This window comes from Macrotis lagotis, chromosome 4 (assembly GCF_037893015.1).
Source record: "Macrotis lagotis isolate mMagLag1 chromosome 4, bilby.v1.9.chrom.fasta, whole genome shotgun sequence".
NCBI classification, from domain to species: Eukaryota; Metazoa; Chordata; class Mammalia; order Peramelemorphia; family Peramelidae; genus Macrotis; species Macrotis lagotis.
The window spans coordinates 50534134-50805760 of record NC_133661.1 but is presented as its reverse complement, the minus strand read 5'-3'; the positions used below and the strand labels follow the sequence as shown (position 1 = coordinate 50805760).

The window sequence follows — 271627 nt, the reverse complement described above, 5'->3', positions numbered from 1 at the left end:
CCAGATCAGAGATATAAAGATTTTTGGTCAATGTAACACAGGTAGTTGATTACAGAGCTGGAGTTGATGAATTTGAACCATGATACAGCTGATGTTTTGAGATCCTGGGCAAAAAGTAAATTTATGCTCCAATGGGAAATGAGTGTAGCCTTGGTAACATATGCTAACCTCTGCAACCTTATTAGATTTTACTTTCAATGACAAGACAAAATTCAGCACTAGACTTGAGGAGAGCTCCCAACAATCCAACCTGGAAGGACAGAAAGGGAATCTGTCCCTGTGCGGAGAGGGGAGGTTTTATGCTGCTTTCTATTATCAGGAGGCCCAGATGTAAAATGAATGCCTGCGATATTTATCCATGTCATCGCTAATAATAAGTAGCTTGATTTGTCAAGCGGGGACAGATTCAAAGATGTCAATTAAAGGGAGGGGGGGAAAATGCAGCTGTATGGTATTTATCTGCTCTGCAGATGCTGCGCCCCTCCAGGATGGAATTCAGCTCTCAACCAGCTTACCTCCCCCTTCTACTTACACACCCTTGAGTTTCCAGTTCCTCACATCTCTCTCTCTCTCTCTCTCTCTCTCTCTCTCTCTCTCTCTCTCTCTCTCTCTCTCTCTCTCTCTCTCTCTCTCTCTCTCTCTCTCTCTCTCTCTCTCTCTCTCTCTTCTCCTCTCTCTCCTCTCTCTCTTCTCCTCTCCTCTCTCCTCTTCTCTCTCTCTCTCCTCTCTCTCTCTCCCTCTTCTCCCTCTCCCTCTCCCTCTCCCATTCTATTTTCTTCCTCCTCTCCTCTGTATTTCTCTCTTGCATCTTCTACCCACAACTTTTTCTCTTTGTCTCTCATTCATATGATTATAGGATCAAAGTCTCTCACTTCTCTCTGCTCTTGTCAATTTATTTCTTTTCTCTTTCTTTCAATTCCATGGCCTTTTCCCTTTCTTCTCTTCCCTTCTCTTCCTTCTTCTTTCCTTCCCTCCCATTCCTTTCTCTCCCTTCTCTTCCCTGAGCATTCAAGGCTCCCATCATATCTCCTTTTTAATGTTCTGTTTGGTTTACTATATCTTTCTCACCATTTTCTACCTTCCCTGAAAGCACATCTCACTCCCTCCTGTACAGGACTCCACTCTCATATTTTACCTCCATTAAATCTTTTTTCCAATCCTTTGTTCTCAGATTGTTTTAGTCCTTGTCACCCTCCCACCAAACCTTTGTCTCATTACCTAGTAGATTCCACATCAAAGGTCAAACTTCATCCTTAAAAGGAAAAACTGAGGTAAGACATTTGGTTGAACTAACTCCCATTTCCCCCCAGAACCTGACGACAAATTCAATTATGTCTGAAGGGCTGATAACAGGGGGGAAAAAAAAAGAAATATCCAAAGAGCCTCTTAATGAACCCAGTCAAGACCCAGATTTCATAAGGTTCCTGAGACCTAAGAACACTAGCTGTCACTTATGTAGAATTTTACATAACCCTGGGCTGCAATTCTTATTCCCATTTTAGAGATGAGAACACTGTGACTCCATATGGTGAACTGCATAAATGTCTGAAGCAGGATTCAAAGACTCCAAGGCCAACACTCTTTCCAGTATACCTTATGACCTCTTCACTGAATAAGATATCTAAATGTTCTCTTGTGAACCAGCTCTAATGCCCTAATTATCTTCACCCAAGACCTGGAGACACAAAGAGAGGCTTGTCCAAAGGTGAAGTCTAATTCAGTCAGGACAGAATTATCACCACAAGCAATTAACCATTTGTCCAGAAATCTGAGGTTGAACCTACACTAGATGAAACCTTGGAAGGAAGGCATGAACTCAATCTATTGTATTGTTCAGAGGCTTGGCTATCTTCTTTTAGGAAAATCAGAGTTTGACTTGTCCTTTCTGTCTCCCCAGCTGTGTGGTGTTGGGAATTTGCATCTCTCTCTGAGCCTCAGTTTCTATATGTGTTATAAGAAATAAAATAGAATTTTCTTGTTTTCTTCAGTTGTTGACTTCTGGACCCATGACTAATGTAGGCACTTTAGTTATTGAACTCTTTTCTGCCTTGGATCCCCATCCCTTTCCAGCAACAGTGCTGAGGATGGGTTTCCATAGGGCTATCAATAGTCTCTTGCCTGGCCCTCCCTGTGATCCTGACTTTTCAGAAAACTGGAGAGATTTAGTATTATGGGAATACTTGTGACAAGAGGTTGACTTCAGAACCTGACAAGACTAACTCATGAAATTTCCTAGTAACGGAACTCTGGCTTAATCACTTAACCTTCCTTTCTGAACCCTAGCTTTCTCTTCAATGAGATCAATCAACAAGCAGGTATTAGGCATCTATAATGTGCCCATCACTGTCTGAGGATCTGAGGGCACAAAGGCAAAAATGAAAAACCCTTCCCTCAAGAAGCTCCCATCATTAGGTGAGACACCCTGTACACATTTATGTGTGTGTGCGTATATATAATATATATATATATATATATATATATATATATATATATGAGAAACTCTGGGACAAGGGAGGCACTGGCATCTGGGAGGGTCAGGAAAGGTCTCATAATGTATGCAAAGCACTTTGCAAAACAAAAACTGTTACATAAATGTTAGGAATGATGATGGTGAGGATGGAGGTGGGGGGCAGAGGAAAATTAACATGGATTAGCATCCATCGCCCAGGTAAATGAGCTTCTAGGAAAGACCTTAGACAACTAGAAGGACTTTGAAGATCATTTAGTTAAAGCCTTTCGTTTGACAAAAGGGGAAGGGAAGTGTCTTTTGGGAAGAACTGGAACTAGAGAAACTCTGGCTGTCTTTGGCTTCTTGTCCACCAAGCAGTCAATTTAAAGATCCCTGGTCTCTATGCTCATCCCACTGTCTGGATCTGGGGTTGGATAGCAAGTGCCTTTCACCTACCTTATGAGATTTCCATATGGAAATAGAAAAACAAGCCCCCACATGCCTGAACCAAACTCTGATATCCTATGGTCATAATGTATCTCAAATGAGTTTTTTATATCCCTGACTCTCATGGAGTAGGAGGTCAAAGAAGAAGGGAAAAGGGAGTGACAGTCAGCTCCTTCTAGTGTGTGTTTAGGCTGCCTTCACTGAGCAGGATGAGAGTCACTAAATGCTCTTGGGGGTGCTAGAAGGGAGCAGCCCCACTGTCTCCTCTGTCAGCCTGCCTCTGAACCACTCACCTTCCCTCCCAAGCCACAGTCTGTACTAAGCCTGGATTTTGCCCTAGTTATCGTCGTTTCCTCAGGTCCAGTCATCCTGCCTTTTGTCCTGCCATGGCTCTGGAAGAAAGAGACTGAGGCTGGCAACTTTATGCAACTGCCTCGCTTAAGTCACAAGTCTAAATATCAACCTGTGTTGCCACTGGTCCTCTTCAAAGAATGAACTAAAAACTTTAGTTTAGTGGGAAGATTTCCCAAGACTAGGTACCAAAAGACTTGGGTTCTAATCCTGACTCTGTCACTAACCTACTGTGGAACCTTCACTGTACCTCAGTCTCCCTGTGTTTTAAGGGTAGAGAATTTCTATCTATCCCTGAAATGTTTTACAGATTAAAATAGTAATATTTCTGGAAAGAGGGTGTATCTCTTTAGGGAAATGGTGTTATTGACATTAGAAGCATATTTTACCATTCTCCACTGGAGTCCATCTTTAATGTCTCATTGAGACAGAGAGATAACTCTGAACTCTCAGAGTTTGTGCCTACAGACCATAAAGTCTGGATAGACTTTGGGTATAAACCAGTAATGGACTGTGTCTGTCTTATGTCCATGTACCAGATAAGTTAAATGAGGAAAGAATCATTTCAGGAGGGAGGCAGCTGAATGATATTCATTTGTCTCATTTGTTTATTTATTTGCCATACTCACCAAGATTTACCTTCTAAGGATTGAAGGGACTATGATCAGCATCATTGAAGGAATCCTTCCATCCATCAGAAAGGAATTACAGGGGTAATAAAGAACAATGGTTTGAGGGGCAGCTGGGTGGTACAGTGAATAGAGCACCATCCTTGGAGTCAGGAGTACCTGGGCTCAAATCAGACCTCAGACACTTGATAATTACCTAGCCGTGTGGCCTTGGGCAAGCCACTTAACCCCATTTGCCTTGCAAAAAAACAAAAACAAAAAACAAAAAAAAAGTACATTCCAGCTCTGAATTTGTGATGGCATGACCAACAAATCACAGATTCCTGAAGTGAGCTTGGAATGTTAAATATATCTATGCAAGAATGAGCTCTGGAGACAGTAAGAGGTGTAGGACCACCAACAATAATCCTGCTGGTTCAAAAAATGCAGAAGGGGAATTTTTATTGATACCTACTCAAGCAGATTTAGGTCAATAAAAATAAATCTATTCAAGTTTTTATTTGAGGTGGCAGCCTAGTCCTTCCAAAACCAGTTCTATGTCACTTAAATCTGTCACAAAACAAAGTATGGTCCCTCCTTCAATGAAAGTCAACTTTTTTTGGAGATGCTTAGGAGTTGAAGTAAAAGGAGCATTGCACCTGAGGTCAAGAAGCCCTGGATTCAAATTCCAGCCTTAGATGCTTCCTAGCCATGTCCTCCTGAGCAAGTCATATAACTTTTGTCTGCCTCAGTTTCCTTATTTGTAAAATGAAATAGTAGTAACACCTACCCCTCCAGGACTGGTGATAGGATAAGATGAGATAGTGTTTATCAGGTGATTTACAAACTTTAAAATATTATCAAATGATAATGTTGTTATTGATAGTGGTGATATTGAAGATAAAGATGATGATGATGATGGTGTCAAAATATAAGGCTGTATTGGATTCTTTCATAAGTAGCAAAGCTTTCTTTTATTTCTTGTTTCCCATTGGATTGACTGAGAGTTCAGTCTTTTTTCCATGGAGTTAAAGTTACAGAATCTGAAAGTGGAAAAGGGCCTTCAAATTCAGTTGTTCTAGATCTCTCCCTGAAGCATGATTCTCAGACACATCATAGCATGGCATAGCCACAAAACAATGGTTTTAGAGGGTGGTTGTGAGAAAATCGCTTTGTAAGCTTTATATAAATGTCAGTCACAATTGTTGATGATGGATCAACTAGCCTCAGCTTGAATATCTCCAGTGACAAGGAACTCACCATCTCACAAGAAAGTCTCATCAGTGTACCAGTGCCTTGCTAAGGGTTCTGGAGTCTCCTAACCACCTCCTTCATGAAGCTTTCCTAACACATCTCCTCCATTGTCCAACCTGCCATCAGAGTACACATACATACACACACACACACACACACACACACACACACACACACACACACACACACGTCCTAGCTTACTAGCTATGTGTGAATTTGTCCATGTTTCCTGACTTCTCTGAACCTCATTTTCCTCATCTGTTAAAAGGACATTACAACACTTGCACTCCCTAGCTTCTAGGGATTTGGGGGAAGAAAACATGAAATAGATAGTGTTTGTGGAAAAACAATGTGAACCAGGAAGAAATACTGACTCTAAGAACTTAGTATCTGTGTGACCTTTAGCATGTCACTTCCCTGCCATAGGCCTCAATTTTCTCATTTGTAAAAGGAGTGAGTTGGACTACATATTTTCTGTCATTTTTTCCAACTGTAGATCTAGGAATTTGGGATTATTGTAAGACTTTAGATTTATCTCTACTAGAATACATCATATTAAATTCATCCCAATGCTCTAGCTTGTCAAAATCCCTTTGGATTCTATGGCTTTTATTTTCTGTGATAGTTATTCCTCCAAGTTTTATGACATTTGCAATTTGACATTTGCCCTTACTCAAGTCATGATAAAAATCTCATCTTATCCTATCACCATCCCTGGGGGGTAGGTATTACTACTAACTCATTCACAAATAAGGAAACTGAGGTAGACAAAAGTTATGTGACTTGCTCAGGGGGACATGGCTAGGAAGTATCTAAGTCTACTTCATGGATATTGAACTATTGGCAACTTTTTTGAGTCTAGCTGTTTCTGAATGCAATTGACTGTCTAATTGTTTAGTCCAAACTGTGGGCCTTTCATAATGGGGGGGGAATAAAGATTAATAATTAATATAAAAATAAATACTTTTTAAAAATAACTAAATAAGTTCATCTAAATTTACTGAGATGATTTCAACAGCAAACAAGTATGATATAGAGCAGCTGATGGTGCAGTGGACAATGGGAAGGGCATGGAGTCAGGAAGACTTGAGTTCAAATTTGATTTCACATATATGCTAACAATTGCCTGGGTGAGTCATTTAACCCATTTGTCTCAGTTTCTTCAACTGTAGAAAAGAGTACTTATCTCCAGGGTTGCTCAGAGGATCAAATGAGATAGTACTTGTAAAACAATTGGCATAGTCACTGGCAGAGAGTGGGCACTATATCAATGCTAATCCCTTCTTTTCCCCTGATGTTTGCCCCTTTCCTAGTGTTTTGCTACATGGTTTTGATTTATTTTGCTATATATCTATATGTTTTATAGTTTTTCATTCATACTAGTTTGCAGATTATTAGTATTTAGTATGGTAATAAGCATGATAAGTCTTGCCTGCAGAAGACTAAATTATTTATAATTATCACCATTCAATAACAGAATTTGAGAGCTCAAAGTTACCTCAGAAATTATTTACTCTAGTTCAACTGTTAAATTTGGCCTTGAAGCTCTCCAAGAAGGGGGAACTAACTGTCTCCCAAAGTAGCACATTTGGCTTGACCAGCTCAAAGTGCTAGAGCATCTGTTCCTGACTTCAAGCCTAAATTTGCATTTTTGTAGCTTCCACTCACTGCTCTAGGTTCTGCCCACTGATTCCTCCATCACATGATAGTCCTTCAAATACTGACCACTGTCCTACCATGACTGAGTGTTCTCTTCTCCAGGCTAACCATCTCCTGTTTCTTCAACAAATCCTCATGTAATAAGAATTGGACATCCTGGATGCCTTCTAGGCACATTTATCAAGGTTCTCTCAAAACCATGATTCTCAGACTTGATTGCACAGTTCCGGGTGAGATCTGGTGAGATCAGAAAACATTGAGACTTCTTACCAATTCCTAGAAGTCCCATCCCTCTTCATGTAGTGCAAGATCTCATTACCCTCAGGACCATCACCTCATTTTGCAGACTCATAGTGACTCTTCAATCATCTTTTTCAGAATAGATAATGTCTGAACATCTCTTCCCCAAATTTTATTTATGAAGTTGAATTTTATACCCAAATCTTTATATTTATCTCTACTTAGACTACATCATATTAAATTCATCCCAGTGCCCTAATTTGTCAAGGTCTCTTTGGATTCTGATGCTGTTATTTGCTGTGATAGGTTATTCCTACAAGTTTTATGTCATTTACAATTTGATGAGTAAACTATCTATGCCCTTACTCAATTCCTGATAAAAATGTTAAAGGGCACAGTGCCAAGCACCAGTTCACAGAGGAGTGCTCCATTGGAGTCTTCCTACTACATGGACATTGAACTATTTTTTGAGTCTAGCTTTTTCTGACTTTCTAATTGTTTAGTCCAAACTTCTCCATCTTCTCTATAAGAATTGTATGAGATACTTTTATCAAAAATTTTATTAAAGTCTAGGTAAACTATATCCATGCATTCCCCTCATCTACGGGTTTTATAATCCTGTAAAAAAAATGATAAGGGTAAAGTCTAGCATGAGGTGAACTTGATAGAGCCTTCTTTATCTTGTAAAGGTTTTTTGGTAATCACCTCATCAATGTCTTTCTAGATATTTACTGACCATCATTTTAATGACCTATTCAAGATATTTTTCTGAAATCAAAGGGAAAATATAGGTTCACTAGCCTATAATTTCAGACTCTATTCTCTTCTCTTTTTTGAAATTCAGGACATTTATTCTTCCCTAATCATGTAGCACTATTCTCTTTTCCATGAGTCCCAAATGGAATAAATAAGAATGTCTCTGTCATTACATTTGCCTCTTCCATCAGATCCTGAAGATGTGATGCATCTGGACCAGGAGACTTGAATTCAACAAGGGCACCTAGATGATCTCTGATTATCTCTTTACTGGCCTTGCTTATTGGCTTCCTGTTAGTCATTTTTTTTCCTCCTTATTAAAAATATTTTCATTTAGAATTTAATTCCTGGATTTTCTCACATAAATATACCTTCCTGCTATACAATACTATCTTACTCCTTCTTTTTCAGTGACCCTTTCTTCTTTTTTTTTTAGTTTTTATAAGATAATGGGGTTAAGTGACTTGCCCAAGGTCATACAGCTAGGTAGTGTCTGAGATTGGATTTGAATTCAGGTCCTCCTGACTCCAGGGCCAATGCTCTATTCACTGCAGCACCTAGTTGCCCCTAAATGACCCTTTCATTTGAATAAGTTATGCTCATCTTTTTTTTTTGCTTGTTTTTTCAAGGCAATGGGGTTAAGTGACTTGCCCAAGGTTACACAGCTAGGTAATTAAGTGTCTGAGGTCAAATTTGAACTCAGGTCCTCCTGATTCTACATCTGGTATCCTATCCACTGGTCAAGTTATATCCATCCTAGCTGGCCAAGTTATATCCATCTTGAACCATATTCTAATCTTGGGTTTCATTCCATTGACTTTTGATGATTCCTGTGACCCATGAGATTAAAGTTACTCCCTTGAGCTTCCTCTTACTTGTTGCCTAGACTCTGGACTTTTGTGAATAAAGACTGGAGGTCATGGATTGTACTTCAGGTTCCTTTCTTGAGTTTTGTCTCCTGAGAATTTCTGATTCCCTGAGTTGCTATTCTTTTTTTCTGGGTAGCTTCTCTCTATAGTTTCTAACTTTGGAAGTATACAAAGGTTGTCTTCTGACATTTTATTTCTAATCCAAACCCTAGTTTCTTCATCTTTTTTTACTTTAAAATGTTTTTGATTTTATGTCCAAGACACCTGGCAATTAATTCTTACCAGAATTTGTTTGGTATGTTCTGTCTCTGGCTGGAAATCTGTCAACTCTATATTTTTAATCAAATCCAGAAATAAAAATCCCATTCTCTGATAACACTTTCTTAGCCAACTATTTGCTTCCTAAATTAATTTTTCTCTTCCTTATTCCTTCCTTTCATTGGGGGCAACAGTGAGGGAAAAATAATTTGTGTCTCTAGAGTCTTCAGTTTCTTGCCCAAGACTCCATAATCATTGGCCACATGTTTAGGTTCTTTCTGGAATTGGATAAATGTGTCCATGTGGATATCCAGAAGCAGAGAATTGCTATCTACTTGATACACGAGAGGATCTCAGTTATATCTCTGCAAGATGCTCTTTTGTTCTTAGTGGTTCAACATGGGTTACTTCAGTGTCCCTGAGCAAGGGATCACCAGTGATCATCTCTCTTTTCTTCCTCTGCCTCTTACTGGATAAACTCTCCCTCAATAGAGGGAGACTGTGATGCAATTCTATCACTCTTAAGGGAAAAAAGCAACTTCCTCCTCCTCAGAGCTTTTGTCAGTTGGTTCATAGTTGACCTCTAGACCATGCCCATATTGTTATCATCATCACCACAACTATCATCATCATCATCATCATTATTATTAAAGATATGAAGGATCACCCTGGCCAAAGTGAGGGCAGAGACAATCTATCCTGTAGTGGGTTCAGGAATTTCTGGAGCTGGCCCCCAACCTAACCTCACTGCAACATCTATAAATCTAGGGAGACAGTAGAAATAACCTATGAAGAAATGACCTTTCCCCCTCTGCAGATTGGTATGATCATACATTGTTGTTGTTATTAGGAGTGTTTTATGTAAACCTAAAAGGAAATTCCCCAGATAGGGAAAGACACACTAAATCCAGATAGCTCCCCTACAGGGAAAAGCTATCCCCTGGGCCAAAATCTTGCCTGAATAAGTTGCCAAAAGGTTTTCACTGTGTATAAAAGAGAATATAAATACTGTTTCTGAGCCAGTTTGTCCATTACTGAGCAAATCCTTCCTGGATTTTAGGAAACACATGTCCCCTTTACTCCCTCTTTCATATGGTAGTAATTTTAGGTGAAGAATTCTTAATGAATTTGAAACTTGTGGCTCATGTACATACTGGAAGAAGATAATCCCATTGAGGGCATTATATCTAAATTTATATAACTGATTTATGAGTTTGAAAGGATGTGTTTAGACAGGGTATGATGTGTTGTATGTGTGCATGACTGATTTTTATAAACAGATGGATGTGAGATGTGTATATATGGTTGTGTGTGTTTTGTGTGTTGATGTGATCATGTTTATGGATTTATGAGTGATTATGTAGGTTGCATGTTTGTGTCTATATGGGCATGTTTGTGGATACACAAGGATGTTGTGATTTGGGAAGGTTATTGTGTGTTGTATGTGTGAGTAGGGAGGTCATGATATGTCAGAGGTCAAATAGCTAGTATGGCCCTATATTCTGTCATATCCTGTAGGTTAATTGGTGTGGATAATGGTATCTGTATTATATAATACACTGTGTGTAAATTATATATAATACTGTGTGTGTATGTGTGTGTGTGTGTGTGTGTGTGTGTGTGTGTATTTGAAGTAGGGAGTGTTACAAGTGAGGCTGTGTACATAAGAGGCAGAGTGATTTAATGGAAAGAATATGGAATCCAAAAGCAGAGGATTTAGCTTAAAATCTTGACTCTTATTTTCTCTGTCACCTTGGGTGAGTCACCTCTGCCCCTCAGTGTCTTCAAGTCTAAAATAAGGGGGTTGTCGGTCCAGTTCATTTTTAAGTTCCTTCCAGTTTTCTGGTTTATTCTCTGCCCTTCTTAGGTTCACCTGCATAGTGGCCTGATCACCCAGTGACATGGGGGAGAACAGCCATATATTTTGAATACCGCTATAAGATTTCTATAAGACAATGGAATAAACCTTTAGAAGTAAGGTAGAGATGAACCGGAGACACGATTTTTCATCTGCCCTCAATTTCATGTCTTCTCTCTTTGCCACCTGTGGTTCTTGCTTTGATTTTTCAGATGACAAGTTTATCAGGATTTTAAAATCTAAATTTGACTTTGGTTCTTGTGATTGTTTTTTAAAAGATTTAAATTTTATTAAGGAAGGAAAAGTGAACTCTACTTGTAAGGCAACTCTTTGCTGGTCATATATAGGCATTAAAGGTAGGAATGTGACCAAGAAGGCAGCTAGGCAGAGGGAATACATAAACCTCACATGAGTAAGAGGTAGGATTTGATCTCAGATCTTTTGATTTCCAATCCAGCTCTTTTCAATATACTTTATCTCTTTTTACTGTATTGTGGGGTTTTTTTTGTTTTTTGTTTTTTAGATTTTTGCAAGGCAATGGGGTTAAGTGGCTTGCCCAAGGCCACACAGCTAGGTAATTATTAAGTGTCTGAGGTCAGATTTGAACTAAGGTCCTCCTGACTCCAGGGCCGGTGCTCTATCCACTGTGTCACCTAGCCGCCCCCTTTTTACTGTATTGTGAAGTCTCATCTTGTGTGAGTTTAAGGGGAAGGAGAATTGGTTTGTATAATTGGTTAAATTATTCTAATTTTTGAAGTCAGGGAAACCCTAACTTGTTTCCTTTGCCTCCTGGGGGTTGTATCTCACTCTCTGGCATGAAAATCTTTTGAGACTGAAAAACTGAGGGACCCCAAAGCCCATGGCAATTTTCTCATAGTCACCTCTAAGTCAAAGTTGAGAGACAAAGCTGAGTGATCAGAAATTAAACAGAGGACTCCCCTGTTTGACTCCCCCAGAGATGAGGGGGATGGGGAGAAATTATGCATAGGGAATACCACATACACCAATAGGCTGTTTGAGTTAATTGATCATACTAGCCCTTCCTTTTCTTTGTTCTTTGTTACAAGGATTAGCTCTCTTGATAGAGAAAGGATGTATTCAGAAATGAATGTGTACTATTAAAAAAACAAAATATATGCTTTTAAGGTAATTAAGCAGGGAGACATGATTACACTGAGACCTCTAACAGTAATCTTGCCCTTGGGACTAAGGAAATAGATCTTGAAAAATTGAATTAAACCTGAAAGCATGAGTTAGAAGAGATTCTTTGACTTTTTCTTCCACACCTGTTTCCTAGACACACAGACTCATTCTTCTAAATGTGCATATTTATGTGAAAGCGTGCCCAATGTTTACTTGGGGTGGGGGAAAAGGAAAGGATGAGAACTATTTTATTATTACTTATCTTATGGTGCTATTCCATTAAAGGTGCTAGCTTTGAATTAATCGTGGCTTCTGGTGGACCAGCAAAGTACATATTGGTGGGAGGTCATGAGCCAGGTTTTTTAATGGAGGCAGATGAAAATCCACAGAGTCTTGGGTACCTGAGCTAGCCTTGCTGGGGAGGGGGCATCCATATATAAGCTGAGAAACAAGGGTGTCCTTGGATTCTAACTATGGAAAACACTTTATAGGTCTATGATTTCTACAGTGTGGATGCTCCCTTTGTAATGCAGATAACAACCTCTCCACACCTTAGAAGATGATCTTTGAAAGCAGCTGCAGCTGAAAAAAGAATCATTTCCCTATAACCAATGAAATGCTGATCTGCCTCCTCCCTAGCTAGGTTGACTCTTAGACAACAGAGGCACAATAATACATCACAGGCTCAATTGAGTACAAGTTGCAGGTGCTTCCCTATTCTTAAGGAACCAAGGACCAGCTGCTTGCCACAACTGGGGCATCCACTCCAATGAAGAAGTTCTGTGCTCAATGCACCACTGACACATGATAGGAGCTTAATAAATATTTATTGGTAGACTACCTCAACAAAATATGTAAAGACAGGGTTTATTTTTGTTGTTCTTTGCCTCAAAGATTGTTTATAACTGGAAAATGAGGAATTAATTGGCTTTAAAACATGGTAGGAGAATTCAGGAGGGGATAGCTTTAGAGGAAAAAGTCAGGAGGAAGATATATCAAGTTATAAAGAAAAGGATTTAGAGATGGAGCAGACCTGAAAGGCTATGGAGCCTAACTCCCTCATTTTACAGATGAGGAAACAGAGGAAGGCAGAGGTTAATTGACTGGCCCAGGGTCTCACAGCTGGTAAATCACTGAATCCAGATTTAATCAGGACTTCCTGACTCAAGAACTAATCTATCCACTATACCCCTATAAGACCAAGACCTGTTAAATGACTTATTTAAGAGCTGAGATTTGAACTCAGATCCTCTGACTCATTCCACTTACTGCCTTATCTTTAGTGAGCTTTAAGGATAATCTGTGTGCTTGGTTTTTGAGGTTAGGGGTTCTTTGGATTTTTTTTGCTGTTCCCCTAGTTGGTGGAGGTGAGGGGAGAGGCAGTAATAATCAAGCAAGATCATCACATATAAATAAAGAACAAAAGAACTCAACCCAGTACTCCCTGGTGAAATCCCACTCAATACAGGGATGCTCTGATGAGACCATCCATATTTAAGTCAGGAAGCAGAAGGGGAAACTGAGGCACCTGCTCCTGGTCTGAAAGAGTCATGAGAACTAGACTGAGTCCCAGAAGACTGAACTTAAAAATTAGTTTGAAAAACTGAGGTAGCTTCTAGCTTCTAACTAAGTAGTTTTCTTTCATACACATTTCTAATAACCTTACCCCTGGTGTAATATTCCTGGATTTGTATATTCTCTTCACACTTGTAAATAAACCCTAGGAAATGTACTCTTGTGATCTAGGGTGTGTAGACACAGGCTTGAGAAAGAAAAGAGGGAAGTGAGTGCCAGAAAGGAACCCCTCGTGACCATGGCAGCAGCTAGAGAAAGGGAGGTCATAATGAATCTGAGTACATCAGATGTCCTAAACCCAGGAGCTCCAAGGTCAGGACCCTAAGCTTCAAGTCAGGGCTTGAAGATTAGTTTGGACAAGTATGGAAATTTAAAAAGGAGAAAGCCCGGGAGCCAAAGGCAAAAGGTGCCTAGGTCAGTCATGGGAGGGAAATGATGTCAATGAAACGGAGCCCATTCATCCAGACTTGAAGCATAGGGTCAGATCCATTACTCAGAAGTTATTTTTTCTGTTGTTAGTTAGCAGGCAGTTTGATATCATTCTTCCATCACTACTTTCCTGGCCCTTTTACACCTTACATCAACACCCTAACCCATTCCCATAAACTCTGGGATTCAGTGACCCCAGCCTCTTTGGTGTTCTTTTAAACAGGACCCTCCACCTCTCAACTCAGAGTATTTTGATTATGTCTTCAATCCCTAGAATTCTTTCCCTCCTTCTCTCTGTCTCTTGACTTTCCTGGCTTCCTTCAAAGGTCAGCTAAAATCCCAACTTCTATAGGAAGCCTTTCTCAATCCCTCTTAATTTTAGTACCTTTCCTCTGCCAATATTCTATAATTTGTCCTGTAGATAGAGCATTGGTTCTTAGCTATTTGCATGCTGTCTCTCATTAGACTCCTTGAAAGCAAGGACTATCTTTTACCTTTTTATTGTAACCTTAACCCTTAGCCTATAAGAGATAACTAGGCAGTCCAGTGAATATAATGAGGAAGATAAGTTCAAATCCAGCCTCAGACACTTCCTATCTGTGTGACCCTGGACAAGTCACTTAACCATGTTTATCTCAATATCCTCATTGCTAAAATGAGTTAGAGAAGGAAATGGCAAGCTACTCCAGTGTCTCTGCCAGGACAACTCCAAATAGGGTCACAGAGAGTCAAACATGACCAAAATGACTCAATAACAACAAAGATATTTAATAAGTGTTGACTGACTAACCATCTGGAGTCAGAGTGCTGCCCACTGCCTAGGTGACTGTTGGAAAGTCACTTAACCTTTCTGGACTCAGTTCCTCACCTATAAAATAAAGGGATGGAACAAAGTGATCTCTAAGGTCCCTTCTAGCTCTAAATGTATGGCTTATGATTCCCAAAGCTAGAAGGTTGCTGATCACATGGAAACCAAGTTAGCTTACAAACTTTCATTAGTTTGTAAGTCTTCATGACCTCTTTAGCAGTAGCTGAATAAAATTATTGGGTTCTGAAATGCAGTAGTCCTGAACACTCTATAAGCTTGTTGCACTTTCTTTCTTTACAGAATATCTTTGGGGAGGAGTTCCCCTAATCTTTCTCTCTTGGAATAACCCAAGGGAAAGGAATGCAAGTATCTCGATAAGTTTAGGTAAGTTATTGTTCTATGGAAGAGGCCACAGATCCATCACAGGGTTGGGTTTCCACCCTGGCTCTACCTGGGTGATCTTTGACAAGCTATATCCCTTCTGCAGGCCTGTTTCCCTTCTATAAAATTAGTGAGTCCTAGATGATCACTCAAAACTTATCCCAACTCTAAAAGCACATAATCCTATAATAAGTCAGAGCAGCAGTCAAAAATGGAATGAACTTATCTCCTCTTGTGCCTGGGGTCCCCTTTTGCCCTGGAATCATTGTCTCTATTCAACTGGAAGGGCCACCACAAGAGGGAAACCAATAGTTCCATGAATCAGAAAATCAGAGCTGAAAGAATCCTAGGCTATCTAGATTCAGAAACTGAAGTCCAGAGAAATGAAGGAGCTTCTCCCAGTAAGCTGTAGATCCAAGATTCAAACCCAAGGGCTGATTCCAGAGCCTATGGGCACCATATTACATGTGGACAGTTTTCTTCTTTCTCCTCCTCCCCTCCAGGAAATAATCCTCAACTATTTCAAAGAAAAAAGTGATTGAACCCCTTTTCTGCCTTCTGACCATGTAATTACTCTATTATTAAATGTCATTCTATTCCATTTGTGTGAATCTTGTCTCCCAACTAGACTGTCAGCTCCGTGAGGGTAGAACCTACAGCCTTGACACTTCTATTCTAATGATTTTGATATCAAGTCCAGGATGATCAGCTGGTAGGTGTTTCTTAAATAATTTATTGATTAATTACAGAAGTGTGGCCCCCTTCACTAACTGGCCAGGTCCCATCCATATCTCCTTGCATTTCCTTCCTAGTCCACCCCCCCAACTTCTCCTGAAATCCTCTCCCCCTCTCCCACTCCCTCCAACCTTCCCCATGAATCATACTATTAATAACTTGTGATACCATTAGCTTTTGCTGTCACCAGAGCTGACAACCCAGAGGCCCGAGAGCTGTCTGCAAAGACACAATAAATGAGAACTCTTAATTAACACCTCCCTTAACTAAATAAATTAATTTTATGTGGCTGCAATGTCAGCTTCCCAACAGGAGAGTGAGTGAGGAGTTTCTGATGGCCTCCTGCTAAGATGCACTGTAGGGGGGACAAGTACAGCTTTTCTTAGCCTTTTGGGGGTTCAGGGTAAGGCAGAGGTGTGGTTGGCATAAGACCCCAGCAGGAGTTCAGAGATAGAGCCCCAAGGGCAAGTGAAGTGATGCCTGCCACCACAGGCTAGACGTTGGCTCCCGTCTTGTATGTTCTCTTGCTGCCTGGGAATTGACAGGGTAACACTGAGCATGAGCTCTTCCCATCTCCAGGAGCTGTTGCTAAGGCCCTTGAAGGGGAGTGGAGGGGGCTTGGCTGGGGGTTCTGCCAGGACCTGGGACAGGGAGGAGACATCTCACCAATTCATTACATATTGAGCTCAGAGGCAGAGAACATGAGACTAATGAGGTATCCTTTGATTCCCAAACAGCATCACACTGAGAATATTTAGCCAAAGATGCAGAATGAGATCTAACCAGGGTCACACCGTTCTAACCCTGATCAAAGGCTAATTCCCCAAAGCTAACTTCGGATGAATCCTTATTCCCAGCCACAGGTTGACCCCCAACCCTAGGCCCAGCAGATACCCTAGTCCCAATCATACCCCCTGACATCCTTTTAGCTTTAGATTATATCTACCACCGACTAAGGATTCAAGAAGCCTTCCTAAAGCCAGTTGGTCTGAAGATTACAGTGCTTATGCCCTCTCCTTGGGATGAATTGCCTGCTTCAATGCTCTTAGATCATAGGGTCCTAGAAGCTGAGCCTGAAGAAATGTTTGACGTTATCTAGTACAATGCCTCCCATTTTACAGATGGGAAAACTAGGGCTCCGAGGAACTTCCTTAGTTGTGAAATTGCAGAACTGCGATCTGAACCCACATCCATTTTGGCTTCACATCTACTATGCCCTCTATTGTCTTGAGAGCAATAAACTCTGAAAAGTCCTATTGGGTTGGGCTCCCCCCTTGTCCAGGGTGGTTGTCCAGGGATGAGAACAAAATAGAGCCTAGCATTGTGCAGACGAGGGGACGGGTTCTCTCTGCTTAGAGGCCCCTATCTGACCCCTCCATAGCTGCAGAGACTAGATTAAGATTAGGGAATGGCCCCACGATGAGTTGGCCTCACAAAGGAGGATCCTGCTGGACGTGGAAGACAAAACAGAGACTTAGAGAGTAAGGAGTAGAGGGAGAGGTCAGGGAGGGTGAACTCAAGAGCCAGAGGACTTCCTTGAAGTGAGTCAGTGGGAGGAAGCCGCAGGTAACATGGCAAGCAGGGTCTATCTATCAGGACTGTTGTACTACACTGTGGTCACAACCCAGAAAGATGAAGGGAGAGATGGGCACCTGCCAGCTCCAGATTGGAGACCAAGGTGGAAATCTTACACCCAAATTGGAGGGGGGAGAGAAAGAAGGTAGCACTGTTGGACTTTCTCCCAACCACTGCCTCCCCTTAACCAAGTCACTGTAGGTTCCCAGCCTTACCATCTTTGAGTGTTCTGATTCATCCTTTTTATTTAGGAGAAGGGGAAGGGACTGAACTTGTGATTTCATTGAGAACTTTTAAGTGTAAATACTCCCTCCACCATTGCAGAGCAGCACTGTGTGACCTAAGGCTTAAAGATTTGCCTAGGGGAAGAAGATGGTGCCAAAGTGGATAGAGCTCTGGGTTTGAAGTCAGGAAGACTCCTTTTCCTGAGTTCAGATCCAGTGTCAGACACTTACTAGCTATTTGACCCTGGATGAGTCACTTTTAACCTTGTTTGCCTCAGTTTCCTCACCTGTCAAATGAGCTAGAGAAGGAAATGACAAAGCGCTCCAGCTTCATTCTCAAGAAATTCCCAAATGGGGTCATGAAAAGTTAGACACACAACGGAAACAACTTAGCAACAACTCATTTAGATGGCCCCTCCATGGAGGAGACTTCCAAGAGGTCATAGATTTGAGACCAGAAGGAATCTTAGCTGTCTTCTAACCCAACCCCCCCTCCCCATTTTATAGAAGAGAAAATCAAGGCCCAGAAAAACTGAAAGTGAGACAGGGAGTGAGTGACTGGTAGTGACAAGTATTGAACCCCACTCCCTTTATCTCCAACCCAGTAGCACTCTCACCACTACCCCACACCACTGGGAGTTTGATCAGAATACTTCTGAAATCATTCATTGCTGGGGTGGGGGGTAATTCAACTCAGCCTAGTTTCATTAAGTGCCTATCCTGTATAATAAGGAAAGTCATCATTCTTCCCTCTCCTTGCTCTATTTTTGACTTACTGGGCTTCACCCCCAGGGCTCAAGTTGCATTCTAACCTGAAGTTTCCCTGAGAGCCTGGGGCCTCCTTGCCCTGAACACTTTCTACCCACCCAATAAGGGCTTTCTCTTCCCATTTGGTGAATTCTTCCCAAAGCCTCTATTTTGAGGAAGGTCCAAGGACAGTCATCCTTTTTGCCTCTCCCCACTCTGATTCTGACTCTCAAGACTTTCTCACCATGTACTCACCTCTCCCTTCCCCACAATTTTTGTTGTGGTTGTTCAGTTGTTTCAATCATTTCCAATTTTCTGTGACCTCATTTGAAATTTTCTTGGCAAAGATACTAGAGTGATTTGCCATTTCCTTCTCTATCTCACAATTTTTAGATCCCTTTTTAATATGTCATCTTCCCCCAATTAGAATGTAAGCTCCTAGCAATTTGGGATTATGCCCAAAGGGAAACAAAAATGTGCATACCTTTTGACCCAGCAATACCACTGCTGGGTCTATACCCTGAAGAGATGATGAAAAAAAGGTCACTTATACAAAAATATTTATAGTAGCCCTGTTTGTGGTGGCAAAGAATTGGAAATTGAGTGAGTCCTTCAATTGGGGAATGGCTTAGCAAACTATGGTATATATGTATGAGATGGAACACTATTGTTCTATTAGAAACCAGGGGGGAATGAGAATTCAGGGAAGCCTGGAGGGATTTGCATGAACTGATGCTGAGTGAGATGAGCTGAATTAGAAAAAAATTTTATACCCTAACAACAACATGGGGATGATGATCAACCTTGATGGACTTGCTCATTCCATCAGTGCAATAGTCAGGGACAATTTTGAGCTCTCTGCAGTGGAGAATGCCAGCTGTATCCAGAGAAAGAAGTATGGACTTTGGGTTGTTGTTTTTTTTGCAAGGCAATGGAGTTAAGTGGCTTGCCCAAGGCCACACAGCTAGGTAATTACTAAGTGTCTAAGGCTGGATTTGAACTCAGGTCCTCCTGACTCCAGGGCTGGTGCTCTATCCACTGCACCACCTAGCCACCCCCTTGTCCTTCATTCTTGAAGAGGACCATGGCATCAGGTAGGTAATGTCATGACAAGCACATGAATTGGATTTGAGGGAGGAGATGCTAATGCTAAGTCACCAGCCTCACTTTCTCCTCTAGAGCCATCTGGATCCAGTGAACAGATATTAAACAGGACAACTAAAAATGGCCTTGGATGCCAGGCAATCAGGGTTAAGTGACTTGCCCAAGGTCACATAGCTAGTAAGGTCAAATGTCTGAGGTGGGATTTGAACCTCCATCCTCCTGACTCCAAGGCCAGTGCTCTATCCTCCTAGCTGCCCTAAATAGTAATATGATAAATTCTGTTGTAGACATATTAAGCTTGTGGTATTTCCCAAGCACATCCAGGAACAGTTCAAAAGCCAGTTCAATGAACTCAACACAAAGACTTTCAGCATGAAGTAGGGGAAAGAAAGCTTGGATTGAAGCTAAAAGATCTGAGTTTGAAATACACTTTTCTGTTGACTCTGTTGTGACCTTTGTTGCTCTCTGTTCTCTCATCAGTAAACTGAGGGTTGCCTTCTAGGATCCCTCCAATGAATCATCAAGTAGGAAATGAATTTGGGGGGCAGGAGTGGGGTTCAGATGTTTATCTGTCCAGGTTAACCCTAGGAAATTGGTTTCTTGAACAGCCTGTCTCTCTCCTCTCCAAAGTCATCAAGGTCCCATGGCAGTCAAGATTGGGTTAGGGGACATACAGTATGTCAGTGGCAAGATGAGATTAAATACCTGGAGCTAATTTCCCAGATTTCTTTCAAGATCCAGGTAAATCCCACTTTCTGTGGGAAGTCTTTCCCAAGCTTCTTTAATATTAATGCCTTCCCTCTGAGATTACCTCCAATTTATCATATATGTATATGTACCATATGTATATTATATGGTTGTGTATATATTTATATATACATCTATATTTATATGTTTTGCAACTTTACCCCAACTCCAGCAAATCATCCTGTTTGATTATTTTATCAAATCAGATGAAAATGAAGAGTTACAAGGAAAAATAGCTTCCTTTTAAATGTGAACAAAGGAGCAGGTAGGTGGTGCAGTAGCTAGAGCACCAACCCTGTTGGCTCCTCATTAGACTTGAGCTCCTTGGGGGCAGGAACTGGTTTGGTTTTGCTTGTGCAAGACCTTACTTTAGAAAGGCCTTGCTCACGGGCCTGGGCCATCTCCCGTTGTCTTGCCTGCCACTGGACTTTGATGATTCTGGAAAAAAGAGATAGGCTGATAACTGCACAGTTCTGCCTCCCTAGAATCCAATATTTGGCAACTCATCACCCTAATGATGTCATTTTGGTTCTTGTCAAGAATGAAGAAGGCACATCAACAATTACCAAAATTTGTTTTATTTGTTGAATGACTGATTGACTACTTTCTATAATTCAAGGGTTAATGTCAGAGAAAAGAAAGTGAAGGGTAGTTCTCTTCTCATTTAGTGGTGAATGAAACCTGAAGACAAGAGACAGGGTAATTTGCTCCCCATGCCATTGATCAAAATCCTGTAGTCCTTAATTCCCTGGCCCACTTCTATCCTTGCTCTCAGTAGGGATCAGACACTATGGAAAATGTAACATTTGGAACTTTTCTGTGTGAGCTTGAGCAAATCTCTGCTCTTCTCTGGACTGCAGTTTCTCTGTAAAATGAGAGCTGCTCTAAATGATCCCCCGAACCCCTTTCCAACTCTGAGAAACTATGATTCTGGGCATCGTGGGAAGTTTTCATTTCCCTTTCTTTTGTTTTTAAAGGCATTCTGTAGCAAGAACAAGCAGCAACTAACAACAGCATTGGAACAAAAGTATTGCTAATCCCCCTCATTCTGTGTCCTGGGAGTGTGGAGGTGGTGAACAAAATGGTGAAACCATTCCCCACCCGCCCTCAGTCACAATGACACCCACCCAGAGGCTCAGCATCCTTTGCAATCACTATTATGCATTCATTCATGGATTTATCTTACTCCCTTCTCCTTGAAAACACTGCCATGAGTCAGGCTCTGCTTCCTGCCTTTCTATGCATATCAATTTTGTGAGTAATGTCCATAAGTTGTCAAAAGTATTGAGACAATCTGAAAATCATGTGGAATCATAGTGTCTTAGAATTGGAAGAGACTTCAAAGATCTGATATTGAGAGACAGAGACAGAGAGACAGAGACAGAGAGAGACAAAGAGAGACACACATAGAGAGAGGCAGAGAGAAATGAGCAGAAGAGACATTCAGCTTCTATTTGAATACCCTATGTGAAAGGGATCTAACCATTAACAATAAGCAGTTCTAATTTTTTAATCCATCCACAACTATCCTGAGTTTGTTTGTGGTAGGTTTAACCCTCCCTGTGACTTCCACACTTGTATTCCTTTCACAAAGGTCAGTTTGGTTTCCCCTGTGAGCATAGAAACTACTTGAGGGCAGACACCAAGAACTCATTCTGACCATCCCCCATCCTCCTTCCACCCACAACCCAGCAAACCCAAGGCCTCCCTGCTCTGGTCCTTCAGAAAATATGGAAAGAGGAACCCAAAGCATTGAAAAGGAAGACTCATTCAGACCCAAAAAGTGATACCAGAAAAATCTATCTCTTCTTTCTGAGACCTTTTCTGTGTATCCTACAGGCAAGACATTGAACCAACCAGCAAGGGAAAAAACATAGAAGCACAAACCAAAAAACTCCTTACCCTAAGTGAGTCCCTTGCGCAGTGGTGGTGGTGGTGGGGTAGATATAAGGACACAGATAAAAGTTGTCATTTGAGGAGGGAGAAAGTTCTAGAGAAAGTAGCCAAGGCTTTCTGGAAGAAGTGACACTTAAGTGAGCCTTGGAGGAAGCTAAGGAGTCTAAGAAGAGGCCATTGTTCATCCAGGTATATGGGACAACCTCAGCAAAGAAAAATGGGCAGGAAATGGAATGCTGAATTCTGGTAGGCTATTCTGGCTGAAACTTGAATGAGTGAAAGGGAGTAAAGTGAAATAAACCTGGAAAGGTTGCCAGATTGGGGTGCAATTTAAGTGTCAGGTCAAGGAGGCTGTATTTTGTCACACACTCAATAGGGAGCTACTTAAAGTCTTGAACAAAGCAGGAACAAAGCTAAACTTGTGGAGCCCAAGAAAGAGAAGATGGGGTGGGTCAGCTGTGAGTAGAGGAGACTTTAATCCAGGGACACTGACCTCTTAGCTGGTCCATGAACAAGATGCTCTATCTCTAGGCTCTGGGCATTTTCTCTGGATGTCCGCCATACCTGGAAATGCAATGCTCCTGCTATAAATCTCCCTGACTTCTTTTAGGTCCCTTTAAATCTCACCTTCTAAAAAGGCCTTTCTCAATATCTCTTAATTCCAGTGCCTGCCCTTTATTATTTCCTGTTTATCTTGTATATAGTTTGCTTTATCCATATTTATCTGCATGTTGTCTTCCATGTTAGACTGTAAGTTCCTTGAGAACAAGAACTGCCTATTCACTCTGTCCCCACAATTTAGCACAGTCCTCGCTGGTAATCCTTCATTTTCAGAGGATCGATTGCATCACAGGGAGATGTATTAACTTGCTCATGAATTAGATTTAAGTGAGGCAGAATTACAGAATCATCAACCTAACTCTCTCTTCCAGAATCATCAAAGTCCACTGACAAGACAAAAGTCATAATGACTGCTGGTGGTCCAAGATGCAGTAGATGACCGCTGAGTCTTCAATGTCTGAAAAGGCTCTAAGCACCCCACAGTGCTGGCTTCAACCACTTTCATGGTGCCAAAGTACATAGTAGTTACTTACTAAATCTTCACTGGTTGAAAGTCCTGAATAGAGCCCTAGAGAGCAAGTTTGTGGGAATCAAGGTCAGCAGAATGACAGGCCCCATGTGATGGAGTGCCAGAGGTGAACTCTAAGAAGAAAAAGTTCAAAGTTCACCTGAACCTGGCTCACAGTTCAGTCAGGATTCATTCTTTCCTGAGCCATTGAAGTCCCAGGTACATCCTACAGGACCGTCTCAAAGCCAATGGGGCCTGTATCTCTGAGTTTTGTGAAATTCAGCTGCCCTTCCATTTCCCCTGGCTCAGACCATTGGTTTATCACTCAAAGAGATCTTGCAAAAAAAAAATCATCAAATCCAACCCTTTTGGCTTATAGATTCATTCATTCACTCATTTATTCACTCAACCAACATGTATTAAATAATCTCTGCCTCCAAACAGCTGACATTTTACTAGAAAGAAACAACACACTTTTTGGTGAAGGTATCATTGCTGCAAGTACACAAAACGCAATGTCAACCTCTCCTCCTGATTCACCACTGCCCATTCTCATTGAGGAATGTCAGTCAGTAAGCCACTTCACTGTCATGGCATTCAAAGACTCTGGAAAGACATTTAGGCAGGCCCAAGGAGGCCAAATCACCCTTACCAATCCCAATATGAAATCCCTCAAGAAAGTTTGTGATGGTCTAATTAGAGGAGACAAAGAAAAGAACTGACAGTTGAAGGGACCTATTTGAATGCCCACTAAAACACTTCAAATCACAACTAGAAAAACTCCTTATGGTAAAGTTCAAAGACCTGGGATTGGTTCCAGAAGAGAATCCACAAATGCTTTATTGATTGAAATTGTTAAGCAGATCACTTCAATCAACATTGAACCAGGTGTATCAGTTGAAGTCACCATTGCATATATCTTTCTAATAAATGATCTCTTTATAAATTGATTGCAGGGGGCAGCTAGCTGGTGCAGTGAATAGAGCACCAGCCCTGGAGTCAGGAATACTTGAGTTCAAATCCAGTCTCAGACACTTAATAATTACCTAGCTGTGTGGCCTTGGGAAAGCCACTTAACCCCGTTTGCCTTGCAAAATCCTAAAAAATAAAAAATAAACACATATTGATTGCAACTTTTTAAAAAAGGAAACAATATATGGAGGGCCAAGCAAATGAAAAAATATAAGCAAGGCCCTTTGAACCTGGGAGGAAGAGACTAGCACTGAAGGTACCAGACAAGGTTTCCTGCAGATGATGCTTGAGCTGAACATTCATGGAAGCAATGGATTCCATAATGTGGGAATGAGGAAGGACAGAATTCTAAAAACTAGAGAAGGGACTGAAATGTGGAAGATCACAAAGTTAGCAAGCATCAGAGCTGGGATTTAAACTCTGCTCCTTCAATTCCCAATCTCTGTTTCTCCATTACCTAGAGCCAGGAGAAGGGCAGAGCGTCTAGAGTTTAAGAGGGACCACTGGGGAGAGGACCTGGAGATGCCTGAATAAAGGAATAATTTCTCCAATTTTCTTTAGTTCCTCTGCTCTTCCTAGCCTAGTGAGTCTCAGAGAAGCCCACTGGAAGGAGCTTATGAAAAGAGGGTAATGTCCATCAGTCAGGGAATGACTGAGAAGCTGTAGGGAATGAATATGATGGACTGTTAAGGAGACTGGAAAGAATGATGAAGGGAGGAGGGGAAGGTACAGGAGATGATGCAATATCAAGTAAGCAGGGGTGGCTAGGTGGCGTAGTGGATAAAGCACCAGTCCTGGAGTCAGGAGAACCTGGGTTCAAATCCGGTCTCAGACACTTAATAATTACCTAGCTGTGTGGCCTTGGGCAAGCCACTTAACCCCATCTGCCTTGCAAAAACCTAAAAAAAAACCCAAAACAATATCAAGTAAGCAGAGCCAGGAAAATAATGCACATAATGACTACAACAAGGGAAATGAAAGGAACAAAGAAAGAAAGAGATAGGGAGATACAGACAGAATATTTATGAAGTATTTCAGACCAAGCATATATGATTTAGAGTAATAGCCTATCTTCAGGGAGATTACATTCTAATAGGTGACCTGAAAAGGGGTGGAAGAAATAGGACTCATATAGACAAGGCAGCTAATGAAGAGGTGGAGAATTATAAGACTGGACTGAGCCCAGAATGAAAATAGCATGACTGGAGTCCCTTGCAAAATGTTATGAGATCTGACCTCAGAGCAGAAATTTCTTCAGGGTTGGGCAGTATTTGAAAGAGAGGTAGAGGATTTCAGAGACTCCAGCTGGGAGTGAGAAAACATTCAAAGCTGACTACTATACTGTGAAATAATAAAGACCAAGTCCAACCCCAAAGAAGAGACATAAGAAGACATCTTCTTCCTTCCTTCTTGGCAGAGATGGAGAACTATAAGTACAAAACAATATTTTACTAGTCAGACAATTCCACTCTATTCATTTTGTTGAACAGACTTTTTCCCCTCTTTATTTTATTCCTCTCTTTGAGGGATATATTAGGAGATGCTGCTGATATAAAAACAAAAGATAGCAATAAAATTTATTTTAAATAAAAGAAAGAAAAGAAGGCAGTAGTGGTTCATTTAAGGCCTCAGCTCAGCTAGTCCTCAAGGGTCAAGTAATAGAAAATGACTCTAAGGAATACAGTGGTGCCCCCAGGGGTGGGAAGAGAGACTGTATTGCCCATCCTGTGCCATGACCAGTGAGAGGTTGGAAGGCAAAGAGAGCCTTTGAAGTTCCTCCCGTCTATGCATCAGTTCTATCCAGGCCAGGTTCTTTCAGGGTAGCATGGGGTAGGTGGGGGAGGGAATTCACTAGCTCCTTGGCAGGTTTCTCTCTCACACCTCTCTTCTTCCTTCTCTCCCACAACACCCAAGGTGCAGATTCCTATATAGTGGATGTTTCTCTATTCCCCTTCCTGATCCTCAAAGACTAGTTGTGTTTCCCTGAGGCTGTGTTTGTAAGAGAGAAGGAAAGAAGAGAGGGAAAGAGGAAGGAGCCCACTCACTGAGCTCAGGGTCATTAGCCGAGTGCAAGCAGATGTAGTGTCCTCCACAGCTGGCCCCATCTGCTTCGGATACCTGGGACTGCTGTGCTCCAAGAATCCCAGGGGTAGTGCCACAGGAAGACATCCTCCTCCTGTTCATGGATGTGTAAGCAGGAGTCCATGAGTGATCGCTGAAGCAGATTCCTTCAACTCTGTAATTCTAAGGCCAGCCAGGATCGTAGATTTACAGCTACAAGGGTCCTCAGAGTCCATCTAACCCCACTTCTTTATTTTATAGGTGGAGAAACTGAGACCAAGGGAATTCAGTAGATTGCTCAAAGTCCCACAAAGAGCAAACTGAGATTCCATTACTGTTCCTCAGATTCCAAATCCATTTGTGATTTTGGAGAGCTACCATATTGGATCAAGCCCTGTATGCGGCCTAAAGTATTTGCTTTAAAAATGTTAATTAGCCTGTCTGACTGACAGTTTCTCAGTCCCAACGTGGCAACCCTCTAAAGTTAAAAGTTTACTCTGAGTTACTGAGCTACTACATGACTAGTACAATTGTGTGACCTTGAGCAAGTCTCTGGACCTCTTAGCACCTCAGTCTCCTCATAGAAAATGAGAAGGGATTTGTAGCCCATTCCAGCTTCACACCTGAGAAAGTAATCATGGGTAGTGTCTTGATGTGTTCCTCTATGGGTAAATCTCCTGGAAAATGGGTCGAGTCCATCTTTACTAAGCTTAGACCAGCAAAAATGATGTCATCTCCCATTAAAATGGATGAGATAGTCAGATGTGAACAGAGAGCAAGAGGCAGGAAGACCTGAGTACAAATTAAGTCTCAACCCTAAATTGTATGACCTTGGGGGAAGTCCCTTAACTTCTATCCTCCTCAGTTTCTTCTTCTGTAAAATTGAGATAATAATAGCATCTACATCCCAGGGTTACTGTAAGAATCAAATAAAATATTTGTAGAGCACTTTGCACAATTTCTTCCTTACCATTATTATAAAAAAGGAGGTACCTCCTTACCCTTTGCTGTGCTCTTGTCTCATTCTCTTGTCATAGCTCAGTACGGTGATCTCCTGGCCAGGAAATCTTACCTCTGACTCACTCCATGATTTTAGGAAAGTCATTTAACTTCTCAAAGGAAAATCTCTGAGTGCATATATAGATTAAAGAACGGGTAACAATCTGCTTTGGCAGTTAGAAGCTCTCTACCCCCAATGAAATTACAAATCTGATTTTTTAAAAAGCTCCTTTTTAATGCTGGGAATTTATGATTCAGCAATAACATAATCTGTCTTTGACCAGCAAAAACAGGTTTGGAAGGTTCTAAAAGGCTTTCTCTCTTCTCCTAACTGCCCCTTCTCCCCTTTCCCCTGTCTTGCTGTGACCAGGAAAAATGAGATTGTCAACAAATCAAGTTATCCTCTTCCTTGACTGGATCTCTTGCCATTAATTTCAACTTCTCTCAAACATTCATTTTTATCCAATTAATGTAGATTTCTTGTTTATTATCTTTGCTTAATATGCTTTCCATTGAATCCCAATGTGTGCCCACCCCAACCCAAGATTCTAATCCTCTCCTAATAATGGCATTAATTAATTCCATAAAGACATGGTGTTAGGCAAAATATAATTACAAGGGGCACTTAGTTCCATTGGAATGATGTCATAATGGTAGAGGTGCTTTCCTGAGCAACTGAAATTCAGACCATAAAAATTTAAATTGAGTCAGAAAACTGGAGGCATGTCATCTTTACAACAGTAACATAGATAATTTTTTTTTTCTTTACTCCATAGACTTAGCAGTTTTTTCACCTGGAGGGCAGAGAAAGGATATGCCCCCTCTATATCTGAAGTGACCATAGGGACCTGGCAGAACAGAGAAAAGATTTTGTATCAGTCCTCCAGTGCACCGATTCTTACAGTTTCCATGGTGGCCCCAGAAATATGGTGGCATGGTGGCTTCCAATCAATTTAATTCACATTCATTAAGCTCCAGCTATAATTCTAAGCACCATACTGAGGGCTGGGGATATAGAGACAAATAGGACTCACACCCCGATTTCAAAGGAGCCAAGATATGCCTTCCTAGGAAGGCACACTTTGTAATTGGTTGGTACCATTTTCTGGTTGGCTCAAGTCTTCAAGATGCCCAGCTGAGGTTATGTCTAGTCTAACCCAAGCCCATCAAGAAGCTGGCTCCCCCCACCTTGATATAGGAGAATGAATTCAAAGTCTATAGTTAGATCACTGAATCTGCTCAGGCATCATTGCAGTTTACTCCCTAAGGATAGCTCCAAAGGTTCTGAGGGGCCAGCTTCACAGATTCAAAGCTGCCTGGGATTATAGACAGTATGTATGCCTCCACTGTCATCCCCAAGATAGGGGAATGTTGCTGCTAATTACAGTTGGGAAGGAAGGAAGGAAGGAAGGAAGGAAGGAAGGAAGGAAGGAAGGAAGGAAGGAAGGAAGGAAGGAAGGAAGAAAGGAGGAAAGGAAGCAGGAAGGAAGGAAGGAAGGAGGAAAGGAAGGAAGGAAGGAAGGAGGAAAGGAAGCAGGAAGGAAGGAAGGAAGGAAGGAAGGAAGGAGGGAAGGAAGGAAGGAAGGAAGGAGGAAAGGAAGCGGGAAGGAAGGAAGGAAGGAAGAAAGGAAGAAAGGAGGAAAGGAAGCAGGAAGGAAGGAAGGAAGGAGGAAAGGAAGGAAGGAAGGAAGGAAGGAAGGAAGGAAGGAAGGAAGGAAGGAGGAAGGAAGGAAGGAAGGAAGGAAGGAAGGAAGGAAGGAAGGAAGGAAGGAAGGAAAGGAGGCAGGAAGGAAGGAAGGAAGGAAGGAAGGAAAAGGAAGAGAGGGAGGGAGGGAAGGGAGGAAAGAAGGGAGGGAGGGAGGGAAGGAGCCTCCACAAAATGGAGGTTCCAGGAGGAATTCACCAATGTGTGAAGGACAGGACTTACAGAAGGATATTCCAGGTGGAATCTACCACAAGTATGGGAGGTTATACCAGGGCAAAGAGGCCCCTGCTGCTTAGAGAAGTTCCAGGGATGAACCAGTGACGGAGACATCATTTCTAAGTCTAAAGTCCAGGAATAGGACTGGAAGGCAATGAAAACCAGTCTGAGTCTTTCTACAAAATCGAGCCTCCTCCTCTCCCTCACGCCTCCCAAACAGTCCCCTTGAAAGCACAGCACTATGTTTACCAGATAGAGGGAGCAAAGTGAATCAAGCTCTGAAACTGAAGACCAGAGTTTAAATTCAGTCTCAAATGCTTATTGTGTGATTGGGGCTAGTAACCATGAAGATCCACCCTGCCCCTTCCTCTAGCAGCAACCATTATGTGGAGCTGGAGAGAAGTGGGAGAAGGAAAGGAAAGAGAGGTTCTGTCTGTAGATAAAGGAAGATGGCACAGGTAGGATTAGCCTCATACAGCAACACTCAGGTTTCATTTAGCTCCTCCTGGCCAAGCAGGACAAAGCCCCAGGTCTGGAGTCACAGAGATCATATCCATCCTCAGACACTATATGACCTCAGTCAGTCATTTCACAGCTGTCTGCCTCCATTTCTACCACGATAGAATGGGGATAATAATAGCCCCTACCACCCAGGATTGTGATGAGAATTAAATCAGATATTTGTAAATTGCTTAGCACAGTGTCTGAAGTAGGAACTTAATTAATATTTGTCCTTTCCTTTCTTTACCCCCTCCAGGTGATATATTTGGGATCCAAAAATATCTTGGTGGGCTAAAATTTGGTTCAATCTAACCAGGTGAAATTCCATAGGGTTAAACCCATGACTTTGTGAGCCAGGAAAATAGAAAGAGCATTTGCTTGATGGGGGGGGGAGAGGAGAGAGAACTCCCTCACAGTTCCCCCATTTCCCCAAATCATCACCACAGCTTCAGGAGGGCGAGACATCTTATTTCCTAATTCTTTCCATCCCCTGCACTGCCAGGGGTCATCCCAGACCTACTGATCTGTTTTTGTCCCTTATTTTCCACATATCTCATTTCTCTATCCTGTGGTAGGTCGATAGCTACTTTTGCAGTCTTCATTACATCCTAATTGCCCAAATTTCTTTCCTTCATTTTTCTTACTAAGAGACAGATTTAAAAAATGAGTTCCTGATCCCAGCTATTTTCAAGTCTTCATTAATTTCATGCCCCATCTCATTTGTTAGGGGCCCTGCTCTCCCTCTGTCTCCTTTCTCCCCAGATACATTAGTAAATCCATTCCTCTCCTCTATAACCTTGTTTGCCAGCACTAATTCCTTCCTTTCTCCTTTCATCCTGTCTTTCCCCTTTGCAGAACCACAAGATATTAGATCCCTAGCCCTCCTCTCAGTACAGCTGTGTCACTGGACAGAAACAAAGGAGGCTCAGCAAGGGAAGTGACTTGTCCAAGGTCACCAGTCAAACCATGAGGAAACTCCGGCTAGCTCCAAACCCCTAGTCTCAAGTCCCAGACCACTTTCTTCAATATATTTCTTCTTGCTGAGAAAACTGAAGGGGCAGGGAGAAGGGTTGCTTTGATGATTCATCAGCTCCACCCTTGAGGGAATCTAAGAGGTCTCTTTATTTTCCATTTCCCCTAGAAAGGTAAAGACATAAGGGGAAAACCACCTCAATTCCAAATAAAAACAACCTGGGGGGGGGGGCAGGAATAAGCAGTTTGTTGTCCAGAGGTCATAGAATATGGTGGAAAGCAAAGAGTAGAGACTGTCCAGGAAGAAACTGAGAGAAATGGAGCTTGACTCCTGGGTCAATCCAAAGACAGTGTCTGTCTGGCAAGGCCGGGGTGGTGCTAGGGCATCACAAGGATCATTTATCCCAGCCACCTCCCCTCTTCAAGCCTGGTACACCCAGGACAGCTTAAGTGACCTCTCTCTCCTCTCCTCCCCCTTCCCCAAGTCTACCTAGTCCAATCCCAGTATTTTACCCCTGAGAAAACTGAGACTTTGAGGGAGAGACTGACTCGCTCACATTAGCTACGTAATTGCAAAACTGGGACAAGAATTCCAGGCTATTGATTCCCCACACTAAGTAAGTGGCTTGGAATAACTGGGGGTTATTTAGCCTAGCGAAGAGAAGACTCAGGGGGAACATAAGAGCTGTCTTCGGGTATTTGGAGGACTGTCATGTGGAAGACGCATGTCCCTTGTTTGGCTCCGGGTGGCAGAAGCAAGAGTGACCAGGGAAGGGGGAAAGGAAGGGAATTCCAAAGAGGACAATTTAGAAGGGCCATTAGGAACATCTTGCTAGTGACCAGAACTGTCCAGGAGTGACCTGAGCTCAAGTGGCAATAGGCACCCTTTCACTGGAAGCTTTCAAGCAAAGGTTGGATGACCAGTTGTTAGATATTTTTAGTGGGGATTCTGTGCAAGTATATGAGTTAGTCTAGCTAGACTTCCAACCACAAAATTCTGTGACTCTATCTTTAAAGGACTGTCATAGGGGAAAAGGGATTCTGTAGAGAGCCAGAGGGTGGAAGCCACACCAGTGCCAAGAGTTGTTTATGAAGTACTTACAGTTTGCCAGGCATGGGGGGCATGAAGAAAGGCAAATGAACAATCCTGCATTCAGGGAACCCACATTCAGAGAAGGAAGACAGCAAGCAAAAATTGCACATTCAAAATGTGTGTACGCCTGCATGTATGCGTGTGCATGTATGGATGGATGAATTGGAAGTAATCTCAGAGGAGTGGAATTAGGATTCTGTTCAATATCATACAAAAATGTATTGACAATTAGAGCTATCCATCAGCAGAATGTGCTACCCTTTGAGGTAGTGAGTTCCCTGTTAGGGATGTTCTACAATTCTGTGATTCTACCTGATGTGAGGAGAGGAGTCAGAGAAATAAGATCTCACACTATGCACATTAAGCCAATGGTGAGGACAAAGCAAGGGTATAATCCATGTGGGCTGATTAGACAAGTCCGGGAAGCCTTCCTGGAGGTGGTGCCTGAAAGGAAATGATGGATGTGGCTAAGTAGGCAGGAGGAAGTGGGAGGGGGGGCATTTAAGTTACATTTCTAGGCCATTTTGTTCGCATTGCACTGCCTCCCCCAATACCGCTCTGCCCCTTTTTCTCTCCCTTACAAAACCCATACCATCCTCCTGCTCTTTTTAACCTCCCCCAGCTTTCCCACTGTGGCCCCCTCTCCAGCTCAGAGCACAGTGCCCCGGCATCTCCAGAATCACACAGCAGCAACTCCCATTAGCCCTTGGCCTTTGCTTTTCTCTCCTCAGAAGCCGCTCAACCAATCACTCAGCTGCCTCCAAGCCTCAATCAGGGTCAGGTTCTTAACACCATCCCTCCCCACTGTTTAGCTAATTCCACCAGATGCAGATCAAATCTGACCCACCGGGGAAGAATGCCTGCCCATCCACCATCTCTCCTGCTGATCCGCTTTGGTTCCCAGGGCCTCTGCTGTGGCAGCATACTGAGGGGAGGAGGTTTGGACCGATGGCTCCATGCCCCCCCTGCCCCTGACCAGAGGCTCCAGTCCCTTAGCTGCCATCTGGATCTCACCACTGTCCCCAGCCTAGATCTACAGGGATGGAACAGGGATTCCAAAGTTTCTAGAAGGGCTGGAAGTGAGAGCAGATGACCCTTCTGATGACAGAAGACTTTCTGTAGAGCCAGCCTGGAGGACACCTTCTCCCTGGTTACTCACCCCTGGAAGATGGTGAGCCAGTGGCTCCCCAGGGCACTGTAACTCTAATGCAGTCAGCTTCTGTAGAGAAGAGAGACACTGAGGCCAAATGGATTAAACTCCTGTGGGATTCCCCAGTGCCCCACAGACAGCACTCTTTGAAGGGCTTAGGGGGAGGGGCATGCCTCTGCCCTTCATGTCCTCACTAGGGAAGGTGGGAAGAGAGAACAGACCCATGTCAGCTACAACCAGGGCTTTGGGCTGGGCTGTGACAAGTCCAAGTTCAAATTCAAATGCCCAAATCACATGACAGGTGTGTTCTAGTAACATATGTATACCAAAGCATGGACAGGGAGGTAAGCACCCTGGCAATGCAAAAGAAATCAGACAAGGCTGAAGTTAGAGTACATCAGAGAGTTGGAGCTAATCTTGAAGGATCCAAACAGTAGAGGTCACAGAAGCCAAGGATCAGTATCGGATGTTTTCATGGTTTTATGGAACTGGGAGGGACCCTATCTACTGATGAGAAGCTTGAGGCTAGAGAAATTCCTTGACAGAGCCCTGGCTTTACCCTGGGGCCCCTGATTCCACTATGCCAGGCTGCCCAAAATTAGGGCCAATATTAATAATAAAATGTGTGTTGCCCATATCTTTTCCCTTCTCTCCACAGGTCTCTCCATGAAAGAAATCTCTATAGGCTATGGGGTTTATTAAATATGCTGTTAATATATGTTTGCTTTATCTTAGTTTTAACAGAAATAGTACTGTATGTTTAGTACCTGGGGACACCAGGAAAATCATCCTTGTTTTAAAAGGGCTAATGTTTGTGCTGATGCTCTATAGTCCTAAGTTTCAGACTTAGCTTCCTATTTTTGCAAGGCACTGTGGAAATTTTTCAGTGGGTGGGGAGGGAAGGGGCAAAAATGTTACCTGAGTTTCAAGCCCAGACTACTTACATAAAGCTCTTTGGTGGAGGAAATGGTGAGCCTGCATGCCTATGGGAGCCGGCACAAGAGTTTTGAAGAGGAGAGAAATTCTTCATTTCTACTTTTAGAAAGGATATGTACTTGGGGACTCATTGGGACTGACTCAAAAAAGCGGTGGGGGGGGGGGGATTTTGGAAGAAAGACATGTGAGGGAGAGCCAGATCCCAAATGCCTCTGATTTCCAATTTATTTCCCTGGAGACTTTTAAAGAATCCCCCCTTTGGTGAGATTGGGGGTTTCCCTTGGTTGACTTGAAATATCTTGCTCTCATGAGAGAGTTCATTCACTCTGGGTTTTCTGGCATATTCTCTTTGCTATTCTCCTTGGATAAAGGAATATATTTGCTATTCACTCTTTGTGATGGTCTTCTATGTAACCAGAATTTGAAAGAGTGGCATTACTCACCTCCTCTTTAAAAACAGGAATCAGGGGACGGCTAGGTGGCTCAGTAAATAGAGCACCAGCCTTGGAGTCAGGAGTGCCTGGGTTCAAATCCGACCTCAGACACTCAATAATCACCTAGCCCTGTGGCCTTGGGCAAGCCACTTAAACCCATTGCCTTGGAAAAAAAATCTAAAAAGAAAAACAAAAAAAAGCAAAAAAAACCCTCAAAAAACAGGAATCAGCAATATTTAGGGAGGCAAAACTCTATTAAAGTGGCCTCTGTCTTAGAGGAGAACAGAGAGACCAGCCTCTCCTATTCCCCTCCAGAAAGGAATCCAAACCTCCCTTGGAGAGAGTGGGAAAGATTTCAGAGATATCTGGCAAGGCTTGTCCATGAACCATCTTTAGACAAGCCATGGTTACCCCCCCACACACACACACACCTTTGTTCTTAGCTCATGTAGATGTTTGGGGGAGAAAATAAAATGCACTGAGTACTTTGCAAAACTTAAAACTTTCTATTAAAAAATCCTAAATTACTACCAGGACCTCTTAAATTGATGCTAGCAAGAGTTCTAGAGTGCCCTTCATATGTCCTATTTGCTCAGCTTTGTTTAGGACTAATCTCAGTCAGCAAGCATCATCAAAAACACTGTGCCTGCATTAAAACATTGTTTTGTTTCAATGGATCATCTGTATTTTACCATCTCTCTTAGGTGTCCTCTCTAATACCTCTGTCTCAGCCCCTGCTAAAAAAAGAAGAAGAAGAAGAAGAAGAAGAAGAAGAAGAAGAAGAAGAAGAAGAAGAAGAAGAAGAAGTGGAGCCATGAAAGAAGACTTTACCCAGGCTGATCCAAGGAGAAAGAGTAATCAAGCAATTGATTAAGATCTACCTTTTGGATCTCAGAACAAGTTATTGGTACTATACTTTATGTCTCCACCATACCTAGAATTCCTATTGGTTTGAGAAGTCCTTGGTAACTCCCCACACTCCTTTGGGGGATTTTGACATTAGAAGATTTTATTCTTCTGAAACTCCAAGATAATCTCAAATCTTTGTGGAAGTACAAGTCCTGTTGCTTAGAAGTAGCCTTTAACCAAAAAAAAAAAAAAGTTCAAAGTATTGTCCCATAACTCGTCTGTTTTTGTGTTACCTCCTGGAGAAGATGAAGGGGATATATACTCTGGTCATTGTTACAATAAATAGGGGAAGAGTAGCTAGGTGAGCAGTGGATAGAACATTGGCCCTGGAGTCAGGAAGGAATACCTGAGTTCAAATCTGTACTCAAACACTTAATAAACACCTTTCTGTGTGGCCTTAGACAATTGCCTTGCAAAAGAAAAAAGAAAATAAATAAATAGGGGATAAGGCAGAGCTCAAGAGAAAGGTAGGGAGAAAGAAGGCTTTGAACTTTGGAAATTATCTGGAAGACATATTCTTTGGAAATTATGTGGAAGCAGCCACAATGGCTCCCTGAAATCAAGAGGGCAAGCACATGCCTAGTTAGGAAAAAGGGAGCAGTCTTAAGACCCACATGGTAAGTTCATTTTACTAGACAATTGTATTTAGAGGGAGAAAGTTCTGGCTCTGGAGTCTGGATTGTTTTGTTTTGTTGTTTAATACTGGGTTAGCACTCAGTAATTTTGTGTACCATTTTATGTATGTTGATAGGTTGGTGCCTTTCCATTTGTCAATAATAATAATTCATTGTTCATTGGGGATTGACAAAAGAGATGAAGGCAAATGTCCTTAAGAGAAGAAAAGTATTTATGAAGCACAGGCACACACAAAAAGAAGAAGGCTCAGTCCCAGGGTTGATTGGGTTGGCACAGGATGATCAGGACCTGGGACAGGGGTTGGATCTGTTTCCCTTCTTTGCCATTAGTTTGTCCTGAACTTCTTAGGAGAAGGCAGGCAGCTGCCCCTAAATTGCACCACCACCCCCAATCCTAGCTCCTTCCTAGAACCTTAATTGTACCCTTGTAGAAAACTAAAAGGAATAGAGAATTGCACAGTCCCTGTGTCATGCCCCACTACTGTGTTCTCCAGCCACCTAATCAAGGCTGAGGAAAAAAGGAGGCAGTAAACACCCTTAGCCGCCTCCTAACTCAAGGCAAAAATAGAGCAATCAGATAAATACCCTTTTAACCAATAAATACTTCCCACCCCTTTTCCTCCCCTGGTGTCAGCACCAGATGAGACCTGAGTCTCTTCCATCTCTGCCCCAGTCCTTCATGGGAAAATTAAAATAACAGAAGCAGCAGAAATTTGTGTGAAACTTTTGGAATGCTTTTCATTCTTATTTCATACAAAAACCAAATGATGTAGGTGGGGTAATTTTATTTGTCTTCTTTTCTACTGTTGTATACTCAGTGCCTATCTTCACACATGCATGCAGCAGGTGCTTAATAAATATTTGTGGACATGAAATAAATGAAAAAGAACAGTAGATTTGGAGTTCAAGACCTGTGTGTGAATACTAATACTGTTCCCTACTCTGTGATCTTGGATAAGTCACTTTTCCTGAAGGGCTTTCAGTTTTCTTACATGTTATTCTTTTACATATAAGTATGTTTATGTATGCAGATAGGGTGTCCACAAAGTCTTGGTGCAGTTTTAAACCTTAATGGTCTAAAAAAAGGAGACCTTTGATTTTGTTTTTCTAGCACTTTGCAAAGTGCTAAGCCCATAGTGGGTGCCTTATTTTTTTTTTATTAAAAGCAATGGGGAGGGGTGGCTAGGTGGTGCAGTGGATAAAGCACTGGCCCTGGAGTCAGGAGTACCTGACAAATCCGAGTACAAATCCAGTCTCAGACACTTGATAATTACCTAGCTGTGTGGCCTTGGGCAAGCCACTTAACCCCATTTGCCTTGCAAAAACAAAACAAAACCAAAAAAAAAAAAGCAATGGGGTTCACAGCTAGACAATTATCAAGTGTCTGAGGTCAAATTTGAACTCAGGTCCTCCTGACTCTTGGGCTGGTGCTGTATCCACTGTGCCACCTAGCCTCTCCTTTGGGAATGCTTCGTGAAGGAGTTCCCTCTAAACTTTAATGAAAGTTTTAAGGCTCAGAGAAAGAATGTAACTTGCTTAAGGTCACACAATTAGTGTCAGAGCCAGAATGGAAGCCTGAGTCTGGCTCCACTACTCCACCATGTCTTCCAGCTGTTGTTCAGCCCCAACACCCAAAGACATTGATCCACCTCATCTGGAACATTGATTCATGCCTTTGGTACCCTTTTTTTCGAGCCTCAGGACCCCCTCCTAGATAGGCATCCAGGCCTCTGAATTTGTTCCCTGGCCCTCCAGAGGCCACACTCAAGCCTATCTACTCTTGAACTTAATTCAAGGTTGTATGGTAAAGTGGATAGAGTAACTAGACTTGGACTCTGAAAGACCTGAGTTTCAATTCTGCTTCATATATTATGTGACTCTGGGCAAGACATCTGACCTCTTTAGGTCCTAATTTCCGCATCTATAATAGAAGAGGTTGGTACTTAGTGACCTCAGAACTCCTTTTTAGCTCTAAATCTATGATCCCATGAGCCATCCCTAGGTTCCTACTTCCAATATTTGCCTTTAAGATGCTCACAGTTACCATCAGACTTTAGAATATCTATTTTCTCACTTGTCTTTCCTACATTTTTCTTCAATAGTTGTGTCACCTTGAACAAGTCACTTTATTTCTTTTGACCTCAATTTTCTATTCTTTAAAGGGATAAGATGAGACCAGAGTGAGTCTCAAAGGTCCTTTCCAATATTAACATTTCAAGATTCCATGAAACTTTAGTATGTTGTTCTGATTTGGTGCAGACCTCATATTTATATTAGATAGTCATTAAATACTCAATTGATCAATAACTTTTTTCCCCAGTAATTATATAAATGGAAAAGGAAAGTGTCCTCCATGAATAAGGAAAGAAGAATGAAAATATGTCCTCATTTCATAAGTGGAAAAAGCGAAATCCTAAAAGCCAATCAGAATGCTCCATACTAGAGTATGGGTTACCCAGTCAGAGCTAACTACACAAATAAGCAGAGCAAGTGTGATTTAAGAGATATGGAAAAGGTCTTAGTGCTCAGAAAGTAGACGGGGGCAAAACCTTTCTCTGTCTGCTGACTGAAGCTCCAAACTCTACCATCAAAGCTTTCTCTGTTTAATTTTGACTCCTTAACATGCAAAGGTTGCAGAGAAGGATACTTGAAACTGTCAATCATTTACACCATAGTATGATTCAAGAATTTAAGTAAAATTTGGGGGGAAATGGAAAAAATTAAAGCAGGACTACCACCACAAAAGGGGACAGAGAATAGGGATTCTGGGGGCATCCCATAACCTGCCTGCTGGTGTCACTTATTTGTCAAAGTTCCATCCATAATCTGTTAGAGTTTAAAAGGACCTTGGAATTGTTTGGTTTCCCCTCATTTTATAGACAAGAACTGAGACTCAGAGTAGTGAAATTATTTGCCAGAATTCATACAACAAGAAAGTGTTGGAATTAGATCAAAATGACTCAGTCTGCCAGGGGAGAAGGGCAAGGTCCCATTTTCAATGTCTCCATTTCCTCATGCTTCCCTCACTACCCCTAAGGATGGAACAGATACTGCTGAGATTTGGGAATCAAGGATACAATTCTTAGGCCTTTGAGCTGCTATATTGTCTGGTAACAGGATGGTACAATTCACTTGGCAACACCAGCAAATTCTTGGCATAGAAGATCAATTGGCAGTGCCATGAAGGGGTATTTGGGGGGATTCTCAAAGCTGATGTTGCTAAGGGCTGGTTATATTAGTGTCGAGTCAGGGCAGGATTTAACAGCTAATAGCTGCCCCCCAACCCCCACCAATCAATCAGCAATATAGAGTTGAACTTAGAGTCAGGATGATGTGCTTCAAATATAGATTGTGATATCTAATTGCTATGTACCTGGAAAAAAAATCACTTAACCTTTTTGAGCCTCAGTATTCCCACCTGTAAAACAAGCATAATGATGCCAGTAGAATCTATTAAGAAAATCAAATGAGCTAGCAATAAGTATGGAGTTAATGGACTTTTCTTCATGTCAACTCTGTGAAGTAGGAAGTATAAAACACAGTACTGAGACCCTTTGATTTCACATCAGAGTTTTTTCCAGTACATTTTTTCTTAATGTTTTTAACTTTTGCAATCCTGTCACTTCCCAAAAACTACTCCTCCAAGAGAATCTTACCCCACCCCCAAAAAAACAGCAAATGAGGAAAGTAAATTTTCATAGCAACCATCTCTGAGATTGTATATATCACATTCCAAGACAGTGGTCCCCCACCTCTCTCCTGACAGAAGGGAAGAAAAGAACAATTCTATAGCCAAGATTGTCTACATCTTGCTGCTTCTCAATCTGTCAGATCAGCCAAATTGGCTGTGGGAGAAGAACAGAGTTCTTGGAAGATGGTGGAGTAAATTAAGACAGTAGGACAGTAAAAATCAGTAACCAAACAAATCACAGCTGACAGAGTCCCCCTGACCCCCTCCTGTTGTGTTCATCATGCAATCCCCAACTCAGAGCCAGCAGGGGCTATCGGGGAGGCAGCAGCAGGAGCTGGAGGGAAGTGTTGGGGGAGAGGAGCCTCTTCCCTTCTTCTCACCACAACTGGTCCAAGATGTTGCAGAATATCCCTCAGCATCATTCCTAGGGAGCCCTCCCCACCCCACTCCTGGCCCAAGGACTCCCAGGATGGTCTTTTCACTGAAATGTTCCAAACACTGGCCCTGGTCCTCCTCAAACATGCCACTTGGAGTTTGCCGTGTTCTAGCTCCTCAGAGTGTCACTTATATGTATGAGCCTCTATGAGTGTGTGTGACAGAGACAGGGGAGGGATTGAGGGAGGGGCAAGAGAAGGAAGGAGGTGGGGGAGAGAGTGACAGAGAGACAGAGACAAAGACAAAGACAAAGAGAGGAGAAAGAGAGATGAGAATGAGGAGAGAGAGAGAGAGAGAGAGAGAGAGAACCTGTTTGCTTAAATAGATGCATAAATTTGCCTTTCTATGGATATATGTGTATGTGAGAATTATGTTCCATATAAGTGACCATGTGTTCTCATGGGTATATGTGTAAGGGGACATTCTGATGAAAGGGTATAAGACAAAAGATTGAGAATTCTGTGGGGTGGGGGGGGAGTGTGTTTTTACCTGAATATATGTAAATGTGTTCTTATGAACATATATAAGGTATATGATCTCAAGGGTGTGTGCATGCCACCTGTATGGTCCTGTAGGTATATCAGTATGAGCTCCCTTGGGGTATATTTCCTTTTATCTTCAGCACAGCTTCTCACACTCATATATATGACCATACTTAAATGGAATAGTGTGAGAGTTGTGCTATTATGGACGGAGTAGAGATATAAGTCCAGGCAATAACGAGTAGAGAGAAAGATAACCTCCAAGGAAAGCAAAGTCCAAGTGCCTCTGGGTGACCCTAGGCGAGATCTAGGTACTTTTATGAGATTGTAAATTCCAAAGAAGGTGATGATCTCCATTGGCAATGGAAGTTCCAAAGAACAAAATTATAAGTCTAGTCCGGTGCCTAGCTAGGGAGGAAAGGGATGCTACCTTGTCCCTAGAATTCCTGTGTATATGGTAGAAGAGAAGCATGGGAATGGGTGGGCCAACACATGCTTCCAATGTTGCTTTTTCTCCCAGCCCCAACTCAACTCAGATGAGGAGCTAAGATGTATGATAGGCCTTGGGCAAAGGGAGGGAGGACAGGAGGTGAAAGAGGGGAGAGGACCCAGACTTTCCTAGTTAATTGATTTAGCTAATTACCTTGAGTGGTTAAATGGGAGCCTGGGGAATGAGTGAAAGACAGTTGGAAGCCTTGTCTGGTTTGAATAGTTTGTGCTTAATGGGGTCTGTGGGAGGGTGGCAGGAATGGGGGTAGAAAAGAAGAGAGAAAAGAGTGTTAGGAAGCCCTGGGGTTGCCTGCTCAGCTCTGTCAATAGATTCTCTACTCCATCCCTCTATCCTTTCAACAAGTCAACAAATTCAATTCCAATCCTCTTGTGTGTGAGGTGTGTATGTGATACTCAAAGCAACCCTGTAAGGAAGGTGCTATCCCTATCACAAATTTATAAATGAAAAAACAAAGGCACGGAAAAGTTAAATGACTTGTTCATCAATATTGTATGATGATCAGCTGTGAATGACTTGGCTACTCTCAGCAGTACAATGATCCAAGACGATTCCGGATTCTGAGGAACTCATGATGAAAAAATGCTCTCCATTTTCAGAAAAAGAACTGATGAAAGCTAAGTGCATATTGAAGCATACTTTTTCCACTTTCTTTATATTTCTTGCTCTTTTATATTCCTCTGTGTTCTCTTTTGTAAGATGACTAAAATGGAAATATGTTTTGTATGACTGCATATGTATAATTGATATTAAATGTTTGCCTTCTCAAGAAGGAAGGAGTGGAGAGAAGGAATTTATTTAGAACACAAAAATTATATTGTTTCTACATGTAATTGAGAAAAACAAAATTAAACATTCTTTAAAAATGTGAAATTAAAATGACTTGTTCAAGGTCATACAACTGGAAAGTATCTTAGGTAGGATTTGAATACAGATCTTTCTAAGTCCATGTCCCATACTTTGGCCTCTGAGGGAACTGGTAGCCGTGACGAAGGAGGTGGTGGCCTCAAGGAGCACTGGAAATTTGATGGAAATGGGCTGAGAAGGCATGCCAAAGATCTTATACACTTTCCAAATCTCACTCCACCTGTAGAGGACAGGGCAATTATGCCCTGAAGGACACGACCTAGGCTTGCCCCAGTGTATCAGGGGTATGAGAGAGGAAGCCAGGAACCTCTCAAAGGAAGGAAGAAACCCCTGATGTCCTTCTGTGTCACCTTCCTTCCAGGTCCTTTCATCTCCTTTACCTCCTGGGCTTTGCCCAAAGAGAAAATGGATCTCACCCTTCATCCTGGAGTTTCTCAATCCCAGACCCATCACAAAGGAGTTGTTTCTCAGTTTCTTGTGATAGGTAGAGCAAGCTAAGATAAGCTGCCAGGAAGTCAAATTGGCTGAATGTCAGATATGAAAGAAACTTGAGTGATTGATGATCTGCTCAAAGCCTCTACATTTTACAGATGAGAAAACTGAGTCACAGAGCATGACTTGTCCAAGGTCATGAGAATAGTCCTTGTTAGGACCAGAGCTCATAACTCTTACTCCCCAGATCAAGACTCTCCCCTGTCTCTCCTCAAACTCCCCGAGTTTATCTCCCTGATTTCTTGCATTCTTCAATGCACTGCCTCTCTTCCCCATCTCTAACCCAATTTCTTATCCTTTTAAGGGAATTTTAAAAGAATCCAATATCCCCATTTTGTCCCTGATCCTGACCCAACTTTCTGAGTGTCTGAAGGGAGCTAAGGCTGCCTCCCTGAACAAGAAAATGAAATATGGCCATTTATCAGTCACTCTGTGAGGGGAAAGAGATAAGGAAAATGGAGACCAGAAGCTCATGGATGAGCACAGTTACCCAATGACCCCTGGGATTCTACCAAGCTCCATTTGCTTTATACCCACACCCTCTGGTCCCTGCTTTTCCAAATTAGAAACAAACTTTTGAACCTTAATTCTTTCATAAGATGAGGAACATGGATACTATTAACCTCTTCTCTAATTATTCCATGCAGCCCAATAAATTCCTTGGGGACAGGGATTTCATTTATTTAGATCTTATTTGTCTATTTATCCCCAGCACCTCAAACAGTGTCTGGGATATAATAGGTGTTTAATAAAGGTTTGTTGACTGATGAATTGTTCAATCATGTCTGACTCTGTAATGCCATTTGGAATTTTCTTGGAAAAGATATTAGGGGTGATTTGTCATTTTCTTCTTTGGCTCATTTTCATGAAGAAACTGAGGCAAAGAAGGTGAAGTGACTTGCATTAATGTTTCCCTCTTCCGTGTTCATTTGTTTTTCTGTACCTGTATGTGTACCTGTATGTGCCCACTGCTGCTCCAACTAGAATCACAATATTTCAGAGCTGGAGAGGGCTAGAGATCACCTAGCTCAACTCCCTCATTTACTAATGAGTAAATTGAGACCCAGATGGGGGAGGATCATTTGCCCAAGTCATAGGGCTAGTGAGTAGTCATCCTGGGGCTAGTACTCAGGTATCCTGCCTTCCTTAGTGTTCAGTGACCTTCCCTCTATAGCATCCTGGGTCAGACTGGCATCTGATTCTTCCTTATAGCTTCCACAGTGTAATTATAGAACTAGTCATAGAGGATGTGCTTAGTGAATGCAATGGTGGTATAGTTGATGCTACTTTGAAAGACTCTGTAATCTCCACAAACATTCAGATCCCCAACATGTTTTCATGCCTCAGGATTCTTATCCTTATCTGCCTCTACCTCCTACAGGAGAAGGGGAAAGACATTGGGAATGGACTGGGGCTAGGGGCTATTCTTTGCCCTCTTGCCATATGGTCAGCACATCCTCTTTTCCCATCATTCGTGATCATACTGTAAGACCACAGCATCAAAGCTAATGTTTGAAGCAACCTTAGACAATATTAAGTACCACCTCCTTATTTTTACAGATAAGGAAACTGAAGCACAGAGAAGGGTTCAAAGTTATCTGAGTTATCCCAAGGCAGAGTTTGAACCAGGTCTTCCAGATTCTGTTTACTAGGCCATAACTCTCACCATCTCAGATAACATTTTCTCTAGCCTTGCTTTTGCACAGTTCTTGGTAATGTGTTACAGCCTGCTTACATTCACTATTCACCTTTCCTTCACTTTTTAAATGACCCCACACACACACTTTAGCTCTTTGGAGATGGGAAGCTTAGACTCAGAGATTTGGACAGGAAAACAACCTTGGAAGTCATCAGTATAGTTTCCTCCTTTTATAAATGGGGAAATGAGGCCCAGAGAAAGCATGATTTACCCACAATATTAATTATGGTGACTCACATTTCTCTACAAGCTCTGGAGTTGACATGATACTTACTCCATACAACCCTGCCGAGATCGTAGGTAGCAAAAGCATTATTTTGCCCATTTTACCGATGAGGAGGCTGAGACTCCAAATTGTTCAAGGTCATACAGCAGAGTCAGAAGCAATACTTGAACCCCTTGAGTTCTTCTGATCCAAGTCTGATCCTTTCCACTCTGCTCCCACTACTTCCTAAATGAAGCTTTTCCCAACCCTCTTAATTCTGGTGCTTTTCATCTGTTGTTTTCTAATTAGTATATATTCAGCTTGTATTGTTTAAATTTGTTTGTATGTTGTTTCCCTCAGGAGATCGTAAACTGGGCAGCTAGGTGGTGTAGTGGATAAAGCACTGGCCTTGGAGTCAGCAGTACCTGGGTTCAAATCCGGTCTCAGACACTTAATAATTCCCTAGCTGTGTGGCCTTGGGCAAGCCACTTAACCCAGTTTGCCTTGCAAAGAAAAAAAAAATAGATTGTAAGCTCCTTGAGGGCAGGAATTGTCTTTTACCTCTTTTTTCATTCCTGATGAAATTAAATTTATTTATTGGATTGAATTATCTCATAAAATGGAAAATGGGTTTGGAAATTCTTTTCCAGAATAAAATCCTTAGCTGTTCAGTGGATAGTCTCCATGTAATTATCAGTTCAACATTAAAAAACATAGATCTAAGGGCAGCTAGGTGGCCCAGTGGATAAAGCACCAGCCCTGGAGTCAGGAGAACCTGAATTCAAATCTGATCTCAGACACTTAATAATTGCCTAGATATGGGACTTTAGGTGAGTCACTTAACCACATTGCCTTAAATAAATAAAATGTGAAAAGAAAAAGAAAATGAAAAAATATGGATCTAACAGAGATTACTAAGAGTATGACTTTGACCCTCATCTCAGTTTTGGGGAGCCAGAAAATTAGGGAGGTGAAAAGTAAAAGAAATGCTCTTGGCTTCAAGACTGTAAGTCCTGGAGTCCCACCAGGCCCTCCACAGAGACATACCCTCCCTCAGTGCCCATTCCTGGTGTCTAGCTCTAGTTGTCAGGGAGAGGGAGCCAGGGTCAACAGCAATCTGACTGAGGGAAGGAGCCTGAAAGGGAGTGACAGGGATGTATGTTATTGAGACAAGCTGGGGCACAGGTAAGGGCTCTGCCTGCCCGGCTGAGGGAGACAATGAGAGACAGATGGAACAGAAAACATGAGAAGAAATCAGCTTAAAGGGCAGAAGGCCTGCCTATGCTTTGGGCAAGAATTGTAGGTGTGAGGCCTGGGAAGAAAAGAAGAGAGTAAGGAGCCGACCTAGCTTGGTGTTTGGCATATAATGAGGATTCAGTAACTGTTCTATGGTGGGTTGGTACCTTGGACAGAACTCTAGTTTTACACTGAGGAGCTTGACTACCAGGCTTAGATCAAATTACTTAACCTTCTCTAGGCCAGTAATGTGGATCACAATGGAAACTAAGACCACAAAACCGTACTTAAGGACCCCTGGGGGCACATGGTGACTTAGAAAATCACATATTACATTATCTATGTTCCCTGGCGTTTTTAAATAAATTACATTTTCACTATTTTGGCTACACTCAGGAGTATTAAGCATGCATTGGTCCATGTTTGACACCCCTGCTGTATGCCACTCCCCAACATGATAAGTTCCAGAAAGTTTGGCAATGAACAGAGGAAGCTTCCTCACCCAGGCATTTCTTGGATTAGTGAAATCACCAGATCAGTCCTTCTCCTTTTAATTGGGAAGTAATGAGTCCCAGTGAAAAAGTCCCTAGATGTAGATTCTGGACACCTGGGTCCACTTCCTAGACTGGGTGGTTTTATCTTTATGATTCTCATCTTCCTTATCTATAAACTAGGGCTATTTATACTCAAATTACTTAACCTTAAGAGTTGGAAAGTCGGTTTCCAGGGAAACCCACACACACACGCAAGCAGATCCAGGCATGCATATAGACACAGCCACATACACATAGGCATGCTTTCTTCATGGAAAATGGGGACAATAAATCCCTTCCTTATATGACAACATTACAATAAGGGAAACACTTTATAAACTACAAAGCACCAGGGAAAATGAGGAGACTGGGGCAAACAGGACAGATGACTTGCCCAAGGTCACACAGTCAGTAGAAGACGAAGCCAAAAGTTGAACTCAAGTCTTTCCAACTCCACATGGGTCTTATGCTCTATTCACGAAGCCATGGATTGGATGACCTCTTTCCAACTCTGAAAGCTGAGATCCAATGAAACCATGATGAGCTAATGTAGCTGGGAAGTGTTGCCCTCCCAAGTTTCCTGAATCCCAGCCCAAGGCTCCTTGCTACCTCCTTCCTTACATCATCAATGCTAGGAATAAATTTAGCTTTCCACCTGACCTGACAGGAGAGGGACAGAGACAGGAGAGCTGGCGCTATGTGAGCATGAGATCCTCCAGCCTTGACCTTGTTCCCAAGAATCACCCCAGCAGACGGTGCTGCTGCCTTCTTTCCTCCCTCCCTCCTTTTCCCCTTTCCAGAAGCTGATTGCCTTCTCACATCTACCATAAATTTCCCTGAGTGAACTGGAGCAGCGCAAACAGAGGCATGTAACATGCATGTGCACCCATAATGGGTAACATCCTGAGCCATGCTCACATACAGAAACACACACATATTATGACCCAGCTAAGTCCCTTTCCTATATGACGTGCTGTGAGATACACAAGAGTACATTTAATAAAACTCATTTAATTAATAACAGTCATCCTGTGCACTGCCACCAAATTAATCTTTTCAACACACAGCTCAGAGTATACCACTCTATCAATAAATCTGTAAAATGGGATAAGGAGCCTCAATGGCTCCTCTTTGCCTATAAGATCACAACTAAATGCCTTGGTTAGGGCATTCAATGTCTTTCCCAGTTTGATTCCAATGTTCCTTCCCAACCTTGCCTTCCAATGCTCCCCAAACAGAACTCAATGCTCTGTCCCAGATATGTAATTCATTTGAGGCTGACACCACTGCTCAGCCAAATCTAGATCCCTCGTGTCTCCCAAACACACTTTGTACTTTCCCACCTCCTTTCCTTTGCTCATACTATTCTCTCAAATTGGAAAGCCTTCCTTTCATTCACCTACTCATTCTCCAAAATGAATGGTCTATGTTCTTCATGAAGCTTTCCCTAACCACCCCAGTTCACAGGGATGGCTCCTCCTCTAAGAGTTTCCAGTTCTTCTCGAGTCTTTCCCTATGCCTTTAGACAGAGAAAAATGCCTAAATGGAGATTTTTGCCCATATCTTGCTCTTTCCTCCTCCCCAGTCTTGTTCTTTCTAACTGTCAACTCAAAAATATTTTCCTGAGAAGACTTACTTGGGATCATCAGGGATATTATTCATCCATCCATCCATCCATTCAAAAAGCACATACTAAGTACCTACTATGCTCTCTTGGGGCAAACCAACTGTCTTTGCTAAGAAATGTCCAGTGTCTTTGCCAAGAAAATGCCATAGATAAAATCCATGAGGTCACATATAATCAGACCCAACTGAACAACAAATTTCTCTAACCTTAGAATATTAGATACTGGTGATATAGAGGTTTTTTTTTTAATTTTAATTCTATTTTCTAAGTGCTTATATTCTCTGGAAGTTAGAAATAGGAAGGGCAAAAAATTAATAAAGAGTGCTGGTTTTAAGACTCAAACAACCTGAATTTGATTTGGTCATAGGCAAATCCTTAACTTCTTTCTGCTTCCAATTTTCCATCTGTAAAATGAAGGGATTCAATTCAATAATCTCCCAGGTCCCTTCCAACTCTATCTGTGAACCAAACATGGAGCATTGTTTAGAACATTGGACTTGGAGAGAAGAACTTGAGTTCAAACCCAACTCTAGATATGACTCTAAATGTGACTGGCAAATCACCCAGCCTCTCTCAGTCTCAGTTTCCTCATCTGTAAAATGGAGTAATGATACCTACTTTACCATATTATTGTGAGGAATAAATGAAATAACATGTGATGTGCTTTGCAAAGTTTAAAAGGATATAAAAACATTAGCTCTTATCATTATAATGGCATGATGATCATCTGTACACAGAGAAGTAACTGAAATATATACCAAGTCAAATCAATGAGAGAGGAATGGGGAGAGTCAAGATAGACTTCAAGAAGGGAACAGTCCTAGAGTAGAACTTTTTAACGTTAGTGATTTTATGGGAGAGAAGGAAGGACAGAGGGTTCTGTAGTCATGGGGCAAAGACTTGCAGAGATGGAAGAATGAATGTCATTCATGACAACGAGCAGTGCAATTTGATTAGAACATGAGTGGGTAAAGAAGAGACAATAAACCTGGAAAGAGGGACTAGTCATAATATGAAGGTCTTTAAATGTCAGACAGAGTGTATCTTTTCATGAGTTTATATCTCTTCATGAGGTACTAGAGAGCCATGGCAGTTTCATGAGTAGGGGAATGACCCATCCAATGTGTCTTTATGTGGATTGAATGTCTCCTCTCAAGCAGTAACCTCAGGGGCAGCTGCTAAAATGTTCACACATTTGTCATGGCAGTAGAAATTTGTAAAGGATTGCCATAGATCAGAACCCCAGTTGAATCCCTCACTTTGAAGGTCTCAGTTTCCTCAAAGAATTAGAACTAAAGCAGAGAATCAGGGACCCACTGGCAAAGGGATTCCCCTTATTATAATGCAACTAAACTTCGCTGATCTGTAGATACCTTTGATCACCTCAGACTCTGAGCCTTGGGTTGAGAGAACTATCAGATCTCATCCCTAATTCTCAGGACCAGGTGCGAAGCTTCTCCCCCGCCATTGTTCTGGAGATCCTGGTCTGAACCTTTCTCCCCTTTACTGTCTCTCCTCTGTCAACAATGCTGAAGATTAGTGAATCATTTCCATGGCATTTGTTAATGAAGAATAAGAATGCTTGGACAAGAGACACTGTTGGCATTGTGAAGAGAGAAATGGCTACCAAACGAACAGGATCAGAGTTCAAGTCCTGCTCCCAACTCATTCTAGGTGCATGACCCTGAACAAGTCATTCCCCACTCAGTGCCAGAGCAATTCTATGTTATAGGTGAATTGTAGGTTCCCCATAAGGATTAAACAAAACCCAGTGCATTCCCCCCAAAAATGAGTATACAGAAATACTAACATTAAGAGTTGGGAGTAATTAAAATTGCATATCAAAAACTTCCTTTGATTAGATAACTAGTTAGATTGAGTTATTCATCTATCACATTCAGTTCTAGTTCCTTGAACAGTCTGAGTTCTATGATCCCCACTCTGGTATCACCGAGATCACCTCTTCTAAAAGACAATCGCCTTCTCTCCACCCCAACCCCTATGATGTGAAATCATCCCAGCGAAGTCATTCTGGGCACAGCCCTTACCTCTCATTTACAATATTAGCCTCACTCTTGGTCAGTTAAGAGGCTGCCAGGTCACTGAGAAAGTTTGGATGCTCCAACAACATAATAGTATCTCATCACTATTAATCAAATTTCTCAATTCATTCCCCATATTGCCCCAGCTATTCTAGTCTGCTTGGCATCTCCCACACAATGCTCTGTGGCACCAGTTATGACTGATACCTAGAACATTTTCCCTCCAAATCACTGACTCTTATAATCTTTTTGTTGTTGTTTTCAATCATGTCTGATTTTTTAAGACCCCATTTGTGAATTTCTTGACAAATCTCCAGTTCATTTTACATGTGAGGAAACTGAGGCAAATAGAGTTAAATGATTTGCCTAAGGTCACACAGCTATTAAGTGTTTAAGGTCATATTTGAACCCAGGAAGATGAGTCTTCCTGATTCCAGTCCTAGCACTCTGTCCACTGTACTACCTACCTAGCTGTCTTAATAATGTTGTTGCTGTCAAGTCATATCTAACACTGCATAAGTACATTTGGGGGGGGGGGGGTTGCAAGGCAAATGGGGTTAAGTGGCTTTCCCAAGGCCACACGGCTAGGTAATTATTAAGTGTCTCAGGCCGGATTTGAATTCAGGTACTCCTGACTCCAGGGCTGGTGCTCTATCCACTGTGCCACCTAGCTGCCCCCATTTGAGGTTTTCTTACCAAGGATAGTGGAGTGGTTTGTCATTTTCTTCTCCAGCTCATTTTACAGATGGGGAAACTGAGTTAAACAGGGTGAAGTGATTTGACCAGGGTCACTTAGCCAATAAGTGTCTAAGGTCAGATTTAAACCCAGGAAGATGAGTCTTCCTGACTCTGGGACCAGTACTCTATGCACCATGGGGTCATCTGGCCTTACAATCCTTGGCTTCCTTTAAGTCTCAATTCAAGCACCATTTCCTTCAGGAGATCTTTCCAGATCCTGCTGGTTTCCAGTGTCTTTCCCTCCAAAACAACCTACCACCTAGAACACCTAGCAAATTCATGTCTGGCAGTCCCCCAGTAAAACCAACCAGCTCCTCTTACAAGTACTCAGACTCACAAGGCTCAAAATACAGAAGTATTATTTTCAAAGGAATAGACCCAGAAAGAACTCCTATCTGAGTCCCTAAGCAAACAACAAAACTCTCAGCCTCCTCTTCACCCTCCGAGTCTACAGTGTGTACAGTCTTAATGACTTCTAGCATGACCCTGGGTGAGACTCCAAGAAAAAGGAGAAAGTCAGGGCTTTCTCTTTTATAATGGGGCATCTTTTCATGATCCCTTTGGACCACATTTCTCTTTCACTATCAGATTCCATTCTCTCTCCTCATAGCTCAGCTCCTTTTCTGACTTCCCTAAGATTGTCATTCCCTGACAGATGGTGCTTATCACCTTCCCCAAAGGACCAGTTCTCATGGGGAGGGGGGGGGAAGGAAACAGATGAAGTAACCACTCTAGAACTTCTATTTGCTGATTAATGTATTTATAGCTCAAAATATGCCTCTACACCCTTTATATACCTCCTTTTGTTGTATGATCATATCTCTGCAACTCCTATCTTCTCACACCTAGGGTAGTCAAGAGGCTACTGGAATATTCCCTTCTTCCCCCACTCAAATGAATCTCATTTTCAGCTCCAGGCCATATCATGTTGAATTAATTTCATTTGTTTCCTCTCTCTGTAAACTGTTAAGCTTTTGAAGGCTACTCCCACTCTCTCCTCATTTGGCTTTTCACACCCATCTTCCTCTGGGGCCACTGAACCAAGTTATACAAATAACCCTAGGACTGTTTCAGGGAAGATACTGGAAGGGGGGGGAGGGGCCAATTGTTCTCTGTGTAGTTGTTTGACCTGCTCGGAGGACAGAGATCTTGTTATTTTTCCTTCCTATCACCTACAACAAGAATCATTCAACCCAATTCATCCCAAAGAACCCTCGTTTTTATAGAAAAGTGATGCTTGCATTCACCTGGAAATGTTCTTCCAGAACCCAGAAAGATGCAGCCCTGGGACCATTTCTGGATAGGTGGGGAAACAGGTGGATAAAAGACCTCCCAACCTATGTCCCAACTCATTAAGGCAGCCACTGTAGGGCTAATTGAAGCCACAGATGACTCATGTATGGAGGCTGGTTGAGGAAGAGAAAAAAGAAGGGAGTTGAAGAGATAGTTGGTAGGAAAGCCGTGCAGAGAGACAGAAGGGTAGAGTAGAAAGGTTCAAAATCTAGAATATGATTGACTGAGCTTTGAATTGAGATTCTGATGTTTACTAGCTGCAAAATGGGGACCATTCTGCCCTCACAAGACTGCTGTGAAGAAACAACCTAGTGAACCTGAAAGGGACATAGATATGTTCAATGTTGTTATTGTAAGCCTTTGGTTTGAACTTTAGGTTATGGCCCTTAGAAATTTCCCAAAGTTTGGAGTGTGTCTGCCTGGAGTACCCTGAACTGGGGAGGAAAAGATGCCTCTCCTGTCCCAGACTGCCCAGTGCTACCATCAGCATCTTGGACCAGGGCCAGCTCTCTTCCACAGTCTTATCCATGGGCTGCAACAGGCCCCAATTTCTCATTCTTCTCTATGTTGTAAACCTGTCTTGTAAAAACCAAATTAAAGGCCTGGACATCTGCCACAAAAGGCTTCCTGGGCAACTCATTTCAGGGGCATGTGACTCAGGGAAACCAAAGGGGAATAAGGCAGAGAAAGAGAGAGAGAGAGAGAGACAGAGACAGAGAGACAGAGAGAGACAGACGCAGAGACAGACAGACACAGAGACACAGAGAGAAAGAGAGAAAGGGAATGAGGATGAGAAGGAGAGAGAAGAGGAGAGGAAAAGAAAGAAAAGAAGAGGGAGAGGGAGGAAGGAGAAAGACTGATGGCAATGGACAAATAGAAAGACACACACAGAGAGAGACAGAGACAGAGAGAGACATCAACATTCAACTGCTTTATAAATCTATTGATGCTATTTTATCACTTCCTGACATTCCTCTATAAAAGCCACTCAGCTACATTTACAAATTATAAAATTAGTTTTATGTCCAGGACCTAGCTAATGGCCCAGCTAAATCTCAGACGAAGAAAGGAGCATGATGGAAGGTGACATCTTATTCCTAAGACAACCTGTTTGGGGCAGGACAAATGGCTCATTGTCCAATGCCCACCATCCACACATGCCCTGCCTTCCTTTAAACTTCCTTTAAACTGATGGTTATCAGTTTAAAATTCATACTTTAGGGGAGGTTAGGTAGGGCAGTGGATAGAGTACTGGCCCTAGAGTCAGGAGTACCTGAGTTCAAATCCGGCCTCAGACACTTAATAATGACCTAGCTGTGTGGCCTTGGGCAAGCCACTTAACCCCATTGCCTTACAAAAACCTAAACAAAATAAAAAATAAAAAAAAAATAAAATTCATACTTTGTCCAGTCAGGTCCAACTTGCCAGCCCTTGGCTGGACAATTTGTTTCCCAAAAGGAAGTATAGAAGAGGCTTCTGGGGGTGGGGTATTTTTCTTCAGAATCCAAAACTTATAATCTGCTACCCACTGATTCTTGTCCTTTCAGTTTCACTGGGTCTCCTAACTAACAAACTACCCTTGCAGTCTTAAGACAATCCACCTTGCCTCATACCTCAGGGTCTTTTTTCATCTGGTCCTTGTTTGCCTGCCTGGATCCTCACCTCAACTGTAACACCTTCCCTGAATCCTGACCATTCCCATGTTTTTCCCTGTATTATGATCAGCTCTGCCAATCTCACTTTTGACCATAGTAGAAGACAAGCTTGTTGAGGTTAGAAAAAGTTCAATTTTTAATTTCATACCCCCATAAGGTAATAAGACCTAGAAGACAGAGGACAGACCTTGTAGCCAGGGACAACTAATTCAAGTTATAAGAATTAGGAAATTGTCTAAGTCACAGATAGAAAACCTTAGAGCATCTTCAGAAGTACTTACCATACCATGTGCTCCTCACCTAATTCACAGGTCTAGACAAAATAAATCCTAACAATATCTTATACATCATGGGTACTTAATACATTTTTAAAATTCAATTATATTGAAATGAATTGCATCTGAAGGCAACTAAGTTCCCCAGGCCTTTGAGAACCATCACAGACTCAATTTCCCATACTGGTCAGTGCCTTCTTGGCTCATTGATGGGGCCATGGTACCTATAAATAGGAAGAAGCAAACAAAAGCCTTGAAACTCTAGAAAGAGCAACAGAGAAAAGGAGGGTGGCAGCAGCAAGGGGCTAAAGATTTAATGCCTCAACAGGAGGTAGAAAGCAAGCAGGAATTTAATAGAGAAGGAATAAATAATTTGGGGTCAGAAGTTTTTTTTCACTTTGTTTTTTTTTCCTTTTTAAAAAAAAATCACTTGTAGAGTTAATACACCAGGAACCCGGTTGGGGTGAGAAGAAAAAAGAATAATCATCTCTAATTATTATTTTTACTTGTAATCATAGTAATCCCTCATGTTTGAATAATGCCTTTAGCTTTGCCAGTGCTCTTTCATCGCTATAATCTTATTCTTCTCCCCAAAGCACACACCTACCCAGAGGTGGGCTGGTCAGGTGTGGTTATCTCCATTTTCCAGATGAGGAGACTAAGAGCCAACCATGTTAAAAGAAACATAATGAAAGCAAGGTGAAAGCATAGTGGGAAATCATGGAGCAAACTCCAACCTGGAAGTCGGAAGACCAGTCAAGACCTTAAATCATCCATTGACTTGTTCAGCAACTCTAGGCAAGTTATTACTCTGACTCATTCCTGTCTTTCTTAAAAAAAAAAAAAAAGGGGTCCCTGAATTATCTATCTCCAGGGGTGGCAGTGAGGAAAAGTCTTTATCTAGCATAAATCACAGTGGAAATAAGTCTTGGTGATGATGATGATGAGGATGGTGGAGGTGGTGGTGGTGGTGGTGGTGGTGGTAGAACTGTGATAACTGTCCTTCCTAGAGAGCTTGAAAATTCACCACTTTACATAGATGATTTCCTTTAAGCCTCACAAAACTCCTAGGACACCAAGGGCACAGACATGTTTACCCCTTTAAAAATAAGGAAACTGAGACTACAGTGGTCCCTCAGATACACTAGGATACAAGAGAAAGAATGCTGATCAGAGGATAAGAAGATCTGGGTGTCAGTTCAGGTTTTGCTACTAATTTTCTTTATGATATTGAGGCCCTTCTCTGGGACTCAGTTTCTACCTCTGAATAAAATGAAGAGGATGAATTTGATGAATTATCAGGTTCCTTCCAGATCTAACATCCCATGATTCTAAGAGACCTTTTCTCTCTCCCCTACTTCCTTCTCAGTCTCATTCCTCTGACTTCACCCTTTCAGGACTCTGAGGAAGAAAACATCTACTGCCTACTACATGCTTCATTTTACAAATGAGGGAACTGCATAAGCTAACTGGTTTAAACAGGGACACACACACACACACACACACACACACACACACCTAGTAAGTATCTGAGTCTGGATTCAAACTCAGGTCTTCTTGGCTTTAGGTCCACCGTTACTTGAAAGGAGACTCTTTGGCAAAAAAATGAAGGATTATCTTCTAATCACAAACACAGATAGAGAAGAATCCACCTTCGGCTGCCTCTGTTCCCCCAAGTTCACACTTACCCAAGGTGGGCTGGTTAGGTGTGGTCATCTCCATTTTCCAGATGGAGACTGAGAGCCAGTCATGTTAAAAGAAACATAATGAAAGCAAGGTGAAAGGAGAGTGGGGAATTGTGGGGCAAGCTTCAAAATGGGAGTCAGAAGATGAGTCCAGACCCTAAATCATCCATTGACTAGACCTAAGAAATCGGTCATCTATAGTCTTTGTGCTTGGGGATCCTTGGGGAATGAAGGGAATTTTCTTTCATCCCTAATAGTGTTTATATTAAATCAAAGTGATTCGAACTGGAGAAATTGTCTTTTCTACAATAGTGAAAAGGGGAGGCAGCAGGGTGTAGTTGACAGGGCCCTAGATTTGGAATCAGGAAGATCTGTGTTCAAATCTTGCCTCAGATACTTAATAGCTATGTGGGCATAGATAAGTCAGAATTTTCTGTTCCTCAGTTTACCCCTCTGCAAAATGAGTGGATTGCATTTGATTGTCCTTTCAGCTCTAAAGCTATAATGCCATATCCTAGGGGAAGAAAAAATATTCACAAAGATATTCACATAGGATAGGAGAAAGGCCAAGTAGGATCCTGCAGCCTAAATTTTTACAAGGAAAGTCAGCTCAGGAAGGATGGGAAGCTATAGAGAATGAAATTCTGAAGACACAAATAGAAACAATTCCAGTGAAAAAGAAAAGGAAGAAGCTGTCTAAAGAGAGCGATGGGGTGACATGGGGAATTCATCAGCCAGTTTGGATTTAAAGAAGACATGTACAGGAGATGGGGGGTGGCTAGGAACAGGTTTGATACAGAAGCATGGTAAAATCTTGTAAGGACAGCATTGGGGGCACTAATGCTCAACGTAAACCCAGGCTGGCAATAAATGTTCAAGTCAACAATGAGGAGATTGTTTAGCTTTGTTGGAGGCAAGCAACAGATCAGAGAATGGATAAGGCTGCTGCTGAGGTGAATCAGGTGATGATAATACACAATGAAGAGAAGGCATAGCTCCTGAAAAAGAAACCTCTTCTATTGCTCCTGTTTTCTCGGCCATGGAGAGTCATTTTTGGATTGGAAGGGATAAAATACAAAATCGTTAACTAGGTGTTGTCAGGAAAAAATTAGAGGGTATCTAGCTACCCTCAATGGGATCGGGTTGGCAGACCCAGAAGAATTACCTCTTGGGGACAACAAAACGCACTACACGCTTCCTCTGATGCCAGATACTGAAAGAATCTTCAGGTATGATCAGAAAAACAATGACAACAGTCTTTGAAAATGTCTTTCAGTCAATCAACAAACATCTAGTAAGCTCTTAATTAATATCAAATGGAAGGGAACAATATGGGGCTGGGAGCAATGGTCACATATAAATGCATACAATGCAAATGGAAAGCAATCCCAGGAGTGAGACTCTAGAAGTAAAGGGACAGGAAATACTGACTACAGGAGGACTACTGAGTCCTGAAGGAAGCCCAGAAGGCAGAAGCAATTAGAAAGAACATTCCAGGTATAGGGGAAAGTCAATGACCAGCAAGACCAGCAAGAAGACCAGTGTCATTGGATGGTAGAGTGTGGAGAGAGAATTAACGTGTGTGGGAAGGGGCTCATGGAGGTGTTGCTAGACTGGAGAAAGGTAAAGGAATCGATCTTCAAAAAAGAAAAACCAGGAATGATTAAACTTTATACAAAACGAATTGGTATTGATTCCTGACAAAATTCTAGAGATATTTTCAAAGAGATGGTTTGTTAGTATTTCAAAAAAGAAACAATCGTCATGGAGAATCTGGTTTCATATACTTCCAGACTAGTCTCAGCTCTCTTTCAGTTCTTTTTTACACTTTATTTTTTTTCTTTAGATTTTGGCAAGGCAAATGGGGTTAAGTGGCTTGCCCAAGGCCACACAGCTAGGTCATTATTAAGTGTCTGAGACCGGATTTGAACCCAGGTACTCCTCACTCCAGGGCCGGTGCTTTATCCACTATACCACCTAGCCACCGTCTCTTTCAGTTCTTTTTAGAGGTAGACAGGATACAGAGAATCCTTAGATTTCAGTTAAGTATTTGACAAAATCTTCAATGCTCTTCTGATGAACGATGTGGTCTCAAAAGCAGTAAGATTAGGTAGATCAGGAATTGATTCAAAGACAGACTAGGTCTCCACTTGACTTCCCAGACCCAGAAACTCTCTCATATGCATTGCCTTCTTGTAGTAAAATAGAAGTTCCTTAAGGACATAAACTGCCTTGGGGTTTTTTTCCCCTCTTTTTCCTTTCTTTGTTTCTTTTCTTTTTTTGCATTTGTTTCTTCAGAGCTTAGAACAATGTCTGACTCTTCATATGTATTTAATAAACACTTTTTCATTCATTCATTCATTCTTCCAAAGAAGAGTCCTTAATGATTTGATGTAAGCTTGGAGGTTGACATTTTTTTAAAATCAATGACTGAGATGAAGGGATAGATTGCATGCTTATTACTTTTGCAGATGTAAAATCAGGAAGGATAGTTAACATGCTGGGTTCAGGATACAAAAAAATCTTGACAAGCTAAAAGGATGAACTAAATCCAATTTAATTTGAATTTTAATAGCGATGAATGTGAAATCTCCCTTTGCCCAGGAAGATAAAAAAAATCACATTTGGAGGTGGCTGGGTGGCACAGTGGATAGAGCACCGGCCCTGGAGTCTTGAGTTCAAATGTGACCTCAGACACTTAATAATGACCTAGCCGGGTGGCCTTGGGCAAGCCACTTAACCCCATTTGCTTTGCAAAAAAAAAAAAATCACATTCACAAGAAGAAAACTTTGGAGGCTTTAGTGAACTACAAACTCAATGGAAGTCAACCTTGTGATACATGAGGCAGCTGATTGGTGCTACAGGGAGAGCACTAGACTTAGAGTCAGAAAGACCTGAGTTCAAATCCCACCTCGGATACATATTAACTGTGTGACCCTGGGCAAGTCATTTAATCTTTGTGGGCCTCAGTTTCCTCATCTATAAAAGGAGAATAATAAAGGTACCTACCTCTCATGTTTGTTGTGGAGTTCAAATGGAATATTTTAAAGCATTTAGCAAAGTCCCTGGAACATGGTGATTCATAAATGTTTGTTTCCTTCCTTCTTGGAAGTTATAAGGTAGTGATAGAGCTAGGAACAATAAGTGAAGGCCAAGGAGATGCTTATTTCAACTTAAAGCAGAAGTGTTCTAATAAGTTTTCCAAAATTGGGAGAAAGTGAGTTCTCCATCATTAAAAGTCTTCAAGCAGAGACTTGGGGCTGATGTTGAAGAAATTCTCAAGCAGGTCTGGGTAGGACTAGATGGAATCTGAGATCATCTAACCCTGTGATTCTGTGACTATGGAAACAGTGCCTGGCTCATGTGGTTCCTATGATCATCACTCCATCCTTATTAGTTCAGGGAACAAGAAACTGGAAAGGCCTCTCTCTAATGGCAGCTTTCCCCTAATGATTGTAAACTTCTTCAAGGATCTCAGTGTTAGTGGTGATGCCAAAGAGGCAACATGTTAGAATGGAAAGGAGGTCTACCCTCTGCCACTTAACATTCTACGACTGGCCAAATCACTTAACCTCTCTGGGACTTAGATCCCTCCTCTATATAAAGGAATACATTACCTCTAAACTTTCTTCCTAACATTTAAAGTTTGATTCTAAAATTCTAGAGACAACCAAATTTTCCTTAAAAGGCCCAGTGGGATGGTCATTCCATAAATCAGTGGAAAAAAGGCAGGAAGGATCTGAACACCCTCACCCTCTTCCCCAACTGCAGCTTAATGACTATGTGAACTTTAATCTGCCCTAATTATTTTATATTTATTATGTATGCATATTCTATTAGTGACCCTGTGGTATAGTGCCTAGATGGGTGGATCTCAAAGTCAGGGAGAGCTGGATTCAATCTTCTAATACACATTGGCTATATCACCCTAGGCAAATCATCTACCTTAGTGACCTTGTAGGGAATTTCTGAAATGTTTCTATTTACTTCTCAAACTTGTGAAAAATATAAAGGAGTTGGATCCTCCTTTCTTTTTTTTTTTAGGTTTTTTTTTTTCCAAGGCAAACCGAGTTAAGTGGCTTACCCAAGGCCACATGGCTAGGTCATTATTAAGTGTCTGAGACCAAATTTGAACCCAAGTACTCCTGACTCCAGGGCTGGTGCTTTATCCACTATGCCACCTAGCCACCCCAGATCCTCCTTTCTTATTGCCAGTTTGGCTCAATTCACCTGGTACCAAGTATGTATGTTCTTGGCCTCCCTACTTAGTAATGAGTTGGAGTCTTTGGGTCCAAGTCAGCCATTATCTTTCCCAGGCAGATCACTTGCCCAATAGGGACAGTTCCTATCCATATCATGAGTAGACAACCCATAAATCCATACCCAATAGGAAGATCACCTTCTTTAAATGACAAATTGTTGGGTGATGAACATAACCACCTTCATCCAGTCAAGGCCAATTTTTCTAGTACTAAAGCATGCACATGGCCCCCCTACTTGGTGTTTCTGACTCTAAAACCCCTAATCACTGAGCTCCTGCCTCTTTTTCACTGGCTTTAACACTTCAGGGACTGTTCTACCACTCATGAATTGCTGTGGCTAAAAGACTCATCATCTGGTGGCTAATCTGCTGATGAGCTTCTCTGAATTTAGTTAGAATGGACCTTAGACAAAAGCTATTAAGGTTATTGATTTCGACCAAAATATCCTAGACTTTCCTTGAAAAAGGCAACTGCCCTCTAGGCAATGTGCAACTGGTTCCTTTTGTGTTAAAGAAAAAAGTTCTCAAAGCTTTTCATGAAAATATGTCTAGTATTTGAGAAATGGCAAATTAGCCTAAGAACTATTCTGTGTGTAGTATAAGGGGATCGGGAAGCCACAAATCAGCAGGTCCCTTCCTCCTCTTCTTCACATATCCAATCAGCAAAACTCTTTCTTCCATCCACTGGCCACTCTCTGGAGTCTCCATTTTCCTTGACTATTGGTAGAAGGACCATCAATACAAGCATTTTAAAGGAACCTGGTAAATGGTTTTCAGAAAGCATTAGCCCTGCCAACTTTTCATAGATGCTGCCCATAGTACCCAACCCTAGTCCACTCTGGCCCTAGTCTTCTCATTTCAGCAAATACATTCATACCAGACTTGGTCTCCCAAACCCCACAAACTGGAAAGATCATCATTTTAAAGCTGAAATGGACCTTTTAGACCAATCTCTTCCTTTTTCAAATATAATGGATTTCAGTTTTGTGCTGAATCAGGTTAACATTAGGTCTACCAGTATTACTTAGAATAGTTTATAGTGGTGGTATGGCGAATCCCTTATATAATCAAAGAACTCCTGTATCTAGGGCCATTAGGAACCATGTGTTGTGATACCAAATGCCATCATTTTGAATTCTTCAGAACTGTCACATTTTGGGGAGGGACATTAACAAATTAGAATATGTCTGGAGAATATATGCTTAAGAGAATCAGTGGAAGAAATTGGGAATGTTTGTCCTCTCTTCTTCAATCACACTGGCCTACTTCCCTTTCCCCACATATAATATTCCATATCTCACCTATATACCTCATCTCAAGCTGTTCTGCCAAGCCTGGAATATCTTCACTTCTCATCACAGTATCCTTTTCAAGGCCCAGCTTATGCCATGTCCTTCAAAATATCTTATTTACTTTCTCCCCAGTTGTTAGTGGTCCCCCTCTGAAGGGTCACTGTCTTTATTTTGTATTGAGCATAAGTTAATTTACCATGAACATCATGCATCTCCATAGTAGAATGTAAGCATCAGGAAGAGGGGACTATCTAATTTTGGTTTTGGCTTTCTGGGACAGGCACCTGGGATAGCACCGAGCACTAAGTAGGTTCTTTGCAAAAGCTTATAGAAGAATTAAGAAGAGAAAAGGGGAAGAGAAAAAAAAAAGAGATGTGGAACAAAGTGCCTGTATTCAAATATTTGAAGGGCTGCCTTAGGGGAAACAGCTGAGGCTTCTTCAACTCAGTCCCAGAGAGCAGAATTTGGAACAAGGGAAGGAAGTTTCAGAGAATGGGATTTCAGTTCCTAACATTTGTTCTTCCTAACAACTAAAGCTGCCCCAAAGTGAAGCAGGACAAGTTATAAGGTAGTGAGCTCCCCATTACTGGAAGTTCTTGATTTGAAGATGAATGGCCCTTTGGCAAGGGTCTATTTTGGTTCAAATTAGGCAAAAAAATCCTTTATTAAGTACCTGAAGTGCCGATCACTGTCCTAGTACTGAAGTTATCGACACAAATTTAAACATTTCCTGTCCTCTGGCAGCTTATGCTCTACTGTGAGGAAAAGACAGGAAGGAAGAGAATATGACTATGTATGTGTTCCCCCAGTCCAAAGCAACAAGCCTCATTGTCTGTTTATCCGTTACATTCCCAAACAGGCAAAGGAAGACAATTTTTAAAAAATACTAAATTAGAAAGGGAGGGCCAGTTTCCAGTGACAGAAGATCAAATGAAGAGACCAGGCCATCTCCTCCTACTCAGATTAGACAAGCTCCCCCCCCCCCCACCTGTTTGGAGAGGGGCCCCAGCAGCACTGCCCATGTGCTAAGATTCCCATGTTTATGACTTATGGCTTTAATCTCCCTGATAGAAGGCCTTTAAAGATTATTTCAGGGTTGAAAAACAATAATCCTAGGTAATGAATCACTACCTTAAGAAGCTGATAAGCAGCAGGGAGCCCTGGCAGAGACTGAAGGGCTGATTTAATTAAAGTCTCACAGATATTCTCAGAAACAAAATCCATTCTCCCCATCAAGGTGATAGAAGGGCCACAAGTTCCTTTAAACTAACTTACCTGCCTCGTGAATCTTCTCCTTCCTCCTAAGTAAATGGGTGAAGAAGGGGGAAGGGGCAGGCTGGGTCCTCCTTCATGTACTACTGGGAAAGCAGCAGTTTTCTTGTAAAACCCTGGTTTTAGCTCTGCCTGCCAAAATGGATGGGTGAGAGGCCAGGCTATGGGAGGGGAAGAGAAGCTTCATCTCATCTTGCCTAGAAAGGTGAAGGGAGGCAGACCTGGGACCTTGAAGGTATGTTCACATCAACACCATTTTTTAGGATCATAGATTTGGGTCTGGAACTGACCTTAAAAGTCATCTAGCCCAACCCCCTCATTATCCAAAGGAGGAAACTGAGGTCCCAGAAATGAAATGTCTTGCTCAAGTTCACACAGGCAATTAATGACAGAAGTAGAATTTGAACCCAGGTACCCTTGACTCCAAATCCCAGTGATGATGTTGGAGTCAGGGCCTGATACATTCATCTGGACAATTGCTTAGCCTCAAGAACCAGCCTCTGAGTGAAGAAGACCAAGGTGGGCTAGATGAGTCATATACCCTCCTTAGTGACCCTGGAAATTTTCTAAAACTTTAAATTCCAGAATAGGTGCTGGTCTACATTGTTAGAGAGTTGTCTCCTCACAGAGAGCTTGTTAAAGCAATGAAGACCACAGTTGTTGGCATATGGTAGGCCCTTAATACTCAGTGAGTGATTGACCCTGCATGAAAGAAGGCAACTAGAGTTGAGACATATAAGAGAGATCCTCTGAGAAATAAGGCTGGCTTCTTCAGCAGCCTTATTTCAAAAGCCCACCTGAACTCGTCCTGAAGTCAGCTCTGTCTGAAAGAGATGGGCCACATCCTCTCCTGGTGACCTCCAGGGAGAAACTGGCCATATTTGTGCATTATTGCTCCACCATGTTTTCCCTTCCATCACATTCACTGCATTTAGAGATGGAAAGGTCCTCCATTTTATAGATGAGGAGAACACTGACCTCCCTGAGATGAAAAGTTACTTGCTCCTGGTCATCCAGGTAAGGTGAGTCTCAAACTCAAGCCTCCAATTTCCCAATCCAGGGTTCTTTCTACTACTTCCCAATATATCCCATGTTTAGTCTCTTGGTTGGCTGAAGCCAGAAACCATAAGAATATTTCCCACCTCCATGACTTTGCATAGGTTTTTCCCAGCTCCTGAGGAGCAGTGATATACATCATCATTGAAAGGGACACCCTTTTCACCAGAGCTCCAACTATCCTTCAACAAACTCCCCTTCTTTCCTTTCCCCCTCTCTTTTCCATATTCTATCAGTCAAACTCATTCCTCTGTCCACTGGCCATTGTCTCAGGAGTTTCATTTTCCTTGACTACTGTTTAAAGGACAGTTAATTCAAATATCTTAAAAGAATCTGGCAAAGGGTCTTCAGAAAGCATTAGCCCTGCCAAGTTTGCATAGATTCTACCCATCCTCCCCAACTCTGGTCCACTCTAGCCCAATTCTGTTCCCCCATGTCAGCAAGCACACTCATTACTGCCCTGGCCCCAGAGCTGGACTCCCAAGCCCATCAAACTAGAAAGATCATGAACCTTAGAAGTCATCTAAGTTCAACATCTTCATTTTCCATAAGGTAAACTGAGGTCCAAGTGAAATGACTTGCTTAAGTGCATGAGTGTATGAGATAAGAGTGCTTTACCTGGAGTCAGGGGGAGACACCTTTCTGAATTGAAATCTAGCCTCAGATACTTACCAGTTATGAGACCCTGGAAAAGTCACTTTACTCTATCTCAGTTTCCTCATCTGTAAAATGAGCTGAAGAAGGAAATGCAAACCACTCCAGTATCTTTGCCAAGAAAACCCCAGATGGAATCACAAAGATTCAGGTTTGACTGACAACAGTTGAACAGCAAAAAGTTCACACAGGTTGCAAATAGTAGAACTGGGATTTGAAACATGGTTCTTTGACTCATTTCAGAGAGGAAATGCCTTGTTTTACCTACAGTGGGGTTTTGTATTCAACCCCCAGTCTGATTTCTGATTTCATGAGCTGTTTATTTTTCTATGGTCTTTCAAGTGATGCTACCAAATGCCTTCAAAGACTTTCTTTTTGAGAATAAACTCTCTTCTTTTTCTCACTCTCTTCTCTCACTCTCTCTCTCAGTCTCTCTCTCTCTCTCTCTCTCTCTCTCTCTCTCTCTCTCTCTCTCTCTTCCTCTACCTCCTTTTGTCCGTCCCTCCCCCTCTCCCCTGTATTCCCCCATCTAGAATGAGCTGGGGGATAGGAAGACAGGAGAAGGGTGTCTGACTGGCATGTCTTCTCATAAGGAAAAGTCATTTTCCATCTCATTAGATGCCCCTTCATCTGCTTAGCAAGCAGCAATTCCTAATTCTATGCTGTGCCTGGATCTGTCTAGAGATGTCAAAACCCATAGCATCATGAGCTAGATTCCCAGGGGTCTTGAGAGTCAGAAATTTCTTTAGGGGATGAGGAGGAATCATGACTCTTATGGTAGCATGGCCAATGTTGGGATGATTGAGAAGAGAGATCCTGATGGTATCAGAGCAGGGACCCAATGGGGAAGACTAGAAAGAATGTTGAACTTGGGAGTCAGCAGACCCACTTAAATCATTAATTCTCTGTGTAAAAATAGTGCCCCTGCTGTTCCCAGTCTGTTTTCTCCTTTGTAAATAAGATTGCCTCCATGGCCATTTCTCCCCCATAGTGTGTTATTTCTCATTTGACTATAAGCTCCTTGAGGTACTAGCATTGATCTTGTTCTTAGTACAAGAATGAATGAGAGGGTTGCCTCAGGTGAAGTGGAAAGAACTAAATTTGGAGATAGAGACCTGATTTCAAATCTACCCTATATGACCTTGGACAAGGAATTTCAGCTCTCTCTCTTCCAGTGTTTAGCAAAGTATCTGTCACATGGTGTTTCATCATGTTTAATGACTCTGGACCTCAGCTTCTTCACTGATAAAATGAAAGGGGTTAGATAAAATGATTTCTAAACTCTTCTCGTTCTAAATCCAATGAAATGAATGGTCTCTGTCATCTCTGAAGTTTGATTGAGAGAGGGAGGGAAAGGAGGGAAAGAAGACAAGATCATATTGAAACAAGGAGAAGAGGTGAATTCAGTATCTGAAGGGAAAAGTGCTTACCCAATGCCCATTCCCCAAATGCCCTGTGGGAACATTGTGATTGCCCTGGGGGCAACCACTATCACATTTCCACCCTAGTTACACCCCCATTTCCTACTCCTTTATTGATGCTTTCCCAGTAAGAGCAAAACTGAATAGAGACCTAAAGGGCAAGTGATCTCCATCCTTCAAGGATGCCCAGAGTATCTGAGAATGTAAGAGTTGAGTGTCTGGGTTCAGTGCGGCCACTGCCACTACAATGGGGAGCTTTAAGGGAAGATGGGCAGGGCAGATATTGTCTGTGAACAGAATAGGCAAATGCCTGCTCAATTATCTCCCCTCCAAAAAACATTGCTCTAATTTTGCTAAATTCCTACCATTTCTATTCATTCATTCTTTTGAGTTTAATATTTTATCCCCTCCAGAGTAACCTTTTTAAAATGATAAATTTTTCTTTTTTAAAAAATCATAGATATTGAGCTGAAAAAGGGCCCCAAAAGTCATCCATTTTACAAATGAGGAAACCGAGGTCAGAAAACCTTAGTGACTTGCCCAAGATCACATGACTAGTAGTCATCAGAGGAAGAATTTTAACCTAGGACATGGTTCCAAAGCTTGCACCATAGTACAACTGTGCCTCTTCTTTTTCATTACTAATCTCTCTGGAGGAAAGGGACGTGTCAGTCTGTCACAGGGTAGTGTAAACAAACTAAGCTCATAAACTCAAAGACCTAGAATGTTAGACCCGGAGGGGACCTCAGGGACCATCTTTTCCAAATCCTTTATCTTCCAGGGGAGGACAAAGTGGACCAAGGTCACAGAGTAAGAGAGTGGCAGATTTAAGATGAGACCTGAGGGCCCACTTGGGTCACCAACTGCTCTCTCCACTACCCTGTGCTTTGGAAAAGGCTTTCCGCAGCCCTTGGGGAAAGTGCCATTCAGAATCAAGGATACACTGATAGATGAGACTGGAAGGAAGGAAAGGCAAATATCTCCTCTTTAGGGCTTTCCTGAGCTGTGAAAGAAAAAAAAATTCCAATTGAGAAGAGACCCTTCTTTAGGACCCCTTGTAAAACAGGCAATCAGATTCATACCTTATTCTGGAACTAAGGGAAATAAAACAAGGAATTCTCTGGAGATACAAAGCCCTGAGAATATTAAGAAGTTCTGGAGGAACTGGCATTGGAAAAGAGAGGAGACCTGCAGAAACTGATTACAGGATTATAAGGAAGTTCCGAGTAATTGTTAAAATTGTTGGGAAGTCATTCTTCATAGAATCTTCCTGCATACTCTCCCACTTTCTCCCTCTTTTTCTCCAAGCTCTTTTCAACTCCATATTGCCATTACTTCTAGAAAAGGCATATCAATATGTCTGGTTCTATTCAGCATTCCAGTGACATTCCAGACCAAACAACCCCTCCCAAGCCATACTCCCTCTAGTCTCCTCCAATTAGAATATAATGACTTGAGGGGGAAACCTATCTTTTTTGTATTTGTATCTCTCCACCCCCCCACCCCATGCTTAGAACAGTCCTCATTTATTCATTCTTGGAGAGATGGAGTGAATCTAAAAGACTGAATTGTGGGAAAGGAAGAAGAGGTAGGTCCAGAGATAGGGAAAGTATTGGGGAGATGTGTAAAATCACTTTCTCCTAGTGGCTCATTTCTAAAACTTTCACAATCACTCCCTAGAGTATGAAAGGGATGAGCCAGGGGACACTCTGGGCAGCCTGGCCCGGTCCAGTCCATTTCCTGCTTGTGTCATCTATGAAGGTTAGTATAGGACACCTAAGATAAAATAAAACATCAAGGGTAGAACTCTAAATCAGTAAATTCCTGTCGAGGGTATTAACAATTTGGACAAGTGGCCAATAAGAAGGCATTTGGGTCTCATAAAACCTTACAGAGGAATCTCGCTGTCAGTCTTAGAATCAGTCTGCTAAATCTAGATAATCTTTTTATTTTACAGATTGGGAAACTAAGGTGGAAGAAGGAAAGGATGTTTATCCAAAGTCATGCAGCAAGAGAGTTCTGGAACAATCTGGAAATCAATGAATTATCTTGATACCTCTTTGATCAGGTCCTATCCTCTTCTAAGGGAAGTCCAAGTTAATGTCAAACCCTTCTGCAGGAGTTTAGAAACCACCCATCTTTCAGCACCACAGAGAGCAACCTTAGAGAGCTTGGTGCCATCTTGGGGTCAACACAGGAATTGCAGGTGGTCTCAGTAAAACTGAGACAAGAAGGATCCAGGGCAAAAATCAGGACTCTTTCTCAGGGTCCACAGAATAGTCTGGAATGTTCTGTTAAAAAAAAAAAGGAAAAATAAAAGGTCCATGAACAGAGGGAGGAACTGCACAGGAAACTCAAGGTCCCACAATCAAATAATATGAAAAGGAAAATAATACTGAAAGATTACTAACTATAAAAAAACATTTCATAGCCTCCTTGAAGAGATCCACGAAAACTAACAAGTATTTAATCTGAACATCCACACAGGAATAAGAAAATAGGTGAAGAATGTCTATTTACCAGATTATGATATTAATTGTTAAACCATGGATCTTGTTAATTAGTGTGCATATTTTGGCCAAGGAGTACAAATGAACAATTATTTGGGCCAAAAAAGTCACTTGCCTTTAGGAAACTTCAAAGTCCTGTTATGTTCCCATGTTCCTTCCAGAAACAAAGGTCCATCTTTTTTAATACCAATATTCTACAGGTGATGTTGATTGGCTGTAAGACATGGAATATGACAGTGTTATCAGAAATAAAAATGAAAGTCACGGAGAGGATAATGGAAAGGGACATGGTGGATGTGAGTGAGTTGAGTCATCTAACCAATGAGGAACTGGGAAGAAGAATCAGAGTGACAGATGTCCTCAAAGAAGTGTTTGTCCTAGGGCAACTAAGTGGCACAGTGGATAGAACACTGTCCCTAGAGCCAGGAGGACCTGAGTTCAAATCCAGAACCAGACATTTGATATGACCTTGGGTAAATTACTTAACCTCATTACCCCACCTGAAAAAAAAAAGCCCATGTCAGGAAAACAGACTGGTCATGGCAAGAGTGAGGGCTGATAGGTGGCTAGTCTAAGAGCTCATTCTAATCTTCACCTAATCAAGAGAAATCAATGAAAGCCTCTGGTATTTTAGATAGACCCCCCCCATGTCAAACTTATGGGAGATCATGGACAAGCACCACATTGGATGGGCAGTCATGGATACTGCCATGATCTAACTACATTGAAGATAAAGTCCAAATTGATGAGGTTACAGATTCATTTGGGTACCTTGAATGAAGTGATTTTTTTCACAACTAGCTTGTGATGTGGGTACTAAAAAGATTACTATTTCCATTTTTCAGCCAAGGAAATTGAGGCTAGAGAGGCTTATATGACCCCAGTGCCATACAGTTAGGGAACATTAATACTAGAATGTGAACCCAGGATCAGGATGGAATGCAAGGATGGATGCCCAGGATTCAATTCTTGATCCTACTGTCCTTGACTTCTCATGGAGGAGAAGTAACTTATCTAAAATCACACAGCTAGGAAATGGTAGAGTCAACATTAGAAGTCACGTCTTTGAACCACCATCCCTCCCAAAAGGGGCTGCAATGGAACCACAAAGACAAAAATAACCCACCCTCAAGAAGCAAAGAGTCTACTGGGAGAGGGAACAGCATGCATTAAAATAAACATGATAGAGGGAAGCCAAGGAGAGAGAACATTAACTAAGACATCGTCATGTTCTTCACCCAAAACACCTTCTAGTATTCTTCCTCAGGAACTAAGCAAACCCTTCAAGGCCCAACTCAAGCTCACCCCTTCTGGAGAAGTCTCCCCAAATGTCTGACCCTCTCTCCTTTGAACTTTGCTCCAAGGCCTGGAGGTGACCCACAGATCTCAGACCCAGGGCAAGATCTTCACTTCATAATTTCTCCTGTTCTTGCTAATGTACCTATGGAGAAATAGATGACCTGGGTAGAAATCATAAATATTGTCTTTTAAATAATTGAACTGAGTTGTGATTTCCTCTGCACTGAAAGCTCTTGGAGACACAAATGGATCTGTCTTTTCAGAACCCCCCGGGACACACATTCTCTGGCTAAACATTCTGGTAGTTGGCTGCACATTCCCATGATATAATAGGCATGGGAAAACCCCAGCAAGGTTGCCCACCAAGTGAGCCCTATGGGATCTTCTCCATCCTTCCTGTTCTACTTAAACTCAGGATTTATCCTTCTGCAAGGAAGCATGGGGTAAAGGAACATGTACAACAGCTTGCAATTAGCAAACCCAATTCTAACCTGTCCTTCCTCTTAGTCCATATTTGAAATCAGTCAAGTTACCTCTTTGGCCCTTGGTTCCCCCATCTGTACAATGAAGCAGACACAGAAGACAGAGCATTAAACTTGTGATCAGGAAGACCTGGGTTCCAATCCTGTATCAGACACTGCTGGCTTTGGGATTCTGGGTCAATTACTTAACCTCATTCTGTCTTAGTTTTCTCATCTGTAAAATAAGAATAATAATAATAGCGAATTCTGAAGTTTGTTGTGAGATTAAATGATTAATAAATTATAATGCACTTAACGTGGTATCTGACACACAGAAAGAGCTAATATTGTTATAACTATGATCCTGGTGTCTGATGATTAGGAACAGAATTGGGAACAGTAGAACAGAGGTAGGAGGACTTTTTGGAGAAAGCACCAAGGTCTGAATGCAGGAGACTGGGGTGACCCTCCCCCTTTCGCCCATCTATGACCTGCCCTCCTGGAGACTCCTCAGGGGAGTAAGTCCCCCACCATTCCCCAGGGTAAGAATCCTCCCCTACAGCCATATAATGCCCAAACTCTGGTCTTCACCACCTTAGACTGGAGCCAGACCTAAGACAAAAAAGCAGCCCCACATCCTCCCCCTAACCTTTACTACCCAGTCTCTCTTCCCAAAAGTGTTCATTGTGATCATATTGGGAAGGGATAACCAGCTAAGCATGATTGTTAAACCACTGTTGTCTCCCTTCCTCCTTCCTATGATATGCCACATCCTCTGTGCTCTATTATTAAATAAAATATGCAAAAGAACTGACCCTATTGAAGGTATGACAGATGAAAACTCCGGGTTTATTTTTACATGCATATCTGTTGTCTTCCCTTATAGAATGTAATCTCCTTGAGGGCAGGAATTGTTTCATCTTATTTTCTCTCTCTTTCCCCAACACATAATGCAGTGCCTAACACATTATAGGCACTTAATAAACACTTGTCCCAGATCAATCAATTATGGGGGGGGGGAGGGAAGAGGATGAGAATATTTCAAACATGAGCCAGGTCCCCCAGTTATTTCAGCAAAAGCATTTTAGGATACACTCCCAAACGAAGACTGTTACTGACAGTATGATATTAGGAGTCTGGAGATTCACTCCCTCCACCCCTCTCCCAAAAAATCCTTTCTTGCCAGCTATTTATTAATGCTCTTAATTCTACCATTAGAGCTTCATTCCTTTTGGGTCAAGGTTTCACCATCTGTTGAAATGGGCCCCCACCAGGAACCTATTAAGCCTTCAGTCACTGACATCTAAGTCATCAGTCACTGACACCTTAGTGGAACCTAGCTCATGGGAACCTTTCCAGTGGCAGCTGGTTGAGGGAGCCTACGTGATCATAGGAAGGAGGTGGGAGAGAGATGATGGAATGGGTTGGGAAGGGAGGGGTGCAAGGACAAGGGAGAGGGAAATGGAAAGGGAAATGAAAGGCACCAAAGAACAGCTTCACAGTTTTTCGAAGATATAGTGGAAGGGCAGGAAGGTAGCACCTCCCCTTTACCACCCCCACCCCAGTGCTTAGGGAAGGTACAAAGAACATTAGGTCCAGAAACTCAAGTCTCTTACCATCAATTAGCCTCTCCGCCCTCTAAGGGTCCCTTCATTGTTGCCACAAAAGAGAAGAGGGAGTAGTTGGGGGAAGGGGCTACTTTCTTATGTGTCTTGGAGCCAGACCTAAGGCAAAAGAGACACTCTTAGAAGCACTTAGAGATATCCCTAGCACACAATCCAGTCTCTTGAAAAGACACCTGGAGTCAGCTAAATCTTTGTCTTCTTGTACAGGGGAAGGGGGAATAAGACCTTCTACCACTTGTGACCTCTTCTGAGTCATGGACTTCAGGATTCATATTCCTCATTCTCTAAGTAAGATTCTAGAGGAATTAAAAAGAAGAGATTTGCCCAAGATCACATGGGTAATGATCAACAGAAATGGAATTTGAACTCAGACCTTCTAAAAAGTTCTAGAACAAGTGAGGCTATGGCATGCTTTCAGATCTAGAGCCAGTCCTTCTCTGAGACAAATCTGAAACTCCCCCTCACTACTTGTCTAACTTCACGAGGTGACATTATTGATTATTCACTTGTCCATCATTAGCACTGGAGCAGCTAGTTGGGGCAGTGGATAGAGCACCAGCCCTGGAGTCCAGAGGATCTGGGTTCAAATCCAGTCTCAGACACTTGACACTTACTAACTTTGTGACCTTGGGCAAGCCACTTAACCTTGATTGCTTCACATCCAGGGCTGTCTCCAGTCATCCTGATCCATATCTGACACTGGAGGAGAAAGTGAAGCTGGTGACTTAGCACAGCTCCCCCCACTCAAAACCATTTCACTTGCTTGTCATGGGATCACAAACCTGATGCTATACTCTTCTTTGAGAACAAAGGACAAGCATTAATAAATGAATGGAGTCCCAGTGCTAAAGACTGCCTTTCCCCTGAAGCTGGTATCTAGTTGAAAGGCTGTTTGTTGCCCATGAAAATCCAACTATAAATCAATGATTTTAGTTAACTATCTTTCCTTCTCTGGGGTTCAGTTTCCTTGTTTGTAAAATGAGAGGGTTAGTTTGTAGATTATCCCTAGGATCCCTTTCATCTCTAACACCTTAGAACAGACAGAGGAGGAATTAGCATGGGGTTGTGTTCCCCATGCCAAGACCCCCAAGGTAGTGGTCATCCCTTAGACAGCAGCACCCACCCCACTCCATGCCAACATCCCCAAGGTAAGGGTCATCCTTTAGATACCAATACCTATTCACGTCATGCCAACACCTCCAAGGAGATGGTCATCCCTTAGATACCAACACCCACCCCATCCTAGATGGGTTGTCTGAATTGATCCTAGGTGCCTGAACCTCTCGTTCAAGTTCCAATGACACTGAACTCCATTTTGCTCTCTGCTTCAGTTTTCTCACATGTAAAATGAAGATAATGATACAAACTATAATCTCCTTGCAGAGTCAATATGAGGTTAACAATATTTTTGGAGTTGGAAAGAATATTAGGCACTATCTAGCTAATTCTTGCTTTACAGAGGGGACAGTTGAGGACACCCAAAATAATCATAGAATAATAAATTATCAAAAATCATGTTTCCTGATATTATTTCCCACCCATTGCACTCTCGCTTCCTAAACAGAGAGAGAGAGAGAGAGAGAGAGAGAGAGAGAGAGAGAGAGAGAGAGAAACTGAATGCCAGATTAGACACATAATTACTATCTGGTTACCCTGAGTGGAGTGGATCATTTCACCTCGGACTCCTCTTCATCGTGAGGAAGCTGGACTGGGTGACCTCTGAGCTTCGGGAGGAAGTGTTTTGAAGAGCCGAGTATCCTAGGAATGAGGGCAGTTATTATTTCTGCTATGACAGGACACAGGTTGGGGGGGGGCAGCTCCTGCCTCACTCACTCATTCCTCCAAATAATCCTGGCATCAGACACATCCTCATCCCCAGCCTCCGGTCCTGGGTTTTTGAAAGGAGATTTCAACTCCTTGCCAACCCAAGAGAGAAAGAAAGTGGTCTAAGGGAAAGCAATTTTCCCAGCCAGTAATTTTCTCCTTTCTCTTCTTTATGGGGCAGGTATTTGTGTTTGATTTGAATGGGAGTTGTCATCCTCTACAATCCTCTCCCTCCCTTCTCAGTTTGATCCCACATTACAATGGAGGCTCTAGGCTACCTGGCCAGGCCCTAAGGATGCTGGGATGGAGGTAAGGAGCAACACTGTGGGAAACAGTCCCAGGTACATCCACTGTCCACTTCCAGCTCTTCATTCCCACAGGGCCCATTCAATGACCCTCAAAGACCATCTTCTGGAAGAGCACTGAGGCAGCAGCAGCCCAGGGACTGCCAGGGGTGACAAGATCTGCCATCCCCAGGACCAGGGGCTTTCATAACCAGGTGGGAGGAGAAGGGAGAAGAGAAGGAAGGAACCTCCAAAGAAATGTTGGCATTGTCATTTGAAGAGGTCATCTAGTGAAGTTTAACAGACACTTGACTGAAAGACAAGAAACCCAAGTTCCTCTGGTCTTGTTTCTACCACTAACTTGCTAGGTGACCCTGGCCAAGTCACTTTTCCTTCTCTGAGACTCAGCTTCCTCCTCTGTGTCCCCTGGTTTGGGATGAATGCAGGACTGAGATTTCATATGCGTAAGATTGAGAAAATGCCTTAGAACCCATAGAATCCAACCCCTTCATTTTACATGAGGAAACTAAGGCCAGTAATGCCTCAGACAGGATTCAAAACCTCATTCTCTGATTCCAAATCCAATGTTTTTTACACTGTAGCAACCAGATGTATTCCTCCAATAGAATGGAAATACCTTGAGGGCAGGGATTATTTTGCTTTAATTTTACCCTTCTTAAGACATACCACAGAGTCTCCCAAATAGTAAATTCTCCCTAATTATTCTCTTCCTCTGGAATGTTGTCCATCTCTCATTGATCCAGTATCAGAAAAGTACTCCAATGCTCCAGACCCAAGAATAATCCTGTAGGTTTGATTTTTCAAAAGCTGCAAAAAGTTGCAGCATCCTTGCAATGGCCCAGCAAAAGGAAGGATGGATAATTCACCCCATTCAACAGATGAAAAAATTAATGCTCAGAGGAACTTGCCCTCCCACAATGAAGGTCAAAAACTGCTTCTCCTATTACCAAGCTGTATCTTCTTCCCATCATCTAATGATGTCCCTGATTCACCTTGAACTAAAACAAATGACCTTCATATAATAATTGACATTTAAATTTAACTATGTAGTATAATAGAGCACTGGGCCTAGAGCAAAACAGACTGCAGTTCAAATTCAGCCTCAGACACTTTTACTAGCTGTGGGATCCCTGATAAGTCACTTAATCTGTTTACCTCAGTTTCCTCCTCAGAAAAATGGAGCTAACAATAGTACCTGCTATCCTGTGGAATTTGAATGGGAGTTGTCATCCTCTTCAGTCCTCTCCCTCCCCAGTTATTGTGAGGATCAAATGAGAGAATTTTTTTTTAGGGTTTTGCAAGGCAAATGGTGTTAAGTGGCTTGCCCTAGGCCACACTAGGTAATTATCAAGTGTCTAAGGTCAGATTTGAACTCAGGTCCTCCTGACTCCAGGGCTGGTACTCTATCCACTGTGCCACCTAGCCGCCCCCAGAGAATATTTTAAAAGTGTTTTAGTATCATGTCTAACACTGAGTAGGTGCTATAAAAACATCAGTTATTATTGTTGCTGTTGTATGACCCTGGGCAAGTCACTAAAATGTTTGCCTCAGTTTCCTCATCTTTAAAAAGTGGATAAAAACTGTTAACTATTATTATTGATGTTGTTAATACTAGCTGTGTGTGACCTGGACAAGTCTTTTAATCTGTTTGCCTCAGTTTCCTCATCTGCAAAATATAGATAATAAATAATAGCACCTATCTCCTAGAGTTGATGTGAGGATAAAATGAGATTGTATTTGTGAGGTACTTTGCAAACTTGAAAGTGCCATATAAACGCTATTTATCATTATTATTATCATTATTCTTCATTATTTGTAGAATTGAGAGACAGAAAGGACCTTCGAAATAATCTAGGCATAAGGTTACAGGTTTAGAGTTAGAAGGGACTTCAGCATCTATGTCCCCCATCCTTCTCCTACTCCTCAATTTACAGAGAAGGAAAAAAGAAGCTGGGAGAGGTTAGGACTTTGCCTAAGATCACACAACTATTAACCAAGATTCGAGCTCAGGTCCTCTGACTCCCAATTCAGGACTCTTTCCACCATATCACACTATCATCTTACTCATATTTCTAAGCTCTCTCTTAGACTCTCTGGGGATGACACCCAGGGGAACCTTCCCAAAAGTCTTTCTTTCCCATTGTAAAGTCCAGCCCATCTAGGCAGTCCCCAGCAGAGGTGGGTTTCTTCAGTTATGCTAAATCTTTCCATGGTCATTCATAGATTGCTTCAACCCAAACCCACTTCAGGGGTATTGTATTTGGTTCTGGGTACCCTATTTTAGGAAGGGTGTTCAGTAAGTTGGAGAGTGTCCAGAGATGAACAGCCAAGATGGCAAAATGGTGAAAAAAAAAAGTTTTTAACCATTTAAGGATCAACTGAAAGAAACAGGAATATTTAACCTGAAGATAAGGGGACTTTGGAAGGTGGGGTAGACTGATATTATCCTCTTAAGTATTTGAAGAGTTCTTAAATAAAATAGGGAAGAGATTGGTTTTGTTTGGCTCCATAGGTCAGAATTAGAATAATAGGTAAGGAAAAATTTCCTGTCAGGTGAGTTTGTGTTGATATTTTTGTAAAGTGGGAGAAAGAGGGGAATGCCTCTAGAATTTCAAGCAGGTCGGGAGCCCCCCAGGGGCATCTCAGAGATCAATCCATAAATGAATTGGAATCCACACCCCCCAAGCAAGTGACCATCTGAGCCCTGCTTGAAGACCTCCAAGGAAAGGGGAAATACAAAGACCAGAGTAGAACAATCGGTGTCCTCAAAAATCTTATTTCTAATGAGATAGGAGACACATGCTGAGACAGACAGACAGACAGATTATAGATTTATCCAAGATCCATCCAAAATAAACAAAGGTAGCCTTGTATGGGGCAGGCAACTGGAGAGCGAGGTGGGGAGCTAGAAAGGATCTCCTGCAAAAGGTGGTACTTGAGTCAAGGTCTGAACCAAAGCTGGGGCACCAAAAGAGAGGCGGAGATGCAAAGGGACAGTATTTATTCCAGGTATGTAGGCAGCTAAGACAAACCCACAAAAAGATAGGACTTGCACAGTCTGGCCAAGAGTTTCAAATGCCAAACAGAGGCTTTTTTTATCCTAATTATTCAAAATTTTTCCTTACTTTGAAGAGAAATCTGACTCTACACCATCTACCCAGTGTCCCTTGTTCTGTCTTCTGGGGCAAAGCAGATTGAGGCTAATCCCTCTTTCACATGACAGCCCTTCAAACACCTGAAGACAGCTCTCACATCTCCCTCAAGTCTTCCCTTCTCTGAACTAAACCTCCCAAGTTCTTTCAATCAATCTTTGGACGATGCAATTTCACATCCCCCTCACCATGTGAGCCTTTCTCAAAATGTACTTCAGCTTGTCAATATTCTGAAAATGTGGCGTGCAGAACTTACCCCCATAATGACAAATGTGGTTTGAGCCAGAAGAGAAGAGTGGGACTGTCATTCCTTCCCCGTGGACAACAAGGCTTCTGCTAATACAGCCTACAAGTCACAATCTTTTTTTTATTTTTTTTTAGCAACCAGGTCAAACTATATTGAGTTTGCAGCCCCCTTAAACGCCTGGGGTTTCTTTCATGTGAACTGTTGTCTGGCTATACCTCCCCCATCTTATATTTGAATGCTTCAACACTGTCACACGTCTGAGATTGAAGGAAAGAAGGAAGGAAGGAAGGAAGGAAGGAAGGAAGGAAGGAAGGAAGGAAGGAAGGAAGGAAGGAAGGAAGGAAGGAAGGAAGGAAGAAGGGAGGGAGGAAAGGAAAGAAGGAAGGATAGAAGGAAGAAAGGAAGGAAGGACAGAAGGCAGGAAGGAAGGAGGGAGGGAGAAGTAAATAAGCATTTCTTAAGCACCTACTGTGAGTCAGTCACTGTGCTAAATATTTTCCAAATACAAAAATTTGTGATCAAATAAGATTCTCACAACAACCCTGGGAGATGGATACTATTACTACCCTCATCTTACAGATGAGGAAACTGCGACAAAGGTTAAGTGACTTGTCCATGATTACACAAGTGACAAGTATCTAAGGATTTGAACCAGTTCTTCCTGATTACAGGTCTATCCATTGAGCCACCTAACTTCCACTAGGCTCCTAGAATGAATGAATGAATGAGTGAATGAGTGAATGGAAGAATGAATTGAGCGAGTAAATAGGAGAACGAATTGAGTGAATGAGTGAATGAAGTAAATGAGTGAATGAAAGAACGAATTGAGTAAATAATGACGGAAGTAAATGAGTGAATGAGTGAATGAATGAATTGGTATTTATTAAGTACTTGGTGTGTGCTAAGCACGACTTTGAGGACCAAGCTGAAGTAAGGCTAGTAGTCTGGAGGACATTACTAATTCTCAGGGCTCTTAGTCTCAGAGTGTTGGACTATTTTCATTAGGGTCTTGAATGGGGTCATTCATTCAATCATACAGAACTCAACTCATCCACACCTTCTCACCTTTTTTGATTCTTATCTCTATTCTATAGATCAATGGAACATACTAGAAGCCTTCAGGTCTTCTATTTTCTGAGTGCCAGTGGACCTATTAGAACCTTGGCCCATAAAAGATCCATTTCCTTTACCAATGGCACTTCTCATTGACATTCCATCCTCATCCACCACTTCTTGAACGTAGCTCATTCTTGAAAATATGCTGCAGCATATTCATGCCCACCATACAATATCTCATTGCCCTTTGGGTCAGGCAGCCACAATCTTGCCTCCTCAGAGATGCTACTGTGCCAAGATTTGTAACCATACCTCTTTGATGGGAAAACATGAATTTAAGGTAGGCACTGGCTGCAGAGAGCAACTTGGGATTGTTTAAAAATACAAACAAACAAAAATCATTCTGCAGTTCCTCAAAAGCAATTCATCTGATTTTTTTCCTCCTATTCAATTCTGAGTTCAACTCATTGTCCATCTACAATGCCTGTCACAAATAGACATATATCACTTAAATACTATGGATCTCAATTTCACATTGGTAAAAGAACAACATTGGGCCAAATAACTTCTGAAATCAGTCCCAGTACCTTACTTTCAGCAAATTATTTTAATTTAAAAATAATAGATGTGGATTGGTAGATAGTGATGTTGTTTTTTCTCACTCTCTTTATATTTTCATTTTCCCCTTTCTTTTAATATCTCCCTTTTGCTTAGATACCTTAGATATATATCTAATTCTCAATGCTTTCAATGTCCAACGCTCATGCAATTGACTTTTTAAACCCATCTATGGAGTTTTATACATAACCCTATTTATTTAACTATATTAAATATTAATATTCCATTGAAGTACTGAAACATTAGAATTTCAGATATTGGCCTATTATTCCAGTCTGTAAGGTCTTTGGGGATTGTGTTTTTGAATGTTTTATTACTTATGCTTTCTGGCCTATCTTTTCCTACCTCTCCTCCAATAGTTTTATATGAGTCATTGATCTTTAGGGCCAAGTCAGATCTTTGGAGCGCTCCATGACTGATATCTTTCCAAGTTGACTTTGATCTGCTAATCACCACTCTTAGGGGGGGGGTCTGGTTATCCAACCTGGCCTAAATCAGCTGTGAATAATTGTTGTATCATCCAATTCACATCCCTCTATCTTGTCCACAGAGATATCTGGAGGAACTTCTTTGAATACCTTCTTAGAATTTAGTATTACTTTGATCTTACCAGCCTTGTGATTGTCAATAAAGAAAATGAAGTAACTCTGACATGGATCTGTTCTTGATGAATCCATGCTGGCTCCTAGTGATCACCGCTTCCTTTTCTAAGTGCTTATAAACCATCTATATAAAAATCACTGTATTATTTTGAATTTTGTCAGGAATCAAAATCAAACTCATCAGTCCATAACTCAAATAATCCACCTTCTCCTCTTTTCCTACTTCCAATAAGTATTGACAGCTAGATGGTGCAGTGGATAGAGCACTGGCCTTGGAGTTGGAAGTTTGAATCCAGCCTCAGACACTTGACATTTAGTAGCTGTGAGACCTTGGGCAGGTCGCTTCACCCAATTGCCTCACATTTTTGACCTTCATTCTCAAAGAAGACTATGACATCAGGGAGGTGATACCATGACCCCAGAAAGTGAATTGGATTTGGGGAGGAGGGGGGCTGTGTTTAGTCACCAGCCTCACTTTCTCCTCCAGAGTCATCTGGTCATATATGGATCAGAATGAGTGGAAATAGCCCTGGATGTGAAGTAATCAGGGTTAAGTGACTTGCCCAAGGTCACATAGCTAGTAAGTGTCTAGTATCCAAGGCTGAGAACTCAGGTCCTCCTGACTCCAAGAAAAATGACAAGTGACAAATGAGACTCCTATGAGATATAGAACATTATTCTTTTCCCCCAATCACTTTTCTTCTCCTCTCCAATACTCTGCCTTTTTTGCCTCCCCCTTCTCTCCTTTCCCAGCCAGTCAATAAATACTTATTAAATTCTGATTTTGTGCCAGACCCTAGTCTCCTTTGCCTCCCTCCCCTCCTTTCCTTTATTCTCCCCTCCCCACCTCTCCTTTCTTTCCTTTCTCCTCTTTTCTTTCCTTCTCTTCCCACCTCTACTCTCCTCCTTCACTCCTCCAGAAAGTTCTTCAGAGAAACTTTACAAGGTAAAGGGACTTGGGGGCTAGAAAGCCTTGCCCAAGCTTTGTTTGCTGAGTTCCTGCCTCCTTCCCCTGTTTCCTGACAGCTCCAAGGTACACCGCTGTGAGTGAGAGAACATAAAAAAGCCAGGTTTTGACAAATAGATGAAGAAGGGGGGGAAATGAATACTAAAAAAAGGCGCACAATTCACCCATGAGAAGGCATCTCAGCAGAATCAAGCCAGGGGAAAATAAACTGGTGAGTTAGCAGATCAATTTGCACTCAGAATGCCAACTGGAGGGGTGGGGAAGAGGGGTACTGTCAGGAAAGTGAAGAAAGGAAAGAGTTAGCTGAAGGATGGCAATCACATTCTAAGGACAGCTAGGAACCATATTGGTTTCCTAAGGACCAGGAGACCCAAGTGAACTGCAAGGAAAATGAGTGGAAGGACTAGAATGGTTTTCTTTTTAAATAGAATCTGTGACTTCATCGATTAAAAGAGAACTCTGGATGAATTCCTCAGGCTCATCTCAGAGATGAAGAAACTCCTTCCACCAAGGCTGATAAACACCTCTTAAACAATTTCTGGGTTTTTACGCCCAAAGGCTAACAAAAATGTGCATATCCTTTGATCTAGCAATACCATGACTGGGTCTATACCCTGAAGAGATGATGAAAAAGGGTAAAAACATCACTTGTACAAAAATATTCATAGCAGCCCTGTTTGTGGTGGCAAAGAATTGGAAATCAAGTAAATGTCCTATTGGGGAATGGCTTAGCAAACTGTGGTATATGTCTGTCATGGAACACTACTGTTCTATTAGAGACCAGGAGGGATGGGAATTCAAGGAAGCCTGGAGGGATTTGCATGAACTGATGCTGAGTGAGATGAGCAGAACCAGAAAAAAACATTGGACACCCTAACAGCAGCATGGGGGTGATGATCAACCTTGATGGACTCGCTCATTCCATCAGTGCAACAATCAGGGACAATTTGGGGCTGTCTGCGATGGAGAATACCATCTGTATCCAGAGAAACAACTGTGGAGTTTGAACAAAGACCAAGGACTATTACCTTAAATTTGGAAAAAAAAAACTGCTGTCTTATTGTCTGATCTTGCTAGCTCTTATACTTTATGTTTCTTCCTTAAGGATATGATTTCTCTCTCATCACATTCAATTTGGATCAATGTATACCATGGAAACAATGTAAAGACTGGCAAATTGCCTTCTGTTGGGGGTGGGGGGAGGGAGTAAGATTAGGGGAAAAATTGTAAAACTCTAAATAAATAAAAATGTGGGTTTAGAGAATTGCCTGGACAATAACAGGTTAAATGACTTGCCCCAGAGTCACCAAGTCAGTCTGTATAGCAGACTAGATCTAAAGTTAAGTCTTTCTGATGCTGGGGCTGATTCTAGAGTTGAGGGGTCTTAGAGGGCAGCTAAATTCCCTCATTTTACAGATAAGGAAACTTAAGTCCAGAGAAGCCCCCAATTAATAACAAGTGCCAGAGACTGGAGATTAAGAGGGTGCTCATCAATTAGACAATGACTGAACAAGGTATATCATATGAATGGACTGGAATACCACAATTAGGCAATAAGAAAAGATGGCAGAGTCTGTTTCAGAAAAATCTGGAAAGATTTATATGAACTGATACAGAATGAAGTAAGCAGAACTAAGAGAATAATTTACACAATAACAACCACAATATAAGGAAAACAACTCTGAAAGACTCCTGAATTTTGATCAACAGTGCCTAATCATGATTCCAAAAGATTCATGGAGAACTACTGATGAATTAATGATTCTATTAACTTCTTTGCAAGGAAGTGATAGACTTAAGATACAAAATGATATATATGCTTTTGAATATGAAAAGTGTAGAGAATTTGTGTAGTTTTAGGCACATTTGTTACAAGGCACATTGTTACAAGGCTAGAGGCCTGGGCTTGGCATCAGGAAAATCTGAGGTCAAAGAGGGTAATGACATAACTCTGTGAGGTAAGTGCTATCAGTCTTATTTTGCAGATGTGGAAACAGAGGTTGAATGAAGTGAGTTAATTATGCAGGAGTTGGTCTGGTTGTCCAGTACAGACCCTTCCATCTCTGAATGTCTATTCTTATAAACCATTTCTGGTACATGCTCCCCCTGACCTTCTTATGCAGTCCTGATTCCTGAAATGAAGACTGGGACTTTGGGGAGCAGGAATATGGACTGTCTCTCCCACAGATAAACCTGGCCCTTGCCTACAGCCCACTCTGGCCAAGGGTCACCTTAGACTTGAGGAAGAGAAGGAGAACTTTCCAGAACATCAGAGCTGGAAGAAACCTCAGATATCATCTAACCTCATCCTTTCACTTCATGGAGAAGGAAGCTGAGACCTAGAGAGGTCCATATCCCTCAGGTAGCCACTGGCAGAGGAGCTAGGAGCAGAGCCCAGATCTGTAAGAAGCATCACAACTCTTTACCACACTGGTTCTGACCTTCAGACATGTGACTCTTCTCCCAAAAAAGTGGGGGAACAGCCTTAAAGGTACTTAAATTCAGGGAGGCTTATCCAGTGTCCCTTCACCCCTGGCCTCACACACACACACACACACACACACACACACACACACACACACACACACCAACAGCAGAGAGCAAAGCTTTCTTCTCTAAGGAATTTCCCCTCAACTGTAAATTTTGAAATGTAGGCAGAGAAAATGACAAGGGAAAGAATCAAGGGATGTAGATAGAATCAATCTCTCTGACAAAGAAGTAAAGAGTATCTCTGTAGGTGCTTATCTGACCTTGGAGCCTTCAAATGGGCAAAAGAAGGGGACCCAGCCAGGGTCATCAAAGCCATAAGAGCCCACCCAAGCAGGATAGGTCATAGTCCTTTCAACCTCAAGCTACTCTCTGCCTAGCTTGGTGAGGTAGGGATTAGATTGGGGGCTGGGGGAAGAGCGATGGGAAAAGAATAAGGATGGAGAGAAGCAGAGACAGCCAGAGAAGAGGAAGGGGGGCAAAGTGGGAGACAGAGCAGATGTTCACCAACAGCTGTGTGTGGGGGGGTGTTACTCACGAGATGCTGACGAACACAAACACTACAGCAGCAGGCTGACAGTTCCCTGGCAGCAGCAACAGCCCTGTTTCACTGCATTGACAGACAAGCTGAATGCCTCTCTGTGGAGGGCAGACCCCCAGTGAGGATCAGTGGGTCTGACTTCTCCCCACATTACTAGAAGTCTTAGGTCTCCCTTGCCCCAGAACAATTCCTGGCTCCCAGAAGATGGGGGAGGGAGAAGAAAGGAAGGCAATGAGTTAGCAAGTGGGACCAATGTCAGCAAGAGATGCCCATGCCTAAACTGGATTCTACCCCCTAACTCTGACACTAATTGGATATGTCCATTTGGGCAACTCACCACTCTGTGGGCCTCAGCTTCTTCCTCTGTAAAATGAGAGACTAGAATGAGATGCTCCTCATAAAAGGGTCTCTTCCAGCTCAACCTACCAATGTGGCCAAAGTTTTCCCATCACCCTCCCAGCGACTTGGATGAAAGCATAGATGTTGGAGGGCATATCAGATCTGCAGATGATATGAAACAGGGAGGGAAAACTGAAACAAAAATTGAGAGAATTCAAATCTAAAAATATCTCAACAGGTTGGAACAATAAGCTGACTCTAAGATGAGATTTAATAGGAATAAATACACAAACCTGCATTTCTGCAGTACTTTGATCATAGGCTCAGAGCCGGTCTTTGAGTCCAGCCTCTTAGTTTTAGAGAATAAGATACCTAAGACACAAGGCAATTAAGCGACTTGCCCAAGGTTTCACAAATCCCTATTCCAGAGTGAGTATTCTTTCCATTCTGCCATCTTTTCCAGGATCTGTGATACTATCAGAATTGGCACTCTCCTCACTAAAGCAAATCACACCCCTTCCACAATTAGGCAACATTCAAGAGTATCTCCTTCTCTTGAGGTCATCACTGACTTGACAATGAGTCTTTCCAAGCTAGGTAGGTGGGTCCTCTGAGAGTCCACAGTCTATCACAGGCAAGGATTCAAAGCTTCTCCTTGTTCTGGCCTGCCCAAGCTTGCATTCCGCTTACATAGCCATGTCCTACACTTGGACTCAGAAAATCAATGGGCCAAGTAGACTTCATGTGCAAGAGGTGTGGTTAAATAATAATTTGTATGAAAAAGACTTAGGAATTCTAGTAGATAGCAAGCTCACCTCGAATCAATGCGACAGGACAGGCAAAAAGCAAATTAATGAGAGGGGAGACTGCATTACTAGAGGTGAAATATTTAGTTCTAGGAAGGATACAGCCAATCAATCGATCAGTGAGTATTTTAGGGGCAGTTAGGTTTTACAGTGGATAGAGCACCAGGTCTGGAGTTAGGAAGACCTGAGTTTAAATATGACCTCAGACATTTAGTGTGATCCTGGGAAAGTCACTTAACCCTATTACCTGAAAAAAAAGATAAAAACAAGTGTTTTTTAGGATACAAAGGTAAAAATAGACTGGTTCTTGCCCTCCAGTGGCTTACAGTCTGGTTTCACCATACATTGACCGATCCAAATCACATAGAGGACATTGTGTTTGGTTCAAAGTTGCACACATTTTAGGTAGGACATTCTCACATTGGCTTCTAGAAGGGTGATTGGGATGGGCTTGTAGAATCTAGACCTAGAAGGGATCTTCATTTTCCAAAAGAGGCCCAGAGAGATCGAACTTCCTGCCCAAAGTGTCACAAATAACAAAAGCAAAGTCAGGAAGGCCCCCAGGTTCTTCCCACTGCATGATAGTAAGAGATTATAAAATAACTCAACCCCATGTCACATGAGAGAGAGAGAGAGAGAACTTGAAATGTCTAATCTGAGAAAAACCACTCAGGGTGGTGGAGGAACAGAGTGGCTTTCTTGGAACATTTGAAGGCCTGTCATATGAAAAGGAAATGACCCTCCTTCTTCCTAGGCTCAGGAAAGAAAGAAGAAAGCATTTCTAAACACCTACTATTTGCTGGGCACTCTACAAATTCGATTTCATCCTAACCTCACAATTTCCCTGACAAGGACTTTTAATTTCCCCATTTAACAGTTAAGGAAACTGAGGCAGGCAACAATTAAGTGACTTGTCTAGGATCACCTAACTAGTAGGTATCTGAGGCCATATTTGACCTCAGGACTACTTTACCCTAGGTCCAACATTTTATCCACCATGCTACCTAGTGATCATAGAAGGTGGAACAAAGAAGGATGGATAGAAAATGTCCAGAAGGAAATGAGTTGATGCAAGGAAAACTTTCTTAATACTTGAAACCATCTGAACCTGGAATGAACTACTTCTGAGGTAGTGATCTCATTTGATCCTTAAAACAGCATCATGAAATAGATGCAATAATTATTTCCCATTTTATAGATGAGGAAACTGAGGCTGAGAGATATTTTTTTAAATGACTAGCTCAGGCTCACAAGGCTAGTATATAGTGACAGAATTTGCACTCAGGTCTCCTGGATTCCTCGTCCTGTGCTCTAGTGACTCTACCACCTAAAATGTAAAGCAGTCAGGATTGTCAGAATTCTATCTCCTTCTCTCAATGAAAGAGGACTCCTGCTTGCTCTCCTTTAATTGGGCTCTCTACCTGGGGAGGGCAGAATGGAGATGAGAAATTGGTAGACAAGAGGAAGCACCATAGAATGAAAGGAGAAAAGAGATATCCCCAGAAAACTAGGATCCATTTTTTATACCACTAACTTCCCTCGAGTTTACAAAGCTTGCCCCCATACTTTTTCTCACAAATTGTTTTTAATTATTTCACATCCATTTCTTATCTCTCCCTTTCACTATCCCTCTCTCCACTGGAAAGAAAAACCTATCAGAACAAATACACATGGTCCAACCAAACAAATGTCCACCTTGCTCAAGCACAATGGTACATATCTCATCTTGTGTGTCTCATCCATCATCTCTTTGGCAGGAGGTGGTTTTCCCCTATTTTTCTATTTTCAAAGTAATCTTACAAAGTAGGAGCAGGAATCATCATCCCCATTTTAGTGAAGAGAGGACTGAGGCTTAGAGGCATCAGGCAGAAAACCCTTGTGAAAGCCAAGACCAAGGGGGCAGCTAGGTGGTGCAGTGGATAAAGCACCAGCCCTGGAGTCAGGAGTACCTGGGTTCAAATCCAGTCTCAGACACTTAATAATTACCTAGCTGTGTGGCTTTGGGCAAGCCACTTCACCCCGGTTGCCTTGCAAAAACCTAAAAAAAAAAAAAAGAAAAAAAGCCAAGACCAAACATGGTGTCATGGAGACAACACAGACTTTAGGTTGAGAAAACAATCATAATTTTCCCCCTCAGATTCCATGTCCTTGGGCAAGTCACTATCCCTCAGTTCCTTGGTTTCCTCATCTGGGAAACAAGAATAGGATCCTGACTCTCCATCTTGGAAGAGACTTCGGAAGTTACCTATTCCAACCCCCTCATTTTACGGATGAGGTGAAAGGACCTCCCCAAGGTCATTCGGGTGGTAGGTGGTATAATGGAACCTGGTCCTCTGACTAAAAGTCCAGGTTCCTTTTCTCTTCCCAGCATCATCTCTGCTGATACTTGTTGTACCTCCCTCAGGAGCTCATCCGGGGCTCCATGTGGAGAATGGTTTGTAAAGGACTCTAGAAGCACGAGATTTTATGTTGATGTTTATGAGAAATGAATCTCTTGATTTGTTGTTATGGATTCCTTGCACCACTCCCTCCCCCCTCTACCTGCTGGACAGATTGCAGGCATGGGATTGGGGCTTCACAGGTCACCTTAAAGTCACGGCCGCCCCTTCTGTTGGCATAGTAAATGCCCACTCCGTTCATGGCATCTGGAAGTGCCAAGCAAGAGTGGACACAGGAGAGTACTTGGCCAGGCATTGGAATAGCATCCACGATTACATTTTAAAACAGAAGAAGGAAAAAAAAAACCCTCTTAGCCTTTAGGGAGCCTCAAGGCTGATATTAAGTGAATGAGAGGGGAGTCACCTGCAAAAAAAAAAAGATGAAGATGCTGGAGGCAGGATCTGAGCTGGAGAGTTGAGCTGAGTATGCATTTCCAGGGTCCCTCTGCCTCCAACCTTCTCTCCCTCTCTCTTTCCTCCTTTTCCTCCTCTTCCTCCTCCTCCTCTCCTTCCTCCATCTTTCTCTTGCTTCTCCAGTCTCCCCATCTTCTTCCCTTCCCCCTCCTCTGCCCTTTCTTATCCACTGCCACCCCCCCCCCAAAGTCTGCATTCAACCATTCTCCACTACGGCACAGTTCTCTCCCATTGGGTGGAGGGGAGGAGACAAGGTCACTTAATTCAGAGCATCCTCAAATGCACTCTCCTGAGGTCCCAGTGACCCAGCAGCTGGCTCTACCAATGGCCCTCCCCAGACCCTTGGCTTCTCCACTTTAGGTGGGAGTGTTTGTAGGCCCCTGCTTAATTAAATCAATAAAGTACAAGTGAACGTCTGGCTGGGGGCCAGGTTTTTACTGATGTGAATGTGGATGCTTTGCATTAACAGCTGTCTGAGGAGGCCTGGGGTGGGGGTAGAAGAGAGGGGAGGCTGAAGGGAGGAGAAAGGCGGAAGGCAGCACGACCAAGGGAACCAGCAGGGGCCCTGGATGCCAGTCTTGGCTCTGGCACTAGCTAGCTGTGTGTCCTTGATTAAGTGACTCCCCCTCTCTGGATCTTACATTTTCCTCTGTAAAATAAATGGATACCTTGATGGGAGTATTCCCTTTGAGGTCTAACATTCTCTGGTTTATACAGGCCACGAGGGACTGCAAAACTGGTCTTCATGTCCCAGGTGATACAGGGAATAGAGTGCCTGGCCAGCAGTCAGAAATATCCCTCTTCCTGAGTTCAAATCTGGTCAGACATGACTAGCTGGGTGACCCTGGGTAAGTCACTCCATTCTGTTTGCCTCCATGTCTTCATCTGTAAAATAAGCTGTTTCGGTTCCTTCATCTGTAAAATGAGCTGGAGAAGGAAATGACAAATCACTCCAAAATCTCTGCCAAGAAAATCCCAGATGGGGTCACAGAGAGTCGAAGACAACTGAACAACAACACATTCCCCAGGTTCTTCCTTTAATGTATTTCTTTCAATATCTTTCATTTTTATATTACCTATATTTTCCAATATATTCCTCCCCCTTTCAGTGATCTATTCCTTATAATAAAGAATATGGAGGGCAGAAAGGACCCAATTTAGCAAAACCAAAGAGCACATAAACCAAATACAACATTATATATGATGTTCACCCTTCCCTATATCTGCAGTGAAGGAAGAAAGGCTTCTGCACTCTTCCTCCTTCTCTTCAACTTCCACTATGGCATCAGCTTTTCCATCTCTTCTGCACTCCCATCCCGTGCCAAGGCTACATTCAAATCTGCTCTCAGAAATAGGTCTGGCTTCTCATTTCCCTCTCCAGTTCATTTTACAGATGAGGGGAGGAGAAAGGCGGAAGGCAGCACGACCAAGGGAACCAGCAGGGGCTTATTTTACAGCTTATTTTACAGATGAAGACATGGAGGCAGAGTTAAGTGACTTACCCAGGGTCACCCAGCTAGTAAATGCTTGAGGCCAGATTTGAACTCAGGAAGATGGATATTTCTAACTGTTGGCCAGGCACTCTATCCACTTACACTTTAGTATAAATTTCAGTCACTATCCTCTCTCTTTCAAGAGAATTTAAGGTGTCACAACCAAGGTAGGAAAGGAATTTAAGGGAAGGATTGGGGGGTTTCCATCAAACACTGCTCTCTGCCTTTGGGCTCTGGGTGGGCAAAAAAGAGATTCCCCTCTGCACTGGAAAGATAAGCAAACAGAACTCTACTCCTGATTTCCACTGGCCCAGTTGGGTCAGACCATAGAATTCCTGGAGGGATGTAATATAAGTCTGGAATAATAGTAGAGTTGATGAATAATAGGCAAAGGATTCTGGACTTTATTAAGTGGGCAACAGAAAGTCGCTGAAGGGTTTTTAAGCAAGATTAGCCAGTAGGGTGAAGAATGGACTGGAGCAGAGAAAGAGAGGTGGGAGGGAGTTCTGTTAGGAAATTATTGTAGTAGTCCAGGCAGGTGGCTATGAGGACCTGAGCTAGGGTGGGGGAAGCAAGAATAAAGAGAAGGGGAGGGATACAAATATGACATTACTGAATTGAGCCCACACAGCCTTTGTGTGATGAAGGAAAGAAAAGAATCCAGATTAAGTCCAAGTTTACAAACATGGCAGAGAGGGGTGGCTGGCTGATGATGTCTCAGACAGAAATGGCAAAGTCAAAAGAAGGAGCAGATTTCAAAAAAGAAAATTAACTTGGCTTTGGTCCTGTTGACCATGAGGTCCCATTCAGACTGGTGGGAATAGCCTGTGGGCAGTTGGAAATCCTAGTTTTTAAAAAAAAAGAAACACAAGCTATCCCAACCACATTTTTAAAATATTCCAGACCATTAATCAGAGAAAAACAAATTAAAACAATTGTGAGGCTCTACCCATCAAATTGGCAAAGATGGAAATAGTGTAGAAGAGGGTTTTATACCCCTAATCAAGCCGTGAAGAGAATCAAACATTGTTTTGGAAAACAATTCAGAATTATGTGAGAAAAGTCACTAAACTATTTAAACTTTTGATCTATCAATTCTGAACTAGCTGAATATCACATGGAGGTCAGTGACAGAAGGGAAAGGTCCCCTATACAACAAAATACTTGTTTTATAGTAGCTAAAAACATGGAGGGAAAATGGGGGCTTATAGATTGAACAAATTATGGACTGTAACTATAATTAAATATTAGCATCCTTTATTGTTATTGTTGTTCATCCTTCATTTTTGAAGAGGGCCAATGATAGGATGATATCTTGACTCATGTATAAATTGGATTTAAATGAGGTAGGGTTGAGAAAAATGTCAGCCTCACTCTCTTCCAGAGTGACCAAAGTCCAGTGACAAGACAAAAATGAAGATGACTGATGATAGCCCAGAATGCAGTGGATGACCTTGGCATCTTTGATATCTGATCAGTCAATAAGAGATCCATAATTACTGCTTTAACCACTTTCATGATTGTTGTAACAAATTGTTCTCATCTAACTCTTCTGCCAGGGAAAGTCTTCACATGCTTGGGGTAGGCATCCCTTAATTCATAAACAGGTTTGAGGCTTTATAATGTAAAAAAAAAAATCAGAGAATCACAGAGTGGCTACAGAACAAAGGAGAACAATATACCCATCCCCTATAATGTAAATGAAAAAAAAACAAAACACTGAAAATTAGCAGATCTCAGAATAAACAGAATCTCCAAATTTAATTTTGGAGAATCAGGAGAAATAAATGTTCCTCTCCTCACCTCCCCACTAAGAGAGAGTTGGGAGGCTATGGGTGCAGTCTCAGCCACTATGTCCATTAACCTTAATTACTTGTTTTTCTTTTTTCTTTTTTTTTTGGTGGGTACTGTAGTGGGACATGGGATTGTACTGGGAAGTAACTGAGGTATAACCATCCCCCTGAAAAAAATTTAATGCAGCATTTTTTTTATTAAAAATATTATTTGAGTTTCACAATTTTCCCTCAAATCTTACTTCCCTCCCCCCACCCCACCCCACGCAACATTTTTTAAAAGGATGTCTGTGCAGCAGACAGTGAAAAGGCAGAAGAAAACATTTAAAACATTCTATATAGACTATAGAGAAGGAGATAATAAATTGATAAAATGGAGTAGAAGGTTTATTGAGTAGGATTGGGGCCTGGGTGAGGTTCTGTACCATGAATTAATTGTAAGAGAAGGCAAAGTATCATCTGTAGAGTTTTCCTAGGAGAAGATTGGCCCAGGTAGGATGGTGCATTAGGCAACCTAGGGATTGGGCACCCAGAGGAAGCATTCAGAGAGGGAGGAGAATGGAAGCATAGCAAAGACAAGTCACCCATTCTACAAAGTCTTCTTCTTCTGCAATAATTCAGATGACACAGAAGGCAATGCCAGCCATTCTCATCATCAGTCCAAAGGTGATGGAGGAAAGAATACCAGGCAGTACTTAGTATAAACTGTCCCTGGAGGTCTTAGTGGACTACAAACTCTTTAGAACACAATGGGGCACAGAAGCTAATGCAGCCTGAAGACTGAGTAAAGGCAGCTTTCTCCAAAAAGAGAATAGTTCCACTCGACTGTTCTAGGAAAGCCATATCTGAGATATTATGTCCAGTTAGGGACCATATTTTAGGAAGGACATTGCGAATCTGGGTGACGTCAAGAGGAGTATAACTAGGTTGATGAGGGGACAGGAAAACTGAAAAGGTTTAGCCTGGAAAGAGAAGACATAGGGAAGACGTGATAGCTGGCTCCAGGTCTCTGAAAGGTTGTCTTGTGAAAGGATATCCCTTCTATTTGTCCCTACAGGACAGAACCAGGACCATTATGTAAAAGTTTCATATGCAGCAAGTTTTGTCCCAATGTAAAAATTCCTATTAATGATAGCTGCCCACAAGTAAAAAGAACTGCCTTAATAAGTAATGAGTTCCCCATCAGTAAAGTATTCAAGTAAAAAATCAGTGACCTTTTCTCAAAGATGACATGGAGTATATCCCCTGTCAATTCAAGTATATCTTAGATTGAAGCTCCTTCTATCCACTGTGCCACCTGACTGACACAATTAATAAAGGTTTAGGGAATTCATTTGAATGCTCTCTGAAATTCCTCCCAACTCTGAAAACTTCTAAGTCTATGAGTCTGTGTTTTAGCTCTCAGCATCAGGTTGGAGCTTATACCAAGTCTCAGAAGAAATCTATCAATCAACACACACTTACTAAGCAGCTACTGTATGCTGGGTACTGGGGATTAAAAAAAGTAAATAAAAATAGTCCTTGCCCTCAAGGATTTTACAATCTAATTGGAGAGACAATATGCAAACAAATGCATACAAAGCAAGCTAGATGCAGGATAGAAGAATGTAAGTTTCCTAAGGGCAGATTTTTTTTTTGTCTTTGTATCCCCAAATCCTATCATTTAAATAGTGCATACTTAATAAATAATGAATGATAAGTGGATAGAAAGATGGAAAAATGGATGGATAGATAGATGGGTAGATGGATGGGTGGATGGATGGATAGATGGGTGGATGGATGGATGGATGGATGGATGGATGGATGGATGGATGGATAGATGGGTGGATTGATGGATAGATGGGTGGATGGATGGATGGATGGATGGATGGATGGATGGATGGATGGATGGATGGATGGATGAACAGCCATAGCCCTTGGTTTTGAGGAGTCTACAGTTCAAGAGAGGCAAAAGCAAAGACCAGCATTTGGGAGATCAGTGAGAGACCTTGAGTAAATACATCCATGTTGTTCACATGACTGGTGGGTTGGTCATACTTTATTAATATTGTTATTTATCCTTCACTCTCAAAGAAAACTATGGTATCAGGGAGGTGATGCCATGATATACTGAAAATCAGAAAGACCCTCAGAAGCCACCCAGCAAGAACATCAGATTAATTCTCCCTCTTTTGGGAGATTCCTACTAGCTAAGCATGTACCATTTTCTTTGGGTCCATGAATTTCCAATCTTTTCCTCAAAACAAAAGGAACCAGGGACATTTTCTCATAACAAATGCTTGTCTGATGGAATTGAATTGAGTCAAAAACTCATGGAATTGAGTCCCCAACTCAAAGAATGCTGATGCAAGAAGGGCTCTTACTGCCATTGAGTCTGAAGAGAGAGAAGAGAGGTGAAGAGAGAAAAGAGAATACCTTGTCCAAAGTGATACAATATATTAGAGAGAACCTCAGTTAGAATCCAGATTCCTATTCAAGATTCATTTCACCAAACTCTTCTGAGCTTGTTTGCCTCTGGGTCCTCTAATAGGGAGGTGACTTTTATCTACACCTAAGGAAAAACTCTCCAGCAACTAGAACTAACCATAAGGGGGAAGGGCTGCCTTATGAGGTAATGAGTTCTCCGTTACTAAAGATTGCCTCATGGAAGTCTTGGCACTTGTTGGGGATCTTATGTAGGATTGGACTAGATAGTCACTGAAATTCCTTCAGTATCTGCGATTCTAGAACCAGATGTTCCCTAACTTTGAAATGCTCCAGTGGCCCAATGTGGCACCTCCTCTCACTCAATTCCAGTCTCTCCCATCCTGTGCTGCTCAAAACAAGTTACAAGAGTGAAACAGTAAAATTCAAGAAAATTTAAAAGACCAGAAACCTAGAATGTTATCAGAAGCTATTCCAGGCATTGTGGTCTAGAGACAAGAAAGCTGGACTCGGACACTTATTAGCTATGTGACCTTGGTCAAGTCCCATGCCTAGACTCTCTCTGGGCTCCTGCCCACCTAGTACATTATCAGCCCAAAAAACCCTGCCCCTCCCCAAGCCTCCTCTCTCCCTTGAAAGCCAAGCTCCCTGGGACCAACACTCTAGGAAGGAACTCAATCATACTATTCTTCCTGTATTCTTCCTCCTCCTCTTCTTTCCAGGATTGCCCCCATCTGATTACCCTTGCCTTGACTTCCATCAAGTTCCCTTTTATATGTGGTCTCCCCACCTTAGTCTGCTTTTTTTTTTATTATTTTTATTTAAGGCAATGGGGTTAAGTGACTTGCCCAAGGTCACACAGCTAGGTAAGTATTAAGTGTCTGAGGCCAAATTTGAATTCAGGCCCTTTTGACTCCAGGGCCGGTGTTCCAACTACTACACAACCTAGCTGCCTCTGGTCACCCCACCTTAGGACAGAAGCTCCTCCCAGAGTTCCTAATACAAGGCTTATCCCCCCCAAAGAAACTATCAATAGAAGGACATCCCTATATTCATAAAAATAATTACAGTAGTAATTTTTGTGATAACAAAGAACTGGAAACAAAAGAAATGTGAATTAAGAAATACCTAAATAAACTATGGTGCATGAATGGAATCAAATGGTCTTATATGGTAAAAAATGATGAATGTTATGGATACAGAGAAACTTAGATGAATCTCCATGAACTGATGCAAAGTGATGTATCCCCAAGTTATGAAAACAATAGAAAACAAAACAAGAAATAGTCAAATAGTACAATTAGTTCATTAGTTGATATCATAATGTTCAACAATTTCCAGTTGTTTAAAGACAATTTCTTTATTTAAAAAAATACACATTTTTAAATATTCCTTAATGGTCCTGATGAGAAGCTCCAAGTTTATCTGACTCCTTGGTTATTTATCTTAATAAAAAAAGTAATTAATAACAATGGCTGTGATGATGCAAAGGAAAAAAAGAGCATGGTTTAAAAGAGAGTAGGTACTATTTTAATCTACATTTTACAGATGAGGAACTGAGGCCAACAGAAGTGAAGTGACTTGCCCTGAATCATATTGCTAGTGAGTATCTGAGGCTTGTTTGGAACTCAGATCTTCCTGACTCTAGGCCTAACATTCTAAGTATTCTGTCTGTCTATGCCTCAGTATCCTTGGGCACCTTGCTGCTGTGGAATGAATGCTGGATCTGAGGTCAGGGGACCAAAGTTTGAATTCTCTATCTGCCACAAAAGCATGCTCAGTGATCCTCAGATAAGAGAGCTCACAAAGAGATCCCAAAGCCTGGGGGTTAAATTCATTCAAGATGCCCTAGGTGTGCCTCATGGTCCCTGGTTCACATCATTTCCCCCTCTAGGTCTTATTTTCTACCAGTATGAAAGGAAGAGATTGGACTAGATCAGAGGTATCAAATCACATCCAACTGACTGCAATCTGCTCATAACCCTCTCAAGTGTCACTGAACTAGATTAAAATACAACTGGGAAATAGTTAGCAAAATAAATAAAAATTCAATAAAACAGATAAGATTACATTTTAAAACTAAGTCAATATGCAACCCATGGGAACCTTGCACATGGATTAATTAACAGCAATGACTATAACAGTGCAAATGGACATCAACAGATTGAAAGTGAATCTATTTGAGTTTGACATCACTGGTGATCTTGAGGTCTATTCCAGCATTAATATATCTGGGATCCCCTTAACTCTCTACCCCAGATCCTGACCTGCCCATCCTGAACTAATCAAAAAAGGCTCAAGCAAAATGGAGAGGCGGGTGAGGTTTGTTAGGGGTGTAAACTCCTCTTCCCTCTCTCAGTGCTCCCCCTTCTTCCTCCCATTTCTCATCTCACTGACAGGCAGGTAGGAATGCTATTTGGGGAGTGGTAGGAAGAAAGTTAGACTTGGATTCAGTAGACCTGATTCCATTGATTTGTTTTGTGGGCAAGTGGCCTCATTCCTTTGAGTCTTCCTGTTCTTATCTGCAAATTGGAGGCAAGTTTCCTTAACTGTAAAATTAGGATAATTAAAGCAGCTACTTCAGAGGGTTTTGTGAGGACTAACTGAAATAATAATTGCAAAGTGCCTGACATATTGTAAGTACTGTAGAAATATCATCATCATCATCATCATCATCATCATTATTATCTCTTCAGTCATCTATGGCCCATCCATCCATCTAGCTGTACCTCAATTTCCCTACTTCTATCATAGTTATTACCAGAGTAAAGATAAGGAAATGCTTTGGAAAGTGGGATCTGTGAGAGGTAGATTCCTTTATTCAGTCCTATAGTTTATTTCCTAGGGCAGTTATAAGGACCAAATGAGTTAATGGGTGTAAATTAGTTGTCAACAGCATATGGTCAAGGTTATGACCTGCTATGGTAACTAGTTCATCTCACCTAATGTTGCCCTCAACCAAAATTATTTTCCAAACAATATAATAATCTCCTTGAGACATTATCACCAAACTCCTCCATATGGTCCAGAACCCAGTCCCAAGATTAGTCTTGTTCAGTCTCTGCTCCCTACCCAAGGGTCTTGAATCCCTGGTCTGCAGAAAGTCCCTCCCAGCTAATTCTTAGTTCCCACGCTATTCTATCTCCATCCCCCCTTCAACTCCAATCCAATGAAATTCACTCTCTCTTCTTCCCCAATATTGTTTCACCTGCTTTTCAAGAAATCTGCCATTGACCTAGACTGTATATCCCTGTCTTATGACTATAAATAAGTCTTCACTGTGGAACCATTAACTGGGGAGCTAAGGACTGAAGATGCAGATGGGGGTAAAAGGAGAGAAAAAGGCTCATGTGGGGTACTGTTCATAAATACAATATTGATCAGAGGTTTTAGAATTTAGGATAAATCAATGAATTTATTTATTAATGAAACATTTGTTAAGAACTTATTTTGTACAAAGCAAAGATGGGCAGCTAGGTGGCATTGTAGAAGTTAGAGTACTGGGTCTGGAGCTAGAAAGACTCATCTTCTTGAGTTCAAATCTGACCTCAAACACTTACTAGCTGGGCAAGTCATTTAACCCTATTTGCCTCAGTTTCCTCATATGTAAAATGGACTGAAAAAGGAAATAGCAAACTATTCCAGTATCTTTGCCAAGAAAACTCCAAATAGGGTCATGGGGAGCTGGACACAATTGAAACAGTTGAACAACAAACAACATATACAGAGTACTGTACAAAGCTCAGGGTTCCTGCTTTCCAGAAGTTTACATTCTAATGGAGAAAATTACATATAAAGAAGTTTTCAGCTTCAAGTCAGATAGAAGAGTCCCATGGTCACAGTTTTAAAATTGGCAGAGATCTTTGGGATGATCTATTCCAATGCCCTCATTTTGAAAACTGAAGCCCCAAGAAATTACGTCACTTGCCCAAGGTTACATGCAAGCAGTAAGTAGAAGAGCAGGGATTTGACCCTTGGACCTCTGATCCCAAATCCACCATGTTGCATTTTCTCCCTGGTTGGGAGATCTGGACACTGGTTGGGAGATCAAGTTTTACCACATGAGAAAGACAGGAATGGATTATTTGAAATCACCGTAGATATATGAGCTATCTTATTATCATTATTATTTAATAGTAAGCTAGCCTCCTCTGTAGCTGGGAATGATATGAGCCCCAACCTCCTCAATTCCTGAATTCTCAACTCTCACCAGCTGGTTGTGTGGGCAATGGGTTGGCCTAATAGCCTAGGCTTGCACTAATTTTCTCATCTGTAAACTGGGGATAATGACAGGATCTGGGATGCTGAAGGTATGAGACCTAATGAATGCTTGCCCAGAACATAAAGAAATCTATAGATGAAAGGCATTATTAACCAGAAGGTGTTATTAAGAAAAGGGGAGAAGAGGGTAGTCAATTGTGGAAATTCAGATGACATCAGTCACAAATTTGAAAATCACCTCCCAAGCCCAAGTCCACATATAGTTCAACATCCCAGCAGAAGGTACAGACTGATCCAAGGAGATATCTGATCAATAAGAGTTCCTCCCGATCTCTTCCCCTATATCCTAAAGCTCAGTTCAGTTGGCTGCATTTTCATTGAGCATCTCTGTATCTCCAACACCATTCTAGGTACTGTGGATCACTTAGAATCAGAGAATCTAAGAGATGTAAGAGACATGAGAACATTGACCACGAGGCTTATCAACATGAACAGGGGGCAGCTAGGGGGCACAGTGGATAGAGAACCGGCCCTGGAGTCAGGAGGACCTGAGTTAAAATCTGGCCTCAGACACTTGGGCCTTGGGCAAGCCACTTAACCCCATTGCCTTGCAAAAAAAAGTACCTAAAAAAAAAAAATGGTGGCATCACCAGCAGTGTAGCATTGGAGCCCTAAGAGCTTCCTTTCTCTTCTTGAAAACCTCCAGGGATAGAAGGTCATCCTCCTTTCCAAGGCAGCCCATTCCAAGGTAGCTCTACTTATCAAGAGGTCTTACTTCATATTAATCTGAGATCTGCCTCTTTTAAATTTTTGCCCTGGCTTCTAGGGTCGAACAAAGCAGGGCCAATGCCCCAGATTTTCATTGTTCTTAAAATATGATGTTCAGAAATAAACTCAATACTCCAGATGGGATTTGACTAGGTCAGGATGCCAGAGGTCCTAGCATTTTCCCCTCATTTGGGATTCTACATATGCCTCAATTGCTACAGATAAAAGCTATCTTTTCATTCCCTCATACTATCATTAATTCACATTGAGCTTCTAGGTCATTGAAAAGTTAGATCTGCTCCCATGGATTTTTTTTTACTCCAAATGCGGGGCTTTACATTTATCATTCCTTGATTTCATCTCAATAGCTTCAGTTCCTTGTTCCAGCCAAGGGAGATCTTTTGGGAGCCCAGGTTTGCCATTCAAGGATGTTCCTTAGGGGCATGTAAGTGGCCCAGTGGATAGAGACCTGGTCCTGGAGTCAGAAAAACCTAATCTCAAATCCACTGGCTGTGGACACTGGACACAAGCTGTGTAAATCTGAGTTTGACCCCTATTTGCCTCAACTGTGAAATGAGGATAATTACACTACCAACTTCCCATGGTTCTTATGGAAATCAAATAAATGTTTGTAAATCACTGTTTGGCAATAATAGGCATTTTATATAAAAGTTTATTACTTTCTCTCACCCTATCTAACAAATCTGATGGGCATTCCATCTACCCTTTCTCAAATTCATTAATTAAAAAAAAAAAGATTTAACAGACATAGGCTCAAAAAAAGCTTAGAGTAGGGGCGACTAGGTGGCGCAATGGATAGAGCACCGACCCTGGAGTCAGGAGTACCTGAGTTCAAATGCAGCCTCAGACACTTAATAATGACCTAGCTGGGTGGCCTTGGGCAAGCCACTTAACCCCATTTGCCTCGCAAAAACCTTAAAAAAAAATAAATCTTAGAGTTGAAAGATACTTTATATATCAATCAACCAATCAATCCACCAGCAAGTATTAAGCACCTACTCTATATCACTGTTGGATACTGGAGATATGGAGACAAAAAATGAAACAGTTTCTGCCCTTTCTTAGATATATAAAATATATATATATATATATATATATATATATATATACATATATTATATACATATATAAAATACTGAAGCTTTCTCTTACAAAACCATCTGTATTCAGATGACATAAAAACCTAATAGGCTAGTATTATGCCCACTTTACAGCTGAAGAAACTGAGGCAAACAGAGATTAAGTGACTTGTCCAGGAGCATTCAGCTAGTGAGTATTTAAAGCTGTCCCTTGTTGCCCACTCTGGGAACCCTCCATAAATATGACATGCAAACTCATGTCTTCTAATAAATATGTACATATTAGATATCATGCAGTTATATCTGTATTTGAAGATCAAATTATCAGATTATTGCTGGTCATTTCTATGCTCTGATGTAATGGAAATCTTTCATTTGCCCCTGAATATTTAATTTCTAAATAACTGTACTAGAGGAAAAATATATTATATACTTTTAAGTTTAATATAGATCATTTGATCAAACCACTTCTTTTGAAGTGACTTGCCCTAGATTACATAGGAATTACAGTGGCAAAGACTCAAATGAAAGCTGTGAATCCTCTTCCCCATGGCCTTTCTGGCCCCTCCACTTCGTTCACCAATCCCTGGAATATCAAAAGAGCCATGAAATTGAATCTGGAATGATAAACTTTAGTCTATTAGCATCTAACACCATAGTGGACAAATGTGTGACCTCTTACCTATTCTTCCTATCAATCTGGGGAGATAACAAATACTCATGTAAAGAAGAGAAATTTTAAGACCACCTAAGGTTCATTGCTGAAACTTGTTGTAAAGGAATAAGGAAAATCCTGGGGTTGGAATCAGGGGGACTTCCTGGAAGCAGTGACACTTTCACTGGATGAAGGGAGGCTAGCATGGTGTAGGCAGAAATGGGAGGAGAAGGAATTCTAGGCTTTAGAAAATACAGAAGTAAAGGTTCATGGCCAGAAATACTTTATTTGTTCAGGCCATGATGAGAAGACCAGTCAAGGTGAGCAGAAACTTTACATTTATCTATTTCATATTGGTTTTGGAGTCAAAAAGATTTGGCTTCAAATTCCAACTTTGTCGCTTTTCTGTGTGACCTTGGGCCAATCAATTTGCTTCTCCAGGCCTCAGTTTCAGTTGGATAAAATGATCCCTAAGGTTTCTTCCATCTGCAAATGTAGGATCCCCCTTCAACACTGTCTAGGGTTTTGGCCACTTGGGCAGCTGGAGAGAGGGCCAGGTCTGAGCTCAGAGAAGGTGAGAGGACACTGCTGAAGAAAGGTGTCATTTTGCTTCTTTGACAAGGAAATTTGCAGCATAATTAAAATGAAATGTTGATGTCTCTGTTGCATGTTGCAATATTGATGTATGGGACACATAAAACATCCCAGGAAGGCCTGGTTCCACTTGATGATTTATGACTGCTATGGTCCCAGAGCTGGCCGAGAAGGCCAAGAAACAGTGGGTGCACACTGGGAGAAGGGATTGTGCTTCATCGTTATAAAATAAAAGGATGGAAAGAGGCAGAATTAAGTGCAGCCAACGAAGAGACAGCGTCCTGTTTTATGGGTCAAGGATATGCCTTCTGCTGAGGGAGGCAAATAGAGGTTGGAATCCAGAGGGACCCTCTACCTCCTCCTGGAGGCACATCCCATGAGGGATGCTTTAGGAGTAGATGAGATCCAGGGATATCCAAGATGGCACAGCTCCAGTCAATCCAGTCCCACCGAGGCTTTCCTTCTTCTGCTCTTCTTTCTCTGATTTTTTTTTTACTTTCCAGTCCCCTAAAATAGCTGGAGACATGGTTTCCTCTTGTAGCTCCCCCATTGCCACTGGTCTTTGCCCTAGCCCATCACTCATCTCAAATACTTCCTCCTTCCCTCCCATGGGTCCTCAGAGACAGAGAGCGGCTTTGAGATTTTCTTTTCTTAAAATTAAGGTAATTAGACTAATATCAAGAGTACAGAGTTGCCAAAATTCAAAAGACTAATATTTACTTCTTCATACCTACATATATGTGTCTTTAAATACAGACACAAGCATGTACATATAAATACATACATACACCTACATACCACAATTCTATAGATATATGGATATGGATATGCTTGCATACTAGGGGATAATAAAGGATCTACTATATACTAAGCACTGTGCTTGATCTTTACTGTAATCCTGAGCCATGGACTAGCATTATGCCCACTTTACAACTGAAGAAACTGAAGCAAACATAGATTAAGTGACTTATCCAGAAACACTCAATTAGTGAGTATCTTAAGGTTGTCCCTTGTTGCCAACTATGGAGACCCTCCACAAATATGATAGGCAAACTCATGAAGCATTCCAAATGTTTTTCAACCAAAATATTTACCTTTCCTTTCTTTCTACCAAGTCCTTGCTTCCAAAAATGGGTTCAGATTCACCTCTCCTAAAAATCTAATCAATTGACCCCTATCAAAACCACCCATTCTTTGGGTGCCATTTTGAAATGAAATAAACCTTGCCTTTGCTGTCATTATTGCTCTTCCCCATGTCCACTGGGCTACTTGCAGCACAGAACTATAATCTCATAACACAAGCCGTCTCTTTGGGACTCCCCCTCCTCCCCCCAAGCACCCTACGTTAGAACTAGAAGGAATCTTAGAGTTCATGTAGTCTGCCTCATTTCACAATTAAGGTAAGTAAGCACGAGAAAGTTTATGTGATTTGCTCAAAGTAACATGAATAACCAAATTACAATTGGGTTACAATGATCTCTGTTGACATTATATGACAAAAGACAAGGATCTTAACTTAGGCTCTCAAAGCCAGTACTCTTTCATTCTTGTGTAAAATGGGACTAATAATTTCCAGCCTTGTTATTACCTGCCTTCTTGCTGTGTTTCTACGTGATTTTCCTTACTCCCGTGTCCAAGCCTGTGCACAGATATCACTCCTTCCTCACCACCACCTCTTACAGAGACTTATTACCTTCAAAGTACCATCTCTGACCAGAGGCCTTCTCTGATTGCCTGAAGTTTATTTCACAAAATTACCTTGGTTTTCTTCATTTTTCCAGGACAGTTGGATAGTTCAGTGGATGGTGCTAAGTTCAATTATAGTATAGATACTTACTAGCTGTGTTACCCTGGGAAAGTCACTTAACCTTATTTGTCTCACTTTCCTCATCTATTAAATGAGCTGGAGAAGGAAATGGCAAATCACTCTCGTGTCTTTGCCAAGAAAATTCTAAATAGGTCATGCCAAGTCAGACATAACCAAGCAACAATACTAAGAAGATGGTGAAGGTAACAATGACAGAAATAATAACAGTAGAAACCAATGGGCCTGGATCACACATTGTGCTCACAGTTGATCGGCCCACCCCCAAGGTATTATAGTACCTAATAGAAAAAAAAGTGAGGGTCCCAAAAAAAGGAAAACCATGGTAGACCTAGGGTTAGGGGAGGGAAGAGAAACAAAATAACAGGAACCTGAAGAAATCTTTTATCTTTTCTCAATGCATTACCTCTTTGGATGGGAGGTTGCTTCACTTAATTTCTATGAAGTGACAATATAAGTAAATTAGTGCATATTCAATCTTATCTACATAGAGGACAAGCATATGTATATATTAGGCAACACGTTCATATATATTTCAATATTTCAAAGCTCCTTGATTTTATCCATATGTACAGTCTTTCCAACCCCTCTGAGTCTGAGTAGACAAATCCCTAAGTACCTGAGAAGGAAGGAAGTGTGGTATAATGGGAAGAGCATTGGATCCCGGGGTTTGAGTGCTGGCCCAACTACTTGCCACCTGAATGACTTTGAATATTTCTCGGAGTCTCCATTTCTTTATCTATAAACAATGAAAAATGGAAAAAGTTAGACAATGGTTATGTCAAAAATGCCCTCTATCTCTAAATCTCTGATCCTCTTTCTGATCCCTATTATACTTCTAGGACAGAGACAATGTAAGGAAAGGATTTTATGAACCATTAATCCCTATGTCATGGTGAATTATGACTTTAAAATCCAACACCTAGTGGCCAACTTTCTGTCCACTTTGAACTCTTTGAACTTTGGAACTCTTTGAATTTAGGCAGACTGGTCATTGCTTGGACTCTACTCAAAGACTTTCCAACTTGGTAAGGCCCAAGGTCACCTCTGTGCCACCATGATCCATTAGAGGAAAGGTATGTAATCAACCATACAACAAGTATTTATGATATGCCTGCTTTGTACAAGGCACCATACATGCAGTCAATTAAAGTCGATTTTATAAATGTATGTGTGTGTTTGTGTGTGTGTGTGTGTGTGTGTGTGTGTGTGTGTGTGTGTGCACGTGCACAGAGGACCCTTGAAGTAAAGTGCTATGGGCTTATATGCTTTGGATAAACAATAGACCAAAACAGAGGTTATTAACCTCAGATTCATGAATTCCCCTCCAGGGATCTCTAGATAGATCCCAAGGGATTCATGAACTTGGAGAGGAAAAAAAAATGCATCTCTATTTTCACTGCTATCTAACTGAAATTTAGTTTTCCTTTAGTTATGAACATAGACAATGAAACACTCCTGAGACTGGATTTTAGGTTTCACCAGAAGGCCATAGGGGTCCATGACACAGTCTTTTGACTGAAGTGATTAATCTTAGTCAATCAGTCAATAAACCTTTATTAAGGACCTACTATGTGCAAAACAACATGCTAAACCCTGGGGAGACAAATATGAAAAAGAAAGACAGTCCTTGTCCACAAGGAGTTTCCAATCTAATGGGAGGACACAGCACTCAAAAGAAAGCTGAAAAGGGTCAGGGAGACCTTAGGGATTCTGGAATAGAAAGTTAAATGCTAGGAGGACTGTGAAAGTCAATTGCTTATGCAAGAATTGTTTTTAACAAAGATTTCCCATAATTTCTCCTAACTGCGCAAATCTACTTCAAATAAAAATAATTGCAGACATAATTTCAGGGCAGCTAGTAGATAGAGTGCTGTGTCTGCAGTCAGCAAGACCTGACTGGCCTCAGACACTTACTAGCTAGGTAACCCTGGAAAGCCATTTAACCCTGTTTGCCTCAGTTTCTTCATCTGTAAAATGAGTTGCAAGAAACAAGAAAGCACTCCAGTATCTTTGCCAAGAAAATTCCAAATGAGGTCATAAGAGTCAAGCATCTTAAAAACCTAAACTTACATAAACCTGTCCTGAGTGAAGTGAGTGAACCTGAGTGAAGAACACCAAACATGCTAACAGTAACATTAGACTTAGCTCTTTTGGGCCATGCAATAACCAACCACAATTCCAAGACTCCTGATGGACAATGCCGTCCATATCCAGAGAAAGAATTATGGGGTCTGAGCGCAGCTCAAAGCATGCTATTTTTTCTTTTGTAAATTTGCTTTTTGTTTTTTCTTTCTCATGAAGTTTTTTCTTTTGTTCTGATTCCACTTTTACCACTTGCATAATCTACATCAGATTACTTGCTGTTTGGGGGAGGGGGGAAGGAAGGGAGGGGAAAAATGTGGAAATCAAAATCTTACTAAAAAGGAATGTTGAAAATTACCTTTACCTGCAATTGAAAAAAATAAAATATAAAAAACCCTTTTAAAAACTAAACAATAGTTATAATTTTATTTTGAAATAGAAAGTTTCATTTTTCTGTCTCTAGTATAAATACACTAGGTCATTTGGCAGATTTTTGTTTCTCTGATGTATCTTTCATTTTTGGTCTGACTTTAAGGGGTCTTGGGCCATCAGATCTCCCCAAAGAACAAAGAATAAAAGGAGTCTTTGTAAGGAGAATTATATAGAAGCTAAGAGGCTGCTGGATCAGTCTACATGCTTAACAACTAGGTGTGAGGAGGATAGAGCACCAGCCCTGGAGTCAAGAGGACCTGAGTTCAAATTTAACCTCAGATCCTTGACACTTATTTGCTGTGTGACTTTGGGCAAGTCACTTAACCCTGATTGCCTCCCATCCAGAACTATCTCCTATTGAACTGATCCATACCTGGTCACTAGACCCAGATGGCTCCAGAAGAGAAAGTGAGACTTAGCACAGTACCCCTTTCAAATCCAAATCACTTGCTACTCATGGCATCACCTCCCTGATGTCATGGTCTTCATCAAGAAGGAAGGACAGGGGCGGCTAGGTGGCATGGTGGATAAAGCACCGGCCCTGGAGTCAGGAGGACCTGGGTTCAAATCCGGCCTCAGACACTTAATAATTATCTAGCTGTGTGGCCTTGGGCAAGCCACTCAACCCTATTTGCCTTGCAAAAATCTATAAAAAAAAAAAAAAAAAAGAAGGAAGGACAGGGCATCTAGGTGTTGCAGAGCACCAGCCCTGGAGTCAAGAGAACCTGAGTTCAAACCTGACCTCAGACACTTAATAATGACCTAACTGTGTGAACTTGGGCAAGTCACTTAGCCCCATTGCCTTACAAAAAAGTCAAAAAAAAAAAAAAAAAAGGAAAGACAGGCAACATCACCAATTCCTGGCTTACTTCAGATATAACAGGTAAAAGTTGCAGACATTGGCTTGGACTGAGTATCAAAAAAATCTTCATAACAATTACAACTGTTCAAACAATGCATGGGATCCTCGGGCAGGAGGAGGGTTCTCCCCTTCTTTAAGACGAGCCATCAAGACCAGATGACCACTTGTTGGGTATCTGGTAGGAAAGAGGAGTCAAACACTCTAACCATAGGCTGTGCTCAGCAACAACACTCCCAACGAAGCCCAAATCAGATTAAAATGTAATTGGGGAAATGTTTGACAAAATGAGTAAAAATAAGATAAAACATAGGTACTGTTACATTTTAAAACTAAGGTAGTATGCAGCCTGGAGGGGATACTTCTGAACAGATCAGTGGCTCCTGTGGAGGTGATTCTTGGTCAAGTTCAAATTTAACTCAATGGTTTCTAAAACCCCTTCAGATTCTGAGACTGGACAGTTGGGTAGATGCCTTTTGACTAGGTGAGCTTCTCTGAGACCCGGGGTCAGCAAGGGAGAAATTCAGAGTGGTCCTCTCTTCATCAAGTGCTTGAGATAAGCAAGAGAGTCCTAGAATGGTCCCTGAGGTCACAGGACAAGACAAGGAGGGAAAGCCTCTTCACCCGAGGAAGGACACTACTAGTCACTGCTGACTGGAAACTGCAGGTCCAAAGGAAATGCCACCTCTTGGTAGCTGTAGAGACTAGACGAGTGATAGATGTATCAGCAACTGTTTGACAATGGAAAGGATGGTGAGGGTCATCTCCTTGGAGTTGCCAATAGTCATCATAGGCACCTCATGCTGAGGACCCCTAAGAGACCATGGCTGCCAGGTGCCTGACTTAGTACAGGACTGTAAGAGGTCCAGGCTCTCCAAGTCTCTAAAAAGGTTCTGCTCATTGAAGGAAGTCAGTATTTTCCATGTAAGATTTCTATTATTTTTCTAAAACTGAAAAAAGAGAAAACCGGAAAACTTGGGGAGTTATTTTGGAATTTGGTAAAACTTGTGCTTGCAAGGGGATTTGGGGAATAAATACCCTGGGGGGGGCCAGAAAAGTTCCTAGATTTTTGAGTGGAGTTAAGAAATCAGAAATGTGGGGGGAGCCCCCAAAAGTACTTGAGTCCTTCATGTGAAAGGTACTGACAAAAATATTTTTGTATAGTGAACTTAGGGACACTCCCCCCTCCCCCTCCAAATCCAAGCAAGCTCTCCATAGGGCCAAAAGAGAAACTCAGTTATTTGGTTTAAAATTTAAAGCAACCTTTACTAAGACACAAGGGAAAGTGCAGCAGGCTGAATTTCTATGAGGGAAGGGAGGTGAGGAAATGATAGACAGAGTCTCCCCTTTCTTCCTCTTCCTCCTTACCCTCCCTTTCCTTCTGATCCTCCCTTTCTCTTCCTTTTACTGTCTTTTCCTCTTCTTCCTCATCTTCCCTTTCCTTTTCTCCTCTTCTCTCTCATTCTCATCTCCCTCACCTTTCTTTCTTCTCTCCTCCTCTCTTATTATCTCTTGCCTTACTCCTCCTTCCTTTTTTCTTTCCTCCATCCTTTTCCCTCTTCATCTTCCTCATCTTCCCATTGCTCTTTTTTCTCCACTCTCTCATTCTCTTCTTCCTCATCCTCCTCTCTTTCTTCCCCTCCTTTTGCCCTTTTCTCCTCCCCCCTTTTCTTCATCTCCCTCATCCTCCCTTTCCTTTGTTTCTTCTCATTCTCTTCTTCCTCATCTTCCTCTTCCTCCATCCCTCCTTCCCTGTAGTTGTGCAGAGTTGGACAGCAGCCCAAGAAAGAGGCCCAGTCAGACTCTCCACTCGGTGGATAATTTACTGCAAATGAGGAGCATTTCTATAATGGAAAAAGGACTGCCCATCCCGCTAGGCCCCTGAGGGTGATTTGCTGGGGTTCTCTCAATAATGGAAAAGAGAAGCTTCACTCATCAACATTTCCTTAAAGAGTTGCCTGGGGGAGGGGAGGGGAAAGTAGGGGTGGAGAGAAGGAACTGAGGGAGGGGAAGGAGAGAAGAGGGGGAAAAAAACTAAGAGAAGGGCTATGGAAACTTGGGGGGAGGGGAGAAATAAAAAGGGAAGAGGGAGGGGGGGAAGCAGCTAAGTGGAAAAGAGAGGCCTGGAAGGAAGAAAGAGGGTAAGGAGGATGGAAGAGAGAGGAGGGGAGGAGAGGGAAGGGGGGGGGAGAAAAGGAGAGGAGAGTAAAGAAAAGGAGGGGAGAAATTAAAATGTTCAGATGACCTGCAAAAAGAAAGTAAGACAATGAAACTAGGGAAGAAAGACAATAACCACCAAACTACCCCACAGCTGAGAGTTAAAAATAGACACGTGGAGAAGAAAAGACAGAATGAGAGCAGTTGTCTTAAGAGAGAAAGGGATAGGGATGGAGTCAGAGAAAGGAGTTACAGAATAGTTACAAAGGATGAAAAATGACAAGAGAATTTAGGCTGCCCCATATGTGTCTTCAGGTGATTCCACCCAGGGCTAGGAGATTTAATCCATTAGCAATCATGTTTGGCAGAGATCTCCCTAGAGCCAGCTGGTCCTGCCCCAGGACACCAATAGCCCCCCTAAGGCCGGTTCAATACTACCAGCTCTTGCCCCACTCCCCAAAAAGAACCATCAGGGAAGGTCCCTACACTGGCTTCCTGAACTTCCCTAGGAATAGGTGGCTTGGGGAGAGGGGCAGGGTTAGAGGGGACTGCCCATACAGAGATCGGATTCATATTTCTTAGCTCCAAAGCAGCTTCAAAACCACCCTCCTACTACAAGTGTGCACAGGCCAGACCCCACAGCTACAGCCAAGGGGAGCTCACGCTAGAAATTTGTGGACCCTCAGTCAAGAGGACTGTGCTTAAGTCCCCGCTGAATCACTGATCCACTTGTTGTTCTTGGACAAGTTACCGCCCCACTCCAGATCTCAGTTTCCCTCTCTGTAATATGGAAGAGGTTGGATTAAATGTACTTACTCCCGTCTCTGATCTCCTAATACTCTATAGATATGGGCTAATAGTAACAAATGAAATCAAGACTAGTTTGAGAATTTCCAAGCTCGGAGACCATCTTGTCCAGTCCTCTGCCTCAAAAAAAGATTATTATTGTCCCCACTTAACAGATGAAACAATTGTTGAAACAATGCAGAGTGGTGGGATTTGGAGTCTGAAGACAGACCTCAAACCCAAGGTCTCCTTTACTCTGCCCATGTGATCCTTGACCATTTGCCACTTCACTTATGACCCTCAGGTGACTGGCCTTCTGTGATGGGGCTTGGGTAGCTGGAAAAGGGAGAGGTTGAACAGGAGCATCTTTGAAATATCTTCCAGCTCTTTTTCCTGTAATAGGAAAAGAGACTCGCTCTAGGTCCCACACCAGGTCAGTGGCAAAGCCAAGGACTCACCTCACCCTTCTCTTGACTCCTAACCTTGGGCTCTTCTTGGGACAGCAGTGCCCATCTCAACCATGGCAAACATAACCTCAAAAGAGACATGCACCAGTCAGTGGAAAATCTCAGTTCTCCATCCTCTGGGATCATCTCCTTTTATAAGCCCATGAGTTTCCTGGACACCTACTGAGAGTCTAATCCTCTCTTAAGAGCTGAGAGGGATTGGAAGGGTACAGGAGTCACATCCACTGCCCTGGGTGTTATTCAGGTATTTTTCAGTAGTATCTGACTCTCCATGACTCTACTTGTGATTTTCTTGGCAAAGATACTGGAGGAGTTCCTTCTCCGGTTCATTCTACAGATGAAGAAACTGAGGCAAATAGGTTTAAGTGGCTTGGGGTTCCACAGCTGGTAAGTGTCTGAAGTTGGATGTGAACTCAGGCTCTCCTGACTCCAGACCCAGTACTCTATCCACTGAGACACCTCAGAAAGCCTCTAATCCAGAGTGACCAAAAAAGATGAGAACACCCATCCATGTGGGGTAACCTAATATAATTGGACTTATCCAAGGGTCAGAGGCAGGCTTATCTTTTTAACCATATTCACTGGCAACAGTGAGCATACCCTTCTGGGTGATGAGTTCAAAAGAAAGCTGATATTCATTCCCTTAAATACACATACTAGAACTACTGGAATTTACAAATGAAAAGAATCATGCAAACCAATTAGATGGCATAGACCTGGAGTCTAGAATTCAAATCTGCCTCCTGGCACTTGCTACTTAGTTGTAAGTCCCAGGGCATTCCTCCATTTCATCAACTGCAGCCTGGGAGTCATAATGGCACCTACCTCCTAGGGGTTATTGGGAAGATTATATTTTTAGTTGATCTTTAAAATTTATTTAATTTTATATTCAAATATTATATTTATGTTTTCTATATAATATTAATTTGTTTAAAATATTTAGCACATAGAAGGCACTTTATAATATTTGTTTCCTTCCTCCATCCCCTTAAGTTTACTCAGGAAGAAATTTAGAAGGAGAGGAAATAACTTGCCCAGGATTCAGTCCAACAAACATTGCATACACAAGGAGTAAGACAAGTTCAGAATTACAGAATCTCTGATTCCAAATCTGGACTCTTTTCTGACATCTTGCACTATTCCCAAGAACATGGGCATGTTGGGCTGTCCTCTTGCTCCTTTCCTCCGCCTGGCCCCTAGGCTTTATTGGGTGGCATCCTGGGAGGGCCCATTCAGGAGACTGGCATACCCAGAGCCAAGCCTCCAGGACTGAGCTGAGAACTGGGAGAATATTCTCTTCCCAGCTCCGCTCCACCTGAATCCACTGTGGCTCCGTAGCCTCGATGGACCTTCTCTAAGCCTCTGTTGCCTCATCTCCAAAGCACCCAGATGAGTCCAGGTTTCCTCCCCCAGCAAGCCACTCTAATGAACTAATTAGTAGCATCTCTGCCCAGGCAAAGTCCCCTATAAATGCTGAGCTTCATTAGCAGCCCCAGTCTGCTGACGGGGCTAGTTTCAGTGGCTGGGCTAAGGATGTTATTATTTTTGGTTAGGAATGGGGATTATTATTAATATTGGATGCTGTTCAGAATGCTTTTAACAGAGTTTTGATTCCGGGGACTCTGAAGCCCTTCTCTACTGGAGATTCCCTGGGAGGCCTTGGATGGCTCTTCTGGGTGAGAAGTGATATACTGGGGAAAGAAGATGATGTCAAAACAAAGGAAGTGAAATGCAGAAAATTTCATTCATCGGTGGAGTCAGAGAGCAAAGGAGGAAGAGGACAGAAAATATTAGAAGACAGAGTCTTGGCGACACTGCATCATTTTTCTTCCTTTTTGTAAATCCAGAAGGGGTCTTAGGGATGGATTCAAAGTTTCTTTATTTTAGGGACTTTAAAGGAGGTGAAATGACTTGACCAAAGTCACACAGTAAGACTCACACTCAATTCACCTGACCTCCTCCCCACCCTTCACCACCCCACAGCTTGAAAGTTTACAAAGCTGTATTGGTTTTATTTCATTTGATTTTCCCAACAACCCTGTGAGGGATGTGCAAGATTAGACCCATTTTACAGTCAGTGATCACCAAGCACAAGCCACATGTTAAAGTACCTGACAAGCAGAAATCTCACCCCTGACCTCATGAAGCTTACATTCTAATGGAGGAAAATACATAAAAGGACACCAAAAAGCAAGAAGATGATGGAAAAACCCAGATGTGGAAACTAAGGCAGGCAGGGTTCAGTGACTTGCTCAGGGTCACACTGAGTCAACAGCTGGGGCAGGATTTGAACTCAGTTCTTCCTGACTCCTGGTTCAGCACTCTATCAACAGCACCACTAGTAGTAAAATAGCAGAATCTCTACTAGATCATGACTGACTCTTCTCACATTAAGAGTAAGTGTCAGGGGGCAGAGCCAAGATGGCAACATGAAGGGATCCAGTCTTAGGAGCTCTCTGATAAAACTTGAAACTAAGGACTCTAACTAAACTTTCCAGAGACAGAACCCACAAAGGGACCCAGTGAGGCAGTTCTCCTACTCAAGGTAACCTGGAAAAGAGCAGAAAGGCTCTGCTCCCCAGGGTCGGAGGGGTGGCCCGCCAGAGGGGTGGCCCACCAGAGCCAAAGAACTTCAGCCTCCAGGAGGCAGCCCCAGGGCGCTGGGAGCTGCGGCTCACAGTAGTGGGGGGAGTGTCCTGAGCTGCACCCCAAGGAGCACTGGCACAAAGTGGGGAAACAGTGGGAGACCTCTGCCAGGGCGAGCACGTGGAGCCCAGCCCTCAGGGCACACAGTGAGCAGCCTGGTCTTTCCCCAGCCCTGATCCAGGAACAGAAGCAGGCAGAGTTGGTAAGCAGGAGCCCCCAGGACATGAGCCCATTGAGCTGAGGGAGGGGAGTGAAGAGAGAGACTGCAGAGCTCTGTCTTCTGCCTCTGGAACAGGACTCTGGGGCTCTGACCACATTCAGATCCTGATCGCAATCTAGGCCCCCTCATAGAACAGCAGGGCCCCCCCCACCTCAGCCAGTGGCAGAGGGGGGCGCTTATGGTCATTCACAGACCAGGAGGGAGGACAGAACCTCACACACTGAGACCCTTGTGGGAGTGCCCCCAAAAGCTCAGGAAGCACCCAAAAACCAGGCCCAGGCTGAGAAAATGAGCAAGCAGAGAAACAAGAGGAAGACTATTGAAAAACATTTTGCAAATGAGCCCAAGAAGGATGAAAATAGTCTGAAGATGAGGAAGCACAAGCTCCTGCATCTAAAGACTCCAAGAAAAACAGAAATTGGGCTCAGGCTATAATAGAGCTCAAAAAAGACTTTGAAAATAAAATGAGGGAGTTGGAAGAAAAACTGGGAAAAGAAAGGAGAGAAATGCAGGAAAAACATGAAAATGAAGTCAGTAGCTTAGTCAAGGAAATCCAAAAAAATGCTGAAGAAAATAGCATGCTAAAAACCAGCTTAGGTCAAATGGATAAAACAGTTCAAAAAGTTATTGAGGAGAAGAATGCTTTAAAAAGCAAAATTGGCCAGATGGAAAAAGAGATAAGAAAACTCTCTGAGGAGAACAAATCCTTCAGACAAAGAATAGAACTCAGGGAGATTGATGAATTTACCAGAAATCAGGAATCAATACTTCAAAACCAAAAAAATGAAAAATTAGAAGAAAACGTGAAATATCTCATTGAAAAAACAACTGATATATATATAGAAAACAGACTTAGGAAATATAATTTAAAAATTATTGGAATACCTGAAAGTCATGATCAGGAAAAGAGCCTTGACATCATTTTCAAAGAATTACTACAGGAAAATTGCCCTGATATTCTAGAAGCAGAGGGCAAAATAGAAATGGAGAGAATCCACTGATAACCCCGAAAAAGAGATCCCAAAAAACCAACCCCTAGGAATATTATAGCCAAGTTCCAGAACTCCCAAGTCAAAGAGAAAATATTACAAGCAGCCAGAAGGACACAGTTCAAATATTGTGGAGCTGCAGTCAGGATCACACAGGACTTAGCAGCAGCTACATTGGAAGCTCACAGGGCTTGGAATACAATATGCAGGAAGGCAAAAGAGCTTAGAATGCAGCCAAGAATGAACTACCCAGCAAGGCTGAATGTCCTCTTCCAGGGAAAAAGATGGACTTTCAATGAACCAGGGGAATTTCAAAGGTTCCTTTTGGAATGGCCAGAGCTGAACAGAAGTTTTGATCTTCAGATACAGGACTCAGGTGAAGCATGGAGATTGGAGGAGAGGGGGGAAATATGAGGGACTTAATGAGGATGAACTGCATGTATAGAAAAATGATACTGATAATATTCATATGAACCTTCTCAGTTAATAGAGCAGGTAGAGGGAGCTTTTATAGTTGAAGCACAGGAGAAAGCTGAATTCGAAGATAAAATATGGTGTAAAAATGGAGTCAATAGAAAAAAAGGGAAATGTAATGGGAGAAAGAAAAAGGAGAGGGGGAATAGTCCAAGATATTTCATATAATAAGATTTTTTTTATTACAATGAGCTATTGCAATGATATGGAAGGGGGGAGGCAAGGGGCAATGAGGGAACCTTTGCTCTCATCAGAGATGGCTAGGAGAGGAAACAGCATATATACTCAATGGGGTATAGACATCTGGAGTAAGAAGGAGGGGGGAGCAGGGGGAAGGGGTGGGGATGTGAATAAAGGAGGAGAGGATGGACCATGGGGGGAGAGTGGTCAGATATAACACATTTTCTTTTTTACTTCTTGCAAGGGGCTGGGATTGGATGACCTGCCCAGGACCATAGGGCCAGGTGGATTCTGGGCCTAAGGGGTGGTATGGGGGCTCAGGGCTTCTTGGCCCCAGGACCAGGGATCTGTCTGCTGCACCACTCAGCGACCCTACAGCAGAGTCAGAGTGAAAGGAGAAGAGAAAATATAGTACACGGTAGTGGAGAAATAAGAAAGGAGGGAGTTGCGATCAGCAATGGCAACGTAGGAAAAATATGGAAGCAACTTTTGTGATGGACTTATCATAAAGAATGTGATCCACCCGTGACAGAGTTGTTGGTGTTGGAACAAAGACTGAAGCACATTTTTTGTTATTATTATTATTTGGGGGAGGGTGCAGGGCAAGTGGGGCTGGGTGGCCTGCCTGGGGCCACATAGCAGGGTGATCTTTGGGTGTCTGGGGCTGGATTCGGACCCAGGTGCTCCTGGCTCAAGGGCCAATGCTCTGTCTGCCACCCAGACACCCCTACTATTATTACTATTTTATTTTATTTTGGGTCTTTTTTTTCTTCTTTTTTGGTTTTTGCAGGGCAGTGGGGGTGGGGTGGCTTGCATGTCACATGGCTGGGTGATTGTTGGGTGTATGGGGCCAGATGTAGGCTCGGGTGCTCGTGGCTCCAGGGCTGGTGCTTTGTCCATTGCGCCACCTGGCCATACATACAATTATTACTATTATTTTTTTTATTTTAATTTTTTTTTCTCTCCCCCTTATTTTTTTCACCCAAGCAAGTTTATCTATATTCATGGGGGGAGGGGTATTTGGTTTACTTGTAAACAAGAATATTTTATTAATGTAAAAAAATTTGTACAAAATGAGAATAAAAAAAAAATTAAAAAAAGAGTAAGTGTGGGGGCGCAGCTAGGTGGCACAGTGGATAGAGCATCAGCCCTGGAGTCAGGAGGACCTGAGTTCAAATCTGTCCTCAGACACTTAATAATTACCTAGCTGTGTGGCCTCGGGCAAGCCACTTAACCCCATTGCCTTGCAAAAAACAAAAACAAACAAACCAACCAACAAAAAAAGAGTGTCTGTATCAGTATCAGCACCCTCAACAAGCATTTATTAAACTCTTACTATGTACCAGCACCGTGCTGAGTCTTGGCAATGCAAAGAAAGGAATTAGAACCAGATGTCCAACTCCCTTTCCCCAAGATTGGCCTTGGACTATATATATTTGGTCATTGTAGTGAGGTAGGCAAAGCACTGACCAGAGAGTCAAGAGACCTCAAAAATGCATCATTTCCCCTCTCTGGGACTCACTTTCTCCAAATGTCAAACAAGGAGCTTGGACTCAGCATGTCCTAATATTCCAGTTCTGAAATCACATGGTTGAGTGGCATACAGGGGAGCAGTCCTCCCTGTTCCAAGATTGTTTGCAGTTTGTAGGAACTGGCTTCTGACAATGATAAATATTGATCTCCTGGGCTATCCTGCTGGGCCTTACATGACAGCCATTAGTCACCTGCTTCATAAAAGTGGTTGTCTCCAAGGTCCCATCAAAGTCCTGGGGGATGTTGGAAAAGCCTGTGTCGACAGAGTCCCCACTCAGGTCAGGACAAGGGGCCAGGTTCCCTCTGCCAGCTCTGTCCAATGCCTGAGTCCACTAATGAAGATGGATAGACTCATCCTGGGCCTGGGGAGCCCAGGGATCCTGGACATTAATGAAAATTGTTTAATAGTCAAGAGTGATCATGAGAAGTGGTGATTAATTAGCAAGAGGAGGAAGTTAATGGCATGGGTTGGCTGGAAAAGGGTAAGATAACTGGGACTCTTGCTGCCTTGGCCTCACAGTTTCCCCAGCCATTTGGCTCTCCTTGAGAGTTCAAACCTTGAAATTGCCCTCCTCTTTTGTGGGTACCTGACCTGCATCTAAAGAGGAAACACATCCATGATCCCAGGATCACTTCACTAATGCCTCACCTTCCTCATCACCTTGGGGAAGACCCAACTCAATGAAATCATTACGCACATTACATATATGTGCATACATGTATATGTGTAATATATACATATGTTGTGTGCACATATGAAATTATGTGCGTGTGTTACATGCACATCACATACCTATATAATGCTACAAATATAACATATACATATATATGGGTATACATATATAAATATATGTGTGTGTGTGTGTGTGTGTGTGTGTGTGTACATGCTTTATAGAATATAAATTTCTTAAGGGGAGAGATGGTGGTATTTTTAGCCCTAGATTCCCCATTACCTCTAAATTGCCTATACATGGTAGCTTCTTAAAAAAATCTTGTTTGGGTGATTGATTGCAGGGGACAGGAGGATAAAGGAAGGGAGAGGGCTGCTATTTGGTGTGAATGGGGAAATGATAGCACATGAGAGTTGGTGGATTAATCAAGCAGCATTTAACATTCAGTACTTACCATAAGATAAGCATTGTGCTAAGCACTGAAGATGCAAAGATCTTTAAAAAATAAAAAGTTTTAGCCCTCATGGAGCTCACATGCTAATAGGGAAGACAAGCTGCAAATTTTTAGACATTTTCAAAATGTCATCAGAGGAGATGGAAGGGAATGAGAAAGAAGAGGCGCTGAAAGACTGGGAGATCAGAAAGTTCTCCTATAGAAGATGGCCTTGGAGCTCAATCTTGAAGGAAGCCAGGGAGGAAAGACTGAAGATCTCAACTGGCAGTTGGTATTATTTTTCTCTTGTCAGGAAGATGATCTTTGGATGTAATAGAGCTAATAAGGAGCTGATTCCCAGGAGAAGCATGGAGAAATTAAGAGATCCCTGAGTTGCCCTGAATGAGTTCAAGTCACCAAACTCGGATGAACCCTGTCTTCTGAAATTGAAATGAGCAGACGCGTTTGCCAATCGACTAGCACCTGTAGAGAAGTGGACGGTAGATGCTATCCAGTGCGAGGAGGGCAGATGTCCTGACTTTCAAAAAAAAGAGAAGGGAATAGAATCTACAAATACAAGCTCGTTTATGAGCAACTCTTCAACTCCTGGAAAAAAGCAAGAAGTTTAAGGAATGAGTCTAGAAATATCTGGAATATCTAGAAAATCTAGAAATACAAAATCTAGAAAAAGAAACCAGGGATTCCAAAGAGATGGTTTAGCTTTTTTTAAGGAACAGTCATGCCAGCTTGACCACTTTATCTTTTTTGACAGGGTTAGTAGCTTGGTAGAACAGAGGAATGCTACAAATATAACCTACTCAGATTTTAACCAAACATTTGACAAATTGTTTTATGCTATTCTTATGCACAAGATTCATTTCATACATATCTTACAAATAACTATATACATATTTATTTCCTTTATTAGAACATAAACTACATGCCCCCAAAGTCACTAAATTGTATATGCCTTTTGATCCTCTGATAGATAAGCCTACAAAGAATGGGGGGGGGGAGAGAGAGAGAGAGAGAGAGAGAGAGAGAGAGAGAGAGAGAGAGAGAAAGTACACACATCACACATATGCAAAAACATTTGTAGCAGCTCTTTTAGGAGTGGAAAAAAACTAGAAATAAGTGAGGAGGGGAAGGTCCTTTGTGTTGGAGAATGAATGATTGAGCAAATTGTAATATAATGATATATTGGAAAGTCACTGTGCCATAAGAAAAATAAGAAAGGGATGGTTTCAGAGAAAACTGGGAGACTTCTAATACAAAGTGACATAAACAGAGCCAAGAGGATAATTTATACAACATTATAATGACAAGAGGACCAAAGATGAATAGATCGTGGGATGATGGGATCAGGATGCAGAATGAGACATATTTTTTTGGACATGGCCAATGGGAAAAAAAAATAGATTTTGCTTAAATAAACAAATTTTTTGCAAGGTCTTGTTTTTTCCTTTTTCCTTTTCCAGTATAGGAGGGAGAAAGATTAGATGGAAAGGGGGAAGCTATGCAAATAAAAGAGGATTGTGAGGCATTTTTTAAAAATATGTAGAACAGAAGGGCATCTATGAAAGTTAAAGGTAGAATTTACTATATATAACTATATGTAAAGCTTTATGTAGCAGAAATATGTAGTACAATACTCTTTTGTGCTATTTTGTATATGAAAATTCTCATTGTATTTGGTTTTTGTTAAGTTCAGAATGCATTTTTTAAAATTAAAGACAACAGAGATATGGGATAAGAAGAAGCTTCTTCAAGGTGGGTAGTGTTTTGCTGTCTTTGTATCCTTCAAGAAGCTTCCATTCTTGTTCCATACTTTAGTAAAGTGTTTAGCTCCTAGAAAGTACTATACAAGTCTTAGCTATTTGTTGTTATTGCTATTATTATCTTAACAAGGTACTACAATGAACCAAATCTAAGATGAATTTTAAGAGGACTAAATGTAAAGTAATATACTCAGGATCAAAAAGGCAAGTCCTAGTTACAAGATCTGGGAAGTATAGTTAGATAGTAATTTGCTCCAAAAAAGATCTGGGGGTTTTAGTGGACATCAAGCCCAATATGAGTCAACAGTGTAACACAGCAACCAAGAAGGCTAATTCAATCTTGGACTGCTCTGAGAGGCACTGAGTCTCAGAGTAGAGAGGTGATAGCCCTGCTCTATTCTGCCTTGGGCACAATCTGGATCACATTTAAGAAGGAACATCAGTAAGCCAGACAGTGACCAGAAGCACAGGAATATAGTTTTAGTGAAAGGATCTCAGTCATCATTCAATAAGAACTCAGACACTTACCAGCCATGTGACCTTGGGCAAATCACTTAATCCTGCTTGCTTCAATTTTGTCATCTAAAAAATGAGTTGGAGAAGAAAATGGGAAACTTCACCAGTATCTTTGCCAGGAAACACCAAAAATGTTTAGCCAAGAAAAGAGCCTCCAACTTTTAGTAGCTGTGTAACCCTAGGCAAGTCATTTAAACTCTTTAAACTTTATCTACTTCATCCAAAAATTGAAGACATCTTCTAAGGTCTATGACTTCCCTGAGGAGGTAAGGTGAATACAATATAATAATAGCATTTATATATCACTTACTATGGGTCAGGCACTATGCTAAATGGTTTCTTATTACTATACTCTCCTTTCTCACAACAACCCTTAGAGGTAAGTGCTACAATTATCCCCATTTTACAGATGAGGAAATTGAGGCAAACAGAGGTAATGTGATTTGTCCAGGGTTTTACAGCTAGTGTCTAAAGCCCAGATTAGAACTCCAAGGTCTTCCTGACACCAGGTCCAGGGCTCTTTATTGGAACAAAACTAGAAAAGACCTTTAGAAAAATCTAGCCCAACTCCCTCCTGATTTACAAATGTTGAAAACCAGGCCTAGAGATGTCTTGCCTGATGTAGATATACCGAGCCAAGATTAAAAAGCCATGTTCTCCAATTCTAAACCCAGAGGGAAAGTCTAGGGGGAGACAAGGAGGGAAGATCATTGTGATCAGAAAAACTGAGTTTGAATCCTAGCTTCTAGAATCACCAGTTGGTCTCCAGGCAGTGAACTTTCCCCATACATCATTTTCCTGCCTCTAAACTAAGAGAATTAGGTTAAATGTCCCTTTCCAGCTCAATAACTTATGGAACAATGAGCCTTAGTGAAACAAAGCCATCAGCCTTCAGTGACTAAGATTGGACTATGGGCTACAGAAAAGAAAATAGAATTTCCCCAGATATCGATTGTCTTTTTTCTAGTCTTTGGTAAGGAAAACAAGAGCTAGTATTTCTAAAGGAAATCCTTGTTAAGTTTCCTTGGCCAGGCCTGCCTCCTTGTGGTGAAAGCCAAGAGTTGCGAGGTGGTAAGCACAGTAAATTGTTGGGTGTTTGGTAAAGAAAGATCCATTTGATCTCTGGGTGTTCCCATTAATCAGCAGTATTGATTCAGTAACCCGCATTTAGACCACTGAAGTAGGTTCACTGGGGGGGGTCTCTGGAATAGAATAAAGGATCCTCCCCCTGAGAATCTTTCAACTGAAAGGAAATAAGCATTCATTAAGCACCAACTGTCTACAAAACATTATGTTAAACACTTTACAAATATTACCTCCTTTTGATCTTCAATACAGTCCTAGAAGGTATATGCCTTTATTCCACTCATTTTACAATTGAAGAAACTAGGGTAGACAATGATTAAGTGACTTGGCCAGTGTGACAGCAATAGGATGTGTATGAGAATTAAACCCAAGTCTTTTTTCACTCTGATTTCCTATACTCCATCCCTATGTTGAAAGAGATGGTGCAGGGTTATATGGAGTAGAAGGGAAAGTGGAAAATATTCAAAAAAATTTGAATTTTGAAATTAAAAAGGACCCTTTAGGTCAACTGATCCAGTTTCCCACCCAGTGCTAGAATCTTTTCTACTAATGGACATTCAGCTATTTTTGAGCACTTAGAAGAACAGAGAATTCGCTACCTGTCAGGGCAGTAAATTACATTATTCACAGAATTTAGAACTGGAAAAGACCTTATGGGTCATTTTAGTCATTATATAGTTTTACTAAAACCTGGAAAGGACCTTAGAGGTTATCTACCCCAGCCTTTTCATTTTACTGATGAGAGCCTGTGATTTGCCCAGGAGCTGAATTGGGATTCCTAGCAGCACCATTCAAGAAAGGACAGAATGTATGACTCCCCATAATCCTGTTCCCTTTTCTCTAATCTCCAGGTCTCCGTTTTGGAAAGGTTTTCTAGTCACTGAATCAAAATCTCAAAATATTTGATTAGGATTTCCATGTTTTCCCTGAGAGTCTACTCTTCTTCTATGAAGAGAAAAGCCCAGGGCCCTTCAGTTAATGTTCCTCTGACAAGTTTTTCAAGCTCCTTTGCTGTCTCATGAGGTCATGCTCCTGTGAACAGGCTCCAACTTGTCTGTGTCCTTTCCAAAATGCTGCCACCAGAATGTGGTCTGACCAGAGCAGAGGATAGTAGCCCTCTGGCCAACTTAGTTCCAGATGCCAAGCTTCAATGAATGCATCTTAACAATCAATGTAGCCTACATCATAGCACTGGGTGGGAAGTTGATTTAGTTCACCTTGGAGGTCTCTTTTAATTTCGAAATTCCAATATTCTTGAGTTAGCTCCACTCCCTCCTACACCCCATATAACCTTGCATTGTCTCTAAGATCAGCTAGGTGGCACCACAGTATACAGAGAGCTGGATCTGGAATTAGAAACACCAAGTGGGGCGGCTAGGTGGCACAGTGGATGAAGCACCGGCCCTGGAGTCAGGAGTACCTGGGTTCAAATTCTGTCTCAGACACTTAATAATTACCTAGCTGTGTGGCCTTGGGCAAACCACTTAACCCCATTTGCCTTGCCAAAAAAAAAAAAAAACCTGAGTTCAAATTCCACTTTATATACAGACAGTGTGATCCTGGGCAAGTCATAACCTCTGTTTGCTTCAGAAAGAAAAAGGAATCAATCAATCTTTTTTGACTACTGTGTCACATTGTTTGTTTCTAATTGGACCTGGAATCCACCAAAACTCCAAAATCTTTTTCATATAAATTATTATTTGGTCCTATTTTCCCCACCCCATTCAGTACTGGCATCATCATTATCACTGACATTTCTATATTGGTGTGCCTCAGGTTTTACAAATAGCTTTATTTTTAAAATTATCTCATTAGAGCCTTCCTAACAACTCAGTGTGTGGATGTGTAAAATCTGGTTCAGAGTTGTTATAGAGTTTTATATATATGATATATCCATATATGTATACATATATATATATATATATGCTAAATACAGATAGCATATTTTACAGATGAGGTTGCTCCAGGTTATACAACTAGTAAATGTCAGACTGAATTTGAACTCAGGGCCCTGCTGAATAGGCTAAAAAGTAAAGAAATGAATTCTAGAGAAGAGCAGCAAAAGGGGTGATCCCAGACAAGTGAGGTTGGCTGGCTTAGACTCCTTGAAGTAAGTTTAGAAGAAGGGTGGGACCCAAAATGGCCCCAGGAAACAGCTTTCATAGCCTGCGCTCATTCTGGGGAATAGGTCAATTGGAAAAATCAAAAGCCTTGGGAAATAAAATAAACTCAGTACTTAAACTTCTTTGGGAAGCCTTCATTGTTAGAGGGTAGAGATCGGATTAACAAATGACAAATTATAGAGACTCAAAAGTGAGATAAGAGGCAGTGCGGGGTAGAAGAAGGAAGACCAAGTAAAAGAGAATCTGGGACTGAATCCCAGTTTTGCTAATTATTCTCTGTGTGACCCTGGACAAGTCACTTCCCTTCTCTAGGCCTCAGTTTACTCATCTTTAAAATAAGAGGGATTGAACTAGTTGACCTTCTTGTCTAAAACTTGGAGAATACATGATATTGATGAAAATATTCACAGTCCCATGTTCCAAGATCGAGGCTAGCAGAGCCCAGACAGATGGATTTCCACCCCAAAAGCTGAGACAGGACCTTAAACAAGATTTAAATAACAGTGTTATTTGTCCCAAGAGATTTTTAAATTTCCCTAGAACACATATCAGAGATATCTCATTAATAAAGACCTAGGGAGCGAATAGAGGGCAAGATTCAAAATATAGGTTCTTTGTTCTATTTTTTCCTAACCCCATCCAGTACTGTAGCCTAGATAGCTGCCTACATTGCCTACCTGGAACACTGGACTCTCTGTGGAACCCTAGAAGCTGAGAATGAGTCTTCCTGGTTACAAGGGGAAGGTACAAGCAAAATAAAGAAAAGGTAGAAAAGGTAGGCACAAGGGAATTGATGAAGTGGTCATCCTGGCAGCCAGGTGCCACAGTGAATAGAGTGCTGGACCTGGAATCAGAAAGGTCTGAGTTCAAATTCAGTCTCATTTACTTACCAGTTGTGTGACCCTGGGCAAGTCATTAGCTTTCTCAATAGTATATGGGAATAATTATAGCACCTACCTACCAGGGTGGTTTGAGAATCAATTCAAATAATATTTGAGAAGCACTTTGAAAACCCTAAAATATCTTATAAATGCCAACTATGACTATTACTCTCCATATGAGCATCCATTGAAGAGAATGGGACTCTTTCTTCTGAAAAGGAAATGGAGAGAGGATGGAGCATTCAAGTGTTTTCTGGGCTGGAATGTAGAAGAAGGGTCTTGGGGGTCCACAAAGCAGCCCCAGGAGCAATTAAGTAGAGACCAAGAAAAAAGGGGGGTAATGAGAGCTGTCCATGGTAGACTGGCCTCTATGAGAGGTGGTGGGCACTCACCTCATTGAGGGTTTACTACCAGAGAGCTAAGGGACCACCTCTCAGATATATGACAATGGGGATTCCTTTGGGGGATGGGTGACACGAGGTGACCTCTGGGGCTCCAGGATGCCATGGTTCAGTTGGGAGAGAGCTAACACAATGCATACCTGCACACTCCCAGCAGATTTAGCTGCAACCATGGGTCAATGGAGGAGGAATTTAAAACAGCTGATCTTTGCAAGGCGGTGTCACAGTTGCTAGAACAAGTTCTAGTGCCTGGCTCATTTGATCTGCACAACCCTGCAAGGGAAATAGAAGATAGAGCGCTCATGTTTCACATCCCTGTGGCACCTTCCTCACAATATCCCAAGAGGAGGAGGAGGAGGAGGAGGAGGAGGAGGAGGTAGCACTATCCCATTTTTGGATGAGGAGACTGATGCTCACAGAGGCTAAGTGACTTGTCCAGAGTCACACAGGGGTTAAGGGTCTAGCTTGGGATTCAAATCCAAGGAGAAATGGAGTGGGTCCCTTGCCTGGTGTCTTAGAAAGGCAGTGGGTAAAGAACCAGACTGCTTGCTGTGTGACTTTGGACAAGCTCCCTTCCCTCTCTGGGACCTAGTTTTCTTTTCTGTAAAAGAAAAGAGTTGGTTGAAATGATTTGAGGCCCTTCCTATATCCAATGCCCATTCTGTGATTCACTATCTCTGGGAAAGAGTAGGGGCTGTAAATGCAGGCTGAGTCTCTACTAGGCGAGAGCCCTCCTCTGTTAAATATTAACCCGGGGAGGGCAACAGGCCTGCTCTGGTTTTCAGGCCTGGGCTCCCTTTTTCTTTCCTTAGACTTGGGTAGAGAAAGGGGCTTTTCTGAGAACTTTAATCAGGAAAGGAGAATCAGAGTGAAAGAACCTCAAAGATCATTTTTCTGCTTATAAACCAGGGCTAGTCCCTCAAGGAGGGGGTAGGAAAATGATAGAGCCTACATAGCAACTGGAGAGAGTCTAGGTTTATTTAGAACCCTGAAGCCTTGCCCTCTTTCCTAGGCAGGCCTTCTCCCCACCCCCAGGGTCCCTCCCCTCCCTCCCCTGAGAGCTGGCCCTGGCTGGCCAGGACGGGAGAGTAGTCAGACAGCTGTTGGCAGGGGGTGGATGTAAGCCCTTTGCCAAGCCCCTCCTACCCGAGCCGCCGGGAGCTTCGGCCTCAAGCTGGTTGAGACTCCTGCCTTACCCTTTGGTCTCCACCAGACTCCTTCCGGGGGATTCTCTCCTGCACCCACTGCTGGCATGGTAAGGGTTCTGTGATGGGATGGGCTCGGGGAGGAAGGAGCAGGCCAAGGCATAGGACTGACAGAGACACAGGATTCGTGTGTGTCCAAGGCAGACTGGCTGAGAGAAAAGGCAAAACAGCCAGGTCCTCAGTTAATCAACAGCTTGCTTCCTTCTTGCAGACAGCTCCTGGGAAGGAGAGGGGGATGGGGAGAAGTTGGCCAAGCAGGGTTCCTGGAAGGAATGGCTCTCCTGGAGTCGGGTGGAAAACCACTGTCCGGAGGGGCCAGAGAACCTCAGGAGGCTGGCCGGAAGGCACAGAAAGCCCTGGCACTAAAGCCTCAAGTCCTCCCTCATGTGGCAAGTCAGGGGGAATGATGGCAGATCAGGGCAGCAGCATGGCCTTGGAGACCCTTGCCCTGAATCTCTGAACTATGAATGACAGACTAATAAGGAAAGGATTTGTTAAATATCCATACAAGGTGCTGACAACCCAAAATAGGAAAGAAAAAGCTGGGGTTCAAATCTTGTGACATCCTCTTTGGGTCATGGAGGGATCAGACTAAAATGAGACCCCTTCCACCTCATGCTATGATCCCACAGGACTTGGGAAGGTACAGGAGAGCAGCAGACCTTGACCTCCCAAAGACATGAGTTCTGAGTGTCCGTAGCTCTGTAAACTGGTGAAAATGTGCAGCCTTTGGGACAAGAAGAGTCAGCTTTAGACAGATGGATTTTTGATGAACCATTCTTGATGGTGCTTCCATAATAGGATCATCTCAGCCTCTTGCATGCCCATGTTCTAGCTCTGAGACTATTGGAGTAAAATGGGCAGGAGAGGGGGCAAGTGGGAACGGACATAGGAAGCCAGAAATAAGTCTACACCTGGGGGCCAGCCTTGCAAGCAGCCATTTGCTTGCAGAAAGGTTTAATCGGAATTTTTAGAACTTTAGAAATGAACCTTAGAGATAATTTAGCAAGTGGAAGGGAAGAAGAAATGGAGGTAGTTAGGGAGAGAAAGAGTAGCCCCTGCTGAGTCAAAGTCTGTGGCGAATTGGGAGGGAAAAGAGGGCTCTAACAGGTAGGGGCAGGAGGGGAGGGTGGCTGTTTTTCCTCCAACCTTTCATGGCATCACTTTTCAATCCTTTGACTTGGAGGTCAGAAAAGTGTTTGTGTTGGAAGGCTCCTGAATCAAGGCATCTGCTGAGACAGAAGAGATGGATTGACTTTCTGAAGAGATCACACCCGGTCCAGAGCCATCCCTGAGTCCTGCCTCCCCACCCCCACTCCCTCCTCACCCTCCAGCTGCGAAAGGACCAGACAGCAGATATTAAGGCTCAGGCTGACGTCTGGTTGCCAAGATACTTGGATGGAGCTTATCAGCCAGTCTGAAAGGGCAGGGGTGCTGGTTTCTAGATCTGTATTTACTCTGAATCTTTCCTCCCACCATGGTGTTCCACAATCTCAGCAGCTATCCAATAGGAAAAGGAGGAGGGGAGGAGAGAGAAGGATAATTCAATTCAACAAACATTTACTGATCATCAGCTTTGTGCAAAGCACTGTGGGGGACACAGAGACTGGCAAGGGCAGTCTTTGTTGTGATGTTTATAGGCTAGTGGAGATGGTATGACTTCTCCGGTCTATTCCAATCCTTCAGGGTCCATCTCCAGCCCTGTCCCTCTGAGGAAGTCTTCCATGGGAACTCCAGTCATCAATGATCCCTCTCCTTCCTGAAGAACTCAGTTCCCTCCCCCCCACACATGCAGGATGCCCCAGGAAAGAGTGTGATCTCTTCTTTTCAGAAGGGTCCCCCCCACCTCTTCTAACTCCCACCAGATGCCCAAATTCAGTAGCCTCATCCTACAGATAAGGAAACTGAGACAGAAGGGCTAAATGACTTGTCCACAGCCTCACAACCTAAAGTTGAATTTGAACTTGTCTCCCTGACTCCAGACCCAGGGAGCCTAGCTTGCCTTAGGCAAGTCCCTTAACCTCTGTGTGCCTCAGCTTCCTCATCTCTAAAACAGAGGATGTATGAGGAAGAGGCTGAACTGGGTGATCTTTAATGTCTAAAGCTATGATATAAGAACCACATATTGATTTGTTCTATCCAACCTATCAGTGGGAGAGGAAGGTGATGTGTGGTTATGAAACAGCCACTCTCCCCACTGGATTTCAGTTACCCCATATGGCATGAGGAGGGGTAGAATAAATGGGCTCCAAGATCTTCCTCAGTCTAAAGTTTTAGGAAATTGGAGAAAGAATGAACTAGAGCAGGGCAGACTCCTGACATGGTGGACCATTCAGAATTCTATCCTCTCATTTGTATCTTGACTTCTTAGAAGAACATGGGCATGCAAGAGGGTGAGACTGATCCTACTGCAGAAGCACCATCAAGGATGGTTCATCAAAAATCCATCCAAAGCTGACTCTTCTTGTACTGAAGGCTGCACATTTTCACCAGTTTACAGAGATACAGACATGCAGAACTCACGTCTTGGGGGGGGGAGGATGAAATTTGCCTTGTAATGGGACCTTTGATTTAGTTAGGATTTTTGCTACTCTCCTGTGAAGGAAACAGAGACAGATCTGAGGGGGGAAAGTGAGTTTCCTAAAGGGGGGTGGGAGCTCAAAGGTGAAGAGACCTCAAGGTGAACCACAAGAGGACCCAGTTGAAGGTGTCATGATAGTTGACTCCAAACTATATGGAGAGCTGCCAGGCAGACTCCAGAATTCTGAATGGTAAACAACAGATGGAGATTAGGGAGAGCAAAATTTCAGTTCAATTAAAAAAAAAAGATTAGATATGTCCTGAAGTTGAAGGAGTGTGATAGTGATAGAGTGCTCCCTGCCATTTCCCAGGAAGGTCTAGATAGCCTGCCACTTGTTGGGAGGCAGCACTGTAGAGGGGATTTCTGTTCAGGAGTAGGTTCAATGACCTTAGAAGGTCTGTAAAGGTCCCAAAGTCAGTTGGCAGATAGTCCAGGAGAAGCCCCCAACCCAGTCTTCCATGAGCCCTATTCTTTTGTTTCTCCAGTTTCTCAAAGGGAGGACAGAATGGGCACTGCCGCTTCAATCCCTTCACCAGTGCAAGTTGGCACCTTTTTTGTAGCTTTAGAGTCACAAGAGTTGCACTGGAAAGAGGTAGCATCTTGCCCCGTGGTCACACAGACAGTATGCTTCATTTTAGAGATAGGAGCAGATGGTCACGCTTCATTCCCCTCCTGGCTGTGCTTCTGACTCTGGACTTGATCACTAAGACTCAGCTATCTTCTCCCCCTGGAACATCTCTAAACAGGTCAATGCCTTCTGAGGGGACCTCATTCCTCTCCCCCTCCCCAATTCCCAGTAAGCTCCCTGAGGACAGGTGCTCTCTGTCTGATAGTGGGCTCTCTATCCCCATGCCACCACATCACAACACACCATACCATATCACTCCCTGCCATGCCACACTGAAGTGATACCCATACATAGGCATGATGGCACCTACTCTTTGTCTCAGGCAGGAAAAGTTCATATACTGAGCACGGAGGAGAGAGAACAGCTGCTGCCAAACCTGAGGGCCGTGGGCTGGAACGAGCTGGAGGGCCGAGATGCCATCTTCAAGCAGTTCCACTTCAAGGACTTCAATCGGGTATGGGTCCAGGGCCCTGGTCATAGGGAGAATTATTGGGCAACAGCTGGATTCATGGTGAGGAACATTTATTTGGAAGCTACGAGCTGGCCCCATTCCAGGAATGTTTTCCTCTCCAAGAGGCCCTTTTGGGGAGCTTTCCTGGAGGCCTTTGCTAATCCACTTTGACAGGGAGGTACCCCCCACATAGCTGAGGGTTGGTGTGTTTTGCCTGAGTGAGATGGAGTAATCTATTTTCTAATAAGAATAATTGCAAATATTTAGATAGCCTTTTAAGGTTGGCAATGTGAGGTAGGTTCCATTATTATCCTCATTTAACAGATGAGGAACCTGAGGCAGGAAGAGGTTGTGACTTACCCAGGGTCACATAGTAAATGGATGTTTTCCTGAACCCAAGTCCGAAATGCTATCCACTGCACCACCAAGCTGCCTATCACAGAGGGGATGGTGTGGGCTGGGTCCTGCCTGGATGGGGATTTTTTGCCATCACTCTGTCCTACTCTTTCCACCCCAGGTGGACTGGGTTGGTGAGGTTTCGTCTTCAGTAGATGAATTCTAGAGCCGGGTAGTCTAGCCTATCTCTATTCCCTTGCCATGGATACAAGGCTAGCTGGCCTCCTGTTCCTTCCTCCTCCAGGCCTTTGGGTTCATGACAAGAATCGCCCTGCAAGCTGAAAAACTGGACCATCACCCCGAATGGTTCAATGTGTACAACAAGGTGAGTTGTCTTCCTCCCATTCCCTACTTTCCCCACCTCCCAGTCTCAGAGTCTAGCTTGACCTCAGTCCACCCATGGATCTCCCCGTTCATAGTATCTCTCTGGAGAATAGTATTCATCTCCCCTGCCTCACCCATGGACATGTTCCTTCACTCAGAATGTATTTTAGATTGTGTCCTATGTTTTTCCTTCATAACTAGTCTGAACTCTGTGAAAGCAGCTTTGTTATCTTTACGGTTAGCTTTAAAAACTGATTCTGGATAGTGCTGAGCCCATAGTAGGTGCTCGAGGTATTTGTTTTTTAAATCTGGGTATGATTTCATAGGGGTATTGGATATTCCAGTTATGGAAATGCTTTCCACTAATGCAGATCTACAGCTTATCTATCATCTTAGAGCTGCCCAGGGGCACAGAAAGGGGTCTCCTATGTATCATTCGTATACTCCAGCATCCAGCACAGAATTTGACTCAGAGTACCCAGACCTTGACTCCAAAGTGAGCATCCCAGGTTGTATTTCCCTCTTCTGGCTGGGTGACAAAATGAGACCCAGTGTCCCCCTAATGATTGTAAGCCAGCCCAATCATTCCCAGAGGCCTCAATGGCGTACAAAGATCCTCAGTTGTCCAGTATTTTTCATTTCTGAGCTCCTTCTTCTCCCCTACTCCCCCAGGTTCTCCAACATAACAAAATTTGTTCCGACTCCTTGTTTATATATTACTTTCCTGAAGGGCTCAACACCCAAGGAGCCTCAACTGCCTTAGAACAGTCAATGGTCAAAATAGTTCATAGTGTTCATTAAAAATCAGAGAGGATACAGTAAAGAATTTTTTAGTTCCATTTCTTTTACAGATTTGAGAACAGCTGCCCCAAATAAGCTGGTGTCCCGAGACCCAGGGTTGGGTGGGTGGTCTCCCTCCTTTTATGATGAATTTAGCTGAGACCTGAGGAATGTGGGGCACATGCAAATGGTAACTCTGATTTAGAATAAATCAACATTCAGCCTCTGGTTTTATTTTTCAGGTCCACATCACCCTGTCTACCCACGAGTGTGGAGGCCTGTCTGAGAGGGACATTAACCTGGCCAGCTTCATTGAACAGGTGGCCGTGTCCCTGGCTTAGACCTTCTCACTTTCCCTCCCTCCACCATCTTTTCCATTTGCTGCGCTAGGAGAATAAGGGTGTTGGGGGTGAGGGGACACGGGAAACCCTCTACAGTGGATCAGACTCAGTGGTTTAGGGGGGTAAGTGGGGAATGGATGGTGGAGTAATATCAGTGAAATGTTCCCTTGTCATCTTTGCCCACACCCTAGGCTCACCCTTTGCTGTGTACAGAAATTGTGCCAAGGTCAATGGTAGGCATCTAGATAGTGGGTGCAGAGGCAGTCAAGTTTTTCTTCTCATATCCTGTGAGTGCAAAGGTGAAGTGATTTTTTTCCTCCTGCTGGTTTAACATTTCACCATAAGTTATGGAGATATAACTTGTAGTTAACTAACAATGCCCTATCCATTATAACTTGGAGATGTGACCCTTGAATAAGAGTGCAATTGTGGACAAATGTGACCTCATACCTCAAATAAAGCTACCTGTTAACATACTTGGTCGTGAGCTCTTTCATCAATGCTTAGTTTTAGATAACTCCCTTGGGGAGTCTCTTGAGTGTTGAAGACTCATCATCTTCCATCATTCATCATCTTCTTCAGTAGTAGAAATAGTGAGCCATCAAAGTCATTAGAGGGTCTTGGAGGACTATTCTTCCAAAGGGGTCCTGGGATCAGGCCTTACTCAGACTCCTTCCCCAGGCTCCTTATGCCCAATCCTCTATCCCAATCAAGTTCACTCCGGCTTGTCTCTGCCTGGGAGACAGGTAGATGGGCTCTGACCAGGCTAGGAGGATTAAGAGCCCTGAATTAGAGGCCCTCCTCTCCTAACTGGGTGATCTAAAGATAGCTTACTTTACATGGTTGAGTCTCAGACTGCTCCTCTGTAAAACGAGATGGTTGAAGATTGAAGTTCTTTTCAACTCAGACTTGCAGTAGCCCAGCACATAGTTCCTCTGAAGGACTGGGTCTTGGGTCCCTCAGTTTACCTGGAGATGATGTAGTGGAAAGGGGACTAGAGTCTGGGGCAGGGGGGCGAGAGCAATAAGCCAGAGGCAGGGGTTGGACAATGCCCCTTTCCACAGGGTCCTTAGTCTGGAGAATAGTATTCATGCACCACTTTCCTGAACACTAGCCTTTTCCAAAGGCTGACTGGACTCACCAATGCCAAGCACTCTGAAGGGGTTTGCCCTTTCAGGACGGAAGGAGAGAAAGGAGAGTTGACACATCCACAGCTTCCATCCTGCTCTCAACTCCCAGGATGTGTTATTTGAAGACCACTCCCATGTTGGGGCTGCTAGATAGAGAATCCAGGACTAGAGTCAGGAAAATTTCTCTTTGAGTTCAAATATAGCCTCAGACACTTACTAGCTATGTGACCCTGGACAAGTCACTTAACCCTATTTGCCTCAGTTTCCTTGGCTGTAAAATGAAATGGAGATGAAAATGGTCAATCACTCCAGAATCTTTGCCAAGAAAGCCCCAAATGGGCTCAAGAAGTTGGACATCAAGTCATGTTGGACATGACTGCAACATCTGAACAACAAAATTCCCATGTCAGTGAGCAAGGAAAACAAGAACCTTAGTAGTCTCACTGTGTTCCCTGATCTCTCTTTAGATTACTTTTTTTAGGTTTCTGTAAGGCAGATGGGGTTAAGTGGCTTGCCACACAGCTAGGTAATTATTAAGTGTCTGAGACCGGATTTGAACCCAGGTACTCCTGCCTCCAGGGCCGGTGCTTTATCCACTGCGCCACCGAGCCGCCCCTCTCTCTTTAGATTATGAAAAGACTGGACTGTGGCCTGTTAAAGGTCATTTTCTGACTCTAAAGTAGAGCTGAATCATCCCTGCATCTTCACGGCTCCACCTGAAATCCATTCTCCTGGGAGATAAGCCCCAGGTTGCTCAGGGGGGTAGCAATGCCCAATGAGAGGGTGTTGTAGTGTTCCGGACAGATTGCAGTATGAAAAGAAAAGTAACTTGATAAAAGACAACAGGACTTAGAAATAAAGAAGTTTATTCTACAATTAATCCAAACCACAGGAACAACAGGCCTGGAGAGCACACTTGGTGGGAGGAGGGAAAAGAGGAAGTATTTAATCACAGTTGAGTTTCAAAAAGAAATAAGGCAATGAAGTATTCAAATCCAGATGAGGGCATGGAAACCTAACTGCTTACAGAGGCTAGGGCTGGTTGGTAAGGATGGCCCCCAGAGTCTGCTCCTCTTTTTTTTCTCCCTCTACCCTACATCCCTTAGGTGATCTCATCAGCTCCCATGGGTTCAATTACCATCTCTAAACTGAGGAGTCTCAAATCTACTTTTCCAGATTTACTGATATCCAGTCCTATATCTCCAACTGCCTGACATCTCAATATATCCAAAACTGAACTTAATCTCTTCCCCCCACCCCTAAACCCTCCCAAATTTCTAAATTCTCTATTACTGTCAAGGTCTCTCAACCCCCCCCCCCAGCCAATCTATTACCAAGGCCTGTTGATCTTACCTTCATAACATCTCTTGCAACTGCTGCTTCTTCTCCCTTGACTGTTCCCATACCAGCCCAGTCTCCCATCACCTTATACCTGAACTCTTAAGCTTGCTAGTGGATCCACATGCTTTACCATTCCTCCCCTCCTCCCCTATGGGGTGAATGGTGTTCAAGGACTAGCACCCATAGAGGAAGGACTAGCACCCATAGAGGAATGACTGCTGAGCTCTTTTCAAGGCTGCTCATCCACCTTTGGTGCCCACCTGACACCCAGTTATCACCTGCGGCTCCAAGAAGCTATAGCTTGCTATGTGGCCATATCCTGGTAAACTGACTTGGCTACGGGCTAAACAAGGATGAGGGTAATTAGCAGGCTTCAAACTATCAAATGAGTCAGAAGGATGTCTACCCTAAGCATGTGAAGACTTCTCCCAGCAGAATGTGCGAAGAACAAGTTATTCCAAAGGCCATGAAGGTGACTGAAGCTTAGACTTGGCCGGGCATTGAAGACACCAAGGTCATCCACTACCATCCTGCCACTGGACTAGATGACTCTGGAAGAGGATGCTGATGACTTTGTACAACTTTGCCCCAGATCCAATTCACAAATTCACAAATGAGTCAGTGATGTCAATGGTCCTCTTCCCAAAGAGCACCATCACCATCTCTCTCTCTCTCTCTCTCTCTCTCTCTCTCTCTCTCTCTCCAGGATCTCCATCACTTCCATGGTAACATACAGCTATTCCTTCCACAAGATTTTCTAATTCCAGACATTTTCCCAGCTAACCTCCAAGTTTGAATTCTCTTGCTCTTTCTTTCTACTTCCTAGCTTCCAAGTCTCCAGCTAAAAGTCCATCTTCTACATTGAACCTTTCCTGATTCCTCCTTCCCTCTCCTATTGATCTCATATCCTGTTGGTTCAGAGCCACTGGCATGTTGTTTCTTGAGAATACACACACACAGTCTTCCATCTTTCTTTGTAAACCAGTTCCTGCTGCAAAATAATGTTTACAGACTAATTTTACTGCTCTGTCAGATAAGACCTTATATATTAGCTTGTCACCCCTAGGGGAGGATAGTTCCCTTCCTATCAACTTTTCACAATCATAATAAAGAACAAAGTAATCATTTTTTTAAAAGAAAGAAAAAAATCCCACCACCCACCATCACCATGTCAATCCTCAAATAGGCCAAATATATGAAGTTGCAGAGCTGTGGATCTCCTGGATCTCTTCCTTTGGGACGTTCTCCCCCAAAAAACAAATCTATAATCAAGAGAGCAGCCTTAGCTTCTTTAGCATGGCCAAGGCTGTTCTGAGACCCAGGCAATGGAGTCCAGAGGAGCTGAAACTCAACTTGGAAAAGATGGTTTGTCTGAGTCAGCTCAGCCAGTCAGTGGCCAGCTTCTAGAATACTTTTCATTCCTAACTCCTGTCTGGAACATTAGGTGATGCCATGCTCAGAGCTCTATCATTCCCACCATTTACCACTATCTGGCCCAGGATGCTTGGGGCTGAACCTTCCTGCCATTTTCCTAGACCAGAGTCCCATCACCAAGCAGCCAAAGTCAAATGAACTCATAGGCTTAAACTAAAGAGACTTTCCAGACCCTGAAAACATAAGTGGCAAGGACTTGCTTGGGAATGAGGGGCTAGGGGTCTCATCATCTCTAAAATAGACATCTCCAGCATCTCTTCCCTTCCTTCCTAGAATATGAAAATGAGTACCTACACACCGTTCAAAGTGCCTAAGAATAACTGCTGCATGGCCCTGCAAATTATTCCTCACCAAAGTGAAAGGATCCAAGATCAGCACTGGCATTCCTCCCCAGCCGTGGTGGTCCCCATCTGAACAGGGTCCCATCTAGAAGTGACATCTTCCCTCCTGGAAGCTACTGACACCTGGTCAGGCTTGTAAATGATTCCAATCTTTCATAAAGATGAAGGTTTGAGAAGTTTAATAGTTTGTCAAAGTTTTGCCTGCAGCTTGGTGGAAGGGAAAGGGGAAGGCAATAGGGGAAGTACCATCAATTTACCTTCTATGAGGCAGAAAACAGTATTAAGAGTAAGTTGATAGTACATGTCTTACATCATTACTTCTCTACCAGCAAGAAAGAAATGAGAGAATAAACTCAGGGCAGAGCCACTTGACTGGCCCTGGGCCACCGGCCAGCTCACACTCACCATCACAGTACAATCATGTGACAGGAGAGAGGAGGGAAGAGACTCCAACCTGGACAATTATGAGATGTACCGAGAGGAAAGCTTGAAGAAAATCAGATTCAGAGCTGTCAACAACTCTGGCCCTCAGTTCCTTGGAAAAGAGTTGGGAGGGGAGCTTGGGCTGCACAGCTCCAAGCTCTAGAGGCAGCAAAGGGAGCAGGGCTGGTTGGCTGCTAATGGGACACAGGCTCTGGTCCCTTGGAACCCCGAGCCCAAGCAGAGCTCCCAGTATGTCCAGGCTACTGGCTCCATCACAAAGAGGTGCCTCACACTCACTGAGGAAAGGTGAGAGGAAGGGCTGATGAAGAAAAGTGGGTGATGACCAGCTCCAAGGCACTCCCCCCAAAAAACCCTAGGGGCAAAGCAAACAAAAGGAGTCAGCCATGCCACACCAACCCCTCATGAATGACAGCCGGCAATTCCATTCCTCTGGTACTTAAATAAGACTAAAGGAGCCTCTCCTGCCCCATTGGCAGGGTCAGACTAGAGATTCACAGCATTGGGAGGTCACAGAAGTTTGGGCCTGTGGAGAGACTGGACATTGCCAGGATCCCTGAAGGAGGAGACGGACTCCAGTGTTGTTTTAATTCCCTTGCCCGGCATGGTATTAAAAGAAATCAGTAGTTACATTATGCCCAGGGCCCAGGGCTGGAGTGGCTGCCTGCTATGGCAGAGAAAGGCACTCTATGAAGAAATAAGAAAGAGGGACAGCTCCCACTGAGCAGAGCAGTGACCAGAGGGGAGCCCCTATGCCCCAGGCCCCTTGAGGTACCAGTCTACCAGGAGCTGTCGGCCCAGGACAGTCTGGGATCCCCTGAGCCTGCTCCTTTTTAGTGAGAGGTGAAAGAAAAAGCAAGGTGTCTAACTGCCTGAGGTTCAACTACCAGAAGTACCATGGGAGTAGAGCAGGTTTGGGGCATTACCTAGGCCTGTCATGGGGTTCCCATATTCTCCTCAAAAACAGCCTGAATAAGTCAAGGCAAATTGGTGAATGCCCTTTAAAATGGGCCTTCAAGTAGCCAGGATCACAACTCATTTGTCAGTCTGATGCTACAGAATGGCTTGAAGAAGACAAAAGTAGGAATAAAGAATAAATGTCAGTGCTTTTTTTTTCCCCCTCCTCCCCAAGTTGGGTCCCCATCCCACAGTGAGTCTAGCTTCTGATTGTAGCAAGATCTGGGAGGGGCATGGGAGGTTGGGGGGAGGTGAGATGCCATAGTACCTTGGTGAGCATTTTCTTTATCCAACCAATGCCAGACCCATCAGAGGAAAAAGACCATTAGTAGCCGTCCCAAAAACAAGAGCAAAAAAACAAAATCAAAAAGGGATTTTTGATGTAGAAATGGGTAAGTTCAGTCCAAGCTTCCCTTTAGAGGGATGACAGGACTGAGCTGAGTCACTATCTGGGAAGCAACGGACCAGTTCAACCTTTTCTCACCAGAACAATTGCTCCGGGCTGGCAGAACCTCCTACTAAAGGAATAACAATCAGCCATGATCAACATAAGAGGGTCCAGTTGCCTAGTCCCAGTGCTTTTGGAAACAAGCTCAAATCAGTTCAGAAGGAGGGAGAAGCTACTTAGGCAAACACAGAAAACCTCCACTGAGGACGACAAAAGAGCCAGCCTAGTTGGGGGGGGGGGGTCCGAGGGAAGCCAGAGGGATCACCTAACTGCTCCACAGCCACCCCCTTGCTTCCCAAAGGACCAAGAGAGGTCAGAATAGCCGCACAATGATTACAGGAGGATGAAACAACTAATAAAATTGCATAGGAAGGGATGAAAACAGGAACAAGATCATTACATGAGGAAATCCTTCCGTTATCTTCAAATTAAAAGCAACCCTGGGGGTTGGAGAAAAGTAAAGAAAGAAGAATCCCTCCAATTCAAATGTCTTGACATTGTCCTTGAAGTGGAATGTGAACAACGGCCACAGCTGGGACAGATGGTCTGCTTCCTCGGCAAGTCAGCCCCGGACACGGCTGGAAGCATCCCCAGGCACAGGATCAATGGGGTTTGGGGGAACCATTCTTTTGACTGCCCTGATATGGATCTGTGGAATAAAGACTGTCTAAGAAGGACTCTGTCAATTCTGCTACCATCTTCCTGTCTGGAACAGTCTGGGACATCCCGTAAATGGCTCCCTGCGAATTCAAACCAGAAGAAACATTACTATAAAGGAAAGGAAAACGCTGCAGTCAACAGTTCTGAAGGAAATCCCAATTCTCCACTGCGCTCCACTATTCCCCTGCAGTTCGGGGGCTTTCCACTCTTACTTTAAGCCTTCCCACCCAAGATCACACTCCCCTAGACAGACAATTCCCTCACCTTCTTTCAAAAGACCAGGACCAGGGAGGCTTGGTGGCACAAGGGATAGAGCACCAGCCCTGGAGTCAGGACGACCTGAGTTCAAATCCATCCTCAGACACTTAATAATTACCTAGCTGTGTGGCCTTGGGCAAGCCACTTAATACTGTTTGCCTTGCAAAAAAAAAAAAAAAGACCAGGACCCATATTCTAACTCTGGCCCTTACTGGCCATGTGACCAGGAACAAGGTCCTTTTGGGGGCTGTTCCAGAGATTTAACAACTCTCTGCTCTCTGAAATCCTACGATTCCATGTTTTCCATCACCTTACTAACTTCCAAAGAACAGAGAACAACGGCTCCCTACCAAGCCCGTCGTCCTGGCTTTAGGGTTCTTCATGATCTGCGTGACGGATTCCCGGATGTCCTTCAGAAATAGCATGGAAACCTTGGGACGAGTGTGAAGCAGGGTAATGCAGATGTGGATACTGAGGGGAAGAAAAGAAGAGAAAGGGTTCACTTGGCTTTTCTTGTGAAGTTAAATTCCTAGGTCAGCCACATTATTCTGTCATAGTCACTAGCCAGCAGATGTGAGTCCTGCGCAAGGCCCAGAAGGATGAGGATAAGGAGGAAGTTTGAGATCTCATTTAGAACCTGCAGGAGCCAGGTTCTTCTGAGGTGACTGAGACATTACAAAGAGGCAGGAACTCATTAAGAACTTTAAAGAATAGACACACATTTGCACCCACAACTTCCTTTAAAAGAGACTGATTTTCTATAAATTGTGGAAATCCAGACTTTCCAAGGTAGTTTGGGTCCAAGCAAGAAAAAAACCCCAGACTTGGACATCTGATTCTGAACTCCAACTTTGACAATTTTGAGATATACCCAGAATAAATTAGAATCTCTCAAAACATCAGGTCCTCAGCTGTTAAAAGAAGGGAATGGTCGAGATGATCTCCCAGAACTCTTGAGCCTTGAAGTTGACCCTTACCTCTTCCCAGCCAGCCAGCTAGCACATACCCTAGGAGATCCTAGAAATGCCTAAAGGTTTTCCTGGCCCACAGCCCAATCCCCCCATGTCCCTGGCTACTTACCTTGATGGGAACTGCAAGATATTCAAGTTCCAACCCTTGGCAGTCATGAGATTGGAAAGTCGAAAAATGTCAAAGTCATGGGAGCCTAGTGCAATGACTGACACCTGGGGGTTCCCAAAAACAAAGATGCCTTTGATTTTTTCTAGCCTTAAAAAGAGAAAAAGAAAAAGGAGCTATTTGGTCATATATGATCCTTTTATCACCTTCTTTAAACAAAGTTCTGCTCACAGAAAGCCCTCAGGAAAAACTCTGGGCTTCTCACAGTCCAGGCCTTATCACCAACATGCAGTACAAGCCTTCAAGGATCCCTTCAAGAGGCGATCCACTCTCGGCTGCCTTTTCCTTTATCATCTTTCAGACTTAAGTCAAAGCTATGAAGAAAGGCTTATCCTGAGTCTTGAGAACTCAAAAGCTTCGGTCTGTATTAGAGTTCAAGGGGAGTGAGATAAAAGCTACCGTCTCAGCCCCTTGAGGAGCCACCACCAAGGCAGGTGTCACAGCCAATATCTAGGGCATCCAGCCCAGAATTGCCAAGCTGTGGTTTCCTCCTCCCCCCCCCCCCTTCTCCAACCCTTCCTGCTCAGAGCCTTTGGTTCTTGGGGCATGCAAGGAGAGCAAGCCCAGACAGATGGACACTCAAGCCTCCAGGCAGACCTACTCGGATTTGAGGAAGCGGGCAGTGCGGATGATATTCCTGGTGGCCTCCACATAGCCGTTTTCACCCATGTGCATCAAGGTGGCCCAGCAGGCTGCGATGATGCCACCGGGCCGCGATCCAGACAAGTTGGGAGAGGCATAGATGCCTCCCTGCCAGTCGGGGGACACGAAGAACTGGTAGCGCCGATATTCTTTGCTGCTGTACATCAGCACAGAGGAGCCTTTGGGAGCATACCCATACTAGAGGCAGAGAAAGTAGACAGGGAAGACCATGAATAAGTGGAAAACAGACACCCCCTGACCCATTTTCCCAGTTGAGTCAAATGCTGCAGCAGCCTCCAGCCCCACTTCTTCACTGAATTAAACATTTCCCTTGAGCTCCCTGATCCAATGCTCCATCCAGTGACGCCAGGTATTTCATGTTGGTGTAGAATTATTTCCACTCAATAAGAATTTACTAGACTACAATAGTGATTTTTCTTTCTTCCTTTTTTTAAAAAAAATGTCACCAACATGTCAAACTAAGAGACAATAAAAGCAAAGGACTTGGGGGTGAGAAATCTCAAGTGTGAATCCCAGCAGATGGGTGGGACCTAAGGGTCCTCACTTGTGATTGATTCCAACTCTACCAACCACATTAATTCCTACAAGGAAGCAAGAGATAAAGTGTGGAGCCCAGATGCTGGGAGCCAAAGCTTGCTCCATGCACACCCTCCCTGCCCACCCAGAAGGACTCTTTGTGTGGTATACATCTATGAAGAAATGATCCTGATCTAAATATTGGGAGGAAGGAAAGCCACAGGGCCAAATCCAATAATCACTTATGTTTGGCTGAGAATCCATAGGATTTCCTTAAGGAAAAGATGCCTTCCTAGCTGGATAGTTCTTCTGAGCAGACCATGACTGGGAGGTGGGAAAAGTCTAAAGAAGCCTTCTAAGTGGTTAGAGGGCAGCAGGCTGGATCAAAAAATCACACATCACAAAACAGGACTTGGCTGATTAACTGACTTTCTGCTCCCACCTTTGGTCCCACTCAGCCATGCTTGCTTGCCCAGGGGTCCCAAGTAGTTATCATCATATCATATCACAGGTATGATCACGGATTATCATGACATCACAACCATCACAAATGGGGGTATGGCTTCCAAATTCCAGCTACTGCCACTTCTTTATACACTTCTACCCCTATAATCTCAAGATTTCAGGGAAAGAAGATACAAGCTTGGGGTTCCTCCTCTGAGAGATCTCTCAGATTGGAGAGATAACTAGAGTCATCAAGAGGTAAACAAAGATCAATAAAAGAATGATTTCTAATCAGTGCCTTCCAGTCATTTCATTTAACCCTGAAGGAACTCCTCCTGTTGGGATCTATAGCCTGAGTAAGCAGATGTCCCCAACAGGAGAGAGAACACGTCTGAGACACGAAAGACTGGCCAGAAGTGGGTCACATTGGCATCTGGTCACAGCAGACACCAATGATGTCAAGTGGCTATCTGAGCTGTCATCTTCCCTCTCCATCTTGTCTTACCTTATGAGTATCTGCTGAAATGCTAGTCACACCTTTTACCCGGAAATCAAACAGCTGATCCAGGGGGTACCCAGCTTGCTGCATGAAGACAATGAGGAAGCCCCCCAAACAGGCATCGACATGGAGAGGAATTTTATACTTGACAGCCAGCTATGCCAAGAGAACAAAGAAATCATTAATGGCACTAGGACAGATCCAGTAATGGAATACAGCAGAAAAGATGGATTCTACACAAAATTATTCTGTATTTATGTCTGCTATAAAAATAAACTAAGATTGGAGATGACCCCAAGATCTTTCCACTGTTTCACATAAAGATGTTATTTTAGAAAACAAAATCTTCCTTCTTATTATATCTCATTCATTAATTCTATTCAACCACAAAATGTCTTCAATCGCTAATTTCTTTTTAATATTTTTAAAAATTCAATTTTATTTCATCTTCAATTCCAAATTCTCTCCCTTTCACCCTCCCTCCCTCCCCACTGAGAAAACAAGAAAAACAAAATCCCTTACAGCTATGTAGTCAGGCAAAACAATTCCCACATTAGCCATGTCTAAAATGTGTATGTATGTATATACACACACACACATATATACACACACAAATATGTGTGTAAACACATGTATGTATGTGTGTAGGTATAATTATTATATACACTTCAATCTGCACTCTAAGCCTATCAGCTATCTGGAGGTGGATGGCAGGTCTGCTCAGGAGTCATCTGGAACTATGGATTCTCATTTTATTGATTTGAGCTATTTTGTCTTTGATTTTCTCTTCAATATTGTTAATGTAGGAATTGTGCTTCTGATTCAGTTCACTTTGTATCAGTTCATACAAGTTTTTCCAAGTTTCTTTGAAACTGTGTCCTTCCTCATTTCTTACAGTACAACAGTACTTCCTTACCTTTGTAGACAAACTTGCTCAATCATTCCCCAAATAACACCCCCCAAGTCTCCAATTCTTTTTTGTTTTAATTTTTTAAGGCAATGGGGTTAAGTGGCTTGCCCAAGGTCACACAATTAGGCAATTATTAAGTGTCTGAAACCGGATTTGAATTCAGGTCCTCCTGACTCCAGGGCCAGTGCTCTATGCACTGTGCCACATAGCTGCCCCAGTTTCCAATTCTTTGCCAATAACAAAAAAAAATATTGCTTTATATCTTTTCTGCATATATGGATCTTTTCCTCTTTTATTTCTGTCTTTTTAGGTGTATAACAACTAGCAATATTGATAGATCAAAGGAACTTCATGGGCTAAATCATTGCTTTGGGACAGTTCCAAATGGCTTTCCAGAACACAGAACCAATTCACAGTTCCACCAACATAACCTATGTTCCAACAATTTCATCAACATTTTTCACTTTTTTCTTTTTTTGTCAATTTGGCCAGTGGGTGAAGCAATATACCTCAGTTCTTTTAATTGGCATTTCTCTAATAACTGATGATTTAGATTACAGAATTTTTTGTAAGGTTATTTAGTTTCCTCTGAAAAGGACCTACTCACAGCCTTTGACCATTTATTTATGGAGAATGGCCCTAATTCTGATAAATCTGACTCAGTTTCCTATGTTTGAAAGACGAAGCCTATTTCAGAGAAACTGGCAAAATAATTTCCCAATTTTCCTGCTTCTATCCTAAATTTTAGGTGCATTGATTTTATTTGTGTAAAAATTTTTAAATTTTATGCCATCAAAACTGTCCACTGTGCCTCTTGTGAATCTCTTTCTCGTTTGATAACAAAGTCTTCCCCATTCAGAGATTTGGCAGGTAATTTCTTCCATGGTCTTCTATTCTAGTATGTCAGTCTTTATATGTGAATCATTTAGAACTTGGCTTAGTATACAATACAAGATGTTTTTCAAGGGTTTTGGTCAGATAGTGAATTTTTGCTCAATTGTTGGGATCTCTAGGTTTTATAAACACTGGACTCTACTGTGTTTATTTGCTTCTATAAAATAATAACATTGATGATGTGCTAAGCACTTTACAATTTTTATCTCATTTCATCCTCAAACAATCCGGGGTGGGGGGAGAATGTCATTATTATTCCCATTTTAGAGGAGGAAACTGAGGCAAACAGAGATGAAGGGAGCTGTCCATAACCTCGCCATTCATCAGGCCCCAAAGCTGCCCATGTGGGCACTGCTGTAGACCTAAGTTACTCCACTGACCAACTCTGTTTCTCACTCAAGACCAAACTAGTTTGATAATTATGGTTATCTAATAAAGTGAAAATCTGGTTCTACTTGATTCCCTTCCCTTTCAATTATTTTTTCATGAATCCCTCTATTCTTTTCTCTTTTTTTTAGTTTAGTTTTTTGTTTTTGCAAGGCAAATGGGGTTAAGTGGCTTGCCCAAGGCCACACAGCTAGGTAATTAATTGTCTAAGGTCAGATTTGAACCCAGGTACTCCTGATTCCAGGGCCAGTGCTCTATCCACTGTGCCACCTAGCCGCTCCAAATCCCTCTATTCTTGACCTTTGTTCCTCCAGATTAATTGGGTATCCTTTGATAGTTGGCATGACAACAAATGAGTAAATTAATTAGTATTGATATTTTTATTTTATTGGTTTGTTCACAAGCAACTAATTGCTATTTCACCTCATCATTTTGAGCTGTCTTGATCATGCTGATGTAGTTCTTCAGTGTTTCTTGGTAGCTAGACTCCCAAGAAATTAATGCTGTCATTATTTTAAATGGAATTTCTCTTTCTATCTCTTCCTGCTGGATTTTGTGGGTAATATATAGAAATGCTAATGATTTGAGTGAACTTATAACCTCATACATTGTGGAAGTTGTTCATTTTTTTAATTAGTTTTTAAGATCTCTAGGGTTCTTCAAGTAAAATATCACGGCATCTGCAAAAAGTAATAGCTGTTTTTTCTTTGCCTATGCTTTTTCCTTTAACTCCTTAGGCCTATTATTGCTACAGCCAGCATTGCTAGCACTAGACAGAATCATAATGATGATAATGAACAGCCACAAGACTCATGAGTTTATTCACAATGTCTCCAGCTTATTCCCATGACAGATAATGCTGGCTTTTGGTTTTGCATAGATAGTACTTTTCATTTTAAGCAAAGATGCATTTGTTCCTATGCTTTCTAGGGTCCCCCCCCCAGGGGAGGGAAAGAAGGTTCTATTTTTTTTAAAGCAGGAATGACTGATTTATCTCATCAAAAGTTTTTTTTGCATCTTTTGATGTGATCATATGATTTTTTTGGCTGTTTTTGTTATTAAAATGGTCACTTAGGTTTAGAGTTTTCCTAATATTGAACCAAGTCCACATTCCTTGTTTAAATTCAGCTTAATGAGTATATAATTCTATACAAAATGCTGCAATAGCCTCCTTATTAACATTTATATTTGAAATTTTTGCAACAATATTCTATAGAGATATTGATTTAGTTTTCTTTCTCTGTTTTGATTCTCTCCAGTTTAAGACCATATTTCTATCATAGAAGAAATTTGGCAGAACTCCTTTTCCTACTTTTTCAAACAGTTTATATAAAACTAGAATTAATTATGCTTTAAATGTTTTATAGAATTCATTTATAAATCCAACTGGTCCCAGAAATTTTTTTGTATAGGATATCATGCATAGTTTATTCAAATCTCTAAAATAGGATTACTTAAGTATTCCATTTAACCTTATTCTGGGCAGTTCATATTTTTGTAAATATTCATCTATTTCATTTAGATTGTCGGTTTTATTGGCACATAGGTGGGTAAAATAGTTCCTAATACTCAATTTCTTCTTTGCTTTTGAATTTAATTTTTTCATCTTTTTCATTTTTGATACTGGTAATTTAGTTTTTTTTAAAAAAGTTAGCTAATGGCTTATCTATTCACAAACACAGACAGAAACAGACACACACACATAAAACCATCCTATCCAGAAAAAAAAAAACAGTTCTTAATATTATTGATTAAATCAGTGAGGTTTTTTTTTGCTAATGTTTAAGTGGTTAATTTTAATCTGTTGGTTTTCTAATTTTTTTTTATCATTACAAATGTTTAGAGAAATAAACTTTCTCCTAAGAACTCTGGCTGCATCCCAAATATTTTGGCATGTTGTCTTATTGATGCTATTATCTTTAATGAAATCATTAAATGTTTCTATGATTTGTCCTCTGACCCATCCATTATTTAGGATTTCTATTTAGCTAAAATTAATTTTGAATCTTTGCTTCAACATCCCTTCATTGAATGTAATTTTAATGTATTACAGTTGATAGAAGAAGCATTTAATATTTTTGCATAGAGATATTAAGATGTATGCACAACTGATGCAAGGTCTCTTCCTTTCTACTATCTTTCAACATTCTCCAGAGGTCTATCATAGCTGATTTTTCTAAAATTCTATTTTGAGTCCTTCATTTTTGCTATTCTATGGTTAGATTTATCTAGAACTGAGAGGGGTGAAATGTCTATCTCCCTGTAAGAATTTAGATGCTGTCATTTGGTGAATTATGTTTAATATTGATATTGATTCATTGTCTATGACACCTTTAAGAAAAATGTTGTTTCCCAATTTGCAAATTCAGCAACATTGTAGGATAAGGTAAACCCACATAAAATATCAATATTTCTATATATTGCAAAAAGACATGGCAGCAAGAGATAGAAAGAGAAATTCCATTTAAAATAACCACGGACAACTACCTTCTATGGGGGGGGAGAAGCAAGAATAGGGGAAAAATTGTAAAACTCAAAAAGCTCAAAATAAATGTTGATTGGTTGAAAATAAAATAAAATAACTGTAGACAACAAAATACTTGGGAGTTTGTCAAGATAAACTTAGGAATTATAGGAAATCAACTCTAAAATACTTTTCACTCAAATAAAATCAGATCTAAATAACTGGGCAAATGTCAGTTGCTAATGGGTAGTATGAGCTAATTTAATAAAAATGACAATTCTACCTAAATTAAACTATTTATTCAGTGTCATACCTATCAAACTTCCAAAAAATTACTTTACTGAGCTAGAAGAAAACAATAACCAAATTCATATAAAAGAACAAAAGGTCAAAAAAAACCAAGGGAATTAATAAAAAAAAATCACAAAGGAAGCTAGCCTAGCTGTACCAGACCTAAAATTATATTATAAAGCATAAATATAAATACAAATCAAAACTGTTAGGTTCTGGTAATAGAGTGGTAGATCAGTAGAACAGATTAGGTGCAAAAGAAACAAAGGAAAAGACTATTAATAATCAGTTTGCTGGATAAATCCAAAGATTCCAGTTTCTGGGATAAGAACTCACTCTTTGATAAAAACTGCCATGAAAATTAGAAGATAGTATGGCAGCAACTTATAGACCCACAACTCACACCCTATACCAAGACAAGTCAAAATGCCAGGATAAAAAGTGATATCATAAGCCAATTTTGAGAACAAGGAATAATTTACCTGTCAGATCTATGGAAAGAGGAGCAATTCATGACCAAAATAGAGAGAATATTATAAAATGCAAAATGGATAATTTTGATTATGTTAAATTGAAAGGTTTTGCACAAATAAAACCAATGTAACCAAGATTAAAAGGCAGGCAGTAAGTTGAGAAACAATTCTTACAACTAGTGTTTCTCTGTTAGAAACACTAGTTTGTAAAATAGAAAACTGGGTCAAATTTATAAGAATGTAAGTCATTCCCCAAATGATAAACAGTCAAAGTATATAAAAGGTGATTCTCAGATAAGGGAACTTCTTTTTGACAAGACAATGGGGTTAAGTGATTTGCCCAAGATCACATAGCTAGGTAATTATTAAGTGTCTGAGAGTGGATTTGAACTCAGGTTCTCCTGACTCTGGGGCCAGTGCTCTTTCCATTGCATCATCTAGTTGCCCCTCTGATGAAGAAATCAAAGCTATCTATAGTCATATTAAAAAATGATCATTATTGATTAGAGAAATGCAAATTAAAACATCTCTAGGTACCACCTCACACCTTTCAGATTGGTCAACATGACTAAAGCAAAAATGGTCAACATTGAAGGGGATGTGGGAAAACTGGGACACTGGTGCATTGTTGATGGAGTTGTGAACTGATTCAACCATTTTGGAGAACAATTTGGAACTACACCCAAAGGGCAGTCAAACTGAGCAAACCCTTCAGTACCACTACTGGATCTGTAATCCAAAGACATGACGAAAAAGGATAAAAAACCCAGTGAACAAAAAATATTTATAGCAGCTCTTCATAGTGGCAAAGAATTGGAAAGAGAGGAGATGCCCATCGATTGGGGAACTGGCTGAATGGTATATGACTGTGATAGAACACTATTATTCTGTTAGAAATCATATAGGACAGGACATCAGAAAAGCCTGGAAAGCTAGTGTGAACCGATGTGAGTGAAGTGAACAGACCCAGAAGGACGTTACACACACCAAGAGCAATATGGGTGATGATCAGCCCTGATGGACTTGCTCATTTCAAGAGCACAATAATCAAAGACAATTCTAAAAGACTTGTGATGGAGAATGGCATTCACATCCAGAAAGGGAACTGGAGTGTAAATGAAGACAAAAGCTTATCTTCAATTTTTAAAAGTTGTCTAAGGTATTATTTTTTTTCTCTCTAATGTTTCACCCCTGTGGGAAAAAAGTGAAACTCAAAACCTTGCAAAAAGAAAAATACTGTTGAAAACTACCATTGCATGTAGCTGGAAAAAAATAAATAAAATGTTATTTCCTGCAAAAAAAAAAAGAATAAAGAAAATGTTGTTTCTATCTCTTAATTAGGCCTATTTTTGTTGTTGCTTTATCAGAGAGCATACATAGTACCCTTGATTTTTATTTTTTTTACTTCTACTATACTAGATTCTGCTCCAGTTCCTGTTGTCACTCTGTGTATCTTTCTTATTCAAGAGTATTTTTTGTAAACAATATATTGGCTGGGTTTTGGTTTCTGATCTCTGCTACTCTCCTTTTCTGTTTTATGGTCAGTTTCTGTAGACTGCTACTAGACTCGACCATTGTCTACCAGTGGCCCCACGGGTCCTGTGAGATCAAAGTGCAGCCCCCTTTGGTCTGAGACTGCTGCCCTTCAGAGCTAGGCTGGCTCACAGCACAGTCCTGGCCAGGCCTTGGCCCGGAGGCAACCAGCCTCTTTCTCTCTCTTCCTAAGCCACCCTGAGCTGGTAAAATGATACCCTGTGACTTTTTCCTGGATTTCCCTATCAGAATTCAGTTTGTAGTGTTTTCCTTATCCATGTGGGGAGGTTTGGGGAGGGAGCCAGGCTGCACTGCTTCCTGAGACTCGACCCATCAGCGGCCCATTTCTGATATGCACGTCCTTTAATGAATCAAATAAGCACAATACATGTATGTCCCTACATCATCATTTGGGAGGAAGAGAGCATGTCTGATTGAGCCAGGAAACAAAGGCTAGGCTGTCTTAGGAAGCAGGGATGGGGAGAGCTCTTGAACTGGCTTCCAGGTTTCATCCCAATGATAGCCACCTCTCCAAAGGGCTCTCCTGAGCACCCTCTTGGAGCCAGGCCCAGGGACTCTCTGAGAATGCAGAGAATGGAAAGCTCTGATGTCACCTCATTAGTCCCCTAGAGGCCATCCCTCTGGTAATGGTGGCGCTGAGGCCCAAATAGGGACTGCTTTTAGTCATCGTGTCCAACCAAACACAGTTGACTTTACTTCCATTGGAGACCCCTCCATGTCATTCATAGCAGCCCGCCGCTCCCACTGGTACCTTGGCCACCTCAGGAACGGGATCCATCACCCCATGGGGGAACTGAGGCACCGAACAGACAAGCATTGCAGTATTCCCGGAAATGGCTCTTCTCATTGCCTGGGGATTAAAAGAGAAGGAAAGAAAATGAGAACACCTACAACATGACCAAGAAGGGTGCCCCCCCACCCTACCCCACCACCTGGGAGAGTGTGCGTGGATTCTGACTGTGTACAGGCAGGAAGAGATGATGCCAGAAGGGCCAACCCTGCCCAGGCTGCCCTCAGAAGCCTGAGCTGCCAACCCTTTCCAGGCTGCCCTCAGAACCCTGAGCTGAGGGTGATCTTTCTCATTCTCAGGAGGAACCCCAAGTCTCACCTCACAGAGGACAGGAGCCTCAGTGCTGCACTCCTCATTAAGAATTCATTCCACAGAGACTAATCTGAGGACATTTGGTGGCCAGAGTTTTCAGTACTCTCACTATTATCACTAGAAAGTAATATTTTTAAGTGCCTATTGAAGTGGGGAGAGGGAGGGAACCCAGGATCACATTGTCACTGAGTATGTGAGGCTGAATTTTAACTCAGGTCTTCCCAACTCAACCCTGTGCACTATTTCTGTAGTGTATGACTGACTGGCCAGCATGCATCAGAAGCAGGATTTGAACTTGGGTCCTTGCTGACTCTATCCCCCCAGCCCAGCACTTCTCATTCAAATGTAACAATGATAAAAGGAACCACATGGATGGGACCCTTATCCTCTTCCAGGAAACTCACCCTGACATCTACCTCCATCTTCTTATTCAGTGGGACATGTTTCAGCTTCATCCCAAAATAATGCGCTGCCTTCTCAAAGGCGGCATGGACGCTGAGGGGGGCCACACTAGAAGACAGATATACACATTTATAACTGGACAGCACCATAGAGATCAAGGTCAAACCCCTCATTTACAAATGAAGCAACTGAGGCCCAGAAAGGGTCAATGATCTACCCAATCATACAACTAATAAATGTCTGAGGCAGGATTAAAAATTCAGGTTTTCTTGACTCCAAGTCCAGAACTCTATTCACTACATTAAAGAGGAAAGGAATAAAATTAGATCAATGCAAGGCAAAGAGAAGAGAGTGAACTGACCAGCTGAACTAATAACCAATTTGAACAATTAGAGGTCAACCTATTCTTTTTAAAATCCCCTTCCTCATTATTCTAGAAATACTACCATGGTGACACTGTTAAGAAAAAAAAACTAGAAAGTAAATCCATCAGAGATGATCCATGAACACAGATCTAATAAAGAAGCAAAATGAGAAATTAGAGTCTCTTTCCCTTAAAAAAAAATTGCTCGACCAAATGGGATCAGAGTTTCAAACAGTATTAACAGAGGAAACTGGTCGAGTTCAGGTCTTCTCTTTCAGACTTATCTGAATTAATTTTCATCATCCCCTAACTTAGAAACAACAATGAGTTGCCCTCAAGACAAGCCACCAAACTGTGACTCTGAAGTATCCATGACCATAAGATGCCAGTACCCAATGAAGGGAAGGGACAGTGGTCTTCAAGCACCATTGGGAAGAAGGAGTTATGTGTACCATTAGCTCTGGTCCTGCTTCAGACAGCAGCAGGTGGGGAAAATCCAATGTTAAAAAAGGTCAGGCCACTGGGTGGCAGCAGGTCAAGGCTCCAAAAACAAGGCCAGAGAAAAGGATGGATTGTTCTGAGTAAACTAGTGAGGCTTGGGGCTGGAATGGTCCATCCTCAACTGATGGAAAGCTTATAAGCCAATCAGAAGAAATCAAACACATCCCAAAACAACCTATCTCAGCCATTTGACCAATAAGACCCAGGACCCATAAGAATCTGGGGCACCAGACAGCAAGCAGCTCTTAACCTCCAAAGAGCCTCAAGTCTCTCCCCTGGCTGGCCTGCTTGGAACAAAGATGGGGAGGGTCCCAGGTACCAGAAGAAAGCATCAAGACTGAGAAGCAAATACATACATTTCTGGATATTTGATGCCCTTTTCATAAGCTAGGTCTCGATAGGCTTTGCAGGCCATCAGGATGCTCTCTGTCCCCCCTGAAGTCACCTAGAAGGAAGAGGAGACATTAGCTGCAACAGAAAGGAGCTTCCACAATGCACTAGATGTTCTGCACTGTAGGACCATGGGGTTTTGGTTTATTGACCAGTTAACCTTTGTGGCAAGAGGCAAGGGCTACAGAGATGCTGGTTCTCCTTCCTTTGGCTCTCTAATAGTTTACACTTGTCTAAAGAAGTTGTTCCTTTTTATGTAGAGGTTGAGTATGACCAAAAAAACAAAGCCAAAACCGGTCATTTTCCCATCTCCCCAAGGGATCGGTAGATTTAGGTGAAAATCCTGGAGAAGGGGAGGGGGAGGGAAGGTCCAGAAAGGTATTAGGGGTTCAGTGCCTAGGGATCATTCACTTAGATGTGTTCCTCTCTGAGGACAGCTTCCTCATCTATAAAATAAGGATATTACTTGTTTTATGTTTGTTTTATAACTTAAATGGCTACCCAAAAATCGGATCATTATCATAAATACACACCCATACAGACTATGTGTATGTATGCACATGGATAGTGACAAGTATGCATGCTGCAATGGAAACCAACCAATCTTGACTATTTACAAATAAGAAGGGCCTGCTTAAATGCAAAAAGAAGAAAAATATCACTTGAAGTCCACTAACACAAGTGGGAAACTATTAGTAATTTCTTATAAATAATATCAAAAAAATGGTCCCTCAGAGGCTGGTGTTCCATGTAAATGATGTAAAGTGTTTGGCTTGAGTTTAAATGAGAGAAAGCACAACAGAAAAAACTCAGTCAGGAAAGGGATTATGTATCCTGTTTTTCTAAAATAGGAACCTTATGAATCATGGTTTAAGACAGACCCTAAATATTTCTCTGAATTCTCCCATATATAGACTAGAAAGAACCTGATTCAGAGGTTATTTCAAGAATTCCCTGGGTTCCAGACAGTATGGCCATCTAACCAGACTCAAGAAATGACTGACTATCCTAAGGGTATCACCAGGAGAGCAGTGCCAACACAAAAGTTCACAAGTCTGTGACCCACTTTAGACAATGCCCCAAAGTGGAAACCCAATATGATTAGCAGATACTTTGAGGGAGGGTGTACACTTTCTTAGCCTACTTTCCCTTCAGATCATGTCACAAATGCATCAATGACATGTATGATATGAATGTTACATATCTATGTCTCCTTCACTAGGAGAGTTCCCTTGTTTTGTGAAATATGAGTCATCAAAAACCTGAACCAAGGGGAAAACAAAGTATTTGCAGATGGGGTCAAAGATAAAGCTCAATTCCCGTGACTGCGCAGGGCGTAGTGTATCCTTTTAGGAGTCAGACAGGTTCTGAAGTCCACAACAGGCTGAGAGCAGCACCACTGATTAGAGCTCTGGACAAAGGTCTGGGCCAAGACTGAGTCAGACCACTTCCCCAGATCACCAGCCACCAGAATTCCATGCCCCCCAGTGCTAGAAAAAGAAAACTGATGCTGGCATCCCTGATCAGTGTCTGTACAGAGAGAGAGAAGCTCCTCATGCAGCCCTGAGAGGCTCCAGCCAGAGAGGACCAGAAGGACCAAAGAACAGAGACCAGAGCCACGAGGACTCTGGGACAGCCAAGAATGGGCTCCAGATGCTCCCTCCTAAGAAATCTCTTAGATGCCATTTTGACAACTGAAGGGCACTTGGACAAATCTTCCAGTTTCTCCCTCCCAATTTGGGGGTCTCGGCTTGTCCAATGCCACAGGTCAAATGAGGTCTCCAAAGGCAAAAGAATCTCACAAGTGGGATTATAAACTAAGAGGGAGGGTCAGACTTGGAATTAGCTCTGCCTATAGCTTCCCTGAAATAGCTGGAGCAGGGCTTTAAGGACCTTCCTACTTCTGTGACAACATGGCAAGAAAGTAGATCTGGGAAATCTATACATACCCTAAAGTTTCGTGGTTTTGATCTTTTTTTAAGTATCAGAAAGAGCCAAGACGAAACATAACTTTTAGTTCTCATTTATACAAACATGTCTATGCGCTCATATATACATATATATGTGAAACTAATTTCTAAACATATTTAGATACCATTATGATTTTAAAATGCAATTACTGAATTCTTATTAGTTTGTCATCACACATTTACTATGAAATACAATTCCTACCATGTTAATGATATGTTCATTGTTAAAAGAGGGCTTTCACTCCAATCTGAGCCCAAAAAGTAAAGGGCCTTGAAAGAAATCAGGATAAGAAAAACAGACAGGAGAGGGAAGATATAGATTGGGTGGTTATTATAATAGTCTAGGAGAAGAAATTAAGATCTGAACTCAAATCATTATCTTCTACATTGGTCTATCAGATGACATAAAGGTAGAAAGGTAAAGAGGGAAGAATCAAAAATGATTCTGAATTTACAAACCAGGGTTTCAGGATGAATGGTGGTGATACAACTTGGTTGATATGAATGTATGTATAGCATAATTATATAGGTAGAGTCTTTATTATAATGCATTCTGTCAGGAGGAGATAAAAAGATAAAACTCAAAAACTTGTCAAAAAATGACTATTGAAAATCACCATTGCACATAGTTGGAAAAATAAATAAATTTTTTAAAATGATGAAGAAAAGACCATTTTTTTACATGTCCTGAGTATGACTTATAGATATGAACCAGTGTACAAGAGAGAAATTAAGTCTGGCTCTATCAATATGGGATTTAGCTACATAGCAATGATAACTGGGTCCAACAGCTATCATAGGATGACCAAGAGAATCTAGTGAGAAAGACCAGGACAGAGCTTTGGAAGCTACTCATGAATCTTGATGGATTTCCACAAGGCAAAAGTGAGGGATGCCTTCCAGGCCTAAAAGTTATCAGGATGAGCATCAAAGGAGATTCAAAAGAAAGGGAAAGGGAGATAAGAAGAGAACAAGGAGAAAGTTGTGATGTGAGTAAGCAATGGATGCAAGCAGTTTTTTCTAGGAATCTGGCAAACAGGACATAGCTGAAGAAATAGTAGACCTTGTGAAGGTTTTTTTTGAGGATGAAGGAAACTTGATCATGTTCATAGGCAACAGGGAAGAAGCCATCACACGAGAAATAGGAGTCAGAAAACTCAAGGGAACTCAAGTTTGGTTTTACTAGTATAAAAATATTAAGCAGTTAAGAAATAACTCCTAACCTAGAAGAAAGCATTTCAGTTGAATGATAGGGTCGGAGCCACAAAATACAAGGAGATGAGAAGCAAGAGTAAGGCAGTGAAGGCAGCGAGAATAGATCTTTCTAGGAATGAGGTCAGGAAAGTCAGGAGCAAAAAAAAAAAAAAAAAGAACAATTCAAAGGAAATACAAGTGAGATCTAACTCCATTTGTAGGAAACCCAGAAGGCGTCAATAGATAGGGAGAGACAGAAGATGAGTAGGGAATGATGGATAAGACAATCTCCTGGACTAAACAAAGAGTGGTAGAATCAAAGTCACAAGAAGAGGAATTAGCTGTGGTGAGGAGAAAGGCCATTTCTTCCTGACAGAATAGAACAAAGGAGAAGAGAGGAGAAGAAAGAGAAGAAAGACTCATTAAGTAATTGGGGGAAATATACTTGGAAAATATGTTGTAAAAACAAAGGCAAAGTAAAAGGATAAGATATAATAGAATTCTGAAATGAGATTAGGGGAAAAAAGGGAGCTGATAATGGATGTTTTCAATTTTTCAGTGATGTGAGAAGCAAGACCATCTGCTAAAAGAGAAAAATGTAGAAATGATTGTAGGGATTCAATAAAAGATAAAGTTCAGAAGCGCCAAAGCAGAGAGCTCAAGAGTGAATCAACTCATATGAATAAAAGGAATCCTGTTTAACAGTAAGGGCCCAGCTAAGCCTAGAGAACATGAATCCCTATCCTCATTCCTCTCCCAGACCTCTATCACCTGCTATTTCCATCAACTGGAACAGTTCTCAGAGAATCTCTTTTGTTGATTATGACCTAGTAAAATTTGACTATATATCTGGTTATACCTGAACATTCTGACCCTGAGAACTCTGAATCAGGAATTATAACTTCCCAAGGGTGTCCAGTTTGCAAAGAAGCTAGCCAATATAGAGGGATCTAGCTGATGCCTGGCTCCCCTTCATGTTGCTGATAATGGCATTCCCAAGAAGGCCAACCTATGGAGGAGAGCTGATGTGAAAGACGGGCTGGGCCAGAGGAAGAAACCCACTAACCGCTCATGCTTTGTCCAAGTCACTAATCAGATTCATCCACCCAGAAGCATCTCTGGTCTGGTTCTGTAAGAGACTGGACAGTTGAGTGCGCTCTTATGGTAAAGATGGCCTCTCACATCTCCCTCCTTTCCCCAAGTACAAACTAGCACAAAACGTAGGAACAAATGGATAATTTCGGCTGCCCACTATTGGTTCCACTTTGAAGGGTTATGAGGGAAAAGAGCCCCGCCTACAAAAGCCCTGAAGTCTCTATAGATGCTGCTGATGTTATTTTCTCCCAGTGACCAGAGAAAACACTGCTACCAGAGGCTCAAATGTAAAATCTGCCTGTGTCATCTGCTCTCTGCATCTTGTAATTGAGAGTCTAAAGGGTCTAGCGCGTTCACTCCCTGATCTTGCATCTCTTCTTCCCAATCGACTCCTGAACAGCGTGGTTCATCTGTGGCTGGCAGGTCCCAGACCCTGGCAAGGGAATTTAAAACAACAAGTGTGTTCAGACATTCCTGCCACTGGGTACAGCTAGTTCTTAAGCTGCACCCCTGCCAGCTGGGAGAGAGGAGCGTCAGGCTGCCTCTGCTCTGCAAGGGAGGTTGGCACACCCATCAACAAGCCCCAACAACTGGTCCCAGGCACAACTCCTCAAGTGCTGGGGCATTTCTTCCTAGGGCAACCCAAAAGAGGTTCAAAAAACAAGAAACAGCATTTATGAAAAATAGGAAATGAAAGAAAACACATTAAAGCCATTGACAACCATTTCCTAAAAAATCACAGAATTGGAGATCTGGAGCCAGAAGAGAGCTGAGAGGTCTTTAGAAAATTAAAATAATTTAATCACAACCAAAAAGCCAAGAGTCCAGAAACCACCTGATCCATAAATACTATTCCCTCACCCATAAATATTATTCCCTCACCCAGCAGAGACATGGCAACCAAGAACCACACCAATTTAGAAGATAAAATCACTTGTAAATCATCTGAAGGAGGAAGATAATGAGAAATCATCTAAACTAACAGCTAATAACACAGTGAGAAACAATAGAGGGGAATATAAATTTATAAGACAGTTTGGAAAGAAACCCAATGATCTTGAGTGTATTTAAGGATGAAATAAGGAGGACAGAAAATAAAAGGCAACTGAAATTGCAAATTTTCTGTAAAAAATTCTTTTCTTCAAAAATGACATATTTGTACTATATTATTTTACAAGGACCAGATATAGACCAGATATATACATTTGATCATTCTTGAGGCTAAAATGATGAGGGCACTGAAGGATCAATTCTCAAGATACATGAAAGCCAGGGAAAGATGATCAAACTCTTGAGAAAATTTCATGGATAGCAATACTATTAAAAAAAAAAACACTGAAACACAACAAAAACTACCAACCTACTTACTCATCTCTACAAAATCCTTGAAAAAAATCCTCATACATATGAGGGCACTTCCTTATAAAAGTATAAGTCAAAAAAGACAGGCTTTCCTCACCTTCATGGCACAGTTCACTGAAAAGGTTCAAATTAAGATTCTCCTTGCTTAACTCTACAAATGGACTGGATTTGATAGAGCAAAATGCTTTCTAAGTTCTCCTCCAAATTCTCTGGAAGTGATAAAATTATAAGAGATTCCTTAAAGATTCAATGAATGAAAAAAGCATGTATGGACCAAACACTATGGATGCAAAGGTCATCCCTGCCCTCAGGGTGCTTACATTCTGATGAGGAAGACAACATACAAAAGGGGACTGGTGAACAGAACTCCAGGGTAAGATGAAATGATATAAAAGACATGATGATAGATCTTTGATTATCAGTCCTAATTATTAACATTAAACAATGCATGTAATAAAGAGACATGATCACTCACAGAATTTGCACCATCACAGAGGACATTCAGCTTCCAAATGGAACAAGAATGCCTTATAGATATAAAGACACTAAAGACAAGATGTTCTTGTTTGTGGATAATATTGTGCTAATTTCATGAACATGGCAAGGAGACCCTTAAAAGAGATTGAAAATCACTCAAAAGTGTTGTCCTGACTATCCACTCAAGAGAAAACAAAAAGATAAAGAATTCCCATAGTTCAGACCATGATACACCTAAGTCGGATGGGCCACCACCCATAGAGGAGATCTATCACTTGGGAAATTCTGGCATGCCCTTTAAGAGTTTGAGCTTCTGGATGAAACAGCAACTCAGATTACAAACACTACCAGTCTTCTAGTGTAGTTATAGGGCTTCCATTCTAAGTAAACTAAGGTCTCAAAAATGAACTCAGATGACAGGTCACCTGCAGAGCAAAGGAGGATATCGAGGCTGGCAAGAGAAAGCTGTAGGGTCTGCCTAATAAGTAGTGTGGTCTATGATCTTAGTTCAGAAGACATGGAAGAGGTATGGAGGATGAGGAGAGGATGGGCTGTAATCTGTACCACTGAAGGGTGAACTCCCAGATCTAGTGAACAACCAAAGCTTTGACACCCAACTCTGCTTCCCATTAGATGCTTCAAGAGACAACTTTCTACCCAATGACGCCCAGAGTCTATTCAAAACTCCTAAAGATTTTTAAGTAACCTACTAGTCTCAGTTTCTCTAGATGAACAAGAAACATTCCTTCAATTTTTCTCCAGGCTATGCCTTAAAGTCCTGAAGTTATCTCTCTATGCAAGAAAATTCCTGAGGAGTTCAAATTTCCTTTTCTTTTCGCCCACAATCATTACCTATAGAGGTAGCTAGCTAGGTGACACAGGATTGGGAGTCAAGAAGACCTGAGTTCAAATGCAGTCTGTATATACCTGGGCAAGTCACTTCACCCCTCTTTACTTTGGTTTCCTCAGCTGCAATAGAGGATAATCCTAATTCCTTCTTCCCAGGGTTGTTGTGAGGATCAAATAAGATCTTTATAAAGTGACTAGCATAGCCTGGTACATGCAAAAGCTTGTTTCTTTCCTACCTACAGCATATGTGAGTGTGGATAGAGTATTATATTCCTTCATTATTATTCCTGAGGAAGAGTGGAGATAGCCCTGGATGTGAGGCAGTCAGGGTTAAGTGACTTGCCCAAGGTCACACAGTAAGTGTCTGAGATCACATTTGAACTCAGGTTCTCCTGACTCCAGGGCTGGTGCTCTATTCATATCTGGCCACTGAACCCTGATGGCTCTGAAGAAGAAAATGAGGCTGGTGACTTAGCATAGCCCCTCTCCCTGATATTATGGCCTTCTTTGAGAGTAAAGGACAAATATCAATCAATCAAGTCTAAGTATAGAATGTTAATTGTTCCAACCCTATAAAGTGGATAAAATTCTCATTCATGCTCCCAAAATAAAATCTCTGGAAAATGTGCTTCTCCTTATCTTTCTGACCGACAACTCTCATACAGGTCCATTTGCATAGGAGGTAAAAGTGGAGAGGCAGCCAACACTGCTTATCCATCCTAAGAAAATCAAGCCTGAAATGCTCTCTATCTATCTCCATTTCACATAGTATAAGTTTAGACTTAAGCAACCATAACAATAAACAAAATGGCCTGAAAGTTCAGTGCAATAAACTTTTAATAAGCTCCTTACTATGGGTCAGGCACATCCCCAGACACTGGAGACAGAACTAAGGAAAAGATGTCCCAGCTCTTGAGGAGCTTACAATCTAATGGGGCAAGACAACACACAAAAGGAAGCTGCAGGGTGGGGCTGGGGGGACAGAGGACCCCAGGGGATATCTGGTCTGAAGCCCAGGAGAGATGCAGAGAGAGTGTAGGGTGTGAGCTAAAAAGGCTACATCCAGTCTTCTAGGAAGGGAAGCACTGAGTTCCCCCTCTTTTCCTACGATCAGGAGGAGGCTAAGGAGGAGTGGGAATTGTCTCTCCTGATCCCATGGTAGGGAGAGTGGGGGTAGAGGGGAGGGGCAAGCAAAGACTTTCTTTATCAAGGACCACTCTTTACCAAGGCATGTGGGGGTGGGGCAACATTCTTATAAACTTATGCTAAAATAAAAAAAAATAGAATAAACTCATGAGAAAGCATTTAGCCTGGAATATTTGTTCTCATAAAATTTTTTAAAAGTAAGATTTTGAAAATAATTTTTAAGAAAGAAAATTAAAAATTAAAATTAAAGTCCCAGGGTTGGATAAAAAGAAAAAGATGAACTGGAAGGAATGCAATTACAATTCAACACATATATATTCCTTAAGTGCCTCCTAGGGACAAAATACTGTATTAGGAGCTGGAGATAACCAAAAAAATAAATGCCTGCCCTCCAGAAGTTTACTTTATCCTTGACCAAGCTAGAGGCTCTGAATACAAAAAATTCATTGCTTCATCCTCTTGTCTCCAGGAAAGCATTCCAAAGTTAGTATTCAGCACGGATACTTAGAAAGGTCTCTGTGGCCACTGATCGTCTTCCTCCCTGCTCTCTGAACTGAGTCAGCTGCAGGAGGCATGGCCTAACCTGGACCTGAGTTTTCACCTTAGAGACATTATCCAGTGGTGATAAGCAGAGAGCTATGATTTCTCTGCTGTCTAAAGATGTCCAAGGGGCCCTCCTAACCACATCGGCTAAGGGAGGGAGAGGACAATCATTCCCCACATTGGGGAAGGATTGGAGGCCTGGCCAGATGACCGACCGAGTCAGAAGTCCACCCCCAGGCTCAGCTCTCAAGAGCAGCACACTCCCTGGCCCAGGTGCTCCAATCCACTGTCCTAACAGCCTAGGCAACTTCTTTGAACAAATCCTAAATGGAAAATAAATAGGAAAAATTCAAGAGGAGCAGTTACTTACACAGCCACAAGATTCTGGTCCACCATTAAAGAGGTTGCAAACGATCCTCACAACCTCAGCTTCCATCTTACGAACCCCTGGAAAGACATCTGGGTGTAATGGATTGCTCCTTGAAAAATCTCCATAAACCTGAAAAGAAACACAACTCAGTGAATGAGGCAAAAAACGACCATTTCAGGGAGGATCTTGAACCATATCAAGGGATGGCTAAGCAACCCAACTTTCCATCTGGTTATTCAACTGGTTATCCAAAGGAGGAGAGGACTTCATCCTGAATAATTTGTTTTCCAAATTGTGCCAAACAGAATCTGAGGAAATTGTAAGTGGGCTTTCACACTTTTTCAGTCTTCTTCAAACTAGCATTAACACAAAACATGGCCCCCCTACTCTCTAACATCCATTTATGCCAACACATCCTGAGCCCTCTCTTCCTTTCTATCTAAGGCACTAATCTCTAATCTGATGCTGTCAGCTCTGACAAATAATCCCCAAGATTTAGAAGCTCAATGTTGAATATTGCTAAAATTCTATTCTATTTGGAAGGGAGACAGAGACATCATTTACCTTCACCAGAAGTTCAGTGAGTTTGTCATCATCGCTGTACACTGTCCCAGAGACTTTCCCATCTTCCCAATGTGAATTTTCTGAAAAACAACCCCCCAGCCCCAAATGAGTATCCTTGATGCCTCATCAAGCACTGATTCAATACCTAAGGGAAGAGGCTCTGCTTCCAATACAAGTCCCCCGTGGACCCCCAAAAAAGCCTATTCCAGGAGGAAATCTAGCCATTAAAAGGAGAGAATCATTGTGAACTGAATGTAGGTCTTATTGAATTAAAAGGTAAAATACTTGAACACAAATCTATTGACCCATGAGCACTTTCCTATGGGTCAGACCAGGCTGAGCAGGGAGATAGAAAGAAGAGCATGAGACAGGCCCTGCCCTCAAGGGGTGCACACCCCAAAGGGCTATGGGACAGTCTGAGCTGAGGGAGAGGAAGAACAACTTCATGTAGAAAGTGGAGTTAGAGATGAGCCTTCCAAAGTGAGGGGCAGCTAGGACAGAGGCAGATCGGGGGACTGAGATGGGGCCAGCTATACCATCAGACAGATGATGGCTTATTTCTGAGTCTCAAGACAAGAGGTATTTATTAGGGGAGGTGGCACGATCCTACTTGGGCTTCAGGAAAATGCTTTTGCTAGTTGTGGGAAGAGAGAGGGCAGGGTATCAATGAAGATGGCCTGGTTGGATGAATGAATGATGTAAACTGGAGCTGCTGCAAAGGACATCAAGACCGGGCAACTGTGCAAAGAACCAAGAGGGACCATGATGACAGGAGCAAGATACTTAGGAAGAGGGGCTGGTTTTGGGGAAGGACAATGAGCTGTTTCGAACATTGAAATGTTAGAGAGAACAGAAGCCATGGCAGCTGATGAGGTCATCAAAAGAAAGAAAGAAAAAAAGAGAAAGAAGTCCAGGAGAAGCTGGTTAACAATTTCAAAAGCAACAGAAAGGCTAAGGAAAATAAGGGAGGAGATGAGGCCATTTGAGTTGATAATAAGGAAACCACCGGAAAGCTTTGGGAAAGGGAGAGTTGGTTGTTTAAGACCAGATCTCCCTACTAACCAGGCTGGAAGTACAGGGGCTACATAGCCCTGGCCCTGGTCCAATTCCAATCACTAAGAAAATCAGCAAACACAAAAAAAGATGGAAATAGTCAGGAGCTGTGAAAAGACAAGTACATAGATGCACTGTATGTTCATTCTGAAAAGTAATTTATAATTCTGTTAAAAATGTGATGGATAGGGGCAGCTAGGTGGCGCAGTGGATAGAGCATCAGCCCTGGAGTCAGAAAGACCTGAGTTCAAATGCCGCCTCAGACACTTAATAATTACCTAGCTGTGTGACCTCGGGCAAGTCACTTAACCTCATCACCTTCAATAAATTTTAAAAAAAAGAAAAGAAAAAATGTGATGGAATATTACTACATTGTAAGAAAGCATGCACAGGAATACTGTCAAGAAGCATGAATGAGACTGTGCAAAGGGAAGTCTGTAGGACCAAGACAATAATAGACACAGTGACTAAAACAATATAAACAAAGCACAAAAAGAAGTATTAAATGCTGCCTCATTTTGACTCAGCTCATCTCTAAACAGACAGATGCCTACCCCTTCCCCTCCTTCTGGTAGAAGTAGAAGGTTGCATCAGAACAGTGCAAGGACTGTCATCTTCAGCTGACTAGTTTGGAGGAATGGCCTTCCCACTCCCTTCCCCCTTTTTGTTTGTGGTTGTTGTTGTTACTATGGGAAGTTCCTTGTCTAGGGGAGGGAGGAGAGATATATTTAATGTTCAGGAAGAGGTGTAAAAACAAGAGATAGATTGATAACAATTTTTAAAGGTAATAGAAAAATGTATATATCGAAAAAATGTACACATAACTATGGGATCTGCCACCCAAACAAACAAGACGCATTTGTAAACAATACTTTGTTGAGACTTCCCTGGTAGAGAGATGGAAGGACCTTTACTTCTTCTCATAATAAATCTGCAAAATACCAGTCTAATGGCTATCTTCTCCCTAGAATACATTGTCTTTGTCCTTTATTCTAGAGTTCTATTATATTTAAAATTCGGTGGCTCAGGTTCTGACCCCCATTCTTCTGCGCTACTTAATGTGTGGGGGTAGAGAAGAAAGAAGCTGGGAGTATGTGGCATTCTTATGGGGTAATTCAGCACCAAGAAGTAACTTGAGAAAGCACAAAAAGGGGAAATAAGTCCCATGCCACTAAAAATCATTTTTATTTCTTAGGTCATCAAACCCTGCTTTATATACCATAAACAGTTGGGAGCTGGCCTCTCTCAAATCTTATAATTTGTAATACATACTACCAAGTACTCTCTAACTATACTAATTATAATTATTAATTTTTATATTAATTTTTTTAAAATACAAGATTTAAGTCCTGTTTGTTGTTGGAGTATAAATTTAAAAGCGATTTAGATGAGGGAATGCAACTAGGAAATATTTGATCCAGTCTATGAGAAAAAGGAAACTCCACTGTGGACAAATGGGTCCTGAGAGCACAGGTGCCAGCTTTGTGGTTCTCTTTGACCTGTGAAAGCTGGTAGCTGTCAGGTAGGGGAAGAGGGTATCATGCAAACAAATGGACTCGTACCCAAGGAGCTGTAGTTCTTGAGTCTCTCCAGAATGTGAGGTGTGCTTAAACCTTCTGTGGGCAGGTTTTTTACATACTCATCTTCCACCTTCAGGAATGTCAGATTCTTGACAATGTCTTCTCTGGTCTTGTTAAATTTCTCCCGGATCTGCCAGGAAGGAAGGGATATACACAATCAACAACTCAGAAGGAAAAAAGAAGGTGCCGGGATAAAAGCACTCACCCTGGGGCCAGGCCCATGGATTCACAAAAGAAAGGGAAGTAGCAAGGGGGTCAGACTCTGCTTCCTTATGTACCCTGACCAACAAGTCTGAAAAAGCACTTTGGAGAGCTAAAGAGAGTTCAGAACAAAAGCAGCCTGGCATTCACATCACCACTGGTGGGTTTGGCTTGTGGGGTTAACGCTTCTCATTTTCACCATAGTCTTGTCAACAGCAAGAGCTAGATGAAGAGTCAGTGACAGAATTGTGAAGAACACACAGGAAATAGGTTTAAATTGTGATGGGAGGCTCACTACTTAGGCAACAATTTCCTTTCTATGACAGCCTTTAATAAGAATATCAAGGTGATGGGGTGGGGTGGAAAGGACTGAAACTTGACCAGTAAGAACAAATGCTTCATTCAGCTCCATTCAGACGCTGGGTTTGGAGCCTCCTTCCCCCATGACTGAAACCTTCTGCCCTGGAGTCTATAGCTAATCTGACCATGAGCAGTTTAGGTGGCCTTGGAATCAGGAGGACAAGAGTTCAAATCCAGCCTCAGATACTTGATACTTACTAGCTTAGCTGGGTGACCCTGGGGCAAGTCACTTGACCCTGATTACCTTGCATCCAGGGCCATGTCCAGTCTTCCTGATTCATATCTGGCCACTGGACCCAGATGGCTCTGGAGGAGACAGTGAGGCTGGTGACTTAGCACATCACTCCCCACTTAAATTCAATTCATGTGTTTGTCACACATCACCTCCCTGATGTTGTAGTCTTCTTCAGGATCGAAGGATAAACATCATCATCATCATCATTATTATTATTATAAATATCATTATTATTATCATTAGCTAATCTGACCTGAGTCACTAAAACCCTGCTGCCACCCTCTATTTCCACCAAGCAGTCTGGCAACCACTGGATACCAACCTGGATCTACTACTAAGAAAGGAGGCACTACTTGGTTTATACTTCAAAGAATAAGAACAAATTCTTGCAAAAATAAATAAGCTCTCAGGGCAGAGCCAAGATGGCGACATGAAGGGATGGAGTCTTAGGAGCTCACTGATAAAAACTCATAAACTAAGGACTCTAACTAAACTTTTGAGAGACAGAACCCACAAAGGGACCCAGTGAGGCAGTTCTCCTACTCAAGGTAACCTGGAAAAGAGCAGAAAGGCTCCGCTCCCTGGGGTTGGAGGGGCGCCTGCCAAAGGGGTGGCCCACCAGAGCCAAAGAACTTCAGCCTCCAGGAGGCAGCCCCAGGGCACTGGGAACCAAGGCTCACAGCAGCAGGGGAGTCTCCTGAGCTGCACCCCGGGGAGCACCGGCACAAAGTGGGGGAACAGCAGGGGGGGGGGGACCTCTGCCAGAGCGAGCACGTGGAGCCCAGCCCTCAGGGCACACAGCCAGCAGCTTGGTCTTTTGGCAGCCCTGATCCAGGAAAAAGAAGCTGGTGGAGCCAGTAAGCAGGAGCCCCCAGGGCATGAGCCCATTGAGCTGAGGGAGGGGAGTGAAGAGAGAGAGACTGGGGAGCTCTGTCCTCTGCCTCTGGAACAGGACTCTGGGGCTCTGACCACATTCAGATCCTGATCCCAGTCTAGGGCCCCCATAGAACAGCAGGGTCCCCCCACCTCGGCCCCATGGCAGAGGGGGAAGCTTATGCTCATTCACATACCAGGAGGGAGGACAGAACCTCACACACTGAGCCCCTTGTGGGAGTGTCCCAAAAGCTCAGGAAGCACCCCCCAAAAAAACAGGCTTAGGCTGGGAAAATGAACAAGCAAAGAAATAAGAACACCATTGAGAAATATTTTGCAAATGAGCCCAAGAAGGATCAAAATACTCAGTCTGAAGATGAGGAAGCACAAGCTCCTGCATCTAAAGACTCCAAGAAAAACAGAAATTGGGCTCAGGCTATGATAGAGCTCAAAAAAGACTGAAAATCAAATGAGGGAGTTGGAAGAAAAACTGGGAAAAGAAAGGAGAGAGATGCAGGAAAAACATGAAAATGAAGTCAGCAGCTTAGTCAAGGAAATCCAAAAAAAATGCTGAAGAAAATAGTATGCTAAAAAACAGCTTAGGTCAAATGGATAAAACAGTTCATAAAGTTATTGAGGAGAAGAATGCTTTAAAAAGCAAAATTGGCCAGATGGAAAAAGAGTTAAGAAAACTCTCTGAGGAGAATAAATCCTTCAGACAAAGAATAGAATTCAGGGAGATTGATGAATTTGCCAGAAATCAGGAATCAATACTTCAAAACCAAAAAAATAAAAAATTAGAAGAAAAGGTGAAATATCTCATTGAAAAAACAACTGATATGGAAAACAGACTTAGGAAAGATAATTTGAAAATTATTGGAATACCTGAAAGTCATGATCAGGAAAACAGCCTTGACATCATTTTCAAAGAATTACTACAGGAAAATTGCCCTGATATTCTAGAAGCAGAGGGCAAAATAGAAATGGAGAGAATCCACCGATCCCCCAGAGAAAGAGATCCCAAAAAACCAACCCCTAGGAATATTATAGCCAAGTTCCAGAACTCCCAAGTCAAAGAGAAAATATTACAAGCATCCAGAAGGACACAGTTCAAATATCGTGGAGCTGCAGTCAGGATCACACAGGACTTAGCAGCAGCTACATTGGAAGCTCACAGGGCTTGGAATACAATATACCGGAAGGCAAAAGAGCTTAGAATGAAGCCAAGAATCAACTACCCAGCAAGACTGAATGTCCTCTTCCAGGGAAAAAGATGGACTTTCAATGAACCAGGGGAATTTCAAAGGTTCCTTTTGGAACGGCCAGAGCTGAACAGAAGGTTTGATCTTCAGATACAGGACTCAGGTGAAGCATGGAGATTGGAGGAGAGGGGGGAATATGAGGGACTTAATGAGGATGAACTGCATGTATAGAAAAATGATACTGATAATATTCATATGAACCATCTCAGTTAATAGAGCAGGTAGAGGGAGCTTTTATAGTTGAAGCACAGGAGAAAGCTGAATTTGAAAATAAAATATGGTGTAAAAATGGAGTCAATAGGAAAAAAAGGGAAAAGGAAAGGGAGAAAGAAAAAGGAGAGGGGGAATAGTCCAAGATATTTCACATAATAAGTTTTTTTTATTACAATGAGCTATTGCAATGATATGGAAGGGGGAGGCAAGGGGGGATGAGGGAACCTTTGCTCTCATCAGAGATGGCTAGGAGAGGAAACAGCATATATACTCAATGGGGTATAGACATCTGGAATAAGAAGGAGGGGGGAGCAGGGGGAAGGGGTGGGGATGTGAATAAAGGAGGAGAGGATGGACCATGGGGGGAGACTGGTCAGATATAACACATTTTCTTTTTTACTTCTTGCAAGGGGCTGGGATTGGATGGCCTGCCCAGGACCATAGGGCCAGGTGGATGCTGGGCCTAAGGGGTGGTATGGGGGCTCAGGGCTTCTTGGCCCCAGGACCAGGGATCTGTCTGCTGCACCACTCAGCTGCCCTACAGCAGAGTCAGAGTGAAAGGAGAGAGAAAATATAGTACATGGTAGTGGAGAAATAAGAAAGGAGGGAGTTGCGATCAGCAATGGCAACATTGGAAAAATATGGAAGTAACTTTTGTGATGGACTTATCATAAAGAATGTGATCCACCTGTGACAGAGTTGATGGTATTAAAACAAAGACTGAAGCACATTTTTTGTTATTATTATTTGGGGGAGGGTGCAGAGCAAGTGGGGCTGGGTGGCCTGCCTGGAGCCACACAGCAGAATGATCTTTGGGTGTCTGAGGCCGGATTCGGACCCAGGTGCTCCTGGCTCAAGGGCCAGTGCTCTGTCTGCCACCCAACCACCCCTACTATTATTACTATTTTATTTTATTTTGTGTCTTTTTTTTTCTTTCTTCTTTTTGGTTTTTGCAGGGCAGTGGGGACTGGGTGGCTTGCGTGTCACATGGCTGGGTGATTATTGGGTTTACAAGGCTGGATATGGACTCGGGTGCTGGTAGCTCCAGGGCTGGTGCTTCATCCATTGCGCCACCTGGCCATACCTACAATTATTACTATAATTTTTTTTAATTTTAATTTTTTTCTCTCCCCTTTACTTTTTCGCCCAACCAAGTCTATCTATATTCATGGGGGGAGGGGTATTTTGTTTACTTGTAAACAAGTATCTTTTATTAATGTAAAAAAAAATTTGTACGAAATGAGAATTAATAAATAAATAAATAAATGAATGAATAATCTCTTTGCTTTCCAGAAATGGGGCTGTAGTTCCAATCAGAAGCCCAGCATAGGTTGCACTTAAAGACTTATCTATGTTTCACCCTCTGCCATCTTAGAAAGAGACAAAGAAATTGGTGCTGAATGTGAATTCTGTCCAGTTCCAAGAGCTCCAAGCCCCAGACATCTATTGATCCAGACCGCAGGCCCGATTGTCTTTCTTAGGCCCTTTAGAATCAGATTAACAATTCAGTCATCTCCTCCAACCCCTTGTTTTATATATCACACCCTCAGATAATCAAAATTGATAAGGAGTGTTTAAGGTGACCCAGGTAAATAAGCATGAAAGTCAGATTTGAACCCAGAGCTCAATCCAGGGCCCTTTTCATTATCACCAAACCGCTTCTGCTTCTTGGGGGTTTGCAAGAAAACATGTCACAACCTAGGCTGCACTCAGAGGGGGGATCCCATGCAAATGGTACTTTCCTATCATAAGACTAGCAAACCTCCTAACACTGAACTCAGAATCACCAGCTGCTGAAGAGAGTCCCCTTAGCTTGCTGCCTCAAGCCATCCTCTCCTTGCCCATTCTTAAGCACCAATTCCCTTCTAACATCCTGCCCTTTGCAAGCTCCATTCTCAAGTTAATAAACTGAGGAACCAGATCCCTTTCTCTTTCCTCCTTCAACCATAGCTTCTTCTAGATTCTAAAAGTGAAAAATTCATTTTCCTTGTGTCTTCTTCCCTGTCCTGTACTGAAACTGTGTCACGGGAGGTAAAAAGGTCCATAGAGATCATCCAGTTCAATTCCCTCATTTGACAAACATGGAACCTGAGGCCCAGTCAATCAGGAGGATGAACTGAGTGTCTTGGCACCAGGCACAAAGAATACAAAGACAAATGCCCCCAAGAAGCAATCACTGCATAGGGGAGACAAAAGTCATATGGATGAGCACCCACAAAGTTAAAGGGAGTCTTGTTGGAGAGAGGACAGGAAAAGTTGGGGAAATTCAAAACAGGTTTCTCCAGGAGACTGCAATGGAGCTGCCCAGGCTTTGAAGAGGTAAAGGCAAAGACAGCACAGGACCAGAGCAGGCCTGCAGCTGAGGCAGGGTGGAACCAAGGCCAGGCACTCTCAGGAGGAGCGGCATTTTGGCAGCTGGCAGTGAATGGAATGGAGAGAGGAGGGACCTATGACTGCCAACAGAGAATACAAACTTGTCTGGTTCCATTTTTTCCCTAGGATGGTTCCTGTTTATCTTCACCTGCAAAGAAGAAACAGCAGCCACAAAGTACAAAGGTCGGCATGTACACGTCACTGGCTATGGACCAGAGTGCAAAGAGTGGCGCTGCCTATCTTCTTGACTCACCAAGCCAAGTATGCATGCAGCTTCTTGTCTTCAGAATAGGGAGCTGTCAAACCCTTCTTCAGAATCCTCCCCATTGGGAGGCCAACTTGAACCTCAGGCTACAGAACCACTCCCGCCACACCTGACATCTCAGAGCTCAGAAGTCCAAGGAGCACCTACTGGCAGGCTGGGGAGCAAGGCAGGGGAAGCAGGAGCTTCTTCAGATCAAGCCTTCTACTGAGCGCTTCAGGTTCGTGTCTCATCAGATCCTCCTAACAACCCTGTGGGCAGGCACTGTTATTATCCCTCTTCTACAGTTGAGGCTGTGGGCTTTGTTGACTTCTGGCTCCAAGGCTCAGGGCTCCGGTCAGGTTAGCTCCAGTGGCTGCCTTCCTGACCACCTCTCGGAACTATCCTTCGCTCTCTCTCCCCTTCCTGTTCCACACTAGCTACATCTGTCCCAACACTAGGGTGGCATGGTGCATGGGACCCAGCACCTGTCTTTGTAGCCTCTTTCACCTCCACCATCCTCCCATGGGAGCCTCTAGCCAAGGCCTTTCTTTAGAAAGTTGAAATAAAAAGGCTTGCTGCTTTGAGCATTGCCTAGGCCATTTAATTCTTCTGCACAGATATCCAAATAATGGCCTCAGCATATCTATATTGAGCAAATATTGGCCTAGTTGGCCAAAACTAGGGATGCCAAATCATGAAGTGATTCCTGCCAAGTTTTCTAACTTTTTTTTAAGGTATAAAAGCTAAAGGAAAAAGATGGAGAGAAGGAAACATGATTAGGAAAAAGGACACAGACTTCCAATTCTTAGGAGCAATAAGTTGAAGAACTGACATTTTCTTAAAGTCTCATGACCTTTAAAACTTCTCCAAAATAGGAATTCTACATGAGAAATAAAGTAAATTTAGATGTCTCATGTCTAGAACACTCAGAATATTAAGGAGCTAATAATGCAATGAACTCATACCACACTCAGCACCATCTCCCCCACAAATTTACCACTCCATTCTCCCTAGGCTGAGGAAAACCAAAAGGCAGAAGTTTGTTCAGGAAACTCTGTGATGCAATCCAGCTTCAGTCTGAGAAAGAGGAACAGAGGGGACTGGAGAAGAAGGCGTACCTATGGCTGAAATAAGCCAGAGGAGAAAAGTTCAGTATCCAGGTGGGTCCATGTCTGTCCACCTGTAAGTTACTTAAGACAGAAACTAAGGCCAGTGAAACATTGAATTGCCCCGTACGAGAGGTTCAGGAACCAGTAGAGTCAAAATGAAAGGGGAAGCAGTCAGGAAAAAAAAAAGGAAAATAAGGAAAAAAAGACTAAAAGGACGAAAAGTCTCAGTTAATCCAGTTAAAGACCTTGAATGAAAGTAGACAAGTCAACAGAAAAGATATTAATACGAAAAAGAGTAAATGATCTCCAAATCAGCTAAAATTTTAGGCATTTATGAATAAATATTATAAGAATAAGGAAACTGAATCAATGCCAGACGAAGCAAAAGAATTTGTAGATTCCCAAGAGAGTATGGAATGAAAAAAAAAAAAAAAAAGACGGGGCAGCTAGGTGGTGCAGTGGAAAGAGTATGGAATGACAGTATTATGTTCTTGAAACATTAAAAAGAGAAGTATGAAAGCAGAATTTATGTTCTATGCAGCAGAAATAATGGGCAAAATAGAAAAACTTAAACTAGTGTCAAATCTCACCAAAGAGCAAAAGAAATAATTGATTGAAAATATAAACATACAAAAGTGAAGGATAATCTGGAAGAAGACAGAAAATATTCAAGACAAATTTATTGATCTTGAAGACAAGATAAAAAGAAAAAACTTAAGGGATTATATAATAAGGCTATAACAGGAAATAATAACAGAATAACAGGAAAGTCAAAAAAATCTGAATAATATAATTTAAGAAATCATGAAAGAAAATTGCCTAGATAAAGGATAAAAGGTGGGGGATATAAAATAATTCACAGATCAGTTCGGGGCGGGGGGGGGGAAAAAAAACAAAACAAAAACCTACAATTCCAGCCCTTTTTCTCCTCCCTATTCCCTTCCATCCCATATTCTCCCTTCTCTTCTCTCCCCTCTCCTTCTCCTCTATCTCAATCTTTACTCCTTTCTCCCTTCCCCAGCCTAGATGATGCAGTGGTGAAGACCCAAGGAGGCCAAAAAGCCCACCGAGGCAGATATCATGGGACTGTGCCAGGACATAGTCTTCAAAATGGACACCTACCCCCTAGGCATGGTTATAGCCACCATTAAAATCTATAAACTTCTGGAAAATATGAACAAACTACCTTGAAGTATCCAGAAATGAAAGATATTGCATTAAACTTGGGTAGAAACCTAAAGGACTTAAACCAGAATGTGAGACACTTCAGCCTTATATGGATCAGATTACTTTAACTGAGGAGCAAACTGGATGCATATTCAAAGAAACTAGAAGCAAAGCACAGGAATTTAGAAAAATGATGAAAGAATTCTTTAGCACAAAGAATGTTTTATGTGTGAGAAGGCAACAGGAGTTATGGTAGAGAAATAGGCCTGAAAAATTTGGACTATAGCTTCTATCTTCCTGAAATCAATGCTTTTGTGGGACTACAATATAGAAGAAAGGTTCACGTAAAGAGGGAAAGGAGAGAAGGATAGATAACAGATGATATACTTAGATTGAGTCAAGATTTGACAGTAAGAAGGAAATAATTCCTTCTGAGAAAAAAAGGTATGTTCTTTTTCGTTTCCATTCAGTTTTTTCCTAACATATCTAACTTTTCTAATATTTACCTCCTTAACTTCTTTCATGTTTATTTTTTGGTTGAGTTCCTAGAAAGGACAATTGAGATCACCCACTACTATAATTTTGCTCTCTATTTCTTCCTGTAACTCACTCACTTTACTTCTCCTTTAAGAATTTGGACGTTATAAATAAATAAACATATATTTATTTATATTTAGCATTGAGAGTGTTTCATCATCTATAGTATCTTTTAGAAAAGTGTAGTTTCCTTCCTTATCTCTTTTAATTAGGTCTACTTTTGCTTTTCCTTTGTCTGAGATCAGGATTGCTATCTCTGTTTTTTACTTCAACTGAAGCATAAGAGATTCTGCTCCAATCCTTTACTTTTCTCTGTGTGTACCTCTCTGCTTCAAGTGTGTTTCCTGTAAAAAATATATTGTAAGATTCTGGTTTTTGATCCACTCTGCCTTCTGTTTCCATTTTATGGGAGAGTTCATCCCATTCACATTTATGATTACTATCTGTGTACCTCCCTCTCTCTCCTTTCACTCTTTTCCCGTTCATCAGTGTTTCACTTCATTCTACCAACTCCTCTGATATGCCTGTCAGTCCCTTCTTACTCCCCTTTACTTAATCTCCTCCCTTCCTACTTCACTGTTAGGTAAGATAGATTTATAGAAATCTATATTCAACTAGTTATAGAAATCTATATTCAACTATATTCCCTTGTTGAGGTGATACTAATTAGAGTAAGGTTCAAATGATGCTCATTATCCACCTGCCCATCTTCCCCTCCACTATATAATAGACCTTTCACATCTTTTCATGTGAAATAATGTATTCCCATTGTATCTCTCCCTTCCTTCTTCTTCCAGTGTACTCCTCTTTCTCATTCCTTAGTTTTGTTTTTTTTTGGGGGGGGGTAATATGGTTCCCTCAAAATTTTGTTCCCTCTAAGTATATCTGGTGATACAATTTTTAAAAACTACAGGTATCATCTTCCCATAAATGGAGGTAAACAATTTAATTCTACTAATCCTTATGTTTTCTTTTACCTTTTTACCTGTTCATGCTTATACTGAGTCCTGATATTGGAAGCCAAATTTTTTATTTAGATCTGGTCTTCTCTTTATGAAAGCTTGAAATTTTTCTATTTCATTAAAAGATCATTTTTCTTTCCCCTTGAAGTATTATGCTTAATTTTGCTGGGAAAGTGGTCCTTAGTTGTAATTCTAGCAACTTTATCTTCCAGAATATCATAGTCCATGGCCTTAGATCTTTTTTTTTTTTTTTAGGTTTTTGCAAGACAATGGGGTTAAGTGGCTTGCCCAAGGCCACACGGCTAGGTAATTATTAAGTGTATGAGAGGGATTTGAACCCAGGTACTCCTGACTCCAAGGCCAGTGCTTTATCCACTATGCCACCTAGCCGCCCCCCGGCCTCTGATCTTGTAATGTTGCAATTGCTAAATCCTGTGTTATTCTGATTGTGCCTTCCCAATGTTTGAATAGTTTCTTTCTGATCACTTACAGTATTTCTTCCTTGACCTGATAGTTCTGAAATTTGGCTATCAAGTTCTTTGGAATTCTTGTTTTGGGATCTCTTTCCTAAGGTGATTTGGTGGAGTCTTTCAATTCCTATTTAGCCCTGTGGTTCCAGGACATCAGGGCTGTTTTCCATGATAATTTCTTGAAAGATACTGTCTAGTTATGGAAAGGGAAGGAGTTTAGGACCAAACAAGAGATAGAAAACATTATAAAATGCAAAATGGATAATGTTGATTACATTAAATTAAAAAAAAGTTTTTGCATATATAAAACCAGTGCAAACAAGATTAGAAGGAATATATAGAAAGTTGGGAAATGATTTTTACAGCAAGTGATTCCAATAAGGGAGTCATCTCTAAAAATAGAGTCAAATTTATTAGAATACAAGTCATTCCTCAATAGTTAAAACAGTCAAAGGATATGAACAAGTAGTTTTTAGATAAAGAAATTAAAATTATCTATAGTCATATGAAAAAATGCTCTAAATGATTATTAATTAGAGAAATGCAAATTAAAACAACTCTGGGGTACCACATCACATCAATCAGCCCAATATGACAAAAAAGGAAAATGATCAATGTTGGAGGGAATGTGGGAAAACCAGGACACTAAGGCACTATTTGTCAAGTTGTGAATTGATTCAACCATTCTGGAGTACTTTGGAATGATGCCCAAAGGACAATCATTACTAGGTCTATGTTCCAAAGAGATCAAAGAAAGGGAAAAACACCCACATGTACAAAAATATTTATAGCAGCTCTCTTTGTAGTGGCAAAGATTTGAAAACTGAAGGGATGTCCATCAATGGGCAATGGTTGAACAAGTTGTGGTATACGAACAGGCCTCAGAAAATCTGGAAAGACTTACATCAACTGATGTTGAATGAAGTGAGCAGGAGAACAATGTAGCCATTAACAGTAACATTGTTTGATGATCAATTATGACAGACTTAACTCACCTCAGCAGCATAATAATTCTAAAGGATTTGTGATGGGAAATATTCACATCCAGAGAAGAGACTATGGAGTCTGAATACAGATTGAAACATATTATTTTCAATTTTTTTTTCTTTTTTTGTTTTTTTTTCTCATGATTTTTTGTTCCCTTTTGTTCTGATTTTTCTTTCACATCTAATATGGAAATGTGTTTAACATAGTTATACATGAATAACCCAAATCAGATTACTTGCTGTTGTCAAAGGGAGGTGGGAGGGAAGGGAAAAAAGGAGAAAAATGAGGAACTCAAAATTTTACAAAAAAATGAATGCTGAAAACTATCTTTGCATGTCGTTGGAATAATAAATAAATTAAAAAATAAAACCTCACCTTCTAGAAAGAAGAAAGAGGAAGATATGAACATAGATGTGTGTATGTGTGTGTGTGTGTGTGTATGTGTGTGTGTGTGTGTGTGTGTGTGTGTGTGAGAGAGAGAGAGAGAGAGAGAGATACTATCCAGGTCCTCCTTTTGACTATAGCTTTCAGGTAGTCCAATGATTCTGTCATTGCCTCTCCTGGATCTGTTTCTCATGTCAGTTATTTTTCCCATGAGGTATTTAAACATTTTCTTCCATTTTTTCATTTCTTTGAATTTGTTTGATGGATTTTTGATAGAATAATAGAGTCATCTATTGCCCAACTCTAACTTTTAAAGAGTTGTTTTCCTCAATTAGTTTTTGAGCTTTCTTTTCCATTTAGTCAACTGGCCATTTTCCACTGGCCAAACTTTAAGGAGTTGTTTTACTCAGCAGATTTTTGTATCTCCTTTTCCATTTGGTCAATTCTACTTTTAAGCAATTGGTTTTTTTCCCCCCGATTTTTCTTCTACCTCTCATATGATTTTTAAGCTCCTTTATGAGCTCTTCAAGGAGTTCTTTCTGATCTTGAGACCACTTCCCATTTTTCTTTGGAGTTTGCCCCTGAATGGGAACAGTTTGTTGCTTACTTGGAGGGAAAACTGAGCCAACACACAGTTGCCACCAGTGGAGCAGAAAAGGAGTGGGCAGTTTTCAGAGATCTGGTGTACAGCACTGCATTTGTTCATCTGGGCCAGATCAACCCCAAACACCAAGACTGGTTTGATGAAAATGATGGGGAAATAGAAAAGCTGCTAAATGAAAAATGAGAACTCCACAGGTTTTGTCAGCAGGATAGTTCGTCTATTTCTAAGAAGGCAGCATTTAATTCCATCAAAAGTAAAGTCTAAGTGAAGCTTAGAGAGATGCAAGACTCTTGGCTTAGTAAGAAAGCAGATGAAATTCAATTTTTTTTCAGACAGTTAACAAACCAAAATGCTTTTATGATGCCCTGAAAGCTATTTATGGGCCAAAGACATATGTTGCATCTCAACTACTCAGTGCTGATGGATCCACATTGATATACAATAGGGACTTGATCCTAGGGAGATGGGCTGAATATTCCTTAGTGTTCTTAACAGATCATCATCAATCAATGCAAAAGCCATTGACTGCTTACCTCAAGTTGAAATCAATCAGTCCCTAGCTCAAGTTCCAACTGAAGAAGAGATTTTGAATGTCTTTAGGCTCCATTCATGTGGCAAAGCACCTGGTACTGATTCTATTCCAAGTGAGATCTACAAAGTGGAGCGGGGTGGAATCCATTGCTCATCCAAAAACTGACTGAACTACTCCAGGTTATATGGCAGGAAGAGGTTATTCCCCAAGAATTCAAGGATGCCTCCATTGTCCATCTCTATATAGATTGTCCTGTGACAATCACAGGGGTATTTCTCTTTTAGTCATTGCTGGTAAGATTCTTGCCAGAGTCCTTCTCAATAGGCTGATCTTTCAGCTGGAAGTTGACCACCTTCCTTGAGAGCCAGTGTGGTTTTAGAACGGTAGGGGAATAGTTGATATGGTATTTGCTGCCTGACAACTCCAGGAAAAATGCCAGGAACAGAACAGAGGTCCGCATAGATCTGTAGATCTGACCAAGTTATTTAATATCATCAATTGAGAGAGTTTATAGAAAATTATGTTAAAATTTGGTTGCCTGGAGAAGTTCATCAGTATTGTATGCATGTCCAAGTTCTGGAGAGTGGAAGATGTTCTTGAGATTTCCATTTCACCAGTGGAGTAAAACAAGATTATGTCCTTGCTCCCAGACTTTTTAGCATGATTTTTTCAGCCATATTATCAAACACTTTCAAGGAGAATAAACATGGCCTCAAGGTAAGCTACCTTGACAAATTCTTTAACTTGAAAAAGCTACAAGCCAAGACCAAAGTGAAGGGTGTATGGGTGTAGGATCTTCTGTTTGCAGATGATGTACACTCAATGGGGTCTTTGAAGCTGAGATGCAATAGAGTCTGGATCAAATCTCTGCTGATTGTGCCTATTTTGGTCTAACAATTAACACCAAGGTGCTCCATCAACCAGCATCACACCATCCATATGAGGAACCATCTATTACATCAAATGGAGCAGTTTTGAGTACTGTGGACAAGTTCACTTCCCTTGGAAGGGTCCTTTCCAAGGAGGTATACATTGATAATGAGGATGACACTCACATGGTCAGAGCTAGCTCAGTATTTGAGAGGTTCCAAAAGAAAGTATGGGAAAAAAGAGACATTAAACTAACTACAAAACTGAAGGTCTACAAAGCTGCTGTGTTGACCTCGCTGTTATATTCCTGTGAAACCTGAATATATCAGTGCCATGTCAGGAAACTGAATTGCTACACTCCATCCTATTGCTTGTTCTGCTGTTCCAGGATTTGTTGTGGGGCATTATTTTATAATTATTTGGAGGTGAATATAGGGTGGTTTTAGAGACTTTCTGCTTATTCTGCTATTTTGGCTCCCATAAGTCCTTTCAGTAATGCTTTAAATGCAACGATACAGCATTATTTTTCAACCACTGAGCTAAAATAACTTGAAAATCAGTCTTCAGAAACAACTTTTGGTCACCCATGCTTTCCTATTTGAACACTGAAAAACTGGACACAAAGGATGGCTGTAGCCTCTCAGAACTGAAGGATTTTGAGATTAGTAAGCAACATTGGTTTTCATTTTAAATCCCCTTCTGTAATACTTCATTACAATAAATATGTTAGAAGATCTTTAGACATTATCATTCCAGGATGAATTTTCTCCTTCTTAGAAACATAGACAACCCACTATTTAGTAGCACCCAAACCTCCCTCACTCAGGTGTATGACAAAGATATTAAACTCACAATATCCTTTTTTCAGAATAAACCTGCTTTGTCCACATTAAAAACTTGTTGATCAGTGTATCAACCTTCTTTAGTGATTTCTCTCAAGACGTCTGGATATAGTTCTATATCCTCTCCAGCACAGGCCATCTTGCCAATTAATATTTATGCAAGTGAATTTGTTTTTTAACAACACTTGCAATAAAAGTCTCTTCACCATCCATTTCATTTACATTTTCTTTCACTTCTTAGCCTTTGTCTACTAAGAGGAATACATTTTTTAATTGCAATCTTTAACCCACACAGCAAAAAGTCATTCCATTTCTATCACTGTTACTCTATTTCCTTTATTGTTCATAATCACTCATTCTATTTCTCTCATTTTGTCCAGGTGCTTGACAATATTCTATACTGCAGACTTCATCCCTTTTTAAAGTTACTATTACCACATTCATGCCATTCAATCATATCAAATCTTCATCTGAAATGATCACAAAACTCCTTTTTGCACTGATAGTGCTTTCATCTAAAATAGTCTTCTTTTGGTCAATTTTTTAAGGTCTCTTTCTAAGAAGTCAAAACAATTGCAAAGGATAGAATAGGCAAAAGCACATCATATTCCTCCCCATCTGACATAGGCAAGGGCAGATTAACCCTCATATTTTATAATTTGCAATAAATTAAATTTTGCATTATTCAAAATCCCATTAATTGCAACTAGTTGTATACAATGTAAGTAAAAAGATCAACCCCCCCCAAAAAATCAAAAGTCAGTGTTTCAAAACAATAAAAATAAGCATAGCTGGAAGAAAAGAGATAGGAGAAGATATCCACACTCAATCCTTTTACAGAGGGCAGAGGTTCACAAACATCATACCACATACAAATTTTTTTATACTCTCTTCAGTGCATTAGTCCATTATGTTCATTTTTTACTTTTTCTTCTCTCTATCTGGGAAGATTCCCTAGGGAAAATGATGATGAATTTTTTTAAAAAGGTAACAAAAAGCTATTTTTTTAAAAAAAAGGCATAGAAAGATTCTCCTTACCTTAGTACCAATAATAGGGACTCTTCTAATGATTCTAAAAAACTTCTTTTTGGCCCTTGAAAACAAGCCTGAAAGAAGCACAAAGACAACCTATTACTCATCAGTTTTCAGACCTCCCCTACTCAGGTATCAAACACACAGCAAACACACAGCAGCTCCCTTAGGTAGACAGAACCAGATTAAAACAGAGATAGAAAATGTTTCAAATGCTTTAAAAATACAACAAAGATCAATGTGAATTTGTGGTTTTCTAAGTCTATGAGCAGTGATCTGACTGCAGTGACAAACAGCTCCCCTTGCCCCCAGACCCTACCATTGGTGCTCCTACCAGGATCTCCAAACATTCATTCATTCTCCACTTCCTCTACAAGAAACCTCCAACTCATGCTGCCATGTCTTCCCCCCTGCTCTGCTTAACAACAGTTTGGCAGCAATTTGTGACCCTGAAAGACCTTCGAACCACAGAGATTCGCCAAACCTCATGGAGGACATTCCAGAAAGTGTGGTGGTCACAGCACCCCTCGGCCTTCCCCCAGACCATCCAGGAAGTGGGGCTTTTTGCAGTCATCCTTTCTGACCTCTGAGCAGCACCGGACCCTGCTGGCCAAGCTCCTTCACTCTATTTGTCCTTCTTAGATTCTCTCCCAACCTCTAACCTCTTCATCCTTTTCTTTGCTGCCTTGTCTTATCCTTCCTAACTTTTTAAGGTTCACATTCTTTTCCTTAACCCTTCTTCTCCCCACTCCATGCTCATCCTTATTAAATGCACTCATTTATTCCTTAGATCCAGTTATACCACACCACCTGCAACTCTCCCTCCCATCAGAATGGGGGCTCCTTGGGGGGTGTGGGGAATCTAGTCATGCTTTTGGACCATTTATCAACTGGAAATGACTCATATTTTTATAAATTTGACTCAGTTTCCTATGTATTTGAGAAATGAGGCTTTTAATCAGAGAAACTTCCTATGAAAATTTTCTTCAGTTTTCTACTTTCTTTCCAATTTTGGCTGCATTAGCTTTGTCTGTGCAAAACTTTTCTAATTTAAGGTAATCAAAATTATGCTTCCCATGATCACTACCATTTCCTGTTTAGTCATAAACTCTTCCCTAATCCATAGATACAATAGATATATTTTCCATGCTTCTCTAATTTACCTACAATATTATCCCTTATGTCTGGACCATGTGCCCATTTTGACTTTATTTGGTATAAGGTATGAGATATTGAGGTATGCCCATTTTTTTGTCAAACAGTTTTCTAATTTTCCTGACAACTGTTGCCAAATGGAAGTCTCACCCCACCCCACCCCACCCCCTGCCCTGCTCCAACTTGGATCTATTGGTTTTATCAAACACTACATTACTATGGTCATTTACTCCCACAGTCTCTGTACCCAACCCATTCCACTGACCCACCATTCTATTTCTTAGCCATTTCCAGATTGTTTAGATTAATACTTTGAAATATTGTTTGAAATCTGGTCCTGCCAGGCTGCCCTTCTTCACATCTTGTTTTTCATCAATTCCCTTGTTATTCCTGATTTCCTGGTTCTTCCAAATGAAATTTGTTACTATTTTTTATAGCTCTATAAAATAATCATTTGGTAGTCTGATTAGTATGGCACTTAAATGATAAAGTAACTTAGGTAGAATTGTCATTTTTATTATATTGGCTCAGTTTGCTCATGGGCAATTAGTATTTCATAAGTTGTTTAGCTTTGTCTTTATTTCTGTGAAAAGTATTTTGTGATTATGTTCAAAGAATCCCTAGGTTTGCCTGGCAGGTGACCTTCCAAGAATTTTATATTGTCTGCAGTTATTTTAAATAAGATTTCTCTCTCTTCCTGCTGAATTTTTTGGTAGGATAGAAAAGCTGCTGATTTATGTGAATTTTTTTTTAATATTCTGCAACTTTGTGGATTGTTACAATTAGTTTGTTTTGCTTTGGTTTTTAGGGTTTTTTTTTTTTTGCAAGGCAGTGGGGTTAAGTGGCTTGCCCAAGGCCACACAGCTAGGTAATTATTAAGTGCCTGAGGTCAGATTTGAACTCAGTCTCTCCTGACTCTAGGGTCAGTGCTCTATCCACTGTACCACCTAGCTGCCCCTACAATTTGCTTTTAATTGTTTCTCCAGATTAAATATATTATCTGTAAAAAGTGATGATTTTGTCTATTCAATGCCCATTTCTATACCCTTAATTTCTTTTTCTTGCCTCTATGTCATAACTAGCATGTCTACATTGAATAGTAGTGGTGATAATGGACATCCTTGCTTCACCCCCACTCCCTCTGGAAAAACCTCAAGTCTATCCCAGTTACAGACAATGTTTACTTGTCTTTAAATAAGTTTTTTGGTTGTTGTTCAGTCATTTCAATCATGTGTTCAACTCTTCAGTACCCCACCTGCAGTTTTCTTGACAAGGATACTAAGAAGTTTGTCATTTCCTTCTCCAGTCATTTTACAGATGAGGACACTGAGGTAAACTGCAGTGTCTGAGGCTAGATTTGAATTCAGGTTTTCCTATTCCAGCTGGGCATGCTCCCTACTGCACCATTGAGCTATCCAAATATATGCCACCATTTTTTAGAGACTCCAGTGACTTGCCCAAGGTCACACAGATAGGCAATTCTTATGTGTTTGAAACTGGATTTGAACTCAGGTCCTCCTGACTCCAGGGCTGGTGCTCTATCCATTGCACCACCTAGCTGCCCCTCACTAGTGTTTTCAATGGGTGTGGGTGATGCATTTTCTCAAAGGTCTTTTCTGCATCTATTCACTTAATCATGTTGTTGTCATTGACCCAGTCAGTCATGCTGATAGTCTTCCTAGAATTGAACCAGCCCTACAATTCCTGGTCTAAATTCCACTTGGTCATGGTGTATGATCTTTGTTATCTCCTTGCTAGGAATTTATCTAAAATTTTTGTATCTGTATTCACTAAGTCTATGGTTTTCTTTCTCTGTTTTTGCTCTCCCTGTTTGGCACTGGGGCAAAGCCCTGGATTCAAACCCTGTCCCAACACTGACTCTCTGAGCCTCAGAAGTGACCAGGCCTCCAGCAGCCACCTCAGTTTGACTATAGCTTAGGAGCAGAAAATGGAAACTTCCTGGCTCTGTCCCTGAGTGGTTGGGTGTTGACACAATGAGGACAGCTTCAGAGCCTGCCCCAGATTAGGGGCTGGGTCTTCCTTCCAGGTCTCCACTCCTGAATATCTGGGTGATAAGACAAGCTCCCATTGGCCCTGAGCAGCTAGCCTGAGTCAGAGCTGCTATTTCCATAGAAATACGTCCCAAACAGACTCACGCTAAAAGTTAACTTTTTAAAACTTAATTTCCCCCACAAAAGAAAGTTTAAAACCCTACCAAATATAAAAGACATTTCACAGAAATGTTTTAGGAGCATTCACTTAATCAATGTCTATTAATGTTTATTAATTATTAGGTACAATATACCCAGTAATGAACCTAAGCCCAGGAGAATATGGAACAAAATATGAGCTGGACCCTGTACCAATGAAGTTTGCAGTCTGGTAGAATATCCTGGATAACGGAGTGTAGGTGCTGGAACACAAAACTGACTCGAATAAGTAGAAATTTAATAGCAATCAATAAGATCACAGACTGGTAGATCCAGAGCTGGGAAGAAACCTCAGAAGCCATGTAATGGAACCCTTCATTGTGCTCTATCCACTGTGCCTCCCAGATGCCTCAAGCCACAAACAGTGTGCAAGACTGGAGAAGTTTAGAGAACTGCCACATGTAGGAAGCCCCCTGCTCTGCTGAAGATCCAAGATGATGAGTCTGCTCCATGTAGCAATTCAGTGAAAAAACCTGGAGCTGTTGAGCTTGCAAAAAAGGAAGTTCCATGCAGTTGTCCCAAGAGATAAGAGTAGATCTGATTGTGAGGAATCTGGGGTGTTCTACCTTCCACAAGAAGGTGAAGAGAGATTGTTAGCTTATATTACAAAAACTGGGTCTGCCTGTTTTGTTGCCTATGGGCAAGTAATGAGTTAAGACAAAAGACTTGGCCACAACCTAATAAAAACCTGAGATTAGGCCAGGTCTGCCCTACCTAGTTCTGAGTTAACCTAGGGTCTGTTCCTTCTCCTTTGTGCATGTTCAAGTAGGCAGCTGTTCTTGTTCATTAGTATAATGAGGTCAGGGAAAACTTATGGGGACCAATGTTTCAATTACATTGTGACCCCCAGCCAATGATTGGCACAGAAGAGAGAAACAAAGCCTTTCAAAATGCATTTAACACCTAGCATTTCCAGATTTCAGTGCCCCTCTCCCCTTGAGAGGTGTGCCATTTATTAAGATGTCTTAAAAAAAATTTTAATCACTCTGGACTAAGTATTCATGAGTCATCTATAACATGCTTAATCCTGGAGGGCACCAGGAGGAAAACCTCCCTAGGGAAGTCAGAGCTCTCCAAGCTTGACTGTACCACTGAAAAAGGCTCAGACACATCTGAATGAAGGGTGGTGGGGTGGCCAAGGGACCCAGGGCTGGTGGGGAGGAGGAAGGGTCTCTTTGGGACACTGATATATTTCTATCATGGACTTACTAATCCAGGAACACTTTCATCTGTCTGATAAAGCAATGTTCCCAAAGACAGCACAGGGGTTTTCCACCTGGAATTCATGAACTCCTAGGCTAAGATTCTAACAACTAAATGAATTTCCCCAGCTTGGTTTCCTTGGTAAGTCTATTACTGTATTTGATCCCATGCATTTAAAAAGCATTATTCTAGGAAGAATAATTCTGGATTTCACTAGACACTGCCTAAGGGTTCCAAAGGCACAGAAAAGAAAGTCAGCTCTATAATGACTAAACAAGTCTTTTCCTTTTTCAATCTCCATCTTGGATATGTTCCTAGTCAAGGACAGTTTTAGACAAAAGAGAAAAATAATAAGTGATGGACTATTTGTTTTGCACCTACCCTGAGGCCAGGTCCTGGCAACAGGAAGTCAACATGAAAAAGCATAACTGGGCTCCAAGACTGTAGACCTTCAAACCCAGCTGAGCTCTGAAGGAAGCCCAGAGGTGAGGAGGGGGCAATCCCGGACTAGAGAAGGTGGAAAGGAGAGCCCCAAGCCTGAAATGAAGAGTCTTGGGAAGTAAGTCAGGGAAAGTGGGCAGGAGAAAGTTTGTAAAGGGCTAAAGAGTCTACACTTTAGCCAGTGACCCTAGGGAAGATCCTGGAGCAGGGGACTTCCTAGGCTTTGGGGAAGCTTATTTTGACAGGTGGACTGGCAAGGGGATTGGTGCAAGAAGGTTCACCAGGAAGCAGGCTATTGCCATAAATTCAGGCAAGAGGTCATAAGTGTCTGAGCTGAAGTGTCTGTGAGAAGACAAGGATGGATTGGAAAGAGACTGTAGAAATAGAACTGAAGAGCTAAGGCAGTTGATTGGATGTGGAGGTGAGGGAGAGTTAGATGAAGAGGATTCCGAGGCTGCAGGCCTGGGAAGACAGAACCATTTGGAGGGATAGGCTTTAAGTTACTGAGATCCATTTTAAACACATTGAGTTTGGAAGGCCTAGGAGACACATGGGCAGAGATGTCTAGCAGGAAATTAGTAATGTGGGACTAGAGCTCTGGAGTAATGTCTGGGATGGATGTATAAATGTGCAATTCATCTACAGAGATAACTGAAGTCATGGGAGGTTAACAGGATGGCCAAGAGCAGGACTAGAGAGAAAAGAAGGCCCAAAGCAAGGTGTCATCGGTCATTACTGGTGCCCAGGAAAGGGAATGAAACCTAGATAATAGAGACTGGCAAAGGAGACTGAGAAGCATTCTGAATAAGAAAAGAAGACTTAGTATTGGATTAAGTGATTTCTTAACTAAAGCAATTTAAGATGGTCTTTTCAAATCTTTTAGTGGAAGAAATGGCAGGACACAACAAAAAGCATTGCATACTAAAGTGTTGGGTGAGTAGACAGGAGGGGTCTGCTGCCACAGAGGCCTGAGAGCAAAAACAAGAAATTTGAAAACCGAATGAACAGGGTAAGGAAGAGTAAGGAATCCAGGATAATGCCATTTTTATCAGCCAGAGAGATACGTCTCTGACAAAAACAGAAGTGTGGAACACAGAAGGACCAGGGGAGGAGAGAAGATAACGATTTCTCATCTGAACATGTTAAGTGTGAGGTGTCTCTGATCCTATAAGCCCATAGCAGTAGATCAGATTACCAAGAGAGAGCAGAGAAGGGAGCCTACAACAAAACTTGCAGCAACCCCCAGAGTTAAATGAGATAAGAGTTGATCAAGCAAAGAAGACTGAGGTAGGATAGTCAAATAGGTGGAAGAAGAAGTTTCAACATCCCTCTTTAGGAAGATCTAGGGGTGGGTGGGGAGGGAGGCATGAAAAGAGGGAAGGATTTTGACTAGAATCACAATACAGCATTTTAGAGTAAAAAGAAACCCCAGAGATCCAAGCTACTCATTTGACAGATGAAGAAAATTTAGGTTCAGGCAGAGTTGGGGTGCAGACTCCTGGTCCTGAGCAGGTTGAGTACTATGCTTTACAGACAGTTTCTGAGGAAGGGGCTATGGGTTGGGGCTTTCAGGTCCTTCCTGGAGGCCCCCCAGGACAGAAGCTGGCCCCTACTTTCTCTTACACACCTCCCTAAATTCCTGTCAAACACAAGGGCTCTATTTTTACGTCTCTCCTAAACTGAATGAATCCCCTGGTGGACAGGGGAACTCAACACCTGGCCAATGATTAGCACAAAGGGGGAAGAACAAGCCTTTCAAATTGCATATAAGACCCAGTTTTGCCATGATGTAGTGCCCCACTTTCCTTAGAGAGAGGTGGTCCTTTTGTTAAGATATCCTAATAAAAGTCATTTTAGTCACTCTGGACTAAGTATTTATGAGCCACTGATAACATTAACCAATAAAATCACAATCCTATGTCAATCCCCTTCACAGAAAAAGATAATAATGATAATCGCTAGAATTCAAATCATTCTTTAAGGTTGATAAATATTATCACTTGATAAATGTTTTTCATTTGATCCTCACAAGAACTCAGGACATAGATACTAGTATTATTCACATTCTATTGTTTGAGGAAACTGAGGCAGACAGAGGTTAAAAGATCTGTTCAGGGTCGCCTTGCTCCTGAGTGTCTAAAGCCAGATTTGAACTCCACAGCCTACTGCCACTCCACTGCCAGGTCAAGACAATTAAGTTTGCAGTTTGAGGGAGATAGAATCTGCAGCACTTCCCAACAACCTTCACTGATTTCTGAGAAGTGAGGAATGACCATACAAGAGTTTGGCCCCCCAAGTGCCCTGAAGCCCTCCACAGACAAGGATTCCACAAAGCCCAGGGATAAGGATAGCTGGCCTCCATAGGAGGCCAATCCCTCAGAATCTTAAATCTGAACCCCACAAAAATGCCTTTCCTCATTCCAAGGACAGTGGACACACTTACTCTCAGGCTGGAAGATAAATCCATGGAGCCACACTACCAGCAAGGTCCAGAGGACACTCCATGCAATCAACTGCCATGGCTCATATTTGGTACAATATCCATTCACGTAGTTCTTGGCATTGATCAAGTAGACCTCCAGGATTTCCTGATAGGGCTCAATGGCCTTCTAGAAATAGGACAAGAGAAAAAGAAAAGTTATGAGAAAGAAAAAGAGAATTCAGTCTTTTACTGAAGGATTTAAGTATTCAATTTATTTCACTTCCTAACTATCATTTGCTTTTACAATTAAGAACCTTCATACTCTTACCCCAAAATACCTCATTATTTCCAAAAAATCTCAATTCCAGTCAGATTAGAGACTATCTTAAATGATGTGCTCACATTTTTTTTTTTTTTGCTTTGGAAAGATACTTCTGCAAAAGTGAGAATTAAACATGTATACACATAAATAAATACATGATTACTTAAGGAGGGAGGGTAAACTAACAACTGAAAATTTAAAGAATGTCCTGAACATGTGAGGTGAGAGTTAAAGGAAGATAAAAATTCAGAGGGGCCAGTAGAGAAACCCAATCCAGTCCCTGTGGCTGGCTGATTTCGGGTCTTGGGGTCAGGGACCATTTCATGGGTCTGCATCTTAGAGGTCTAAATGGAAGGCACCATGTGCTCCTCAGGGACCTCTGGCTGAGAGTTGAGAATGCTCAAATACTTCCAGTCAGGGGAAGGTCCTTCCTTTGGAAAGAGCAATTCCTCTTGGAAGCAGCTGATTTGAGTGTCAGACTCAGCCAGAGTCAAAATCTCAGATGCTATGATGGCAGCATTGCTGAATGACCTCAGCAATATTCCTCATAAGGCAGCTAAGTGGAAAGAGCACTGGTCCTGGAGGCAGGAAGACCAACTCAAATCCAGCCTCTGACACTTAATAATTACCTTGAGCAAGTCACTTAACCCCACTGCCTTGCAAAAAAATAAAAAGAGATGGGGCAGAGAAGATAAGAGCTCTAGTATTTTGAATCTTTACCACTCAAAAGAAGGAATCAGAACAAGTGAGGAAGCGGCTTCATTTTGTCTGAGGCTCCAGCCAAGGACAGCATCACCAGCACACGGCCAGAAGGAGGCCAACCCGGGCAGCTAGCACCCATCCTGGGCCCTTCCCCATGGCCACACTAGTGCTGCCACTCGGCGGGGGCTGAGCTTTGATAGGATCCACCACTAAAGGGGCCATCAGGTCCATCAGCTGGTGGAAACTCTGGGTCCAAGAAGTCAGCTTTATGACAGAGAAAATTCCTTCTGAAGATCCTGTTTCCTCCATAGCTTTTACCAATCATGGTTCTCCAGCAATTAGGTCAGATCATGAGAAACAGAAGAGGATGTTGGGTCCTCAAATACACAAGAGAACCCAAAATGCTTGGGTCCTCAAATACACAGAGAACCCAAAATCCAAAATCCATAAATTTTTCCAACTAAGCCCAGTTTTTATCAATAAAATAGGCTCCCCAGCTCTAGGAAGATTCCCCAGGGGCACACAGGGAACATGAGTCCTCATGCCCCCAACTCTGGACTTGAAACCCAATACTTTTTCAGCTGCATCCCTAAGACACCTCAAACTCCTCACACATCCCAGGTAAGAGAAAACAAAGCTGACAGGGAACCCAAGGTCCTCATAGAATTTGCCAAGCTAAACCCTGCAGTTTCTCAGAGAAAGTCAGGTCCAGAAAAAAGTGACTGTCCAAGGGGCAGTTAGGTGGCATAGTGGATAAAGCACCAGCCTTGAAGTCAAGAGTACCTGGGTTCAAATCCAGTCTCAGATACTTAATAATTACCTAGCTGTGTGGCCTTGGGCAAGTCACTTAACCCCATTTGCCTTGCAAAAAAATAAAGAAAAAAAAAGTGACTGTCCCAAGGTCACACAACAGGTCAGGGACTGTCCTCACATCCAGGCCTACTCCTGGGCTGACTGATCCTGAATATGGAGGCCAAGGTCAGTTTATCCTAAACAGCCTCAGTCTTTCCATATTACTGGGCTCCAAGGGACAGCTGGGAGGAAGGGGAGGATGAGGAAGCTGCTCTTTGGAGCTCTGGCTGCAAGCACAACCCCAAGGAGGATCCTGATGGAACCCAGCTTAAGGAATCTTTTAATCCCTCTGACGCCTCCTGAGAGCTCCTGAAGGACTTCACCTTAACTAATACAACCATACGGGCAACCTGAGTAATAACAAATGGAAAGACTGGCTCTGTGACAGTCTGTTGACAAGCCCCTTATGACACAGGGAGGTCCTGACACTGCCAACAGGAATGGAGAGAGTGGGGGCCAGAGGCAAGAACACGTCACATATTCATAATTTTTTATCATATCTTCTAGCTTAAAGGAAAACATTCTTTTACCATGTATACATGTAAATTTTATATAAAAATATATATGAAAAATCTTGTCAAAGTATCATAAGTTTCTCAGAACTATATGCCTGGTATTTCTTTAGCTAGTACTCAGCCTTCACTTCTCAGTCACCTGGCCACTAGGTAAGATGTCCAGATTCCTGGTATTGAAGTACAATATCAGTATCTCCCCCCATGTTAAACGCAAACACAGGAGGAGAATGATCAGGATGCAGGGAGATGCATCCTCCCAGGAAGAGACAGCAAGAGATCAGAGAGTATTGGATAAGGATGATCATCTTTGAGGAGCATTTAGGCAACTTGATATTGTACACAAAATCCACAAAAGAGGTTAATAATTTTCCCTATTCTTTGTTTTGTTTTGTTTTTTTAGGCTTTTTTGCAAGGCAAATGGGGTTAAGTGGCTTGCCCAAGGCCACACAGCTAGGTAATTATTAAGTGTCTGACCGGATTTGAACCCAGGTACCCCTGACTCCAAGGTCGGTGCTTTATCCACCTAGCCACCACCCTATTCTTTGTTTTTACAGAAATATTTCCCCTCTTTCCCAGTTCAACTGTGGCCATTACCTTAATGGCCTCCACCTAAAGGTTAGAGGTAAGATCTTAAGAATAAAACCTCAAAAGTCTAACCTATATTTTCTGTCAATTTGATTTTTAATCTATATTTTTAAGATTTTTACAGCCTAAAGTGATTCCAATTCAGTATAGCCTAAGTAGAAACATTCATTGTTCATCCTGCCATGGTCAAGGGGCTTCTGAGGACATGTCAGGGAGTCATCCCTCTCCTTAAGGTCTCATTTTCCTTCTGTATAATGAGGAGCACAAGCCTACTACAAACAGAAGAGGCAGGATGCACAACCCAATTCAATCCAACAAACAAGGTAAAGTGCTATGTATGAGAGGTACTAAGACAAAAATGAAACCATTTCTGCCCTCTGGGGCTGGAGATGAGGATGGAGGAAGAGTTCAAACACAGTATGAACCCAGATAAATTGAGTCTGAGATAATTTGAGGATGGAGACCGTAGGAATAATTGGGAAAAATCAAGATACAGTCAGAGAAGAGGTGGCCCCTGAGCTCTGCTCTGAAGGAAGCGAAGGATTCTACAAGTGCACAAGCACAAGGGTGAGCTCTGCAAGAGTTCAGGGGCAGAAGAGATTAAATATGGGGCTGGGGGCAGGGGGACAAGATGGGGGAGGGGTCTACTTGGCTGCATGTATACATGTATACATGGTAAAAGAATGTCTTTCTTTAAGCTAGAAGATATGATAAAAAATTATGAATATGTGACGTATTCTTGCCTCTGGCCCCCATTCTCTCCATTCCTGTTGGCAGTGTCAGGACCTCCCTGTGTCATAAGGGGCTTGTCAACAGACTGTCACAGAGCCAGTCTTTCCATTTGTTATTACTCAGGTTGCCCGTATGGTTGTATTAGTTAAGGTGAAGTCCTTCAGGAGCTCTCAGGAGGCGTCAGAGGGATTAAAAGATTCCTTAAGCTGGGTTCCATCAGGATCCTCCTTGGGGTTGTGCCTGCAGCCAGAGCTCCAAAGAGCAGCCTCCTCATCCTCCCCTTCCTCCCAGCTGTCCCTTGGAGCCCAGTAATATGGAAGGACTGAAGCTGTTTAGGATAAACTGACCTTGGCCTCCATATTCAGGATGAGTCAGCCCAGGAGTAGGCCTGGATGTGAGGACAGTGTGGTCCCTGACCTGTTGTGTGACCTACTTGGCTGCAAAGTTCATAAACTGAAGAAATATTAAGATGACAAAGAAAGCCAAGAGCCAGACAGTAAAGGGTTTCAAATGCCAGAAGTAGTTTGTAGCTGATCCTAGACCCCAGTAGGGAAGAGAAGACTGGTGAGCAGGGGAGTGACGTGGAGAGACCCTTTAGGAATACCAAGGCAGCAATGAGGGACAGCATGACCCAGTCAATAGAGGGACATCCCCGGGTCAGTGTCTGACCCTAACATGGATTAGAAACATTCCATCCAGCTTTCCAAGGGTGGTGGTAGAGAAGGGAGTTTTCAAGTAGGAATTCCCTTCACAGATGAAATTCCAGACTAAGAAAAAAAGCAGTTTTGTGGAGGATGGATCAGAGAAGGGGGAGAGACAGGATACCAGAAGGGCAAATAGGAGACTTTTTTAAAAATTTTAGGTAAGTGATGATACTATTCTAAAATATTAGTGAATGGAGAAAAGACAGATGAGAAAAATGTTGTAAAGACAAAATCATTAAAACTTGGAAATTAATTAGATCCTGGCATGAGAGGGGAAAGTTGAGCATTTTACCTCAATTCAAAATTGATATAACACTTACTGGGTGTATGTGGAGGGCACTAGACCCTAGGGACAGAGAGACTAAACAAAAGAGTCCACATTTCCCAGTCTGAGTGACTGGGAAAATGCGACTCTCAACAGAAACAGAGAAATCTGTGGAGGGAGAGGTTGGGAAAGGAAGAGAGGAGGTCTAGCATGTACATGTGGAGATGTCAATGGTCCATCCATATGAAGACATCCTCCAAGAAGCTGGCAATAGGGCCTGGGATTCAGGAGAGGTATTCTGAAGTTGGTTTCTGGGAAGTCAAAAGCTATACAAAGATAGCTAGACTTAGAGCTAAGAGGTCAATGAAGTCAGCACCAACTCCCTTATTGTTAAGATGTGGAAGATGAGGCCAAGGGAAGTTAAATAACCCGCCTGAGGCAAATTACAAACTAGAAATTACAGGGGCAGAGATTGAACCCCACCTCCAAAGGTCAGTACTCCTTCCACTGCCTCTTCGCAGAATTTTTCTTCCTTCTCAACCTGCAAATGTTCTTCATGATTGTTTTTTTTTTTTTTGCAAATGCTGATCACATGCACTACAAATCAAGATGACCAGGCATGTCATGAAATGATGTTTCTCATTGCCCTTGAAATGCATGATAAAGCCAAATCCATCGACTCTTTCTTTTCCAAAGAGACCTGGAGCATCATCTTTGTCTTTTGGTTTCTTTTATAGTGGGAAATGGTACAACTCAGTTCCTCTAGTAAAACCTCTCATCAATCCTGGACAAGGATCTCACCTTTAGAGTACTTATAGACAATCTAAAAACTGTCTATGTCTTAGTGAATGTCAATGAAGCAGAGGAGGACCCTACAGGATCCAGGGCCATTATGCACAGCCCAGGTAAAGAATTTCTCACTTCGATGGCAGCAGACCAGTGACTTATCTATCAGCTAAGGGTAGTATTAGGAAAGTAGAGGCTCTTTCACTGAAAGCACACTCGAAGGTCTCTCCAGAGAGCAGCTTCAAGAGCTCAGGATCATTTCTACATCAGACAATCCACAAGATTTGGGTTTGAATCTTGTAAATATTATTGAATAGCTTAGGCTACCCTTATTAAGTCACTTCTCTCTAGAGGTAAATTGCAAAGGAAATATTGTTTGGTCTCTGAATGCATAAAATCATATTTAAGTAAACCTTTATCTGACCAAAGCCTTTGATATCATCAGCCATAAGGGTTTATGGAAAATTAATGTCAAAATTTTGTTTTGTCACCAAGTGAAACAAGGATGTGTCCTTGTTCCCATGCTTTTTCGTGATGTTTTTAGCCATGTTATCAAATGCCTTCAATGAGGATGAACATGGCTTCAAGGTCACCTACTGCACTGATGGCAAATTCTTCAACTTGAAAAGGCTCCAAGCCAAGACCAAAATGGAGCGAGTGTTGGTGCAGGATCTTCTTTTTGCAGATGATTGTGCCTCAATGCAGCCACTGAAGCTGAGATGCAACAAAGGATGGATCAATTCTCTGCTGTTTATGCCTATTTTGGTCTAACAATTAACACCAAGAAAATCCAGGTGCTCCATCAGCCAGCACCACAGCATCCATCTGCAGAACCATTGACTTCAGCAAATGGAGAAGTTCTGAGTACTGTGGACAAGTTCACTTAGCTTGGCAGTGTCTTTCCAAGGAGGTACACACTGACAATGAGGTTGACACTCACATTTCCAGAGCCACCTCAGTATTTGGGAGGCTCCAAAAGAAAGTGTGGGAGAGAAGAGGTATTAAACTGAGACCAAACTGAAGTCTACAGAACTATTGTGCTGACCTCATGGCTATCTGCCTCTTAAACCTGGGCAGTCTCCCAGAGCAATGTCAGGAATCTGAATTGTTTCTATTTAAATTGTCTTGGGAAGAGTCTGAAGATCACCTGGCAGGAGAAGATCCCAGACACTGAGGTCCTTTTTCAGCTAAACCACCTAGCATTTCAACATTACCTCAGATGGTGCAATTGTAATGGGCTGCACACGTTGTATGCAGATGTTGAATGCCAGATGTATGCTTACCAGAATGGCAAGTATGGGGAACTCACAAAGGGCAAGCACTCACAAGGAGGGCAGAAGAAGCAATACTGAAACACCCTGAAAGCCTCATTGAAGAACTTTAGAATTGATTGTACAGCATGGGAGACACTAGTACAGGACCACTCAGCACAGTGTGCCCTCATCTGCGAGGGGGTTGTGCTCTATGAGGAAGGCAGAATTGAAGCAGCTCAAAGGAACCATGACATCGGTAACTTTGGAGTCCCCACCCCAGGTGTTCACATGGACTATTTGTGCCCAACCTGTGGTAGAGCATCCCAAACTGTGTATTGGTCCTATCAGCTATAGCTGGACACACTTGTCATTTGTCTCTAACATAGTGATGTCATTTTGGTCTTCTTCAATAATGAAGGACAAGAAACAAGCAACTAAAATGATGCAACAAATGTGCATCAAATACATATTGCCCACCAAGGAGCTAGGCTAAGTTTTACAGGGGATAAAAATGGAGAGAAACCACCACAGATGGACTAAGTCACAACTCAGACCATCCTGTTCTAGACTATCACATAAGTGAATCAGAGAGGAGTAGAACAATGACGAAGTGAAGTCTGATGGAGAAGGGTTTTTACAGGGATCAGGGATAATGAGCTTTGTCTGCATTAGAATAAAGAGCTTTGTCTGCATTAGGAGAACATGGTATGGAGCTGGGCACTGCTCAACTTCAGGCCAGGGGTTCTTGCTGGCAGAACTTCTGCCCTTCAGGATCTAGATGGAGTGGGCCAGGGAGCAGGGAGTGGCTCCCGGGTCACAGCAGACCCAGTAACAGCGCCAGAAGTAGCCGGTCCCCTGAGTCACTCTCTTGGATTGACAGACAGTCATATGCCAAAGTATTCCACCTAAGAGGTAAGTTCTCAAAGACTAGTCTACCATATACAATTTTTCCATTAGTCTTCTTCATCTTTGTCAGAGATGGGACTTTGCAACATGATTAGTAGCAAAGATCCCACCCAATAAAGAGGAGACCCTGGACTCCTGGGAGTGAACAGGAGATCCCAACGACCTGACACTCTTGGAGGTGCCCTGGGCCTCACTCCCTGCCAACTCCAAAACACAGAAAAATAACTTTTAGAAAATGACAACAATGCTCAAAATGAGTGTAACCTTGTGGCAGATTCTGATCAATAAATCAGCTGCTGGAGCTAATACATACAGAGGGTAGTTGAGTACTCTAGTGGGTAAAAATGACAGGCACAACATCATGAGCACTTCTCTGATACAAGAGAAATTTTTCAGGAATCCTAGGGCATTGGCCATGAGCCAACCTGGCACTTGACCCTGGTCATCCTTAACTAAGCCTTGGCCATTTTTGATAAGGGGCATTGTCAGTTTCCACCATTAACCAAAAGAATCCTGCCACAATCCAGGGGCAAAAACACCAACTGGGGATATTTTTGTTAAATTAAACTTTAAAACAAATGACACTCCAGAAATTAAAAGCCCAAACATAGTTACATTTTGAAAATTAATACTTTGAGAAACTAGTCATGTGTCTTGGGTGAACCTTCCCAAGACCATCTTTTTAGTGTCACTGCACTAAGTTAAGCTTTTTTCCTTTGGGAGAAATACAAATGAGAACATAATCCACTTCCCCTTTCTTAGGGACTTATTATCTCTATTTCCTTCCCCCTACTTCTCTACTTTTAAATATATGAAAGTCAAGCATGAGAAAATGAAATTATGTCTGCTATAAAATCTCTTCCAGGACTAAACCTATGATCCTTCAATGTTAGAAGAGTAACTTCCAAGAGTCAGGATAATTCCCAAAGTCCTTAGGAGTTTAGTGAACCACAAATTCATAAGATTCAACAGTGTGGAAAGACTGTCCCCAAAGCTAAAGGAATAGATTACTCTGGTATAACTGCATTGTCCAAAATGAAAGAGGCATCTTTGTCCTCTTTGGTTAAACCGAATAGAGAATATTATGTTTAGTTCATATTTTAAGGGCAATGAAAACACTGGAAGAGTTATGGAAAGCACATTAATGTTGGAGCTGAGAATTGATCCAACCATTCTGAAAAAGCAATTTGGAATTAAGCTATGAAAATAACCAAAATGTCCACTTCCTTTGACCCAAAAAGTAAAGGCATATGCCCCAAGGAAGCCAAAATTACAAAGGCCCCCCACATGCCTTAAAATATTTACTGCAGTACTTTTTGTAGCAGTAAAGAACTAGAAACATAAATCAATGTCCCTAGAGACTAAATATACAAGTTGTGGTACAGAAATGGAGCAATGAACAGATATGAAAACAAAATAAGACTAGAAAGATTTACATGAACCTGATACAGAATGAAGAAAGCAAACATAGCAAACAATAGACACAATGACCTCAATGATGAAAGAACCACTACATAAAAACCTTGGCCCCAAAGATGGGCCAGAAGGTATATCCCCTGTTCTTTTGCTCAAGAAGAGGATGAGGCAATATCCCTGCTGCATACTATGGGTCATATAAATATATGATTGAGTTGTGCTGATCTGTTTTATTATCTGTTTCAGATCATTTCCTGGTATTATGAGAGAAGAGGGATATATTGTGTGAATCAAAAGTCAAAGAGAGCGATAGTAATTTTTTAAATCACTGACAAACTAGAGGAAGGTAAACAGGGTGATGAGAGGACCATATTAAGATCAAGTGAATGAACTGAGGATGGTTCATCTGAAGAAGAAAAGCTGGGGAGGGTAGGAAATAGGTGTGAGGAATTATAGGGTGTTTGACTTCCACAGGATGTAAGAGGAGTCTATTAGTTTAAAAGAGTGGGGTCCATGCAAGGTTATTGGTTAGGAAAGACAAAAGAGGAGATAGAGTTGTCCCCACCAATCAACAAACTGGAAGAGTCTTCTAAGCTGACTTAAAGATGCCAGACCTACTCCAAGTAGTCCTGGGTTGACCTAAGGTCTCTGATCTCTACAAGTATGCTTGCTTAATGAGGTCCATACATATCACTATACATTCCCCCCTATGAAACTTGAGGTGCATTGACATAACATGTATTGTATGAACAGGGAACGGAAAATATACTAAAGAGTGGTATGGGGTAGGCATATCAATTAGATTGTATCCCTGACAATTCAGACTAATGGCTAACTAGGAGGGGGAGGAGAAAGCCTTTCAAATTGTATATTAGACTGGTCATTGTCATAATTCGGGGCTTTTTCCAGCTAGGAGAGATCGCTCTTTCCTGAAGGAAAGTTAATAAAAGCTAATTCAAGTTTTTATAATTATGGGGCATTTATAACATGGGACAAAACACATAGGGCTATTTTAAGTACCAGATGGGATATGCCACAACAAAGAAGGACATTTATCCTGTGTGGCTTCAAAGGGCAGAACTAGAATGAATAGAAACAAGTTGCTGAGGTAGATTTCAACATGATCAAAGGAAAACTTTTAAGAATGAGAGCTGCCCAAACTTAGAATAATGAGATGAGTTCCTACTTCTAGAGACCTTCAAGTATCAGATAGACAGAGTGATTCCCATTTGGGTCCAAGTCACATTAAAATGACTTTTAAGGTCCCTTCTAACTTCAAAATTGTGTAATTTGGTGAATTGACTAAAGAAAGCTAACTGGAAATGAGAGGAGGGGAAGGAAATGAAAAACCTAGGTCTTTATTATTATTGTAATAATTATGCTAATAAGTCACTCATTTATCTGACTCTTTAAGGTTTATAAAACATTTTGCTCTCAAATTATCCTATGGAATGCAAACATTACACCCATTTCACAGATTAAAAAAACTGAAACTCAGAGAGGTTCTATAGCTGGTCCAGGGTCATTTCACCCAAGAGACATCAGACCTAAGATTCAAGCCTTGCTTTCCTGATAAAAATTCTAACAAAGTTCCTACTACATTCAAAGACCCTCTCTGAAGCAAATATTATATAGGCTACTAGGAAGCATGCTACCTGACTAAGTTTGTTGGTCACAAAAGGGATGAATCTTGGAAAGGGAATGTAAATGTATACCCACTAATGAGAAACCAACTTCAAAGCAGACGACTCAGATCACCAGGATCATAAGAGACACTGTTTAAACTCTACAGAATCAAAATCTTAAAAGGCACTACTCTCTGTCCTGAAGAATGGTCATTTTCAGATCACAAACCCAATAGATTTCTTGGCATTCAGAAGGTGCCAATAAGCGAGGTCTATCCCACTTTCCATCCTTTTTTAAATGATCCCATATGGATTCAGTTTCACTCTGGAGCAAATTTAGCCCTCAGGTAGCCAAGAAAATAAAAAGGAAAAAAAGTCCACAATGCATTGAAGATAATGAGTGTTCAATAACCAGCCACTGACAGGACAGATAATGGTGAGGGAATCTGCCCCAGTCATTCATACTGTGAGAATCTCTTATAATCTCACTCTCCAGTCCTGGCAGAGCATTCTGGACTCTTATCAGACAAGCCCTTGGACTCAGCTAAAGATATGTTTGTTACATTTTTCAGAGTAAAGTTTTCAGTGACAGATCAAGAGACCCAAGATCAAGGACCAAGAGATCTCCTACTCCAGAAAAGGATCCATCTTCCTACTACATTCCAAGTACCCTAAAAAGGGTCTTCCTAACCCTCTGACTTTTCTTTCAGATCTAGGAAAGGTGATCATCTGAACAATGGCCTGAAGGCTGGATCCTTTTCAAATCTGATTGCAAATGAAGCACCTGCCCAAGTCCCATAGAGATTCATAGTTGTCTGAAAGAAAAACATAACATTACATATTACTGCATGTCTAATTCTGCTTGTGTGTTCCAAAAAAGGACTGATCTTCCACAGGGACAAGAGGTTAAAAGATTACCAAAAAGAGTTACCTTATTTCAAAAGTAGATAATTAATCCAGTTTTCTGTGATCCTTTGAATCTAGCAAAGGATTGATTGATCTGTCATTCAGGTGAGGCCCCCAAGTCCATTGAGTTTATAAGGAGAAATACAAAAGTCCATGCCAAAGCTGATTTTATCAGTATTATGTGCATCAAAGTCCACTGATAGCTAATCTTTAAGAAGATATCACCTAAAATCAAAACCATCCACCCTAAAATCCTGTTATCAAGGAAGGGTTTTGCTCTCCTCTGCTTCTCCTTTTCCCCTCCTCTATCCCTATTGCACAATAAAGTCCCAAGAGCTTTTCAAGAAGAGCTGGTAACTCTGGCTTTGCCGCCCAGAAGATGGCAGAGGCCAAAACATTCTGCCCAGCTTCTCCCACAAGGTTCTGGGAAACAGTAAACTGAAGAAAACCACATGGATTAGTAAAAATTAAATCTCAAACTAAGGAATAAGGCAACATAACAAAGGGAGAGGGTCTTCAGGAAAACAGCCAGGAGGCTAAGGCTCTATCTGTTTCTATTGAAGCCCTAGAAGACCAGAGAGCTAAAGGAAGAGCAGCCTGGTCTTTTTTTTTCAACAAGTCTTAAAACTTTGTAGCTTCAAAATCCAAATACAAAACTGGTCAGAAAAAAGACACCCTTATTTGGCCCCCCCAAAAGACCAAGACTAGAGAATTCCTCCTTTCCTTCATATCTTGGAAGACCCTCATTGAACAGAAGACAGAGAAGCCTCAGAATGGAGTTGGCCTTTCACCTAAAGACAGCCTCTGATCATGGTCAATAGGATGACCTTTGATGTCAGGGATGAGCAAGGTACCTTTATAAAGAGCCTGCTATGTGCTGAGAACTCTGAGGAAAATGTGGGTGTTTGGGTTCCACAAGAATGTGAATGTAGGATTTAAGCTTACATTGCAAAAACTGGGCTCTGCTTATTGTTGCCTTATGGGCAAGTGACCTCAAATCTGATCAAAAACTGATAAGATTGCTTCACCTGCTTTTAACTTAACCTAGAGTCTTGACCTCCTTTGCACATGCTCAAGGAGATAGCTGTTCTTGCTCATTAATATGAGTAGGGTAGGAGAAATGTATAGGGACCAATGTATCATTTAGATTTGTGACCCCAGCCTATGATTGGCATGGAGGGGGGCAGGAACAAAGCCTTCCAAAGTGCATAAAAGATCTTGTATTTTGGGATTTGCCAGCCCCTCTCTCCCACCATGAGAGAATTGTGCCATTTTTGTTAAGCTATCTTAACAAAAAACATTTTAATCACTCTGGACTAAGTATTCTCGAACCATTTATAACATCCATGTTCACAAAACAATATGAAAAGGACCCAAAATAAAATTGTCCCCTATAACTAGCTCTCTTCCCCAACTAATCCCAATGTGGAGGCAGGAAGGGGGAAACCCAAGAAAAGAAAAACCCACCTGCCACCAAATAACTCTTTTCCTGCCAAAAGTGAAACCAAAAAAAAAAAAAAAAAAAAAATCAGAAAAACAGATTTCCCCAAAGGATTTTCTCTCAAAAAGAAAAGTCAAGTAGGGATGAGAATGAGATCTTCCAAAATCAGATGAGTAATAGACGGGGAAGAGGGAAGGAGGCTTTTGCTTTTGAGCATCCATCCCTCACCCTCTGGCCCTTCATTTTCCCATTAACCAGTAAGTAAATACTAGACCTGTGGCTCTCAAATGCTCTCCCATTTTCTCTCTGGATATCACTTCCTGTACCCAGAAATGCTGCAAACATACTTTATATTCTGACTACATTGCCAAGGGACTTAATGGTATTAAAAGAATACTGAAAAAGACTAACAAAGAATGAAGACAAATATAAACATGACAAAGAATAAAAACCTACATAAGAATGAAGGGTTTATCATGTGGAAGGTTGGGAAGGAGACTCCTCAGGACACTCCTCAGGAAAGGAAGCTTCAAATAGGACTAGTAATATTTAGAAGCTCAATTAACATGTTACTTGAATGAAAGATGCAAAGCTAAAAACCACAAGAGTAGGCACAGTGCAAACTAATACCTAAGAAAGTTGACAAGTACTCCTATTTATTAATTAACTGATGGAGAAAATCAATCAAGGAAAAGTGAATTCTGTAAAAAAGGCAAGGGTTATCTAAAATTCACTTATCAGATCTGGGCTAAAACAATTATTTGAATTGCTTTCATTTCACAAGTCTTTACCACATAAAGGAAAGAAATACAACAGAAAGAATCCCAACTTGTCTTTTGTGGGGAAGAAATGATTTAAGCTCATTCTTCCCCAGTCTCTCATAGGACTAGGCATTTCTAACACTGAAAATGAGTTCAACAGTTTTTTCTTTACACTAAAACCTACTGCAAAATTTCCCTCAAAAGTTTTACTGTTTCTAGGGATAGGACTTCCTCACAGTCCTAGGTCTGACAGATCTCTACAATTCAAAGTTTTCCTTTGAGGGCGGCTAGGTGGCGTAGTGGATAAAGCACCGGCCTTGGAGTCAGGAGTACCTGGGTTCAAATCTGATCTCAGACACTTAATAATTACCTAGCTGTGTGGCCTTGGGCAAGCCACTTAACCCCATTGCCTTGAAAAATCTAAAAAATAACAAAAAATAAATAAATAAATAAAGCTTTCCTTCTAATTTCAAAGTTAGCTATCTTTAGAAAGTAACTCTAAGCATAATCTACTTATACAGGTAACTTTAAAATTTTTTTAAAAACTACATACAAACCCCTTCTCTAAGGAGATTTCCACTCCTAGCAAGTGCTAATACAGTCTTCAGACTAGGAGTGAATTCTCCTCATAAAGTATTTCTAATCTATCAAAGCAAGTCTGTGCTTTCAATGGGAAAGGGGAGAAAGAGGATGGATGGAGGAGAAATAAGGGCAAAGTATACATTCATCATTCTTAATCTACTTTACCTATGATCCCCCAGATAAAATTCTACCCTGATCAGGAACAAAGTTCTCACTCCAGTCTTGTCTCCTAAAATCTGGCTGATCCAAAGCTTTTTAGAGATAAAAGCTTCTCCTATAAAGATTACAAAAGGAGCCAGAGAAACACCAGAGTCAAAGACTGCCTGCTCTGTTCCAAATAAAGGTCAAGAATATTCCAAGAGGTTCAGGGTCAATTATCTACCTAAGCATTCCATAAAAAGAGTTATTGATTAAAGAAGCTATTTCTAAAATATTATCTATAGGCTGGTCTCAGGAGAAATTTTTACTGTTATCTTCATGAGTGAGTAAACAATTTCACCCCTGATCCTATCTACACTAAGAACAAGAAAGACATGACCAGGTCTCAGTAGAACTAGATAAGCAGCCCTCAAACATCAGGAAATAGATGGAAATTCATGGAATAATTCAATCCAATAACTAGGCTGTCATTCAGAGTTAACTGGCACCAGAATGTTGGCCTCACTCCTCCTCTCCTCCTCTTCAGGATGGAGCACAAAAACAAAGAGGACCACAGTCTCACAGTGAAAGGAACCTCTGAAACAGAGGTCATCGAGGCTAACCCATACATGAAAAAGAACTCCCTCCCCAACAGTCAGAGATTTGGCTAAACTGAATAAAAAGGCAGAAACCAAAGACCCTCAATGACACTTGATTGTGACGAGGGTCTGAAGTAGACAATAGAGCAAGTGTACGGAATATCCACTCGGGGCAGATGTATGAAGTTCAAAATACTCATACACCTGTCACAAACCTATGAGTTAGGCCAGTAGTACTCTACCAATGGTTTCTTATAGCAAAGATTTCTACTGATTTCATAGAATCCCAGAACTGGAAGGGGCTTCAGAGGTTATCTTATAGCTAAACCTGCACTTGAACAAGCTTCTTTCTACAAAATTCCCCACTCAACTCTATAAGCAGCTTTGAGATTGCTCAAATCACTGCTTCTATATTTTACCCCTATAGAAATAAAGAATGAAGGGAAAAAACAAAAAAAAACTGTAGAGAAAAAAAGGCACAACCAAGTAAAAGCAAAAACTTTAAAAGCCTTGGGACAGATCCTGAAGACATCCTGGATCCTAGTTCTAAGCAGTGAGTGGAAGAGTCTGCCAAGCACTGATGACAACACATGTCTAGCTTTCCATAACTGTAGTATTTCTTTCTTTCTTTTTTTTTTTTAGGTTTTTGCAAGGGAAACAGGGTTAAGTGGCTTGCCCAAGGCCACACAGCTAGGTAATTATTAAGTGTCTTGAGACCGGATTTGAACCCAGGTACTCCTGACTCCAAGGCCGGTGCTTTATCCACTACGCCACCTAGCCGCCCCAACTGTAGTATTTCTAGCGGAGTTCCAAGGGCTGTACCTACCCTCCTATATCAGCTTCAAAAGTAGAAGTATTAAATCAAGTCCAGAATGTTTACAGTCTACAAGAACCAGCGCTCTACAACCCACAGATAAAGAAACCGACCAGCGCCAGAATCACCTTTTCTAGGAAAGCCCCGACACCTTCATGTCAGCTAGAGGGACAAGGTGGAAGAGCCCCCTCAATGCCCTTCTCCCCTGCCACCAGTACTTCCAGACAAAGCACAAGTCCAAGAAGGTGGCAGTAAGGTATCAGTCTCATCTACTCTGACAAACTGAAAGTGAATATTTCCTTTTGCCTAAATCTTCTTTGATCTGGTGCTACCAAAACAATTAATTACTGTCTCAAAAAGTCTATTTCTTTCAAGTCGCTTTGCCAAAATTACTTTCAACAAAAGCAAATAAACTCAGATAAATGTTTATTTGTTTACTCTTTTAATAAACTCTCCAAAGAACCATCTTCTCTTAGCACTGAACATACCTGTAGCAATCTGAGGCTTCAGATTCCCAGGCTCTTTCAGAGGTAATTTTTGTCCTAAGATCACCAACTGAAAATAGGATTTGAATTCTGAACTCTTCTTACCTATTGGACACATTCCAAGAGCAGAGTCATCAATCTGTCCCTACAAGAACACTATCAGTTGTTGCTATCTCGAAGATAAACTTAGAAAAGTATCTTGACCCAAAGTTGACGCGCTCAACAGTTTCTCAGTGAATGAAGACTCTTTGTGAACCACGACAGGGAGAGAGCATCTAACCTAGAGTTGGGCAACCATTTTGATTTGATCTGAGGTCACATTTTTCATATTTCAAGATCAAGCATAGGATTGTCCTTCCTAGGAATGGACCTGTCTTCATGAGCAACTATGGCCAAAACCAGTGATCAAGAGGTATCCAGCCTGTCCTGACCTGTGAGGTAGACCCTCAGATGGTGGCACCTGATATGGCCTGGACCTGGGGCCACCTCCATATGATGGTACTGCATCAGGACTATAGTAAAGAACACTGCAACACACAAATCAAAACCTTCTTCAAGTCTTCACTGATAACCAAGTTCTATATAAAACCAACCAGTTATGAAGTGATACCTGTCATAAGATATCCCTCCTTCCAAGTTATTGCCATGCATTAAAAGTAAATCTTTCTGGGATCTCACTTCAGAAATAAAGTCCTTTTATTTTTTTTAAGAATTTTGATATAATTATTCTTTATCTTTCCACAACTACAAAAGGAAAAACTAACACAGTACTAGTGAAGCTCTCTTTCCCAAAATAAAGGTAGTCTTGATTAGTGGGATTTGAAAGGAGAATGAGGAAGAGATAAAACAGGACACCAAAAAGAAGATATGTGCTTTAAGATTGTATAGTCAGGGGGGCGGCTAGGTGGCGCAGTGAATAGAGCACCGGCCTTGGAGTCAGGAGTACCTGGGTTCAAATCCGATCTCAGACACTAATTACATAGCCGTGTGGCCTTGGGCAAGCTACTTAGCCCCATTGCCTTGAAAAATCTAAAAAAAAAAAAAAAATTTGTATAGTCAAGTCATCTACCCTTACGCCAAACTAATGCTTAAAAAAATATGATTGATAGAAACCTCAACTAATTAACAATAGGACATATGGTCTAATCTAGTGATGGGACAGGATCATCTGTGTAGTAACTTCCCATCATTGGAAGTATTCAAAGAGTGGCTATGTTCAAGATTTCTACATGGGTAAGAAGTAGAAAAGAAGTAAATCTGAGGACCTTCAAATTGCTATGATGTTGTAGGCCTACGAGGCTCCCCTTTCCATACCCAAAGCAAGAACTCTCAGCAAATTGTGGGCCTACCCTTAATGTAGTCTACCCTAGTGGACAGAGCACTGAACATGAAGTTCAAATCCAGCTTGGGATCCTAGGCAAGTCATTTCACTTCTGGGAGAATCAGTTTCTTCCTGTATAAAACAAAGTTGGACTAGATAGCCTCTCACAACATTAAATCTATGACCTCAGGATCTTTTTATCCAAAAGAACCATCTCCCTTTCTTCCAATCATATCTCTCTCCTATTGTCCTCAAAGAAAGCCTCCTTCTTTCAGCCTTTCCAACCTCACTAGTCCCCAGTCCAATCACTTTTCTGAAGATCAATGTCCTATACCCTAAACACAAGATGAGCTCCCATAGAGCATAGATGTAGCCATGGGTCCAGCACAGTACCTTAGACAGAGAAGGAGATTTAATAAATATTTACTAAGCTAATCCCAATAAACTATCCTCATCTCCATCCTCTTCTCTCCCAATTATTCTGCTATACTGCCATAACATTTTATGATTTTTTTCCACCCTAATTTCATGTATATTGCTAGAGCTCCAATTTATATGTTTACATACTTTGGCATCTGGACTTATACATGAAAATGAACTCCCTGAGGCAAATGTTTAATTCCAACCTGACTTGCTCCCTTTCAATTAGTACATTCTAAGGGAATACAAACAATATATATAAAACATCAGGCTAAAAAAAAAAACACAATTAGGAAAGCAAATGCTACCAAAATTCCCAGCATAGTACAAAGTCAAATATGCTTTGTTTTGGGAATACACCATTGTTCAATATATTATTTATATATAATTTATTTTGGGAATATATTATTTCCATTCATTATCAAAACCTCTAGGAAAATGACTATTTATTTCCTTTTTGATGTTCCCATCAGATTGAGATGATGATATCAAGTGCAGTTATCTATCTAGAACATACATTAAAATACTGACTAGTAAGAATTTCTACCTTCTGGGGGACCCTTGCCACCATCTTAAATAAGTCTCATGCAAAAAGAAGCCAGATCTTAAGCAATAGAAATAATACTGTTTTTTCAGTGTCTATATATTCAATACAATCCAACAAACTTTTATGAATTATCTACTATGTACCACACACTGCTAATTAAGCACAGGAGATACAAAGAAGAAAAGAAAAACCTCTACCCTCAAGAAGCTTGCAGTCTAATGGGGGAGGCCCACGGAAAGGAAGAATAAAGAGGGAAGAGGGATGATGTTCTATGGAGTCAAAAACCAAGCTGAGAAGCTAAAGGGGAATGGAGAGTTACTCTTCAGAAGGCTTGGGAAGGAATTTACTGCTCCACCCCCCAGTTCCCCAGTCAAAAGAAGCAGAAAGCTGACATGGACTGACCCTCAAAAACTCAGTATTCACAAAGGGGCTGCAGGGGCCAGCTGGCTCAACTTGTGTCTGAATATAAATCCACATTACAACATACCCAACAAAGGGTTCACCGGCCTTTTGAGGAAGCCCTCTACTGAGAGGGACACTCCTAGTGTCCCCAAGGCACAGAACCTAAACCCACATCTCAGACTAGCTGCCACTCACCACTCCTTGCTCTACTATTTGGACCATGGCTTACCTTCTCTGGAGAGGACCTGGGAAAGAGGGAAATCCAAAAGAAAAAAATCAACCAAACTCAGTCTTTAGAAACAAGACTTTGAGCCCTGAAATCAAGCTCCAGAAGCCTGTACAGTAATGTTTCTGGGACAGGAAAAGCATCCAGTTTCTCAAGAAATGATTCTTCTGAAGAAAGCCCAACAATGAACTATCTCCTAAATAAGAAACTCAAGTCAAAAAGATCTAATGTCTAGGCAATATAAAATTCTAACAGTAGGCCTTTGTCTGATGAGCCCAGGAAACTCTTACAGTGGGGTTCAAGCTCTGGACTTGGAGTCTGAGAATCTCAGATAAAATTTTAGTTCTCTTATTTACTACTTGGGTAATTTGGGACAAATCTTAGGTTATTTCCAATGCAGAATATTACCAGAACTGAAAAATAATTACTCATATCCTCTATTCCATTTAGATTCCTGCATACTAATTTTGACTCAGATCTACCTCACAGCCTCCCTCCCCACTTCCAGCCCCACATTGCATTAAAATGGCAAAATTATTGTTATGGAGGTTCTGGAAGAAAATGATCAGAATTCACCCATATTTTTACACCTTCTATTTGGCTAGCTATATAAATTTCAATTCTAGAAACAACTGAATTTTTCCCATCTACATCCCACATGACTAGTCAGTCACAAAAGTCCAGGTCTGATCTGTGGATCAGAGAGAGAGAGGAGAAGCACTTTCTCTGAAATCTGAGATCATTTCCAGTAGCGAAAGGCACTGATCCCAGTTGGAGGGCTTCTGTGGTCCTCTGGTCTGTTCCCTACCTCCAAATCAATAAGCACCATCTCTTCCACTTCATGATCCAAGACTTCAGAGAAATAACTTTCCCAAGGAAATATTGAGAATCTTGAGTTCAAATCTGACCGTTCTCAAACTTTCTAATTTCAAGGCCTGTTCACACTCTTCTTATTTTGTTTCTATGGGTCCATGCAGGGGTACAGTGAGCCTCCAACATAAAGTACTCTGCAAAGTTTAAAGCATTACATAAACACCAGCTATTGATGATGCTATTATTATCATTAGCTTACTATGGTCCCCAGGTCCCCCGTCTGGTGAGAACTTCAGTCCCTGAGCTTCTGCAATCTCCTACTGAGTCTATAATTTATAAGCATGTTTATAAGCAATATAAGGGTGTACCCTACTAAAGGGTTAAGGTCTGGGCTCTCTGAGGGGGAAAAGAATGTATGCATACATCTTTTACTTATGTTTGCATTATTATCATTTTTTCTATCTTCTTAAGTCTAGACAATCAGCAAAATGATAACTAAAGACCTGATTTGTAGCTTTCAAGTCAGAACTTGCTCCCAGCACAATCCTAGTTATATCAATATTTCTGTATTAAAAATTAAAACTGATAAACTTTTAACCCACTACACATTATCAGAAAATAATATTATGAAATATAGCTATATTTCCAAAACAAAAAAAATGAATGAAACAGTGTCACTGGTTTACACATTTTTGCAAATCTCTATGATGTCTGGTTTAATGAATGTCAGCTGGATTCTCATATCTGCTTTTGAATTCGATCTGAAGTCAGGGATATCCAGATTCAAAATCTGCTCTGACATTTACTAGCTGTGTTATCCTGGGCAAGTGACTTGACTTCTATCTGCCTCAGTTTACTCATCTGTATAGCCCCTACCTCACAGGGTTGTCATGAGGGTAAGATGGGACAATATTCATGAAACCTTATATTTTGTTTTTCAGTCTTGTCGGTTGTGACACCAATTGGCAAAGACACCAAAGTGGTTTGATGTCTTTCTCCAGTTCATTTCACAGATGAGGAAGCTAAAATACACAGGGATTAAGTGACTTGCTTACATCCACACAGCTAGCGAGTGTCTAAGATTGGATTTTAACTCAGGTCTTTCAGTCTCCAGACAGCACTCTAGCCACTGCACCAAGTGCTAGTTATTATTATATGGCATTTTGCTTAAAGAAAATTTGGTCTCACAAAATATACAGTGGAAAAATGTGGAAATATTTAAATAGGCAAATAACCTCTTTGTACTATTTTAAAAACAATTTTGACTTCAAGGACCCCCCCCCCCATGAAGAATCACTACCCTGGTTTAAGGCAGCCTTTCCTCTACAGTCCCAATCAGTAGATCCTGATTCAACTGATGGCCTCATCTGGTCAATGGTTGGAAAGAGAGACATCTACATGAATGAATATATTAATGAAGCCCCTTTCTCTTTAAAAGCTGAAAGAGCCTGCCAACCATCTATGTGGCGTCAAACTTCTGGTCCTCAGTGTGAAAGAGTGGAGAGGATGGCTGCCAGCCTGCAGGGAGGAGGCTAGAAAGATGACACCTGTAACCTTCATTGAGATTCATAGGAAGACCCTAGGACTGGTTCCATCTCCTTCATTTCTCTCCTCCACACTCCCACTACCACACCCTTCCAGTGATCTTCTGTGGCATCAAGAGTCCTCATTCTGATTCTAGCATGTGCCAAGTGCATTGGGAGCTTGGAAGAGGCATAAAACACACTTCCTGCCCTCCAAGGACTAATGGTCTAGTGGGAGAGATAAGACATAGGTGTTTGTGGAAAAAACAGATACAAGAATAAAGCCATATGTTCTAAGTGAGAGAAACAAGAGTTACAAGCTAATGTAATATCTTATTTTTTTTTTTAGGTTTTTGCAAGGCAAATGGGGTTAAGTGGCTTGCCCAAGGCCACACAGCTAGGTAATTATTAAGTGTCTGAGACCGGATTTGAACCCAGGTACTCCTGACTCCAAGGCCGGTGCTTTATCCACTGTGCCACCTAGCCACCCCAATATCTTATTTTTTAAGAACATTCATTTTCCACCAAGGATTTTATTTTCTCTCCCTTCCACTTCTCCCCACCACTGGAAAAAAAAAAAGAAAAAAACTCTTATAACAATTATGTGTATCCAAGTAAAACAAATTTCCATAGAAAACACTTACAAAAATACTGTGTCATTCTACTGCAATCCTGTTAACTCCTCACCTCACCTAGAATATCCCCCAACTCCTACTATTCTCCAAATCCCACCTGATTTTCCTAATGGGCAGTGCTGATCAGAGGTAACTTGGCCTACCAGGTGGGCATACAGGAGAACAGTAAGATTTCCCTGTTCATCCATGCCTCTGAGCCCTATCAGATGTCACCTAATGAAGTCCTCATGATGTCTACACAGCACTTAATAGACAGCCTCAGATCAAGAGATGGAAGGGACCTCAGAGGTCATCTCACCCAAGGCTCATTTTATCAATAAGGAATCTGCTGCCAAGGAGAAAAGTAAGAGACCTGACCTAGGTCAGACAGATGGGGTCAGAGACAAGTTTCCAGACTCAATAGTCAGTAACTCTTTCAATTCAGATCTTAAAATTGTGCTCAAAAATCCTTCATATGACTCTGTGTTCCTACCCATATAAAGTAGAAAACATTAGCCCAGAATTCAAGGACTTTGACAATTGGACTCCAAACTACTTTTCTAGACCAATGTTCCATTGCAGTAAAACTAGATGTTTGCCAGATTCCCTTCTCTGGGCCTAACTCTAAGGACAGGTGTATCACAACCCCTCAAAATCTTCTCCATCCTTGAAGGTCCCCGCAATTGCCCCAACCTGTTCAGGAAACCTCTTCCCCCTCCAGGGAGGTTTTGCCTCCTCCCAGGAGCTCACAGGATTTTATCTGTACTTCTCATACATTTAACAGACCCTTTTACTACTGCTACAAATTCTAAGTTACTGAGGCTAAAGGTCATATTTCCAATACACAGATTGGCTTTCACCACCATGAAGACCTCTCAGACCACTTATATCTCACACACACACACACCTGTCACCAAACTCTCAAAATGAACCAAGCCCCAAGTCCTGATAGCTGGGCCAACCAAAAACATGCTGCCCTTGATATCAGTTATAGATCCTCTACCATAACAAGAATTCAAGAAAAAGACCCTTATTCTTTCCAGTGAAATTTCCTCATGGAGCAATCCTGCTGTGTCTTAAGTAGATCTAAGTGAATCCTGGACGTCTGGTCAAACAGTTCCACCCTCAAAACTGATACAGAGCTGCAGATATAGAGGGCAATCACCTGTCATTTTTCAAACTAACTTTGGCTGACAGTTCTTCTAAAAAAAAAAATCAGTATTCCAAAAATCGAGAATACTGCTGAGTCTATGAAACAGAACCTAAGAATCTGTGAAGTAATAAGGCCATTCATGTATGTGGTACTCAGCTATATCTTATCTAAAGGAACTTATTGAAAGGAGAGGTGGGGAGGGGGGGGAGACAGTGTTCAACCAGATCTTTTCAAGATGTTTAGCCACAGAAAAGGAAAAAGACATTTCTACAACTTATACTTTTAAAAAAAACAAATAAAAAAACAGATATGTCTATATACATCTGTGTGTATAAGTATGTGAAAACTTGTGTACAAAACTCTCTATATATACATACAGATACGTTTAGGTGCATATACATATATATTTTAGGTGCATACATATATATATATATATAATATACACACACACATGAATTTCAGGAAGGGTTCTGAATACTGCCAAGACTTGCTGAAAATACTCAAAATTTCACTACAGTCATCATTAGTGCCCAAAGTCTTAAACAGGGTCTGTGAAGAGGCCAGCCAGCCCTTCCCATGAATCACAGCAGACTAAAATCACCCATATTCCCCAACTACAATCCAGATTTGATTACCACTTTGCCTTCATCTGGTTACTTGTTTTGCACAGAAGGACAATTTCAGGACTAGATCCTGCCCATTTCCCAGCGATGACAATCAATTCCAAGAAGCCAGTGAAGTAAAAAAAAGGAATCAGTAAACAAAAGTCAAAGAGGCAGTAAAGAAGAAAACTATTCCACAAAACCAAAACCATCCAGGCAACTAAAACTTCCCACACCTCAGCCGGGGACAAAGACAAAATTCATCTGAAGCTCCATCCGTGTGTGTCTCTCTCCTCATGGCCCTCCGTTCTCTAGCTGAGACCTGAGGCATAAGGACTGGAGATCTCCGGTGCTCCCCGATCCCTGATAAAAGCCACCAGAGATAATATCTGTACCCTTGGGTTCTGGTCCATCTGCACGGCTGCCCTCCCGGTAGTGCCCAGAGAAAGTGCATCTGGAAAAAGACTCACCAGCTTCCTCGGGTCCCAGTCGAACATGCTCCTGCTCTTGTGCTCTTCCTTCAGCACCTTCTGGCTGTTTAGAAATAAAGCGTTAGCGGCAGGAATCCGGGGCTGGGCTGCGAGGCTGCGGATCGCGGCCGCTCGGCCCGGGCAATTAACACAGATTTCGCTTCCTCCTTTGAAAGCTCAGGTTTCAGGGCCGGGCCGGCGAGGCCCCGCCCCCAGGCTCGGGCTGAGCAAATCAGGAGGCGGCTCCCCCAGGCCCCTCCCACAGACCCCGCCCACCCTGCCCAGCCCAGGCCCGGCCCCCAGTCCAGCTCGGCCCGGCCTCGCGCTGGGGGGACCCCACAATGCGACTCCCCAGCGAACCCCACCTTTACTGTGCCCCGATCTACGCCCGGATCAGATCCGGCTCCGACACCCCCACACCCCGCGGCCCGGGAGCTCAGTGCACCCCGCCCGGCACGCCCGGAGAAACCAGGGGCGACCCCGGTCCTTCCAGGAGCCCTGGGAGAGACCCCCCGCAGCTGCCCCCAATCCCCCCGAAAGCACTCAGAGGGACCCCATTCACAAAAGGCTTTGACTTTGGTGGGATCCCCGACCCAAGGACCCTCGAGCCTTCTGGGGGCCCTCCTCGGAGGAACCCCCAAACCTGAGGAACCCAACCTAGGACCTCCGACCGACCCCCTGGAGAGACTCCCAAAGCAGAATGACCCAGAGCCTCCAGAGGGGAGGCCCCCAACCTCTCAGGTCTGGGGTCTCCCACCTCCCAGAGCGTCTCTCGAACTCAGAAGGACCTCTGAACCCCTATCGGAGAGACCCTCAAAACTAAAGAGCCCCCGACCCCTCGGAGCCGGGACCTCCATCCTCCCGGAGGGACCCTCAAACCAAAGTGACCCGACCCCTCAGAGAGACCCCCGAAGCAGGACCCGGACCCCTCAGAGGCGGGACCTCCGACCTGCGGGAGGACTCCCCAAAACCCGGGGCCCCAGAAGCAGGCTCTCCTCTGCCCGCTCCCTCCCTCCGCCCTCGCCTCACCTGGCAGCGGCTGCCCTCCTTCCTCCCGAGCCGAGCCGAGCCGAGCCGAGCCGAGCCGAGCCGAGCCGAGCCGAGCCGAGCCGAGCCGAGCCGAGCCGAGCCGAGCCGAGCCGAGCCGAGCCGAGCCGAGCCGAGCCGAGCCGAGCCGAGCCGAGCCGAGCCGAGCCGAGCCGAGCCGGACCCTGGCCGCTGCCCCGCCGCCGCCGCCGAGATTGAAGCGCGGCAGCCCCGCCCCCTCCGCCTGCGGCCCCTCCCCCTCCCGCCGCCGCCGCTCGCGCCCGCGCCCGGCCCGGAAGCGGCTCCGCGGCCCCGCCCAGCCCGGGCTTCTCGCTCCGGCCCGGGGCTGTCAGCGCCGCGCATGCTCCGAGGCTACGCGGACGGCGGCCCGGGCGGCCAGAAGCGAGGAAGCGCGCGCTCCGCCATCTGGTGGCCAAGCGGAGGAATCGCAAGGCAGGTGGCATTCAAAGCCAAGTTCCCGACCCCCGGGGGGGGGGATGCTCGACTTCTCTCTTAGCAACCCAGCCGGGGGCAGCTAGCTGACACGGCAGAGGACCTGCGCTCTTGATGCTAACTGTGTGATCTTGAGCAAGTCATTGAACCCCCTGCCCCATTAAAAAACCCACAAACACCCTCACCCACCTGCAGGTCTTCTACGGAAATAATGATAAGACCTGCCAGGTAGTGAGAGAAAGGCTGGTTTATTGTTTGTTGGTTGGCTAGACCTAAGAAATCCATGGAGAACTCTTAATAATGTTGTGTGGCCTGAGATTTTCATAAAGCCGGTTGTTAAACATTTACCACCACAACCTCAAAAAAGAAAGGTCCCGTCTAGTGTAGCCTGACACACCATCCAGTCCAACCACTGGACAGAAGAGGAAACTAAGGACCAGAGAAAGGAAATCACAGAATCCAAGTGCCTAGAAAGTTGAAAATGTGTTCGCTTGTTCATGTTTTATTGTAGGTCCTTGACTCTAATGTCTGGCAAATAGGAAATATTTGATAAATACCTGGGGGTTGACCAGCCTCTAGGGTCCCTTCCAGCTTTAAATCTATGATTATCTATGTTATAAATCTGTTATAAACAGTTTCCTGATATACCCCTCCCAGCCTCATACATACACTTTGAGTAAAAAACAAAACACTATTCTAATCATTCAGAAGAAATGTTACATTAGAAGATACGGTCATACCTATATATTGTATATGTTTAAGGAAATAAAAGTAGATTTTTTTTGTTTTTTTAGGTTTTTGCAAGGCAAATGGGGTTACGTGGCTTGCCCAAGGCCACACAGCTAGGTCATTATTAAGTGTTTCAGGCTGGATTTGAACTCAGGTACTCCTGACTCCAGGGCAGGTGCTCTATCCACGGCACCACCTAGCTGCCCCAAAAGTAGATGTTTTAAGTAAATGTTTTTTTGTTATAGAGCTCCCAAGGAAATACATTTTTTTAAAGTCATAAATATAGGAGTGGCTAGGTGGTGCCCTGGATAGAGCACCGGTCAAATCAGGATGACCTTCAAATCCATTCTCAGACATGTAATAATGACCTAGCTGTGTGACCTTAGGAAAGTCACGTAACCCCATTGCCTTGCAAAAAAAAAAAAAACATCACAAGCACACATCCTTCCAATCAAACAAATCCTAAACCTCAGAATCATCCCCAGGTCTTGCCTCTCTCCTACATCCCATCACTTACCAAGTCTTGTAGCCTTTGTCTCCATAACTCTTTTATCTGGTCCTTCATCTGACCTCCTCTGTGGTTTATTTCATCATTGATTCTCATTCTGACAATAGCTATACCTTCCTAATTGACCTCTCTTCCTCCTGGCTCTCACCTCTTTAAAACAGCCTCCACACAGTTGCCAAATCAAAAACACATGTCTGCCCCCGTTGCCTCAAGAATCTTCAGTGTCTCCCTCCTTCTTCAAGGATAAGATGCAAATTCCTTGGCATGACTTGTGCAGTCCTTCATAGTCTGGTTCCAGGAATGTTACATACTCCTTAGTGAGCTCCACATTCTAATCAAATTGGTCCAGTTGCTGTTCACTTCAATTTAGCATTCCTCCTCCCACTTCAAGCCTCTGTTTAGGGTTGTCCCTCATACCTGGAATGAGCTCCTTCCTCCTGCCTACTTCTCAGAATTCCTAGCTTCCTTCAAGGTTCAGCTCATATGACTTCTATATGAATCCTTCCCCAATCCTCTCAATTCCCCAATTCTCTCAATACAAATTCCTCCTGAAATCACTTTGCTTTTCTTTATATTCCTCAAACTGACTATACGCTACTTAAGGGTAGGGACCAATTTTTCACTTTGGGGTTAGAATCCCTAGCACCATGGATAGAGCCTCACATATTAAAAAATGTTTGTTGAGCTGTGTTTAAGTAACAATACCCAGAGAAAATAATTGAATTCCTCTGTAAAGATGTTTTAGGTTATGGAGCATTAATTTAATTTAAGATGATTGTTTGTGTAGCTATTCTTTACTATCTCTCTCCCTTTACCTCAGACCACTGAGATTTCATTTCAGATCTTCCTTAGCTAAATTAGGTATTATCCCAGGTGTCCTACACACCCATCTGGTTATCATCTATGTTCCCAGTCCCTGGGGCTGAAGGTGCTATAGCAGATCACTAAATTTTATATGGCCTCATCTGGCTACACCTAGAGATAATCTCACACTTCTGTCACAACCAAAGGGCATTGTTCCCAATTCTGTCAGTGAGAAGGAGGTCAAGAGTTGCCCTGCTGGTATTCTGCAAGTCCTTTCTTGTTCCCAAATCCCAGAATTAACAAGTAGCAACACCCTGGATTATAAACTCTATGAAGACAAGGTGAACCTTCCTCAAGATTCCTGCAATCCCTCTTATTCCTTTGATCAAAACAGATAACCATTTGTCCTTTTTTAATTCCTTGATGATTTGGCATAGTGCCCTCAGCCCCAAACACTAGGGTTTGAAACTTGGAGGATTCCTCTTCTTGAGTTCAAATCTGATCTCAGACACTTACTAGCTGGGTGACCCTGGGCAAGTCACTTCAGCATGTTTGCCTCGGTTTCCTCATCTGTAAAATGAGCTGAAGTAGAAGAGTCAAACCACTCTTTGCCAAGAGGAGTCATTGATGAGTAGGACATGAAACAACAACCACATCAACAGCAAAGACATTTCTTCTGCACTCCTCACCTAGGCCTCTGCAAATCCATAATAGACTGCAAAGCTCAGCTCAAACTATACGCTCATCTGATACCTTTCCTGATCCTCAACCCCATAGTCTAAAGCACTATGCATGACCTGGGACAGACCAAAAATAAATCTCAATTTTGAATTAGCATTTGGTTTTCTTCATAATCTCGGGTGTTTTATACCATAAAGTTCATCAGACTGTCAAAGGAATCCAGGACACAAACCAGGTGAACCACCCCAATTCTATGACCTCCTCTAAAGAACTTTGTATTTATTGTGTATCTACTAATTTATTGTGTATTCTAATGTGTCTATGTTATACGTAGTCTACCTTAAAGACCCCAAGTTTGCATTTCTGTCTTTGTTTCATTCCTGGCTCCCCAGCATATAATAGCCACCTAAAAAATGTCTGTAAATTGATTGGCAGATATCAAGAGAAGGGGATAAAAGGATAGAAAAGCCATCTGGGAGAGTAGGAAGTAAACTATCTCCTGCCTAACCCGAAAGGATACTCTACTAGCCTTGCAAATCCTGGAACAAAGTCAATACTAGAAAAACATATAGCAGAAAGAGAGTTGAATTTGAAGTGGGCAGACCTGGGTTAAAATCTTGGCTTGACAAGTTACAGCCTGTGTTATTTTAAGTCACTCTGGTTCTCAGTTTCCTCATCTGTAAAATGAAAAGCTTGTCCTAGATGTTCCCTAAGGTCCTTTCCAACTTTAAATCTTTGGTCCTAAAGACAATTACAGAAGGTAAAGACCCTTGAAAACTTTCTGGCTCCTACCATAGGGTAGGGTCATTATCTCTGTCAATGAGAAAAGAGACCCATATCAGTAGGTTTTAGGACAGAAATTGCAAAACTTTATTTCGGCTGCCATTTTGTTGTTGTTTCCTATCTTTGGGATTCCATCATCCATTTTTTGTACTTTTTTTTTGTTTGTTTGTTTTTTAGGTTTTTTTGCAAGGCAAATGGGGTTAAGTGGCTTGCCCAAGACCACACAGCTAGGTAATTATTATTAAGTGTCTGAGGTCGGATTTGAACTCAGGGACTCCTGACTCCAGGGCCGGTTCTCTATCCACTGCGCCACCTAGCCGCCCCCATTTTTGTACTTTTAACAAACTAATCCTCTCCCTAACTAGGGTATTCTTCTTCACCCCTACCTCTTGAGATCCCTACCTCCCTAGTTACCTTCTACACCTTACCTAACCACCCCAGTCAAAATCATTTCCCCCTGCAATTACTCTGTATTTACTTAGCTGTATGCATTGTGTCTCTCCCCAGTAGAATTACTCCTTGAGGACTAGACATGTTTTGTTTTTGACTTGGTATCCCCAGCACCCAGTTTGTGCTTGTTAAAATAAAGACAACAGACTGACAGCAGATATCTCAGGTTATTCTATTCCAGTTCCTCCTTTGAAGAATTCTTGCCTTTGTGGTCCAGAACAAGTCACTTAACCTCTCTGCCCCAGAAATCCTAAGACTTGATATGACAGAGCACCTGCTTTGGGATGGGGACTTTCCCTAGTTAGAAGGTTCTTACTGAAATCTCTGTTCTGGTGTGGTTCTTTTTCCTTTGTTTGTTTTAATATTTACCAGTGTGCCAAATTTAGTAAGAAACAATGATCTCTTTTAAAAGTTACCATAGGGGATGGCTAGGTGGCGCAGTGGATAGAGCACCAACCTTGGAATAAGGAGTCCCTGAGTTTAAATCTGGCCTCAGACACTTAATAATGACCTAGTTGTGTGGCCTTGGGCAAGCCATTTAACCCCATTGCCTTGAAAAAAAAATCTAAAAAAAAAAGTTACCATAGGAGAGATGCCATAGGCAAAATGTAAGATCTAAGAGTCGTCTAGTTGAAATAGGCTCCTCGTCAATCAGTTCTCCCCAGGTGGAAATCCTGAGTTACAGAAGTAACTTCCCTGTAACTATATCCTAAGTAGAAGAGCTAAGAATAGAAGTTCCATCTTTATACCTTTTCCCACTGCCCCCATCCAGTAGTTGTTCTCCCTCATTCTCTCTCAAGGGATTTTCAAAAATTAGTCTGAAAAAGCACAATCACCAGGCTTGTACAAGCTACACAAAAGTCTGTGGGGTTCAATTCAACAAATATTTTTAAACCCCTCACTATGGGCCAGGGATTGTAGATATGAAGTCAAGAAAATGGAACATTCTCCTCTGGGTTATCTTTTCTTTTCTTTTTTTTTTTAATCCTAGTATAGATTTTTAGTAATGACAACTTGTGTGATGACCAACTATGACAGATTTGGCTCTTCAGAACAATACAATGATCCAAGACAATTCCAAAAGACATGGAAAATACCCCATATCCAAAGAAAGAACTATGAAGTCTGAATGCAGATCAAAACATACTGTTTTCACTTTTCAATTTGTGGGGTTTTTTGTTTTTCTTTCTAGTGGTTTTTCTTGTTTGTTCTGATTCTTCTTTCACAACATGACCAAAATGGAGATATGTTTAACATGATTATATATGTATAACCTATATCAGATTATTCATTGTCTTGGGGAAGGGGGAGGGAAGAAAGAGAGAGAGAAAAATAAAAATGAATATTGAAAGCTATCTTTATATGTAATTGGAAATAAAAAATACTATTCTTTTTTTTAAAATTCTAGTGTAAATTTTTTTAAGAGCTGAAAGGGACCATAAGTACCTAGTTTAGCCACTCCAATTTTCAGAGAAGAAAACCAAAGCCCAGAAGACTTTTGCTCAAGGTCACCTAGATAGCAAAGTGAAAATTTGAACCCAGGTCTCTGCCCCACCATATCAGGGCTCCACCTGTGAGGCTCTCAGATGAGGCAGCCAGTCATAGCAGGGGTTGTTTGCCCTCAGGCAAATTCTAATGCTCTCTTGCTATCTTAGTAATAAGGGACAGTAAACAAGAAATATAGCCTTTCCCAAGGATTTTTTCACCACAGTGAAAAAACCATTCAACCCATTCAAACAACCCAACCAAGGAGGACTCCTTGGGTATCTAACCCAGTATAGAAAATACGGGAAAAAAAAAAGGAAAAGCTTCCCATTCCATCCTCAACACACAGACACACAGCAGAAAGATGGAGAAGATTGTGTTAGCTCACCTGGAGGTTGAGGAGGATCCTCTAAGGTTGGAGCCCGGGGATCTGAGGGCCTTGCTGAGGCTCTCCCAGTTGTGATTCGGTTCTGGTAGCTGGTTGCCACACAGGATGAATCCCTAGGGGGACCATTGCACAAAATACAAATTGGTGAGAAAGTTCCTGTTCCCTAGGGGAGCCAGGAAGCATGTAAGAAGTAGAATATACAACCAAGAAAGATGGCAATGCTACTGGTCCCTGAGGGAGTTGGAGAGGATATTCTTGAGATGGAGATGGTAAGGGCTAAGGGCTGGAGGAAACAGGTACAGAAGGCTGTCCCACTAGAAAGAGGAGCCAAAAGCTTCACAGGATTCTTATGGGTTGGCAGAGGATTCTCAGAGGAGCTAAGAGGATGAGCAACAACACTCATTGCTTCAAACACAAACAATGGTGACCAGATCCTAAGGGAACTGAGTTAATTTCCAAAGGAAGTCCCCGTGTTCCTCCTGGGCTTCAAAAGGTCCACCAGCAGACATCAAAAGAACAAGAGAGAGAGAGAGAGAGAGAGAGAGACAGCTTCTCAATAATAAACAAAAACAGCTGAAGGGAAAGGAAGTCCCAGGAGACATCAAAGCCAGGTCAGTCATCAAAAACTGACTCACAGAGGAGGGAAGAAAGACCACATTCACCTGGCAGTTCAAGTGAGACCCCAAAGACCCAAGCCTTAAATTTAAGAGCTTTCCATCTCCAGGCTAGTTTTTATTTAAATCCCCAATCCATGAGTTCTGTGATTGACGGAACCCAGACCAACTCCTCTTACCTTCTTATCCAGGAAACACCTACCAGGATTTGGTCTGTCCAAGCAAGTTGATTGGTGCCTTTTAAATGTTTCTCTTCCCACCCTTTCGGCTGAATCCAAAACCTTTTTTGTTCAAACTGCCTTTAGTCTCCTGCAGTCCTGTGGGTTTTTCCAAGGAGTTGTTGCTAGGACACCAGGAACAGGCATGGGACCACACCTAGCCTGAACTCCAGTATCACTGTCTTGTCTTATTTTCCTGGGCCCCAGGCTGACTCTAGGAATTTTTTGGAGGGTTTTTTGATCTGTGTGTGTGTCTGTGTGTATGTGTGTGTGTGTGTGTGTGTGTGTGTCTGTGTGTCTGTGTGTCTGTGTGTATGTGTGTGTGTGTATGTGTGTGTGTATGTGTGTGTGTGTGTGTGTGTGTGTGTGTGTGTGTGTGTGTGTGTGTGTGTGTGTGTGTGTGTGTGTGTGTGTGTGTGTGTGTTCTTGTTGTTGTTGTTGTCTTGGGGGAAGAAGATCTCTTCCAAGACCTGAGGCTTTTCAAAACAAAAAGCTGAGTTTCTTGGATCCCATTGCTAACTGATGATGATGATGATGATGTTTGTCTTTCATTCTTGAAGAAGACTGTGACATCAGGGAGATGATACAAGCGAGTGGACTGGATTTGAGTTGGGGGGGGCTGTGCTAAGTCACCAACCTCACTTTTTTCTTTTTCACTGGGCCATCTGGGTCCAGTAGCCAGATGTGAATCAGGACAACTGGAGGTGGCCCTGGAGGCGAGGCAATCAGGGTTAAGTGACTTGCCCAAGGTTACACAGCTAATAAGTATCAAGAATCTAACTGCTGATTATTTCAATTCAGATGGGCAGATCTCTATGAAAAATTACAGTATTTGTGAAGGGAAATCCTTGTCCCTGACTGTTTTACTGGCTGCCTGGTCTAAAACTGCCTTCCCCAACCATACTCTATGACCTCATTTCTACCAATGTCAGGCCCATCTCACTGACATTCCTACTCAACCCTTCAAAGGCCCACAGCCAAAGCAGAAACTAGAACTTAGCCCTCTGGAAACTATCTCCTACTAAGAGTAATCTGCCTTGGACAACGCCTTCCTCAACCTTCCCCCTGGAAATTACTTTGTATAGATTTTCTATTTTCTGATATGCTTCCTCTCAATAAAATATAAGTACCTTGAATCAGGAGTTGTTTTATTTTGTCTTTGCAGCCCAATATATAACATATAACACATATTCAATAAAAGCTTGAATTGAAAGGATAAGCTGGACTCCCTTACTTATGAAGTCACTTAAATGGAGTTTCACTCTGAATCTAAAGAACTCCATTTTGACTTTAAGCAATTACTGGATGTTTGTAGTTTGCTGAGGGAGTACAAGGTAATAATGAATATGTGAAGAAACAACCTGTACCTTTTATTCTTTCCCCATAAATATTTCTTTGCTCTAGTTAATTGTAACTGTAGCATCGATCACTTCTAGTCTGTTTCTGTAGATGTCTGGTTAGCTTCAGTTAATTGCCTCTATCATAGATCATATACAACTTTAAATATTATTTTATTTTTTCAATTACATTCGATGTTTTCAACATTCATCTCTTTATAAGCTTTTGAGTACCATATTTTTCTGCCTTCCTTCCCTCCCCACTCCCAATGACAACAAGTAATCTGATAAAGCTTATACATGTTGTCATGTTTAACAGCATATGTATTTTCTTTTTTTAGGTTTTTGCAAGGCAATGGGGTTAAGTGACTTGCCCAAGAACATATGTATTTTTTAAAGCAAGTGTTCCTTAATGGTGAGTTTGTTTCTCTGTACACCTGTGTAATTCCTATATCTTGTTAGAATAGTCCATCAGAATAGAAAAGGCATTTCATTTGATTTTTATTGCTTATTTTATTCTCATAAGAGTCATCTTAGAGTAAATTAGAGTAAATCTAATGAATTTAGATTGAGCGTTCTCTCTCTCTCTCTCTCTCTCTCTCTCTCTCTCTCTCTCTCCCCCTCTCTCTCCCCCCACCCCATCTCTCTTCTCTCCACCTCTCTCCAACTCTGTCTCTGTCTGTCTGCCCCCTCTGTCTCTATCTGTGTCTCTGTCTCTCTCATCTGTCTCCATCTCTATCATCTCTGTCTTCTCTCTCTCTCTCTCTCTCTCTCTCTCTCTCCACCCCCCTCCCTTTTCAACATCTCTATTACATTTCAATTTTTAAAGGTCCATTGATTCTTGACTATGATTTGGAATTTTTCTTTCAGGTACCACAACACTAAGCACAAATTTAATAGATAGATGGATGGATGGATGGATAGATAGATAGAATAGACAGATGATAGATATATTGATAGCTATATCAATATATTTAGCTATCTAAACCTATATGTATCTATACATATAGTATATAGCTCTAGCTATGTCCATATCTATATCTATATAGATATTTAGATACAGATATATATCAGCCGGCAGTTTTATTGGAGAACTTATTTCTTTTTCCTTTCAAAGGCTATGATGGCCAGGAATACATTAAATGGAAGCCCCAGAGGTCCTTTCTGTTCCATTCTATAGCCAAGTTATCTTAATGGAACCTATCCAACCTAGCCTATTGTGTTCGTCATGTACTGAGCCTAGCCCCACTATGTACTAAGAATACAAAGACAAAACAATAGCCCAGATACTACACTAGAAGAATTTCCATTCTACTCTGTTATGGACAGAGCTTAATTTTTCTTTTTCTGTTAATTTTTTAAATCTCAATTTTTGGCTCAGAATTTTCTAGCCTCACCCTCCCATTCCTCCTTCTAGCTCTTTCCCTACCCATTGAGAAGGCTAGAAATAAGATACCCCATGATCCACATTGGTCATGTTGTAAGGGAAAAAAACAAGAAAAATAAAATGAAAGAAGATCTGCTTCTATCTGCATTCAGAGTTCATTGGAGGTGGATCACATTTTTCATCAGGAGTCCTTTGGAATTGTCATGGATCATTGCATTGATCAGAGTAGCCAACTTCCACAGCTGATTAGAATATTGTTCTTACTGTGTACAATGACTCCAAATTCTGTAGACCTTAACTTTTTTTTATTTCCTTTTTTTTTTATATTTTTGCAATGCAAATGGGGTTAAGTGGCTTGCCCAAGGCCACACAGCTAGGTCATTATTAAGTGTCTGAGACCAGATTTGAACCCAGCTACTTCTGACTCCAAAGCCGGTGCTTTATCCACTACGCCACCTAGCAGCCCCGAGCTTAACTTTTTAATACATTTTTGTTCTACTATGTCAACTCCAGTGATTTCCTCATAGTCTAGGATAAAGTATAAAGTCTTTATTTGACATTAAGGCCCTTCACAAATAGGCCTTCACTCACTTTTCCAGATTTTTTATACCTTCTCCACCTCTCCAGACTCTATGGTCCAGTCAAACTGGACCTGAATAATACCAATTTTTACAGATGATATTCTCTCTCCTGTCTTAGTTCTTCAGAGCACCCCTGCATAGAATTCAGGTCCTCCTTACCTCTGCCAGAAAATCCCTTCTATCCTTCAAGGCAGTTTGAGAGCTGTTCTTTACACGAACTTTTTCTTGATCCTACCTGCTACTTTCCCTACCCTGCTCCAAAAAAATCCTTCATTTTTATTTTGCAAAAACCAGTTTCTATACATGGTACCTTCTTAGCAACATGATTATAAACCTTTTTTTGGAGGAAAAGGACTTTTTTCATTTTTGTCTTCATAAATACATGACTAATAACTAATGGATTAAAATATTATTTGGGGCAGAGGGATTGCCTAACAGGAGAAAAATGTGTTCTTGATGGCTGCAGCCAGAAACAAAATGCTTGGCTAAATTGAATTTATTTTGAATAGAATTATAAAGCATCTAGGTGAAGAAGAGAATAGCTGGAATCAGGAAGATGAATCTTCTGAGTTCAAATTCAACCTCACACTTAACTGTATGACCCTGAGCAAGTCACTTAATCCTGTTTGCCTGTTTCCTCACCTGCCAAATGAGCTGGAGAAGGAAATAGCAATAGCACTGCTACAAAGAGTCAGACAAGACTGAAAGGCCTGAACAAGAACAACATAAAGCTGAGCCAAATGGCCTTTCCTGGTTCCCAAGTTCAGAGAGGCTCACTGATCTAGGTTTTTCCCAGGGTGTCTCTGTAGGACATTTAGTTGGGATGTTGTGTGTATTGATGGGGATGGGGAAGGGAAGCTTCAGGGTACCTGCAGCTCTAACCTTGTCTTGGGGGGGGGTCTATCTTTGCAGATCTCCCCCCTTTTCTCAAATGCCCCTGATTGTTCAGGTAGAGTATAACTAGGAGGTCCAAGGTAACGTGAGGCCTCAGTAAACAAACTTGATAATTACTACCCTATTAGCCTAAAGAGTATCTTTACCAGACCCAGGGAAACAGGTTTCTCAACAACTTCTAGAGCCGAATCAACTTCCCTCACAGCAGGGCAGAGCACCCAAGCTCCTGCACAAGAGGTGTAGCTCTTTCTTTAATCCTCCAAAATGCTAACTTTTCTGACTTTGGGGGCTCTGGCTTTCATTTGAATTAAAAAACAAAAATAAAACAGAAACCAGAATGGTTCTCTCACAGGCAGGTGGCTATCAATAGACAAATGTCTGATATACCTCCTTTATTTATGTAATCCTTTCTTTAAAAGAATCACCAAAAACTTTAAATATGTTAGCTGGCTGTCCTTCACAGAGCTCCTCTAAAAGGAGGGATGGAAAATATAGATTTAAAGGATCTTGATCTTAAAAAAGACCTTAAGACATGCTATACCAACTCCTATTTCATCATTTTGTTGATTGATTGATGCACTGTATTTTCAGTATCACAATCGCTTCCCAATTTTATCAATTCCATGGAATCCTTCCTTAGAATAAAGGAAAAAACAGTCAAGCAAAGTCCACTGATATAGCAACATCAACTAAAAGGGTGATCAATGGTTCATTGTGGAATTTACCACCTCTTTAATGGGGGGGGGGGGATTGTTTCGTTATCTGTCTTGAAGCCAAGAGGCATCATTACTGTTAGCCATAGTAGACTTGTTTAGGTGTCCTTTTAACTGATACTCTTTTTTTTTTTTTAGGTTTTTGCAAAGCAAACTGGGTTAAGTGGCTTGCCCAAGGCCACACAGCTAGGTCATTATTAAGTGTCTGAGACTGGATTTGAACCCAGGTACTCCAGACTCCAGGGCCAGTGCTTTATCCACTACGCCACCTAGCCGCCCCTAGTCTTTCAATCATTATATTAAGCTGCTCTCGTGGTTCTCTTTACTTCTCTCTGCAATGATTCGTATAAGGTCTTCCCATGTCTCTGAATTCTCCATTCTTGGCTTTTTTTCAGAATCACAAGATCACAAAATTGGAAAGAAACATTAACAGTCATCTAGACCAACCCATATTTGAAAAAGAATCCATGCTACAAAAAATCCAACAAATGTGCATCTAATTGCTAAGGTATCAATAGATTCAATCAACTTAAAAGTTTTATCATGATGCACCCTGAGTCTTCTCTGATCCCTGCTAAATATCCCCGATTCCTTAAACAACTTCTTTTAGCCCATGGATGCCAACCTTTTCGTCATCCTGATTGCCTACCCTCTGTACCCTCCAGCTTATCAATGTCTTCTTTTGTTGTCATATCCAAAACTGAAAACAATACTTGAAATGTGATCTCCGGATTACAGCAAGATTCTCACCTTCTTATTTCTGGAGGCTAAGCCACTCTTAATATATACCAAGATTACAGTAGGATTTTAGCTGCCATCTCACAATGCTGACTCAAATTGAACTTACAGACCACTGAAGCCTATTTGCCAATAGATGCCATTACAGGAATATACAGCACTTTGTTCATACACATCATCCTCATTAATGGACATTCACTTTGCTTCTAGCTTTTTGTAGTTACAAAAAGAACTTCTGTGACAATTTAGTTTGGAGGCCCTCTTTTCTGTTATTGAGTATATGCTCAGTAGTAGTGGGGAAGGCAAGGGAGCAGGAAGTAATTGCTGAATCAAAGTTTATGAACAGTTTAATAATTTTTTTATTTTTTTAGTTTAATAATTTTTATGATATAATTACAGATTTTTCTCCAGTGATTAAACCAATTCACAATTCAATCAGTAGGATCTGACTTCCCACAGTCTTTATCATCTTTATCAATTTTGTAGGTGTGATATAAAACTTTACTATTAGTGATTTGCAGTTTTTTTAAGTATCAACATTGATAGTTCACATTTCTTCTTCTGAACACCCTTCAGTGCCTCTGACAATCCTCTCATTTTTCCTATGGGGAAAGTAAGGCCAAATAGTATTTCATTAAGCCCTTCAAACAGTCCAGGCACTGCATTAGGAAATGAGGACACAAAAGCACAAATGAGATTCCTTGCCACCAAGAGTGAATAGTGAGAGTCAGAAAGCCTTGAATTCTAATCCCACCCCAGACACCTACTAGCTGTTTGACCCTGGGCAAGAACTTTAAACCTCTTTTGGTCTTAGTTTCCTCACCTTAAAGAGAATAACAGGACCTATTTCATAGAGTATTTATGAGAGTCAAAGGAAATAACCTATATAAAGTACTTTGCAAGTCTTAAAGGTTATATTAAATTTTAAATAACATAAAATGTTATACAAATATATAATAAAGTTATATAGAATTTTTTAAAATTTAACATAAAATATAAAATTTAATATAATATAAAATTTAATATTTTACAAATCTTAAAAGTTACATAAAATTTTAAGTTCAAAGAAATGTTATATAAATATATAATCTCAGTTATTCAAAATTTTAATATAAAATTTAAAGATTTGCAAGCCCTAAAAATTATATAAAAATTTGTTACATGAAATGTTATCTAAATATATATTTAAATTATATAAATTTTAAAAATATAAAATTTAAAGTTTTGCAAGCCTTAAAAGTTTTGTTATATGCATATATATTAAATAAATATATACTATTTAAAATAATAAGGTATTTTTATTTAAATTTTTATAAGTATTAAATATGTTATATTTAAATATATTTGTTACATAAAATTTTTTAAGTGTAGAATTTACACTTTCACAAGTCTTGAAAGTTATATAAATGTTAACTGTTCATATGTATAACTATATACAAAATAAGTACCAGTTAAGGGGAGGAGGATTTGGAAAAGTCTCCCCTAGAGGTCCCAAGAGATGAAGGAATTGGTTGGAAGTTACTTGGTCCCTCCACATTTTTAAAAGATTTAGAAAAGCAAGATCTACAGGGATAAAGAAAGTCTCTCAGGGCAACATAGCAAGTCATCTGAGGATGAGGAATAACACTGGCCCTTCCCTGATATAGCTCCAGCTATATTTGGGGGGTGTGATGTGAAATTTTGCTATTAGTGATTTGCAGTTTTTTTAAGTATCAACATTGATAGTTTACATTTCTTCTTTTGAATACTCTTAAATGCCATAATTCCAAGACATGTTAATTTTTCAAAGATTAAGAGGGACATTCAAGCAAAAGGATGAATGCAGAGTAGGACTACTGATGTAAGTGTGTAACTACAGTTCAGACTAAGGCATGAAGAATAACTTGTTTTCCATGTTTACTCCAGTGGATTGGAAATAGAACGAGAGCAGCCAAGGACAAAAGTTTGACATGCTAATATACCAGGTGCTTTTAACATGAGTCTAACAGAATGACCTGGCATCAAAAAAGCTCATATGAATTTAAATCTTTAAGACAAGCAGTGTCCAGGAGGGAAGAGGCAATATCCCATCAAACTGCCCCAAACAACTACAGAAGTGTGATATCCATTTCTGAAAAGTAAAATTTACAAAGGTAATGACAAAGTAGGTCCAGTCTACAAGGTGGTGAAGGGCCCAAAGACCATAGCATTCCAATAGCATAATAACTATCTTCATGTATTTGAAGAACTATTTTTTGGAAGAAAGATGAACTAGGCTTGTTCTTCTTGAGTCCCAGAGGGCAGAATCAAGAGTGGAGAATAGAAGCAGATAAGGCACAGTTAGGCTCTGCATAATGAAAAAAAAAAATGATCTACCAGTTAAGAGTTATCTGAGCAAGGAGTGGACTTTCTGTCACAATAGTAGGTTCCCCTTTGTGGGGGTATATGTAAAAGAAATTCATACTAAAAATTAGTTTAGGGGCAGCTAGGTGGCACAGTGGATAGAGCACCAGCCCTAGAGCCAGGAGTACCTGAGTTCAAAGGTGACCTCAGACACTTAATGACTTAGCTGTGTGGCCTTGGGCAAGCCACTTATCCCCATTGCCTAGCAAAATCCTAAAAAAAAAAAAAAAAAAAAAAAAAAAAAAAAAAAAATTAGCTTAACCAAGTTAAGTTAATCATACATACTTATGCAAGGATGTATGATTATATGGTAATCAGTAGCCAGGCAACATATCCCAGAAAATCTCCCCTAATAAACAATGGGTCTTTTTGGCTTAAAGCACTAGGGGGGGAAAGTCCTAGGAATCCTTCTCCTAGGACATTTTGTGAACATTTTTTATGATATATTGTTTAATTTGTGGAAACTGCCCTTTTTTTTTCATTTTGACTGGGTTAGTCAATAAGTTAACAAACATTTATTAGAGGAAAGTGTCCAGTGCTGAGATCTTTCCCTTTTTTTTTCCTTCATGGAGCTCCTTAAGAAGCATAATTTCCATCTTAGGTTGATCTGGAAACAAGTAAAGATTACCGGCAGCCTTGGGCTGTCTTAATAATGCTGTCCAAAACTCTTTAAAAATACCAGTTGTTAAGTAATGAAGTTGTTTCATCGGCATCTGTTCCTAACCAGAAGAGAAAAGTAGCTCAGGATTCCAGAACCTGGTGTTTGAGCAAGAAGGCCAACTGTAGGCCCTACTAATGGACAAACTGTTTTATGGCTGATAGCCCATGGGAAGAATTGGGATTTCTGCCACAGGAGGAAAACTCTGGAGACAAGACTAGAACTCTGCAAAAAAAAGATGATTCTGATTCACTGGGTAGACCAGCTGCAAGCTAGAAGAAAAATCACCACTCACAACCACTACTAGCAGTCAGGAATTATAGGAGGAGCCTCCAACAAGGGACCAACATCTTGGCAGTAGAGTCATCAGAAAGAGTATGGGCAACAGGATGAAATGCCTACTTTGTTGAAGGTACTATGTCCTACATCAGGGCCCAAGAAACTTACTACTAATGACTGAGTAATTAGTTCCCAGATCGCAGAGAGAATCTAATTATCCCCAACCATCTGAACAGTAGAAGTAAAAGGGAAAATAATCTTAACGACAGAACTGTAGGGAGCTAGGAACTCTACTACACTGCTGTTAGTAGGACCATAGATTCACTCAAATTTGGGGAAGCAGCTCGGTAATATTCAGTAAGAGTTGCAAAAAAAATAGTCATACCTATTAGCTCAGTAGTTCCCTTACTAGAACTTTACCCTGAAAATATAATTTAAAAAGAAAAGAACACATTGATGCAAAGTTATTCATGGATAAACAAAAATATCTGTTCACTTTAATTGTGATTAAAAAAAAAAAAACACAACCAATTCAGACTTTGGCCAAATTGGAGAGAGGGAGGAAGGAGGGACAGAGGAAGAGCTGAAACAGATAAGAATGGAATTGAGAAGTTGAGATTTCCCCTACATGCCCAATGACTGAATAATATATTGACAAATTACATATAATAATGTAGTACAATAATGGGATGGCATTAGAATAAGAAATGTAAATATAAGGAAATATAGAAAGACCTACGTTTAGTGACGAAAAAAAAAAGATCAACACCACCAGAATCATTCCCACATCTTGACTACAACTATCTACTAAGGAAAAAAAAAGCATAAGATGAATGAAGTTTGGAGGTAGATGGAAATAAATATGAAAAATGTACTTCTTGTTTATTTATGGTCATCTGTTTGATTTTATTATGCACAATGATATAGGAGGTTATGAGACATTAAATTTCTTCTCTTTCAAGTTTATTTGACTTTCATAATTGGTGTTCAAAATACAGTTTAAATCAAAGAAGGGAAATAATCCTAAATCTCATTGGCAGAATGCTAAGAAGACAGAAACACTGCTATTGGTAGGACTATTTGGCCATTTGGAGAGCAAGTGAGCAACCTACAAGAACTACCAAATTTATAATACTATAAACATAGATAGATAGATGCATTGGAAAGAAAAATCTAATAATAGTGGCAGGGCTGGTGACCATGGAGAAGAGGACTATGACATCAGGAAAGTGGTACCATGACATGCATGTGAATTAAATTTAATCAGCAGCTAGGTGGTGTAGTGGATAAAGCATTGGCCCTGGAGTCAGGAGTACCTGGGTTCAAATCCAGTCTCAGACACTTAATAATTACCTAGCTGTGTGGCCTTGGGCAAGCCACTTAACCCTGTTTGCCTTGCAAAAACCTAAAAATAAAATAAATTAAATAATCAGGGGAATGCTATCCTAAGTCACCATCATCTGGGTTCAATGACCAGAAATGGATCAGGACAGCTTTAGATGGTCCAGGGTTAAGTAACTTGTCCAACATTTCACAGCTAGAAAGTATCAAGTGTCTGAGGCAACATTTGAACTCAGGACCTCCTGACTCCAGGGCTGGTGCTCTGTCCACTACACCACCTAGCTGCCCCATGAGATGGGACCATGAAGGACAGTTATATTAGAGGTGAAGAATCTGGATATTAGGAATGGGGCTGGACAGGGATGGAGAAATCAGTGTCAGAGATGGTGGTAAGTGCTAAGGATATGGACTGAAAACCAGGGGGAGAGTATCAGAGATGAGGGGGTATCAGGAATTGGTACTGAATCCTAGGGAGGAGGAGGGAGGGTATAAGGGGCCAAGTACCAGGAAATAAGATGATATCCAAACTTGGGAACTATAGGACAAAAGCATTTATTAATGTGTATGAGACAGTGAAAAAAACATTGAGGAACTCAGAGACACAAGAAGTCTGGAAGACAAAGAAAGACAAAGAGAAAAGTCAAAGAGAAAGGATGAGTGTGGGATTTGAGAAATGTTGGGGCCTGCTATCCTGCATCGCACAATGGATGAATCAGAGCCAGAAGGCTTAAACAAACAGTTCTTTTACAAAATCATACTCTAATACCCCCAGATGGAAGCAATTCTCAGGGAGGTTTACAAGCAGTTCAGAGGATAAAAACAAATGAAAACTGGCTGGCCAGAAGGTTAAAAAGCAGCTAGCCTGGGGGTTCAGGAGCTCCCTGGCAAAAATAACAAAACTATTCTTAGTTCTAAATCAACCTACTTGAGGATAGAGTCAGCCCCAGCTGCCCCACGTCTGCAACCATCACTTGCTTCCTTGCTAGCTGGCATTGTAGAAATAAGTAGAGTTCACTCATTCCCTACCCTTAGTTCCATCAATATCCAGGCCCACCAAAGGGAGAAACTCAAACCAAAAATAAAATGAAAAGTGATCAAAGTAGAGAGAGAGAGAGAGAGAAAATGCAGCTAAAATTTAAAAAAAAAAAAAAGAAACTGGGCAGGATATGAAATCTTTACAAGTTTCTCTGATAAAGCTTTCACTTCTGAGATACAGGGAACCATGTCAAATTTACAAGAATAAGAGTCATTCCTCAATTGATTAATGGTCAAAGAATATGAATTGGCAGCTTTAACAGAAAGAAATCAAAGCTAACAAAAATCATAGAAAAAATATTCTAAATCACTAAGAATCAGAGAAATTCAAATTAAAACAACTCGGAGATGCCACCTTACATCTATCAGATTGACTAAGATGACAAAAAAGGAAGAAAACAAATGCTAGAGTTGTGAACCAGTCTAACTAAAAATTCAAGAAAGAAATCTGGAACTGTGCCCCAAAAGTTATTATGTGATACATACTCCATTTCCCCATGTGTAAGATGAACCCTTTTTCAAAAAATTTGGAGTCTAAAAATTGGAAGAATCATATACAGTGGTTGTAGATTTTTTTAGTTGCATTTCCCACTTTTTGGCACTTGTCTTTGCACTCATTGTTTTGCATTTGTTACTGGTATATTAGGTTACGTTTTGCCATGTTCTGCCCAGAAATGACTTAGAAAAGATTTTTGTCTAGTGCTGAATTCAAATTCAAAGTGATTCACTTTGCAAAAGTGGATGGAAATCATGCTGCTGAACATTCATTTGGTCCTCCTCCAACTGAGAAAACAATCTGAGACTACCTATGGGAAGAAGCCTACTGAAAATGCCATGGTAGAGGAAGACCATGAGAGGTGAGGCAGCCAAATGACCTGAATTACAGAGGGAATTGAAGAGATGGACTGAAGAGCAAAGGGCAATCAAAGGATATGAACAGTTTTCAAATGAAGATATTAAATCTACATATAAAACACTGAAAAATGCTTCAAATTTTTATTGATTAGAGAAATGCAAATTAAAACAACAATGAGGTATCACCTCATACCTACCAGATTGGCAAGATGAAAAAAAGGGAAGATGATCAATGTTGGAGAGGTTGTGGGAGGTTTGGGACATTGATGCAATGCTGGTGGAATTGTGAAAAGATACAACCTTTCTGGAGAGCATTATGGAACTATACCCAAAGAGCAATAAAATTGTTTATATCCTTTGACACAGAAATTTCAATTCTAGCTCTATATCCAGAAAAAAATTATAAATAAGGGGAAAAGTTCTTTCTTGGGTTTTTTTTTTTGCAAGGTGAGGAAATTTTGTAACTTAAAAATATTCATGGGTATATGGTTGCAAAAAATAATCAATTAATTTTTAAAAAAAGAAGAACAAAGGGCAAGTAGAGTTCCTGTGTCCACAAAGATGGTTCAACATGAGGCCTGAAGAATTGCTGATAAAAAGAAGTGACTGATTCAAAGGAGGACACAATGGATGCTTCAGGTTCATGAAATGGAATGGACTAAGCGGGCATCCATGCACCAGACTTGCCCAGGGAGTGCTTGTGGTCAACCACAGACCAGAACATAGGCAGGAGAGCAGTCAGTGCCTCTCCTGAGACAGTGATTCACCATCCAACACAGATGAGGACAAGCTAATAGATGGGATTTTTGACAGTGATGAGGAGTTGTATGAGTTTTATGATGAATAAAACTTGAGTTCAATAACTTTATGTAATACATCTTTTTTCAAATTTTGGGCCCAAAATTAAGGTAATCTTACATATGGGGAAATAGTTACCCTTTAATTCTGTAATACCTTCCACTATATCTATACTCCAAAGAGATAAAAGAAAGAAGGGGATTATATAAAGAAAAATATTTTTGTGTTGGTAAAGAAGGAATGCCTAGCGATTGAGGAATGACTTAACAAACTATGGTAAGTGAATGTGATGGGATGTTATTGTATTATAAGAAATTATGAGGAAGATAGTTTCAGAAAAGCATGATCAGATTTGTATGAACAGATGCTGATTAAAATGAGCAGAACCAAGAGAACAATTTATTTAGTAACAACAATATTGTAGAGCTAATCAACCCTGAAGGACTTAGTATTTCTGATCAACATAATGACCAACCACAATTCCAATATTCAGGATGAGATAACAGCTCTCCAGAAAAAGAACTCATAGACTCAAGAGAGTACACCGAAGAACATTTTTTTCTATTTCTTTTTCTTGGAACATAGCTAATGAGGAAACTTAATTTACATATCTAGGATGTTTGTAATGATTTTTATTTTTCATGCCTTCTCAATGAGTTGTAGAAGAGGGAAGAGGGATAGAATTTGAAACTGACAATAAAGTTGAATTTTTAAAAGTCAGTGTTTCAAGAAAATAGAGTGTCTATGTAGACCAATAATCTAATTTACAAATGGGAAAACTGGGGTCCACGCAAAGGTCAAACAGCTAACTAATTCAGCTTTCTATAGTTCCATGCTTCCCATACACCAGTGAAAGGAAGAAGTGACTATTATTAGGATTAGAATGTAATCTTTCATGTAAACTCAAATATTTGTGGTCTGAGAAAGGCTTTTTACAACTTCTTGTCCTTTCTCAGGCCCTGATCAGAGATAGCAAGGTCCATTCTTCTGACAGAAGGTCTTTTTTTCCTCAGATCCCTGCCACCCCCCATAGTTAGGGAAGGAGAATTCCAAAAATGGAGACAGAAAATTGAGAGAGAAAAAAGAACCAGTGGTAGAGACAGGAGAGAAGAATGAAAATGAGAAAAGGAAAGAGACACAAAGACAGATACTGTCAGAAAGGACATTGGAAATGATGAGGAGAGACAGAGACCCAGAGAGGAAGAGAGAACAAGACACAGAAGAGAGTGAATAAAGAGAGAGATCCAGACAAAGAGAGACCAAGAATGAACAAGAGGGTCAGATAGAATTAAAAACAGGTGTGGAGAGTGGGGGGGATTATAAAAGGAAGAAGGGAATTAAGATTATTTAAATGACTCAACTGTGTCGGACAGTGTACTGAGACTACAAATATTGTCTCAGTTTATACTTATAAATATGCTCGGAGGTAGGTGATATTATCCCCATTTTGCAAATGAGAAAACTGAGGCGGGCAGTGATTTAAGTAACTTGCCCAGAGTCACACAACTAATAAAGAACAAACATGAACTCAGGTCTTTCTGACTCTGGGTCCAGTGCTCTAGCCACTGATCCACCAGCTAATCAGCAAAGAGGAACAGAAAAAGGGGCAAAACAGAGGTGGAAGGAACTGGTGAGGCTCCCCATTCTGGAGGAGCCTGGGGCTTTGTGTATGGCTCACAGGAAAGCAATAATAGACATCTCCAACCTCACTCCCCACTCCCTTCTCCAAGGGAGATCCTATTTTCTGCCAGGAGACGCAGGATGTAGGAATCAGAAAATTAACTACTTTACTCTTCTCAAAGAAAAAGATTAGCAAGTTAGAATTCTATCTATTGCCTTAATTATCATTCATCTAGCATGGGTGTCCAGTCCCTTAAATCTTCTGGGTCACAACACCCAACAAAAACTTGTCAAGGGCCATATAAGTTAATGTTTAAACTGGGCTGTGATACTGCAGTGTTGGCACATGCACTCAACTGTGCCTTCATTTTCCAGTTATGTGGCACAGGCCACATAAAAGGGCTTTGAGGATCGCATATAGTCCATGGGCCACAGTTGGACATATCAGCAATAGATGTAATTTGGGGGTTCAAGTTAAACTCCTGATCAGTCTTTATTCATAGGGAAAGGAGGACCTCCCCCCAAAGACCAGTTCCACAATGAACACATATAGCAAGTAGGAAAAAAAAAAATTTATCAAAGTTGATAGCAAAACTGAAATCATAGAAAGTTTACATAGGATATGTGTGAAGAAAAGCTCTTATTGGGTAGAAGGTAACTCAGCTCCAGAAATAAGAGTCCCTGATCATTCCCAACAGGAAATTCCCAAGTCTCAGTGGCAAACTGCGGGTAGAGACAAGATGGACACTACTGATTTCTTTCATGCCAGCTTCTTTCCAGCCTGGCCCCAGTGGGGATGGACTTGACCATCTTCTCTCTCAAAGTTGGAAACCAGAAATAACTAAAGCAACTGTAAAACCCAGAAGAGACTAAAGAAGCTCCAATAAAGTTGAGACTGGTCATCTCTCCAACTCCACCCTATCCCTCACTCCTATGCAGGGTATTGATCACCAAGGAGAGGACAGTGTCATAATTTTTTACTTTTGGACCTAAGTTTATGCATGGAAGAATAAAGTTATCACTTCTTGGGAGGGGAAAAATGATACACCTGTTGATTCCCAGGCCCTGAATTTTGGAGCACTAGCTACATTTGCCAGTCTGGCAGATGAGGCCAAGCACAACTGTATGTGCTGAAGGAGGTCATGATAGGACAGACAAGACTGCCCCCCCCCAGAAACCCTGTGAAAGAGCTTTAGGAAGCCCCCAATTATCCCTCTACTCATGCTCTAGCTATCTCTCCTGAAAATTCCCCATTGGAATTTTCTCTCTTTTGGATCATTCCTGCCCTCTCCAGAGTCCCTGATCCCAAAACTCATCCTCATAATGGGTCTCATCATGAAATCCAAGTACTGGGGAGTCAGTCCCTCAAGGGGAAGAAGCTTGTCAGATACGTTTTTTTTTTCAAACAAGAGGTCCTTAATGAGAGGGGAAAAGGGATTTAAAACAAGAAAACAAGGATGGGATTTCACAGCTTTGCCCCAAGCTAGCTCTAAAGACATACACAGGTACAGATCCATGCTTAGTACACCATATGCAAACACACATTCATGCATGCCTGCATTCACCAAACCTTTACGTGCACCAGCACACACTTCTGCAAAGGTCCATAACTCTGGCCTGGTTGGCCAACATGCATTTCCATCTCTGGTCTGACAACAACCACCTCCCAACAGGATTCCAACCCCTAGTCCTTTCTTTTCAGTTAGATGGATCAGACCAATGTAATTACAATCAAAAGAAGGAGAGGCACAAAAAGCAATCAAGTATTGAACCCTGCATCGAAATTCTTGGCTTTACTCAAATGAATGTATGCATCTACTCCAACCATTCACTTGTTCACTTATTCATCCTTTACTTTATTCATGCAGCATCACAGTCCAGTTTAACCATTAACTAATATGGCCCTTGACAGGTTTTTGTCAGGTGATGTGACCCAGAAGGGTTAAAAGACTGGATACCCATGCAAGATGAATAATACTTAAGGGAGCAAATTCTAAGCTGCTAATCCTTCTGAGAAGAACAAAGTAGTCAATTTTCTGACTTCAACTTCTGCTTCTCCTAGCAGAAAATAAAGTCTCCCTTGGAGAAGGGTCAGGGGAGAAAGAAGAGGGTGGAGATGTCTTTTATTGCTTTCCTGTCTCAGTTTTCTCTTCTGCAAAATGGGGGTAATACCACCTACTTCCCAGAATATTTATAAGCATAAAATGAGACAATATTTGTAATTGGACAGTGTCTGACACAAATTAGTCATTTAATAAATCTTAATTCCCTTCTCCCTCTTATAATCCACCCCCACCCCCTACCCATTCCTGATTTTGACCCTCTTGCTCATTCATGGTCTCTCTTTCTCTGGATCTGAATCTTTGTCTCTTATATGTTTCTTTTTATCTCCATTCACTCTCTTCTGCCTCTTGTTCTCTTTTCCTCTCTGTGGGTCTCTGTCTCTCCCCCTCGCTTCCCGTCTCCCTTCTAATTGTCTTTGGATCTCATTTTCTCATTCTCATTCTTCTCTGTCTCTTTTTTCTCAATTTTTTGTCTCCATTTTTGGCATTCTCGTTCCCTAGCTGTGGGGGATGGTAGGAACCTGAGAAAAAGATAACTGTCAGAGGAAAGAACTTATCTCTAATTCTGGTCTGAGTTACAAAACCCTTTCTCAACCCATAAAGATTTGAGTTTACATGAAAGATTACATTCCAATCTTCCTATCACTGGTTGGTATGGGAAGCATAGAGTTAGAGAAAGTTGAATTAGCTAACCGTGTGACCTCTGTGTGGACTCCAGCTTTCCCATTTGTAAATTAGATTATTGGACTAATAGACACTGCATTTTCTTGAAACAATTGACTTTAAAATTCAATTTTATTTTCAGTTTCAAAATCTATCCCTCTTCCCTCTTGTACAACTCATTGAGAAGGCAGGAAAAATACATCAATTTCATGACAGCATAGTGGACAGTGGATAGATAGTGGAAAATGTTCTCTTGTGATTTCCCCATCACCAATGTAGTGAAACAAGGATGTGTCCTTGCTCCCATACTTTTTAGCATGATGTTTTCAGCCACGTTATCAAATGTTTTCACTGAGGATGAGCACAGCTTCAAGGTCAGCTACTGCACTGATGGCGAATTTTTTAACTTGAAAGGCTACAAGCCTAGACCAAAGTGAAGGGAATGTTAGTGCAGGATCTTCTGTTTGCAGATGATTGTGCCTTAATGCAGCCTCTGGGAGTTGCAACAAAGTTGAATCGAATCTCTGCTACTTGTGCTCATTTTGGTCCAACAATACCAAGAAAACACGGGTGCTCCATCAACCAGCACCACACTATTTATCTGTGGAACCATGGGTTACAGCAAATGAAGGAGTTTTGGATAAAATAGAAGAGTTCACTTACTTTGGCCTTTACACATTGACAATGAGGTTGACACACATTGCCAGAGCTAGTTCAGTACTTGGGAGGCTCCAAAACAAAGTGTGAGAGAGAAGAGGTATCAGACTGACCTCAAACTGAAGGTCTACATTGTACTGCCCTCATGGCTCTATGCCTGTGAAACCTGGACAGTCTCTCAGCGCCATGTCAGGAAAACTGGATCACTTCCATTTAAATTGTCTTAGGAAGATTCTGAAGATCACCTGGCAGGAGAAGACACCAGACACCGAGGTCTTTTCACAGCTAAATTGTCTTGCATTCCAACATTACTACAGACTGCACAACTACAATGGGCTGGACACCTTCAAATGTCAGATGTATGTTTGACAAAAAAACTATTTTATGGAGAACTCACCCAGGGCAAGTGCTCACAAAGGGGTCATGAGAAGCAATAGTTAAGACACCCTGAAGGTCTCATTGAAGAACTTTAGAATTGATTGTACAGCATGGGAGACACTGGCACTGGACCTCCCAGCGTGGCGTGCCCTCATCAGTGAGGGGGCTGCAGTCTATGAGGAAGGCAGAATTGAAGCAGTTCAAAAGAAACATGACATACATAAGTTTAGAGTACCCACCCCGGATATTCACATGGACCATTTGTGACCATCCTGTGATAAGAGCATTCCAAGCTCATATTGGTCTGATCAACCACAGTCAGACACACTGTCATTTGTCTCAAACATAGCGATGTCATTTTGGTCTTCTTCAGTAATGAAGGACAAGAACCATTTTATTCATTCATTCTGCTAATCTTTTTTTTTTTTAGGTTTTTGCAAGGCAAACGGAGTTAAGTGGCTTGCCCAAGGCCACACAGCTAGGTAATTATTAAGTGTCTGAGACCAAGGGGGCGGCTAGGTGGCATAATGGATAAAGCACCGGCCTTAGAGTCAGGAGTACCTGGGTTCAAATCCAGTCTCAGACACTTAATAATTACCTAGCTGTGTGGCCTTGGGCAAGCCACTTAACCCCATTTGCCTTGCAAAAAAAAAAACCTAAAAAAAAGTGTCTGAGACTGGATTTGAACCCAAGTACTCCTGACTCCAGAGCCGGTGCTTTATCCACTATGCCACCTACCTGCCCCTCCTGCTAGTCTTTATTTAGGGTCTTCTGTGTATTAGACACTCAAATGAGACCATTTTGGTCAGTGTACCAAAGTCAATTTTATTTAAGGAAAAAAAAACATGCATTTGGGGGGAAAAGGAGATCTCTTTTAGCCTGAGAGGGGTGCTTATTGGACAGGGGCTACAACTTGAGAGGTGCCCAGCAGTAAACTGGCACCAGGCACAACCTGGCTTGAAGATTTTGCAATTATCTTAAGAAACTAATTTCCCCTCCAGAATCCCCTTCTACTCCTGCCTTAGAATTACAAGGAGGGAGAGAGAAAAGGATTCATGGAGGGGTGGGAAAGGGGAAGGGATTAGCATCAGTCCTCCACATCCTCTATCAGCGGAGTGAGGTGAGGTGAATGTTTGATGCCCATAGAGAAGGAAGGTGCCTGGCGCTTGTGAGCTGTGACTGACTGCACCTCATGGGAACCAGGACTTGGATAATGTGTCCGGTCTCGGGGGAACCCAAAGCGTTTGCCCATGGAATAAAGAGGATTCCGGTTCTTGCAAACTGATGGGTCAGGCTGGTTGTACATGGCTGGGCCAGGATTCTTATGGATGTCCTTGTTAAAATACCATGGGTCAGAAGTGGAAGCAAAGCTATAACTTGGGGCAGAATGGTTAACAGGGGTGCCATACCCTAACCGTCGGGGCTGAGTATATTGATTAGGGGCCGGGTTGGAGTCAGATACACGATAAGGGCAACGGTAGCCTATACTATACTGGGGTGCCCGGCGTTCACCAAGGGGAGGAACTTTCTCACAGAAGTATTCTGAAGGCGCTGGTGTAGACCACACACCTAGAAATCAAAGGAAACATCAGTCAGGCAAGGTTAGCGGTAGGGTTTGAGATAGGAAAGAAAGCAAGGGCACCCAAAGGCTACATTCAAGAGTGGATTCTCTGTTTGGTTTTGTCATGTCCCCAGTTCCCAACTGGGCAGCTTTCTTTGGAGAAAAGTGTCTCAACTAGATATATGACTGTTTGCTGACCAATACACAGGTCATCTCAAACCCTTCCCCTAGTGTAACATGCTTAACTCTAGATATGACTACTGTTACATAAGAACATCCCCACCATTCCCAGGGTCAACCAAACACAGACACACAGATCCTTGTGGAGGAAAGGGAGAAGTAGTGATTATTATCCCTTCCCAAGAGAATCTGTGGTAATGACTAAGGAGCCACACAGGTGGTAAACTGAGTAGGAGAAATTGAGATTTCAGACCTTGTTCTTAGGAGCAAGAGATGACCATTGCTCTGAAGTTTTTAAGCTAATGCTGCTGATTTCCTCACTATAAAAGTCCATTTAAATTAAATGCGAATGAGTAATCCTCTCAGGGTTAGGTAGGAAAGATTTGAATCTCAATAGGAAAGGACCTGAACCATATTTGTGAGTAATTGTGTTCATATTTTAATTTGATAACCAAAAAAGCCCAGAGAAAAATCAAGGCTTGGAGAAACATTTCACAAAGGAAAGATTATTAGAGTACAAGTTTTGAGCCCTGCTCAGTAATTTGACCAAATGGTTTCGCCTCAGTAATTTGTCCAATAGCAACTTCATTTAGAAATGCCCAATAACCAAACCGGGGCACCTTAAATATGCAATCATCACTTTATGAAAAACTACTCCTTTTTGCATCAAAATAAGATATTGGCTACAATCCATGACAAGATGGACCTTATAATTCTTCATGCAATTCCACACAAATGGGAGTTTATCATTCCTGCTGTCATATAGAGATTGGCTTAAGGCAAGAGATATGAAACAATTTTATAGATATTAATGCTTGGTGATCATTAATGAGCCTAAGGATTCATTGTCCAAACCCTGTGAGGGTCTCCATACTGGAATATGGATGTGGACCTGGCCTCCAGGGTCCAATGAGGGAGACTTTATTCTCTGTCCATTTTCTTACTATTTTCTCCAGTTCAATGTTCACAGGAAAATGCTCTGAATTTGGAGTTGTAGAGTGTGCTTGTCTCCTAGGGTTTCAAAACATTGACAAGACAAAGGTACGAAGCATCTTCTAAGGCTCAGCTGAAATGAGAACTTTCCTGAGGCAAGGAAAATGACATTTTCTTTTTCTTTTTTTTTTTAAGTTTTTTCAAGGCAATGGGGTTAAGTAGCTTGTCCAAGGCCACACAGCTAGGTAATTATTAAATGTCTGAGGCCGGATTTGAACTCAGGTAGTCCTGACTCCAGGGCCGGTGCTCTATCCACTGCACCACCTAGCTACCCTGACATTTCTTTTAAAATGAAATTAAATAGGTATAAATCGAGTTCTGTTGCAAATGTGCTATAGAAAAGCAACAAAACCAGACCTCCTCCATATTTGCTTTCTCCACATGTCTCCCTGCCTATTAAGTGGTAGATTGTTGAAAGGATCATCTGCATTTTTAACAGCATCTGGAAGGCCTTCCAAAACTTAGCTGCAAAATGTAACCTCTATTTGGAAATAACCTTTGCCAGGAAAAATCACAGTCAAATTTATTCCTTCAAGAACAAGACTCCTATAGATATTGTCAGCAATTTCAGGCAAGGAATCAGTGGCATATACTTGAAAAGTAGCATATGTTGCTATTTCTATGAGGCTAGGACAAAGCTATCACAGAATGTAGGCCTGGATGGCAATATGGTCATATGGGCATTGCCAAATGCAGAAGAATTTGCATCTTCATGTTACCAATTTTCATCATATTCACACAGAGTCCACCAGCCATCATGTATCCAATCCAGTTGCCAATAATGTTGGCAGATCAGACCTGTACTCATCTGAGGGCTTCTTTTCATCCTGACTTCAGCCTTTATGTGAGAGCCAGAGCCTTCTGGAGGTATTGGCTGGGCTATTCTCAGTTCTGTTTTGTATCCTCTTGGCTCCTGCTACTTTCTCAGAGTAATGAATATTGTATTATTCTAGAATCTCAGGGAAAGCTCAGGTTGAGGACCTGCAAACTTTAAGTGCATTGCCTTCTTGGTGTGAGCTCTTGCAAGTTCCCGACCTATGGTTGAATCTGAACAACTGCAGACTTGCCCCTGGTTAGAGCTCCAGTAGGCTGCTTTCAGATTCCATCATCCATCTGGAAAACTCCACATCTTCAAAGTGACAGAATAGAAGGTTCCCCTCTGATTTAGGCTTCTTGATCTAATTATTTTGCTTCCAAATTCAGATTGGACTAAGGGCTGGATCTGAGCCCCTGCACTGCTCTGGAATCAGAGGCATACAGCTGTTAGTGACTTCTGGGCTTACTCTTAGCTCAGTAAAAAGTTAATGAGCATTTCATTTCTCAATTTTCATCTCTCAAGAAAAGTTTCCTAGTTAGTCCATGCTGGATCTAGGACCCAGGACTGGGAAATACATGACAGTTATATTTGTATTTGTATTATTTGTATTTGTATTTATTTGTATTTGTATTTGTATACAAGCAATTATCTCCTAGTTCCCTACACTGTTCTTGTTCTTGTTCCCTATACTGTCAAACCTTTCTATTTCAGATCTAGGGATTCTTCTCATTCTGGTACACAACCTCAGTACTCCTTCAGTCTCTGTACTAGAATGTTCCTCACTGACATTCCTGGCTAGACCTCATCTACAGAACTCTTTTATGTCTCCTAAGCTGACCTGGGCTGGAAAAAATGACTCATTGTGATTTTTTTTTTCTTTTCTATTTCTCAATCGCAGTCTGGTGTAATTTCAGTCTGGTGCAATTTTCAAGACCTTTTTGAAATAGTTATGTGGATAGAACTTGACTCTGCTTCTCCTTGCTACTCTACCATCTTGGCTGGTCCCTAACATTTGTTTTGATCTCTATTCAACCATGCTGGTCTCATAAAGAGAACACCAGAACCTACAACAGAGAAAAACAAACCTTAATACCCTCCAACTCACATTGCATCCCAATCCCAAGCCTTCAAATGTACTAATTCTTTCATCTCTAAGCTCCCAAACAACTCTCATTTGTACTGACTTTTTCCTCTTCACTCCTTCCACACATCCTCAACTGCACAGCTCTCCTTCTTTTGCCAACAACACAACCCCTTAAGTCAACATATTCTTTATTCTAAGCTCAAGAAAAAAAAAATCTAAAAAAACAGGAGCATCCCCATGACAATGGCACCCCAAAGGAAGACAAGTCTACTTCAAACAAACTATTGTAAACACTAAGGATCATCACCAAGGATATGTTGGAAAATGTTTAACAAACAGCTCCATTTTTAAGTTTAATCTGAATTATTAACATGTTCTCCATTACTTTCTTAAGTCTAAATAATCAACAAGACAATAAGTCAGGCTTTGTTTTGTAGCATTTCTCAGTTTCCAAGATATAAATGACCAAAATGAAAGGTTGACAGTTGATTCTAGAGAGCTGGTAAGAGCTGGCTCCAACACACTGCTGAAAGTGGCATATCCCCTCTAGATAGGATTGTCAGGTCTCCCAAGGCAAGTTTGATGGTAAACTGTTACCTGTCAAGCCTAGTATAAATTTTCTCCATTATTTAACATTAACAGGAGCTACGGGAAGCTACATAATTTCCCAATTTAGTCCTTCCTCCCTCTCTAGAATCAATGACATCATTGTCATATTCTTGGTCTTGAGTGTTTTTCTTTCTCCCCACCAATCTCTCAAATGGAGTATTACCATAGCAATAATTTCTTGTCAGACCTTTGGAGACCAAAGGATTTGAGTGATTTTAGTTGCTGGACTTTTACAACTGCCTCCTTCAATGATCAGACAGCCTTTTCCTATTCAACTGCCCATTAAGAGTTTCTATCTTTCAGTGTTCCATAGTTTGTGGTACAGACATGCCAAAGAATAGGAAAAAGGTCAGGAGACTCTGTTAAAAGCCTATCATGATCCCAATGACAAAGTCATTACTGATCAAGTTTTCCAATATTCTCTGAGCTTCAAACCTCAGGCAGGTTACTAGATGATCCATTGCACAAGATATAATCAGAAATGGAAACAATATAGGGGAGCACAAACATAGGCAGAAAGGAAAGCCTCCTTGGAGCACTACTGTCTGTGAAAACACACTACTGTACCACAAATAAATCTGACTTCTCATGTTCTCAACATTTGCTCCATAGCCATGATATAATGGCTGGTTTAGGAGCAAATATTCTGACTCTCTCTACCTATAGACAGCTGAGAATGCTAATGTCCTCTTAGGATGACTGGTAGCAGGGACTGACTTCCTGATCCTACAACTCAATTTCTCTGATTCCCTGATTACACAAATATCATCAATCATTAAGAACCAATGAACAAATTATGTAGTAAAAAAAAAAAATCACAGCATCACCAATATACTGTAATTTCTTGACTTCCAATGATGAATGCTTAGATCTAGGTCTTCTGTTCTTAGGATGAATCTCCAAAATGTCACCAATTTCTGACAGAATGCACACTTCTTTTTTTTTAAGCTTTTGCAAGGCAAATGGGGTTAAGTGGCTTGCCCAAGGCCACACAGCTAGGTCATTACTAAGTGTCTGAGACCATATTTGAACCCAGGTACTCCTGACTCCAAGGCCAGTGCTTTATCCACTATGCCACCTAGCCACCCCCAGAATGCACACTTTTTTAACTTAAAAGCCTTCATGAAGTCAGCAGGCTAATAACTTCTTGTATTCTTGGTACATATTCCTATTTCATCATCGATTCCTGGTCTCAAGTCCAACATATCCTCTTCTCCTATAGCAATCTCTCAAATGAGCAATCATATCTCTTATTTCTGCCAAGACCTCTGAAGACCAAATGTCCTGTTTGATAGTTCTTGTGTTCCTTCTTCAGACCTCAAGATAGATCTACACCCAGATGGCCTCCTGCCAGATCAGTTTGTCTTTGACTGACAAAACTTGATGCACAAACAACCTGACTCTTTCCCAATACAGTTTTTGATTGTGCCACAAACCTCGGGGTAGAGATCCAACAACAGAAATGCCTCTATCATTTTATAAGATGTCCCCAGAGCCATAAATGTTTATAAATCATGGGACTGCTCCCTGTCCAAACTGAACTAGCCTTTCTCAACTTGTGAAAAAAGAAAAGACTGGTTTCATTGTGCCACCATAGTTATGACCATAAGTAAGTCAGAAGTCTGGAGCCTGTAATTCTTAGAGGGGAAATGGAGAGGTAACATGTTAAGGGTGATGAACTGGTTGAATTCTGAGCTGTCAAAGGCCTAAAGACAATTGGGTCTCCACACTAATTCTGATGATCCCTGACTGTAGAGGACTTCAAAATAACAAATCAGGTTAAAGCTTCCTTGTCAGTCAGTACTGTGTGTCTATTGAGCTTCAAGCTCAAGAAAAAAAAAAAAACAGGAAATTATCTGTGGTTCAGAAAGTCAGTTCCTAGTGTCAATAATCCTGAGAAGGACACTAGTGTCTGTTTTTTTAGATTGACTCCAGTCAATCTATTAAAGTAGAGAGAATTCAAAATAGTTAGTATTTCTAAATTCTCTCTCACACTGGAGGGTTGGCTGCTAGGGCCTCTATGAGATTCTGGGGAGGCTGGTTTCCTGGGTGACTTTGCCTCTGTACTTGTGGGTTCCCTCTTTTTTTTTTTGCATTGAGTAGCTTTAGCAATGGACTCTATGGTCCAGTTGATGTATATACAATATACAACAAAAGATTTGGGGCAATGATGATACAGTGTTCCAGTAACTGTTCAGGTAGTTGCATCAGAGAGAATTTTTTTTGAAGTCTTTTCCTATTTTCCCAGTCATACTTAAGTTATCATAGGTCATGGGATCTAGAATTAAGTTTATAGATTCCTAACAGTGTAATTCTTATACCCCTATCCCCTAGGGAACAACTCCAGTGGGATGATGTTGCCCAATTAGCCAACAGTGAATTCCTGCTTCTCAGGATTTGCTCATCACAGTCCATCCTCAGAAGTTGACATGCCCATATCAGTGTGACAAAAATAGTCAAAGACTGATAAGATCCCACATGCTCTTTGTTAAGTATTTTCCAGGAGTGAACTACAGAGCACACCAAATATCTTGGTAGACCAGCCTGCCCTTCCCTCCTGGCACATCACATCACTGCAACCACAAAACTCTATTTCTACCCCAAATTCTACCCCAGGAAGTAATTCCTTGGACATTTATGGTCACACCAACAGTATCTGCATTACTCCAATGCAGAGATGCCCAAAGAAATACTGCCTGGGGTAGAGTGGCCAATATTAATTCCTCAAGATCCCTGGAAGGGATGCTATCAATTGTTTCCAAAGCACTTGGGATTTCCATTTCTAAAAGCAAGGGAAGGTTCAAAATGTGGTGAAAAAAGAGGAGGCAAAGTTGTTGCCCCAGGGAATGGTGGGAACTAGGAGCCCAGGCTAGAAGCAGCTCCCTACCACCATTTCTCAAACAAAGGAGCTGATGGGCATACCCTAGTTAAGGTAGAGAACCCTCTCCTCCTCCTATTTCCAACCTAATAAGATGTCTCCTCCAAAAACAAATCACAACATGGTCTCCATTCACCCATCCACATACCCCTTTCTGTCTGCATGCTTCTCCCCTAAGTTTCCTGACTACAGCCCTTCTCCCATCTACCAGAATAGAAGCATACTGCCCAGTATCAGGGTATGTGTGGGGAGAAGACAGTGGCAGATGCCTTGAAAGATGCATCACCTAGGTGGGGACCTGCAATGTGGAAGACTTGAGTTCAAATCTAGCCTTAGTCACTGACCAGCTACATCATCACCCTGTGCCATTCATTTAACTACTTTGTACCTCAGTTTCTTTAACTGTTAAAAAATAGGAATAATGATGTCATTATTCTCTGAGGTTGTTGTGGGGATCAAATGAGATAATATCTGTAAAACCATCATAGTGCTTGAAGCCTAATATCTATTTAACTGTTCCCTTCTGTATACTGAAACAGGGAGTTCTGGATTCATCGAGTCCATGTTGTCATGTCATCAAATATCCAAGTACGGTGCCAGCACCAGGACCTGCATGAACATGGCAATAATGGCATCAAGATGTAAACAGGTGGCATCAAGACATACATCTTAGGGTATAGTCTTTGGAAGATCTACCCACAAACCCATATTGTGTTCCACAGATGCCTCTAGCATCTTGGTTCCATCAGCACAGTCAGTTGGCCATGACTCCTCTCCTCCAGAGCATCCCCAGACCATCTCTGGCTTCCTATGATTTGGGGATGTGTCCACAGAAATGTTCGTGCAGCAGGAAACAGAAGGGGCATGCTTGATGTAATAAGACAAGAAAGAAGGGGGGTACCAAGCATACCTCCATTCCAAAGGAGATGATTTTGATTTTAGATCAATGATTTGAATCAAACGAAAAACTTCTCAAGCAAAGAAGTCCCTTAAGACAAAATATCATTTCCCAGATGCTTGTTGCTCCTCTCTGTAATCTGTTATCCCTGATTCTGAGTTAAATCCCACAGCTTCAGAGACCATTGCTTTGATTCTGGTTTCTGCCTCCTGCCATCTCCACTTGCATTTGGTAATCCTAATGAATTTTGGCTCAATGTAATCTCTGGTCCTCTTCCTCCACGTCTCCCCCCACCCCGAGCAAATATCCACCCCATTTCTCCTGCTCCTTCCAGAGAAAAGAAATCAGACTTCCTTTACTACTGGGATATATCCGAGGTGCTGATCCCATTCAAATCCTCTCCCTCTTAGAAATCCCCAACAGGAAAGTCCCCAGCCCCACCCTAGAATCCCTAGTGACAGTTTCACTCCATATCCTTTCACCATCTTACGCAAGTTTGCTATCCGCTCTTCCATTGGAACCTGGGAGCAGTTCGACACGCCACAATGGGTGACCTTGGAGTCATAGTAATGGCAAGGGCCAGGACTACATGAGTCAGGAATCCCTGTGGAGGAGATGAAAGAGCAAAATATGTGCCAGATCCAAAACCGAGCTCTCTAACCAAAACCACAGGTAGGGGCTCACAGTGGTAACTTCTCTGAGTGAGAGATAGGATCCTGAAGCCCGAGACTCCCCTGCCCTGAAGGAGTACTGCCCTTCCCAAATGTATTTAGGTTTGTGAGTCTTTAGAAGAACAGGCAGGTGACACTCAGAAGCCATGGGGAGATAACAAAAAGACCTTTCAGGCTAAGGCTGCTCCAACAACCTGGATCTTTTTCTAGAAGGATTTAGCCACCACAAGGAATCAATGATCTATTCTACTGCCTTACTAAAGAGGGAGATAGGGCCTTTCTTTGGTAGGACTGAAAGGCCTCTGGGAATACACCACTAAGACATGTTGCAAACTGAATTAGATTAGTGGAGACCTAATTTGAAAGAAATTGGAGATTCATAGAAATATGTCTGTAGTTCAACAAATCATGATCCGAAGTGAGGTTTCATTTACAGAACCTTGTAATCTCTCTACAATTCATCAAGTGATCTCCTCAAAGGCACAGTGACATATTGAAATGACAGTGGGATCAGAAACCTAGAGTTCCTGTCATGAAATCTATTAAAGGAAATTTCCTGTTCTGCGTCCTAGGCTAGTGTAAAAGGTTGCAGACTGGCCTTGGGGACTTGGAAGGGGTTGGGGGATAGCATTGAAAAGTCTGGTACAGAAGGAAGAGGTGTTCAGCTTGTTTTGGAGTTGTTTTAGGTTTTTGCAAGGTAATTGGGGTTAAGTGGCTTGCCCAAGGTCACACAGCTAGGTAATTATTAAGTGTCTGAGGTCGGATTTGAACTCGGATAGCTCCTGACTCCAGGGCTGGTTCTCTATTCACTGGGCCACCTAGCCGCCCCAAGAGGTGCTAAGTTTAGGCCCATCTCTCTCTGGATAGATTTAAATAATAAGATCTTCCCCACAATGGGGAAAACTAGGCTGAAAGCATCATCAAATCATACATTTAGAGCTGAAAGAGATCCTTAGAGATCCACTAATCCAACCCCTTCATTTTAAGATAAGGAAATTAAGGCACAGAAAGGTCCACAGTTGCAAGGATAGGAAGTATCAGTCAGAATGTGAACCCAGGGCCTTTGACTTCAACTATTTATTGGGCTCTTAGATTACTGAAGGATAGTATCTCCTTTTACAATACTAAGCCTAGGTGGCACAATGGATAGAGTCCTGGAGTCAGGAGGAGTTCAAATCCAGCCCTGGATTTGCAACAACAAAAAAAGATAAATAGCCTAAGCCTCAACTTTCATATCCACACCCTACAAAAGTGTTTAAGACACAGCCCTACTCCAGATAACAGGGCTTGACCAGGTCTAAGAAGGTAAAGTAAATTCAGCTTGTCCTTGGCAGCCCTCCCCAACCCATCTCCACCTTATTCCCATTCTCCATCCCTACTTCTTCCCCAGAATCTCACATTTCTCTGAGTGACCGAGGTGGAAAGTATAGGCTGGTGCTTTGGGCATGGTGATATCATGGCCTATGTAGCCGGTGCAAGATGGGAGAAGGTATCTTGCGGGTCCAGGACCTAGCAGGGAGAGAGGAAGAGGCAAGGAGAAAAATCAATCCATCAGAATTTGTTATATCCCTATCTTCCTAGGGACAGTGAACAAAGACATTCTTGACCAACCCTGGTGAAGCAACCAGCTTTTAAGAGCTGTATGAGATAGGGGAATTAGGAAGACAACCCCACCCTCCCACTTCTCACCCTTTCCATAAACATTTCCCCAATCACTGTGCCTGAAATTTTGCCATTAGAGTTTCATTCCTTTGGGTTATAACCTTGTACCCCATAACAACACAGTCCTCAAGTCCCTGGTGTTGGAGGAGGTCTCACTCACTCTTCATCAGAGCCATAAGGACTGGGGTCTGCATAACTTCCTTCCTCGAGGGCCTCGATGGGTTACTCTCCTCTGAACGTTCACCATAGAAGATGATTTTCTTCAGTTTTTTCAGTTTTTTGTACCCCATGATGAGGAGCCTGAGGTACAGGTAGAGGAACAGGACAGCAAGGATTAAAGTTGGGAGTCAGTTTCTAAATAGATAAGCAGATAGTTGGAATTGTTTGTGATATGTAGGGGGAATAGGGTACACACACACACACACACACACACACACACACACACACACACACACCCCACTTCCCAAAATTCCCTATCTTTTTTCTCTTTCCCTTCCCTTCAAAATTCTGCCTCTTTCAGCTACACTTCTCTGGCCCATTTGGCAGGACCTGGGCAGAGCCCAAGTTCCTCTGATCACTACCTTCTCCAATTCAAGTCAACTAAAAAATAAGATGGCAATTGAGTTCAGTGAAGGTTATGGGGAATGACATCAGATTGGAATGTGGAATCTGGAGGTGTTTTTATTTCTCCGTTACCATAGAACTCAGACAATGTTCTGGAAGCTCCAGTGCAGACCCCATCTGCAGAGCCCTTCAGATTCAGCCAACTCCCTTCATCCACCAGTGCTTCTCAGAATAAATGAATTGGGGGGGGGGGGGCAGTGAGGGGGACACAATATTCTAGAGTTGGAGATAGAGAGAGAGAGAGAAAAGGAGAAACTCAGAAGTTAGAAAGAAGATTGGTCATGTTATCAGGAAATCAGAGCATATAGTTCTTTAAGGCTGGGGGAAAAGTTTGACAAGCAGGCAAGTAAAATTATAGATTATTAGCTGAGAGACCCTGGAGATATCCCAGGTATTCAATTTCCTTGTTTATAAATGAAGAATGTGAAATTAAGATCCTATCCAATTCTGATATTTTTGACATTATGAGTCTAGTCCTATCTCACCATTTTGCTATTATTTAATTAACCACGATGAGATTTGTAAGCTCCCTGATGCTGGAAGAGTTTAAACAGAATCTGAAGACCCCACTTGGGAAATCTTGTAAACTAGATCCCTGAAAGAGGTGTGAAATGTTGCACTAGGCAATGCCTTAGGTCCACTCATTCTGACTCCTTGATATAATGACTTGGATTCATCTTTACAGAATCATGAACCAAACCACACTTATTTTTGTTCTCATTTAAAAAAAGTAAAACACCAAATAAAGCCATTCAAACAAATGCCAGACCAATAAATTTTCCTGATTTCTTAAAACAAGTTAATCCCTCATTGACATGACCAATATTGGCTCCAGAGAAGAGATAAATAAATTACACATCCCTTGAGATGATGAGGAACTATGATTAGAAAATGTTGCATTTTCTACTGTATGGTTTGCTTTTCCTTAATGTTTTGCTTTGTTACAGGAGAAAACTCTTGGTAGAGAGATGGTTTGCCTATATAAAACAGAAAGCATCAATAAAACTTTAATTAAAATGATTAAAAAGAAAGCAAAAAATTGACCAAACCAAGACCAAATAGATAACCAGGACCAAAGGAGCTCAGTAAAGGGAAGCTGCTTCATTATCACTTAGAAAATGAATGAAATAAAACGTTCCATCCCAAGGTCCATTTCTCCCAGGATATTCACTTCCCTTCAGACTACCAGTCCATTCCAGGCCCACTTCTGACAGTGCCCTCTTGCCTCCTAGGGAGATGAGAGAGAGTTTGGGTGGAGTCCCAGCTACAGCACTACATTGGTTGATGCAGAGTCCTGGGCACAGGGCCTCCTCACTCCTTCTTGTCAGTTTTTCCAATCCACTCCTGAACAGAGGCAGCAACAACAGAGAGAGAGAGAGAGAGAGAGAGAGAGAGAGAGAGAGAGCACGACTGGGTCAGTACACCTCAGCCAAGGTGGCCTCCTGTGGGTCAGTACACCTCAGCCAAGGTGGCCTCCTGCCATTTTTATAGACCTCTAAGTTGCAGAAGGAGGGTTGGAGGAAAGGGAAACTGGAGAGAAGATGAAGGGATGGGAGCCCCCTCCCACCCCCATCTCCCTAACTGGCCAGACTCCCTGGCCTCAGTCCAGTCCTCTTCTCTGAAATGTTTCCACATGAAGCCCCACCCTTGCCCCCTACCTCCTTCTCTGCGTCATCCCCAGAGACTGGTCTCATTTAGGAAACTGAGCTTTGGAGCTTCCTTCACACACCCACCACAATCCTGGAGTCCAAGAATAAAATATAGCTTCCAGCAAAACAGGGCCTCTGTCTCAGTCCCTCTGAGAAAATAGGTAGTCAGGCCTGGATATTAAAGAAGAAACAAAAATTCAAATCTGTTTTTCTGCCTGCTGCCCTTTCTAGTCACTCAATAATCTCAATAATGTAATAATTGCCTCTTCCAACATTTCTTGGAGTAGCTCCTCTGTCCACATTTTACATCTCTCTCATTGCCATCTGCCTCTCTATAGGATGTGCATGTCCTCCTCAATTACAGACCAAAGCGGGAAATATATTTTGACAAGAACTTGTAAGCAATTCAGGAAAGGGTGAAAATGGAAAAATCAAAAGAATTAGAGAAGCATAAAAAGTTATAGAGTTTTAGGATGCCACCCTAAAAGCCAGTCATCAGACTCAGGTAATATGGTGACTGACCTACTCCATTCAGCAATATGAAGCCAGTCATCTTCTGGAAGTCACATCTTGGTCCCAGGGGATGGTGCAACATCTATTTAGGGTGACCCAGTGGAAAATGAGAAACCACCTCCTCCCACCAATATCTGACAGCCATAACTCCCACAATGGTATAGTTTCACCCTTTCTCCAAAGTAACAACCTCTTCTCCAAGTCAAGGTTCTGGGTGGCACACTAGGGATCTCCTGGAAGTTTCTGAAGTGGGGGAACAGAATTGTGAGACACTGGAAGATAATAATATCCATTTGTAGGTGTACAGATCCCTTTTTTATTCCTTTCAACTATGAGAGACACTTCCGGATGGCAGTATCGATAGTGGTGGCCACTGATTGATGTTGCTCCTGTGATACAAGATAGGAGTAACCCTGATCTTAAGAGATGCCTCCATTTATTTTCAGTTGCGTTGTGCTTGTTATTCTGTTTATATCATTTGAACCACTGTTTTGCTTTCTTGGCTTTGCTTACTTCACATTGCATCAATTCTTTCATCTTCTTTCTATTCATCATATTCTTCATTTCTCATAGTACTGTAATACTGTTCCATGTCAGTCACTCAATACAATAAATCAATATATCAGTGGTATTATATATTCATATACCACAAAAAAAGAGATGCCTCCTGGTTAGCATGCTAGGTTAGCAGTCAGACTAGTCTTTGGGATTCGGACGATTGTTATTGAGACTTATTCTTCAGGTTTTGGAAGAATAAATCAAAATGATTGTCACTGAAAAAATATTCTAAATATTCCTACTCATCAGAAAAAAATGCACATTAAAACATCTCTTATATTGGTTAACATATCAGAAAAAGGAAAATGACAAATGCTAGACAATAAAGAATTGTCAATGAATTTGTAAACTAGCCCAGCCACTTTGGAGAATCATTTGGAACTGCAGCCAAAGGTCAATAAAACTTGGCATACCCTTTGACCCAGTATTACCACTACTATATCCCTAAGAGATCAAAAAAAGGGGAAAAGAACCCATATGTAGAAAAATATTTTTAGGAGCTCCTTTTGTAGTGAAAAAGATATGGAAATTGAGAGATTGCCACTTAATTGAGGAATGACTGAACAAGTTTTGGTAGAAGATTGTAATAGAATATTAATGTGTTATAAGAAGCAACAAGGGGACTATTTCAGAAAAAATCTGAGAAGACTTATATGAAACTCATACAAAGTAAAATGAGTAGAGCCAGGAGTAACAACAATATTGTACAAAGATCATCTCTGAATGACTTGGCTACTCTGATCAAAACAAGCATCCAAAACAATTCCAAAGGACCCAAGATGAAAAATGCTATCTACCTCCAGAGAGAGAACTGATAAATTTTGAGTGTAGATTAAACTATACTTTTAAAATTCTTTTTGTTTTATTTTGTTTGTTTTCTTTTGCAACATGGCTAATATGGAAATATGTTTTGCATGAGTCCTTCTGTATAACTTCTGTAAAATTGCTTGCCTTCTTAAGGAGGGGGCAGAGATAGCAGGAAAGGAGAGAATTTGGAGCTCAAAATTTTTTAAAATGCTTACTCTAAAAAATTTACATATAATTGGGTAATATTTAATGAAATAAATAATTTTTTAAATTGAAAGTCTTCATTGTGTGACAACAAAGAAAATGGTAATGCATCTTTAATATTATTTCTGCTGATAAAACTAAACCCATTTTTGATATTGAAAAAAAATCCCTTCATCTGATAAGATTTAGGGGAATGATGACTTGTTCCCATTATTAACACCTCATATTTCCCCTGCTTCTCTTTAGTATAATCCCTGACTTTCTATGCAAATTTTCTGAGATCCCATTTGAGATTTTCTTGGTTTGGAACTGGAAAGGTAAGAGTTTCAGAAGATGGTGGAAGGAGGAGAGTTACATGAAGGGAGTGTTGCTTTTTTCTTTTTTTTCCCCACTAGATTTAATAATCCATCTGGTCAAAGTATGCTGAATAGAAATATCTTGCTTGTTACTTTGGGAAGTTTGTGACAGTGATAGGAAATTCCAGATATAGGTTGAGGAAGAGGCATAGATTTTCTATTTTTAATCCTTATGAGCAGTATTTCATATAATCTCCCAGATAAATCTGAACCCAGTTAGTTTTTTTGGGGGGGGTTAAATTTTTGTTCAAGGCAATGGGGTTAAGTGGCTTGCCCAAGGTCACACAGCTAGGTAATTATTAAGTGTCTGAGGTCGGATTTGAACCCAGGTACTCCTGACTCCAAGGCCGGTGCTCTATTCACTGCGCCACCTAGCCACCCTTGAACCCAGTTAGTTAAACCCAGTTAACTTGCTCAATGTGGCTACTCAGAATTGCACAATGCAAAAATAAAAGGGGTTTTCTTACACATATACCAGAGGCTCTCAGGAGTCATTTGACTGGTAGCTAAAATAGAGCATCACCTAATAGAAAGTCAGATTCCCTCAATGGATAAGCAATATAATGAGAAACCACCATCTTGTAGGCTTAAGAAAGTCAACACACAACTACCACTCCTGCAGTGACCCAAGAGTCTTATGGGATACACACAAATACAGTCCACAGGTGTCACATAAGAACCACATACTAGCTGCTCCTCAAATAACTTCTCTCCTTTCTTTCTCAGTTCATCTTGGACTAGACCAACTTGAGCCACTCCATTTCTGGCTTGATTCGACTTGACTCAGGCATAAAAGATCAACCCCCATCCTCCAGGTTCCCCTAAATTAATTGCCACCGGACAGCTCCTTTTGAAGATCAGAAGCATAGCTGGTTCCAATATATCTCTGGGTGATAGTCATGAACATCTTACTCCCTTGTGGACTCCAAGCTAAAATGCCCTCTTTCACCCCCAAAGACTCCTGAACCAACTTGGAAGTTCCCTTTCATGAGCATTCTACAAGCTCCAGAGTCCTTTCGGCCAGGCAGCAAGCTGTACAAGTCAGACTCGGGTGCTAACTTCATATTGCTACATAAAGCCTAGGACAATTAGCTATTTCCCTCTATCCTCTAACCTTGAAAAACCTCACTCCAACTATAAACTAGAACAATACTTTTTGTCATAGCATCATCGTTGTTTGCTCTTTTATTGTATCCGACTCTTCATGGTCTGATTTGAGGTTTTCTTGGCCAAAGAGTTTATTTTGCAAATGAGAAAACTGAGGCAAACAGGTTTGCATGGGCTGCTCAGAGGCAACCATGAAGATGGTTTGAACTCAAACCTTCCTGACTTCTTATTGTTCAGTCATCTTCACCAACTCTTCAAGTTGGGGTTTTCTCAGCAGAGGCTTGCCATTTCCTTCTTGAGTTCATTTTACAGATGAGGAAACTGAGGCAAAAAGGTTGAATAACTTGCTTAGGGTCCCACAATGTGTAAGGTCAGGTTTGAACTCAGGAGCTCTATCCATTGCAGCACCACCTGTTTGCTCACCAGAGCAATACTTATCCAAGATCAAATACAGTGAACTCATTCCAGAACCTGTCAAGAGAAAGAGAGAGAGAGAGAGAGAGAGAGGGAGAGAGAGATGAGGAAATTACTTTCTTAATTGAACTGGAGATGGACAGATCTAAAAGCAGGAAGGAGGGGGGACGGAGTCAAGATGACGACATGAAGGTATCGAGTCTTAGGAGCTCTCGGATTAAAAACTCATAAACTAAGGACTCTAACTAAACTTTCGAGAGACAGAACCCACAAAGGGACCCAGTGAGGCAGTTCTCCTACTCAAGGTAACCTGGAAAAGAGCAGGAAGGCTCTGCTCCCCCAGGCCGGAGGGGCGGCCCGCCAGAGGGGTGGCCCACCAGAGCCAAAGAACTTCAGCCTCCCGGAGGCAGCCCCAGGGCGCTGGGGGTCTCAGCTCACAGCAGCGGGGGAGTCTCCTGAGTTACACCCCAGGGAGCACCAGGCACAAAGTGGGGGAACAGCGGGGGACCTCTGCCAGACCAAGCATATGGAGCCCAGCCCTCAGGGCACACAGCCAGCAGCTTGGTCTTTCTGCAGTCTAGATCCAGGAAACAGAAGCAGGCGGAGCCGGTAAGCAGGAGCCCCCAGGGCATGAGTCCATTGAGCTGAGGGAGGGGAGTGAAGAGAGAGAGACTGCTGAGCTCTGTCCTCTGACCCTGGAACTGGACTCTGGGGCTCTGACCACATTCAGATCCTGATCCCAGTCTAGGCCCCCCCATAGAACAACAGGGCCCCCCCAACCTCGGCCCGTGGCAGAGGGGGGAGCTTATGGTCATTCACAGACCAGGAGGGAGGACAGAGTCTCACACACTGAGACCCTTGTGGGAGTGTCCCAAAAGCTCAGGAAACACCCCAAAAAACAGGCTTAGGCTGGGAAAATGAGCAAGCAAAGAAACAAGAGGAAGACCATTGAGAAATATTTTGCAAATGAGCCCAAGAAGGATCAAAATACTCAGTCTGAAGATGAGGAAGCACAAGCTCCTGCATCTAAAGACTCCAAGAAAAACAGAAATTGGGCTCAGGCTATGATAGAGCTCAAAAAAGACTTTGAAAATCAAATGAGGGAGTTGGAAGAAAAACTGAGGGGAAAAAAGGAGAGAGATGCAGGAAACACATGAAAATGAAGTCAGTAGCTTAGTCAAGGAAATCCAAAAAAATGCTGAAGTAAAACAGTTCAAAAAGTTATTGAGAAGAATGCTTTCAAAAACAAAATTGGCCAGATGGAAAAAGAGATAAGAAAACTCTCTGAGGAGAACAAATCCTTCAGACAAAGAATAGAATTCAGGGAGATTGATGAATTTACCAGAAATCAGGAATCAATACTTCAAAAAAATAAAAAATTAGAAGAAAATGTGAAATATCTCATTGAAAAAACAACTGATATGGAAAACAGACTTAGGAAAGATAATTTAAAAATTATTGGAATACCTGAAAGTCATGATCAGGAAAACAGCCTTGACATCATTTTCAAAGAATTACTACAGGAAAATTGCCCTGATATTCTAGAAGCAGAGGGCAAAATAGAAATGGAGAGAATCCACTGATCCCCCTGAGAAAGAGATCCCAAAACACCAACCCCCAGGAATATTATAGCCAAATTCCAGAATTCCAAAGTCAAAGAGAAAATATTACAAGCAGCCAGAAGGACACAGTTCAAAATATCGTGGAGCAGCAGTCAGGATCACACAGGACTTAGCAGCAACTACATTGGAAGCTCGCAGGGCTTGGAATACAATATATGGGAAGGCAAAAGAGCTTAGAATGCAGCCAAGAATGAACTACCCAGCAAGGCTGAATGTCCTCTTCCAGGGAAAAAGATGGACTTTCAATGAACCAGGGGAATTTCAAAGGTTCCTTTTGGAATGGCCAGAGCTGAACAGAAGGTTTGATCTTCAGATACAGGACTCAGGTGAAGCATGGAGATTGGAGGAGAGGGGGGAATATGAGGGACTTAATGAGGATGAACTGCATGTATAGAAAAATGATACTGATAATATTCATATGAACCATCTCAGTTAATAGAGCAGGTAGAGGGAGCTTTTATAGTTGAAGCACAGGAGAAAGCTGAATTCGAAGATAAAATATGGTGTAAAAATGGAGTCAATAGGAAAAAAAAGGAAATGGAATGGGAGAAAGAAAAAGGAGAGGGGGAATAGTCCAAGATATTTCACATAATAAGATTTTTTTTTTATTACAATGAGCTATTGCAATGATATGGAAGGGGGGAGGCAAGGGGGAATGAGGGAACCTTTGCTCTCATCAGAGATGGCTAGGAGAGGAAACAGAATATATACTCAATAGGGTATAGACAACTGGAGTAAGAAGGGGGGGGGGACAGGGGGAAGGGGGGGATGTGAGTCATGGAGGAGAGAATGGACCATGGGGGGAGAGTGGTCAGATATAACACATTTTCTTTTTTACTTCTTGCAAGGGGCTGGGATTGGATGACCTGCCCAGGACCATAGGGCCAGGTGGATTCTGGGCCTAAGGGGTGGTATGGGGGCTCAGGGCTTCTTGGCCCCAGGACCAGGGATCTGTCTGCTGCGCCACTCAGAGACCCTACAGCAGAGTCAGAGTGAAAGGAGAGAGAAAATATAGTACATGGTAGTGGAGAAATAAGAAAGGAGGGAGTTGCGATCAGCAATGGCAACGTTGGAAAAATATGGAAGTAACTTTTGTGATGGACTTATCATAAAGAATGTGATCCACCCGTGACAGAGTTGTTGGTGTTGGAACAAAGACTGAAGCACATTTTTTGTTATTATTATTTGGGGGAGGGTGCAGGGCAAGTGGGGCTGGGTGGCCTGCCTGGGGCCACAGAGCAGGGTGATCTTTGGGTGTCTGGGGCCGGATTCGGACCCAGGTGCTCCTGGCTCAAGGGCCAATGCTCTGTCTGCCACCCAGACACCCCTACTATTATTACTATTTTATTTTGGGTCTTCTTTTTTTTCTTCTTTTTGGTTTTTGCAGGGCAGTGGGGATCGGGTGGCTTGCATGTCACAGGGCTGGGTGATTATTGGGTTTACAAGGCTGGATATGAGCTCCAGTGCTCGTGGCTCCAGGGCTGGTGCTTCATCCATTGCGCCACCTGGCCATACCTACAATTATTACTATTATTTTTTTAATTTTAATTTTTTTTCTCTCCCCTTTACTTTTTTCACCCAAGCAAGTCTATCTATATTCATGGGGGGAGGGGTATTTTGTTTACTTGTAAACAAGAATATTTTATTAATGTAAAAAAAAATTTGTACAAAATGAGAATAAAAAAATAAATTTTAAAAATTTTAAAAAAAGCAGGAAGAAGAGATCCTAGCCTATAGGGCAGAGGACAGGTAAATGGTCCTATCCCCTCTAGTTGGAGCCATCTAACCTTGGGTCAATCTCTCTTTTATTCCTCAGGATGGAGGGAAGGGAAAGAAGACAGAGAGACAAGAACCTTTTCTCTGATTTCAGGGACAAGAAACCAGGACTAAAAAGTGAGGAGATGCTGGAATCTCCAAGTGAAGGAATTAATAACCAGATTTGGAGAAGCTAGACAATCTGACCCCCAAATCCCAGGCTTAGTCAGGGAGATCCTGGCATGGTAGCTTGGAGGAGCTTAGAAATGGAATCTTGGATTCCCAACCATGTTGGCAAAAGACTTCTCTATGGCCGTTCATCCTGTCCCCTCCAGCAATCTTTACCTATTACGGGCTTCAAGTGACTGGATCAAGACAACTTCTCCAAGAAGTCCTCCCTGACTAGTCCCATTGAATTCTAATAGATTCTCTACTTCACTAGATCATGGAATCATAGACTCACAATTAATTAGAAGGGATCTTAAGTCATAGAGTCCAGCCCTTCATTTTACAGATAAGGAAACAGACCCAAAGAGGCAAAATGATTTATGGCCAATAAAAGTCCTTTGCCACTTTTTATACAGTTTGGATAACTATATATGCTTACTTGTATTCCATCATGTCTCCTGGAGCCTGCCCATCACCTTCTCTTGTTTTTGTCTCTAGGGACTAAAACGACCTAGCTCTTTAGGAAGCAGAGATCATTTTGTTAAGCTCATATCTTCCTTCAAATTGTTCATTCATTCATTCAACAAATATTGGGCTTTTGCTGTATGCATGATATGCATTTTTAACCTTGGATCCCCAGATGGATTACAACAATGGTAATAATGATTGAGCAATCAACACGTACTGTCCTCCTCAAAGACCAGAACAGACAGTCCCTGTTTTCAATCATTATAAGCTCACATGTATCTAGTTTACAAAAAAAATCATAATGCATATTTATATAACCTTAAAGGGACACTAGGTGGCACCATACTGCATAGAGTGGGGAAGACTCAGTTTTCTGAGTTCTAATTTGACTTCAAACATGGACTAGCTGGGTGACCCTGGGTAAGTCACTTGATCCCGTTTGCCTCCGTTTCCTCAATTGTCAAATGAAATGGAAAAGGAAATGGAAAGCCACTCTAATGTCTTTGCCAAGAAAACCCCAAATGGAATCTCAAAAAGTCAGACAAGACTGAAAAATGGGGGCGGCTAGGTGGCGCAGTGGACAGAGCACCGGCCCTGGAGTCAGGAGTGCCTGTGTTCAGACACTTAATAATTCCCTAGCTGTGTGGCCTTGGGCAAGTCACTTAATCCCATCTGCCTTGCAAAAAAATAAAACTAAAGACTGAAAAATGACTGAACAACATAAACAATAACTAACAAACTTCACAACAACCCTATTTTTTTATAAGAAAATGATTTTATTTCTAATTTTCAGTTTACAAATACACTTTTACTCTCATAATTCAGCCTAACTGCTTGCAAAGTCAGCTAGCCTACTTATGCCCATTCTGCAGAATTGGAAACTAAGGCTGAGGTGTATAATGACAACTAAAAATCTCATCTCCTGCAAGAAGCCTCACCTGATCTCGCTTAACCTGATCTCATGCCTTTCCTGTGTGATTATTTCCCATTTATCCTGTATATATCTTGCTTATCATGCTTATTTTCATATTGTTTCCCCCACTAGATTGTGCACTCCTTGAGAGCAGGGCTTTTTTTTTTTGCCTTCCTTAGGAAGGTTTGGTAGCTTATTTGGGGGTCAGGTCCATAGGCAGCATTGAAAGCAAGATTCCCACCAAGTCTTCTGACCAAGACCCAGCTTCTCCAAGCCAGGTTCTCTATTTCACTGGTTCATGGAATCACAGTCTTACAACTAACTAGAAGGGATCTTAAACCAGAGAGTCTAGTCCTTCATTTTACAGCTGAGGAAACAGACCCAGAGAAGCAAAGTGATTTATGATCAATAGAAGTCAAGATTTTTGTCCTTTTTTCTCAGAGAGGATCATGACATGAAAGTGAATTGGAATGAGGGAAAGTTGTATAAAGTCCCCAGCCTCCCTTTATCCTCCAGAGCTTTCTGATTCAGTGGCCAAATATGAACCAAGAAGATTGGAGATGACTCTGGATTTGGGCAATTGGGGTTAAGTGACTTGCTCATGCTAATGTGTGTCTGAGGTTAACATTTGAACTCAGGTCCTCCTGACTCCAGGGCTGGTGCTCTACCCACTGTGCCATCAGGGACCATGTCATAGGAGAGCATACCTTATGTTCAAATGGTCCTTCAACAAACATTATTAATTCATTTAATCCTCATGGCCCCCATTCTACAAATGAGGAAACTGAAGCCCTTGGAGATGGTGTGACTTGGGGCAGAGTGAGGACTAGACTTTGGAGTCCTGACTCTGCACCCCATCCCCATCTTGCTCTGGACTGTTTCTATTACTGATTTTTGTCCTCGAGCCAACCAGTTCGCCATGTTGGACACACAACGCACGCACTCCATAAATACCTGTGAATTTCATTTAAATTCGCCAGTGGAAATATATGACTTTCCTTCTCTCAGCTTTCATAGCTTCAGTCATTCCTGGGAGGCTGCCAGGCATAGCAGAGTGAGGGTTAATAGCATGAAATAATATTTAGAAATCCTCTCTTCCCCCTTCCTTCACCCCATAAAAAAGGGGGGGGGGGGAGAAGCAAGAAAAAATGGGAAAAAAAACCACAGGACATGTACAACCATATCTAGCTGTACCATGGTGGGATAAAACCATGCTTACAAACATCACACACGTACACCAAGTCCTTGCCCACTGTGGGGACAAGGAACAACAGCAGATGTGACAGGGGACAGGCCCAAAGAGTTTGGACTTTTGTCTCCTTTACTCCCAGCTTGGGAGTGACTTGGAACAGCAATCTGGCTGGGACTTCTAGTCCTCCTCCCCCCACCCCCCTAAACCTCATTGGCTTCCTCGCCCCAGCCCGGGCCCCCGGAGTGTAGCAAACAGAACCCGTTTGCTCCTGAATTGTGTAATTGTTGGGAATAAATAACCCCGTTGAAGCCTAGTCCCCCACCATCACCCCCCTTCTCCAAGCTGACTGAGTGAGGGATTTGTGTCAGACTTGGAGGGTAGTTTCCATCTGAGAGTAGGGTGTGGGGAAACCGAATACAGAAGCCTTGATGGCCTCCAGGGAGTCTCTTGGCCTTGTTCAGAGAATTCCCAGCTAAAGGGGTCCAAGAAATGTACTCAGATCCAAGCCATCCTGGACCCCTGCTCTTCATCTGAACAGACCTTCAAATACCATACTCCAAGACTTCAGTTCCTCCCCAGTCTTTTAAAGGACCCAACTTCAACCCCTCACTCTATCACAATGCCAACCATTAACCAACCCAATCTCAGCCCTTCATCCAGCTTCCAGCTCTTTCTATACCACATGCCTGGTCCTTTAGCCCCCAAACACATTTTTCCCCTCTGCCTATCCTTGTCCAACCAACTGTAGGCCTTCCAAACCAAGCTCTCTCTACCTCGGCCCCAGTCCTTCATTCATTCAGCCCCAATTCTTTGCCCTGTGAGTGAACAAAATGAACATGCGATATTTCCTCCTCTGTACCCCATTGGAGGAAGGCACTGATCATTTACTTGATGGCTCAACAAGCCTTTGCCAATCCCTGAGCTAGATGCCAAAGAGGATGACAAAGGAAGAGAGACCCTATCTCTGCCCTCAAAGAATTCACAGTCCTTTGGGGGCAACAGCATAAAAATAAGAATTCATATCACCAGCCTGGGTGTTCTATTGGCCAAAAGGGGAATAAAAAAGATATCCCTGAAGATTTAGATGATGAAGGAACAGGAGGAGATAGGGCTTGATCTGGTCCTTGAATGGTGCTGCCCCCCTTCTAGGGGATGATTCAGAGACAGGCAGAAGTTCAGGGCTCATTGCCCCACTCCACCCCACTGTCAAAGGGATCTTCTGAAAGAATGCATGACCACATCACTGTTCTACTCGATGAAATCCAGTAGCTCCTTATTCTCTCAGGAAACCTTCCCTAACATCTCTTAATTCCAGTACTTTCTCTCTCTTAATTATTCCCTATTTATCCTTTATCTAACTTGCTTTGTATAGATTTGTTTGCCTATTGGTGCTCTTTGAGAATGAAGGACAAACAACAGCAACCCATTCCATTACAAACTCCTTAAGGGCAGGGACTGTCTTTTGCCTTTTTTTGTAATCCCAATATTTAGCAGAGGAACTGGCTTTTAAAGCCCTTAGAGATGAGCCCCTCTACCTTTCCACTCTTCTGATACTTTACCTCCCTCCCTGATCCATCTTCATTGGCCTTGTAGTTCCTCAAACCTAACATTCCACCTCTTGGCTGCTGCCATTTTTACTTTCCTAACCCCATGCCTGGCATGTTCTCCCTCCCCACCCTTCCTCCTGACTTCTAAAACTTCTTTCAAGCATCAGCTAAAACTCCTTGTGTAAGAAGCCTTTGCAAATGCCTTTTAATGCTGGTGCCTTCCCTGGGAGACCACCTCCAAGTTCTCTTGTTTGTGCAAGATATAATTGTGTTTGCATGTCATCTCCCCCATTAAATTGTTTCTCTGAAGACAGGAACTATTTTTACCTTTCTTTGTCACCCGCAGTACTTGGCACAGTGCTGAGTAAATAGTAAGCCCTTAATAAATGATTTTTGACTCTATGATCCTATATGAGAACAACAAATCTGCAAGTTATGCATCCCTCTTTTACAGTTAACTGGAATGTTATTATCCCCACGTTACAGATCATAACCGTAAAGTTATTAACCCCATTTTATAGACGACTGTAACATTATTACCCCCCTTTATAGATAATAATATTTTTCCCGCTCCACCGTTGAGGGACAGGAGGCAAACTTGCTCAGGGTCACATAGCTAGCTAGCATGTGAGGTCATATTCCTGACTTCAGATCCATTGTTCCATCTTCTGTTAACATCCTCTCTGTGTAGCCAAGTTTACTCTTGATATAGCTCCCTCTCTGCTCATTTCTTTTACAATAGTTGTTCAAATTCACATCTCTGAGTGAATATAACCAATATAGGTCTTTAAAGTAGACCAAGATAGAAGACACCTGATTTTAAAGCAAAGAATTAACATAGAACAGCAATGTAATGACACATCCATCACTCTTGGGACCCATTTCTGTGCTACCACCCCCAGCAGGTCTTCTGGGCTTTCTAATCTACTCTTTTTTTTTTAATTTACTTTTTAGGGTTTTTTGCAAGGCAATGGGGTTAAGTGGCTTGCCCAAGGCCACACAGCTAGGTAATTATTAAGTGTCTGAGGCCGGATTTGAACTCAGGTACTCCTAACTCCAGGGCCAGTGCTCTAATTCACTGTGCCACCTAGCTGCCCCGGTAATCTACTCTTTCAGTCTTACTGTCCCCCCAACATGGTAAGAAAAGGAAGCATCATTTCACTGGTTGGTTCACAAGCTGAACTAGTTACTAGACTATCTGTGTCTTGGGTGGGACACCACTGACAAGTACCCTATTTTTCTCAGCAGCAGTTGAAGGTATGAGCTTTCCTAGCTCTCTCTAAGATTTGGGACTCATAGATTTAGAGTTAGATATAATCTAGTCCACTGATTTCATTTGACAGAGGAGAAGGCTGAGAGCCAAAGAAGGGAAAAGATTTTTCCAAAATCACCTAGGAAGGAAATGGCAGAGCTGATGCCCCCTTGAGAACTGGAGGTGGTGTAAATCTATGCCTCATTATCCATTGGGTTGTGCTCCTTCTACCACCTGTACTAGTACAGGCATAGTCTAGAGGCAACTATTACTTCCTTCACACTTCCCTTTCCCACCTTATTTGATAAGGTTCCTGGGACCATTTCTAAATGGCACCCACTGGAAACATTCCAATCTAGTCACAAGATGTACTAAGAAACGTCACCACACTGGGGAGCTCATGCACAAGCTTCTGGGACATGTAGTACAAAGGGAATTTTCTTTAATTAGTGAGACCTTCTTGGCCACAAATCTTGTGGGAATATTGGGTCCATGAATGAATGCACATCACTACATGGTTATACAAGTTTAGTGACATAATTTAGTATTGAAATGCAGCTGAGTACAGTGTACAGAGGATGTGGGTTCGAGTTCCAACCATCTACCACTTGTGAGACCTTGGACCAGCCTATTAACCACCTTCTCTTCCTATTTTATGACTTCCCTCTCCTAATATTTTATTTCTTCCCTCCCAACACTTCAGTGATACAGTGGAGGGAGTGCTGAGCCTGGAATCAGGCAGACTCTAGCTGGGTGACTCTGAGCAAGTCACCTAACCTCTGCTTCAATTGCTATAAAATGGGAATGATATTAATAGTACCTACTTCCCAGGGTTGTTGTGAGGATTACATGAGATAAGATTTGTATATCATTTGGCAAAGTGCCTGGCATATCATAGGCATGTCAAAAATACTTGTTTCTTTCCTTCCTTCTTTCCACTTTCCTTCCTTCTTTCCTTCTTTTCTTCCTTTTTTCTTTCCTTCCTTCCTTTCCTCCTTCCTTCTATCTATTTCTTCATTCTTTCATTCCTTCTATCCTTCCTTCCTATCTTCCTTCCTTCCTCTCCACCCTCAGGCTTGGTTTTCTCTTCTCCTGATAATAGACTTGGGGCAGACTCCAGGATTCAGATCTTTTTGGCAGATGGTGATCTGCCTGCCAGACCTGAACCATATGCAGGTTGTAGTTGGTTCTATGTTTTGGAAAGCCCTCTGTGGATCCTAGAGAAATCATCAGGGTGAACACTGCCATTTGGGGCCTGAATCTATGTGTTGAATATTGGTGTTTGGGGAGTAATGAGATGGGGTGAAAAGTAGATTTACTACAGAAGGTTTCAAGTTCGAAAGAGAAAAACCCTACGTTTTCCACTTGCATTTTTTTTAATTCCTAAAAAGAAAGTTATTTTGGCCTCAATGCCTCATCCCACTAGCCCCCGCTCCCAACTTCACTCCCCTGAGCCCAAACTTGGCTGGTAATTAGCCTTTAATAAAGACCATGTGCTTGCTGACATGGAGAGAGGGAAAAACAACTGGAGAATTGTGGAATTAATGAAGTTATTGATGCGCTGGCCTGCCATGTGCTGCTGGGCTGGGGGAAGCTCCAGTTCCACATGGTCTCCAGATGGGGATGCTGGATGACCTGGGACCCCTCTCAGGGGACCTCCCAGATCTGCTCAGAGCCAGTCTCTTTATGGCATGAGGAAGAACACTACTCCAAATTAATTACCGACACCTATACAATAATGTTGGGGAAAATACCAAGAAAACTTGGCTTGGGGAAGGAAAAAGCAGACACAAGACTCAGAAAGATACAGACAGAGAAACAGACACACCCAGGCTATAGAAATTTCCCAGGAAATCTATGCAAAACAGCTACAATCTTCCTGAGCCTACCTGGGTCTCCAGAGCAAGATCATGGCCAACTTAATTATTCACCCAGCAACTAATCCTTCCTTGTCCTAAAATGTCCCCAACTAGGGCCACCAGTACACACCAGTGGAGCAATTGCTTGTCATGAATTTCATCTTTCCATCCCTGGAGGGCTTCTTCCATTTCACTCCTACAGCTATGACAAAAGCTGTTTCAAGAATCATTGAATCTCAGAAGAGAATGGGATTTCAGAAACCATCTAGTCTAAAGAGCCAGTGTGGGGAAATGGATAGATAGCATGTTGAATTTGGAATCAGGAAGAACTGGGTTCAAATCCCTCTTCTGACCCTTAATGGTTATATCACCTTGGGTGAGTCACTTAATTTCCAGTTCTCAGTTTTCTCTTCTGAAAAAGGAAAGAGATACACTTGGAGAGATACTAAGGCATCTCCCAGCTCCAGATTTAAGATGTACAGTAATTCAATCTCCATAAGAACTTCTAGAGTATAACCCAACAAGGGGTCATTAAACTTTTCTTAAATCTTCCACCTCCTAAAATTCATCACCTTTGAAAATAGCCCATTTTACTTTGGGTTAATTCTAATTATCAAGAATTTTCTCAGCTTCTAGGTGGCGCAGTGGATAGAGCACTGGCCCTGGAGTCAGGAGGACCTGAGTTCAAATATGAGCTCAAACACATACTTGCCTAGCTGCGTGACCTTGGGCAAGTCACTTAACCCCATTGCCTCAAATAAATAAAATTTTAAAAAGAATTTTCTCTTTTCATAAGTCTCAATCTATGCCTCTGAAATTTCCAGTTATTGCCTCTAGTTCTACTTTCAGATTACCAAGAAAATAATTCTAAACCCTTTGACAGTTGACTGCCCTTGAAGACAACTATCACGTCCACAATAATTAAGTCTTTTCTCCATGCTAAACATCCCTAGTTCCTCCATCTGATCCTCTTCTAAAACTGCAGTGAAAAAACTGACTTTGGAATCCAGGGAGCTAGGTTTGAATGCTGACTCCACTACTTTCTATTTGTTTGATCCTAACTAGATCATTTAATTTCTCTGGGCTTTTCATCTGAATAATAAGGGTAATGAAAGGAGCCTCTCCCCTTCCCACCTCCTAATCTGCTGGACTTGTGCCTGTGGGGACTATCCCATAGAGCTTGTGTAGAATTAGCAATGTTTGTGCTCTGGGACACATTTGGAAAAACATGTGCTCTGGCTTGGTTCTGAAGAAATTGTGCCTTGGGAAGATATATCAGACCCCTTATTGTTCCCAATGAAATTGTATTTGGGGATGACTCAGAAATCCCTAAATGGTACCTTGGCTCTCAAGACAGAGAAGGGAAGATGTGCCAAAGCGAATTAGCCCCTGAGCCAAGAGCAGCTTCCCACTCAGGAAATTTTGAAAGGAGTGGTTCCATCTTCCCTTGTTCTCTTTGCCTACCTCTCTGCCTCTGTCTATATCTATCTCTCTATCTGTTTCTGTCTCTCTCCATCTCTGTCTGTATCTCTCTGTCTCTGTGGGGCTGTATCTCTCTATCTCTGTATCTCTCTGTCTCTGTCTTTTGGCATCTCTCTCTGTTTCTGCCTCTGTCTCTCTCTGTCTCTCTCTGTCTCTCTCTGTCTCTCTCTCTCTCTCTCTCTCTCTCTCTCTCTCTCTCTCTCTCTCTCTCTCTCTCTATCTCACTATTTGTCTGTGTCCAGGGACGGGGAAATGAATCTCTGACCCCCTCCCCTCCTGCAGCTACAGCAGCTGTTCTCACATAGAATCAAAATCTAGGTGAGTCAAGCTTGGCCTTGGGTAGCTCTTCAGTTTAGTGTTTCTTTCCCCCAGCATGGGTGATTGAATAGCAATCCTGAGATGTTGGTAGCTAGCCTTGGTAGCAGATTTATCTGTTCAACAATCGAACAAGTTGTCTCATGTTTTCAGTGTCAAGTACCTAGGAGACTGCAGTTATAAGTAACTGTTTCATGTTTTACGTATGTGTCAATGAAAGCTTTTGAGGTTTCTTGTTGTTCTGGAATTTTTGGGGGGGTAGAAAAAGTAAATGCCTGTCCTATAGCTTATCTATTGTACATTGAATACCTTTCCAGATAGCACTCTGTTGATCCATTTTGGAGAGACCCTAGGCATGATCCTTTTCTAAGTTTTGTTTAAGAAATTTTCCTTAGTTCTATTTTGGGTGAGGGCATAATGAGCCCAAGAATAGAAGAAAAACTTAGTTCCTTTTTTTAGAGGTCAAGCTCCTCCTCCCCCTGCAAGGATATGCATCTAATCCATGTGAGCCTAGATCTAGGGTTTCTTTTTTTTTTTTAAGGTTTTTGCAAGGCAAATGGGGTTAAGTGGCTTGCCCAAGGCTGAGTCCAGATTTGAACCCAGGTACTCCTGACTCCAGGGCTGGTGCTTTATCCACTGCGCCACCTAGCCAGCCTGATCTAGAGTTTCTTGGTGGGAAAAGTGCTCACTCTCACAACCCACCTCCCTCATATCAAGTCCTATAGAATGACGGGACCAGACTAAGTCCCTTCCTCAGAGATGGAGCTCAGGATCACTAAATCTATAAGCCTATGATCTTGGAGACCTTTTTATCATTCTAGCCACCTTCCTCTTTGTGCTTACTAATTCTGTTCCTAAAAAAATGACACCCAGATCTGAATGGTCTGGTGAGGCAAGCACACAGTGGAACCACCACCTCCCTAGTCTTACATCACTCAAAGTCCTCTAAAACTGCCAGGTCATTTTCAGATGATCTTTTCTCTAATAATGCCTCTTTTTATATTTATCCCCATTAAATTTCATCTTATTAGATACCTGAATCTCTGAATAGGAAGAGACCTCAGAGGTCATCTAAACCAATCTGTACCTAAAGAAAAATCCTCATGACAACATACCAAATTTTCTATAATTTTAAAAAATATATAGGAACTGAAATAATTTGACCCAAGAAATGTAATTTTTTTTGACAACTGGGTCTCCCCATCTCACTCAGGGTAGAAGTCATTCATAGACCTAATCCCATTGCTAATTGGCACAGAAGTTTTTTTTCTAACCAGGGCTAGTTCACTTCTTCTTAGGGAACCTGTTGGTCCTCTGCTGTAGGAATGCCAGACCATGGTCCCAACATACACTAGATTGGCTTTAGCCCTGCTACACCTCAGAATTGAAGAATTCAAGGGATCCAGTCTCAACCTCTCCAAGTGGCAAGGAGTGCCATCATACCAAACTCAACTCTTTCTTCTGAGAAGCCTCAGGTGGCAATTCTAAAACAAAGGCATAAATATGATGGATTCTGAGTGGATTTGTTAGTGTGACTCAAAATACTAATTAACTTTCCACATAGTAGTTTTTAGGAATACACTAAGGAAGCTGTATAAATCTTTTTTGATAGCAATATTTTTTCAAGGCAATCAGTCACACAGTTAGTTAATATCTGAGGCCAAATTTGAACTCAGGTCCTCCTGACTCCAGCACTGATAGTCTATCTACTGTGTTAACTAGCTGCCCTGATGGCAATACTTTTCATAGGTTTCCTAGAATTTTGGAGTCTTCAAAATATCTCAGTGGCTTCCTCACCCAATATTTACTCAAATAAGAATATTCTTTATTTTATAGATATAGATATAGATGATATAGATATAGACATAAATATGAACATAGTTATAGACATAGACATAGACATAGACACAGACATAGATATAGACATAGATATAGACATAGACATAGACATATAGACATAGACATAGACATAGACATGGACACGGACACGGACACAGATACAGATACAGATATATAGATATAGATATAGATATAGATATAGATATAGATATAGATATAGATATAGATATAGATATAGATATAGATATAGATATAGATATAGATATAGATATAGATATAGATATAGATATAGATATAGATATAGATATAGATATAGATATAGATATAGATATAGATATACCCAGCAACTGATCTCTAAGCCTTTGCCACAACATAAGGGCATAATTCACTATCTACCAAAGCAACCCATCCAATTTTTGAATAGTTCTGATTGTTAGTAAGTTTTCCCTTCCCCTCAAGACAAAAATCAACCTATTTGTAATTTCTACTCCATTGTTCCTGGTTCTCATTTCAGTAATTGATGTAAAGAAAGGGAATATAACCTGCTCAAGGTAAACAAAGAAACAAAAGCAATTCAGTGAGGAAGGTAAGGACAATTCCTGTATCCCAGTTCTAAGTTTCAGGTGTAAAAGAATGCCCTAAAGCATTTCCTCAGAAGATATGAATAGTTGAGAAATAGGTGGTGGTAATATTTTACTTCCTTTTAGCACTGTCAATGAAAACATTCACTTATTGACAAAATATTTCACTTTTGTACTTTCTCCTGGGCAAGTCACTTAACCCCATTTGTCTCAGTTTCCTTATATGTAAAATGAGAAGAAGAATTAGAGATGATTTTTATTAGGTTTTTTGGTTTGTTTGCTTGTTTTTGTAGGTTTTGGCAAGGCAAATGGGGTTAAGCCCAAGGCCACACAGCTAGGTAATTATTAAGTGTCTGAGACCGGATTTGAACCCAGGTACTCCTGACTCCAAGGCTGGTGCTTTATCCACTGTGCCACCTACCCATCCCAGAGAAGAAGAATTAGACATGAAGGAAAATGACTAAACGATAAAAATTGTACTTTCTATAACTATGATGATTCTATCAGATCTGGGTATCCACTTACCTATTTCAAAAACAGGAGTAAGTATTAAAGCAGGCCTTGAAGGATTCTGTGAACCATAAACACGAGAGTAATAACTTCACTACTCCAAGATAAGCAAAACAGCAACAACACCAACAAAACTGAGACAATTAACCTTTTATTCTATTGAGGTCTCTATACACAGACTACTAACCCTCTTCAATCTGTTTTCTAATTTTAGCAAGTCATCTAAGACTCTTCACCATCTGACTTCAGTCTACTTTTCCAGCCTCATTTCATATCATTCCCATCTGTACACACTGCATTCTAGACAAACTGATGTTTCTCAAACTTAGTATCACTCCCATCCCTTGCTCCAGTCTTCTTCCCTTCTTCCCCTGCCCCCCACCTACTAAGGTCAGATAACCTCAGCATCCCTGGCTTTCAGAATTCTTCAGTCCAGTTTCTAACAGAAAGTGGTGTCTTCCTTCTCCCTGTCCTTGGACACCTCTTTGACTTCAGAATCTGAATCACCGTGAGATTCTCAGCAAGGGGGAAGAGCACAGTACTGAAGAAAGAAATATGATAGAGGCTGATCAGTGTTTGTGTCGAAGTCCCTTGACCTCTCAGTGCCTCATTTTCCTCATCTAATTTTTTTTTTAATTTTCAGTGGTTATTTTCAGTGCAAACTTGTTAGTTCTTCTTCCCCAGGATCATGAGCCACCTCTTACAAAGGGTTCTTTTGACTTGCTATTTGATGTGCTGAGCTTCAGCAATGCTCCACTTAAAACATTTGGGAAAGGGGCAGTTCTTATAATAAAGGAAAAATATGGATTAGTCTTTTCTGAATAAACCTTTATTCTCATTTATTTCATGATGATCATTCTGTAACGCTTTCCAGAACAATTTACCAGATGACCCAGATATCATCAGAACCAAAAATTAAGAATTATGCTGTAGTGTATAAATCATCCTTTCATATTGAAAACACATATGACAAAACTCCCTTGAGTTGGTGTGAACTTATCTTAGACACAAGTTTTTCAGGAAGTTTAGCCTTCCCCATCTGGACTGCTGCTAGGATGTAAAAATAGTTCCTTTAGCAAAACCCTTTCCCTGTCCCCCAGAACCCCAACTTCTAGTGGTTGCTAAGAGGCAACTAAAATTCCTTCATAAATTTCCAGACCCTTTGGGCAGGGTGGTGACAGTGCTTAAGTAGGAAAATGCTGGGGGAAGACACCATAGTCCAGGTTTTGTCTCTGCTAAGAACTACTCTAGTGATAAGAAAAGGATCAATTGTGGGTGAGTATAGCCACCTAGAAACCTCAGTTTTTCATTTAATTTGGGGTTTTTTTTAAATAAAGAAAAGTTCAGTCTGATCCAAAGCCCAGCTTAATTTATATCCATGGTATAGAAAAAAAATTAAAAGCTAGAAAATATTAAAAATGAAGCTACAGTGGAATAGAGCCTCAGTGAAACTTTTCTTCAAAATAAACTTTATCTTCTATATGTTAGAATACCATCTCTTGAAGTTTGTATTTTATTTCTCTCTCATGTGTGCTACTGACATGACATAGTCACAATGACATTTAAATGTGTTTTTTATAATCTTGTTGGACATTACCTCATTTTTCCTACTCACTTCCAAACTCCCAAGTGTAATCACTAAAGATTTGTATTACTTTAAGTCAGAATTTAAGCTATTTCATGTATGAGGCTGGGTTGTTTATTTTTTTTCCTGATTTGTAACAAACCCATGTAAAGTTGTTTTCTTTTCTATGTAAAGGGAAAACTTATTATCTTGGCCTGATTTTGAAGAAACAGCAAAGGGGAGGCTAAGGAGTTGCAGTGGAAAGAGCACCAGCCCTGGAGTCAGGAGTACCTGAGTTCAAAGCCAGCCTCAGACATTTAATAATTACCTAGCTGTGTGGCCTTGGGCAAGACACTTAATCCCATTGCCTTGCAAAAGAAGAAGAAGAAGAAGAAGAAGAACCAATAAAAATCTTTTAGTGGGCATTTGGAAAAAAAAAAGAAAAGTGATTATCTCATTTTTGTGTATTTTAAATGCCTAACAAAGTTCCTTACTTAGAGTGGGCACTGTCTGCGTCAAATTGAAATAAACTGAAACTGCCCACTAAGTTGATAAAACATGCACAACTCCTAAACTTAAGTCACTTGCCTTCTGGAACCTGCATTATCATAAGGCTACACCAGCAGAGGGCAAGCTCTGGCAGATTGTGCCATGCTGGAATGCCATCTAATACCCTCTAAGTCTGGCAGTAGATAGAACTTCCTTGCCAATAACCAGCCTACTTGCATAGAATAAGCCTCCTCACCAATGGGCCGATCCATGCATAAACTCTAGTCATGGCAACCCTTGAAGGAACAACAAAAACATGAAATGGCTGTTGGTCCTTTGTGCATCCCTCCTGATTTTGCCATGACAGTAGTAGAGTGGTGAAAGGAGAGGCAGGGAGTATAGGGCATGTGAGCTTCTTGTCGAATGACTGAGGAATTGAGTCTTATTAGCCTCGGGATTCCTTTAGAGTATGAATTATAATAGATGACTCCTGAGGGCCCTTCCAATTCTCCAGTTCCATGATTTCATACAATTAAAAGCAGCACACCTAATGAAATGGGGAAATCACTAGAGTAAGACTTTTATGAAAGAACACTGAGGTATTAAAAAAAAGAAGAAAGAGGAGAGGAGGAGGAAGAAAGAAGGAGGAAGAAGAAGAGAAGGAGAAGGAAGAAGGAGGAGAAGGAAAAGGAGGATCAAGTGGAAGAGAAGGAAAAGGAGCAAGAGGAGGGAGAGGAAGAGAAGGAAAAGTAGAATTGGCATTTATATAGGGCTCTTAGGTTAGTCTACAAGTTTTAAGTTTTCTCTCTTTTGAATTTCACAACAGTCCTGAAAGCTAAGTGCTATTACCATGGAGAAACTGAGTCTGAGAGTGGTTAAATGACTTACCTTGGGTAATTACACAGGTAATGTCTAAGGCTGAATGTGAACTCAGGTCGTCTGAATCCACCCACTAACCCCATTCCCCATTTTCCCCAATAATAATTTATGAATTTCTGAACCTCTGATCAGCTACTTCATTCAACACCAAGGGACACTTGAAAGTACTCTATGACATGTTAGGCAAATAGTTAGCAATGTCCAGACACAATGAGTTGGAACTATCAGCCTAACCTGCAGACCTGGAGTAGAGAACCCCTGAGCCTCTCATTCTCCCACACACTCCTACTTTCTAAAAGCCCTTATTTTCTCCTCTTTTGCATAATTGGTTTACATTTCATTCACTAGTCCTTCAGCCCAGGAATCCTCATTTTGCCTCTTAGTATCTGGTTAGAAAATTAGCCCAACCTGGATTTGTTGAAACATCAATTCAACCACTTATACCTGGCCCCTAAGGCTAGCCTTGGCCATGTGGTGTGAGTGCCACTGGGGAGACTTCCCTTCAATCCAGAAGTAGCATCCCCATCTTTGTCACATTGCCTAAC

At 41.7% G+C, this 271627-nt stretch overlaps 3 protein-coding genes, 3 long non-coding RNA genes and 1 pseudogene across 9 annotated transcripts; 3 read left to right on the top strand and 4 right to left on the bottom strand.

The window, feature by feature from the left end:
• The first annotated feature begins 23772 nt into the window (after window positions 1–23772).
• Window positions 23773–24132, top strand: LOC141522653 (small ribosomal subunit protein uS10-like; annotated as a pseudogene).
• Window positions 24133–67816: 43684 nt separating this feature from the next.
• Window positions 67817–72839, bottom strand: LOC141523100 (uncharacterized). The gene is made up of 5 exons (XR_012478323.1): window positions 72733–72839; window positions 71072–71179; window positions 69528–69690; window positions 69001–69136; window positions 67817–67909 (listed from the first exon to the last, which is right to left on the bottom strand). It is a non-coding gene; the product is annotated as an uncharacterized LOC141523100 (long non-coding RNA).
• Window positions 72840–102061: 29222 nt separating this feature from the next.
• Window positions 102062–122734, bottom strand: LOC141523099 (uncharacterized). Its single transcript, XR_012478322.1, has 3 exons — window positions 122607–122734; window positions 117988–118041; window positions 102062–102488 (listed from the first exon to the last, which is right to left on the bottom strand). It is a non-coding gene; the product is annotated as an uncharacterized LOC141523099 (long non-coding RNA).
• Window positions 122735–123542: 808 nt separating this feature from the next.
• PCBD1 (pterin-4 alpha-carbinolamine dehydratase 1) lies at window positions 123543–129648 on the top strand. Of its 2 annotated transcripts, XM_074232766.1 has the most exons (5): window positions 123543–123721; window positions 127203–127334; window positions 127972–128052; window positions 128423–128547; window positions 129074–129648. In XM_074232766.1, the coding sequence occupies exons 1-5, from the start codon at window positions 123719–123721 to the stop codon at window positions 129219–129221; spliced, it is 489 nt and encodes a 162-aa protein (XP_074088867.1). In that variant the 5' UTR covers window positions 123543–123718; the 3' UTR covers window positions 129222–129648. The 2 variants fall into 2 exon arrangements, with proteins under 2 accessions (XP_074088867.1, XP_074088868.1); XM_074232767.1 differs by lacking the exon at window positions 128423–128547 and having other exon boundaries at window positions 123551–123721.
• SGPL1 (sphingosine-1-phosphate lyase 1) lies at window positions 129299–216748 on the bottom strand. 2 transcript variants are annotated; one of them, XM_074232765.1, is made up of 16 exons: window positions 216668–216748; window positions 215852–215964; window positions 208545–208608; window positions 184086–184251; window positions 176640–176707; window positions 161359–161506; window positions 158744–158823; window positions 158180–158308; window positions 149140–149228; window positions 147921–148026; window positions 147166–147264; window positions 139448–139597; window positions 137921–138159; window positions 137263–137409; window positions 136533–136653; window positions 129299–136004 (listed from the first exon to the last, which is right to left on the bottom strand). In XM_074232765.1, exons 3-16 carry the CDS (start codon window positions 208569–208571, stop codon window positions 135867–135869), a joined length of 1707 nt encoding a protein of 568 aa, XP_074088866.1. In that variant the 5' UTR covers window positions 208572–208608; window positions 215852–215964; window positions 216668–216748; the 3' UTR covers window positions 129299–135866. The 2 variants fall into 2 exon arrangements, with proteins under 2 accessions (XP_074088866.1, XP_074088865.1); XM_074232764.1 differs by lacking the exons at window positions 215852–215964; window positions 216668–216748 and adding an exon at window positions 209574–209640.
• On the top strand, window positions 167089–182978 carry LOC141520867 (uncharacterized). 2 transcript variants are annotated; one of them, XR_012477781.1, is made up of 4 exons: window positions 167089–167375; window positions 168152–168297; window positions 169268–169857; window positions 180083–182978. It is a non-coding gene; the product is annotated as an uncharacterized LOC141520867 (long non-coding RNA). The 2 variants fall into 2 exon arrangements; XR_012477780.1 differs by lacking the exon at window positions 180083–182978 and having other exon boundaries at window positions 167095–167375; window positions 169268–177503.
• Window positions 216749–235873: 19125 nt separating the features above from the next.
• On the bottom strand, window positions 235874–247095 carry CIMAP1C (ciliary microtubule associated protein 1C). Its single transcript, XM_074236375.1, has 5 exons — window positions 246997–247095; window positions 246576–246715; window positions 246152–246262; window positions 244573–244686; window positions 235874–236631 (listed from the first exon to the last, which is right to left on the bottom strand). Exons 2-5 carry the CDS (start codon window positions 246703–246705, stop codon window positions 236150–236152), a joined length of 837 nt encoding a protein of 278 aa, XP_074092476.1. The 5' UTR covers window positions 246706–246715; window positions 246997–247095; the 3' UTR covers window positions 235874–236149.
• Window positions 247096–271627: the final 24532 nt, after the last annotated feature.

What these genes read in the sequence shown, in the direction of transcription:
- PCBD1 (XM_074232766.1), top strand. An exon ending in ACTTCAAGGACTTCAATCGG is followed by an intron (nt 127,335 to 127,971) that starts GTATGGGTCCAG and finishes TTCCTCCTCCAG; the next exon opens with GCCTTTGGGTTCATGACAAG. An exon ending in ACCCAGACCTTGACTCCAAA is followed by an intron (nt 128,548 to 129,073) that starts GTGAGCATCCCA and finishes TTTATTTTTCAG; the next exon opens with GTCCACATCACCCTGTCTAC.
- SGPL1 (XM_074232765.1), bottom strand. Translation starts at nt 208,571, where the DNA reads ATGTTCGACTGGGACCCGAGGAAGCTG. An exon ending in ACTGGGACCCGAGGAAGCTG is followed by an intron (nt 184,252 to 208,544) that starts GTGAGTCTTTTT and finishes TCCTATTTCTAG; the next exon opens with AAGGCCATTGAGCCCTATCA. An exon ending in TTTCAGCAGATACTCATAAG is followed by an intron (nt 138,160 to 139,447) that starts GTAAGACAAGAT and finishes CTCTGCCTCTAG; the next exon opens with TATGGGTATGCTCCCAAAGG.
- CIMAP1C (XM_074236375.1), bottom strand. Translation starts at nt 246,705, where the DNA reads ATGGGGTACAAAAAACTGAAAAAACTGAAGAAAATCATCTTCTATGGT. An exon ending in CCTTATGGCTCTGATGAAGA is followed by an intron (nt 246,263 to 246,575) that starts GTGAGTGAGACC and finishes TCTCCCTGCTAG; the next exon opens with GTCCTGGACCCGCAAGATAC. An exon ending in AGAGCGGATAGCAAACTTGC is followed by an intron (nt 236,632 to 244,572) that starts GTAAGATGGTGA and finishes TTTGATTTCTAG; the next exon opens with GTGTGTGGTCTACACCAGCG.